At 46.0% G+C, this 285,646-nt stretch overlaps 4 protein-coding genes across 4 annotated transcripts; 2 read left to right on the top strand and 2 right to left on the bottom strand.

The window, feature by feature from the left end:
• The first annotated feature begins 34,626 nt into the window (after positions 1–34,626).
• Positions 34,627–39,258, top strand: LOC119380224 (uncharacterized). The gene has a single exon (XM_037648973.1). The coding sequence runs from the start codon at positions 34,627–34,629 to the stop codon at positions 39,256–39,258; it is 4,632 nt and encodes a 1,543-aa protein (XP_037504901.1).
• A 3,118-nt stretch (positions 39,259–42,376) lies between these two features.
• LOC119402361 (bifunctional heparan sulfate N-deacetylase/N-sulfotransferase) lies at positions 42,377–129,961 on the top strand. Its single transcript, XM_037669501.2, has 16 exons — positions 42,377–42,550; positions 51,359–51,444; positions 59,780–60,405; positions 65,749–65,978; positions 73,609–73,812; positions 75,726–75,852; positions 75,948–76,063; positions 76,235–76,420; positions 82,273–82,401; positions 88,986–89,168; positions 89,719–89,815; positions 96,796–96,919; positions 99,750–99,924; positions 106,005–106,175; positions 116,264–116,373; positions 122,502–129,961. The coding sequence occupies exons 3-16, from the start codon at positions 59,838–59,840 to the stop codon at positions 122,722–122,724; spliced, it is 2,643 nt and encodes an 880-aa protein (XP_037525429.1). The 5' UTR covers positions 42,377–42,550; positions 51,359–51,444; positions 59,780–59,837; the 3' UTR covers positions 122,725–129,961.
• Positions 129,962–130,225: 264 nt separating this feature from the next.
• Positions 130,226–164,614, bottom strand: LOC119402373 (S-adenosylmethionine synthase). Its single transcript, XM_037669508.2, has 9 exons — positions 164,376–164,614; positions 155,586–155,663; positions 155,331–155,453; positions 153,731–153,843; positions 152,401–152,544; positions 139,428–139,646; positions 137,914–138,096; positions 137,200–137,333; positions 130,226–130,500 (listed from the first exon to the last, which is right to left on the bottom strand). The coding sequence occupies exons 1-9, from the start codon at positions 164,503–164,505 to the stop codon at positions 130,398–130,400; spliced, it is 1,227 nt and encodes a 408-aa protein (XP_037525436.1). The 5' UTR covers positions 164,506–164,614; the 3' UTR covers positions 130,226–130,397.
• Positions 164,615–215,522: 50,908 nt separating this feature from the next.
• LOC119402350 (chorion peroxidase) lies at positions 215,523–268,027 on the bottom strand. Its single transcript, XM_037669497.2, has 17 exons — positions 267,739–268,027; positions 261,610–261,693; positions 260,808–261,056; positions 258,372–258,515; positions 257,437–257,563; positions 255,711–255,919; positions 254,545–254,715; positions 252,155–252,334; positions 248,761–248,862; positions 248,560–248,667; positions 247,895–248,092; positions 246,173–246,309; positions 225,009–225,176; positions 221,317–221,519; positions 218,351–218,520; positions 216,437–216,539; positions 215,523–215,779 (listed from the first exon to the last, which is right to left on the bottom strand). Exons 2-17 carry the CDS (start codon positions 261,683–261,685, stop codon positions 215,698–215,700), a joined length of 2,427 nt encoding a protein of 808 aa, XP_037525425.1. The 5' UTR covers positions 261,686–261,693; positions 267,739–268,027; the 3' UTR covers positions 215,523–215,697.
• Between the last annotated feature and the right edge of the window lie 17,619 nt (positions 268,028–285,646).

Here is a 285,646-nt window from a genome sequence, read left to right as displayed (position 1 = left end):
ATGATATACGAAACTATCGCCGCAACTTATTTTCTTTTTGGACACATGATTTACACTTGAGAGAAGCGACAGGTACCACCGTGGTATTCACGACGCACAAATGCCAGGATAAGCAACTGAATTCAGATTTGAGCTTTTCTTTTTTTCTTTTCAAAGTTATATTCAACGCTGCACCCTGTACAGTGCTCATGAGCCATTGTGTAAACATTGAGAATTTTTGGACGAAAGCTATGTTTTGCTGTGTTCGCTGAAATAAAGCTCAAAGGCCAAGTGCTTCACCGTGACATATTTGGAGAGTATCGATTTGTCTTGTGTGTTTCAAACACACCTTTTAAATTGCTCCAGATACGACTACAGAGCGGTTAGCCAGTACAATCGCTGGGCAATGCTGTCGGGCCTGCGTGGTGCATGCTGCACTAGTAGTTGAGCGGTGGGAGGACTACGCGAGCTTCTCCTCGCCTTCTGGCACCGCGTACGATTGGTGCCATGGCATACAGTGCAACGCGAGCGACCCTGCGCATACCAGAACTGGCTGTTCTCACACGTTCAGCGCGGGCTAGTAAACTACTGAAAATCTTCGTACATTAAACTGAGTTTCGAGGCAGAGCCACAGCACCAGCGCTTTTAATGCGACAGCAATATATGCCCCATGAAGCGGAAAAATCCGGCGTCCGACCGGCGAGCACACGGCGTTATAATCCTATATGGTAACGACACCGACGTGACCGAGTGGTGACGTCACGTTTCAATGTCAATTAAAACAGACCTAACATGAACCCAAATAATTGATTTTGTCCACGCCCAAAATATGGGTGGGCCACTTGACCGACGTTCAAACGGACCTGGCTCACCTCTTGGCCACCACGAAAATTGACTTTACCCCATTCGAAAGCTGAGTTGACCCACTCTCAAAATTTACTTGGCACACACCAATAATTTGGGTGGGCCACCCCCGGAACTGACTTTTACCATTTAGAAAATTGAGTTGACCGATGTTCGAAACCGACGTGGCCCGCCCTCAAAATTCACTGCCCATTATGAACACATGACTGATGGCGTCATTCTTCACACTTGAGAAGCGAGAAGTAAGCGAGAACGCCAGAGCGGCCGGAAAACCGTGTTCGCGCGCGTCGAAAACGTTCACATTTGTTCACACTTGGCTCCCTTCGAGGCCAAGTGTGAACGCGCCTTGACCGAGTAGGGATCCTAGGTCATATAAGGTCACATTAGTGATAACGTCATGTGACAATGGACGTCAAATTAGTTGACGCGTCGTGCTTTCGCATTCAATGTATACGTATGGAGACTTAAGTGCCTCGGTAACATTTAGCTTCCACGACATTGTATTACGTCGGATTAGAACGCGATTTTTTCGATAAAAGCAGGCACCCGATGCAAATAAGCATGCGCTTACCGAACTGTATCAGGGTATGTTATGCCAGTGTCACCCTATACACACATTGAATTGAAATAATTGTATTAACAACATTGTTGTGATGGAGGTCAGTCAATTCAGCCGTAGTTACATCTCGGGAAGAACCTGCCCGCCTCATACAGTCTTCAGAATCGTATATATAGTTAAAGCTCAATATAACGAAACCCGATTCCCGGTATAACGAAGAAATTTCCATTTCCCGGCAGGTATCCATAGGGCTCATTGTTGTCACCAACCCGAATTAACGAAACTAACTTGGCTGCAAACTCGATTTACCGAAGCTTTCCCTGAAATAGATCAATAAAATGGCAGTGATTTGATAATTTTGACGCACGTTTTTCTTCGAGCGTGCGCTGTCGAGTTAAAACGTGTAGCCGCCCCTTTTGTTCACGACCCTTTTATTTTGACGAGGCTGCGCGCCACGCTCATGCACGGAACAACGGGCTCAACATTCGGTAGCGTTCTAACGTATACCACACTGTGCTGGGGGCGGCGGCATTTTATTGTCCCTATAAAATGCTCCTACAGGAACACTACGGTTCTTGGCTTCCTTATTTCGCAATTTATGCGAAAGACGGTATAGCTGCTCGCAACTCTTGCTTGTCGGCCTTCTCGCATAAACATCGTTCTCCTTCGTATGTCGGCAATCTGTCACAGCTTGACGTGACCTGGTTTTAATCGCCCTGACATGCGAGGCTCCATGTGCGCGCGGGCCGCCCTCGCGGACGTATCTATCGCGCATTGGGTTAGCGGCAAATACAATACCGAGGTAGCTTTTGAGTGTCGCTATGTTACAGTACTAGATTTCTAAAGACCTAAGATCCCTTTCCCGATTTTGCGAGGTGATGACCACGCCCGAATTATATAGTTCTCAAGAACGAAATAACTCGAGCGTGGTTATCACTTCGTTAAATCGAGCTTCAACTGTACTTCCTAAGCGGGGAGACGCTGCTGGTTTCTACATAATGCAATTGAAAACAAAAAGCGAAAGAAAGAAAGAAAGAAAGAAAGAAAGAAAGAAAGAAAGAAAGAAGAAAGAAAGAAAGAAAGAAAGAAAAAAGAAAAAAAAAAACGTAATTTACTGTATAGCATTGACATACGCATTAGGTATATAATTCCTCGCTTTTCAAGAGAAGCACATAAACCACGGTACAATTTCAGGGGAAAAAATTTCAAACATTTAATAAAGTTTTCTGAAATGAATACTTGGCAAAACAAGGAAAGAAAAGAAATGTAGAATTTTTAGCTGATTTCTTACTGTCTGCCAGGACCCAGGAGCAACCTTTCAAGCCCTTGAAGCTTTGGCTGGCATGGAATTTGTCCTCTTTTTCCACTAACTGCAAGTAAAAATGTATGTATGTGTAAATGTATCTAAGAGCGCGTAACCTCTTTGTGCGCAGTCTCAGTGGTGATGGATATTCTGGATCGATTTTAATTCCGGGGTACCACTGTCGGATGCGTCCAATTTGCTTAGACATTAAGAGAAACGGCCATCACTTCGATGATGCTTCGGGACGGACGCCACATCACTCGAAAGTAGACTCTAGAAGTAGAAAAGAGATCACTTATTGATGATTGATGACTCGATGATTATTACAATCATTACACATGATCACTACAGCCTACGAAGTCAGCTTAAAGGGACACTAAAGAGCAAAACGATCTTTCTCGCATTAGTAAAGTAGTCTTCCACGATACCAAAAACACCACGCTTACTGCGAGAAGACGCGTAATCAGCGAGAAAACGCGCAAAAAGAAAATACAGGTGGCGACGCCACCGTGGAATTCCCGCACCATTTGCCGTGACGTCACATATTTTTGACGGCACCTGCTTGGGCCTACGTAGTTCCTAATCGGTTAAATCGAAGTACACTGTCCTCTGGGGGGGCCAGAGACTTGACATAACGAGTTTGTGGAAATTTCGTCGAGCCAGTGGCGCCAAAATACGTTAAATGCTCTTTGAAATCTCTTACGTCGCGAATTACAAAGTTCGGCGCGAAATTTAAAAATGAAACTTTGAAGTTGGTTTTCTCCTCTAATAATAAACCTATGGTTGTGAAATAAACTACACAAGAGTTCTCCGAGCACACTTTATCAATCTAAACCAATTCATTGTTTCTTTTTAGTGTCCCTTTAACATAATAACCGCAGACATGAACAGGATACTCGAAGAAAGTACTTAAAATAGTAACTAGTTGACAGGTGATGAGCAGTTGTCGAACAAGCATTGTCGCTGGAAACAGCGTTTTGACAAGAAGACAATTCGTTTTGTCCAAACGAGTGCTCTGACGACATATCTGCTCGATAACTCCTCACCACACCAAGCTTCTACCTTTTACAGCGAAAGCTGTTATGAGATCATTTCACCGGCCGTTTTTGGTGCCGTAGTTGTCCGCCGCCGCCGCCGGTGTCCGTAACCAGTATCGCTCGAAATAAAAAAAAAACTGAATAAGAAAAAAATTCCAGGATGGAGCGAGGTTCGAACCTGGGCCCTCTGCGTGGGAGCCCAGTATTCAACCTCTGATCCATGCCGGTGCTTGAAACTGCTTTGCAAAAATGTCCTATACAGGCTTCATATCGGGAAGGAACCACATTAGCATATGCAATATGGCGTGGTAAAAGAGTAGGATAAGCACCAAGCGTCGCACAACGCGAATTCTGTAACCAGGCGTCACACAATGCGAATTGCGCAACGAGTAGGTTGTTGAATGCTTCCAACCCATTACAAAGAGCACTTCCATAATTCTTCATCGTCATCGCGCACAGCATCAACAAAGTGCGCATAATGCCTTACATGCGTTTAGCAGGTACCACGGCTGTCTGTAGAATGACGAAAAATGGCACAGTGCCTACTGCCCTACTTCTCAAAAATTAATGATTTATAGCGTAGTGGGTTCCTCGCAAGTGCACTTCTGTTGGTTGCCAAGGAAGCCCATAAGGCTCCCATGATCCATTTCCTCAGGGTCTCAATAAAGTCAATTCTCTCTCTCTCTCGCTCTACGTTTCTCTGGTTAAAGTGTGTTATAAAGCGTGGTGGGACAGTTAAATAACGACCGGGCGTCACACAATATGCATTACGTAACTAGTGGGTCGTTTAAAGCTTCCAACCCATTACAAAGGGCGCAACCATAATTATTCATCGTCATCAACCGCCGCATCAACAAACTGCACATAATCGCTTACATATGGTACCTCGCTTCTCCGCAGAACAACGAATAATGTCGTGCTGGGTGCTTCCCAACTTCCCAAAAATTACGCTTTGTTGCGTAGTGGGTACGTTGCTAATGTACCTGTATTAGTAGCCACAGGAGAGTTTATGACAGGCTCTAGAAATGCCGCTCTTCCAGCTTTCGCTGTGACTGTGCTGCGCTTTCCGCGCAGGCCTGGCGTTTTTGTGAACTTCTGATATTTCAGATTTAAATAATGGGGGGAAATTTCTTTATACATAGGATACCAAATGCGCAAACTCATTTAGTATCCGAGTAGAGTAAAAAATACCATTAAAGAGAAATTTCGTTAAATTCAGTATTTTCAAGTGGCTGTCACGGGGAAGAACGCGCGACTCAAGCCGGCCGATAAAGATGGTGCTCTTTATTATGCGAACCTGCGCCCAGAAACAGAAGTAATACTCACATTGTCGTCGGTCACAGCATAGTCGTCGGTCGTCGATAATCTGATAGTCGGCTTTTATACATGCGATATCGAACATTCCAGCGTTATGGCTGGTACCCACGTTAGCTCCAGAATAAAATCAACTACTTGCGTTGTGCGAGCAGTCTTATCAAAACAGTCCAAGATAACTGTGTTCACAATCATTACGGCGCGGCCTGCGCCTATAGCGGTGGTTACACGTGTAAAAGTTTTTGTAAGTGAAACCCAGTCACAGGAAATAAAGAAAGAAGCGCTTTCAGAGTACAAAACACTCCACAAAGAAAAGAGAAAAGTTACACATCCTGACAAAGTTTTGTTTTGGCAAACGAATGGGAGCTTCATTGCCAACAACGGTTCTTAATATAATTGTTGGGGTATTACGTCCCAAAACCACGATATGATTATGAGGGACGCCGTAGTGGAGGGCTCCGGTAATTTCGACCATCTGGTGTTCTTAACGTGCACCTAAATCTAAGTACACGGGCCTCAAGCATTTCGCCTCCATCGGAGTGCGGCCTCCACGGCCGGGACTCGATCCCGCGACCTTCGCGTTACCACCGTGGCGGGTCCAACAACCGTTGTTTGCCCCTGTAATGCTGGTTTTCAATATTCGAGTTAGGCTGCCTGTCTCTGTTTCTTCTAACATTACCGCCGACGCTGGAAAGCTGCTCTAAGGGTGTACTCGACGATTGAGCGGCGTTGTACTTGAGACAGAAATCTCGAAAAGGCTGGGATATTTCCAAATTTAGCTATATACAGTTAGCGTAAGTATTCGTTTGCGATAACAGCACTAGCTAAAGTAGAATAATACGCGAAATTGTGCGCCAACATCTCCTTATATATCATATCAATAAAAAAAAATACGCGAACATTTGCGTAATATACCGGTATACGCCTCAAGTCGAGGGCTCTACAAAGAAAACAATACCTTTCGGTTGAGTTTCCTGAAGTAAAGTACAACGGTTTCGGGCAGTAGCTTATTTTTTTCAGGGGGGGGGGGTGCTCAACCAACTTTTATGCGTGTCCGTGCATCCGTTTGTATGTGTTCGTGTATGTACACACACGCAAAATTGAAAATTTTCGGGGGGGGGGGGGGCTTTATGAAGATCGTACACTCAAAGAATTCGTATACCGCTATTCGGCGTTCTTAATTTCCTCCATACAGTCATTTTACGCAATATGCTTGGTATATAGGTTGATTATGGGCAGATGTCTTCAAATCATTCAATGTTGCAACCACTTTTTATGTACGGGCGTGCGTGCACATTTGTATGTGTGCGTGCATATGTCAGTGTTGCGAAGTTGCCACTCCGGAATTGGAATGAACCCGGAATCGTTCCACATTTTGGCGACCCCGGAATGGAATGGGAATAGAATTGGGACAACGCTTGGAGGAGTGCAATGGTAATGGAATTAGGCGCCTTTTGCACGGAATGGAATGAGAATGAAATTTCGTCCTTTTCCGAAAATAGAGCACGTTTTCGTCTACGTGCTGTTTTTCAAACTTCACGCATTAGTAAGTCAGAGCCCCGAATTTAACAATAAAGCAGTATTTTTAAAATGGCTTGGCTTATTACAAGCACGGTACATTTATAAGCAACGCGCCTACTACAAACCGAGGCATAAGTTATTGTACAAACAAATGCATTATGCCAGCAGATACTCAAGGGAGAAAGAAATTATCCCTGCGCGTTGGTTCCCACTGACACCCCCACACGAAAGTGGCGAATACTCTATGCACAGCCTGATCTTTATCTCACGAGCAGTTTAGTACCTGACACACGTAAATAACCTTTTCGACAAGGAAGGCATTGCATACCTGCGCACAGCCGAACGCAGAAAGTTCTCCTCACCCCATCCATGCTTGCGAGGCGCGCTTGACAAGCGTGGGTGTTGACGAGCAGTGCGGCCCAGTGTTCCGTATTCGATGCAAAGGCGCAAGGTGCCCGAGCGGTGCACTGTTCCAACTAATACCAGCAGATCTATAGAGGGTGTTGTTGCTCATTAAGCAAATATTAGTTTTCTTTATGTTCACGACCGCTCCAGACGCGTGGCAAAACTGCTTAGTCTTCTTGAATACTACTTTTTTCAGCATAACGCTATGTCGTCATTTTAGCATTAGCACATTTAAGCTTAAACAATAATAAAACATCATGATTCGTTCAAACATGCTGTCCATGCAAATACTATAGGTAGCGGGAGATATGCCCCTATGGGAATTAGTAGGGTGGTTGTACTGCACGAGTGTGATGTTGTATTTTAGGATCGTCACGCCGCAGAGCGTGTGACGCGTTGCAGATGGAGGAGACGTTGGCTGATTGTACGAACCACACGACAATTATATTTGGACGCACACACACACGAAATACATAAGGTGAAAACGTACATCGTCCCACGTGGCGGTGCTAGTCCGGGAAGTGGTGCGCTGCTAGCGTCCCGGCGGTCACGTAGTCGTGCGTGCTCGGGCGTGGTAGTGAACTCGCAGCAGCAAGGGTCATGGGGCGAGTGGGCGACCCACCACTCGGTCGACGGTAGCCGCCATTGACGGTAGCTCCCCGCGTCTCTTCAGCTCCAGGCGAGATCCCGCGGCGCTCGCTGTCCTGACGACGCCCGACAGGATGAACCACGCGCGTGGATGCGGGTTCCCCGACACAGGAGGCCACGAACAGGTCTGGCGACTTGAAGAACGTGAGGCGCTCGCTGTCCCGAAGACAGGCGCCTCTGTGCACGAACCCCGCTCGTCGATGCAGGTTCGGTCGACCTCCGGCCTGTTCCGACCGTGTTCCATGAGTCACTAGCCTGCGCGAGCCCTTTTTCTTCGCTTCTGAAGCACGAGCTGTTTCTTCTTCTTCTCCTTCCAGCGATTGGCCGCTCCGTCGTCTGCTCTCGCTGGGTCGCCTTTACGTGCTTCTTCACAACGAGATATGTTACCAAGCTACCAGGCCCGTAGCCAGCCCCCCCCCCCCCCCCCCACCCCGAAATTTTTATGATACATGATGTTTTACCGAAAATAAATAATGAAAATAGGCGTTTTTCTCAAATAGGCAAGGCTTTCAGTAAGTGCCCCCCTCCCCCTGAAAAAAATGTCTGGCTACGGGCCTACAAGCTACTATCCCTCGACCTTGGTAACGTGTTTTGCGTACTTTTGCAGTTCTTAATGCATCTGATGATATCAGCTTTATGGGGCATTCATTCTTAACCCGATAAAACTATCAAGATGCCTTTCCAACGTTGAGGAATTACAGGAATGGAATTGAACTGCCCGGCCATTCCCGGAGTCGAAATTGGCTAAGTTTTTTCATTCTGAGGAATTGAAAGGAATGGAACTACGGCAAGTTCTAATTCCGAGTAGTGGAATTGGAATGGAATGGAGGCGCCCATTCCGCAACACTATATACACATGCAAAAACTGAAAAATTTTGGGGTGTTTGTACCAACTCCCCTCCTGGCTACGCCAGGGGCGGGCATCCATCCCAACGGCCCCTTCCCGAGAGAGAAAAAAAAAAGGTATATACCGTAAAATGCCGAGCAAGCGCCCCCCCTCCCCCCCCCCCTACGGTAAAGGATAATCCGACCATATTTGTAGGAGGGGGGGGGGGCTTGCTCGGTCCCGGACCGAAATTCAGGATGGTGGCGGGGGAGTCGCTAAAAATAAAAAATGCCCATCCACGTTTCTAATGAAATGCTTTATTTATCTACTGTTTTTATTCTCCCTCGTCACTGTCAAACCATTGAAGCAGCGACTGGTTTGACCAACATACGACCGGCCACGTGACAACGGAATTTCATAAACAACATTAGATACGCATTCAGTGTACTCATTCTTTTCTTTTTACGCGAGCGATGCTCGTCTTGATAAAAAAGTGGCCGCAGGGAGGAGGGGGGGGGGGAGCTTGCTCGGTCACTGGAGCTTGCTCGGCGGCATGGGCATGCCGACGCATATATATATATATATATATATATATATATATATATAGGCAAATTTTTTTTTTCGTGAAACTGGTTTTTTTCCTGAAAATGGTCAGCGGACCTCACTGTGCTGCCACAAATTGACGAGGACACAATATCGCAGCTCTGCGCGCTTTAAAAGTCATCCGGACGCAGCTGCAAGAGGCGCACCGCTTCGGGAAGCCTGTTTCGATCTGAGGTACGTGTTCAAGAGAAGGGTTCGTTGCCGAGGAGATGTGACTGTCGAACTTTTAAGATAAGCTTGTACTGCAATACATCTCCATTGTATTTCCCACTGCGATTATTACAAACACACGTCAGATATTGAAACCACGTTGTTTCTGCGCGACTTGTGCAACGCTGTGCTGCTTTCTTCGGCTCATTTGTTTAGCTGCAGGCATCTCTACACCCTTCGCAATGTGCTTCATAGATTTTTCGAAAACAAGACATGGACATGTGCGTGAGCGGTACGCCACAAAACAAAGACTGATCGCGCGTCTCAACAGTGTACAAAGAGAGCGGCCTAAGTGCGTAATTCAGTATTGTCGTTCTGGTTTTCTTGAACGCTATCGTGTTCTTTCCTTGGCATATCTCTTTAAAATATCGCGCTCTTTGATTTCGCATCCCACGGCGGCATTGCATTGCCGTGCCTTATTGCGAACTGCATACGAGGGCCCGCGATCAGCGGAAAGATGAGTGCGATGATGATCTACCGAACAAGCAGATACTCTATGGGCTCTGTAACAGCTACCTCCAACATGTTTGCAGTGCATGCTGACTGAAGAAAGCAAAATCAGAATAAAAAGCCGGCAGATCCCACGCATTGTGGGAATCGATGTAATGCGAAGCAGCCAGCAAAGAGCTGCATACATCGTCTTGTATGTCATTGAGGAAAATGCGTGTCATGGTTTTCATGTTGACTCCTATTATTTATGTTCGTCACACAGTAACGTCGCGCAGTACCAACTTCGTGGTAGATCAAGCTAGCGAAACTGCCGCCAGCGCCCCATGAGCGTGCCACCAAAGTCATGTTGTACATGACATGCGTGTCATAATTTTCATGTTATCTCGTGTTATTTATGTTCGTTACACGGTCACGTCGCAAGATACCAATTTTGGTGTATATCAAGCTAGCGAAACGGCCGCCAGCGCCCCATGATCGTGGTACGCAAGTCATGCTGTACATTACATACATGTCATGACTTTCATGTTAACTCGTGTTATTTATGTTCCTCACACGGTCACGTCGCAAGATGCCAATTTTGGTGTATATCAAGCTAGCGAAACGGCCGCCAGCACCCCATGAGCGTGGCACGTATACGTCATGCTGTACATGACATGCGTGTCATGATTTTCATGTTAACTCGTGTTATTATGTTCGTCACACAGTCACGTCGCGCAATACCAATTTCGGGGTAGATCAAGCTAGCGAAACGGCCGCCAGCGCCCCATGAGCGTGGCACGTAAGTCATGCTGTACAATACATGCGTCTCATGATTTTCATGTTAACTCGTGTTATTTATGTTCGTTACACAGTCACGTCACAAGATCCCAATTTTGGTGTATATAAATCTAGCGAAACCGCCGCCAGCGCCCCATGAGCGTGGCACGTAAGTCATGCTGTACATGACATGCGTGTCATGATTTTCATGTTAACTCGTGTTATTATGTTCGTCACACAGTCACGTCGCGCAATACCAATTTCGGGGTAGATCAAGCTAGCGAAACGGCCGCCAGCGCCCCATGAGCGTGGCACGTAAGTCATGCTGTACAATACATGCGTCTCATGATTTTCATGTTAACTCGTGTTATTTATGTTCGTTACACAGTCACGTCACAAGATCCCAATTTTGGTGTATATAAATCTAGCGAAACCGCCGCCAGCGCCCCATGAGCGTGGCACGTAAGTCATGCTGTACATGACATGCGTGTCATGATTTTCATGTTAACTCGTGTTATTTATGTTCGTTACACAGTCACGTCGCGCAATACCAATTTCGGGGTAGATCAAGCTAGCGAAGCCGCCGCCAGCGCCCCATGAGCGTGGCACGTAAGTCATGCTGTACATGACATGCGAGTCATGATTGTCATGTTAACTCGTGTTTTTATGTTCGTCACACAGTCACGTCACAAGATACCAATTTTGGTGTATATAAATCTAGCGCAACCGCCGCCAGCGCCCCATGAGCGTGGCACGTAAGTCATGCTGTACATGACATGCGTGTCATGATTTTCATGTTAGCTCGTGTTATTTGTGTTCGTTACGCAGTCACGTCACGCAATACCAATTTCGGGGTAGATCAAGCTAGCGAAACCGCCGCCAGCGCCCCATGAGCGCGGCACGTAAGTCATGCTGTACATGACATGCGTGTCATGATTTTCATGTTAACTCGTGTTATTTATGTTCCTTACACAGTCACGTCACAAGATACCAATTTTGGTGTATATAAATCTAGCGAAACCGCCGCCAGCGCCCCATGAGCGTGGCACGTAAGTCATGCTGTACATGACATGCGTGTCATGATTGTCATGTTAACTCGTGTTTTTATGTTCGTCACACAGTCACGTCGCGCAATACCAATTTCGGGGTAGATCAAGCTAGCGAAACGGCCGCCAGCGCTCCATGAGCGTGGCACGGAAGTCATGCTGTACATGGCATGCGTGTCATGATTTTCATGTTAACTCGAGTTTTTATGTTCGTCACACAGTCACGTCGCGCAATACCAATTTCGGGGTAGATCAAGCTAGCGAAACTGCCGCCAGCGCTCCATGAGCGTGGCACGTAAGTCATGCTGTACATGACATGCGTGTCATGATTTTCATGTTAACTCGTGTTATTTATGTTCACTACACAGTCACGTCACAAGATACCAATTTTGGTGTATATCAAGCTAGCGAAACTGCCGCCAGCGCTCCGTGAGCGTGGCACGTAAGTCATGCTGTACATGACATGCGTGTCATCATTTTCATGTTAACTCGAGTTTTTATATTCGTCATACAGTCACGTCGCGCAATACCAATTTCGGGGTAGATCAAGCTAGCGAAACTGCCGCCAGCGCCCCATGAGCGTGCCACGTAAGTCATGCTGTACATGACATGCGTGTCATGATTTTCATGTTAACTCGGGTTATTTGTGTTCGTTACACGGTCACGTCACGCAATACGAATTTCGGGGTAGATCAAGCTAGCGAAACCGCCGCCAGCGCTCCATGAGCGTGGCACGTAAGTCATGCTGTACATGACATGCGTGTCATGATTTTCATGTTAACTCGTGTTATTTATGTTCATTACACAGTCACGTCACAAGATACCAATTTTGGTGTATATCAAGCTAGCGAAACTGCCGCCAGCGCTCCGTGAGCGTGGCACGTAAGTCATGCTGTACATGACATGCGTGTCATCATTTTCATGTTAACTCGAGTTTTTATATTCGTCATACAGTCACGTCGCGCAATACCAATTTCGGGGTAGATCAAGCTAGCGAAACTGCCGCCAGCGCCCCATGAGCGTGCCACGTAAGTCATGCTGTACATGACATGCGTGTCATGATTTTCATGTTAACTCGGGTTATTTGTGTTCGTTACACGGTCACGTCACGCAATACGAATTTCGGGGTAGATCAAGCTAGCGAAACTGCCGCCAGCGCCCCATGAGCGTGCCACCAAAGTCATGTTGTACATGACATGCGTGTCATAATTTTCATGTTATCTCGTGTTATTTATGTTCGTTACACGGTCACGTCGCAAGATACCAATTTTGGTGTATATAAAGCTAGTGAAACGGCCGCCAGCGCACCATGAGTGTGGCACGTAAGTCATGCTGTGCATGACATGCGTGTCATGATTTTCATGTTAACTCGTGTTATTTATGTTCGTCACACAGTCACGTCGCAAGATACCAATTTTGGTGTATATCAAACTAGCGAAACGGCCGCCAGCGCACCATAAGCGTAGCATGTAAATCATGCTGTTCATGACATGCATGTCATGATTTTCATGTTATGACTTGTCATTTATGTTCGTCATACAGTCATGTTACGCCATACCAATTTTGGTGCACATTCGATGAACCAAGCGACCAGGAGAGCAAAAAGTCGTAGGCGGCTAGATAGATAGATAGATACGCTCAAAGTCGCAGAGGTTCGCTAAGAAATGCTTCGCATTTAAAAGGTAGGGATAATGGGGTGTAAAGCGAAGGGCAGAAGCGGCATTCTGACTATGTACTTCGGCGCAAACTGCCTTGCGAAGCTTGCATAGAGATGGCATTTGCGCTGATCAAGCCTCATGTGGAGGCACCGATTTTCCGCGGTCGCATGCAGCAGCGCCTGTGGCACTAATTTTTAATATCTGTGCTTCTCAGCTTAAGACATCGACACAACCTTATACACGTTTATATACGTAAATCATCGCTTTCGTCGATCTGTAACACCGACAAGCAAATGCTGATCTATCATGTTTTCTCGCGTGTGTGCGACGTCCGTGTGGTTAAATATGCGTGTATCGAAATTTCGTTCGGCAAGTCTAGCTTATATTACAGGCAAGCAACTAAATTGCACGGGGAAATAAGAACTGAAGTTGAAGAGCGCTTTTGTGAGCGCCGGTCATTTCGGATACCAAAGCGCAGGTGCCGATCTTGTTGACGAAACAAACTTGCGTCGGTACTTTTTCTTTCTTTGTTCAGGTAACCCATATATTCGATTAAAACCAGTGTTACCTTGTTCTCGGCATTGTCACGGCTCCCTCGTTGCCTGAACAGCGCACGAAGCATTAGGAAGTCATCGCAGAACGAAGACCAAAAAAAGAAAAAAAAAAGAACAGCGGCTAGCACCTGAAATGCAATATGCGACTGGTTTCGTTTTCGTGCCCAGCAAAACATGGCGGATCGAGCTTACGGGCTTGTTGACAGATGACGCTTTAATTATCAAATTCTGTAGGCTTGCCCGCATCCTGGTATTAACTGCCAAGCATGGACGAAATGAAACGTGAACTGTGGAACCGCTTCCTCTTGGGGTTGTTATTGAGGATTGGGTCACATATGTCCACCCATTTATCTTCTCATCCCTCTTGTTAGCACTTTCGATCTGTCGCTCGCGTGGATGAAGTTTTTATCGGTAATTCGGGCTTGTGGCAATTTCCTTTTCCACAGTTAGCACTTCGACGACGCAAACACAACACACACACAACACACACACACACACACACACACACACACACACACACACACACACACACACACACATATATATATATATATATATATATATATATATATATATATATATATATATATATATATATATATATATGTGTGTGTGTGTGTGTGTGTGTGTGTGTGTGTGCAAGACAAAGTGACAGTGAAAAACATAACATTTATTCTGAGCTTTCGGCCGGGGACCGGCCTTTATCAAAGATGACATTATGACATTGCGTTCGGGTTTAAGTACAGATTCTCGCAATACAGACACAGATGGACACACCATCGCGATTCGTTGGAACGGGACAAGGGGAGGGGCCAGAACAACAACAACAGCAAAAAAAAGGAAAGAAAGTGAGAGAGGGAGAGACATACATACTGACATTGACAGTGTCGCAATTTGTTAGAACTTGACACGAGGCAGGGTAAGAACACCGTTCTGACACGCCATGATAGGCTCGCCATCAGGAAAGAGAGCTGGTTATTCAAATCATTGACCGCCAACCTGATGCCATCCAACCTGGTGCTGATGCCCTCCGACGCCAGGCACCAGCACGCTCCCCCACTTAGCCGTGTAATATCCTGTGGAAAGTACACGTTGCCCGTGACGTACCTCGAGGAGGTGGGGAGAGCTATGCTCAGAGGCCACGACTCCTAGGTGGATTACACGGGCGGCCAATCACCCGCACCGTTCAGACACCTCTGAGCATGAATGGAGCTGGACATACACTGGACCAGCCTACTAGGACCGATGTCTGAGCTGCGGCTTCCACTAAGCTGGATTACAGAGGTACGCAAGCTCCCCCAGCCGTACAGCCAAGTAGTAAGACTCTCTCACAAGGAGTGCGAACCCATGCTAAGGCCTCCAAGAAGTTTACAAGATGAGATCTCGTGTCCCTGTCCACTAGCACTGTATCCTCGACCCATTTTTTCTAGAACTGCACGTCCCTGGTTTGTTGAGCAGAGCCTCTCTCTTTGCGCTATGAGGACCGCGCTCGCATATTGCTCAAAGGTTTTCGACTTTCTCGTTGCTAGCACTTTCGGAGATGCTAAGCGCTGCCTTGAAGGCTTTCCTTACGATTGGATTAAGTTTTATTATCTCCTGGTTTGTTAGTGCTTGGTACGGGAGCCCGTACGTGACCCTGCTAATAATAAACGCGTAGACCAGCCTGAGCCAGGCCCGTAGCCGGGGGGGGGGGGGGGGGCTAGCCTCCCCCCCCCCTCCCGAAATTTTGGTGAAGTAGGTGTTTTTACCAAAATTAAATAATAAAAATAGGTATTTTTCTCAAATAGTCAAGGTTTTCAGCAAATGTCCCCCCCCCCCCCCCCCCCGAAAAAAATTCCTGGCTACGGGCCTGGCCTGATCGTTTCTAATTTGGTAGGCCATCTTTGCTGTTAACACTATCCTTCTTATCATATACGGGTTACGTTCCCAGTTGTTCCTCTCGACAATTTGATTGTATGCGTTGTGCCTGCATCCCGTTGCACCGACATTCCAAGAATACGCAGTGTTCGCACCTCCCTGACGGGACAGCCATCCAGAAGTATCGTCATCTGCACGATATCGTTCTTTCTAGCGTATTTAGCCCTGACTCTGATAGCAGCTCGGTCTTTTCAGGTGAACATTTCATGATCCGCCCGTGAAAGCCAGTATTTTGTTTACCGCTCTTTAGAGTGTGTCCTGTTTCCTCGCATACGACCCTCTTCGTGTCCAAAGGGTTAAGTCGTGAATAGCGACGCCTAAATCTAGGTCCCCCCGTGGTGTAATCGCGAGCCTGCTCAAATTGGAGCGAAGAGGGGAAAGGATAGCTTCCTAGCGGGGTGCCTCTGCTCGGGAGGTCGAAAATGTCGAACCTGGTCGATCCCAACCTACTGTCGTCGTTCGGTGCGCGAGGAATGAGCTAACGTCTTCCTTCGCCGTGCCCAATGTCAGGCCCGTAGCCAGGAATTTTTTTCGGGGGAGGGCCACTTGCTGAAAACCTTGAGTATTTGAGAAAAACACCTATTTTCATTATTTATTTTGGTAAAAACACCTACTTCACCGAAATTACGGGAGTGGGCCCGGGCCTCTAGGGCCCCCTCCCCCCTGGCTACGGGCCTGCCTAACGTATTGTTGCAACGTTAGGGTTGCGTCGGACCCGGACTCGTTTGGTAGCGTGACTGAGTTTCCGGGTTGAGGAACTGATGCTCGCAAGTTGGGAAAACGAAAACGAACAGGTTTAATTACTGGCACTTTTTGTACACTTATTTACATAGTGAAAAGGTAAGAGTTCAGCGACGAGCGAACTGGATTAGCCATTAACCCAGGGCTCAGAGCGTCTTGTCTCACTCGGCACTGTCGTTGTAACTAGAGACCGGATTTTAGGCAAATGCCTATTTTGTTCGTTGCATTCCTATCGCCCAACTTTGATATATGAGCATGAATTAGGGGTTAAGAAGGGCTTTTATTGCCTATAAATGCCTATTTTTGGCATTTGTGCGTAAATGCCTGTAAGTCCCTATAAATATACCCATTTTAAAAATCGGGGCCTATATGAACACTATTTAGCATCAAGGTTCGCTTTCGAGTGCAGTTTTAGACCGTTATTCGTGTACCGCGGGCAACATGGACTGTTCGGAACTCTGTGGCGTTCAACCTAGTCCTCTAGTTCAGCCAACTTCCGGAAAACAACGGCTAGCAGCAGTGACATGGGACGCGCCGGTCAGAATACGCCGCCGCGCTGACATAGCGCGAGCGGTCGGTGAATGCGAAACCGCAAGGACTGCAAATGAAGAAAGAACAATTCTGGCAGCTTGGCACTTTTTGCGCCAAGCCTGGAGGAAGAGCGAAGCTGGGAGGCCGTCCTTGTTTCTCATTCTGTCTTATGTCTTTATTCCCTCGATTTCTCTCTATTTTTGTCTTTCTCTTTCTTTCTATTGACTTCTTTCTCTCTCTGTCTCTATTTCTTTCTAACTTTCTCTCGCAAGCGTTGCACACGCTCCACTTCAAGGGCGTAGCCAAGGGGGGGGGGGGGTTCAAACCCCCCCTCCCGAAATTTTTCAGTTTTACTTGCGTATATAGGCACGCACACATACAAACACACGCACGAACATACATAAAGTATGGTTGAACCCCCCCCCCCCCCCCGAAAAAAATTTCTGGCTACGCCCCTGCTCCACTTCGCCGAGCAGAGTTTTCGTTTAACGCTCACACCGACTCACTAGTGGGGCTTGACCAATTCTTGTGGCGCATACCCACCTGAGGAGTCTTGCACGACAGAGCACAAGTTACTGAAACATTCTTCAATGTAACGAGAAGGAAGAGCACGCGTGCCGGTTCATGATGATGATGATAGTTTTTTTTTACGATGGCACACAGGTTATACCGACAAGCTTCGCTGTTCAAATGCGGTGTTCACGCGGCTTTTGTTTTGTTTGTAATTCTCTTTTTGAGGTGTTCGCCGACAGGGGAGAAATCTTCCCTACGCGATTCCGCCCGGCCAATACGAGGCATCCCTCCCTTCTGGTCTTTAATTAGTGGTCTAGCTATCTCCTTGTGTTCTGCCCTTCTCAGCCATGCTGAAAAGAAAGAGACCCAGGAGTGTGTTGATGCGACAGTGGACACTTGACTCACCATATGCTACAGAATAAAAGAAGAGGCCATGTTCTGGAACCGTGCGGGGAAAAAGGACGTTTGCACGGCTATGTTCAACTGTTGGTGCCTTTGTGCCATCATAAACAATAACATTTCTTGCTTTCCTGTTATGGATACAGGTCGCGCACGTCTTTGTTTTGAAGTTATTTGCATTTGTGTAAAAACTTAATTATTGTGGCTATATTTACGACGTTGAAGGCCTAAAACGTTGTATTGCCTGCCTATTTTCGGTGCCTAAAACACGCTTTGGTGCCTAAAATCCGGCCTCTAGTCATGACACAGTCACCCAACAATTTGCAGTTTTCAGCTAAAAATAGAACTAGAGGAGGTTCTATTATGCCTATAAAAATGGGCTGTAAACGAATATTTCAGTGCAAAGTAAGCCCTAGAAGTCGTCACCTATAAACCCCGCCCACCGCCAGCGACCGCCATTTCGCTACGGCGTGTGTGACGTCATGTGCTGCGTGCTGCGGAGCCGTCGTCTCTCAAAGTTTCAGCCCCTGCAAACAGTTCAATTTCTCTCGTTCGTCGAAATGCAGACGCTCTTGTTACGTCATTATTATTATTATTATTATTATTATTATTATTATTATTATTATTATTATTATTATTATTATTATTATTATTATTATTATTATTATTATTATTATTATTATTATTATTATTATTATTATTGCCCTGCCTTTTGCAACGGGTGATCAAACGGAAAATCCGGATCTGACAAAAAGCCCCCAATAACTGGCGCGATGTATTTGCTCACGGACTTGTTCGATCCTGCTGATAGTTCGCACACATAGGCGTATCTACCGGGGGAGCAAGGGGGGCGGTAGCCCCCCCCCCAACTGAGAAAAGTTAGGGAGGCGGAGCCCCCCCCCTTTCGACCGTGGTCATTGTTGGCTAGACGCTATATATAGGAAACCAACAAGCGAGGCGAAGTTTTCCTTCAGCACAGCCAGGCCCGTAGGCAGGGGGGCGCGGGGGGCACCCCCCCCCCCCGACATTTTCACGATACATGGTGTTTTACGTTTTACCGCAAATAAATAATGAAAATAGGCATTTTTCTCAAATAGTCAAGGCTTTCTTTCAGCAAGTGGGCATCCCCCCCCCCCCCCCCCCCCCGAAAAAAATTCCTGGCTACGGGCCTGAGCACAGCAATCACATAATTATATAACGAAGTGTGTCCTACGCTTCTGTTGTGAAGATTGTCATCCGTGTATCCCGACCACGCACTGTAGGCTATCTACGGTGCAGGCCGCTTATGCGACGCTTTCTCTCCTTGCGCTCCAGCATTGCAGGACAGGCCACCGCTGAGCAGGGGCTCTATAACATTAGTTCACTCTCTGTCCGAGTCTTTCATGCATTTATTCTGCTCTACCTGGCCCGAAATTCAAATCATAGACGACGCAAATACGGGAGGAACCAGTAAACGTTTTATGGACCGCTGAAACCTCTTCCTATTTAATCCTCTCCGCGGGAAAATAGGCTAATTTTTGGTTCTCTTGTAAAAAAATTTTTCTACTGCCACAGACTATTATTGACAGTACAATATATGGTATGAAAAAGAAAACTCTGAATAGAAACTTTCTTGACAAAAACGAGAACACTGTAAAACATCAATAGCGCTTTGCACCAATTGAACGGAAAAAAATTCGAAATATACATTTTACCTAAAAATTTCATGTCCAATATCCGTGCAAATATAAGCATTCTATCTCTAGTCGTTATTTAGATTGGCATGCATGCAGAGGTTGGCATGCATGGAGAGGAAACTCACGGAAAGCGCCACAGGCTTCAACCTCACCTACTGGGATCAAGGAGCGATTCGCCCACGCCGCCTGCCAACCTTATTCTACGCCGACGACATTGTGCTGCTGGCCGACAACACAAAGGACTTGTTTGTTTTTAAGCGAAATGAGTCTACCTGCGAGGATTTCTTGTCCTACCACTAGATTGACCACATCGCCGTTGGTTGAGGTTAGCGGGTATTCTTTCACGATTTTCAATATCAAATTAAAAATATAATTCCTTTTTTATGGGACAAAAGCATGCTCGTTGCTGCCGATGTGACGAACGATTCTTCTCATTTTAACCACAATCAGAAATTTTTTTCCGAGCGGTAGACAGTCCCTTTAATTATAATAAAAAATGTTACTCAAATACGAAGGGGAGTTGAAAAAGTCAACGTAATTATTTTGTACAACTAAAATATGCGCAACTATGCAGGAAAGCACATTTTACTTTTAACATTGTCTCCAAGGTTGAATGGTCCAGTCTCCATTCGGTTGAATACACATTTGCCAATGCATGATTAACGTCACTTGTTGATTCCCTCAACATATGACTTCAACACTCAACTACACAAAGCCATCGACACATGCACTATTAGTGAACGACAAGCACGCTATTGATGAACGTGATGATCACTATAAAATAACTATATTTGCTGGGAAAATGCAAATAAGTTCAAAAAACGCGACAAGCGACAGGAAAATTCTACAAGCGACTCGGCGAGAAAAAAAGCCCAGGCGGAACTGGAGTCATCACTATGAGAACGAATTCAGACCCAAGGAAATAAGAAAACGTGCTTTCCTATACACCATGGCACTAAATTTGAAGTCGCCAGAGAACTCTAGAAATCATTTGCTGCTCCGGCCCTGACTTTTGCAAACAGTGTGCTATACCTGTCTTCTGGGACACGTTAGTCCCTGGAAATACGTCAGAGGGAAGCAGGTAGAGCGGCACTTGGTGTCCACGGCGGCATACCAAACGAGGCGGTGCAAAGCGAGGTGGGCTGGTCTTCCTTTGAGGCTCGGAAGGCAGTCGCGAAACTCGTCTACGAGCGAAGACTGAGCCAACTATTCCGGATGGGCGTTTGGCGCGTGAGGTTTACAACTGCATCCATCTAAAGTGCATCAATACCAGGCGGATGCTACGCACGAAACGCCTAGCCGAGCGGTACAGGGCGACTTGCGGAGAAACCATTAGCGGCACAGCTAGGAGATCGAAGGTCCGAGAAGCTGTCCGAGAGGCCGAAAGTGCCAGCTGGCGGACGACAGCAGCAAGGAAGCCCGCTTTGAGTCTCCACGGTAAGACAAAAGAAGAGGTCGAGAAAGAGCCACTGTATGTATGAGAACTCGAGGGGAAGCGGCCTTGATGCGGCATATGCTGCGAAGCCGACTGCTGCGGGCGAGGTACACGCCCAATCTCGACACAAAATGCCCGCTTTGCACCCTGAAAGAAGAAAGCATATAACACGTTGTGCTCCACTGCCAAGTGTTGAGACCGCGGGGTTTTGCCGCCGCCCCACCTGCGACTCTACGCCGTTTGTGGTATTGATGTTCTCTGAAGATACTGTAACGCGGAGGAGCGACAGCAGCAATTGTTGGCAATGGCGCTGAGTTTCCGGGAGTCTCAAGAGCAACCACAGTGGGAGGCACTGGAAACAACGAAACGGAGATTGGAACACTGTGGTGTGCGATCAGGGGCGTAGCCAGGGGTGGGGTTGGGGGGGTTCAAACCCCACCAGAAATTTTTCAGTTTTGCTTGCGTATATATACACGCGCACATACAAACGCACGCACGAACATACATAAAGTATGGTTGAACCCCCCCCCCCCCCCCCCGAAAAAAATTTCTGGCTACGCCCCTGTGTGCGATCCAAGAATCTCCAGGTTTTAAATGCGAAGCATTTCTTAGCGAACCTCTGGCACTTTGAGCGTTTCTATCTACGTATCTATCTATCTATCTATCTATCCATCTATCTATCTAGCCGCCTACGTCTGGGTGCTCTCATGATCGCCTCCTTAACTTGGTGAAGACCAAACTTTGCATGGGAGGGTAAGAGGATTTGACGAATATGACTGCCGGGTCACGACATGAATAATGTTAAAATCCTGTCGCGTATGTCGTCAAACCCTTTCCACTAGACACGTGTGGCACATACCCGTTTACCACGGGCCGCGGTGTACGGGTATGCGCCACAGGTGATTGACAGTTTATATTTACCCAGGAACAGCGAGAACGTACATTGGCAACTTAAATGCTAGAGCGTTAAGGAAAACCAACAATGGCAGCGTTGACTCAACGAATGGAATGAATGAAAATTAGGATCCCTGCAGGAATCGAACCCAAGCATTCTGCGTGGGAATCAGGTATTCTACCACTGAGCCATGCCAGGTCTATGAACTGGTTTGGAAAAACAGCCTACGCAGGCGTAATATCGGTGCAACGTCAATTGTGGTTGTGGTGCTTGCTATCTAATTTTACAAGAAAGCAATAAACACTACATGATACCCCTACGATGTGTACTCCTACGATACATGCATCATATCAGATTAACGTCTGTAGTTCCAGCGTTGGCTCCGCTTTTATAGCAGTCTAATAAACATTACGTTTGTATTCATATGATTCAGCAAGCTATATTGAAGCATTGCTCGACCCCGGAGGAATACGTTAACGAAAGTTACACATGATATCCATATCACCGCACCGTAAATTGCACTTAGTCCGCAAGAATGACGCAGTGTCCACTTCATTTCTTACGAGGCTGGGCGATGGCCTCATGCTGACCGAGGATGATGCCAGATTGAGTGACAGCCGCTTTGTAGACTAGGCTACGTAGGCCACATACGCTCAGGTAGTCTACGAATACGACAAACACCATCCACTGACGTTGGTCCACGTAGCACTATCCAGGCCTACCAGCCTCGACGGCCTATACCTCACCAACGCGAAGGGTGGCTTCAGGTTCCTACTTGTCGCCGGCTCTATCGACAGCCGATTTGTCGACGAAATGACCGAGCACGAGGATGTAGATGCGGTCACTGACCAAGTCAAGGTGAAAAACACAGAGACGTTTCGGGACCCATACGGGTTCCTTGTTCACACTGAGCAGGCAAGAGCCGTGTGTCGCTTTTTTATGCTAAAATGTGACGTAATGAGCGGGTGTATGTGTAGGAACCGAGGCATCTTAGAATTCCAACAAATCTACTATACCACATACTTCACTACACATGGACCCCTCGTCACCACGATAACGACCGGATCCTATAACAAGTCATGACCAGCTGCTGGTGCTCACTGACCACGGTGATGGTGACCTTGTTCAAGAACTGTCAAGAACTTCTTCCACACATGCACACGAGTTCGTGAAACGTGCGTGCGTTCTCGGGACACATATGCGGCTCTTCAACATATATATGTGTGCGTATAAAATTTAAACATATCTTTAGCGTCATTTTGTAACGTGCATGTCGCTCAGTAAAAAAAGTTACGCAGTCACCTACCCGCCGCATGCTTCGCATAACATCGACTCCCACGGTACGTGGGATCTGCCGAATTTTTTGAGGTAGGAGTCTGTCCCTGTCCACGCGTGTAGACCAGTCCAAATGCCTGTTTCAGGTTTCCCATTCTGCCTGTCATCCACACATATGCTCTGTGTATCCACTACCCTGGCGGTTTAAACCTTTCCATACAAAGCCAGCATGCCTGGGGCCTTGGGCGGGTGGGGTATTCATCATTCCGTAGGTGTGTTTCATGTGTGTTTCAGTGTTTCTGCCAGCTCGCGAGCGTGCCATTGTTGCCCGACTCTCAGACCGCTCGCGTGTTTATAAAAATATTCGATTATAAGTTAAACGATTGACCAAATGCGCTAAAATTTCGCCACCTTATTCGTGAACGGACAAGGATTAACCCACTTAACACAGATTATCATAGGCGTGTGCACAGGGGGGGGGGGGGCGGCCGCCCCCCCCTAATCATCTAACAGGGGGGGGGGCGCAAAATCCGACCCGTACATTGACCCTTCCAGTCACATAAGAGGGGGGGGGGGCGCAAAATCTTCCCCTGAGACGAGGTTTATTGGCGATGCGTTCCTGTGGTGACGCTTTGAACAAACACAGCGAGTCGGGGCAGAGCACCGTCCAGAAAGATGCCAGCGACCAGCAGCGCGCGGCGAGCGTTCGCGATACTGCTGACCGGCGGCGCGTCTTCTTCTTCACATTTCGCCCCCGCCGAAAAAGAGCCATCCTGGCGACCTAGGAGTCTGGAGGCAGAGGGCTGTGGTATGGCTTGAGACGTGCCACGTGGACGAGGTCACGTCCACGCCGGCGCATGTCGTCAGATGGGGAAACTGGCTCAATGATAAAATTCACCGGGGATGTTTGCTCCAAAACACGGTAAGGCCCTTCGTACTTTGGGACGAGTTTTGAGGAAAGCCCAGGAGTTTGGTAGAGAACAGCCAGCCATACAAGAGATCCAGAGGAATAGCTGGGACTTCGAAGTGAGTCGGCGTTGTTTTCCTTCTGGCGCTGTTGTTCTTGGCATGTAAAGGTGCGCGCGAGTTGGCGGCACTCTTCCGCTTGTCGGGCAGCTTCGGACACAGGTGGGCATTCGGAAGCGTCCGGACGATATGGTAGGAGAGTGTCGATGGTGTGCGAAGGTTCGCGGCCATACAGGAGGAAGAAAGGTGAGAATCCCGTGGTAGACTGTGTCGCGGTGTTGTATGCGAACGTTATGAATGGAAGAACGCGGTCCCAGTTACAATGATCAGATGTCACGTACATCGCGAGCATGTCACCGAGGGTGCGGTTGAATCGTTCGGTGAGCCCGTTAGTCTGCGGATGGTATGCCGTGGTCCGTCGATGAACAACGTGGCATTCGGAAAGCAGAGCTTCGACGACTTCCGAGAGGAAGGCTCGACCTCTGTCACTAAGGAGTTCCCGAGGTGCGCCATGTCGAAGGATGAATCGGCGTAGGACGAAAGACGCTATGTCCCGCGCTGTGGCACTTGGCAGCGCAGCAGTTTCGGCGTAGCGTGTCAAATGGTCCACAGCGACTATGATCCACCGATTGCCATCCGGTGTCATCGGAAGTGGGCCGTAGAGATCTATGCCGACGCGGTCGAAGGGGTTGGCAGGGCACGGAAGTGGCTGCAAGGCTCCAGACGCGCGTGAAGGTGGTGATTTGCGACGCTGACAGTCAGGGCAGCACTGAACAAATTTTCGTACAAAGTTGTACATGCCGCGCCAGTAGTAGCGATGGCGAATACGTTCATAGGTTTTGAAAACTCCGGCATGGCCACATTGTGGATCGTCGTGGAAGGCAGCACATATTTGTGATCTTAAGCTGCGGGGAATGACCAAGAGCCATTTACGGCCTGCAGGAGCGTAGTTCCGTCGGTGTAGCAGCCGATCACGAATGGCGAAATGGGCAGCTTGGCGTCGGAGAGATCGGGATGCAGGAGTGGCCGATGCTCCAGAAATATAGCCGAAAAGAGAAGCGATCCATGGGTCACGGCGTTGTTCAGTAGCAACGGAGTCAATGTCGAGAGATGTGACTGAGTTTGTGCAGTTCGTTGCGCAGGCTGAGTCTGGAGGTAGAGGCGAGCGGGACAAGGCGTCCGCGTCAGAGTGCTTGCGTCCGCTGCGATAGATGACGCGAATATCGTACTCCTGAATTCGGAGTGCCCAACGGGCTAGTCGGCCAGACGGATCTTTCAACGTGGCGAGCCAACAAAGGGCATGGTGATCCGTTACCAGGTCGAACGGGCGACCGTACAGATACGGGCGGAACTTGGTAAGCGCCCATACTAGAGCTAAGCACTCCTTTTCAGTGACGCTGTAATTGGTCTCTGCTTTTGTCAGCGTGCGACTCGCACAGGCGACGACGTATTCGGAGTAGCCGGGCTTACGTTGGGCGAGGACAGCGCCAAGGCCGACCCCACTAGCGTCTGTATGCCCTTCAGTTGCAGCTGTTGGGTCGAAATGGCGAAGGATGAGAGGAGAGGTGAGCAGACGACGGAGCATAGCAAACGCGACGTCGCACTCAGGAGACCAGGAGGAGAGGTCTGCGTCACCGCGTAGGAGCTGGGTCAACGGCGACATGATGGACGCGAAATTTCGGACGAAGCGCCGGAAGTAGGAGCACAGTCCGACAAAACTTCGAAGCTCTTTAATGGTAACAGGCTTCGGGAACTCGGCGACGGCACGAAGTTTCGCAGGGTCGGGTAGAACACCGTGCTTAGATACTATGTGGCCTAAGATGGTCAGCTCTCTCGCGGCGAAGCGACACTTCTTGAGGTTGAGTTGCAGTCCAGCGTTGGTTAAACACGTCAAAACCTGTCTGAGCCGATGTAGATGGGTAGGAAAATCGGGAGAGAAAACGACAATATCGTCGAGGTAGCATAAACACATAGACCACTTGAGGCCACGCAATGTGTTGTCCATGAGTCGTTCAAACGTGGCAGGTGCGTTACAAAGGCCAAAGGGCATCACGTTAAATTCGTACAGCCCGTCAGGTGTAATAAAGGCAGTTTTCTCGCGATCAGCTTCAGCCATCGGAACCTGCCAGTAGCCAGAACGTAAGTCTAAGGACGAGAAGAATTCTGCTCCTTGAAGGCTGTCAAGGGCGTCGTCGATGCGCGGCAAAGGATAGACGTCCTTTCGCGTTACCTTATTTAAGCGACGGTAGTCGACGCAAAAGCGAATAGACCCGTCCTTCTTGCGAACTAGCACGACAGGAGATGCCCAAGGACTGTGGGATGGTTGAATAACGCCACGGCGTAGCATATCTTCGACCTGGTCGTTGATGACGTGACGCTCTGCAGCAGAGACGCGGTACGGTCTTTGACGCAACGGCTGGTGCGAACTGGTGTCAATGTAGTGGTGGACTTCCGACGTGCGGCCCAACTGCGGCTGAGAAATATCGAACGAAGTCGAGAAGTGTTGGAGAAGTCGAAGAAGCGCGGCGCGTTCTTCGGCAGTCAGGGTATCGGCGATTGAACTCGTGAATAATTCACTCGACGAGCCCTCCGGTGTTGAAAGGGCAAGAAGGTCGCTCGAGTCAGTATGACACGATTCGTCTGGCATGTTCAGAAAGAACGAAGAGTCAAGCTCTTCCACGCGACCGAGACATTCGCCGACAAGCAACGTAACCGGTGCGGAGAGGGGATTGTAGACAAAAATATTGCTGTGGCCGGCAGCGATGTCAAGAGCAGCAAAAGGCAGTGGGACGGCTCTGCGGCTCAAGAAGGTGTCGGAAGGTGTGAACAAGACCGTAGCATCGTTGAGGCCACCGCAAAAGACAGGGACAACGGCAAGTGAGGCAGGCGGAATGTCGGTGTCCTCGCGCACGACGAGTTTAGGCAGCTGAACAAGAGCGTCGTGGAATGGCTCTGCACACAGCGGCGAAAATTCAACTTCAGCGCGTGCACAGTCGATGACGGCATTGTGACGTGATAGAAAATCCCACCCGAGGATGACGTCGTGCGAGCAAGCAGAAAGAACTATAAACTCCACGACGTACATAGTGCCTTGTATGAATACGCGGGCAGTACAGGCTGCGAGAGGTGTGATGTGCTGTGCGCTGGCAGTGCGTAGCGACAGTCCAGAGAGCGGTGTGGTCACTTTGCGTAGTGAACGGCAGAGCTTGGCGGCTATAACAGAAACGGCTGCGCCGGTGTCTACAAGGGCAAACGAAGGAACACCATCGACAGATACGGCAACTACGTTAGCAGGAGAAGTGCGAGGACTTGAGCAGTTCGAAGATGGCGCAGTTCTTGCCTCTTGAACTGCGGCGTTTAGTTTTCCTGGTTCGAGGGTCCGGGTCGGCGACGCATTGGGGAGAGCGATCGCCGTCGAGGAGATGGTGAGCGGCGCGACGGAAAGGCAGGGAGGTCAGTGTAAGCATCCGGTGGTGAGGGTCGGGTAGGAGATGGGCGCATGGGATGAGCGCCGTATTGGAACGGCCGGATAGCGTCACTGGATGTTTGAAAGCGACGGCGACAATATCGCGCAACGTGCCCTGGAGTACCGCAGGCGTAACAAATGGGGCGATTGTCAGGAGTCCTCCAAGAAGTGCTCACTCGCGGCTCGGCCCAAGATGTAGGAAGAGGTGCAGATTGGTGGGAATATTGCTGCATAGGTGGGTAAGGCTGCTGGGGAGGCCTACGCACCACCTGGGCATACGTAAGAGGTGAGGCTACGGGTTGCATAGCCGGCGCATATGTAAGAGGCGCGGCCACGGACTGCTGATGGTGAGCGACGGGAACGGCTTGAGCGACCTCTTCGGCAATAACAGTGCGGAGCGTTGGCGGCAGACGAGAGGGCGGCTCCTGTGTGAAGGGGACCAAGGAAAGTTGACGAGCAACTTCTTCGCGCACGAAGTCCTTGATCTCCTGAAGCGTCAGCGAGTGCTCGGGAACAGTACCAAGACTCGAGAGCGAGTCGGCGTGCGATGAAAATGGCCGAGTCAGGGCGCGCTGCTTCCTCAACTCGTCATAACTTTGACATAAGGTGACGACTTCCGAAACGGTGCGAGGATTCCTGGCCAGGAGCATCTGAAATGCGCCATCGTCGATCCCTTTGAGGATGTGCTGAATCTTGTCAGACTCAGGCATGGCGGCGTTGACACGGTTACAGAGATCGATGATGTCTTCAATGTAACTCGTGAACGTTTCGGCCGTCTTCTGTGCTCGAGTGCGCAAGCGTTGTTCGGCGCGAAATTTGCGGACAGCGGGTCGGCCAAACACTTCAGCGAAAGACGTCTTGAATACTGACCATGTCGGGATGTCGCTTTTGTGGTTGTGATACCACATTTCGGCAACGTCAGTGAAATAAAATACGACATGGGTCAACTTGTCGGCGTCATCCCACTTGTTGTGCGCGCTCACCAGTTCGTAGTTAGTGAACCAGTCTTCTACGTCGGTCTCATCGGCACCGCTGAAAACCTTGGGGTCCCTCAGCCGAGGAACTCCGGTGCCGCTGCCGGACTGGGCGGACGGGGCCGTTTGGTCGACGTTGGTTGTCATGACGGGCGGAAGTGTTCTGCTCCGCAGCTCCAGGTTCAGTTGACGGGGACCCTCAGCACCCTCCACCAATTGAGACGAGGTTTATTGGCGATGCGTTCCTGTGGTGACGCTTTGAACAAACACAGCGAGTCGGGGCAGAGCACCGTCCAGAAAGATGCCAGCGACCAGCAGCGCGCGGCGAGCGTTGGTTGGTTGGTTCCTTGGGGGAATAGCCCAACCCACTACGGGGGATCGGCCACGAAGCGTGCGGCAGTAGACTTTGTGAAAAAATAAGTTAAAATGAATATGCGAAAAAGATAATTTATAGTAAAGAAAAAAAATGTTTGGGCAATTTTGGTTCTTTTTTTTTCTTTAATGAAATGTTAATTAAACGATTGTTAAATAATAAAATTAAATAAATAAGCAATTACAAAAATTTAAGTAAGGGAATGAAAAGATATATTTCTACTTATAATATTAACATGGCAGTCTCTTTGTTTCTTTAATATAAATGAATATGGCACCATATATGCCCCTGTTGCATTGCCCTAGTGCCGACGCCCCCAGGGAGAGTAATGCTGATGTGGAAAGCTCAAGGCCAAGTTTTTGAAAAGGAGGTTTTAGAAGTCTTTGCCTTATGTTTTGGTATCTTCGACATTCTGTGAAGTAGTGCTCTATTGTTTCCGCTTGATTACAATAATTACAGTTAGGGGAAGGAACGAAACCAGGCCTGTGTAAATAAAAATTTAGTGACGGTATTCTGCATCGCAGTCTAGTTAACGTTACTTCCAATTGCCTTGTACTACACCATGTGCTATTCCACGAAAACCTTAGGTGCTGAAAATATGTATTGTTTAGGACGGAAGATTTAGTGCGTTCCTCTTGCAGACAAAAATTTCGGAATCGTGCGATCGTGTTATTAGAAGACGGCCTCAGAACATTTATGACCGGTCCTTTAAGGGATGCTGCCGCCAGAGTGTCCGCCGCTTCATTTAATATCAGTCCAGTGTGGCCTGGTACCCAAACCAACCGGACGTGCCGTACGTGATTGGGCATATATGAGTAAAATTCTGTTAGGCAGCTCGATGGCTCTGGCACTGTTAATGCCGTACACACAGACAAGGAATCCGTTAATATAACTGCTGAAGAGATATGTGCTGGCATCTTTCTGGACGGTGCTCTGCCCCGACTCGCTGTGTTTGTTCAAAGCGTCACCACAGGAACGCGGCGAGCGTTCGCGATACTGCTGACCGGCGGCGCGTCTTCTTCTTCACACCCCATACATTGACTAAGTAGGGTGGGGGGGCACTGCGATGAGCCTTTGCCCCCCCTAATGGGGAACCCTGCGCTAGGGATGGTAAAATCGATGGACGATTAATCGATGAATTGATTAAAGGTCCAAATTTAATCGATTAATCGTCAATTTCCGGCTTTCGATTAATCGAATTAATGGATTAAAACAATTCGATTAATCGAGTAGGGCACCCCCCCACTCCCGCTGCCAACCTCGCCCCTTGGCCGGAGCGCATGTCTTCAAGGCGCGCTCTCCTGAGACGCCGATGCCGTGCACATCGCCTCTCTTTCACTGCCTTCACTACAACGCATATTTGTGCGCTACCAGAACGAGCCCGGAGCTGGCGGCCGCCATACCCCATAGAGAAAGATACGAACTCGCCCTGAACTCCAAGCACTCCCCAATGCTTCAAGCCCGGACAGGAGGCGGCTCCACTCCATCGAGGCAGAAATGAACTTGCCCGCTTCTCTCCGACTCACAGTCTACTGCTGCTACTGCCTTCACCTCCTCTCCCTTAAGCTGGCTGAGCGTAGCCTGAGTATACGTGGGGCTTGCGCTGCTTGCGTGTTATATTGTGTAATTATTACACATTGGTGGTTGTGCCGCTACCTTTGGGATGTCATTATGCATGCCAGGCAATCGGAAGAGGAGCGCAGTGTGGTCGTTGTTCGCTGAAGATGAGAAAACTAAGACTGCAAGGTGTAATAAATGTGGCAAGCACTTCTCGAAGCCAGCGACGGAGACTAACCCACGTAACACAAAAGAAGCTATTTGCCGTCTAAAAGACGTCTTGAACGGCTACCAAAAAGGGCTAATAGACGTCTTGGTCAAGACATTCCCGTAGCCGTAGACGTCTTTTCGACGTCTGATAGCTGTGCTAATGTCCCGCTAGTTGACGTATTTAAAAGACGTTTTGAGAAGACCAAGTTAAAGGGATACTGAACAAAAATTTGAAAAAGCTACGAAAACACTTACATTCGACTCGGACGACACGACTGTTCCTGTACGCAGCGTTTATTTCACGTAATTTCGAGCTGTTGGCCGTATTTTTAGCACGACCTCCTATAGAGGAGGTCGTGATTTTTAGTGGATTGTGAGAGCGCGGCGGCTGCATGCCACTGCGCTTGTCGGCGGACGTGACGTCGAGTGCTCCAGCAAGAGGGGGGCAACCGGCACGCTCTCTCCTGCCCTGCCACTTCCCTTTCTCCACCTCTCCTCTCAAGAACCGAGGGTGGCTGGTGTGGCGCTGAGCCTTGTCCTCTTTTCCCCACATAGGAAACAAAATAGCGCTTATTCCTCAAAAACCGCTACAACTACCGAGCCTGTCGCGAGAGCGCAAAGATGCAAGGTGCGAGTGACAGTGGTTCCACGAGCGGTCATTGCGACTCCGAGTTCGACAGGCCTCCAAAACGGATGCGCCAAATACAACCATATGCGTGTGACCGTTCTGCTGTGTCAAGCGACAGCAAGGACGACGAGCCAGACGAGCCGCCGTAGCCCAACGTGGGTCGGCAGCCGGGACCAGCAATTTACACAGTAACTCATAATCACTATCCTCGAAGTGTTCGGAGCACAAAAAGTCACGCTTTGAAGGCACCCACGTTGGCTGCGATGGGCGCGCAGCGTGAATCCATATCCTTCGAAGCTTCGGCTCTGTTGGAAAGGTATGACAGGGCACACCCTAGCGCAGAACAGCGTTGAGGCATTCTGCGCTGTGTCAGGTGCTTCACCGTTCACATTACGTAGCAGCACACAACACAGACGGCAAATTCGTAGACGTGGGCGCAAGCTCCGCTTGAGAAAACAAATATACGGCCGAGAGCGCGGCAATGGCGTCGTTGGCTGCCGGCCGGTTGAGAACACGCACGGAGAACACCTTCCCGACCGTGAAAACACGTTTTGAGAGAGACGCGCGGCAGCGGGTGGCGGCTTGCGATGTCGATTGGTAAGCGATTTTGCTGCGAGCACGGTTGGCGAGTCACTATCCGCGGAGTTTCGCGTCACTTCCTCTCTAGTTCGCGGCGCGGCCGCTAGACGCCCAAATTCGCGAAAAATGCATTAAATTCATTATTTTCTGCTAGTCTCTGGCTGAAATGAAGGTTGTTTCAACAAATTTCAGCACCCAATCTTTCAATTGAGTCATTTATCTCGGCGGCGAAAATTTTGTTCAGTATCCCTTTAAGGCGTTTTCTAGACGTTTTTGTTTTTCCGGCGTTTTCGAAATTTTGGACTTTCGAAATATAAAATAAACTATTATAACTGTCTTTGCAGCATGTTTGGTCGGCAGCCTGACGGCTACCATAGGAAGATAGAGATTGAAGGGACCGAAAGAGCTCCCGCGAGAGCACTTTCCTGTTTTTTCTCCCACTTCCTATGTCAGTCGTCGAGCAAGTGACCAAACAATCAAGCAAGATCACTAACATACGTACATACCTGTTCACCCACGCATGTCCTACTGTTGCATATATAAATTTTCGACGCTGAGTTTACTCGCGTTTATTGCGGACCGAATCAAGTTGTTGCGGTCACTCATATATGCCGCGTGAATTATTGGCTACTTCAGCACACTGTACATATCTAATTTTCATATAAAAGACATCGGTTTATAATAAATTTGAACACGTACGCAGGGGATCAACACGTATACTGTACTACATAAATGACGTTCAGCGGATGGCGCGCAAATAAATAATCGTGCTTCTCAGCAACAATAAATTATCCCATGATGTTGTCAAATCGGCTTTATTAATGAATAAAGCACAACCAAATGTGGCACAAAACACGTCGGAAGGTGACCGCACAAGGTGAAGCTGAGTGGCACGGCAGAAACGTAAATAAAATTCTGCATGAATGCACTCCAAGTCTCGTGAACGAAACTGCACTGGCTTCCGCATTAGCTGGCGTGGTCTCAGGCCCAATATCTTGCACAAACAGGAGTGAAGAAAAGCTGCATACAGAGAAAGCAAGTAAGCTACGCAGGATTTACAACAAATAACAGATCATCAAGTCACTCTAAAGAAACATTTCCAATTACAGGTATGATAAAATGCTGTCATGTATTAAGAAACGACAATCAATCATAACCACACCCACAGGCGAGGCGCCTATACGGTAGAAGCTTTGTACTTTGTCAGCGACAGGCCGGCATAGTTGTAAGCATGCTTGCTTAAACTATGTCGGCCTGTCACTAGCGTGCGTGCGTGGAGCCACGAGCTGTAACGCGCAAAACATAATTACTCAAAATAGGGCGAGTCGCACCGGCGCTCCGGCGCCTATAGGCTTCCCAAGCAACGCTTAGCGGCGCTGCTGCTCTTGACAGGCAGCGCCATCTCTGGCAGAAAAATAGAAACTGGGGCGTGATCAGCGAGCGTTTTCTCTTCTCGCCACCGCGTTGCCGCTCGCTTCCGTGCACGTGCAGAGCTCTCGCGGTGCACTTGCGGCGTCTCACAATGTACCGCGTGCAGTGCGGCTTCAAAAGGATCTTCAAGCTTGACTGGCACTTCCGCAAAGCGAAATTGATAAAATGAGGAAGGCTCGTCAATCACGTTAACGGTGAAGAGCAGACGATCGACGACAACCACGCCCGACTCAAAGCGAAATGCATTTCCCAAGTCGCGATTACACCGTGTAGGACGTATACCTCGAGGTAAGTCTCATTCTGTCACGTTAAAGATGAATAATGGTCCACATGCACTCCGAAATGAAGCCGTACACGCTCGATGTTCTGCGGCGTGGACTACGAATCATATGATTGTTGTTTTGATATGGCATGCTTACAGTATAGCAGCCGTGTACTTTCGTGAACAAACGTTTGCGGCGTGCGAAAAAAAGATTATACGGCCATGGCACTGCTTCCTGAGAAGGTTAGAGTCAAGTCCTCCGTGCCGCTGGAGAATCACCCGCCGATTAAGACGCGAGGCAGCTAGCTGAGCTTCAACCACTGTGAAGCAAGATGAACTGCTCGCCTCGTTTTTTCGGCTCTCGCGTCATGCTTGCAGTCTCTTTTTATGATACCGACTTGACAGGCGTATAAAACCTGTTGCGTGAACGCGGCTAGAAAATCGCACAAAGTCAGAAGGTGGTTAATTCAAGGTTGCAATTGCAAAGCATGTATGAAGTGCCAGTTATATTTAGCGGCCTAAATATATATCATCCCAATAAAGTGACAAATGTGAGCGCCCACATGCGCGGTAGCGTAGCGGCCTATCTAATCAGTAGCGCCACCTGCGGCGTCATTACGGCAGATCAACTCCAGGCCCAAGCGAGGGCCGGGACACGAATCTCGCTCCCGCCACCGGCGCGGTCGGCACGTTTGCATCATGTTCGAATAAAGCGCGTTCTTCTCGTTCACAACGCCTCTCAGCCTTCATGCCTAGCCCGCCTAGCCCTCACAACTGGCGCAGTCGACTCCGAACCATGCCTGGAACGTCGCCTTTTGCCCGCCTCGTGAAGTGATCCGCCGGACTGGCCGCACAACGCTCCGTCCTTTGTGTAGCGTCCGCCGCCCGATACGTACGCCTTTCGGCCGCTTCGTCCGAGTCATTTCGTGCCTTTGCCTTTTGTTTCGCCGACCGTCGTGCTGATGCCCACCCGCCCGATGAAGTAGCTCGCCTGCAGAGCCGAAACAGCTTGACCTGCCCGCCTTTTTCGTCTCTCGTGACTCTTGTGCTTTTGTTGTGAACGCCATGCCGCTTGTGAACTGGAGCGAGGCTACGCCTGAGGACCTCGCCGGCTTTACAGCAGACTTCCTCCGTGAAGAGTTGGTTCGCCGAAACCTGGACGCTACGGGGCCGAAGGAAGAAGTGATCAATCGTCTCCTCGCCGATATAGCCCAAAATCGCTCAACGACGCCTTTGTTGCCTTCCCCAGACTCCTCAGCGCCCAGCCAGCGCCCGAACACTACGCCGCTTCCTTCGAGCTTCGATGCAGCCCAAAGTACCGAGTTGCTGACGGGTTTACTTCAACAGCTCCTTCACGTGTCACAACGCGCTGCAGCGCCAGTTCAGGTCACGACTCTTCCAGACCTGTCCGCATCGCTTCCTACATTCAGTGGAGACGGCAGCATTTCAGCGTCCCACTGGATTGAAGAGTTGGAACGAACTCGAAACCTAGCTTCGTGGGAGCCTTCAACCGTACTCGCCGTCGCTCTGGGAAAGCTCCGTGGAGCAGCCGCGGATTGGAAAGCAGTCATTGGCCGTCAGTGTCCCACCTGGGAAGCATTCAGGCAAGCTTTCTTGGATCAATTCAGCGCCAAGCAAACCTTGCTACAGTGGCAACAAGCTGTTACTTGTCGCGTGCAAGCGCACGGAGAGAACCTGGTCCACTACTCTCTGGCGAAGTTGAAGCTCATTTCGGGATGCCCAGTCACTCTCACCGACACTCAGCGCATAGAGTACGCCCTTCAGGGCATTGCCGATGGGAACCTGGCCACTACTATAGCAGCACAACGCCCCGAAACCGTCGCCGCCTATATGGACATCGTAACGCAGCTTGACCAAACATTGAGCCACTTGTATCGTCGACTCCCACGCCCAGGGTATTCAAGCACAAAACTAGCAACGCCAAGCCCACAGGTGCCCCGCCACAGTGAAGAGGGCACGAATGTGCAGGCGGTACCAGACAAAACAAGACAGCCACAGCGAATCGCAGCCCTACCACCAGACCAACAAGAGGCTCGGTACCTGACCATCTCTACGAGGCATGGCGCTCCTGCCTACCGTTCTGGCCAGAACTTGGCCGAGGCCGTGTGTTTTCAATGCCGCCAAAAAGGACATCTAGCTTCAAAGTGCCCATCCAGAGCTACTGCCACACCGTCTACAACGCATCCTTCGCCAGCTCTTCACAGTACCCTTTCCGAGACCCTTGATGGATCGCTGGTTCAGTGCGCCCTTGTAAACGCCACAATTGCTGGAATTGGCCAAGTGGACGCATTTCCAGACAGTGGTTCCAAGATGACACTTGTTTCTCGTCACCTTGTCAGATCTTTGCCCCTCCTGCCCTGGACCAGACCCCCTCTAGTTGTCGTTGGAGGAACGACAGTGGCTCCTGCTGGTGCTATCTGCTTGAAGATCTCTGTGGGACCCATCACCGGTTTGGTGGAAGCCGCCGCCCTCGATAACAATGCCGTGCCACTTATATTGGGGGAAGACTGGTTTGCTGCCAGTCACGCACAGTTGGTGTTCCAGCCACCCATGCCAACTGAAATTCGTCATTCCACCACAGGAACAAGTGTGCGGTGCCATGAGCGACTGTTGCCCAGGATGTCGAACGCTGTTATGATCCAGGGGTCATCTTTCAATTGCCATGTATCTGGACACCACAGCTCAGCAGGCCTCCAGCGAATGCCACTCCCAGGCCCAGATGAACCCCCGTGGTTAGCTCTATCTTGCCAGGATGATGTTTCAAACACCAACGGCCCGTCTTCTGAATGCAAGCAAGGTGCTTCTTCAACAATAGAGATTTGCATTGACCCATCCTTGCCTCCTGCTCAGGTCGGTAGCCATTTGCCAGCACATCAACAACGGGAAATCACGAGCATTCTTTCGAAGCACGCTGAAGTATTCGCTCGTGAAGAGGGCGACTTGGGTCTGTACGAGGGTGTTGAACACTCAATCGACCTTCTTCCCGATGCTGTGCCATACAGTCGATCCCCTTACCGTTACTCTGCTGCAGACCGTCGTTTTCTTGAGGCCCAAACAAGCACACTCCTTCGGCAGGGCATCATTCTTCCAGCCTTAGGACCTTGGGCATTCCCCGCAGTGGTTGTCAGCCGAGGTAGCAAGAAGCGCCTTTGTGTTAACTATGTGCCCCTAAACAAGATGACTGTGAGCGTCGTGCAGCCACTTCCACATGCGGATGACATCATGGATGACATTGCTGGGTCACAGTACTTCGCCTGCCTTGACCTAAAGTTCGCTTACTGGCAAGTTCGCGTTCGTAAGGAAGACCAAGCAAAAACTGCTTTTGTTACCCACTATGGCACCTTTATGTGGACTCGCATGCCATTTGGGCTGAAGAACGCACCTGCCACTTTCCAGCGGGCCATGCAGTCAATTTTTGCCAACCTGCAGCCCCATTGCCCAAAGTGCGGTGTGCGGGTGTACTTGGATGATGTTCTGGTTTTTGCGCCAACTTTTGACGAGTTTGCAAGGTTACTTGACGAAGTACTTGGTGCACTCCTTGCCAGTGGATTCAAGGTTTCACTTGACAAGTGCAAGTTTGCTTTGAAGTCTATCAGGTTTCTCGGATTCATTTTGAGCAAAGACGGCAAGCAGCCTGACCCTGCCAAAGTCGAAGCCATCATGAAAATCCCACAGCCTGCAAACAGCAAAGCAGTTTTGTCATGGCTCCAGACAGCAAACTTCTATCGCCGATTTGTGAAGAATTTCTCTCAGATAGCAGCACCGTTGCAGAGTCTCATACGGTCTGAGGAGTTTGCCTGGACCACCGACTGCAATGAAGCCTTTCAGCGAATCCGCACAGCATTAACAGAGGCACCTGTACTGGGCCATTTTGATCCAGACGCCCAAACCACAGTCACAACAGATGCCTCAGGAACCGCAATTGGTGCTGTGCTCTCTCAGAAACAGTGTGGAAAAGAAACTGTCATCGAATATGCGAGTCGTGCACTCACTGCCGCAGAGAAGAAGTTGCATAGCAACGTTTGGGAGTGTATTGGTGTCCACTGGGCGGTTACGATCAAGTTCCGACACTACTTGCTCGGCAAGAAATTTTGCCTGTTGACTGACAACTGGACCGTTGCATGCTTAACAGCCAACATCAGGCCTTCACGTCGTTTTACGACCATGTTGATGGATCTTACAGAGTTCGACTTCACTGTGCAGCACCATCCAGGCCGTCAAAACGTAGTTGCTGACATGCTGTCACGATTATCTGCAGCAGTCCTCCATCAGACACAGTCACTCGCAGCTATGCAAGCAGAAGACAAAGAGTGCCAGGACCTTCGTCGCTCTCTGGCATCTTCAGAATCGTGGGACCATGGCCTTGCCATAATTGATGACATCCTGTACCATAGTGACGCGACTTCAGGTTCTCAAGCTATTGTAGTGCCAGCAAAGATGCGCCAGGCTGTCCTGGAAGTTGTTCATGACGGTGGAGGCCACATGGATGTAACCCGGACACTGACCAAAGTGAGAGAACGATACTGGTGGCCAAACCTTGCGTCTTCAGTGACCCAATACGTCACAGCATGCCAGGTCTGCCAAAGCAGCAACCGCCCAATATCTAAAAGTGTTGGCAAAATGGGTCTCATGCCAGTGTCGGATGTTCCTTTTGCCTTAATTGCCCTTGATCACATCACAATGCCGGCTGCTTCCGGAAAGAAGTACATTTTGAATGTCATTGACTTTGCCACGCGTTTCATTGTCCCAGCGGCTGTAACTTCAACATCAGCTAAGGAAGTTATAGCACATTTACAGTCGGTGTTCTTCCGCTTTGGTTGTCCTGATGACTGCATGTCTGACCATGGAGCAGCCTTTGAATCTCACCAGTTTAAGCACTTCATGCACATGCACGGTGCTGAGATTCATTATTCGGTTGCATACCGCGCAGCCAGCAATGGTCTTGTAGAGAGAAGCAATGGGACTTTAGTCTCCGTTCTTCGTAAGCTGTGTCCAACGGACCAGACCTCCTGGGAAAGCAAACTCGAAGAAGCTGCTTTTGCCATCAACACAAGCTACAGCGCCAGCAGCTGTTTCTCTCCATTTGAACTACTTTATGGATACGTCCCCAAGCTCCCATATCAACGCCACCGTCCCGCCACAGCCAGGACCCTACAAGACCGTCTCCTAACGCTGTCTCAGAACCGGGCCGTAGCAGCAAGCAATACCGAGGAAGCACAAGGGAAACGGAAGACAGCATATGATCAGTCCCATCGAGACCACTCCTTCCAAGTCGGCCAGTTCGTCTGGGTGCGCCGCCAAGAGCCTGTAGCAGATGGAACTGGAAAGTTGGCACCCAAATTCAAGGGAATATACCAAATCACCGACCAGAAAACACCCGTTACGTTTGTCGTTAGCCGCGTAACTGGTCAAGGTCCTCGTGATCGACTCCAAGACAGGATAGTGCACGTCTCTCAACTCAAGCACTACGTGCCACCTTATGTCGAGCCTTACATTGTAAAAACCCAAGAGTTGCCTTTGTGTGACTCATCTGGCTCTCCCAGCGTTGGCAATGAGTTGTCTCAACCACCAGTTTCCATTGGCCCTGCACTTTTGCCTCCAGCGGTACCCTCATCGCGACCCCATCGCCAAAGGCGCCCACCCGAGCGCTTGAAGGACTATTCTCTCTCGCAGTGAAGCCACCAAGTAGTGCCCCTTTCCTAGACCAATGGGACTTGGTCAAACAAAGAGGGGCCGGATGTGAGCGCCCACATGCGCGGTAGCGTAGCGGCCTATCTAATCAGTAGCGCCACCTGCGGCGTCATTACGGCAGATCAACTCCAGGCCCAAGCGAGGGCCGGGACACGAATCTCGCTCCCGCCACCGGCGCGGTCGGCACGTTTGCATCATGTTCGAATAAAGCGCGTTCTTCTCGTTCACAACGCCTCTCAGCCTTCATGCCTAGCCCGCCTAGCCCTCACACAAAAACAAAGCAAACCTGCAGAACGATGTCAAAGCTTGCTGAAAATGCACAGACGTCCGCTCCGGCGTGATAAAGCAGCCTTCCCGACGCGTGAAATGCAGGCGCCGAACTTCTGACAATGTGCGGAGTTCAGTTGAATTCAACCAACCGCGCAACGCTAACGGTATAACGCGAATGTGAACGTTCAACAACGACGGGTAGGTCTCACGAGCACGGGGAATCAAAACACAAAGTTGCTTCACCTACAACCGTAACTGGACTTTAACAATGCGAGAAGACAGCGAGTAATCATTACTGTAGTCGCTGCGTGCATGTGCCCCGTTACTTACCGATTCAGGTAGTCGGAACGAACGAAAGCGATGAACTCAGACAGCCAAAATAGAAGGCGAGACAGCGCTGTCAGCTATCCACGCTTGCCGCCTTTATTTCTCGTGCGACACGCCCGGGAACCGATACAGTTTAACACGTGAATCGTGTGCCTTGTCTGCACTGTTGTGGCTGGCCACTAAACCGCAATACTTCGGACCACGCTTGCGCTTCCGCGGGGTCGCTTCTGCCATCGTGGAAATGCGCAGCTTCGCACAGCAAGCCTCTCGGTTCAACGTGCCGAGCTGACGGCCCCACAGTTACCCGCACCGAGAGAAGAACGCGAGCGCACGTGCGCTACCGCTACCGTGAAAGGGGTTGAGTCGGCCGCGCGACGGTTCAGAGTTTTCCGACAGAGCCGCAGCGCGGCTGGCGCGGCGCTGTCGTCGCGCCGCAAACTTGAGCTTGGGTCCTTGGGTTCCCTATAGTTTCGCGTTCGACCACGCGGTTCAACCGGTTCAACCTAGCAAAGAACTGTTCACATTTTAATCACAATTCTAAAACCTTTCAGTAAAAACGACGAAAAGTGAGGTGCACTTACCGAAAAAAGCACTCTATCCGAACGTGCACACGTTCTTAGCTGTTTGTCTGGCTGCAACGAAGGTGGTGAGCAGAACAATCGCTTCTTGAAACGAACGTACCGACGAACGTACCGTCGCCAACACACAAGCTTGTTTCACCAAACACTGATGGAAAATATGCGACAGACATATGGTCACCGTTACCTGATGCCAAACAGCCCGTAATCCGTTCATCCGTTCACAAACAAAAGCTGACAACGCTGCACAAAACCCAAATGACCGCCGGCCGTCGCCTAGCTGCGAACTGGCGCCTGGCGGCTGGCGCGAACGCGAACTAGTGGAGGAAGAGGGGAAAGGGGCAAAAGGGGGAGGAAGGAACAAGTATTCTGAAACAAGCCTCACCCTTCACTTGACCGAGCTGAGCACAGCGTCACCATACAACAGAAAAGACACAACGGTTTTCACAAAGTGATCCCGCCTATTGCTCAATATTTAGTGAACATTCCTGCCAATAGGTGTATCTGCCATCGACCTTGAGTCAAGGTGGAGCGCCGAGTGAAAAGATGTTCTTGAATGCAGGGGTAAACATGCGCGCTTCGACAACACCCGCTTCGAGCCTCCGACTGCGTAGCATCAGTAGCATGCTTGCCTGCGTTTGCTTCTGTTGTCGTTCGCTGTTGCGCGAGCGTTGCGGGGCCTTAGCCGCCTGCTGATAGAAACCCGCGTTGCGGAGCGAAACCAATTATTTTGAGGGCTTTGTTTCCTGCGTCTCTTCTTTCACTAAATTTAGTGAAAGAAGAGACGCAGGAAACAAAGCCCTCAAAAAAGCGGTGACTGTCGCTTAAGCGACAGTCACCGCTCTTTAGACATGCCGTTTTGGCGTCTTTGCGCTCGTGGACAAGAATCATTGAAATAGTCGTTGCGCGCGCACTTTCCCCTACAATGCCTAAAAATGTCTCAAAGTAGATGTTGTGGACTTCTTTGGCAGAATACACTCTGGCTATGTCGTAGCTGTTGAAAACGGTAATAAACAGTACGCAGGCATATTTGAGAGGCGAGTGCTTTATTTTGCAAAAATGTCTATTCTTGATCTTCTCGTAAACCAAGACGTCTATAGCCGTCCGTAGCCGTTTCGAGACGTCTTTTAGAGGTTTTGTGTTACATGGGAAGATATCACCAGCTGCACGCCCACTCTATTCACGTGCCAAAGAGTCATCTCCCAAAGGTGGTAATGACGAAGGTGACAGTGTTGAAGAACCCTATCCAGACGACACCAATCCGCATCTTCAGGTAAGTTATCAGTATCTCGCTATTTAGCCAACAGCCATCTCTCGACGACGGGCCCCTTGTGTCCAGTGTGCGAAAGTGGGAATTTTCGCACACTGGACACAAGAGGCCCGTCGTCGACACATTCGAAAGCGGGAATTTCCGATCGTCAGAGCGTCTAATAAAAAGATTTGGGTCTATATCAAACACAAACGATGCCTCTCAAACAAAGAGATATCGGTTTTAAAGCACCCATAAAAAATGTCGATCAATCGATTAATCGATTAAAACTTTCCACCGAAAGCAATAATCGATTAAAGGCTAAATCGATTAACAATCAACGATTAATCGATTAAGAATTGTAATCCACCATCCCTACCCTGCGCACGCCTATGCAGATTATGATCGAAAATTGGGTGTCATGGTCCCTTTAAAATTCTGAGCGACCTTCTGGTGGTCGCAGAGTTGTGCATGAAGTACCCATAGCGTGATTCGCGGGAAGCCGTATCGCTTCAGCGATACAACTACAAAAATACCTAGCCAAGTGAGCGAATTTATTCCGTCAGCCTAACAGATCGGACTGTTTCGGACCAGCTGAAACAGTTTGAAGTTCCCTCCAAAACTAACCCACCAATCATATTTTGCCTCACTTTTCTCTTCACTATAGCGGTTTTACGTTAAAGTCTTGGCAACACTGTTGATACCGCAGTGACGCTTGTGACGAATGTGTTTGCAGTTGCTCGTTTACTTGTTCTCGTTCACTTTTGCTTTGCGCCTGTCTGGTTTGCCTGCAAGCGCAAAGTTGTGAGTGAAAGCGGGCGTTGAAATGTGAAATCGCCGTTACCGCTATCATGTGAGCCTCTTTTGATATCTGCTACTCCTGTTGGGATGCAGGCATTTAAGCCTATATATTTCTCGGCAGCTCATTCACGTAGTCCACTCGTAGCACTTGTTATTCTATTTGCTTAAGTAATGCCTAATAATAATCGTTTTCAATTTCGGCTAGAAACGACCATTTCGGAACGAAGTGTTGGTATTCTTTTACACCAAGGTTTTGCGGGCGAAATCGTTGGTGCCGCTGGTTTGCAGACTGCTGATGGTAGATATGACGATATATTGGTTCGTGGACATAGGTTCGTGTCCAAGGGCGTGTGCCTTCTGTGGCACTTCACTGCGCTGCTGGTGGTGTTGGTCTTCAGCCAAACGAATGAGTACAAGCGTTTCAATGTTGTTATGGTGTTTTCCCAACGCGGCGCTGAACATTTCTTGAATATACTGGCGCATGTCCGCGAACCTCGCACTGCTAGCATTGGTTGTCGCTTTAACAACCTAAAGCAGCACGGTGCGCGTCATGTTCGCTTGAGCGTAGCCAGATTGTAGGTACTGGGCTCGTGCAAAGCACCCACCTTCCGCAATCTCGGTCATTGCGTGTGTCCTGTGTCTGCAATCCGTTGTGCGATTGTAAACTGTGCTTGCCTACGATATGTGCCGCACAGAATGAGACGGCTAATGGCTTGTCGTGTCATTCCGTGCATTTCTGTGCTTTTCCTGGCGACTTACGTGGTTACCTGTATTTACATACAGCGGCTTATCTCTGTTTGCTTTCGCACCGCATCGTTTCGCTGTATACGCGCTTGTGCATTTGGAGCGAACCCCTGTCGCGCCATTTGGGCATGCTTGTGGTTCAGTGAATCTGTTTTTTTTTTTTAAAGTTAACGCATGATATGCTTAATAGCAATAAAAAAGAACATGTGTGCTTGCGTAGACACACACACACACACACACACACACCTTTAAGTCTATATATACAGCTAGCACACTTTATCATGGCGACTTGTTTAAAATAGCTGCAAATTCACAAATATTGGCAGGTTACGAAATGCAATATTGTAAAAAATGAAGCTGAAGCCAGTCGGAACAATTCATGGCTGTGGCATGGTGCCCCTTTGCAGTGAAAAACTTTAAACAAGTTGAACTTTGGACCTCTTCTACCTGTACTAGTATGAATGTAAAGATCAGACTATTGTCAGTAATGGTAAAATGGCTGTTTAGCGTTGTGATGATTACTTGTCATAATGCTGCTTAATCCAATATTTAAGTCGTGTTGTTTGGGTTGTTGGTTCTGATTATAGTGAATGGGTAACGACACGAAAAGTCAAGGGTGACACTCGCATGTGCTGTTCCCACCCTGGGAAAGCATTTGCCAGTGGAGGCTCTTTTGAAAACGTACTGAGGAACAAAAAAACTCGAGTAGTTGATACAATAAAAGGAATTGGGGAGATCTTGGGCACGACCAACATGCTTATGCTAGAATTGACAGGTTAAGCTCTCCGGATTGAATTGGCAGCTGATGGGCTGTAGATTGTTGAATCAGTGTCACCAGTGAAATCAGCACATGTTTGTGTCACCTTTTCATCCTCGTTTTTTTGCACTTTTTCATTCACTATTAAACAAACAATTTTTCTTCAAATGTGTGTTGATTGTTCCAGCATTGTGTTGCCTCATGCATGCATCAGTGTTCAGGGAAACAGTGCAGATATAGAGGAACAATAATCTTAAAAATTCAAAATTTTTGCTGCCGAGATTTTCAGCCAAACTGAAAGCTTGGGTGCTGAAATCGGTAGACACAACCTTCATTTCAGACAGAAACTAGTGGAAAATAATAAATTTAATGCGTTTTTCACCAACAGCCGTGTCTGGCAGCTGTGCCATGAACTAGAGGAGGTAAAGTTAACGTCATCGGGAACAAACGGGCGTGTTAACAATGCCAGTCATTGCAGCACGTGTCACTAAACCCGCTCAGCTCCCATTAAGATTCCTAGAGCCACTACGAACAGCACTGGGAGTGAACAATGCTCCTGTTGGGATAAAGCCCCTAAAGAGGGGGCTTGTGGAGAGAGAGGGTGGGATGTAAAAAAAAGTTTTTTCTTTTGTTGTTGCCTCCCTTCATCCACCGTGGTGACAAGTGACATCACAGTTCGCGCTGGCATGTAGCCGCTGCACGCTGACAATCCCCAAAAAATACAGCCAACTGTTGAAAAATATGTGAAATAAACTCTGTTTATCGGGACAGTCGCGTGTTCCGAGTATAATTTCGATGTGTCATCATGTTTTTTGATTTTTGTTCAGTATTCCTTTAAGAAACAGGTGCTTAACTCTCAACTCGGGCTGTTACCCTAGATGCTAGCTTGACCAACTCGACCAAATGTCACTTCTGTTAGATATTTAGCGAAGCTGGCTGACGTGTGTTCACACTGATTGCTCATAAATTTCAGGTTGTTTAGTGCAAATTTTAAATATATGCCCTTTAATACATACACAACTACAAACGTCCACCTGTCCACAAGCCCCACTCATAGTATCCGACTTCATTCATGGCTTAGAAGTCGGGATGTGGCTTGTAGTAACCATTAAGCACAGTAAATATAGGTACAAGCCACGTCACACATATCTCTTGTCTTTGGTTCGATTCTGACACCGGTGAATTGTCATATGCTTTGAGAACTGAGTGCCCCAGGGGTTGAGTAGTCGTGCCGATTGCGCTAGCTGATTCTGTGGCTTGTCATGGTCTTATTGTGTGTAAACGCACCCATCAAGGTGTGGTAGTTATGTTTACTGTCAGGTGACACAAGTGGCTCTCACATAAATGGCATCTTGCTTCGCAGACATTTGTGTACTTAGTTTTCTAATACCTGCATATTTTACTGCACCATTTACTAGTTAATAGTGCAATGTGTAGCACTGTGTGCACTTGTGGATGTAAAACGTATTTTTGTATTTATCCCTCCATACAAAATATGTATGGTTGTTTTAGACCAACCGACTTCCTAGATTTTTAAACAGAGCCTTGCAAAGCTTTAAAACAGACCCTTCAAGGTTTGCAAGGTTCAACACCAAGAAGCAGTCATGATGGTGCACACATATGAGGTGCGCACGTCTCTGCCTCATGTGACTGCTTTTTTCTTTTTTGTTTGCCACATAGATGTGAAGCAAAGCACAAAAACAAATATGTGAGATAGGGGGAAGTGTTGCGCTGCGGGTTCTTCCTGTTTAGTCTGCTGCCATTGCTCTAAGCGTCAGTGACCGAGCATGCTGTTTCTTCTTTTGTTGCTTTCACATACTTCAAGATAAGACGGGCAGCGGCAGCCATTTGGCGGGTGGGTGTTTTCCTGCAACACGTGGCAATGAGGAAACTGTTCTGATTAGGGCTCGGGGTACTGCATGTTCTGACACCCCATTGGTACTCTTGGTTCTGCCTTGCAAGGATAATTTATTGTGTTGGGCGTGTTCTGTGTTGTGAATATAATCATTACTATGGTAAATATAGTTTTTAGCGCACACATTTATTTTGGTTTGCCTTTATTTGTTTGGTATTTGAAATGATTGCATGAACACTTTGTAGTCCGTTGTCGGACCCCTTCCAACAACGCAACACTGCCGCAGCGGTCCTTCATCAGGCACTGCTGGACACGCTCTTTCATAGTTAATGGACCATTTGCAAAAATCTGCAAGGCGGCTTTCCTGCAAGGTTGTTTTCCAACCAAAAACTCTCAATCCCCGACTGCTTTTCTCGCTCATTCTGTTTTTGCTTCCCTACCCCCTCCCCCCTCCCTTTTTTTTTCTTACGAACGACGGTGCCTTGTCCACCTAGCGAAGGCTGAGGGTTCGTACGAGGCGGCCCCACAGTAATAGTTGGGGAAAGAGGTCGTTTTGTCGTACTTGCGTGCCTTCACTGGAATTGGGAGCGGTAAAAGTACAATGAGCGAGAAAACCAGTCTGCGACGGAGAGTTTTTGGTTGGAAAACAACCTTGCAGTAAAGCCGCCTTGCAGATTTTTGCAAATGGTCAATTCACATGCGTTTTCTCACTGCAGTGGGTGCCATATCTAAAAGTGTAAGTAAACCTCCTTTTACTTGAGCTTGACTTTTTTTTTGGTTCGGACCAGAACGGACGGAAGGTGGATAAAGGTTTCGGACCGCAAAGGGTTAAGAACCCTAAAGGACCCCTGACAGCTAAATTTTTTTTTTGCAAATTTTATGTTTTAATGGATATGCCTCTTTGATAGCCATGAAATGGAATTGTAAACGTTCCAGTGTAACGTATAATGAATGCTAGCATCATTAATTATTATGAATTCTTGACGTCACTTCAAAACACCTGCCCAAAACCATAATAATGTAGCGCCTCACCGTGGTGGAGCGCTAAAACACAACAGGTGCTCAAATTTTGTTGTCATATAGAGCGCACTTTTCGAACTGGGGTCCATGTGTGCGGGAAGGATTGAAACAATGTGGTTGCAGTGGTATCAGCCAGGGTGTGACATCCCAGGCGTGTTACGCTGCTGAAATTTCTAGCACAGGACACCTGCCATAACACTACATGTGACACAGCCTCCACTTAATAGTGACCAGTGTCTTGTCTGAAGATAACGTTCTCCACTAGGCCACTGGCATCGAGAATCAATGAGAGAACAGCACGGCTCAAAGCAAAGAGCGAGAGAGAGAGACAAAGGCACCTCGTCGTGCGAGGTAGTGTTGTGTAAGCCCTGCAAACATGTCTGTGTGATGTCAACAATACTCGTGGAAGGAGCTATATGTCAGTGGGAGACCAAGCAGTCGCTAAGCGAGTCATATAGATACTGTGTCACGAGGTGCTCCCAGCTCAGATGAGCACTCGCGCTTACTTTAAAACTACACTAAAGCCCGAGGCTGCGCTTGGTACTAATACTCAGTAAGAGGAGCCTGTGTAAGCAGAAGAATGGCATGCAAATATCTTGAGTTTCAAATTTTGGTGTCAGCGGGTCCTTTAAAGTAGTAGTAGTAGTAGTTACATGCCATGCTTTACTTGCTCCATCCATTTTGATGGTAGAGTTATAAATGTTAAATCACAATTTTAAATTTTCCTCTGTGTGTGGATGTATTGCACATGACTCATTTTTACCATTTCCATCAGTGATGCCATCTGTTAATATTATTACTATAATTAAGGGCATCTTTGTAAGCCGCTTTAGGTTGCAAGTAAGGTATTTGCGGGTCTCTATGTACGTATGCGTAATATCCATTATATACATGATGGGCAGTTACCGTCACACTATGTTTACAGTGCTGCCTGAGTTGTCTGTGGTTGTGGCAGCGTACTCAAGACACAAGAAGTGAAGGCAGCACACATTATTCTTCGGTCCCATCTTGGGGTGTGATCTGATGGACTGATTGTTATGGGATGGTAAAGGGCTCCATTGGAGAAGCTGGTGATCTGTGGCTTTTTTACACAATGTTTCATTCAATCCCACACTTGACAAAGTAGGTGTCAGGCTTTTCAGAGTGCCTGGATGAGCTGTCAGTTGTAACGCTGTGTGTGACCGCTGAGGAACAAGTATTGTTTGCAGTTAGTGACCATGTATTTGAAGACAAAGAAGTTGATGTCATGGTTGTGAAAGGGCTAGTCACTGTTGGGCTAGGTCAGGGGTCTGCAACCTATTGCGGTGGATGTCCAACTTGCATGAAGCCGACATGGCGGGGGCCGCACGGCAAAGCATGGGGGGGGGGGGAGGTGAGGTGAAGTGGTGCTTTGCAGGCAAAGAGAAAAAATTACATGAAAGGACAATAATGTACAAAGCTGGAATAGAAATCATAATTTTCAGCACGCATGTCACAAGGTTGCAATTTACAAACGTAGGTTACAAGAAAAACAAAACAAAAAACACTTTCAGTGTGACTTTTGGTGCTGAACATTCTTAGCCAACTCGTAAATACCTGCATCAAGACTGCTCACCGACAGATGCAGAAGTTCGTGGAAGTGTTCATCAGTTAGTCAGGAATACAAGTTTGATTTAATGAACTTCATTCTCGAGAAAGTCTGTTCAGACTTCTGTACTGCCTAACGCTATTATCATGACTGCTGCTAGTTTCTTCAAAATCGAAAACTTTGAGCCTGTGAGGTCAACGTAAAACTCCACAGTGTCTTTTGTATCAAATGCGTCTTTGAGCTCGTCGTCTGTCTGCAGATCAGCCAGTTCCAACAGGTACATATTCCCACCTTAAAAGGATTCTGAAAAAATCAGATGCCACTCGAATGTTTTTGAAAATCAGAGAACCTAACTTCGAACTCCCTCTTTAAAACCCGTAATATTTGACAGGGTTTATTTGTGGGAAGTGGTGTGCTTGTATCTCCCACAAAACTTTTGCAGCAAGGGACGTGACTAAGATTAGACTCACTAGCTTGCTGTTCGAAAAGGTCTAGCTTCAGCTCAAAAGCCTTAACGTCTGCGAGCATGCCGAACAAGAGTTTCCCTTTTTCTTGTATGAAGGTCTTTTCCTGATTTAACATTTTTTAGAACTAACAGACAAGAAAGCCAAGGAAAATATAGGGGATGTTATTTGTAGTAATTATGATGTAAATGTAAAGAACGTAAAGTGGACGAAAAGATAACTTGCCACCGACAGGGACCGAACCTACGACCTTTGAGTAATGCGTCTGATGCTCTACCACTGAGCTACGGCGGCGGTCATCCTCCCGTCCACTTTATGAAGGATATATGTGCATTTAAACCTAGGAGTATTAGTCAGCACCGCTAGTAGCCATGATGGCGAGTGTGGAACACACTTTTTCTGCCTGCTGGCGTCACGAAGCATTTGATCTTTTTATGAGCTGGCAGCTGACCAATAATTCCTCACATACTACCTGAAGGCATCCAGTCTGCCTGAACGAGACCCTCGCCATGAATGAACGAAAGAAGGGGAATTGCAAGGGCTCGTTTTTCTTTGCTAGACACAACATTATTTAGAAGTAACAGGCAGGAAAGCCAAGGAAAGTATAGGGGATGTATTGGGAGATATATAGGGAAGGTATAGGGGATGACCAAAGAGAATATAGGAAAAGTATAGGGGATATAGGGGATGAAATTCCCCTTCTTTTGTTCTTTCCTGACCTAGTATTTCTTCAGAAAACCTTCCTTCCCCATTTTTTAGACCTGTGTAAAAAAAGGAAGCGAAGACATTATATGGCTAAGTGTGAAGATTGGGGACAATGCCAACTGGAAGCGATCTTTCTTTGTTCCTTCTAACACCATTTCAGGTCAAAACTGCCATGTCGGCCTTCATATAGGAAGTGACAAGGGGAGGGGGGTTCTGACGCCGTGCCGGGGGTCGCATAATACTGCCCTGCGGGCCGCAGGTTGCCGACCCCTGGGCTAGGCGATGTACAAGTAAGCATATAAATTGACTGCATAGTGCTTGATGTGGTTAATTAATAACTCTTTGAAGACACAGGTGTGACAGCTGATTAACCGAAAGTATAAGCAGGTGCACTTCAGTTGCCCTTGCAGGCCAGCAGTTCTCATTCGGGAAGTTCTAGTGGGTTTGTGCAGCATAGTGTGTACTTGGATGCATTATGAAAGTTTAGGCTTATGAAAGTTTAGGCTTTACTTTAACCCTTTGTGGTCCGAAACCTTTTCTCACCTTCTATCTGTTCCGGTCCAAAACTAAAAGACTCAAAGCTCAAGTAAGAGAAGTTTACTTACTCATGTACAGATGGTGCGTAATGTAACGTGGATGGGCGCACGTGAATCAACCACGAAAGAACTTGTCCAGCAGTGCGCGACCACGGACCACTGCGGCCGCGTTGCGTTGTCGGGCAGGGGCTGACAATGGACCGCAAAGGGTTAAGGGTTGGTGACTGGTGCAAAACTAACTGAACTGACCAAGTGCACCAGCCTGGCCTGATCTGTCAGTGATTAGATCAAAGGGTGCAAGTGACACTCATAGGCATGCAGAGTGCACCTATTGCAGAAGCAGCTTGAAGTCACAGAATTGGAGAGTGAGTTATGCCTTCTACAAGGCATAACTTCACCGAAAGTAACACACACAATAATAAAATTCGGTGTAAGGGTTTATAGATTTTATTCAGAAAGCACTTCAACATTTTCCCTTCTCATCTCCAAATAAAAGGGCCAGTCAGTGAAAATGTGAAAGCAGGAATTTGTCAATAACCATATTTTTTATCAGAAACAGGAAAGTTCTCCAAGCAGCATGAAAAAGGGGCTCTGGGTGCTCACATTTGCATGCAAGAAATAGAACACGATAACACTGTAGCATTTACTTTTAATGCAATTACAGTTAATGGCTGAGTGGTGTAGACAATGGTGCAGACTTTCTCCAACTGATGGAGGTGTAGTCATTTCCGCAAACAACATATATAAGGGCAGTTTGCTTGTACTATGATGTGGAAAATATAGACTCTGCTGTCAGGATATAGACACACATAAACGACATAGTCCCAACATGTACAGCTAGAACTGACTTCATTGAACCATGACAGCTGCTGCCACCATGAGTTGGGTGAATGAACGGTGCAGAGAAGGGCACTTTTGTACTAAGGAAAGGGTCTATTCAAGAAGGATTAGTTTTAAACCCCTCAAGTACATGACCTTTCTATCTTAACTGTATTGCAGTTGTGTAGCCTAATCAAAACCAGAAATTTTTTTTTCTGAAATAAGTCATCTAATCATCAGTGTTGCTACAATATTACATGCTCTTTCTATTACTGTCACCAAGTTCTCTGTGGAAGCTGAAGAGCTCACAATCTTCAGATATGAAAATTGTGCACGTGCATGTTCTGTGGGAAAGTTAATGTTTGCTCTATGGGTTTTGTTTCTTGTTTACAGTGTGGAGCTACACATTCTGAGCAAAGTTCGTTCACTGTCAACTTCTGCGACCCACCCTTACCTCAGATGATTATCTTTTTAAAAAGGTGAGAAGCTATACAAAAACCACAAAATTGGTAAAGCACAATTGTTGTTGCTTGTGTGTGTGTGTGTGCGTGTGCGCGTGCGTGCGTGCATGTGTATGTGTGTGTGTGCGTGCATGGTTATTAGCAATATTACGCTGCTCTGCCATTGGATCAAGTTCCGGACGAAGTAGGTGCATTTTAATAGGGAACTCCAGCTGGTCAAAATTAATCCGAAACCCTTTGCTATGGTGTGCCTTACCAGAATTTAATTTTTTATAAGTACGTGCGTGTGTTAACAAAAAGGGAAACTGATCGAGGGGTTTGATTTTTGCTATTTGCACTCATTTGAAGCCAAGGAAAGCACAAAGGAAGTTATTTGTAGTGTTTATTGAAGTGTAGAAAATATGGGAAGCAAATTGAGTGGATGAAAAAACAACTTGCCACCTCTGGGAGCCCAACCAATGACCTTGACATTATGTGTATGTTGCACTTCCAGTTGTGCTGCAACAGCAGATGTTCTCTTATCCACATTCTTGGATGACTGTGTAGAACTGAGATTTAAGCCTAGGAGTGCTAGCCAGTGTTTCTTATGGTTATGGGGGCAGATGTGGAATATCCTTTTGCCCAATGGCGTTGCATAGCATGGGAACTTTAGGAGCTGTTAGCAGACCACTCGACCCTGGTATGCTAACTGAAGGCGTCAAACCTGCTGGAAATTGCAACCGTCACTAATCAGCGAACGAGAAGGGGAACTGATTGAGGGCCCTGATCCAGTAGTTGCAACCATGTGCAGCGAAGGAACACATAGGGAAATTCCTTCATAGTTTTGATTGAAGTATAGGTGTTATAAGGTAAAAGGAAATGAAAGGGGACAAAAAACAACTTGTTGCCTATGAGAGCCGAGCCCAAAAACTATGCTTTCCTTGTCTTCCTTAACTGTTGACTTCGTATGGTTATGTGTAACAAAAATGGGCCCCTCGATTCTCATTCTTTTGTTCATTTCATAGTGAGGGTCTAGACTCCAACAGGTTTAATACCTTTAAATACAGTGAGAGGGTTTGTAAGCTGCCTATTTGTAAAGATCTCATACCACGTGAGACCATCTAGCAAAAATGGTTAACACTACAATATTACACATAAATACCCAAGAAAGTGAACTGGGGGAACACCCACCGCCATATCACAACTGGTAATGCATCACATGGCTAATACAAAGCTTGTGGGTTCTGTCTCCAGTGGCAGCAAGTTATCTTTTTGTCCATTTTCGCTACCCTTTATCTTGTAATTTCTACACTTCAATTAAAAATACAAATAATACCACCTATGCAACCATCAACACTCGGAACTCTCATCAATGAAGTTAGAATAGTGGAACTGCTCGAAGAATTAACGGACATCAACTGGGATATTATTGACCTTATTGAAGTTAGAAGTGTGGAAGCATATACATTAGTCCATATCCATCCATTAGCCAATATGACTAATGGATGCGTCCTGTGTCACAGAGGGCTCCTGGAGAAGTGAGAGTATGGCATGGGGTTTCTAACCCACAAAGATATTGCGGGAAACATTGATGAATTCTGCAGCATCAATGAAAGGGTAGCATGCATCGGTACAAAAATAAATCGTAGCTACAAAGTGAAAGTAGTGCAAGGGTACTCTCCAACGTCCAGCCATGACGACGACGAAGTAAAGCAGTTCTATGATGATGTTGATCTGACAATGCAAAAGGCATAAACACAGTACACCATAGTCGGGTGAGACTTCAGGCAAAAGTAGGAAGAAAGCAGGAAGAAGGAACAAGCAGTCAGCAACAATGGCATCAACTCTTAAGAATAACAGAGAAGAAATGCTAATGGAATTTGCAGAAGGAAATCAACAAGAACACCATCTTCCGAAAGCCTAGAAATAGGAAGTAAACATGGGAAAAGCCCCAATGGAGAAACAAGAAACGAAGTAGATTTAATAATGTGGGGGGAGCCAGGCATAGTACAGGACATAGATATAGTGGGTAAGGTAAAATGCAGCGATCATAGGTTAGTGAGGGCAAAGATTGCACACAACACGAACAGGACAAGAACAAAATTAATCACTGATAAGCAGGCCAACCTATATGTAATGAGGGTAAAAACAGAATAATTTAGGATTGCACTTGAGAACAAATACAATGCTTGAAAACAAGGAAGAGAATGATGACAAAGAGGATACAAACAAAGTCGTAACTAGACTGATTTCTGAAGCAGCAATTGCAATTGGAGGCAAAGCACCAAGACAGAAAGTAAAGCACGCTCTCAAACCACTAAAGACCTATAATAAAAGAAATGATAACAGGTGAAAGTAACTACTGCAAAGATAATATATAATTGGCTGAACTGTTTAAGCTGATCAAAAGGAAACTCGGCAACATATGGTACTATAAGGTCAGTGGTAGAGGCCAACGTTACTAAAAAAAGCTCCGCCGGAGAGGCGGTCCGCGTGGCGGTCGTGAGAACTAGTGGCGCTGCAGTCACGTCTAGCTCCCGCGGCTGGCGCTTGTTGTGATCGGCGCCGCCGATGTACGAGCGCACGTGGGTTGCAGCATCGTCTGCGCTTTGTTAGCTCGTCATTTTTGCGACTGTTCTTGACCAGGCTTAGTGTCTTGCACGAATACACGTGCATTATGTACGAAGCGTAACGAGAGCGAACAGATTCACAGCGGTATGCCGACTTGCTTTGCGCCGGGCTGCAAGAGCGGCTACCGCAACGACGACTCCGCTTCACGACACTTCTTCGGACCTGCAAAAGACCCTACGCCATTCAAGCTTTGCATCGCAAAGATAGAAAGCTTACTGCGAAATGCAAGGTCTGTGACGTTCATTTTGAGAGTGACGACATTGTAAAGCACTATCGTCGTGTCGTTGCGGGACGAGAAGTTTTGATCCCTCGTGGAAAGTGGGAACTCGTGCCAGGTGCCGTGCCGCGCTTGTTCCCAGCACTTCCACCCCACATTTCAAAGCCAAAATGTTGGGGGTTTAGGCACAAATCCCCCCAAAACGCACGGCGTCCCGCGAAAGCCCAGTGCCCAATTTGGAGGAGCGGCCAGAAATAGAACAGCAAAACGAAAGGCAGGCTATTGCATATATACGCTACCGAGAATGAGAGTTGCATCACACTGACATTCGATCAGTTGTCAGCTGTCGCTATGCCTTCGAAGCAGTGGATTTTCTAGAGATTTTACGACGAGGTATTGAACAAGATGTGCGGAATATTTTACATTCGCCAGCTCGGGAACGGGCTGCTCAGCGCAAACATTTGACACGGTACACATAGGAAAGACGAGGACCAGCGCTGGTCCTCGTTTTTTCTATGTGTACCGTGTCAAATTTTTTGCGCTGAGCAGTTTAATAATGAAATACCAACTAGCCTAATCCCACACTTTGCTTCGGGAAGGGAGACTTACTTGTGCAAAAGATAATTGTAGTTGACGAGCCAATTTAACTGCGTAGTGAACGGCTACAGCACGAAACGCAAATGGCTGTCGTACAGTGTAAGGAGTGCTGCGGGCATGGGACATCTGCTCGGTGAAGTTGAAAAACTGAAGTTGAATACTGACGACTCTTCTAGCGACAGAGTACGCGCGAATAACTGCTCGGTGCTCACATCACGGCCGATCTGTTCGAATTGTTTAAGGCAGCGTAGAAGGATGCGACGTAGAAAGATGAGACACCGAAAATACAACTATCCGCTGAAATAATTGCTCAGAGCAGACATCTATTCGATGTAATCGCACACTGAGATATCATTTACCAAGTCCTCGTAAAATTTTCCGATTTTGGGTCAGTATCCCTTTAACCGTCACGAAAACGTGTCTTGTAAACATTGCAAAGCATTGGTGATGTTTTTCGAGAAAGTTTTTTTCAATAAATTGTAGAAACATGAGTACTGTTTTTCTAGAACGTTTTTGTATCTCGAGTAAGTACGCTTCTTTGTGCACTATAAAGGCTTTTACAAATGTGTTGGGTTGTTCTTGATCTAGATAAGACGGCAGCGGCTAAAATTATGGTAATAGTTATAAAAAATACTCTGAAAACCCTCATTCGCTTAGAAACACCTATGCTTGGAAGTTAAGCGCAATGTAGACAGCTCAAATATTGTCAAAGGGTCGTGAAGTTGACGAAGGCAGCAGTCAGCAGGTCCGAGATGAAACTCTTTATTTGGCCGAACTTTTGGCCGGGAAACTGAAAGTCAAACTACAGCAATACACTGTTGGCGGCGAACAGAGCGTCGACCGTCGATCAACTGACAAACAGTCAAGCGCGTCGGCTTTATACAGGCGCTATCGAACTTTCCAGCGATATCGCTGGTGGCGGCGTTATCTCTTGACAAAGCTGGAACATTCGCGTGCAGCGCGAAATCTTACCAAAACGATCTATTACAATCGCAAAGCTTCTCGAACACTGCTTCGCGGACAGCGTCGAGCGTTGATAACCGTCCTTGCTGGTCAAACCTGAATACATCAAAATAAAACAAGAAGTGGACGTGGCAATATAGACCGAACATCGATTCTTAGCCAATCAATGAACAACGCACGCGGGCCAATGCATACAGGCGACCTTATGCATATCCACCTAAGCATCCATCTAACTAGTACAATAAGAAAGCTGGCGCGCAGATGCCACGAGCAACTGCGCGGCGCATCGCAGCGTTATGCCGTGGCAGGAGACGACGCGCCGATAGTGGCGCAAGACGGAACTGCAGCGCCGCTAGTTCTCGCGACCGCCGTTCGGACCACCCTCCTCCGCTGGCGGAGATACGGAGCTTTGAAACTGAGTTTGTTCTAGTAACGTTGGTAGAGGCAGCAGTAAAAAGGCAGCAGCATCAAAGTGGTTAGGATTTCTCTATAGAAAGGACCAAAATGCATGCATTAAAACATAAGCAACGCAACATTATTAGCAGCTTGAATGACTTGAAGGTGGCAGAAGACTTTTGCTCGAAACTGTACAGTTCACAAACAAGCCATCTGACCTGTAGTGAAATTGAAGTCAAAGCAGGACACTGAAGTTCACTGTGTAACTATCGATGAGGTTAGAAGGGCTCTACGAGGCATGTCTCATGGGAAACTGGCCGGAGAAGGTGGCATAACAGCCGATGTGATCAAAGGTGGATGAGATTATATATACAAATAAAGAAGCTTGCAGCACTTTGCACAGAATGTGGTAAAGAACCCATGACAGCCAAATTTCTTTTGTGATTTTTATGCATTTATAAGTGGATCAATGTCTGATAATCTCAAAACTGAATTGTAAATGCTATATAAGGTAATGTATATAATTAATGCTAGCATCTTTAATTATGACTCATTTTGGCATCGCTCCAGAACAGCCACCCAGTATCTAAGAAACAAGCACGTCGCTGCATTGGAGTACCATAGGATCATGTGTGCTCAAGCTTCATGTACATTGAGAGGATGCTTTTTGAACCGGAGGGGGGGGGGGGGCGCCGTGGGCGTGTTTGGGAAGGAATAAACTACGTGGGTGCTGCGATATCAGCTAGGGTGTGAAGAACTAGGCTCGTTCTTCTGCCAAGTTTTCTGTCTGTAGCCTACTATAGCATAACTACCATAAAATAATGCAACTTTCCTGCCTGGGCCTTAAAGGGAAAGAATGTGCCCCCTCCGAAAAAATATTCCTCTTTATGCCACCTAAGATGCCACTAAAGAAAAGGAAATGGATTGAGGGGCTCGTTTATTTGTTAGACACAACCTAACGACGCTTCGGAAAGCATAGGGGACATTACTTGTAGTTTTTAACTGCAGTGGGGTAATGATGGCATGAATGGAAAGTGGACGAAAAAGACGACCTGCCAGTGGGGACTGAACCCACATCCTTCCTTTGAATTGCATGTCTTATGCTTTACTAATTGAGCTACGACGGCGGTTGTTGCCCAATCCACTTTATTGGGTATTTTTGTACATGTAATTCTGGGAGTGTTAGCCAGTGCCACTCATAGCCATGGTGGCAAATGTGAATGGCTGCATGCCAGTGTTGTTTTAAAACCTGAACCACACATACACTCCCAAACGCGCACAGGGAGTGCGTCAGCGTGCGCATCCTGGGCGTGTCCGGCAAGCAATGGCGGTTTCCACCCACACACTACGCTCGAAGGCGCACGCGAGCGCGCGTTTCCTCATACGTGGAAGACATTGTTTTGTACAAAATTACTGATAGTACATCAGAATACTTACAAAACCTCCTTCTGTTACCTTTTTTATTGTTAGATGCATGTAAAAGTAAATGATAACAAATTTTTCACATGATGGGCATCATCATTCGTCGATCAAGCCAGTGCTGGTAACAGCCATGCCACAGTTCCGTATTTGCATGGCTCCAAGCGCTTCCGAACGCACGCCGTTTCAAGGTCGATATCAGTCGCTGCGAACACTTGCGTACCGCGCGTGTTTTGCCGCGCTTGCTTCGTCTGCGCATGCGCGGCTTCCGGAGAGCGTACAGCCAACGTACAGTGCGCGCTCGGCCAGCGTACGTGTGGTTCGGGCTTTAGCCAGTGGTGTGCAGCCAGAACCAGTGGTGGGCAGCCAGTGAGAGCAGCATGACAATAGAGCGAGAGAGGAGAAGTGCAAAAAGGCCTCCATCATGTGCCAGTCTGGGTGGTGTTCTGTGCGCTCTGCTAACTTGTCTGTCTGTGACATCGACAATACAGTGGAATTGGTGAAATTCTACAGGGAGTTCGAACAGCCACTGAACATGTCATATTGAATACGATGTTGCAAAGTGCTGCCAACTCTGCGGAGCATTTGCGCTTACTTTGGAGTCATATTATAATATGTTCACGGCTACGTTTGCAACTAATTCTCAGTCAGTGGTACCTATGTATGCTGGAGAATGGAATAACACAAACATCTTGAGGTTGGAATTTTGGTGTCAGCTGTCCCTTAAAACTTCAAATGTGCCAGCGAGTTGGAAGAATGGCAATATATTTTGTTAATGCACTAGAAAGAAGACATAAGACTTGAAGAACTACAGAGCGATCAGCCTACTTCCAGCATAATATAAAATATTAAGGTAATTTAAACGACTAGATTGGTGAGAAATAAGGTCAGAGAGTAATGGAAAATATGTCAGCAACTTGTGGTCTGCAGGTTACATTGTGGTCTTTAGAAATGGTGGCTGCAAATTGCAAAATATAATTGAAGATCTAAACTGAGAAAGCAATAAGAGTAGTGTTGAAGATTTTTATTCAGAAGACAAAGATAAGGAAGGTGGCCTGGTGAAAGAATGAGAGATTGCGATAAGCATCCGGGCCCTAGAACCTGTAGAAGAGTGTGTAGTATTGGCATGAAATGAAATGCGAACAGTGGAGTACATGGCCCAAGCATTAGCAACGATGTAGTGCACACCGTTCAGTCATCACCATTGACAGGCATGCACATCCGGTTTGGCAGCACTGCGCGCTAGTGTGGTATTTTTGCTTCTGTTCTAGTTCTGATATAGTGATAATGGTGGCCAGCGTAGACGTGCTGAGCACTTTTGGTCATTTCACTATTGTTTAATTTCTTTTATTTTAAATTTCTTCCTTTCAAATATCAGAACTAGAACAGAAATGAAAATATCGCACTATAGGGGGATTGCGCAGTGCAGCCAAACTTGATGTGCGCACCTGTTAATGGTGATGACTGGAAGGTGTGCACTATACCATTGCTAATGCTTAGGCCATGCGCTCCACTGTTCGTGTTTCATTTAATGCCGATAGTACATCTAGCTCAAATACTTACAGGGGAGCCTACTCAATTTACCAAAGGATAAGGATGGGCTGGTGCACATACGGGAGGCATTCTTGGCAGGCATTCCCAACTAGCCCACTAAGCCAGCCTCTTGGAGAAGTTAAGAACCACACAGCATGCGATGAAACAAAAAAATATGCTTTTAAGAGATAGGAAGACAGCAGAGGGGATCAGAGAACAAACAAGGGTAGCAGATATATTAGTTGACATTGGGAAAAAAAAAAGGAGGGACCCGTGCAGGTCATGTAATGAGGAGAGATAACCAATGGTCACTTAGAGTGACAGAATGGATACCAAGATATGAAAAGTGCGACTGAGGACGGCACAGGATAAGGTGAGGTGATGAAAGTAAGGAATTTGCCAGAGTAAAATGGAATGTGCTAGTGTAGGACAGGGCCAATTGGAGATTATTGGGAGATGCCTTCGACCTGCAGTGTACTTAAAATAGGGGGATGATGATAATGATAACTAATTACATGGGTGTTTTAGTTTGTCTCTTTTGGCCTGCACATGACAGGCCCTTGTTTTTAGCTAGCACACCTGTGAGAGTTCTAATGAGGTGTGCATATTTCAAAACAGGATGTGAAAGGCACAGCCAGCGGGTGCCACCTGGAGCATGGCTCCTGGCGGCTGAGCCATGCTGCTGAAAAGCCTGAGTGCCGTGTCTCCCTGGTGCCATGCCAGCCAGATTAGCATCCGACGTTGCATGCTCGGGGCACTGGTCCTGGGCTTCAGCTCTCTACTCTTGTCTGTCTACTTCATCAACCATAACTCGCTCCGGGGTTTTCTGCGGTCACCTCCGCCACCACGCCCCACCTTCCAGTGTCGCTCGCAGCTTGATGGCGGTGGGCCTCACGAACAGAGTGCTGCCAATGTACATGCATCCAGTGCACAGCTCCGCCTTGACCCTCGCGTTCTGGTGTTCGTTGAAACTCAGTTCTCGAAGCTGGGCAAACAGATCTGTGAGATTCTCGAGGGAAGCCGCTTCCGCTTCAAGGTGGAGACGACGGGCAAGACGCTGCCGGTGCTCACAAACCTGGACAAGGGCAAGTTTGCTGTGATCGTCTTTGAGAACTTCGAAAAGTACCTTGCCATGCACAAGTGGAATAGGGAGCTCATTGACAAATACTGCCGGGAGTACAGCGTTGGCATCATTGGCTTCATTCGACCACGCGAGGACACCTATACAGGTGCTCAGCTTTCTGGTAAGTGAAAGCACAGTATAGTTTGAATGCAACTTCAATTTTGGTTCCTTTTATGAAAATGGATGTCTCCACTCAGAAATAGGCATGTCCCAGGGTTGGTGTATTTTTCTGACATTCTTGATGCAACTTTCGTCTTTTATCATCCTGGAAGTCTAGTAATTACAACACAAAAGGAAAGCAATTAAAGTTGATGAAAAATCTAATGGTTCAATTGCACAGCTCAAAGCGATAGTTTAGCGCAATCTGAACAAGCACAAGAAAAAGATTAGCTATAGGGTAGAACCGCTTACCGCTTAAGTTTGCGCGCCGACGCCAGCGCTTGCCATTCCCCTGCCGGAAAAAGCGTACAACTGCAGAGTGTTACGACCCCTGTGTTTCCTTTCGTTCCCACGCATTTGCGAAACGCGCTGCACGTGAAACGCCCCTCGTTCCGCGATGTCACCCTGACAGAAAGGGAGGAACTATTGCTGCGTTGTCAACTGTCACAATGGCCATGCAAACATGGAGGGGTTGACTCCACCAGTGAAATTCTACCGATTCCCAAACAGATGGCACGAAAAAAAAACAGACAGGCATGGATGCAAAGCTCACGTTTGAGTGGACACGACCACGACAACTACGACAAAAAAAAAAAAAAGCATCAGCCGTTGTTGCACGTCCATTGGTTTTTTTTTTGGCAGATACAGTGAACTAGTTGTTACTGAGTGTGCAGGTACAGCCCATACAACACGGTGCACTTTCGATAGTGACCAAGATAAAATGCCTTCTAAAAAGACAGGGCGTGCAAACACGGACACAAGAAAGAAGTCAGGACACCACAAACGCCGTTTGTGGTGTCCTGACTTCTTTCTTGTGCCCGTGTTTGCACGCCCTGTCTTTTTAGAATGAATACTTACCGACTAGCTCAGCTCCTGTTATTGTAAAATGCCCTGACAGCAATTGGCTATTTCTCCGCAGATTGCACAAAAAAAAGTTTTTATGAAAGCTGGGCGCTCGTCATTTCCCTATTAATAATGCTATGTCACGTTCATAGTACGCACGCTGTTCGTGAACTCGGAGTACCGGCTATGAGAACTGCGATAATGCAAGGAAGGACACGTGAGATAGATGTCCCTTTTTGCTGCCGGAAAGAAAGAAGCCCAAAATAGACCATTTATTTTTGGAGTGTTGCGTACCGCGCAATAACTCGAATGGTTGCTAGTAAATTAAGGTATCCCAAATAATAGCAGTTACAGCGCTAGGGCCGCTTAACCTAAAGCATGAGAAGCGGCCTTACCCATGCATCGAGTAACAAACATAGAGAGTGCGTAGTACACACAGAAAACCAAATAAAACAGGTATATAATTATGAACGTACAGAACATTGTGCTAACTTCACGTCGTAAACAGCGCCGTCCTTCACTTGCGAAATGCACTTCGCTCTGACGAGGACGGCGTCGTCTGCTATCACTTGCTCCGCATCTGCTACATGGCTAAGCAGACGCTTACCTTTCACCAAATCGCTGCCATGCGGACATCCTAACCGCGTGCGATGCGGAATTCTCAAAACACGTGCAGAACGCGTTCAGCGTGCGAGCAAAGCAACACGTTTTCAAGGCAGCTTGAAGGGGACAGCGGAGGGGTCAACACTTGAGTAACCAGTTTTCTCCCCACATTGACTGACAGCGCCAGGCACCGTAGCACCTCCCACGGCGTGGGTCTCCCCTATAAGTGCAACTTTCGGACTATAAAAGATTTGGATAACGCCTTGTTCCTGGGCTTTATGCCAGAAGAAACTCTCTCCATCTTGGATACTGCTTCAGCCTCTTCAAACAGATCGTCGTAAAATGTACAGATGCATCTGTCTCTCTCAAAAATTTTATTCCTGAGCAAAATGCTGTTGAGGAGCTAAACTTAGTCATTTACTTAACAGAAATTTCTCCTCTCAAGATGGCGGTGAAGGGAAACGCCATTGTCGGACGTCCTACGCCAGGCGCAAGAATGCGGAGATCGTTGGTGCCGTCTCCAAGACACTTTCTGCGTGGACCCAGTCTTCCTTCAATGCCTGTCTCGCGTACTGTGTGCATTAGGGCTGACGAAACTGTTGCATGCGAAAACCCGACTCGAGTGTACATCTAGACAAACTTTTTCCCATAATTGCTTTCGCCAGGAACAATGCTATGATGACTACAAGTGCGCATACATGCAAGTTTGCACTTTAAAGCAACACTTCATCTCTTTTCTGTCAATTTGATGTTTCGTGAACACGAGAGAACATATTTAAGACGTAAAAAATCATCACAGTGGCAACAATAGCTACATGCTCGCTCATTTAAGTGTTTGCGCAGAAAACGTCAATTAGGGCACTTTGGCGGCTTTGTAACTCCGATCTCACAAAAATAATACCACATGTCTTACAGATTCATTTAGAGCACACACTGGGCTTTAATTCTGGGGAGATTAAAGAAAATTGAAGATGGGTTTTTAAGTTGCATTTCAAAGTATTGCATTTTTATAGACATGCCTTCACTTATGCATTTTTGGTTTGCGTTTGACACCATTCTTGGCAATCATATTTAACGCAATTGTTAAACTAATGTGTGGCAACACTCTGGGAAATTTTGGAAATTCTGAGTATTATAGACGCGGAAGAAAAAATCTGAAACTAGAGCTTTATTGAACAATGTGCCGTATTTGCAATTTTTTTTTTCATAAAACACAGGCAACGCAACCGCAAGATAACAATATTTGATAAATATACGTTACTCGTAGTATGCCAAGAAAAATTTTGAGACTCACAGCTACAGTATTTATTTTGTAGGACCTCATCAAAATCCCATTTTCGTGCAATTTGCAAAAAGCAGTTCTGCTGAGGGGAGACTTCAGAATTTTTTTTTACTAAGGCAAAATCTTTTTCACTGCCCCGCCACGGTGGTCTAGTGGTTATGGCACTCGACTGCTGACCCGAAGGTCGCGGGATCGAATCCCGGCCGCGGCGGCTGCATTTTCGATGGAGGCGAAAATGCTAGAGGCCGGTGTACTTAGATTTAGGTGCACGTTAAAGAATCCCAGGTGGTCGAAATTTCCGGAGCCCTCCACTACGGCGTCTCTCATAATCATGTCGTGGTTTTGGGACGTTAAACCCTAGATATTATTAATCTTTTTCGCTAAACTAAGAATGATTTCGTGACCCTGGGGCCTTGAAACGCAAAATATATTTTTTTCAGTGAAATTAATGGGGGTCCGCGGACATGCACAGACGTTTTTATCTGAACACACCCATCTGCAAAATATCAACTGCGAATATGGCTTGGAAGGTATTTTGTATAAATTTTGAAGGTCTCATGCGTGATCGAGCGCTATGCGCCGGCCGCAGCTCGTGGCATTGACAACCTTGTGACTCGACGGTGACCCCCTTACTTTCCTCATGTCACCATGCTGCATCCGATACAAGTTATGATGACGTCATAGTCATCATTACTCTTTTGCCGCGTTTGCACCAGCAGACTACTTCTCAGCGGCTGCTCGCGAGTCCGTGGCCGCAGCACATGCATTGAAAGTATTGTGTTTGGCGACACTGCTTTCCCGTTTCCTGTTCGAAAGGACTTCTTGATGCGAACCGTACGGAATATTGTCACAGTTCTGTGTGCTGACATGGTCAAGCGTTGCACATGCTAGGTGGTGATAGTTGCACCCGGCAGATTGTTGCTTTTGGAGCTCTCTCAAACCAAAACTGAGACTGGTCGGTAATGAGGAGCCTGTAATTAATTATCTCTCGCATGCTGCAGCAAATGATGTGCCGTGTTATGACTCACAGGCCCCTAGAAACACATTGCAGCAAAACCCAGCCAAAATGTTTGTGTCAGTACCACTCTGTACTTTTACAGCAAAGCTGTATATGGCTAGGCGAAACCAAAATTTGTCTTATGCACGCGAAAACTTCTGCGCATATGTGCCACAGAAATTGGGCAAGCCCCACTACTAGCCACTGGCCTACTAAAAATGAAGTCGTCCGCGGGCAAAAACATATGTGCCACAGATATTGGGAAAATCTCCAAATCTCACTACTCACCTCTGGTCCACTAAAAATGAATAAGGGAACACACTAGTGGCAAACACTAATTAAGATTTCTGGACAGACGTAACCAATAATTGGGAAAGACATTAATGAACCATCGGGAGTTACACAGTGATACACACTGGGGTCGCACGTTTCACCTTCGCTGGTTAACCATCTATACGGCGTGCTTGGGTGGTGATTTTCAGAACATTCTGTATATGATGCTAACATTTACTCTTTCTTTGCCATCTATTGATCTGTGCATGTTATTGATAATATTGTGCATTTTTTTTTGTCAATAGGTTGAGTTTTCAGATGCCAAGGCATACCTCAAGTGAATTGGTGTTAGTTTTTCATTCAAAGTGGACATTCATTTTTTCTTGGACTGTAGTGTTAGCATTAGGCTTTTCATTTGCCTCACTTATGCAGACAAAGAAATTATGGGTCTGCACGTTCGAAATTAGCAGTTAATCTCTGTTTTATCAACAAGGTATATTGATGTAATGAATAATGTACAGAGGGTTCTGAAAGGCTATTAGGCTCATGCTTCGTTGGTACGGCCTCTTCTTTTATAAAACATTTTCTTCTAAGCTTGGTGACCTCGTCTAGAGTAGAGTGTGCTAACCTTTGTTTTACAATGCTTGGATGTGCAGAGTATTTGTGGTATGTGTGCCTTGGTGACCTTCAGTGGTTTGTGAATGTTGACACACATGGTTTGACATGCATTGGCTCATGTTAAAAAGACGGCGTGCAAACATGGACACAAGAAAGAAGTCAAGACACCACGAACGGCATTTGTGGTGTCTTGACTTCTCTCCTGCGTTCGTGTTTGCACGCTCAGTCTTTTTAACATGAATACCTACCAACTAGCGCAGCTCTCTGTTATTCTATGCATTGACTGTAGTCTCATTGTATATGTTTAATTAAAAGCAGTCATAGTCATTAAGGCTTTCAGTCTTGCTTTGAAAGCATGCATGGTTTTGTATTCTCTGTTTTTAATTCTCTTTATAATTCAAGACGTTTCAAGGGCTACAATTGCTGGCTGTCAGTAACAGTTTCTCTACAGGGATACCTATCATTCTTAATATTTTAGTTTTCATAGCTGTATCCACCTGTGCACAAGATGGTTCTTATTCAAGTCAGCATATGTGATGCTGGTATCGCAGCCTTTGCTGTACCGCTTTTATACTTTTTAATTACCTCTTTGACTTTGCATGCAAACTTAGCAGTTAGAAAGTATGCTTTGCGTCACATAGTTGTGGCATGTACTAATTGGTGACATCAACCTCTTCCCTTTTGAACAGGTCTTCCTCTGTACATGCACACAAATATGGCCCTGAAAGACTACCAGCTGAACCCTCTGTCATCCATATTGAGAATCGCCCGGGCTGGAGAAACATTTTCAGGCAACTTACCTGGTGAAGATTGGACAGTGTTTCAGCCGAACCATTCTACTTTTGTTCCCTTGGCACAAGCTAGGTCACAGCATGATGATATTGCTGATGGCAATGGGCCACACACTACTGTTGTACAGGTAATTTTTTTTTCTTACAAATACCTGGATGTTGTGATAATTACTACAGTAGCAGCGTAAGGGCAATAAATGTGGTCAAACTTTGAGGACCTAAATGAATCTGCAGGCAAGTACCTCCTCGTCACATGGTACTTTTTTCAAATCTCTCATGTTTTGTTGCAGGCTGACAAAAATTAAAAGCCGTAGCAGGGCTATCATCGTGGAAAGAAATCATTTGTGGGTATTTCTCGATAGGCTTTAAAACTTCTCTATTGAAGCCTGTGCGTTTAACGCTTTAGTGGGCAAATTTTTCCACACACATCGCAGGGGTCTACAGATGTTTTCTTATAAGACATCTAATGTTTTCTGTAAATGCTTTAGGATTTAGAACTTCTCCATTGAAGACTGCATTTAAAGGGGCCACGACACGGTCACACAACAAATTGCGGTTTTCAGTCAAAAATGGTAGAGGGTCTATTGTGCCTGTACATGTATGCAAAATAATCTGTAAAAAAATATTTCAGTGCAAAATGAGCCCTAGAAGTCGCTGGTTATAAATCCCGCCTACCGTTGACGACCACCATTTTGCCATGGCGCGTGTGATGTCATGCAGCACATGGAGCGGAGCCGTTGTCTTCTAACAAAGTTTCAGCCGCTCCAAATCGTTAAATTTCAATGCCAAACTAAAGAAAGCTGAAATAGCTCCATTGCACGTGCAGGTGACCGCGGAACGAAATCGTTCCATGGTTATTTGTTTGTTTTATTTTCCCAGTAAAGATGGCTCATATCCACTTTGTAGGATTGGCCACTTCAAAAATCAGTGTCCTCTACATGTGCAGTGCAAACATGTGGCATAATTTGGCTGCTGAGAATCATGCGTCAGTGTATGTGCAAGTTAGGACACCATGCTGTGCATCTGACAATTTTGTTAGAAGTCACACCATACATAGCTCAGACATTAGTTTCCCCAAAATGTGTCCCCATTATAATAATTGTTGGGGTTTTACGTCCCAAAACCACGGTATGATTATGAGAGACGCCGTATTGGAGGGCTCCGGAAATTTCGACCACCTGTGGTTCTTAACGTGCACTTAAAGCAAAGCACACGGGCCTCTAGCATTTTCCCTCCGTTGAAATGTGTCTGTTGCGACCGGCACTTGATTCTGCGACCTTTGGTTCAGCAGCCAAGCACCATAACCACTTCACCATCGTCGCAGGTAAACGTCACCATTTATGCATCCTTTAGTGTGGACCCGCACCATGTTTACTGCCATCATCATCATTATCATTGTTATGGTGAAATGTTTATTTTACTATGCGGGATGACGGTTGGTCGCAGAAGGCATAACCCAGAATGCAACCTCATTTCCTTCTCTTCTTTCACACTTCGTCGAAAGTCTCGTATCAGTATTGTAATTTATGCCCCTTTTGAGCCACTTGTGCTATTTTCAGTAACAAGAATGGGAAATTAACACCCACCCGATGGCAGCTTGAGGCCCGTGGGCTTAGATTTAGGTGCACGTTAAAGAACCCCAGGTGGTCGAAATTTCCAGAACTGTCCACTACAGCGTCACTTATAATCATATCATGGTCTTGGGATGCTAAACCCCAAGAATTATTAACCACCTGATGGCAGCACGAAGCCACAAGGGAATCCATATGAATTTCTCAGAAAGAAAGCTTCCTAGGACGAAAAATTTGTCTTGGTCCGGGGATTGAATCCGGGACCAACGCGTTTCCGGGGCGGTCGCTCTACCAATTTAGCTAACCAGGAAGCTAGCAACTGGCAGCGCAAGCATGAATTCATAGACAACTCGAAGCGCATGGGCACATCATATTGCAAATCAGCTCTGCGGAATCCAGCAAAGTGGTGGAAGGGGTAAGAAAGGGAAATTGAAAAGGGGAAAGGCATTGTTCTCGGGTTCGATACCCGCACCAGGACGAATTCTTTTTCAACTAGGAAGCTTTCTTTCTCAGAAATCCGTATGGATTTCCTTGTGGCTTCGTGCTACAATCGGGACATTGTCAATTTCCCTTTGTTACCCCTGCCGCCACCTTGCGGGATTCCGCAGAACTGATTTGCAATATTTGCACGAACTTGTCAATGATGAATTGCATGTGAACATGCAGCCATCTTGTGAAGAAGAATTTCCATGTGATGCACATGACATAATCATTGTCCATTGCAGTATTGACCTCTTGTGGCGTCCAAAATATCCGTACAGATGCAGCGCACAGCAGGAGCAAGAGATCTCAGTCTGCGTACTGTACAACACCATACAGTGGAACCTCGTTAATGCGTACCTGCCGGGAATGCCGCATAACTACGCACTAAACGGTAGTACGCATTAACCACCAAGTAAAAATTTGCATCTCCTCGCATACGCCATCGCCGCCAACACAGAAATAAATACAGTGCCACAGCAAATATTGCCTAAAGTACCCACTGCAAAGCCTTTTCTTTCTTTTTCCCAAACTGGAGAAAAGATTCTGGTACTCTCGCACGACCGTCCGATAGTGCCGATAGCGCGCGGTGGCAGGAGCATTTCGGAACTATTACAGGGTCCGGTATACGCAGTGACCAACGTAGCGACAGAACGGACAGTGTCGGCTTTCCGCGATATATGTGTGTGCGTCTGTACCGCGATCTGCTACTAAATGAAAACTGACACAGTTCCAGTGAAACGCGGTACGGCTGCGTGGAGCCGATCGGCTCCTGGCTAGTTGCGTGCAGCGCGTCGCCTTCTCGGCTCACGGCGTCACTGCCGGGCCGCTTGCTGTACCGCACGCGCGCATTTGTCGTGGGAGTGTTCTTCGTACCCACTTCGCACCAGACCGTGCACAGATGCAGCGATGAGCTTGTTTAACGCGGCGATGACGAACTTCCTGCAAGCGATGCGCACTCCGCGACGCTCTAGCGGTCCTGGCAGCGGATGGAAGCGCGTTTGGGTGGTCGCCCAATAAAAGCGTGCAGTATGGTTACAAAAGCGCTACGCTTGCTGTACCGTACGCGTGCGTTTAGCGTGACGGCGTCTATGCATAGAGGTGTCTCGTCGCCCACGACCAGCAACGCTCAACTCCGCAACAGCGAGCTGATTTCGTTTCTACGAAGCAGCGCGCACTTGAACACGGCCCCGCACAACGAGGCGGCAGCGATCGGCGGCCCAGCGCGTTCAGGTTGTCGCCTATTAAAAGCGTGCAGTAGGCTTAAAGTAGTGCTGCGCCGCACGCGTGCCCGAGCAGATATCTGAAGATACTTATTGTGATAAGGTTGTCGGCGATAAGTCATGCTGGCGCGTTCGTCGGTGGCCGCCGCCTCACCTTCGTTCTTTCCCGATGCTTACCCGCGAAGGCATCGCCGCAATCGCGCGGAAGTCGGAATCGGTGATCGACCGATCTACGCACTTCCCGAAAAGACTGAAAACCTTTGGCGGCACATTGTGGCGTCGGGAAGTTAAGCGGCGCAGTAAAATTTTATGGCACAAAACGTTATCGCGGTACGCAGGGTACGCACTAACCGGTAGGCGTAGGGTGAAGCACTACGGCTTAAGCGGTCAGCGAATGCATTAGGCTCTATGAGACTCGGTCGGGGATTCGTTGCAACTACGTTTTAACCGTTAGTACGCTTAAAGCGGGTACGTATTAACGAGGTTCGACTGTACAACAATTGTCTGAAAGCGTTACTGAATGATAGTTCATCAGTGAGCGCACTTGGCTGTCAAAGGCACATGGCCTAACTGGCATGGCTGCAAATCCCAGCAGAGCCGTCGAGAAAATTTTCTTTTATGCTCTGGCAATAGCAAACCTGGGTGTGATCAGGTGACGTGACGATGACAAAATCATTGTTATTGACAACAGGAGTCATCGTCAGCTTAGTGGGAAGGGTGGATGGACGAGACAGACACAAGGCAAACCCAGTTTCAAGCTGTCACAGTGAAGTTTTATTTTGTAATAAAATACTGAAGAAAGTACAGAACAATGTGGGTAGCTTCCTGTGGCTCTGAAGGCGGAAAAAAATATATATTAAGGACATTTATTCACATTTCGTCATTCTGCCAAATGCAGTGTTGTCCACAGCGTGGCACAGCACTCCCACATCAAATGTGTGATGTTTGCTTCTCTGCTACCATCATGCTGCAGAGCCAGCACTTGTTCATAACAACACACAGAAAATTTAAATACCATAAACGATGCTTTGTTATTGCTAAGGGGAAATTTTTCAAAACTTTTGTGCGCATTCTGAAGCTTCGATATATAGATGCAAAATCATAAAGCGGACTGCACCGTTGAGATGGGCTCAGTGTCCACAATGCACTGTGGGGCAGTACTTGTGGCACCAGAGTGGACAATGTACAGTTTTCTAGAGACGTAGTCAAGAGCACTGCACGGGCCCAGACTGGGCTTGGCCGTGCCATCTGAAGCGTTTTTTTGGCAGGCCTGAGCCATAGCTGGGCTTAACCCTTTGAGGGTCGAATTATTTTGCGAAATGCAGTTCAAAAATGTGTAATTTTTTATTGCTGAAATAAATCATTGAGATGATTCCATTTAAGAAAAAAAGTCAAATTTTTTTGCATGACTGTAAAGTGACAAAAAATAATTTTTGTTGTTACATACACATGGTTTATTCGTAGTAACATCAAGCAAAATCCTAAAAAAAAAACTTATATGATTTCTTATGAATGAACATTAAGCATTGTATTAAACATAGTTCACATACATACAAAAATAAGCGCACCAGAGTACTTTTCCAGTAAAAAATGTTCGTGCTCCCCAAAACAGGAAGTGCAACCACGGCGGCGTCGTTTGTATAATTTAGCACCGCACGGAAACATATAATCGCGCCCCGGGGAGCAATAAACGAGAGTCGCAAGCGGTCACCCTTTAACCCTTTGCGGTCCAAAACTTTTACCCACTTTCCGGCTCTACCGGTCCGAAACTATTTTGCCAGTTTCTGGCACCGCGAAGAAAAACCCAAACTGTGGAAGAAAAACTCGCAGGATATTTATTTTTGCTCCTGCATTCTGCAGGCAACTCCTTTAGCGTTATTTGGGCAGCGCATGATACCGCGCAAAGCATTCTCGTGGGTGCAGGCCAGGGTTGTTACTGTTCCCTGTGTGTCAACAGAGGTGTTGTCTCCAACGCCGTTGTCGTCATCTTCGTCACTCACTTATGTCGAATCACTGTCATCACTGTCTGGTGGAAGCATGTAATTCTCTTCCTCACTAAAGTCATCCTCACATTCGCTAAAAGCACCATCGTAAAACGCACGCGGTGAAAACGTGGCCATGCTTCTCAGCGAACCGCTCGCGAGTGGGTATGCTCTGGGCTCCATGCTGAACATAGTGATGCATCCTAGCGTAAAAAAAAAAAAAGTAAACCTCAACTAACAAAGCTCACTTATTCCTCAAGAGATGGCAGTTCATGTATACAAAAAATGCGCGCGACTCGCAGTGAGAAAACGGCGAAATTTAAACCACGAACACCCTTGTCGGGCGGTGCCCAACAGCGGACCGCTACGGCCATGTTGCGTTGTCAGGCCTCAAAGGGTTAAGAGATTAGAAACCAGACAGCCATCAGACTTGTAGGCACGAGAAGCGATAACCACCCGAAGGACGAAACCGAAACCAGCCGCACCGTGTGCGCGCATTCTGTTGCGCAAGTGAAAGCCGCCGCACCGCTTCGGAAAGCAAAAAAAAGAAAAAACCAACGGAGAGATATCAGCACATGAAAAAAATTCCACATATTCCCGAAGTGTGGTAGCACATGCCAAGCAAGAGAAATGATCGAAAAAGGCGCGCATTTTAAACATACAGGCTATGCTGTACATGTTCGACGAAAACCCTTTGGTGCCTGTTAGGTGATGCCGTACATGTATGGCGGACACCCTCAAAAGGTTAAAGACACGTGCGAACACATGCTAACATTATGCATTGCATGGTCTAAGACATTCTGTGCCAAGCTGAAGTGACACGTGTGAAGCGTTGGCTCTTAGCAAAGAAAATAGAATACAGATACTCTAACTTCTTTTTCCTTTTCCACAAAAGCAAACACTGCTTTTGTGGAACTGCTGTTCAAACCATTCGCCTGTTCTTTGCATCCCATCCCTGAGCACTAGTAGCAATAACAATGTTGTTGCACCTGGTTGCATATTCCAAGAGAAGGACCTGCTTGAGCCCTGATAGCTTGATCAGCCTTTTGTTGTTGCGAAAGAACATGTAGATTTCTGCCTTCTGGTTACCTGTGCGCTGTCCTGTTCTTATGGCGTTGTCAATTAACACTTGCCATAGTCATCTGTTCGGAAGTATTTCTCCCAGTGTCAAATAGGTGCACAAAAAGAAAAAGAAAAGTGGTGTGGGTCAATTTTCGCTGCATTATAGGGTACCACTGTGTACAGTTAAACCTGGATATAGCGAAATTGACAAATTATCGAGAAAATTCGTTATAGACAAGTTTTCATTATATCCAGTTTCAGCACGAAAATTCGGAAAAGAAATGCACAAATTAAACAAGGGGAATTGAAGGTGAAGCTCACCCAAAACATTTATTTAGCGGCAGAAAGCTGCGTTATCTTGCTCTATTGCTTGTTTGTGAGGGATGACAAATCTGAACATTCGTTGGACATAAATACAATGCTGCTACGTCATCACCTAGCTGTGGCCTCCGAGATTGGCTTCGGCAACGCGAGAGCGTTGTCCGGAGCCATTCTCAAAGGCCACAGTCTCGCGAACCCGCTCACAGTAAGAAAGACTCAAATTGTTCAAGAGGACAGCGAACAGAGCAAAGCTGGTTGCATTGTTTTAACGTGCACAAGGATTTTCCAAGCCTTGTTATGAGTCAGCTAAAATACACTCTATGTGAATATCATTGCTACTATGCACTGCAATCTCAATTATCCTCCCTGCAAGGATTGCAGGTCGCCTCTGACATGGCTAATTCTGGTATCTAATAAAACAGTTCCCTGTGCTAAGGAAATATATGTTTATAGTCCTTTTAGTACAATCTAGGCATTACGTTCAGTACTCTTTGGTCTTTTGCTTATTGGTTTAGGATTTGATTGGGCCATTGGAATTATTGGCGCTTTTTCATGAGCATGGTCATTCTAATCAACATTTAAAATATGCATACCTTCTTTTATGTCCTAGCTGCCACAGTAGCTGCTTTGTGCATGGGCACACCTAATGTGCCTGTTTCCAAATGTAATTCTCAAATAACATGTATATTCATGATACTCTATGCTGTATCCTTGTCAGTCCAAACAAAAAGCGGAATGCAAGAACTGTGTGGTATTTTTTAACATACTCCATGCCTGATGTTAGGCATTTATATTAACTTGGACTAGTATATACAGAGTTCATACTAACCATGGTCTCTGCGATGTCATTATGCTGTCGGTGTAAAGTGGTTGTGGTATCCATCACGCATTTCTGCCATTAGATGTATACTTGTCTATTAAGCACAGCAGTGTTGTCTTCTAAGAAATGTACTTCTTAGCTTAGATCTGTGTCATTGGGCAAGTTTGTATTTGTAGAATTTGAAGTCATACAAAAAATGAGCACCCAACACGTTAAACTTTTGTTGTAACAATTTGGGAGAGCCGTGACATGTAATATTCCATGAAAGTGCTTAATATATTTTTTTCCTTGCTTTTCAGGATATAGGGAAATTCGATGGCATACAGAGGGTTATTTTTGGAAATGGCTTTGGCTTCTGGTTACACAAATTGCTATTCTTGGATTCAATTTCCTTCCTTTCACATGGCAAGCTGAGTCTGCCTTTACAGCGTTATCTCCTCATAGACATTGATGACATCTTCGTGGCTGAGCGGGGCAGCCGCATGATGACTCACGATGTGCAGGTGAATTGTTCTTTTCTGTTTTTAGCGTTACGTAATTGCGAATTATATTTTGCATCCTCAGGATGCACTAGGTAGCCATCATTGGTTTATGATATGGCATTGCATTTGATTTGGAAGCCTTATTATAAGTTACCAGATGTGCTTGCAGATGTATGAAAGATTGCATGCCTGAACTGCTGTCATTGCCTGGTCATACATTCACAGATGCCATAGTAGTCAGAGGGGTTGGGGATGGAACCTCCCCCCCCCCCCCCCCCCCCCCAATCTCTTCTATCTCTTCTCGAAAATAAAATGCTGGCTATGCCTCTGCAGTCCACTTATAACGATATCCAAGTGCCAAGGAAGTATCATTGTTATAACCGATAATTGTTATAAGCGGGTTGAGAAAAAAAAGACCTAGGTAGGCTGCTTAACAGTGTCATCGGAGTCGTCGCTCCCTCTCACCGCTATCCGCAGCACGTTGTGGGGGTGCTATCAGCCCCTGTAAAGTTGTATGCGCCTCATGGTGCACGCACGCCTCACGAATAGGCCGTCGGAGGCAGTGGCGCTGGGCTCGCGAGCGTTGGGGTTTGCGCGTGAGCGACGGCCGCGCCACCGGAGAGAAGCGAGCGAGGCCGCCGCGGCCGCCGGGCAGGAAAAAAGGAAGTCTCTTGGGATTTGGCGGCTTGCGTGGACGGCGGCTCCCGCGGTGGGTCCCGCAGGGGGACGATACCGCGGCTCGTTTCCCTCGGGGCCCCTCGTAGTGGTGAGTCGTGCGTCCTCGCGACGCCGCATTCGCGGTTATTGCTTGTCTTATGCTGTCTTATGTTACGGTGTATTTTATGTCTTATGTTGTCTTGAGCGTGTCTTATGTTATTCGGATATTCATTGTCATTATATAAGTTTAGCGAGTAACTAGTTTGTAATAGGATTCGGCCGGCGAGCTCGCCGTATGTAAAGAAATGGGTAATAAACGAGAAAGTGTTCGTGGAACCGACCGCGTCTGCTGTCTTCCGTGTGTTCCGAGAGCGGCGACAACACCCCCGCTCATATCCAACAACGTATACGCGCAACTATAGCCTCATCACTGAGCCACTCGAACGTTTCAACATCGTCTGCATGAATAAAGTCGTCCAGACCAGACACATCTTCGTCAAGCGCCGACCACAACTCCGGCACCCCTTGATGGGACACCGGGATGTCGGCCATGACGTTCCGACGTCCTGTCCGTGGCGAAACATAAAACAGAGGCAGTTGTGGAGAAAGACAGTCAAAGCATGGTGCACACGACAGGCGAGTGAGCGAGCAAGCGGTGTGAGCCAACGTTGGTGCTACCGGGCGCGCAGACCAGGCCAATGCGGCAGCTCTGGGAGGGGAGTTTGGAGGGAATGCTCCTCCTCCTCTCGCTTCCTCGTAAGTGGTGCAGTTGACTCGTTTTCTGAGCAGGTGGATGGGGTGCGAGGCACATCGTGGAGCATGCCGTCGGCGCAGTGAGCCATTTACGGCACACGCTGTAGCCGAATTCAATCGTTATATCCGATATCGCGGCACTGTAGTATCGTAATAAGCGGTTTATTTTACCATAGAAAGCATACAAAAGTGGACGGTGCCATCGTTGTTCATCGTTATATCCAATATATTGTTATAAACGGTACCGTTATAAGTAGACTGTAGTGTATATTCTGTGTGTATGAATATTTCAACAATCAATGATTGAGTCACCTCTTTTTTGAAGAACAAGGCTGGTGCATTTCAAATAAAATGCAGCCTGCTCACTGTATCAGTATTTCAGGTTACTTGCTTCGTACTTCAGTCTTAGTATTTTTACAATCTCAAGGTTGTCATCTCTGGGTACTTACCATGCTTTGCTTATGAAATTCTATGCAACTTGCTTTCATCTTGACAGCTTTCTACATGTCTGAAACTCTTTCTAGGCACTACTCGATGCACAGCAACAGTTCCGAAAATTAATTCATGGCTTCCGTTTCAATCTGGGCTTTTCTGGCAAATTTTACCATCGTGGTTCACATGAAGAAAATAAAGGAGATGACATGCTACTCTGTAAGTTGCAGGATCACATTGTTCACATTGAGAGATGTGTGGGCCCTTGATTATAAGCAAGACTGAATTGTAATGTTGATTTTGTTTTTCCCCAGCTCATGCCCATGAATTTTGGTGGTTTTGTCACATGTGGAGCCATAGTCAGCCTCATCTTTATGATAATGTGACACTACTAGAGACGGAAATGAGGCTAAATCGTGAATTTGCTAAGGTAAGATGCATATTCATAACGTTTGTTACATCTAGAAAATGTAATTGCATGTGTATAAATTATAATTGTTGCAGTAAGTGGCACGTTTCTAGGATTATAATTTATAACTGTGCAGTGTGCTGCAATATGAAATAATGGCAAATAAACTGCAGCTCCCCTATTTGTTGACAGAAGCACCGTATCCAGACAGACTCTGGCTATTCAGTAGCACCTCACCATTCTGGTGTGTACCCTGTTCATGAGCCCTTGTATGATGCCTGGAAAAAAGTTTGGAACATACGTGTAACCAGCACTGAAGAGTACCCACACCTTAGGCCAGCTAGACTGCGGCGGGGTTTCGTCCACCGTAACATAATGGTGAGTCAGCTGACACTGGCTTCTGTCTAGCTTACACTCAGATACAACTTAAGAAGGCAGGAGAGGCTCCACCCAGATGACCAAAGTGTGACCGTCAATTTCCTCCACAACTAAAACAGTCCCGCACGTGTGCCGGACAGTGGAGTCTCTCGCCATTCAGCTCATGACGTCAATATAGAGTGTGCACACATTTGTGCAGGCTTAAGTGCATCAGCCTTTGAGGAGGAAATGCTGCTGCCTTCTAAAGTTGTAGCCGACTGTAGTTATGAAGTAGCATGTGCCGGGCTCATTGCAGCTTGGTGCCATGCTGGAATGAGAACAGGGTCCACTTATGTGTCTTGTTTTTCCATTACTTTGCAACTTTTTTGTTGCTTACATCGAAGTTGAAATAGGACTGAATGTAAATTTTTTATATATTGATATAGTTTGATATATACTTAGCAATAAATGTTTGCAAGGCATGAGCTCCAATCAGAATATGAATTTGTGCTCTGCTAATGCGTGAGGCCTCTGAGTAACTTTGTGGGTTCCAAATGCTACTACAGGCTAAAACTTAATAATTAGAGGCTCTGCTCCGAAGCTAAGCGAGAATTGTTTTTTTTTAGAGCTGTGCGAATAGCAAAATTTTGGGTGCAAAGCGAATTCGAACATTGAAGTGTGCGTGCGAATCGAATTGAATATTTTAAAAATATTTCTTGAATATTTTTGGAATACTTCAAAGCGAAATTGGAGAAAAAAAGTTGGAGAGGGTTCCTAAGCATATGCTTATGAGATAGCAAAATGAAAGTGTTTCTTTTCGCAAGGTTGAAGCGCAGTGTAGAGGCCGAATTGTATTAATGTACATGATTTGGTGCAACCAAAGTGTTGCCGGCAACACTTTACATGTGGTAGGCAAAGATGCCATTCCCTCAGCCTCTCCTCTTTCAACTTCTGTGGAAGCCCAACTGATGTGGCGAACAAGGGTGTGCTCCCTTCAAGTCCGGAGTTCCACATCTGCCTCGTAGACATCGATATATAATATCTGAAATTTTGGATGCTGGAAAGCTTCGGCGTCCGATTTTTCGGACTTCCTGCCCAATTTCAGGTCCAGAACAGCATTAATTGAGCCCCCACTTCTGCCACATCTTTCATCTCCGTGTTGGAACCAGCGTTTTCTTGAGTTAATACACTTGCGACCGTAGCGGAGCTTGAAAGGCAGCTTTGCTGCAATACGAGAGTGTAATGAGGTGAAGTATGATGAAAACCTGAAAGGGGCACTTTCAGTTGGACGTTGACTGTATTTGTTTTTGGGAAGTTCGAATAGTTCAAATAGTAAAATTCCAGTGCGAATCGAATCGAATAGCAAACACTATTAGAAAAATATTCGAAATTTCGAATATTCGCACACCCCTAGTTTTTTTCACAAATGTCGTGTTCTGTAAACATTTGTTATTCGGTGTACGATAAATTCTCATGATGATGAAACTCCTTTATGGGCAAAACTTTTCATGGCTCCAATCGGCGATTGCATTTTGGACTGGATTATTCGAAGTGTTACAGTGCCAGACTTGGCATAGTACGATGTTGGAAGTGGAAAACCTGCGTCTACTTCTCTGTACTCTTTTTTGCTATAAAGGAAAGAAATATCGTTTTTCTCTTCTGCTATGGTGCGTGCAGCGCACTTAATTGCTGAAGCTACACACCAAGGCATACCATGCCGTGTCAAGAGTTTTTATGTAATAAATACACATATGATGTAATGTTTGTAGGACTGTGCCCTTGTGTACCTATTAATGACCATGCAATTTTACAATGTCAGAATGTTCCCCTAACTGCTAATCAGTATTTTTTTTCCCCAGTGAAGCAATATCTAATTTGTAAAGAAAGACATTGAACATGTTCTCAGTTCTCAGATTTCATAAGACTGGCATATCAGATGAGTACTAGCAGACTCGCATATCACTCATATTCAATTTGCATGCTCTTTTTTGTGTGTGTGTGAAATTAGGAGGAAGGGATTTGTTTGCACATTCATTGCCCAATCATCTGCAGGGAAAAATTACTGAATAAGTGCAGTCAAACCTTATCATAACAAAGTTACATTGGCCATGAAGGTTTTTTTATGTCCGAGATTTTTTCATAAGCATGCACATAGTAATCACTTACAAAACAAATGTGATCATGTCTATCTAAAAAACAGCTGAGTGCCAAAAAATGCTGGGTGTCTAAAAATAAGCTGGGTGCCTGAACATGCAGATTTTGGTGACCTGTCAGTATTTTGGTTTCTCCGTTTCCTGGAGTGTGTGGCTGTTTCGCAGTTACAGTCTGGCACTGTATCCTGTCTTCTCCTTGTTTTTCCTTGTTATTTCACTTTGCGCCACAAGCCTTTCATTAAGCTGTGGACTAACTTGCCCAACGCAATACTCTGCTATAAGTTAACTGTATCTGGAATATTGAGCATGTATTGGTACCATGTCGGGTATGTCTTTCCAACTGCACATCTAGCTTGTTCTACCTGCTATGGCAGCGTAGCAGCAAATGTGTTGCACTGATAAGCTCAAGGATGCTGGTTCGATTCATGGCCACTGTGGCCACATTTCAATGGAGGCGAAATGCAAAAACACTTGTGTACTTAGATTTAGGTGCACGTTAAACAACCCCATGTAATTGCAATTAATGTGGAGTGCCACACTACAGTGTGCCTCATAGTGGTATCATGGTTTTGGCACATAAAAGCCCAGCAATAAATTTTATCTTGCTTTTCCTGTGTGCTGATGGCTTGGGCTGTGGACAGTGCACATCTAGATCTGTAATGGTGCTTGCTGGTGAAGCGTGCACAAACATAATCTTCTTTCGATAAACTCAGTACAGTAGATGAATGTCCATATGCAATTATCTGCGCTCTCTTCATTAGGTCAGGAAGTTCGTAAAATCGAAAAAGAGGTTTTGTGGTTTTTCAAGATCTAAAGTTGTAACGTAGTGGCACACAAAAGCTACCATGGCATTGTTTTTGCTGCCAGCCTGTGACTTGCATGTGTGAAAAGTCTGCAAGGATGGCTTGAGGCCGGCCCGGACATGGAGCCTCCCACGTCGTCCGGAGATGGGGGGGACCCTCCCATCTCTGGACGACGTGGGAGGCTCCATGGTTGGGAACTACAGGCCACAGGACGGTCATGTAGGTCATATTGGTAGCCTATGACAGGCTACCAATATGCGAAGATGCGGAGAATGAATGCTGTGATTGTGCGAACAGGCAGAGCGAGAAAGTTGCGAGGAGACGATGAGTGCTGTCGCATAAACCATGAAGTAATGAAAGCAATCACCACTGTTCCTAGCATCATCCAGTACATCAGAGCGCCATCAACTGCTGAGTCCATTGTTTTTCCATGCATATGTGTGGCGTGTAGCCTCGCCAAAATAAAGCTGGGGCCGCGACTAGGGCACTTAAATGTTTTAACGCGAGAGCGCTAGATCACATGCTTGAAGAAAAATTTGTATCTGTGAAAATTAGAAGGAAATCGCGACCTTTTTAATCAGTTATTTTAGGAAAATCTTTGTTAAATCGGGCTTGGTGGCCAAGTTAACTTATTTTGGGCTGAGGACGACACTTAGCCTAATGGGTACTGGCCGGCAAATTGAAGTTTCTTCTCTAGATTGTGCACATCATAAAATCTGGTTTTGTTAGACCAAGTTTTAACTGTAGTGGTAAATGCTTAGGAACACTGTAGCTGACTGCTTGAGACTGTAGCTAAGGCAAGTTTCAGGGTTAAGATATTTAAATCGGGACGTATTAAAGTCTTCGCTCGCTATTACTATTATGCAACATAGGCATATCACTGTGCTGTGTGTATATTGATCCATCCACATGATCCATCCAGCACTGCTGTAGACAACTGCAAGACAGCAGGTGCTATTAAACAACCCATTGAATTTAAAATTCATTGTACACTAAGGAAGGAAAATAAACAAAGTGCGCGTCGCAAAAAGATGATGCAGTAGTGATTTAAACTCCATTAAGAAGAGTCAAATTCCTGGGTGTTAAGTCCCAAAACCGACTCATGATTATGAGGCATGCTGTAGTGCAGAACTCCAGATTACTTTGACCACTGGGAGTTCTTTAACATGAATCTAAATTTAAGTGCACAAATGTTCTTGCATGCTGCCGCGGTGGTACAGTGGTTATGGTGCTTGGCTGCTGACCTGAAATATGCATGTTTTGTGGAGGCGAAATGCTAGAGGCTTGTGTACTTATAAATTGATGGTAAAGAACGTCACATGGTCGAACTTTCTGGAGCCCTCCACCACTGTGGGCCTCATAATCAGGCCATGGTTTTGGCACGTAAAACCCTAGAAATTATTATTATTAGATGTTGTTGTATTTTGTCCCTAGCAAAATGATGCCACCATGGCCAAAGAAATGTGCCCCCATGCTGAGCAGTGCAATGCTGTAGCTGCTAAGCCACCTTGGTGGGCGACCTGTGCTCGGCAATGACAGTGTTTAATAAGCTTCACCGCAAGACTGCTGTGTAATACAGTGAGTACAAAGTAGTACAGGAAAGTTATTGCCATACATTGAAGCATACTATTTGTGGATGTTTGCTGCCTGAAAGAGAGCTGTCACGCTGCTCAAGAACAAGTTCATTCTCTGTCTGTGGCCTAGCTTTAAGTAAACAAATTGATGAACTCCTACTTTTCTGAAATTAAGAGACTGTCCAAGATGTGCAGAGTTTTCAAGTGAGCTAGGTATACAGGGTGTTTCAAGAAATGTGTCCAACCTTCCCAAAAAATCAGGAAAATGCAATATTTGCTCAGGGCTTTCAGAATTGCTTTTTCTGTAGTGGCAGGAATCTTAAGGTAGGTAAGGACATTATTTAGGAAAGTAATTAAGAAAGTTACATTAATTAACTTTTTAATTAGTGGAGTTAGGTGATTGTGTCAAATGGGAGAATTGAAGTTCTTCATGTGAGGAACCCATCCGAGTTTTGAGATTTCGAAAAAGCGTCCTCTAGTAATTGTTGTAGCATAATGAAATTCAACGAAATGCAACGGCTTTCAACAGCGAAAGCCGTCGAATTCGGTTGAATTTCATGACTTTGTAATTATTACTAGAGGCTGCTTTTTCGAAATCTCAATGTTGCGATGGGTTTCTGGCATGAAGAACTTCAATTCCCCAATTTGACACAGTCACCTAACTCCACTAATTAAAAAGTTAATTAATTTAACTTTCTTAATTACTGTCTCAAGTCATGTCTCTAACCATCTTAAGATGCCTAGCTCTACAGAAAAAGTCATTCGCTCATTTTGGACGTCTCAGAAGAATATGACAGTTGCGTTCTTCTATGTTTCTGTTTAGGTTTCGCCATTGAATTTGGTTGAATTTCATTACTTCGTAATTATTACTAGATGCCACTTTTTCGAAATCTCAGAGTTGGGTTGGGTTTCTGGCATGAAGAACTTCAATTCTCCCATTTGACACAACCACCTAACTCCACTAATTAAAAAGTTAATTAATTAATTAAAAAGTTAATTAATTTAACTTTTTTAATTACAGTCCCAAATAATTTCTTTAACCATCTTAAAATCCCTGCCACTACAGAAAAATCCATTCTGAAGGCAGCAATCAAATATCGCATTTTCCTGATTTTTTGAGAAGGTTGGACACATTTCTTGAAACACCCTGTATATTGTATTTCAGATTGTTGATTATGCAACTATTTTGGGATCTCCTTCAAATTAAATATATCTGGGTTTTACTGTATGTGGTGTACTCATTCCCTTATTTTATTTTGTTGTGGTCCTTGATTCACTACCTTTTTATTTTCTTGCTCTCTCTTTGCACCATGAGAAGTTTGGTTGTATGCTTGGACTTACAGGTACTGCCAAGACAGACATGTGGCCTTTATACTCATACAATCTTCCTTGAGCGATATCCGGGTGGCAGAGAAAAATTGGACAGAAGCATTCATGGTGGTGATCTTTTCTACTTGTTTGTTTACAATCCGGTAAGAAGCAAGACTGTATAATACATATATATATCTATATATAGAACTAATTGAAAAATGAAACTTTCTGTGAAATATAGACCTTATGCAAAATTGCTGCCATCTGTCGGAGGTTTCACGAAGCTACTGATTCGGCGCCATGTTGGAGGCTTGGTGTTCGAGTCGTATTGCTGTCGCTGCTTTTGTTTCTTGCTTTATAGTGGGCAACCAGGGCATGGAAACGTCAGATGAGCGTTTAACAGCCTGTACACGTTACCGGCATTTTCTAGTTATTACGTTGACAGTTCTTACGTGTAAAGAACTGCCTCACAACGAGAAGGAGGTACATGTTTGTCACCGAGTCACGTGTAGGCCTGCCGTCGTTAAGAATGAAGCTTTGCTCTAGTTTATAAATTTTGTCTGTCTGTGTTCAGTGTAACGAGTAAAGCGTTGTTAGCTATCTGAATATCATGTGTGTAGTATAGGATGGTTGGGAGGAGGCTTTAGCACGCACATGGCTAGGCACAGCGATGATGGTAAGAAAGTGCTGTTGACCCATTTTCAAAGCATATTTCATAAGAGACAACCCACATCGACCACATGTATTGTGCATTTAGTTTTAAATAAAACATTGGCCTCTTGTTTATTTTTGGAGCAAAAAATATTTCCCTGCTGTAGCACCGACGTATGTTATGTATGGCATTACCACACAATTAAAATGTAAAAAATTTCCACTTCTCATGCACGTGAAAAGTGAACATGAAAAGTGTTAGTTGCACCAAGAAATATCTGCCGGTTAGCTGGTATTTTATTGAATATTCTTTCGACATGTGCTCGTAAATACCACGATACGCCAAGAATATTCGCATTCACATCGTCGCTTTCGGGGCACCAATGGTCGAGTGTAACACATTTGCAGGAACAGCGTTTTCTTCAATTTCATACAAAAAGTGCTATACACAAACATCTTTTAACATTTCATAGCACACGGGTGGATACAGGATTTTTCCAAACAGGGATCAGCTTCTGGGAGAGCCTGATATGCGCTCTTCTTTGGGTATAAGTTTAAAAGAAAAGGGGGGTGGGGCGTCGGGGCTTCCCCTCTAAATTTGGCAGTGATAGCACATGAAATGCTTGAAAAATATGCATAGCGAAGCAACATGCGCGCAAAGCATCTCGCCAAATGCTACCTTGCTAACCCTGTGCGGTCCGTTGTCGGCCCCTGCCAGACAACGCAACACGGTCGCAGCGGTCCTTGGTCACGCACTGCTGGACAAGTTTTTTCGCTGTTAATTTACGTGCTCGATTTCTCACTACATTATGTGCCATCTATAAAATAGTAAGTAAACTACTTTTACTTGAGCTTTAAATCTTTTCCTTTCGGACCAGAATGGACCGAAGGTGGTAAAGGGTTTCGGACCGAAAAGGGTTAAACTTCACAATCGAAAACAAACTACAAACAACACACTCCAGCACAAACGGTCCGTTCGCTGAGAATCGATGACGCGCTCGACTTACTTGTCCAACATGTAATTGTTATCGCAATGTAATAAACGAAGTAGTGGTGTCAACAGCAGTGCAGGCATGTGCGAGTAGCCGCGATGCAGCTTTGAAGCTCGTACACGAAGCTGGTTTGTCTGTGCCTGCAAGCACACGGTGCGAAAACTGTCTGCCTCCGGCATGACTCGAAAGAGTGTTCGCTGATGAGTGCCGATGCTGTCATATACAGCATCTATTAAGAACGGCGAACGTAAACACGGCGTTAGTCATAAGCAGTAGCCGGAGCAATGGAACGATCTGCCGCTTCTCATCAGCCACGAGGAAATGTAATAGTAACATGTAGGTTAGTTCCCTGTAAACCTTTCTTCAGCACCCAAATGTCCTCAGTCTAAGCAACACGGCACACGAAAATATGTCAGCATTGCCGTTTCTATCAGCCGCCACACGTCAATACGTACGCTCCGTGTGTGCACATGGGGAGCGCGCTTAGTCTTCAACATGGCGGAAATGCACACAGTGGCTGCTAGATGGCAGCAGGTTTTGCATAAGGTCTATAGCAGCATCTATTGCTTAACAGCTGCTCTCTAAAAATGTACCTGCCTTCAGAAATGGCTTGTGCAGCTTTTTTTTTCTTGATATACTAATTATTGCCAGTCATCATCAGATACATCAGCACATATCTGGTTTGGCTGCTGGGACCGAAGGTGAATGCCTAACAGGCATATTATGGCTTCTGTTTCTTGATTCCGAGCATGCTTGTGTCAACTACGTGAGCAGGCAATGATGTTAGTAATGGTGGGTTAAAGTAACGAGCAATGTGGGGCATTTGGAACCAAGTGACACTGTGAGCATCCAATAAAGCAGAGGTTGAAATATCCCTCTTTTGTTTGCATCCTGGTTTCGATCAGCCAAACCAGATGGTGCTGTATTTGATAGAGCAAACAGTACCTGTGGCCACAGGCTTTGCTCTTAGCATTTCATTTGATGCTGATATAGTACAATAAAGCACTTCAGTTGTACTAATAAACGCAGTAGCATTTGAAAAAGATTGTGCAACCAACTGTGAGCAGCAGTCTTGAGGTGACTCAGAACTGCTGGTGCTCACACCAGATTGTGTGACACGCGAGCCACCCTCCTGTAGTGTTTCAACCTCAGTGAAAACTTTTAAAAATTTTCTCACTGTGCAACAACACACGTGCTCTACCCTAGCGAAAAAAATCTCAATTCCCTATTTGTGCTGCCTGATCTTCTAGGCTAAGGAAGGGGTCGACCTCTAGAGAACATTAACAATCGGAGATTGATTGTGGCTGAGTGAAACTGATGTGCGCGATGTTTCCACACATGCAATTTACAACTCTCAATTTTCAAGCGCACTTTCTTTTCCAAAGTGTATTCGTGTATATCCTCAGTTTCGAAGTTTTATCCTACATATGTAAATATACAAATCTGATGATTAATAATTTACAAATCAAAACAAATTATAATGTTTAATGTCCTGAAACTTCATAGTGGTACACCATAGTGAAGGCCCTGGATTAGTTTTCAGCTGTGTTCTTTGACTCAATCGTTACCACGCCTATTCAAATTGATTGTTGGTGATCGATGTTATGAATCACTGATTTTGACATGTTGGATTTTTTTTTTCATGCACCGAGCACCTCCTAATGGCTAGTCCAGGCACTGTACTTTCAGAGTCAGTTTGAGTTTTCCTGCTTTGGCGACATAGTGATTTTTGACAGAACTTTTTGCAAACCAACATGCATGTGTTGCTGGGAAAGTGCACTTGAGATATATGCGTGCCGCACGTATTTATGCTTCACTAACATCAAAGTGTCTGTAATCGGCTTCACAATATGACAGTGTTGAGCGGTAATAATTGCCCAAAAGTTATGCCAGCTATTCACTTGAGAGCTGTTGTTTAGAGTCTGGGAAGGTTTGTTCTACCAAAGCTCATTTCCGTAGGTCCACCACATGTATGAAGTGTGAAGCTGACCTTTTCAGCTAGTTTCCAGCAGTTTTGGTTTCACTTCTGTTGTTAAATGCCCTTTTTTTTTTTACTGCGGAGGTGACCAATACCATCTGCAAAAATACAAATTACAGTCAAATCTCGTTACAACGAACACCACATTAACGAACATTTCAAATTAACGAACTTTTAAGAAATCCCGTGCCGACTGCTTATAGTTTCAATGTAAAAATATTTCACTACTACGAACTTCAGATTAACGAACACTTCAGAATAACGATCGTCATTTAATTCCCGTGTAATCTTAACAACGCCTCAGTACTACGAACTTATATCCCGAAATGCGAGGATTCTTAGATTTCAGTGTATCGGTCATGGCAGTCGGAGCTGTAAGGTAGCAGACGACGCAGTGCGAAGAGCGGACGCCCTCCCGTTAAAACCTGAGATGGCACGGGAGGAGAAAGACGCGGGCGGAGAACTTTTTTTTTTTTTTTCCCCTTCGTTGCGGAGGCGACAACGCATCAGGTTTTGTAAAGGCCCAACCGCATGCATAGCCAACACCTCCTAGACAGCTTCCTAGACAACCGCATGCATAGCACGCGACTTTCGAGCGAAGGCGACTGCGACAAACGGGCTCCGTCGCGCTGCTCGATTGAAAACTATTGCGCGCACGCAGGCAAATTACGAAAAAGAATTAGAGTAGATGAATGACTACATGCCAAATTTATTATTTTCTTGTTTGAGATAAAGATGCCATAAAAGCGTTTCGGGACTTCCTTTTTTCGCAATCTTATGTTTAACCGCGGCAGTAGTATCTGCTGTGATCCCATGGGGCGCCCGGAAGCGTACGCTGCCTACGCTACGTCGCACTTTGCAAACTGCGTTATGTTGGGGTTAGTCCACGAGGCGCATTTCGACAACGTTTCCTCTTGCTGTCACAGAAAGTTTAAGAAAAGCCGCAGCGCCTCACGGCGTTGCTTCGCAGGGAGAAGGGCTACCTCACACGACGACGATGTTGACATTGCAGCAAGCTACCACCACTGCAGCAAGCTACCACCGAAACATCAAAACGAACCGTCGATCATAAATAACGACAAAATACGGCCGCTGCCCGCTGCCTCGCTCTCCGCGTGAGATGGGGCTGTAAATAAGGTAGTCTATAACTTGCATTCCTTGAAGTACGCGCCGATTGGAAGCATCACGAGCAAATTGCAACCGAAGCAAGGGTCAGAGATGCTGCCATGTTGTTGGATATCGTCATGCTCACTTCCGGGCGACAAGCGATGTTTTCTGGCTTTCCAGAAACCTGGGATGCTATCGCGGAACGATTCTATTTCAGATTCCAATGCCTTTCGTGCTTTTCGCGCTTGGCCAGTGGTCAGAACGACGGTCCGTCCGCGTTATCAGCGCGATCAGCCAGCCGTGTGGAATCGGAAATAGCATCGTTTCGCGATTGCACCCCTGCGACAAGCGACGGCGATGGATGGCCCTCCGCGACAGCAAATCCTGTCGGCAGTCGCTCAAAACTCGCGTGCATGCAGTTGGGCCTTAAAGGATTGCAGCGATGACATGGACGGCGATGTCACGGTAGCACCCGAAGATCGCGACGAGTCCGTGTCGGCCACAGATGCGTTGGCCTACTTGAGGAAACTCCGCATATTCATAGAAAAAAGCGGAACAGCGACCGAAGCGGCGGATAAAAATGCGGACGGTCTAGAATCGTTCGTGACGCAGAGTTTGTGCTGCACCCGTCAAAAAAAAACGATCACGGACTATTTCAAATAAACGTGCCTTGTCTGACGTTCACGTGTGCATTGTTGTGAGAAACGAGTTCAAGGACGTACCGTTGCAAAGGTAGGATGTTTGCGTTACTGAAATTCTATTGTTATGGTAAATTTTTGGGCCTTCACTATAACGACCTTTCAGAATAACGAACATTTTTCCGCGGTCCCCTGAAGTTCGTTATACCGAGATTTCACTGTAATATGCTTGAATGCATAGTATTTTGGAATGCCAACCTATGCTGAGAGAGGTGGCTCATGGAAAGAGTCACACCAGACGAACTGGTGAAATTCATTGGAATTCTGATTTATATGGCCATTGTTCACATCCGGTGCATCCATCTATATTAGAACACCAGCAAGCTTTCCTCATAAAGAAACAAACATTTTGTGCAAAAAGGGCAGAGTGCACCTGTGTCTCAGTAAAAAAATTAACTGCTTTACCGCATGGCATGAGCAATGAAGAAGTCCCTCATTGTAGATTTTTTTTATGTACGTTAATACCAGCATCGTATCAAGTATTTATTTTTCTTCTATTCCTGGGTCATTTACCTCCAAAATGTGTATTCTGAATTTTCTTTGTTTAGAATGTTTTTGTATAGTGTTTTTTTATTGTTGTGTTCATCAACTGGCACCAAAAAATTCTGGAAAGAGCATTTCATTATGCACAATTTGGTATGCTGCAATGCGTGCTGGAGTATTCTTTATACTGGCAAAACAATTCTTCCTGAGACCTATGAAAAACAACCATTTTCTTGTGGTAATCAAAAAGTTAACCGATAGAATGATACATAATAATTTTTGCATTCTGTCCCCATTGGAACGGGGCTGTGGCAGGCACGGGTGGCCCAGAAACAAACCAATAACTGTGCTCCGTAGCATAACACCATGGCCACTGAGCCATTGCATAAATTTTTTTAAGTTAAAAGGTTGCTTTAAAGAGTTGAAATTTTTATTTGATGCCCAGCTTTGGAGTGGAATTTGTTTCTGAGCAATATTCGGAATTTCATTATGTGCATGCTGTTTATTTCTTGTTTAACAAGTTCAACTGCTGCTGAAATCCTTGTTGCTCATTTGCCTTGCCATTGATGACTTGTGCCTGTATTTTGCATGGACAAGGACAAATCTGTTGCCACATATGGCATTACGGCAGTGTGGCCCATGCAAGGATAACTTGACTGTGTTTCTTTTGAGGCCAAATCTCAGGGTGCTGCCCTTATGCAGGAATAACATAATAAAACTCGGGTTGCTGTCCTTATGCAAGAATGTAGTGTAATAATTTAGCACTGTATAATTAGCTCCACTACTGAGTTGGCTAATACGTTTATAACATGAAGGGCTTTTGTTTTTATTTCTAGATCAACATCTTTATGACCCACCTGTCAAACTATGGAAATGACCGTCTCTCTTTGTACACCTTTGAATCTGTCTTAAAGTTCATAAAATGCTGGACTAACTTGAAGTTGAGCACTATTCCACCTCTTCAGTTGGCAGAGAAGTATTTCCAGATGTACCCTGACGAGACAGACCCTATCTGGATGGTGAGTCAATGGAGCACTGTAGCAATGTATGCAATGTAGTTAACTAATGTATGGATAGGTTGGGCATGGTTTGTTGGATTTGAACATTGCTCATGCACAGTACCACTAAACCTCTTCAAAGCTCTTAGGATGCTCCAGTTTTGGGAAGCTCATTGAAGGTTTTAATTCCATTGTTAATGAATACAGCCTAATGAAGCCTAAAGTAACTTGTATGCCACATGATGGCAATGTAACAGGGGAGTTACTTAAGCCCTGTTCTTTTTGTTCAAGCATTAGTTTTATTCCTTCATTTGTTTCATAGCTTGAGAGCTGTGGTATGCTTGTAAGCTGCAGTGCGCTTTGTCACTGCAAGTAGCAACACAGGCAAAAAAGTTATGCATAAACATGCCATTAAATTTGCTGTATTTTTGGCACCTGTGTTTCTGTTAACACTATTTTAAAAACCAACTAGTCCAGCTTGATGGTTTTGGAGTTAGATCCAAGTATGGTGTCCCGATGAAATATTTGTTTTAAATATAGTTTGCATTGACTACAGCAATTTTTTCTTCAGAATCCTTGTGAAGACAAACGCCATCTGTCAATCTGGTCATCGAGCAAGTCATGTGAACAACTGCCAAAATTTCTAGTCATTGGTCCTCAGAAAACTGGTAAGCAATAAATTTCACAACAGTAACAAAAGGAGGAAATTGTGGGGGACTGTCATCTGTGCAATCTTTTAACATAAGGAATTTTCACACAGTCATGTTGCTGTCTGGCCTTTTTTTTTGGTGTTATGCCAGAATGCTAGCAAAGCCAAGAGGTCTCATTTGCGTAGCTTGGTCCAAACAAGGATAGAATGAAAGAAGAATGAGTTTTAAAAACCATTAGCGTAAATGTTTTCCAACCTACTGTTGTTGCACTGTTAACCATTTGTTTTTATTCTTTCAGCAAAAAATTTTGGCCAATCTATACAAAGTCGACCTTTGCTAAGTTGACCTGGAATAGATTATTGAAATTGGTAGATTTATCTGGCAGGTTCTGTTGAGGAGGAGAAAAGCATCCAAACATACTGTTGTTTTATTTGATAGTGAAGCCTTGATATAATTGAGGTTCCATTCCTTTGTTTTATTTATCTTGCATTCATAGGTGCACCTCAAGAACCATAGTTGTATACAGTAGAACCCCGCTGATATTTTTCAGAGGACCATATAAAAAAATGTAGGAGCCAGGAAACGCAAGAGCCGTGAAATGGGAAAAATTGAAAAATGAGTCATCGTGAAATGTGCACTATTTTATTTCAATGCTTATGAACGAAGAAAACAATTTGCAGCATTGGCTGGTGCATTTTTTACGGCCAATCAGCACTAGGTGAGCACATGCAGTGCTAGAGATGAAAGTTGGCCTAGTTGGTAAGAATTACTGTGCTAATTAGCACTGGTGCCGTACCTCCAGCGCCGTGTGTAACTCACCATGATAACCTAAGCATAGTATTCTTAGTACGCTCAATAAATCTGATACCTTTACAGCAATGAGAACATCGGCTCTCGCACCTGGGGTGGTATTCTTAAGCGACCACAGACAGTGCTCTCGCCGTGTGTGGTCCATTTTTATCAGGCGCATGCATGCACTGCTGAGCAGTCAAGTTCAAAATGGCCTATAAAAGCCAATTTCAAGATAAAATAAAAAAAGTCACAGTTTCGCCGCAACGGCGAAGCAATGAATGCGATAGCAATAAATTGGAATGTAACGCGAAGAACGGAAAGCAGCTCAAAATTGCAAGCGCGTCGCTCGAGACCAAAGGACGCACGAAAAGAACGCACACAGGACGAGCGCGAACTATCATGCGTCACAGCACGACACTTGAAGCGCACTGCTCAAACATAAAGCAGGACGCACGAAACGAATGAACAGGTACACACAGGACGAGCACAAACTAACTGTCACAGTTGTTACTTATTTCTAGGGGTGTGCGAATATTCGAAATTTCGAATATTTTTCGAATAGTGCTTCCTATTCGATTCGATTCGCTCTCGAATTTTACTATTCGAACTTCCCAAAGACAAATACAGTCAACGTCCGATTGAAAGTGACCCCTTCAGATTTTTGACATGCTTCACCTCATTACACCCCCGTACTGCGGCAAAGCTGCCTTTCAAGCTCCGCTACGGTCGAACTTGGCCAAGACAAAGTTAACATCCAATTGAAAGTGGTCCCTAAATTTTCAATATGCTTTCACCTCATCACACCCCCATATTGCGGCAAAGCTGCCTTTCAAGATCCGCTACGGTCGCCACATGTATTAACTCAAAAAAACGCTGGTTCCAACATGGAGATGAAAGATGCGGCAGAGGTGGGGGCTCAATTAATGCTGTTTTGGACCTGCAATTTGGGCAGGAAGTCCGAAAAACCGGACGCCAAAGCTTTTTAGCATCCAAAATTTCAGACGTTCCTATATACCGACATCTACGAGGCAGATTTGGAACTCCGGACTTAAAGGGAGCACACCCTTGTCCGCCACATCAGTTGGGCTTCCACAAAAGTTGAAAGAGGAGGAGAAGCTGAGGAAATGGCATCTTTGCCTATCACGTGTAAAGTGTTGTCGGCAACACCTTGGTTGCACCAAATCATGTACATAAATACAATGCGGCCTCTACATTGCCTCATTCTTGATAAGACAACTATGAAACACCACCCCGCCAGTGCTTCATCAACCTAGCGAAAAGAAACACTTTCATGTTGCCATCTCATAAGAATATGCTTAGGAATCCTCTCCGACTTTTTTTTTCTGCAGTTTTGCTTCGAAGTATTCGAGAAACATTCTAGAAATATTCGAGAAATATTCGAAAAATATTCGATTCGATTCGCACTCGCACTTCAATATTCGAATTAGCTTCGCACCCAAAATTTTGCTATTCGCACAGCTCTACTTATTTCTGTTCGAACAGCCGCGCTCCTTTCGCAAACGCGGCAGCTGCAGCAAGCAAAGTGACCTTCGTACGCTCTGTGACTTCAGCGCGGACATCGCAGGGAAAGCACAAGACATACAACCCCCCGCTCCACACCCCCGCCCGCCCGCCCCCTTCTGTCCTCGAGATAAGCGCACGAAGGCTAACGAAGGCGACCACGCCCTGTAGGGCGAAGAGCAACGGCGTTCGCAGGAGCGGGGCGACGATCTTTAAAGTGCGCCACGCGCACACATCGCGCCATCTATGTGGCGACTAAGAAAGCATGCTGAAATAAATGGTGTATATATAAATAGCTCGCTGTTAGCAGGCTGAAAGACGTTGCTGTTCGTGGCCTAACGTCTTAACGTCGCGCGCTGGGAAGCGAGAGGTCGCCCGTTCGATTCCGCGCATCGGAAAATTTTTCTGAGTTATTTTTCTTTGTGTCTTTTATATATATATACTATAGACATATACATATACGGTGCATGACGGTGGCAACGGCAAAAATCCGCCGAGACTGTCCATATAATTGCTATCGCAATAAAAACTTGAAGGACACTTGAGCTTTGCCTTGTAGAGTAGAGTGCGATAGCATAATCGGGTCGCCTAAGCTGACTGCTATTAGCGTAATTGGGCCTCGTGCGCATCGCCTAGGCTGGCTTCTCTTCTCGGTGGACACCTGAACCGTGCCGCAAGGAGACAAACGTCTCTATGTGTAACATTGGCCGTTTAAACTATCCTAGAATGCCTACTGCAAGTGAAGTTGTAAAGTGCCCACTACACCATAACTCTTCTTCTTGCGAATTGGCAGAGTGCCCACTATGTGTTCATAAGGTGCCACGTGCACATGCGCAGCTGCACACTTTGCTGGTGCTGTTGCCGATAATGATGATTAGTTATGCCTGAGCACTTTGTAATGGGTGGGCCTTTAAAACACCAACTCGTTGCGCAATCCACATTGTGATACCCGATTCGATTTTTCGCTTCTGCCACGTACTATTACATGAGTTATACCCTTGTCGCACGGATAGCCTAACCACAGTTAAGTACGACAGCCATTAAGTCTAACGGCTGTTTACCTTGTCACACGACAACCCTAACCGCAGTTAATCCGCTAACGACCATTTTCGTAAACGGAGGTAGGCAACCCCTGTTAGTGCCGTAAACTGACATGGCGGCCCCCATGTCGGACGCGAGCAGCTCGGCTCCCAGTGAAATATCGAGCCAAAAGTGTGTCAACTGGACCGTTGCGACGGAGGCGTTGATACGCATTTGGAAAGATAAATTACCAGCTTTGAGGTACAAGTTTGTCCGTGCTGCAAAAATCTTGTGTGCATCTCTCTGCGTTTGTTCATTGAACAGGGCTTCACGCTATTTGATAGATGCGCATCAATACACGCTGCTGACACGTCCATAATCGTGCGTGAAGCCCTGTACAAGGCGGTGTTATAGCGGTGTTGCACGAACGCAGCCATGTATCAATTAAAGAACGCTTCGCAGCACTGCAAATGTGTGGCATCGCCTCTGCCTGGTTTACAGTAACTGTGGTTACGTCCGCTAATTGCAATTGGGTATAACAGCGGTTAAGCGTGCCTGTGTGACAAGCGTATTAGACCCGCCTCCCACTACATGACTTCATATATAGTGTTTTTTTCCAAAGCAGTTTCAAGCAATGGCATATCGCTTTGGGAGAACACCTGCTTGCCACGCAGAAGGCCTGGGTTCTATTCGCACTCGAACTGAAGATTTTTATTATTTATTTATTTGCATCTTTCTCGATTTTTCGAGAAAGATGCAAATACGTGACAGTTGCACCCGGAGGCTTGTCGTTTTTGAAACCGAAACTGACAATGGTCGGTAATGAGGAGCCTGTAATTAATTATCTGTCGCGTGCTGCAGCAAATGATGTGCCGTGTTATGACTAACAGGCCCCAGCAACACATTGCAACAAAAAAACGCGAGGCCGAAATTTTTGTGTCAGTACCCCTTTAAGAATATTCACCTCCTCCCAAGCTGCTTTTCCTCCTCGACCTCTTTGTGAAGCAGTCAGGGCTAAGTTCCGCTATCCACGATCCTCTGCCAGAGCACCATAGATCACAGAGGCCAAGCTCGCTGTTTTTCTGTTTGATTTCTAGGTGCCACCATAAACGTGTCCACTTTCGTTTTCTCCTGTCATGTACTGCAGATTGGGCAGGTTGGTGCATTATAATTTCGTTTTGCTATACACTCCGTTCACTGCGACTGGCACGCCACCGCGCGGCCGTCAGAGAAGGCAGTTGGCGAGAGCCCAAACAGAAGCGAACACTTTCCCGCACCCGCTGGCACGCAGTTGTAGGTGTTCTGTGACGCATTCATGAACTGCTGCGTCGTCGGTTGTGCCAACAGGTACACGTCATGCCCTGCGGGAACGACGTTTCACCGTTTCTCAACTCGTCCGTGCTTTATTGGGCAGCAGCAGGAATGTATCACGGCTGTTCGACGAAAAAAGTTAGCTTGGTTCCCGCTCCCTCTGCCGTCTCACGTTCTGCGGTTTTGTTTTTCTTGTGCCGCTAGCATCAGTACATTTCAGCCATGACGGAACAAACTGGGAGCCCTCTCGGCACTCGAAGATATGCAGTGCACATTTTGTTGGGGGTGTGCCGTCCAAGGATGTGTCGTCCCCGTCGTACGTGCCAACGATATTTCATGACGAGCATCGTAAGCGGTCCGTGCTTGCAAGAAAATAAGTTGATAGTCAGCGCTCGTGTCGTCGTATGTGTTTCTTCTACGTCCAGTGTTTTATGTTCGCACTGTTCCTGCAGTCATGATTTTAGTGCTGGTGGAAGCGCAGCTGTTCAAGTAGAGATGTGCTAACTGGGAGTCGATCCTCTTCCCCTGAGATATTGAGGGACAAAAATGTCAGGTGGTCACGGCTCTTCGGAAAGATCCTAGGAATGAAGCAGAAAGACTACGGCTGGGGTAGCCCTATGGTGCTCGGAAGCTTCCAGAGGTCGTGGTGCCGAAAATGTTAAAATGGATAAAAAAAAAAAAAGCAGTGGTAAACACAGGACACAGTGAGAGGAAACGACGGGACACTCACTGTGTCTTGTGTTTACCGCTGGTTTTTTTAATCGATTTTGACAATGTACCAACTAGCCCAGTCCCACGCCTTGGTACCAAAAATGTTTGCGCACCTCTGGGCTAGAGCGTAGCATGGGTTACACCAGAGTTTGCCCAAATTATAAAAGCGTGGTGAGCTCGCGCAGACGAGATAGCCAAGTGCGCAAGCACGTTAAGTGGTTGATACTTGTAGTAAACAGCTGACCCTGTAATCATTAGGCGTTGATAAAACGAACAAAGTGTGCAGCATGTAGACAAATGTGCACACAGAACTAAAATCGAGGCTGTTTATTTTCATCTTAGATCTGACTGTCGTTGCAGTTTTCTGAGAACGCTATTGCGACGGAAGTGCAATGTTTGTTTCGGAAAAAAGCATAAACAACGAAAGGGGTTGTAGTGAATGAGGTATACTGATGGTGGCCGAAGTGACCGTGCCGTCGTCGACACCACATCACTTGAAGCGAAAGACGAAGCGGGGCCGATCGTAACACGTTTATTTCTCGCCCGCACCTCAAGCTCTTGGCATGAGTCGCGCGAGCGGCGAGGTAGAAACGATGATGAGCGATGATGATGCTGCAATAAGGTTGTTGCTATGCGCGACAATATCGAGCAAAATACTCGGTGGCTGCGAATCGACATGACACGAAGCTGCCAACAAATAACCATGCCGCCCGGCCACTCGCCGAAGTTTCCACGGCGAGTGGCTGTGGATAATTCTAAATGTTCTGAGCATTTTGCAAGTACACGGGTAGTGGGCATTCACCAATAATTCTAAGCATGAAAGAATGACTGACAGCTTGCCTCGATAGCTATGGAGTAAGCCTCTTGTGTGACGCACGCCTGATGCACGCATTTAGCCGTCAGTACTGACGACGCCGTAGCAAAGTGTTCACTCACGCCAAAAACGTGGCCGCTCGCACGCAGGTTTTCCCCTTTTTTAATGGCGGCATCGCGGAAGAACGATCCCCCTACGATATCTTGAAATCCAGCTCGAAGCACTGACGCGCCAGCCACGGGCGCTTGCGCCGCCATAGCTGTCAAAGCACAGTTGTCTGCTAAGGCTCTCACCGTTGCACGCTCGCCGCACCGCAAGTGACGCTGCGTGCGTCTTTCAAGGCGCCCTCTATAGGTCCCGAATGGAGTGTATAGCACAGCTCAATTTTAGCATGAAGGAAAGAGACAACAGCAAAGAAGTAAATTACGAGCAACAGAATGAGCGCTAAAACTCCTGACATGATAACTCCAAGAAGCCAATCATATCAGCTACCCAACTGATGTTCAAAAACCAACCATGTCATGTCCCAAAACAGAGGCGTGACTGAAAACTTAACGTGGCAGTACGCTGTGATCTGTTGCTATGCACATGTATCATCAAAACCATTTCATGGTCCCTTTAAAATGGTGTGATACTAATTTTGGATGTTCTTGGCTTGCATACAACATTTCTAACTGCAACTTGACTCTGTTTCAGCAAAGAAATTCAGCCTATGAGAGGTTAATATTTTTAGTGTATTGCTGCTTCATGTCCAATCTATCTATAAGCAGTTATGTGTAGTTGAGATATATAATCCATACACTTCATCTCGGTGAAAAATATTTTGCAGGCACAACTGCACTGTATAGTTTCCTGACCTTGCATCCAACAATAGCAAGCAATCACCCCAGCCCAGACACATTTGAGGAAGTACAGTTCTTCAATGGGAAAAACTACTACAGGGGTCTTGACTGGTAAGTGGTTGCAAACTTTGTTAAAGTGTTACTGTCCTATGCGATAGTAAATGTCCGAATAAGGAACTTTCTTTTAAATTTTAGTCCTCTGTCTGTTTGTGTGTATGTGTATAAGCATGCATGTGATTGTGTAGCCTCTGTTACCGGAAGGTGTTTTTTTTTTTCTTCTTTTTTTAGATTATCTAAAAACATTTAACCTTTCAAGATTCAGATTTTTGGTAAGGAAAATGCATCCCCCCCCGTATTACAATTCCTAATGAAGGTTTATATATTATGAAGAGTAACTTATTTTGAAAGAAAAGCAAAAACTTTTTTAGGTGAAATTAGTTACTTTTAATGTGTAACATGCTTCATTGTTGTAGTTGTTTTAATGTATTTAATTTGTCTTAAGTGTTATACATACAAATCTTATGTTGAAAGCTTGGATAAACTAGTATAATTATTTTTTTACAAAAACTTCGAAATCTATGAAACTTAATTTTGCTTCAGATAGGTTTTGCACAACCATGGCTCGAGTTTTGTGATGTTCTGTGTCATTTTTTTATTTTGATATTGTGTCCTATTGAGAATGCAAATTCATCAAAGACTTCCAACCCATCTCCAAATCAATAGCAGATGGCAAACATACGAAAATAGGTTGATTGTTAGAGTGGTCCTGGGACAAGTCAGGAAAAACTTTGCAAGTGAGAAATTTGCTTTGCAGTTATTGTTTGGCTACTGGATGAAATTCTGCTTTTCTGACCTATCTCTCAGAGCACCACTCACATGGCAATATTGGCAGTTTGTGAGTATCTATCTGCAAGCTGAATAAATGGTGCCTCATGACCATATCGCGGTAAAACACTGGGAATTATTATTATTAAACTAAATAAATGCATGAAGAATAGGCAGGTGAGCATCTTATCATTAGGCATTTAGCGATCAGAAATGAGATCTATACAGGTTTTTCTGGTGCCCATCAAGAAACTGCATGTGTGGGAATGCTGAATATAAATTGCCCAAGTGCACATGTGAGCACATAGCAGTAAACTCTATGAAGTGGGAGTACTGAGCAACCACGGTGGTGACTGTTGTAGAGCACAGAAAAAAATAAAAAACGCCAGGCCTGTGTGGAATGCGCAGCACGGTCACAGTGAAAGTTGGAAGAGTGGCCTTTCTAAAGCCCGTTCTAAACTCTCTTGGGGAAACATACAAGTAACATGCAAGGTAACCACTATGCAATAAATCATAATTTTTGTGAAGTGGGGAAGCACCTACTATGCCACTATTCGTCTTCCTGCGCTTAAACAATGTACCGCACATCTGTAAGGCATTATGTGCACTTTGTTGATGCTGCATGTGGCTGATGACGATGAAGAATTATAGCTGAGCACTTTGTAGTGGGTGGGAAGCTTTAGACCACACACTTGTTGCGCAATTAGCATTACGTGACGCCTGGTTGTTATTTTACTCTTCTGCCATGCTATATTACATATGTTAATGCGATTCCTTGCCCGACATGATGCCTGTATAGGGTCTTTTTGCAAAGGAGTTTCAAGCACCAGCGTGGCTCCGTGATAGAATTCTCGGCCGCTGCGCAGAGAGCCCGGGTTCAATTCCCATTGAATCCCGGATATTTTTTTCTCATTTCATCATTTCTTGTTTCATGCAATAGTGGTTACAGACACCAGCAGCGACGGCGGCGGACAACTACAGCACTGTTGTTGTGATCCCATAACAGCTTTTGCTATAAACTAGCTTTGATGGTGGCAGAAGGGAAGTAGCACAATGAAAAAATTTTGTTAGAAGTTGCTGAAGGTTTCTGCACCTCCATCAAGTGTATCAATCTGACTTCCTGCTTGCAGCATGTAGCGGTACTACACGAGATAGAATGCAGTGATTACCGGTTAGTCAGATCTTGGCTTATTATCCTTTGCTTGATCTGTGTTAGACAGTGGAGGACGAAGAAAGATGAAGAAAACCTATGCACACCGGTTAGCAGTAATTTCTAGACTGTTCTACAAAATGCTTAGGGTGCCTATGCCTCATGACAAAGCTTAATAAAGAAAGGCTTAAGCGTTCTGAGCTATTACCTGTGCTTTGAAACCAATTATTGAGTCACTCCAAGTTGCTTCTTATTCTCATAAAATAAGTTGCTGCGTAGGACGAGATTGTGAAAGATTACCAACATTCAAAGGGACAGCTCAGATTCAAACAACTAAAAGGTTGGCTTTTTGGCATGGGTAATTAAAGTGGAATAAAACTAGTATTATGATAGCAGGTGCGTCTCACTTTGCGTGCTCTCTCTTCTATTGCTGCATGCCCACATCCCAATACTGTTGAGAAGCTGGCCTTCATTACGGGCACTGTTCATGCCATGCTGATGCCTCTTGCAAGCTACACAATAAATGCAGCTGCAGGAAGGTCACGCAACACGGCATCCATGTGTTGTGTTTCTTGACGCATTATTTACTTCTTCTTCGAAAGGTTAACATGTGCCAACAACCTATTTTAACTTCACAAGTCTTAAGCAATTTATATGATGAAAGGATTACCATAATGTATAGAAGCAAGCAAGTGCATTGTTTTGAGTACTTCTCTGCCCTTCAGTGCTAGCGGAAAAATGCATCATTGGGACCAGTACACATGGGAAGGTTTAGCAGTGGATAGTACACAAGTGCTACAGTAAAGAGTAAATACATTTATGGGTTCTCAAGCACACGGCTTACCCTGCGAGACACTTATATGTCTAGAACTAGCCTATATATTGTTGATGGGTATAAATATGTTTGTAGGTACGACACTTGGCCACAAATAGTTAGTGTGTCCCCATTTTGCTTTGCCTCCTCAGGTACCAAAGCTTCTTCCCAGCACCTAGAAATGGAAGCGCACCCTTTCTTTTTGAGAAGAGTGCAAACTACTTTGATGGTGAGCTGGTACCACAGCGTGCCCATGCTCTCCTGCCTCGTGCCAAGCTGGTTACCATCCTCATCAGCCCCACAAAACGGGCTTATTCCTGGTATCAGGTGCGAACATTGCTGTTGTATTGTATAAAATTTATATCTTGCCTGTTTAGGGATGGGCGAATAGTGAATTTGAGGTTTGAAGCGAATCCGAAGCGAATAGTGATTTGGTCAAATAATTTCGAATCGAATAGTTTGAATAGCATTTACCACATATTATTAAGAAAAATGAGCATTTTTGTCATGACCCTTGCACAATATTTTTTAGGATTGGAACTAGGTATGAGTGAATGTCACTTTTTTGGTTTGAAATGAAGTGGAAGCAGTCTTGAATAGTATCAAGATTTGAATAGCTATAGGGTGCAAGTTATAAGTGGTGCAATATGTTACAATTTAAAAATTACTATACTTAGCGCATATAAGCCCATATAACACGCTTTTAAACTTAAAAAAAATATGTAGGTACCTTTAACCTTGAAGTGTGGCTTCGAGGCAGTGCAGATTTCCCCTGGATGGGTTGTTTCATGGCACAGCAACTGGATGCTGCAGTGAAACCACCTTTACAGGGGGGTTATGTGCGGTCAAATGTATACATATACAGTAGAACCCTGCTGTTACGTTCCTCACTGCTGCGTTTTCCCGGCTGTTACGTTGTTTTCCGCCGGTCTCGGCATAGCTCCCATAGGATACAATGTATTGGGAACCCCGCTGTTACGTCGTAACTGTCGGACCGTTCCCGTATGATACGTCGCGAAGTGCGCCCGGAGCCGACCGAGTGACTACCAAAGAGAGCGGCCATGGTGCATTTTCACGCAGCTTGGCCTCGTTTGACCGTAATATTAGCCGCATGAGAGGCGCAAGCAACAGAATCTTTCAATTGATGCAAACAAAAGCATGGCCTTCGAGATTCAAATTGCAAAGATGGCGTCTATGACGTAACTGCTCGCGAAAGCAAGGCCTTCGAGATTGGCATTTACTATTGACAAAAGCATAGCCTCTGAGATTTGCATTGCACAAACATGGCGTGTATGACGTAATTGCTTGCGAAAGCAAGGCCTTCGAGATTGGCATTCACTTCTGCCATCGCGTTGGCGTAGACTCATCATCATCGTTATTTGTCGGAGAACGGGAGGAGTTCGAGCTGGTTGGAGCTCGCATGGTCATGCGTGCGGTTCGCGGTCGGACTCGCCGCGCCGGTCGTGATTGCGTGTGCTTAGTTCTTTCATGCCTACAGCTGTTGGTGTTAAAAAAATCACATACATTGATTACCATTTCTGTGGATAAGGCCGTCCTAAGCTCCGCGTTTCTATCCATCGACTAGATCGCGGCTGAGCGCGCCAATTTTCGTGCTGCTCGTAAGAATTGAAATAAAATTCTGTACCACTAAATATTTTGCCGTTTTTCCTGTTTTTCGGCTCTTACGTTTCCCGTCTCTTACGCTTATTTCCTACGGTCCCTTCAAAAACGTATCAGCGGGGTTCTACTGTATTCGTTCATTTCGAAATTTAGAATAATTTAAATTCGTATCAAGTGAATTCGAATACCGTAATATTCGTTCAAATATTCGTTCAAACATTCGAAACACCCGAATATTCGCCCATCTCTAGCCTGTATGTCTCTTCACATTTTCAGATACATTAGGAGTGCTTAGATGGTGAAATTTCTGAATTGAGTAATTAATAGTTGAGAAAATGTGCCTCAAATATAAATTTGATTCCAAGTATATTTCTTTCTCTAATAATAAGTTCAGGTTAAAGGTTGTTTGATGTGCATTTTATAAAAGAGGCCTAGTGATGTTATTTGACATAAAATTGGTCATTCCATGCCAGGTGCTCCACGTGTTTCTCTTGACTGTCTCAGATTTCTTTTTAAAAAGAATGGCTTTTTATTCTTTCGTAAACAGTCTTTTTCCAAAATATTCTTGCAGAAAAAAAAAAGTATATCCTGGTGTACTTCTAAAGTACACTGTGCCCCAAGAATGTACTAAAGTAGAGCTGTGGCAATAGCAAAATTTTCGGTGTGAAGTGAATTCGAATATTAAAGTCTGAGTGTGAATTGAATCAAATATTTTTCAAATATTTCTCTAATACTTCAAAGCAAAAGTACAGAAAAGAAGTTAGAGGATCCCTATGCATATTTTAAGTGCGAATGCACTTTATAAGCGACCCTGAATCCGCCGTCTCATAGCAACGGCGCGAGGAAAGGAGAGGAGCGTCTGTAGCAACGGCGCAGCGACGTCACACCCCACGTGACTGCGCGCGCTCCGCCTCCTCACCGCGGTTTGCGCGGGAGCGCGCCGGCTCCGCACCGCTCTTTAGGTGGCATTGGGTGCAGTGCTTCGCCGCTCCTTCTCTCGCCGTTCGCTCTCTCTCCTCCCTGCGCCCCACTCTCCCGTCCGCTGGCTGGGCGCCTCTCGAAATGTGTGCTCGAGACGCCGCTGTGAAACGCCAACGGCGACCACAAGGCTGAGATTATGGCCGTCAGGTACAATGACAACACAAACAGGTGCTGATGAATGTGTAAATAAATGGTTATGGTACAAATCCTCGTCTCGTCATTAATTTACGGCATTAAAATTACTGCGCCGTGTACTCTCGGCGCAAGAAATGCATTCGCATTTCCTCACGATTCCCTTCGGGGAGGTGGGGGCATTTTTATGAGATAGAATGTGAAAACGTTTCTTTTGGCTAGGTTGGTGAAGCACTCGAGGGATGCTGCTAACTTGTGTTCCCTAGTTGTCTTATAAAGAATGAGGCAATGCAGAGGCCAAATTGTGTTTATTTTTATGATATGGTACAACCGAAGTGGTCTCGACAACACTTTACACGTGATTACACTTAAAAGGAAAGACACTATTTCCTCGACGTCTCCTCCTCCAACTTCTGTAGAGGCCCAACTGATGGGGCGGACAAAGGCACGCGCTCTCTTCAAGTCGAGAGTTCCTCATCTCCTGCGCAGGATTCCCTCTCCTACTCAGTGGCTGCAAGTGCTTTCTGCGGCAGTTGTTGGCACTGGCGTCAGTTCCAGCGCGAGAGGTCCCGTGTTTTCCGCACACGGCCTTTGCGGACACCTCACGAATGTGCGCTTTCGCAAACCTGGCCAAATAACACTTTCACGTTCAAATGTGTCTCAAAACATAGCCAAAAAGAAAACAATTCCTTTTGAATGTTAACCCGTAGACCTGACTGCAGTGCACTGTCCACCGCGTGAAAACGAAACTATGCTGCTACCTGTTGCGTATTGACACAAGTGACGTAACGGTGCAGTATTGCCACGAGCCTGGATGACTTCATCTTTCACTGTTTTTCAGGTGATACTAACGAATATTATATCGCAGGCTGATTTCGTGGTGCCAAGACATTCGGAAAACACATTTCTCAAAACGAGTCGATCGAGTGCGAAACCGAAACCACGTTCACGGCATTAGCAACAGCCGACCGCCAGTGGCAGATGTAGTGGCATCGCTATCACAAAATGGCGACGGAACACATCTTAGAGCTAGTCTAGGGTGACTAGAATCAGCTAGTCCACACAGGCTCATTTCGTGCTCAACCATGGTCTGTCAGTGTCAGATTTGTTCCCAGCAAAGTGGAAATGGTGACCAGCCCTTTCGTTATGAAAGCTCATATCAAAGAAAAGTTATTTCACATGCTGAGGACAGCTACCTCGTGTCTATTCTGCATGCCCGAAACCTGTGTCCGTGATTGGTGCAAACAAAGGAAGGAAGCCTTCAGCTGCATGTCGACCAGGAAAAGTGTCTGTGGGCCGAAAAGGAGAAAATATCCTGATCTCGATGACAAGCGTGCAGGCATTCTCAAGCAGCTTCGTGTAGACAAAGCTTGTCAGGGTAACGGCACTTGAAACGAAACGTGATCGAGGTGTATCCAGAAGTCACCTTAAAGCCAGCGAAATGGGATCACTGAAGGAAAGGAACTGCCAGCAGAATAAATTTCACCACTCTCTATGAGGGTGCATTATGCTTATGTTTTTTTTTTCTTATCGTCAACATAGCGGCATGTCATAGTTGTAAAAGATCTTGTAACATTATGCACAGAGGCAATTGTGTTTATGCGCATCATCTAGAAGCGTTGTGATTTGATTTTAAGCGAATAAAACCGTTATATTTATTTTCCAAAAGTTTGAATACTTCGAATAGTAAAATTCCAGTGCAAATCAAATTGAATACCAGACACTATTAGAAAAATATTTGAAAGTTCTAATATTCGCACACCCCTATCTAAAAGTTATTGTGCTATGTGGCTTTGGACAGACTTGTTTGTAGAGCCTATGAACATTTGTCTTCATTATAATGTTTATGAATAACTTTAATAGGAAAAGAATTCTTAACGAGCTGAATATTTTGATGAAATTCTGTCAGTTTAACTACTTTTTACTGGCTATGCTACTGCAGGTATTTTTATTTACATAGTTTTCCAACAGTGTCCTTGAGCTGAACCTTAAAGATTTTTCTTGCCCAAATACTATATACTGTAGTCCTTTTTGAAGAAGCTTGTAAACTTACCAAAATGTCAGTATTGGTTTACAGCATAGACCGCTTATAACGTAAGTCGCCGGAGTCGCAAATATCCGCACTATAAGCGGTACCGCACTATAACCAAAACAACATTTTTGAAAGGTTGCACGTGTACAAAACATGACCAACAGGCAGGCGCGCGATTCCGACTATCGCGGCATGCGACTGGGGCGTAAGTTTGCATCTGCTTACATTTGAATTGTTGAACTGTTAGCGTCCGCGGACCTGCGGTGCCGACATAACGAACGCGGAAAAAATGCGCCGTCACGGGAAGTCGCCGCGGTAACACACTGCGCGTCCGCGATGTCGAAAACGGTGGCGACCACAAACCACCACTCGAGTGTTTCACACGCACGCCCGCGTTTTCGTAAAAGATGTAAGTCACCCCTTCTAAATGCAACAATTGCAAAATGTTTCATTGACTCGGCACCAAACCGCAACTTCTGTAGTCCGCGGCCGCCGACATGGCAGCTAGCGCTCGTTAGGCCTAGCGTGCGCGTTGCAACTTGGCATGCCACCGCGAGAAGCTTGCCCTAGGCAACATGGAGATCGGGAGTAGAAGAGATCGCACTCGCGAGCTAAACCGAGGGCATCACGCGTGAAACGAAGTTTCGGTTCGCGATCGGGAGAACAGCCGCGGCAACTATCCTGAAAATGTCTTTCAAGCTTGTAAGTCCGCCTGTTGGTGGCAAAGGCGAAAGCTCAATCGCGTCTCAAAGCATTGTTACTTGCGGGGGAATCGAGGTTGCATGCGCAATATCTGCGCTCTACGACGAAGCAACGACGAAGCGCGCATGTCAAGCGGCCGAAGGGGGCAAAGGCTTCTCCGTCGGCCGCGCAACCGCTCCCCCTCCTCACACCACGGACCTGCGCCGGGCTGCTGTCCCCCACAGCCATCCCTTTTTTTTCTCCCCCCGCTCCTTGTTCGTTCGTTCCGCGTCCCCTCCTCCTTTGTAATGCCATCGCCGCTCTCTCCCCCGCCGGCGCATCTCCGCTGAGAAGCACGCTCGCACCCTCGCATCTCTGAGAATGTTCCGGCAGCCGCATTATAACCGGTCTTTCATCTCGGGGGTCTGCACAATAAGCGGTATGTGTATACATGGAGTTCTATGGGAGAGTAAACGGGAGTCAGAAAAAACCGCATTATAGCCGGTAATGCACTGTAAGCGGTTACGTTATAAGTGGTCTGAGCTGTACTTTCACCCATTGTTTGGGTACTCAAGTGACCCATGTAAAAATTTGACTCAAAATTGCATTTAGACCTGTTGGTTGATATTATCTTATTTTTTTTTTTTTTTGAGCAAGATGCGAGTTCCCAAGATTAAGAGTTAAGCCCATATTCCTGTATTCTGGTTCACCTTTAGCGAAAGTACAGTAAGTGTTCTGGGCTTGTTTCTTACGTTGTAGTGAAATGTGAAAGCATTTTCTTCACAAGACATCCTCTTGGATGCTGCTGTGATAGCTTTCATCTTTCATCTTTTATTTTGTTTGTTTGTTTGTGTCTATGCTGTAACACTCTTTTGTAAAATAAGTATTGATATATGTGTATTGTGCAACTATTCCAGTCACCCTGAAGCATAACTTTTTCTTCGTAATCTCTCTTGAACAGCATCAGCGGTCCCACGGTGACGCAGTCGCCCTCAACTTTACCTTCTATGATGTTATCACAGCCAATGACCACTCACCCAAGCCTCTACGGGAGTTACGTAATCGGTGTCTCAACCCTGGTCTTTATGCACAGCACCTAGAACGTTGGCTCAGTTTCTACCCACCACAACAGGTACACTGAATGTTACGGTTATGTTCGTATGCCTGTTTGCTTTTGTTCTTTCCCCTTTGTGTTTAATATGTGGATGTAAGCAGTTAAGCGAACTTACCATATTTATTCGATTCTACCGTGCCCTCGATTGTAATGCGCACCCGTTTTCCGCGACCAAAAAAAAATCAGTTTCGCCGCAACGGCGAAGCAATGAATGTGATAGCAACAAATTGGAATGTAACGCGAAGAACGGAAACCAGCTCGAAATTTCCAGTGCGTCGCTCAAGCGCAAAGGACGCACGAAAAGAACACGCACAGGCCGAGCGCGAAATATGATGTGTCACAGCTCGACACTTGAAGCGCACTGCTCAAACATGAAGCAGGACGCACGAAATGAACGAACAGGTACACACAGGACGAGCGCGAACTAACTGTCACAGTTGTTACTTATTTCTGTTTGAACAGCGCGCTCCTTTCGCAAACGCGGCTGCTGCAGCGAGCGAAGTAACCTTCGTACGCTCTGTGACCTCACCGCGGACATCGCGGGGAAAGCACATGACAGACACACACGCGCACACACACACACACACACACACACACACACACACACACACACACACACACACACACACACACACACACACACACACACACACACACCCCCGCCTGCCCCTTTCCTCGGATAAGCGCACGAATGCGACCACGCCATGTAGGGCGAAGAGAAACGGCGTTCGCAGGAGCGGGGCGAGCTGGCCGACGCCTTTAAGTGCGCCCTTTGCGTTCCTAGCGCCATCTCGCTGGTAATGAAGAAATGCTTATAAGCGCCTGCCATCTCTGAGTACTGCGGTAAAGGGTGTGTATATAACACTCGCCGTTAGCCACCTGGACGATCTGCGCTATGTGGCATAGTGGTTAGAGCCACGTGCTGCGGATCGAGAAGAAGCCACGCGGTTAAAATAAGATTGCGAAAAAAGAAAGTCATGAAACGCTTCTATGGCATCCTTATCTCAAACAAGACAATAATAAATTTGGCATGTTGTCATTCATCTACTCTGTAATTCTTTTTCGTAATTTGCCTGCGTGCACGCAATAGTTTTCAATCGAGCAACCGTGACACTTTGTCGCAAACATGTGGGTGCTCCCGTCGCGGCAGCGCGACGGAGCCCGTTTGTCGCAGTCGCCTTCGCTCGAAAGTCGCGTGCAATGCATGCAGTTGGGCCTTTACAAAACCTGATGCGTTGTCGCCTCCGCAACAGAGGGGAAAAAAAAAAAAGTTCTCCGCCCGCGTCTTTCTCCTCCCGCACCATCTCGGGTTTTTGCGGGAGGGCATCCGCTCTTCGCGCTGCGTCGTCTGCTACCTTACAGCTCCGACTGCCATGACCTATAGACCAGAACACAGTGAATTCCATGCGCATCGCCATATTTGCATCGCGCGTCGCGCCACCTATCGCACACGCGACGAAACAACATGTGCGGGCTGCCACGCCAGCAGACGCTACACAGAGCAAACGTGAAACTCCCGAAACTCAGCCCGTCGGAGCGCGTGTTTCGCGTCCTTTCTAACCTGGACATTTTCGCTGATTTTATTGGAACATCAAGAACATCTTGCTCGTGCAAGTCCACAATGTATACAGTACGTGCTGAGTGGGCTGCGGAAGCAACCTCGTCAGATACGTACGCTGTTACATTTGTAAAAAAACGTTCTCGCTGTAGTACGCGTGAATCGCAATTGCAGTGCAGCTCGGGAAAGAGTGAAACAATGTTTTGTTGCCCCATATTACAAGTTGCGCACAAAGTTTTGTGAAAGCTCATCATTTCAGCATGCACCGCTTAATAATTAGAGTACGCTTTACGGGTAGTTGCGCGGCACATAATTTTTGTTTCACGAGCGCTCTTACAATAATGCGTCTTGCTCACAAAAGCGTGCTATCAGAGAGTATAACCTGCAGTATCGTTCAGCGATCCCTTTTGGAAGCTAGCTGCGCGATTTTATTCTTGTAACGATGGAGCTTTACAATCGAAACTGTGCTACTCTTAGTTAAGCCGGTTAGCTGCGCCTGCGACGTAAAGGACACTGGCGCGAGTACTGTTTACTTACGTGCCAATATATGTATTATGTGCAGCTGGATGCTTCGTGTCCAAATAAATTTGGGGACATCAAACACTGAAATGAAAGCACGAGATTCTGACCAGCTGTTGAGGAGCACCGTGCCATTTATCACCTTTTGAAGACGAAACCTCGAAGGCGTGGATGCCATCAAAAGCACTAAAGCTTAATACTACGTTGAAAGTGGCAAAGCATGCTGATTGCTTGTGCTTGAAAGCCCTACCTTGCACTAGATTTTCGTCAAAGGAAACGCTCAAAGGTATGAAGTGCACCCCCACACAAAGCTCGTGCCTGCCTTCAACCCAGCTGCGTGTCACGCAAATTAGGTTCGCAAAATGAAATAGGTGGGCATCACACTGCAGAATACACGCAGTTAGTGTACTTGCTCGTGCATTTTCACTCGGCTCCTAGTTTTTTTGCTTGAATCACAGTTATCCACTCGCGGCGAAGCTGAAAACACCGCACCGGCACTATTTCCGTGGCGCGTCGTAATCGTCGCCGAAAATGCTCATATCCTCTTGTTGCGCTGCTTGTTTTGGCATCCAAAGACGACGCAGTAGTGCCCAGACGAGCTCTTATACGCTGAAGCGGCGTGAACAGGTACTTTTTCGCACTTTAAAGTCTCAGAACTGCAGCTTGCCCTGTTTACTTGGTGCAGCCCGCGCGCGCCTCGGCAGCCCGGTCAGCCCGGCGTCTGGGTGCGAGAGTATCCGCTCGGCTCGCCAGCAGCCTGGGTGCGAGACAGGCGTGCTCTGGTGTATACACTGAAATCTAAGAATCCTCGCATTTCGGGATACATATAAGTTTATAGTGATGAGGTGTTGTTAAGATTACACGGGAATTAAATAACAATCGTTATTCTGAAATGTTCGTTATTCTGAAGTTCGTAGTAGTGAAATATTTTTACATTGAAACTATAAGCAGTCGGCACGGGATTTCTTAAAAGTTCGTTAATTTGAAATGTTCATTAATGTGATGTTCGTTGTAACGAGGTTTGACTGTAGTTCTCATTAATATTGTGTCTAACAAAGAAAAACGAGCCCTTAAAAAGTCATATTTCCTTCATTCATAGCAAGGGTCTCGTTCTGGCAGACTTGGTGCCTTCAGGTAGTATGCGAGGGATTATTGGTCAGCTGCCAGTCCGTAAAAAGGTCACATGCTACGTGACGCCAAAAAGGCAGAAAAAGAGTGTTCCACACTCGCCGCCATGGCTGCGATCAGCGCTGACTAACACTCCTACGTTTAAATGCACATATAAACCCTATAAAGTGGACGGGGGGATGACCGCCGCCGTAGCTCAGTGGAAGAGCATTGGACGCGTTATTCGAAGGTCGCAGGTTTGGTCCCTGCCGGCGGCAAGTTATCTTTTCGTCCACTTTACTTTCTTCACATTTATATCCCAATTATTACAAATAACACCCCCTATACTTTCCTTGGCATTATTGTCTGTTAGTTCTCATTAATATTGTGTCTAACAAAGAAAAACAAGCCCTTAAAAAGTCATATTTCCTTCATTCATAGCAAGGGTCTCGTTCTGGCAGACTTGGTGCCTTCAGGTAGTATGCGAGGGATTATTGGTCAGCTGCCAGTCCGTAAAAAAGATCACGTGCTACGTGACGCCAAAAAGGCAGAAAAAGAGTGTTCCACACTCACCGCCATGGCTGCGATCGGCGCTAACACTCCTACGTTTAAATGCACATATAAACCCTATAAAGTGGACGGGGGGGATGACCGCCGCCGTAGCTCAGTGGAAGAGCATCGGACGCATTATTCGAAGGTCGCAGGTTTGGTCCCTGCCGGTGGCAAGTTATCTTTTCGTCCACTTTACTTTCTTCACATTTATATCCCAATTGTTACAAATAACACCCCCTATTCTTTCCTTGGCATTATTATTGTCTGTTAGTTCTCATTAATATTGTGTCTAACAAAGAAAAACGAGCCCTTAAAAAGTCATATTTCCTTCACTAATAGTAGTGAATTGGTTGTGATCAAACCAAATGCAGTAGACCCACGCTGTTGCGTTCCCGGGTGCTGCGTTTTCCTAGCTGTTACGTCGTTTACGGCCGGCCCCAGCATAGCTCCCATAGGATCAAATGCATTGGGATCACCGCTGTTATGTCACAACTGTGGGACCATTCCCACATTGTACATTGCGAACCAGCCTTCCGAGACGGCCCAGGTGGCCATTTGGACTTTTTGTGTGGCTTGGCTTTGTCTGCTTGGTGGCTTGACGATCGAATTAGCTGCCAGAAGTGGTGAGGGCGACATCTGTGATGCATTTTCAGTCCCGCCACTAAAAACTCAACCTCCAAGTCTGTATTTTTCATCTAAACATGACGTATATGACGTGTTTGGTTGCTAAAAATTGGTTTTGATGCATTCAACAAAAGATTTGGTTCATCGACGATATCGTTGGCGAGTGTGCTGATGCGTGCATCAGTGATGACGAAGTTGAGGAGGTGGAGCAGTTGACAGAGGCAACGGCTTTATTGGCCGTAACAGCACTGTATTTGTTGCGGAGATTTGTGTGCACTGGCCATGCCGAAATTCTTGTGGCACTGCAGGTGCTTGAGAGACGCCTTGTACTGATCGGGCGAGATAAAATTTGCCGGGTGATGCTGCACGATTTCTTCAAGCGTAAGGTTTGAAATAAAATTGTGTGCTTCTTGCCACTACTCAAATTTCTCATTTTTCCTTGTTTTTCGGCTGTTATGTTTCCCGGTTCTTACATTCTTATTTTACACTCCCGTGAAAAACGCATACTTGCCAGGTCTCCCAGATTACCCGGGAGACTCCCGGATTTTGAACGTTTCTCCCGGTTGTACGGGTCATAGGAAAATCTCCCGGAAATCCAGTTTTGCCCCGCGCGTCCACTGCATTGCGCGCCTCGTGCGTCGCGGTGACGCGAGGTAGGACGTTTCGCGTACAGATATGCTGCACGCAATTTAAAAATTGATCCTAAATGTGTTATAGATTATGACAGCCATTAATATTTCGTAGATGATGCGTTTGTGTACACACAAATCTATCCCACAAGTTATTTCTCCTTCAAAATTTTGTGTCACTACTGCTTTAAGTGGAGAGTCTAGCACTTAAAAGGGTAGCCGTTACCGATGTCTGTCGAGATAGCGTGTTCGCCAGCGCTTGCAACCATCCCCGTCTCAACGGCGCCCCTTATGGTCCTTTGCTCGACGAAATAACTGGTAAGCAAACGACAACAGGCCTCGCACGCGGAGCGATGTTATCGCATGTGCCCTTCACGCGACGGTGACTGCTGGGTCGTTTCATCTCTGCTTCAACCGCGTTCGTCCCTAGCGCTAGCGCGCATTTACTCGCACGTGAAACAGATGATGCATAAGCGATGTTATCGGTTTGGACTCTGTACAGATCAGCGGCTACCGCAAAATTCCGCTGACAGTGTCCACATAATTGCTGTCGCAATACCCCCCCCCCCCCCCATGTTGAGTATATCTCCCGGATTCCGTTTCTCCAAACTTGGCAGATATGAAAACGTATCAGTGGGGTTCTACTGTATGGTTGGTTTGATTGCTTGTGGCAGCAAGGTTTCAAAAATATTTAAGAGGCTTCAGAACTTCAAGCCACATAAGCCAGAAGTCTTTATCACAGCAAGCACAATGGTTGTTGTTGCTGCTTTGAACTTTCAGTTCTTCGACAATATTAGCACATAGCGCTCTGCTTCCCAGTCTGTGGCCTGCAAATAAGCTGCAAGTTTGCTCGTGTGCTGTATAGGTGCAATAGAGGAAGTATTGTTACAAGCTGTTGGTGGAATTTGTGCACTACTCTGGCAGTATGCTTGAGGGGCGCTTGACGATGAATGGGGGACACTGTGCCAAAGCAGTCAAGCAAATAACATTGCACTTGCATGCTGTACCGATAAAGATGTGTGTTTGCCAGTTTGCTTTTTCTGTGCACCGTGTGGCCTTCCATTCTAGTCGTTTTTAACCTGTGCACACATTATGGAATAATCAGATGTTATTAAAGAAGTGTAAACGAATAAATTTTGTTCAAGGTATAAATCAGTGTGTTTAAGTTTGGAGTGCTGATTGCCTGTAAATTCATTTTTTGGTGGGAGAACTCGAAACACTTAAGGCATGTAAAGAGCATCAGTGCATTGTTTACGCTCACTTACCGTCACTTTCTTTTTGAACGTCACACCTCAAGCGGCCTTGATAAATTTTGCTTGCCACGCTTTTGTTCAATATGAGGTGGGAATTGAGGGCCCACTGGACTACTTAAAGGTGTCTAGGTGTTAACGTGCTTGCGCTGATGAGGGTGTTCTGGTGGAGCAAAGTCTTCAAATAGCAGAGCACTGTGGCATGAATGGACAGTGTTATATATTGAAATTTCTAAACATGTCCCGCCAATATGGGCCGTCTTTCATGTCATATACAAATTGATTTTTTTTGGTGAAAAATACCTTATTGGTAGCTTTGGCAATATGGTTCTATTCTTATGCCCAGCAGTTCACAGGCTTTGATATCAGGGTGATTCCACGAGAGATCGAACATGCCTGTCCGGTCGCAATTTTTGTTTTGCGTGGGTTTTTTATATGTTATGTGGGCACATTCAAAGTGTACGAAACTGAAAATTTTATTTCCAGGAAATGCTCCCAGCGCGCCAAAAAAATATTTGAAGGTGGCGGCGTGGGCCTCCTGTTCTTGCTCACTGCAATGTTTTCGGATTTCACGGCCGAATTTAGCGCGAACTATAAATGATATGTCGAAAATTCTTTTTGCTGATTTTAATACGCATTACTGTGAATTACATCCATGCTTTTTTTATGCCGTCCTCAAAAAGAAGAAAATGGGAAAAAATGGCAAACACAGCCGAAATCAAAAAAGGGTCCTAAGTTTGAGGCGCCTTGGCGCCTTTGCTATTTCAAACAGAAACTTGAAAACAATGTCAATGATAGAAAAGAGCCTTTGCAACATTTATACAGAAGATCATTTTCCTTCGGGCAGCGCAAAATAAGAAAAAAAAATAGTTAAAGAAGCGAGTTTTATCAAAAAAGTATATTTTCAAAAATAAAATAAAAAAAAACTCCGGTCTCAATTTTGACGACAATTTTTTATCAAAGAGCGCTTATGTTAGTGAACACACGGTTTTAATATCATATGTCCTTATTTGCTTTGTTTACGAGATATAACTGATCAAAATGACCCTTGCTGTGTACGCTCACTTCAGTGCGACTGATGGTTTTTATTAGCTTGCATTGTGCGTAAATCGCAGTTTTAATTATTCTGCTGCAGCAGAACCTTGCTGTGGCGGCTTTTCGTCAAGAAAAATGTGTTTTCAGATTTTATTTGTGTCTAGCGTGTGCAAAAGTGGGCTGCTGCCGCCCTCTAAATGGCTAACGTGCAAACAGTTTGCAGCCTGCAACCGCGCCAACAATCATCAGAGGAAAGATGGGCGCGCCTGTTCAAGATATCAATCGCTTCTTCTTCCTGAAGAAATGTCTGGTCTATCTCATCGCGGTTAGATGCAGACAGGTTTTCCTTGAGGAGCGTAAAGCAATGCAAGCAGACTTCGCGGGTGTCGCGAAGATCCTCAGCGTATGACAGTAGCTTCTGGAGGTAGTCAACAACAAAAAGAGCAAAGAAAAAAAATTGCGCAACGAAAACGTTTTCCTCAGCAATCTTCTTTTTGTGAACGCGGAAATAATCGGCACAGAACAATCGGACGTAGCCATGGGCCGCACGCATCGCGTGTAGTGAACAGCTAGACCTAGAGCAAGTCGAAACGTTTATACTGAACGGCGCCGGACAAATTATCTCACATCTGCGCAGCTGTCATGAATGCCTTTCCAGAACTGCTCACGGTTTAACATCTTATGACTAAGGGTGTCTAAGCGCTTTGGGCTGTAATAATAATTTGTAGGCCGCACTCATTGTCAAAACTAAGGGTAATGTCCATCTGGCGCCACCAATGACCTCTGCTGTACTCGACGTGGGAAAGCACTTTAGTAAAGTGGCAACAAAACATCATAAATTGGACAGCTTCGGCCACTCATGGCTTAGTCACGCCGCACCGCACGTTTTCTGGCTGTTCAAACACTGAGGTAAAGGTGGAGATGATACAGAAAGACGTTATCTGTGACGCCAAAAACATGTGATAGCGGGAAGTGAAATAAACGGCTCGGAAATCATTGAGCTAACGTTTTACAAATGTTGTTTAGGCACAGTGTGCGTCGAATGGGGAAGATGGTTAGAGTGTACAATGCACGTAATGGAAGGGAAGCAAGCAGGCAGTGAGAAAACAACTGCATAACAGCGCGCCTGCTGATTGTGGCATTTAGTTACTCATTAAGTTGGCCTTCGCTGCATACAGATGCTTTATTCTGTATGCAAGGAGAGTTTTGACAAAGTGACCTAAATCATGTGTTCGCGGTGTCTCGCGTGCTTCTGATTAGCGAATACTGGCGGGGTAAGTTGAGATTGTAAGCTGCAAACTGCGTACGCATTAGGCCTTTAGAGAGCGGCAGCAGCCCACCCCACACACGCTAGACACAATTAAAGTTTGAGAATACATTTTTCTTGACGACAGGACACCAGAGCAAAGCTTTACTGCAGGAAAATAATTAAAACTAGATTTACGTGCAATGCAAGCTGATGATAACAATCAATCGCACTGAAGTGAGCACACACAGCAAGGGTAATTTTGGCACGTTAAATCTCGTGAACAAAGCAAATGAGGACATACATATTAACACGGTGTTTTCACTGTCATAAGCGCTCTTCGACAAAAAAAAATGTCGTCAAAATTGAGGCCTGAGTTTTTTTTTTTTTTTTTCATTTTTTGAAAATGTACTTTTTTGAAAAAAACTAGCTTCTTTAACTATTTTCTTCTTATTTTGCGCTGCCTTTAGGAAAACGATCTTCCGCATAAATGTTGCAAAGGCTGCTTGAAATACTTGACACTGTTTTGAAGTTTCTGTGTGAAATAGGAAAGGCGCCAAGGCGCATCAAACTTAGCAAACTTTGTTGATTTGGACCGGGTTTGCCATTTTTTTCACAATCTTTTTTCCTTTTGAGGATGGCATAAAAAAGCATGGATATAATTCACAGTAATGCGTATTAAAACCAACAAAAAAAATTTTCGACACATCATTTATAGTTCGCGTTAAATTCGGCCGTGAAATCCCAAAACATTGCAGTGAACAAAAACAGGAGGTCCGCGCCGCCACCTTCAAACATTTTTTTGGCATGCTGGGAGCGTTTCTTGGAAATAAAATTTTCGGTTCCGTGCACTTTGAATGTGCCCACATAACATATAAAAAACCCAGGCAAAACGAAAATTGCGACCGGACAGGCATGTTCGATCTCTCGTGGAATCACCTATCAGTGAGTTTATAGTAAGCTTGATAGTGAAGCAAGATTGCATTTAGTAAGTTCTATCTATTCTTTGTCTTTGCAAACTGTTACGCAGGTCTCATGAAACCATTTGGTTACTGTATTTAGTTATCTCTATTGTTCATTTTTAATTGGAGAGGGAAAGCTTTATTTCATTATTAAAGGCAGCCTGCACACCCTATCTTGCCTGTATTTGCGGCAGTTCCAAAGGCTGATTGAACCGAGATGGTTGGTTGCTTCGTGTGCACTCTCTCTGCCAACACCTTCGGATCACCTTCAAACACCTAATGTTGCAGCCCACATTGTCTCCAAAAAGAGAGAGGTAACGCAATGTGTATTGCACATTTTGTGATATTCATTCAGTGGGCATTGTGAAAGCACACTCATCGAGTAAATTGTGTTTATGTTTGCCTCTGCACACATGATGCCATGCTTGTTAATTTAATTAGTACGGGAACTTTTACTGCAACTTGTACCACACCACACTTGCTTACTTAGCTTATGTTAACTGCACTTCATACTGCCCGTCAACATATGACCGTTATTTCATGTGACGTAATGTGTTGCTATCGCATTTTTTCTTCACCCTTGCGGTGCAAGTATGTCTAAAGAAGTTTATGTTTCTTTGCCAGCTTATGATTATTGATGGAGAAGAACTAAAGTCTGATCCAGTGCGTGTTATGAACAAGCTCCAAACATTCCTTGCCATCGCCCCATTCTTCGATTACAGCGGATCACTGAGGTAAGTCTCCATGTTGTTGTTTATTTACCCCAGTCTTTCTATGACTAAAATTAATCTAAGTTTTCACTGTTTATACATTATTGCTGCTGCAGACACACTTGATGACTGCAACCTGATGTTTATGACATTCTGAAGTTATCCCTCATTTTTATTATTCTTTTAACATTTGTTTAGTAATTATTTCCATTTCTTTTGTGTGTAAAAATTAGATGCTCAAAATTGTATATTTTTGTTATGGTATGTCTCACTAGAATTTTATTTATTAAATAAACACTGAACACTGCTGCTGTCTGGGTCTAAATAATTAGATCCTGTAATGATAAGTGGTACCCCTACATGGTAATTTTAATTAAAGTAAGCTTACTTGTCCACACTGCTAAGGCCTGCAAATAGTACTGTTATTACTGCGGACAACTACTGAAGCATTTGTAATAGAGCTGTGCAAATAGCAAAATTTTGAGTGCGAAGCGAATCCGAATAATAAAATGTGAGTGCGAATTGAATCGAATATTTTTCGAATAGTTGTCGAATATTTTTTAATACTTTGAAGCAAAATTATAGAAAAGTTGCAGAGGATCCCTAAGTATATTCTTATGAGACAGCAACATGAAAGAGTTTCTTTTGGCTAGGTTAGTGAAGCACTGGAGGGGCAATGTTCCCTAGTTGTCTTATCAAGAATGAGGCAATGCAGAGGCCGAATTGTTTTTATATACATGATTTGGAGCAACCACTGTGGTGTCGACAACACTTTACATGCAAAAGGAAAAGATGCTATTTCCTCAACCTCTTCTCCTTCAATTTCTGTGGAGGCCCAACTGATGTGGCAGACAAGGGCACGCTTCGTTCGAGTCCTGAGTTCCTAATCTGCCCCATAGGCGTCAATGTATCAGAACGTCTGATATTTCGGATACTGAAACTCTTCGGCATCCGATTTTTCGGACTTTCTGCCCAAATTCAGGTCCGAAACGGCATTAATTAAAGCCCCCACCTCTGCCGCGTTTATCGATAATCTTGTAGGTTTGAACCAGCGCTTTCGTCAGTCCAGCTGTTTGAAACCGTAGCAGAGTCCAAAAGGCAGCTTTGCTGCAATGCCAGAGTGTGATGGGGTGAAGCATATAGAAAATCTGAAGGGGCCACTGTCACAGCGCAGCGCGGCGATGTTTTTATGGATAAGCACCAGAAATGCATGGAGGCATGATGGCGGTAGGTGGCAAACACGCCCAACCCCTGAATAAGCATCTTCAGCTAATACCCTGGTCGCACTGGCAAATTTAGTGTCACTTTGAGTGAGTGCACTTACGCCCCCAGAATGTCATTTTGGCTGCATGCTGCTACACGAGAAAGGGAAGGGTACTTTGGAATGATGGCAATGGCAATGGGTACCTAAGCAGCACAACATATATTTGTTATTTCAAGCAACTGTTCTTAAGTACTAATGTATTACAGCTAAAAGCAGCCCTTAAAAATAGTTTAAAAAAAGCTACGAACTCGGCTTCGTATAGTAACCTATTTATACTGTAGCCACTGCTACAGAGTCGAGACACTCCATCGCAGCGAAGAGTTTGGCGAATGCACTCGCTGTCAAGTGCGCTTTGCAGCGAGTGTCACTAAGCGTTCCTATGTGACAGCGTAAGAATGACACTAGCGGCGAAGTGCACTCCCTCAAAGTGCACTTAAGTTGCCTCGTGTGATAGGAGTAGTAACTGCTCAGTAGTGCATGTGGCCTAGCGCAGTAGTATGCGTATAACCCGAACGTGCCGCACCACCGTTCATGCTGCCTCTTTGTGCGAGACCGCTAAGTGTGCCATACAGACGCGTTGCTTTCACGAACGAAAGCAGCTCGCCATCACCGCGCCCTTGTGCGATCGGCAACAGAGTGGCCATGTCGTAACTAGGCACATCAGAACAAACGCTATCACGGCAAACGCGTGTGTACGGTACACAAAGCGCCCCGGCAGTGATGGCGTCAGCTTGATTGGCGATGTGCTGCACACAACTAGGAACGATCAGCTTCACGCAGCAGCAAATGCTGCAAATCGGCGGAGATTCGGCGATGCGTGTCGCATCATCGTGCGCACATGCATCGGGGAAATCCAGACGAGTCGTCCGCTCTTCCGCCCCAGTCTTTGTGTTCCACGTCATCATTTCCAAACACTCCATACGTGAGAGCCGTAATCTATTCAGCGCTTTGCTGATATCAGCGGCGCTCATCACGAGGTGCTAATTTAGTACAATTGGCTGTTGGCACGTAGTTAAGCGGGGTTCGCGGCAGGTACCGAATGTATTCACGAGAACCTGGGCATGCATCAAAGTGCCTGATAAGTGTACTGGGAGGCATTAGAGCTATTTCGAACTTGGCTGTGGCGATTTGACCGCATGAGAGGAATAAAAAAGCATGAATTTGTTTTTTCGGACGATTTTGCGGTTCCTATAGAGTCCGAAAAATTGGACATTGACTGTATTTATCTTCCGGAAGTTCGAATAGTTCAATTAGTCAAATTCCGGTGCGAATCGAATGAAATAGCAAACACTATTCGAAAAATATTCGAAAGTTCAAATATTCGCACACCCCTAATTTGTAATGTTAAAAAGGAGTTTTATGACTTGCTGTTTTCATAACAATATATTCTCACTTGCATATCTGTGCTGGAATCTTAAAACTAATTTACATATATTTATTGCTACTTATGTGAACTGTAAATCACATTTCCAGTGTCCCTCTCAAGGCACTGGCTACAGTGTGCAGTTGTGTCTGTCTATGCTCGGACACTGTTTTAATGAATGTTAAAGGGAAGCTGAGATTACTTTGCAATACTCAACACACTTCGTTATATTTTGTATCATTAGTAAACTTCGTGCCAAAAACACAACCACACAACCACAACCTCAGTCAAGGAGCACATGACATGTTCCTTGGTGTTCTTGCGTGGTTGTGTTTTTGGTGCCAAGTATAGTATTAGAGTGAAATAACTAGAAGAATAAGGATGGGTTGGGGCTCATTCGGCAAGCATTATCAAATCATGAATGGTAATCTACCACTATCCCTCAAGAGGTATATAACAGCTGCATCTTACCGGTACTTACCTACGGAACAGAAACCTGGAGACTTACAAAGAGGGTTCTACTTAAACTGAGGACGACGCAGCGAGCGATGGAAAGGAAAATGATAGGTGTAACCTTAAGAGACAGGAAGAGAGCAGAGTGGGTCAGGGAACAAACGGGGGTTAAGGACATCATAGTTGAAATCGAGAAGAAGAAATGGATATGGGCTGGGCACGTAGCACGTCGGCAGGATAACCGGTGGTCATTAAGGGTAACTGACTGGATTCCAAGAGATGGCAAACGCGTGAGGGGGAGACAGAAAATTAGGTGGGTAGATGAGATTAAGAAGTTGGCAGGTATAACGTGGCAGCAGAAAGCACAGGACCGGGTTGATTGGCGGAACATGGGAGAGGCCTTTGCCCTGCAGTGGGCGTAGACAGGCTGATGATAGTATTTATACTAATTGAAGTAGGATGGCATACTGGGCGAGTTGGTTGAAATGCATGGTACTGAAAATGCATGGACTGGTTGAAATGCATGGTGAAATGCATGGTAAATACATGGAAAAACAGAGCAAAAGACAGGACCAAGGAAGAGAAGACAAGACAGTGTTGTATGTGTCTTCTCTTCCGTGATTCTGTCTTTTGTGCTGTTGTTCAAGTACAATGTATTGATACCAAACATGCAGCAACTAGCCCAAAAGCAAATACCGCTAGAGTGCTTCGTTATAATGGTGCCACCTGTAGTATTGGGCCATTGTGCAAGAGATGCAGACGAAGACTAGAAATAAATAAAAAGGGCATGTGCTACACCACCCTAGACCCACATTCTAGCAACACGTTTTCAATTTAATAAATAATGCATTTTGCATTCATTTGCTTGCTACTAATTTCTTGAATCCAGGGGTGACTTGCTAGCATGGACATTTCATATCCTGGCTTTCAGTAGGAACATGGTGTCATGTGTATGAGTTCTGGTGTTATGTTATGTTAGTCTAGTTACTGCCATAGCATGAGTTGCTAGCCATCTTTGCAAAACTTTATGTTGTGGCACGAAGAGTTTTATAAGTAGTGCAATGCTTCACATGAACACTGCACACTGTTTGATGAGCGTTCATGCCAGTTGTACTTTTTGTTACTGCTAGCTTAGAATTAACTATATATTGACAAAGTGTTGAGCAGAAGTGGATAATCTCGAAATATTACCAATAACAGCCTTGAAAGTAGCTGAGGCCTTGCATGGTTCTTTTTTTTTTTTTTCGTTCTTTAAAAATAATGAAGCCTGTGAAAGTTCTTTAAAATAATGCGTGAATATGCATGTGCATGCCAGAGATTTCAGTACACTCATATTTAAACTTCATCAAATGTAGGCTTAATTTATCACACTGGGAAATGAGTGACTTCATTTGCCACACTCATTCTGGTATGTGTCAGCAACTTTCTATGCACAATCTTTAGCCCTTATCACATCAGACATGAAGATTTGTCATTCAGCACTTATTGTGATAAGTTAACTGTAGCAGATGGGGTTTACATTTGAGAGACCACTGCTAGTGAAGTTGCAGCACGTTGATTTCATGGGCACTGTGCAATCATGTAAAGCTAATTCTTTTGCATTATTTAAATAAAAAAAAACATTGGTTGCTGTTCAGGTGTAGCTTGGCAGACGTGCATTTTTATGTGGTTCCTGTACATGCCAATAATGTTTGTAAGCCTGTGACTCGTTTTAATGTCACTCTGAAGCATTTCCTGGGTGGCACAAGTGTTTTTTTTTTTTCTCCTTTAACTTTACCACTATGTGGCAAGCGGTACCAGAATACAGTAGAATCCCGCTGATAAATTCTTGAAGGGGTCGTAAGAAATAACTGTAAGAGCCAGGAAACGCAAGCGCCTACAAACAGGAAAAACGAAAAAATATGTAATGGTACGGAATTTTATTTCAATGCTTATGCTTGAAAAAACCACGTAACATTGCCTGGTGTGTTTACTCATGGCCGAGCAGCAGGAAAAGTTTTTTGAGCACCTGCAGTGTCATATCTTTTTAATAAATGTAGTGCTAGCGCGGCCGACACCTGACAAGCGATCACTTTTGGTGACACTTCACGAGACTGTCACCGGATGCATCGGTGTCTCCGAGCGATAATGTAGCACTGTTGGCTTAGTGTCGGACCACCGTGGTTCATCGTAGGCGGTCGAACACCTCGCAAAAGTGAAAGTACCATTGAAAGTGATCATAAAAGAAAGTGACCCCTGCTTCACCAACTCATCACTGGTGCACGCATTGGCACACTCAGTCACAATCTAGCTGACGGTTAGAACCGCGGAGCTGAGGATGGGTGTCATCTACAGAAATGTAATCAACGTAAGCAATTCTTTTGGCACCAACGTTTGTAGGCGTGAAAGAATTAAGCACGCGTGATACGACCAGCACGAGTCTGACCATGAACCACACGAACTCCTCAGACAAATAACGATGGTGAGTCCATGCCAATGCGATGGCGGAAACAAATGCCACTCTCTAAGGCCTTACTTTCACGAGCATTACAAGTTTAAAGCCAATTGCGTCATAGACACCATCTTTGCAATATCAATCTCGAAGGCTATGCTTTTGTTTGCGGCAACCGAAAGTATGTTACGCGTCTTGCTTGCACCACTCATGTGGCTAGTCTTACGGTCAAGCCAGGCCAAGCTGCGTGAAAAGTCAACATGGCCATTTTCTTCCGCGGTCACTCAGCCGGCTCGGACTGCACTTTGCGACGTATCGTACGGGAATGGTCCCCGCAGTTGCGACATAACGGCGGGGTTCCCATTACACTGGATCCTACGGAAGCTATGCCAGGACCGGCGGAAAACGACGTAACAGCCGGGAAAACGCAGCAGTGAGAAACGTAACAGCGGGGTTCTACTGTATGTGGCTGCTTAAGTTATAGGATTGCTTTGTGGGTATTGCCCCATAAATCCACATCAAGATGTGTTAGCATTGTCATTTATGATGTTTGGATTGACTAGTATGCTGCCCTGTATCAATTGCACTGGTTCGGGTGGCTGAAGAGGGAGACATTGTGCAGAGCTGATGACACCTTGCAGGTTCGACCCCCATAAAGGCTTCTTCTGCAAGGTGCTTTCCCAGAACAACCGCACCAAGTGCTTGGGGCAAGGCAAAGGGCGCCTCTATCCACCCATGGATATAAGGGCTGAGAAGTTCCTCAAGGCTTATTACCTGTCACACAATGTGGCCCTCTCCAAGCTATTCAACAACCTCAGGCAACCTCAGCCCCATTGGCTCAAGGAAGACCTTTCACGGGGATGAGTCTGCTTGTTTCTTTTGTTTATCTTTTGTGCCCCTGTTAAAGGGCATCAGAACGTCAGGCTCTTCCTGTGGTGTAGCGATATGTCATGGAACACTGTGCCACGGTACTTGTGCTCGCAAGCTTGACTGCCTTGTGGAAATCCATAGAAATGAGGCACATAGTCTATTGTGCTCTATGTCATCTTGACACTTGCAAGGAACATTCATGACACTGTGTAAACTACAATTCTCTATGGAAATTTCTTCATGAAATAGACCAGGTTCGTACTCTTTGGCCATTTGCCACTTGGTCTTTCTTTTTGAAATGAAAAGAAAGAGCACATAATTTTTCAGTATTTTTGGAAGGGATCAAGAAAAATGTGAAGGAATGACTTCCTTAATGATACAGCATTGGTGTGAGGCTGAGGAGCAGGTGCTAAAATCGGTTGGCACTTAGGCCTGCATCTCCTTGTTTTGTTCTTTTAGTGTTAGTTTTAGGTTTGAGTTGAGCTTTACAGATGTTGATCTTTATGCCAAGCTAGATTCACATATAAGTTAAAAAAAAGCTTGGTGCTTAGAGTTCTTTTTAACAACTATTAATTTTATTTGAATCAATTGTTCAAATCCTCATGTCCCTGCATTTTACAAGGTTTCGTATAGGTCTCATGTTCAAGAAATGTATTTGTGGGCTTGCCATAGGAGCAGGGGTGTCCACTTTAGCCTAACTGTATGTGGTGCACTCGCGCCTCTCATGAAAGGAACTGCTGATGCTCCTTGCCAAAGGCCTTGTGACCAGCAGCGCCTGGTGAAACATTGATGTTGTTTGTACCTCTGTGCTGTGTGCTCCATTTGTAAAAGCTGTGCCGGCTAGGGTAACTGATTGCTGCTGATAATTTTTGGGCTCGTGCCATGTGTCCTGAAGTGTGTTATTCTCCTTGCAGACATTTTACATACATAGTGGGGAAACACCTTTGCTCACTGTGTGTTCATCTTCTGGCATTGTTAATCTGTTTAGTAGGCTTGGCAATGCAGATCACTTTTAGTAGTTCAATGGTGTTGTCTCCCTGTTGCTTTTTTCTATCTTTTACTGCCGTTGTACATTTATGCTAAGTTTATAAAGCTGTGTTGGTCTTTTAGCATCAGACTGAGTTAAATAATGTGGAAATGTGGAACTGACGCAGAAGCTGTGACTTCTGTCTTCATTAGTAAGTAACTTCATTGACGTTGTAATAACCTGAAAGCAGTGCTAAGCAGCCCATTTACTTTCGTAACACACTATGGGCATATTCCAATTGCCATTTCTTTTATCTGTGCGTATGTAGAAAAAATATGTACATAAAAAAGATGCCCAATTTGTAGTTTATATATGTAAATATTTTCCTGTGTCACTTTAGTTTTTTTGTAGAAACATTTGTAAGCATTTTTCGGAACACGCTGTCTTTTCTCTAGTTGTGTTTTACATTTTACCCAACTAACACACTCCAAAGACGTATGCATTGCACTGCTCTCTGCAGCAATATTGCAGTTAATGAAGAGCTTTGAAGTTAATGAAGAGCATTATTGAGCACAATAGTCAAAACTTGTCTACATTGGAATGCAAATGAAAATATTCGATGTATACTAGTAGAACCTTGCTGCTATATTTGAGGGCGAGGAGATGTAAGAGAATTTATTCAGCTAACCATGTCTTTTTTTTTAAACCGCTTAGGCAAGTAAAAGAGCCAGGAGCTCACCACAAGGGCATTTATTTTTTTCTCTCGTTGAAAATGTCTGTTCTACAGGCATATGTTTTGGCTTTTTGAAAGGAGAGCTTTTTTTTTCACATGCGTCATGAATCTGTCCTGCATTGCTGGCATGTAAGAAATGACACAGCTTGTCAAATCCTGCAACTGCCTGACCAGTCGCTTCTTTCTGGCCACTGTCATTGCTGTTGGAGTCTTCATTCTCTTGCATTTTTAACATTTCTGCCTCATGTTTAGGTCATGCATAGGGATGTTGCCAATTTTCATGTAATTGAGCACACTTATTCTGCTTTGCGACAGAGTAAATGTATAAGAGAAGTTTTTTCGCACTGGCCTTTAAAAAAAAGCTACCTATGAGAGAATTGTTAGGTTTGGGGGATTGTTTCATGGGCAAAAATAATGTATGCAGGCATCTTATGCCAAAAGAAATACAATATTCAGCTTTGCTTAGCTGCTTTGTTGCCACAGGAAAATTACTTTTTTTTTTTCTGAGGTTCCAGATACATAACCAACGCTTTTGCATATAATGCAGTATGTATTATCATTTGTAAAAAAATTAAATTACCATAACTTGCAATCAATCATTAATAAATAATTTTTAAAAGGGGTTACAAAAGCAACACATTTGTACCTCCTTCTGGAAATAACTAAAAATTTATATGTCAACATTTGGTCAAATTTTCGAAATAGACCTGTTTCATAATCTGCAAGTGCGCTTCTGCGCTGCACATTTGCCCGACTAATGGCGGCACCTGTTGTGCTTCAAGTGGAGAGCAGCTCCTAGTTGCACGTGCTGGAGCGTGTCTATTATGAGTGTTCATATCAAGAGAGCCAAGTCTACATTTTCTGCGTCATAGCAGAAGCAAACTGTGCTTGAACACTCTGTTTACAGAAGTGACTAGCAGCCATTAGATGGGCTAACTGCATTGCAGGAAAGCTAGCTTTACAATTACGATATGGGCCTATTGTGTTGCCAGGGTCATAGCGACTGGTCAAAAAATAAGAAAAAAAGCAGGTTTTCAGATATCTGGGTGACCTATTATGCACCTAGGAATTTGTAAATTTGCATGTTAGTGAGGTTCTACTTTTGGTGTACAGAAGTTTGAAAACTTATGGACAAACATGTGCATTAGAGTTAGTGACATGCTTTTGAGCTACTTAAATGGAGTTGTGGAGAGCAATAGTCATGTACACGTATTCTTTATTTACCTTTTTGTCAGTAACATTGTTTGTCTGTTGTTTAAGCTATCACTTCAAGTTTATCTTGTAGTACAGTTTTAGGAGTCCCATAGCATTTTGGAGCACTGGGGTGATGTTGGGGTTATCGCTTATTTTGCTCATATTAGTACCTAGTACATGGGCATTGACACACAGATAGTGCCACTAACTTAATTACTGGTAGTACCATGGCACAGTTGAATTTATTATAACAAGCCAGAGTAGTGTGTAAGCTAAACTTTTGGTTACAGCAGAATGGTAAAACTATTGCTTTTTACTGAATTATGGGGGCAGAACACAATGCATTTGTGAAAGCAATAAAGAGAAAGAATTACTGATAGGCTAGAAGACATGGATGATGAGATTACTTGTGCTGTTTAGAATACACAGTTTATTGCTGCGATGGCTTCTCCAGACTGATATGTCATAACTATCTTCATTTGATGCATAGCTATTTTTCTTATGCATTTGCTGTTTCATGTAGCTATAGATACATTCTGTGCAATTCATTTGGAATTTAATTGTAGAAAAGGTTCTTGGGACAATATAACTATTCTTCTGAACTTCATTGTGTGAAAACTGAGAGGGCTCTGTTTAAATAACACATATCGACATTACAGTTGTTTTCATTTCTCTAGCCATGTTTACCGAAATGAGAAGTTTAGAGGTGGAAAACTGTCTCAAATTTTGGTACAAGTAATGTGTGGCATAAAAAAAATTTTGCTGCAGTGAAGTTCAGTTTCTTTCTTTCTTTTTTTTATTGTGTTTACAATTAAAACTCGTAGTTCCTATTGTGCACTATCAGTACTAATGAAGTTGTGCCATTTGTATTAAGAGGCAGAATGTGCTGCTTTCACTGGGCACATTGATCAAAACTCTTTGTAGGACTGCAGTTTTTAAAATTTCACTGTAAAATACCATTTTCTGGCAAGATTTTCTGGCAATTGCCTCGGGTTCACTACATAGTGCTTCCTGCCTCATCATAAGAAAAAGAAAGCAAACACATGCACCACTGTCGAGCGACCTTAGCTGTAGTCTGACAGCTCAAGAATCTAAGGGGAGCAGTAAGCTTCTCCTTGTGCAGGGCATATCAGACTCTCCACGTGCTCAATGTGTACGTAGTTTTGAGAAAATGGTCCTGCTGTGTTCATGCACAGTAAGAGTTACAATACTAGACTAACATGTTCCAGTCAGGGTTCCATGTGTAAATGTGCCATGAGCCACTTGGCTAGTGAACAGGTGGCTTTGCCGTTATAGGCTGAGCGGGCTTAACTGCTACTAGAGGAATTGGGAACGTGGCATGTGCTGAACACTATGATACCAGTTTTCAAACCACTCATTAGCCACGCAAGATATTGCCATTGCTTCAGGCTGTCTCATATATGTTGGATGTAGGAGGACACTTGAATCACCGTCACAAGTGCTGACATTCTACAACATTTTAGTAAAGTGAGACTGCTTTGGACAGGAAAGGATGTGTGCATGTATTTGTTCACAATTTAGTGGTCGCATTGAGCAGCGGTTTTGTGAAAGCTTTTAAGCCTAAAAATTTCAATGTGGTTAAAAAATTTATTGTGGCGCGTGTGCGGACATGAAGAGTGAAGAAGCCTTTTTTGAGTGGCGTAGTTGTCCAAGAATGGCTGACTTATGATTTAATGCCAATTTCCTTTGAGGTGTACTTGCCGCTGTATTCTTAGCACACCTGTTATAATAGGTTTGCTCTCATTTGCCATTCTACCTCTTTTAGAAAGCCTAATGGGCACTCTGTGTGCTTTGAATAATGCCATTCAAGAAACCCTGCTTAGCAGGACTTGAAAGGAAGTAATTTCATCCTTTGTACAATGCAGCAGAAACTTTATAAATACGTATAATGAGAGGTCACCTTAAATTGAGGCAGTTTTCTTTCTCGGTGTTTCTTTGTGTGACTAATGTTTAGCAGTTAATATTTGACAAATTATTAACCTTTCAGTTCATTTTCACATTTCAAGTACATCTTAGGCCCGTGACAATTTATCATTTTCCAAGCAATCTGCCGCTTTTTTTTTTTGCACCTTTACAAAATGAAACACTCTGCAGCCCTGTTTGGCTGATAAATTGTTCCAAGAATGCTTTTGTAGTTGAACCAGGAAACCAGAGTACACAGCTCTACAAATCAACTCTTAAGTGTGTGGATTTTGCTCACATACCAGATAAGATGCATGGATAGGCTGGGGTATTGTACACAATAACTGTACCTTCACACTTTCAGAAATGTGCCATACTGAGTGATGTATGTTATGCAAGGTATCCTTTCTTTCCTTCTTTTTCCTGAGAGCTGTGCATAGTGTGGCAGGGGATTTTGTGTATTATTTAACTGTATAGTTTTAATGTGAGTGGCAGCAAATTAAGCGGTGTGCTGGGATTAATCCATTTTCCAGCAGCTAGTGCCTGAAGGCAAGAATCCAGTCTTCTGCCTCTTTGGAGCGAGCATGTTGGCAGCATGGCATGCACAGTGCTATCAGTGATGGTGCGTATAATTTGCTAATGAGCAGATGCAAGGAATCGCAGCTGATTGCCTGCAATGGCAAGGCACAAGCGATGTGCTGCATCTCCCTGCTGGGTGCACTGATGACCCCGCATTCACTAACAAACCACTAGTCTTTCAGGGTGACATTTGCGACAGAAGTGCCATACATTGAACTGCCAGTGAAGCTGTTTTATGTGCCTCATCTTTTGCCCTTCCTCTATGGTGCCCTCCTCCTGTGTACCAAGTCCTGTCTTTCCTTGACGCGTGACACTGTCAGTCAATTAGAATGCCCACTGGACCGTTACTTTACTTTGTCTAGCTTCACATTGTTTTAATATTTTATTGCATGGTGCTAGCACAAGCTCTTTCAATTGAGAACATAAGGCAATAGGAATTTCTTGTATTGAATGTAATGCGTGTTATTTGCTGCTTATTGCAGAAATGTTTGCAATGGAAAATATTGTCTCCTTTCTCTTTCTTTTTAGGTAGAGTTATAAACATTTGGTAATAATTATACTCGGTGGTTTGGGTTTGTCTGTGTCAGGGTAGATTGTGCGGCTTATTACATTTTATGTTAGGTTATCATGATGATTGACGTGTCGTGTTTTATAGTTTGGTCTTGTTGACTTTTGTCTAAATATGTGCTGTAGAGAGTTAAGAGAAAAGCATTCATTAAAGTGCCGCAAATTGTCCTTAGACGTGAGGCCACAGAATGAACAAAAACTATTTAAAAAAAAGTGATATTGGTTTAAAACCTTCTGCTTGGCTGTTTTTTGTTTGTTTTATGAAGCAAACTGATGTTTCTGCACGAAAGTAAAAAGAAAAAAGAGAGAGAGAAAATTCTCAACTGTTCTTTCTGCTGGCTCGGAAGTGCTAGCCACAGCAGTTGTATGAAATCCTGCCTGCACAAATGCCACCCATCTGAGTTTCTACTTGCAGTATTTTTTGGGAATGCTATTGTTCTTATATTTATACACTTGTCGTAATTACTACTTACTAAGTGTCTGCAGATGTAATATGTGTCATTAGGCAACTTGTGGTACGAGAACAGCACTCCTGGCACCAGCTGGCCAAGGCCCTGTGCCAGACATGTATTCTTTCTCACATTGCCGTCCCAATGAAGAAGCGAGGCAAAGCACTTTCTCGACTATTTATTCAGAAGCTTGTGCACATGCAAAAAGCTATACTTCTGATTTTAATTAAGCTGGCATCAATCACTAATGAATTTTGGCCCCTTATATATTGCTTTGTGTTCTGCACTTTTTGTGTAGTAGTAGCTGTTCTCGTCTATGGATATGTGAGTTTGCATTAGTACTGAGCTTATTGGGTGAAACAGTGTATGAAAAAGCTTGGATGGCACAACAGTCTTACATGAAACCATTCTTTGTCTGGGACTTGTCAGTTTCTAGGGGTCTGTTCAGTGGCTAGTGTTCGGACTGCAATTCTCATACAGCAGCATGTTTCAAGCGTGTACAGAAGATTTACTGTTATAGCATCGTAAATGTACAATGTTTCCCATTGTTATTGTACTTTGTTTATGCTGTCTTTTTTATTTGCTTTCTGTGAAAGCTTCATATGCTAGAAACCTGTAAGAAATGAAATGTGTGCATATTGTACATTACCGTTTACAGATGTGTGCTATAATATGACGCATTTAGTCTTGCCTTCTGTACAATGTATATGTGCTAAATTGCTACAAAATTTATTGTTATTTTAAAGCCATGAACACCTATGTTCCCTGTGTTCACTAGTTACATTGCCCACAATAAAAATGAAAGCAGTTGATATCCAGTGTCGTGACTATATTTTTACAAAGATTGAACTATGTTTCTTGCTACTCTTAGAGCTTACCACTGACAGTTGGCTGTGATCCATTGAGAACCATTGCAGAGCCATTCAAAAGTGATCCGAACTCTTTTTTAAAGAGCCCAATCACTTTAAAGAGCCCAATAGTGGTGATGTCAAAAATGATGCGTAAGCATGGAAATTGCTTCCTACTGTATGACACAGTGTTCTTGGCTTGGTGTGTGAAGGGCAGCTTCATGGCATGTCTTCATTACTGTAATGTACCAACAATAATCACTTAATACATGAAGTGAGCTCCATGGGAGCCATGTATTAAAAGTTAAGAACTGTGGCCTTGTGCACAACCAGAGCCACATCACATCAAACTGCAAGCTGTCTTCTGCAGCGAAAGCCATGGACAAGTAGCTTGTGTTGTCACCATCTCAGACAATCAGCTTTTTTGGTTGTTCCCATGTGAACTCGGACCGACCAAAATGTCCGTATGCACTGGTTCTCCTGTAGATGGGCTCCTTTAGCTTGAGGTCCCTGTAACATAGCAGTTTGTGTGAGTACATGACTTTTTTCCCCCTTTTTGACAGTATTTGCCACTTTTGAAACTACGAGCTATGCACTACAAATGCTCTGCAGAAGTTAAGCTACTCCAAAGTCGTTCATAACAATATGTTGTAAAGGTAAGGTCAAATCGTATATTACTCTAATGAAGATTATTTACATATTGCTAATTATGTTTGTATATGAGCTTTTTTTTAGTTGTATACTGTAGGTTAAACATTTAAAATGTTTTTTTTTTTTTTTGTAAGGCACCGGTAGTTCATAAAAAATGACCTCACAAATGTAATTTATTGTCTAGCCAATTAATTCAGAATGCCAGGACAGATCGGCACAGAGAAAGATGCTCTTGAGAAAGTTCTTTACAGTGGGACCTTGTGTACTGCATGTTGAAACACTGCTTGGCGTCTAGAACTATGACGACAGTTTCAGCTTCCTTGCGCTGTGACGACGCGAAAGCATATCTTGACAAACTACCGCTATTTTTGAATGTTTCGCGAATATAACGCAACAATTTCTTTTCATAGTTTGCTGTTACAAGGGCAGAAAGTATATCACGATAACAGGAGGCACGAGCAAGCGAATAGCGCGTGATCAGTTCTTTACGGCTTTGAAGAATCTAGGCAAATGCAAAAAGAAGGCTAACGTAGGCATGCACAATGTCGTGCGATGCTGGGCAGAAGAGGCGCCTTCCTAACGGGCATTGACAAGTTCCAGGGGCGTAGCCAGAAAGTTTTTCGGGGGGGGGGGGGGGGGGTTCAACCATACTTTATGTATGTTCGTGCGTGCGTTTGTATGTGTGCGTGTATATACACGCATGCAAAACTGAAAAATTTCGGGGGAGGGGGGGTTGAGCCACCCCCCCCTGGCTACGCCCCTGACAAGTTCATACCCGAAGAGCACAAGCCCAGCATTCGGCATATGCTCGGTAATTTGGGAAGAGAGACGTGTCCAATAGGCTTTTTTGAATATAGTTCCCAAGGCGCCTGGCGCCACCTGTCTGAGAAGTATTGGGTAGTACGAAGACAGACTCCCTCGCAGTTTGCTGTGGGACCAGGTTAGGGTGCCAGGTGCAACTAGCGAGTACGAAACAACGATTGCGCTTAATATCGCGTGTGTTTTGCGCATTTAACACTCGGAACGAGATATGTGAATTTCTCTTCGCTAGTCGGATGTGCCACCGAACCGTCATGAAGTGCCTGCTGGATCACTCGTCAGAACGACGGTGAAAACAACAGCAGACGGGACCGCCCCGCACGCAGCGAAGAAACGCCGCGATCGACGCTACTGTTGCGTTGTGAATTGTCACGGACGTAAAGGACTGCATAACAACGTTCAGTTTTACCGATTTCCACAGCTGTCGTACGAAGAAGAAAGGCGAGAGCGCCGGACAGGCCGTTGCGAGCGTGTTGGGTAAGCGAAGTATCCGCGTTCTCCACAGCCGGTCGCATGAGAAAGTGTGATAATCTGGCTCTGCTGTTATTTGGCGTAGCCCTGATGGAGAATCGTGGTAACCTTGACTATGAAGCTCAGCAGAGGCTCTGACCGCGGTGCGTACCGTGTAAACACAGAGTGAGCAGCTAGATGCAGACTGAACGCGTGATACGCACACCGCGACAACCTTTAATCGGAGTTGGTCGTCACCACACAGCATCGCGGACGTACGTTTTGAAGGCTCAGAGTTCTGGTTCTAACTAGCTAACACGTGCGTCATACAGGTAAATCGCAAAATGTTGGTCGTGACCACCTTTAGGTTTGTTTTGCCCGTGGCCTCCGCGGTTGCCGTAGCTATCTCGGAGGCCACGGTTTTGCCTTTGGTTGTACGCCTCGAAAGTGGACACGCGTGTATCCCCATTTGCAGTATATACGAAGAGAAGACGACCATCAAGAGACCATTTGAAGGTGCGTAATAAAACAGCTCCAATGCACAGGAAACCAGAGATGAATTAAGAGAGAATGCAACTGGTAAGGCGAAAATCGCCGGGGCCATTCGTCACTGATCGTAAGATACATAGCTAAGTAAATTGATCGTGTATGTACTTCGTCACTTTGGCATTACGTATGTACCCGATTTTAACTCATTTAGGCGCTAGAGAACGGATGTCGAAGGGCTTGCCTCGAACTCGATGTCGTGCGATGCTCGCTTGTACTTGCGAGTTGCAGCGCGCCGGAATAACTAAAACTTCTTTTGCATTGTACTCGCAGTTCGCTTTGATCAGCTTCCTTTGTTTCTGAAGCGTAGATTGGCGGAAGAAGGTTTCCAGAACCTTGATCTTTAAGAAGCCGCGCCTCGACACCAACGAAAGAGTGGTGGTTATATTGTGGCCTATGCACATTCGCTTGCGAACGGCTCTCTTTGTACTACCCAGTTAGCGCCAGGGCTGCGATGAGGGCGCTGGTGGCGGTGTTCGCAGCGCCGCCTGGCCAGAGTCTGACGTCTGTATATCTAGATATGTGTGTATGTGCTGTAGCGGTACAGCATTCGTCTTCAATGCGCAAAGTACTGGGTTCGATTCCCAGTGCTGCGGGGCATATACCGGTTTTTCTCATGGGGAGAGAGGTACCCCGACTTGGTGATCGGTAGTAGCGGTTTGAGGATAGGAAAGACGTTTATTTCTGGCCTGCAAGAGAGCACGGCCCATTGATGGGAGGGGGAAAGGGAATGGTAAAGACGAGAGGCCATCTCGAGAGTTGAGTACCACACAACAGTGGGCCGCGGTACCTGCATGTTTCTCCGGTAGAAAACCCGGTAGGTGCCTGGCGGCACCGGGAATCGAACCCAGTGCCCCCATTGGAGATGGACGCTCCAACAACTTGACCACGGCTGCGGTCGTGCGTTTTGCTTATCTGGAGAAGGTTTGCGCTTCTTTCCGCCCTCTTAATTGTATCTCATTCCCGCTCCCACCACGTCGCTGCGCCGTGCTCCCATAGGGCTAACAACAATGACCGTCTTTGCTAGCCTCAAATCATTGTCAGATGTGTTACTCACAAGCAGGATTGTGTGCGTTACCGAAAAAAAGTAACTAAATACGTTAATCGTTACGATAAAGGAAAAGGAACGCGTTACCGCCCTACGTTACCCATAAAAAAAGTTAACGCGTTACCGTACCGAAAAAAAGTAACCGACGTTACTTCTGCCGTATGGTCGCAGCAGGAACCTACAATAGCAACTTTATAAAGCTCATATTTATATTTCACATAAAAGTTCTAGCCCAAACAACAATTTTACCCGAAGTGCTGATTTAACGAGAATAACTTGCACAAATGCGCTGTACCTTGGCAGGACTATAACCGCAGCCTAAGGTTGCTTGTATAGTTACATGTGATGACTTCTGACTCTGTGGCACATGGAGAAGTTATTTTTCGCAATGGGACATTAAACAAAAAGTGATCGATTTCATCAACGCTCTCTGCAAAGAAAACATCACTGAACAAATTTGCAGAAATTACGGTGGCGTGTTTCTACTTGTATAACAAACGAGCAAATTTTGGAGCAATAAAGAAATGCCTAAATGTCATAAATCTGGGAAAAAAGTATTTGCGCACATGAGCAATTTTTTTTTTCAAATAACCTGTATAATTACCGCAGATATTGCGACTGTGTATGTGAAGGTGTTCATGGTTAGCCTCGCTCGCTCAGGAATTCAATAACCAAAAACGTAGTCACAGTTGCAGATAACGAGAAGCAAAACTAATTTGGATACCAAGTTTATAAACAGTGCTAGAGTATTGCAGGGACAACTTCCTAACGTAACTACAAATTGCTGATTGTAAGCAACAGCTGCATCTCAAAGCTATAGCGAATACGTCCGCACCTACGCTAAATAGGAGCTCGAGAGATGCGCTATGTGGTATTCGTGTATTCACTTTCAGAAAAAGCTAGTGAACGCGCGGAAAGTTTTCCTTGAGCCCGCTCATCGCGATGCCATGCGGCACCAAATGTACCGAGACAGTCGCTCATGTTCAGGTGGCAATGATGTCAAGAAAGCATTTCCGAAGAAGTCATCCTCCGTTGTGTTGGAGCTCGCTCCGAGTCTTGATGTCCACAAGCCAAGCAAATCTCGGCAGCTCACTTCTGACGGTTATGAGGACTGCATTTCGCTTCACATCATCGACAATCAACGACAACTTGAACCTCGATAGCAAGGCGGCCGAAACTGTAGCAGATCCATTCAAGAAATTTCGGCGATTTGCTCCCATTGCAATTTCCCCCCGCACAACAAAGGACCCCGCGCGGGGTCGCTCTGTCAGCGTTTGGGGGGCCGACAGCAGATCCGCCGCTGTGACACAATAACGTCGGGGCGAGCTCTGGGAAAGTGGCTCCTACAAGACGAATGAATTTTGTGTAAAACTCCCGGGATTATTTGAATAAAAATAATCGAGTAACCAAAAATTTGCAGTGGCTTAGCTCGGCTATGCCAGAATAACGTAGCGTTAGCAAAGGTTCAGCTGATTGTTCTAGCTTTCCTGATTGTTGAGGATTAGCTTGATTATCATGCTTACTGCTGCTCCAATGACACACACATGGTATACATATTATGTGGCACATGTATATTTATTTTACCAGGCAACTACTTCGGGATCCGATGAGTTAAGCTTCTCCGCTCTTCTGCGCCGTTGAGCAGCATTTGCGCTCTCCTTCTCCATGGCTAAACCACACTGGCAAACGCCAGTCAGAGGCGCTATCAAGCGGCTCCAGCGCAGTGTCAGACGGCGACTGCACAGCGAAGGCGAATAGCTGCGTGCGCGCCGGTGCCAGTACGTCTACCTCGGCTACGACGTCACTCCTCTGGAAAGCGCAGACTGGCGGCAGCGAGTCGCGCGCGGCAGCGGCGGAGTGCGCGGGAGGTGCCGGCCCCGATGCGCCAGCTGTGTGACATCACTGATCCTCGCGCATGCGCAGCATGGCTCTTGAGGAGCCACGCGAAACTGGCTCGGCTAGGCCAGGGTAGCTAACGCTACAAAAAACGGAAACGAAAGTATACGTTACCCGTCACAGTTCCGAAATGTTAACGAGTACGTTACTAAGTTACTGAATAAAGTAACGCGGTAGTGGTAACCCCGTTACTTGTAACGCGTTACCGCCAACACTGCTCACAAGGCCATACCCCCCCCCCCCCCCCCCAAGCACGAGCGGAGTGGCCACGCGAGCGGGACATCGGACACCTTATGTGGACGGACTTAGCGCAGCATAATGAGGTGATTTGAAAACACTGCTTGTCGTCATCTGCTTAGGTGGTTTTCCTGATTCCTCACTTTTTAACGTTTGGGCTACCCTCCCTAAATGGGCTCAAAATTGTCATGCGATGCACCCTCTTTGTCTTATCTTTATAGGTTTTTTTATTGGCAGATTTTTTTGACACTTCGTAGCCGCTTTAAATTCTTGAAAATGCGGTATTTGTAAGTATAATGACGTCACCAGCGGCACTGTCTTCATAACTTATGCCTTTTTGCTTACTCTTTCCCTTCACCGTTTCTGCCAACCCACCCCGTCTACGTTTTTGTGGAGATATTTCGGATAGCGCCAAATACAAGTAAATGTCTAAACAAAAGTTCATATATAAAATACTGAATCGATAAAATGCCCGTTACCCTTCACTTATGTGACGGGTAACGGGATTTATACGTATCAAGAACCAAACTAAAAATAGAATAACTCAGACTAATGTGACCAACATATTGTTTGCAGTCGTGTGCAATTAGTTAATTATTAGCCAACGTTTTGTGATCCTGGTCAACCACCACTCAGTCCCGCTACCCGAAAAAAATGTTTCTGGCTGCGCCACTGATCACCATCTTGGGTAATCGCGCTTTCAACGTACTGGACTAGAGGCACCACAGACACAGAACGCATGTAGTACAACCAACTAGTCCCGATTGCTGCTCTTACCGATCACCAATTGCACACCCACCAAAAAAGAGAGAGAGAGAGGAAGACTGGTGATCGCGCTAACGTCGCCACCGATCTAGAAAGAATGGAGGTGCAATCAATTTTTCCTTCTGCTCCTTTTTATTGCGATAGCAATTATTTGGACAGTCTCGACAGGTTTTTGCCGTCGCCGTCGCCGTCATGTCCCTCCCGTATGAAGTCCAACTCGATAAAATCCTCCCGCGCATCGTATGTCCTACCGCGACTAAAAGCACGCGAGCGGGGGGCGACGAACGCTGCCGAAGCAGAGATGAAACGAGCCGTCCCTTTTCCGTCGCTCGAAGGATGTATGCGATAACATCACACCGCTCGGGAGGCCTGCCGTCGAAGCAGACAGGAAACGCCCCACCCATCTTAACCAGCATGAAAAAAGACGCGAAGGGGGGGGGGGGGGGGGAGGGGGAGAGACTGAACTTTGAATCCAAGAGCGCGGTCGCGATCGCTGGCGCGCGCGCTATCTTGACAGCCATCGCAGCGGGCGGCTCGTATACCCTTCTTCGTGCTGCGCTCTCAACGCGACGTGACTATGCGGAGAGCATCTCTCCCTGGAGCGGCCGTATTCTCTTACACTAGCGTTTTGTAGTTACGCGAGATCGGATACAAAACAGTTAGCTGCCAGCCTCACTTCGTATAACACTACAATTTGTTGCTATCGCATTCATTGCTTCGCCCTTGCGGTGAAGCTGTGACCTTTTTTTTCTTTTGCAAGCTTCGTAATTTTTCTGGTTAACCTCCATGCTACTTACTTGATGATTTTTCCGGGTCTGAGGTCGAAATTCTCCTTCACAATGTGGAGTAACTCCCTAGGCGTCTTGATCGCAGTGCCGTAGGTGAAGATTGAAATGGAAACTGGCTGGGCGATGCCAATGGCATACGACAGCTGCGAGCGGATGCGACATGTTATTGCAAATTCCAACCATTCTTGTATTCGCTATTGTGTAGCGTTATTGCAAGTGAAAGGACAGTAGCATCATTGAAATCAAAAGGACTGTTCAACACTTTCTTAGACTGAAAAGTAAGCCCGCCAAGTCGGGGCCACGTCATGAACACAAAGTAGGAAATAGAATACTATTTCGTGCGATACGTAACTTGTCATCTGCGATTATTTAATCCCCCTTTTTGATTATTTACTCCGAACAGCAGTAATACGACAGCAAATGGATTGAACGCCTACGTCCGTTCCATTATTGTACATTGTCACCTGTGTGGCCGCACCAGGCGCTGCGCGGTAAAGGGTTCGACCCTGGGCAGAAGTGGCAGGTTACCAAAGTTCGAAAAGAAGCCGATGCTGTGAGCTCTAAATGGCCTGGCCGTATTTCCATTTCTTGCACTTGTTTTCCTTTCAATTAAGTGAAGATTACCGCAAGATTAACCATCACCCATAATGAATTACCCTGTTTAATAGTAATAATAACACGCACACTTTGAGTATTAAGCTAAGTGTAGCAGATGATGCTGACCTGAACGAGGCAGCGCTTGCAGAGGCCGGCCACGACGAGCGATTTGGCCACCCAGCGAGCAGCGTACGCGGCCGAGCGGTCCACTTTAGTTGGATCCTTGCCCGAGAAGGCACCGCCCCCGTGCGCTCCCCATCCGCCGTACGTGTCCACGATGATCTTGCGGCCCGTCAGACCTGCGTCACCCTGTGCCGATAGTCGGGTTTGTAACTTCATCACATCAGCACTCTTTCATTAGCATGAACTGTAATCAGTGGCTAAATTGATATTAGGCGTTCCTCGCCATTTCCTCTGGTCATCTTCGTTTTTTTTTTTCTTATCCGATGATTCGTTGTTCCTTTGTTAATGACGCAACCCTCTCCGTAGAACCAGGGTAGAAATGACCCGCAGGTCGCGGGATCGAATCCCGGCCGCGGTGGCTGAATTTTCGATGAAGGCAAAAATGCTTGAGGCCCGTGCACTTAGATTTAGGTGCACGTTATACCCCAGGTGCTCGAAATGTCCGGAGCCCTCCACTACGGCGTCTCTCGTAATCATATCGTGGTTTTGATTCTTAGGTTGTAATCGACTGCATATGAAATACTGAAGAGAAGCGCACCGGGAGCGCATAGAAAGGATGCTATATGTCACACAGAAACGCCCCGTAACGAAGCGCGTGACAGTTTCAAAAATGACATACGACTCATCGCGACAGATGCTTTTCACGCAAAACGTGCCGAATCAGCCGCGATTGGTGGCGACGTTCAGCTTCAAATTTCGTCACGGGGTGTTTCCGTCTGACATGATAGCGAGGCGGCCTTTTCTGCGCAATGCCACCACCCTCGGTTCTGGTGAAAAATTCGCGTGTACTAACAGAATGAGCTACTTAATCTAAACGGGACTCATTTCTACTGGAGTTATCTTTATCTGGAGTCGCTGGCGACCTTGGTCACTGGCGCTAGGCAGTGCGACGGTGAAGGCTGCTGGCGGGTGCATGCAGGGTACCTCATGCGCACTTGCTTGTGCATGTTGCACTTTACGGGTGTTGCAAGTTGCAGAGCGGTAATCCCCCTTGTTTAGATGTCTCTGTTAGTATCGATGTGGGTGGTTCCCGGAGCCAGTGGCCTGGTCCGTCATATCGGAGACAAATCTTGAATGCTTGGACTGCTTCGACCACCGCAGGCAAATGCATTACTGCTTACTTCATGGCGCGGACAAATTCAATCAACCAATGTGACCGGCTGGATTTCTCGTGGTATTCCGTCCACGATGCTTTTTTAAGATTTGCCTCTTGGACAATTCAACGTCAAATTTTGTGTAGAAGCTAAATTATTGCTGGCTGATGTAGCTGGCCCAGGAGTTCGCGAAAGCATTGGTAATTAGGATGGCTCAGTTACTACGTTTACTAGACGCGTTTGGCGTCGATATTAGCTTGTGCGTAACCTAAATTATTCCTATCACGCTTGATATTCACAAAGTAATGATCTATAGATTTCAAGATGGGCGGTTAGAGCCAAAGTGACCGTCATTGCACTTACCATGGGTCCGCCTTCTGTAAAGCTGCCGCAAGGGTTGATGTGGAAGACGGTCTCGTCGTCCAGATACTTCTCGGGCACAACGACCCGGATCACTTGCTCCATGACCTGCTGCCGGATCTCCTCCAGCGAAACCCCGTCCGAGTGTTGCGTCGAGACAACGATCGTGTGCACACGCCTGGGAACCGTGGCGCCGTGCCGAAACGCATATTCGCATGTCACCTGCGAGTGCGATGGTCGGTGTTGCATGCCGGTGACGGAAGAACAATCGGTAAATCGACTATGGATAGTGTTTTTAAAAGTTATTCATGGTGTCCAGCATTGACTTGATCTCTACTTATACAATGGATAATACTACCATATCATAAGTCGGCAAAAAAGTTGGAGCTCACTCAGACTCACTCAAGAAATATATTTTGCTCTGAGGGCTCACTCGGACTCAAACAAACAAAAATTTTCCTCAACCGGACTCACTCTGACTCAGACTCACTAAACTTTTTCTCCACCACACTCACTCGGACTCAAACTCACCAACATATTACTCAGCCGGACTCACTCAGACTCACGGCTTGACCTGAGCCTGAGTGAGTCGACTCGTGAGTTCGTTAGCATAAAATTAAATTTTTTGATCGTGGTGTCAATGATTATTAACGCCAATATCTCATATAATCGGTGCTCTACGATACGTATTTTGGTCTTGTACCTTCAAATACGAGTTATCAATGGTTTCAATCCAGGAAGAACATTTGTATTAAATACGCGACTCAAACGAGATGTCTTTATCAAGAACTTCTCATGAAAGAGTTTAAGGGTCATGGAAACCCCCATCCCCTAACTCACGCCTCCGATCAATAAATATTGAGGTTGCGTATGATCGCAAGTGTGTTGAGATATGGGTGAACAGACTTGAGTGTAAAGGTAAGCCGATATAAGGCTGATAGTAATGCTGAAGATGAGTAGACAGAACCATAGGTCGGTAACAAAAGGTGAAGCTCACTCAGACTCACTCATGAACTTAAAGGGACACTTAAAGGGACACTAAACGCAAATATTAAGTCGACGTTGATTGTTGAAGTAGCGGTCCAGAAACCTCGTAGTGCTACTTTTATGCTAAGGAAGTGCTTATTTTCAAATAAAATCACGTTTTAGTGGTCCGCATCGCGTTAGCGCACTTCAAATCACCCGCCTGAAAGCGGAATTTCGCACGTCACTGTTACCGTGCCCAACGTTGCCCGCCTTTACTGCGCTGCGGCGTGCACTGGCGGCGTGCACCATTCGGGCACCGGCAACGTCACATGCATGCGGTATTCGCAATGCCCACGAACTATAGGTGGCGCGCCGTGCTTTTCAAGATGGCGCCAGGAGGAGGGTCAACCCGTTTGTTAGCATAGGAACAGATAGGACGTGCGAACGTCCTATCTTCACCGGATGAAGTCATGAGCTGCGCTGAAATGGATATGAGACTAGAATACTTTCCCAAACCATGAAAAGTGCAAGGACTCGCCACCTAATTATTTGCTGCGGTGTGAAAGGTTATATTTCAGCTCCGTTACCGTGCATAACGATGCTTCGCGAAATCCTGTGCGTGCTACATAAAACTGCATGATCTAGAATTGACGTATGAGCTGAACGGCACTCCGAGGTATAGTACGTACCGAGCCTACCTGACGGATTTGCGGCAGTAGTAGGCCGCCAGCGAGTAGCGCCATCGCTGCTGCACGGGACCACACGTTTAACGTGGTTATGGTTTGCAAACATAATACGCCGTCGTCATTACTTGCGCAGTCGGGAACGCGTAGTTACGTCTTCAACGGAACACAAGCATTTACCATACCATTCAGTAGCGCTTGTGTTACAGCCATGCTGAAACTCTAGCCGTGTGCGATTCAATTCACTCGCATGTTGCAGGTTCGATCAGCACGATCGAAACATGAATATCGAAAAGAATGCACACATATGCTTTTCGCAACGTCGAAGAAGTTAGCCGAGAGGCGTGGATTGTGGCCGTGAATGCACGTTCCATCGCTCAAACCATTTCGCTTCGCTGGTCGAGCTCGAGCGTGTTGGTGGCATGCGGCGCTCCATAATATCCACAATAATTGTGATACATGCAATGCACAAGAGGAACTATGGTTTTATTTTGATCTCGCTCAAGGATATTATACATTAAATACAATCAAAGTGACTTACGAGCGTGAAAGAACATTAACGCACGAGGTGACGTGAAGTGCAACTCGCTCCTCGTGAGTTAGCAGTTGTTGTTCATCGTCGCTGTCACTCTCGGTGCTTTCACAGTCTTCTACGTCCAGTGAAAAATCCTCGTCGTCAAGATGGTTTCCTTCAATATCACTGCTGAAAGCAATCTGAAGAATTTCCTCCGACGAACGACTTCGACCACTCCGCGTCACCACGTTTACAATTAGAGAGACATCTGGGCGCGAACATTTTGCTCTCAAACCGGTCAACAAGCAAATCGCTTGCAGTGTGCTGCCACCTATCAACAAACGTACAAAAACAAGCGGCGCAGCGGTGGCTATGAAACCCAACACTACCAACACACTGGCGAAGGGCGAAGGACGGCGTGGATGGAAAGCGTTCGCTCCACGAAAGGCGTCGAGCAGATGCGTCCTCGAATGATTGAAACGTCGCTCGCACGATTCGTAACAGCGCTTTGCTGACAAAGGATAGAGGTTCTATTTTAATGTGTCGCCAACTTGAGATCGCTCAGTTATACAAGAGCACATCGCGAGCCCGCGCGACCGCCCGCGTACAGTGTTATGGGACTCATGCACTACAAGAAACACTGACCAATCCTATATGCAAGTAAAACAGGGTGAGCTTCAACTGAATATGTCAGACGATAACATTTAACTAACCTACGTGGCTACAGAAAGCCTCGCGAAGCTGATAGTATGTGTACGCTCTGGGCTAGCATTGAAAGCGCGAGTTGCCACGTATTTTCACGAAAACTTCGCGTCTCGCAAGAACGAATCAGATTTCTCGTGTCACGGAGGGCCCGGTTTGTTCACTGATGCAGGGAACATGCAAAGTCGTAGTGTTCCTTTCTTTCCAACGCGTTAACACTGAGGCTAGCACAGCCGAACAAGGGAGCGACTGCGTAGTGGTGCCATTTTGTCGTCTACTAACCCTCCTCGAGAGGACGCTCCTGAATTCCGCTTGGCGGCGCGACAGTCTATGGGCATTGCGAATTTTGTCAAACTTTCTGCCACAGCGACTTTCACGAGCGTGAAAAACACACGCGGCAGTACGCGATACCGAAACTACCACTGAGACGCGACCGCGTGAGTGAAGCAGGGCGCCGGGCGAAGCGCACTTCGGCGAAAACGGAACTTTAGAACAACGCGCGCCGTTCCCCATGGCAATGCCAAAGAGGTTCTTTTTTCCATGAATCAAACAGAAACGAACAAGCAGCATTTTATTACGTCTCTTGATGCACGGAAGGTTCTTTTTTTTTATTGCAGCTAGTTTGATTACTAGTGATTATTTGTATTCAGACTCTCCCACATCATCGGGATCACTTCCAAAATGTCCCACTCGTGGCGCTCACCGTGTGATACATTTAGCTTAATTTCTCGGTAGGTAGGGCACTGCTGTTGATAATATTGCCATTTATACTTTGTCATACATTGAGCTTTCACTCTGAGATAAATTGTTATTTGCCTTTAGAGTCCCTTAAGGCTCACTCGGACTCAGACTCGCCATATTTTCCTCAACCGGACTCACTTGGACTGACTCACTAAAATTTTCATCAACCAGACTCCCTCGGACTCAAACTCACCAAAATATTATTTATCCGGCCTCACTCAGACTCGCGGCCCGATCGGAGTCCGAGTGAGTCGACTCATGAGTGAGTTTGTTGACCTATGCTACCAATAGAGTTTCTTAACTATTGATATTGAATCCGCCTTTTTCGCGACGCCCCCGCGCATGCGCTCTCCCCTAGCGGAAAAGTCGTTAAACGTTTTATCATCTCGGAGGCTTTGCTTCTGGCAATACCAGTTGTTCCGGCTTCTACCAAACCCCTACCAAAATGGCAGAAGGCAGCACAGGAAAATGAAAAAGGTGGTTTGTGTCTAAACTGTCGATTGGTCGATGGCATAGAGTTTCCTAAAATGACCTAGAGGGAACTCTGGCGCTGCGATCGTTCAGCCACCATGGGAATGATGGGTAGTACACGGATTTGCCTAGTCTTCGTACTTGCGGGCTTCGAACGCACTTGTGGCTTTGTTTATTGCTATGTTTTGGTTTTCTTTCGGATAAAAGAATGGATCGTTGTGAACTTCGTGACCAGATTTGAATCGGTGAGCCTAAAGAAGTTAAAGTGGTGAAGTGAAACTGCTGACTTTTGCTGAACTTCGTTTTGCGACAAAGCGGATGCAGGCGACGCGGAGCCAAACGGAGCCGAAAGAACGAAGTTTAGACAAATCCGTGTACTACCCATGATTCCCATGCTGGCTGAAGCGCGATGCATTGCAGCTCCCATAGACACTAGCGCCAGAGTTCCCTCTAGTAAGTATTGTAGGAAACTCTATGGTCGATGGTACTCGAGGTAATTTTTCATGTATATACAGGGTCGACCACATCTAAGGTGAATGGCTCATTATTATTCAAGAATGTCAAACTACAACGTTTCTTCTACTCCACGAGGGAAATGTCCGTTATATAACGCCTAATTATGGTGTCGATAAACACAATAATGTTTTTCCGACTTATGTATTAAACATCATCTTATATGGTTGAATACTGATGACGTGTTCACCTTAGGTAAGGACGACCCTGTGCATGTGGCGTAATCAACGATAGGAACCCCCTGCGCTCTCTCTTTCAAATGGGTTGTTCTCTCGTTTTTAGAAGCGTAGACAAGATTGTAGTGTATACAACGCACATTTTGAGTGGCAAAAGAGCGCGTTGCTTTTAACGGTTACGATATCTTCGCGGTTGCTCCACTTACTTCACTGCATATAATGTTATCGGAAATGTTGGTGGTGGTGGTAACAACTTCATTCAGAACTCCGGACTTTATTCAGAACTCCGGTCGGAAATATTGGCAACATTTTTTTTCTTGTCGACAGCGTTCCCACAAACGTTGAATTGTTTCACGATTATTAAATGTTTGTAACATGAGCATAGGCGTAGCCAGAAGGGGGAGTTGGTGGGTGGTTCAACAACCCTCCTCCCCCCCCTCCCCCCATCCTCCCTGAACTTCTGCAGTTTGTAAATATATATTAACGGGCACATACTAACAAACACACGCAAAAATATATAGGGAGGGGGGAAGATCGGACCTTTTCTGAAATGAAATCCTTGAGGCGCCCGCCAGTATGAGCTAAGATAAAGGCTTCTCGCTGCAGCGGAAACAGTCGCGCAGTGTCCTGCATGCTGATTGTGGTTTGCACGCGCGCAAGTTTTCAAAAAAGAAAGGGAGCCGATAAAAAATATAACACTAAACTGCAGGTGGCATGTTTATTGGAAGGCTTAGAAACCATGGCAATAAACATGGTTATGGCGAGTGAAAGTCGTACGGAGTTATTTGATGGCCTCTTATGTCGCATAAGAAGTAGGGATGGTAAAATCGATGGACGATTAATCGATTAAAGGTCTACAATTAATCGATTAATCGTCATCGATTTCCGCCTTTCGATTAATCGAATTAATCGATTAAACTTTTTCATTAATCGATTACGGAACCCCCCCACTCCCGCCCCCAAGCTCGCCCCTTGGCCGAAGCGCATGACTGCGAGGCGAGCTATCATGAGACGCGGATGCCGTGCACATCGCCTCTCTTTCACTGCTTTCACTACAGCGCATATTTCTGCGCTATCAGAACGAGCTCGGAGCTGGTGGCGGCCATACCCCATAGAGAAAGATATGAACTCGCCCTGATCTCCGTCGCGTACGGCGTCCAACTCCAAGCACTCCCCAATGCTTCAAGCCCCGGCAGGTGGCGGCTCCACCCCATCGAGGCAGAAATGAACTTGCCTCTCCGGCTCACAGTCTAATGCTGCTACTGCCTTTACCTCCTCTCCCTTAAGCTAATTGAGCGTCGCCTGAGTATACTCGGGGCTTGCGTTGCTTGCGTGTTATAATGTGTAATTATTACACATTGGTGGTTACACTGCTACTTTTGCTGCCTTTGCTATGTCATAATGCCGGGCGATCGGAAGAAGAGCGCAGTGTGATCGTTGTTCGCTGAAGATGACAAAATGAAGACTGCAAGGTGTAATAAATGTGGCAAGCACTTCTCGAAGCCAACACTTGAAGCACGAAAGTTGCTGCCATTAGTTGAGAGAAAATGTCGCGCCGGAATGCGCACTCGCGAATTGTGAAAAGGGTCTTATAGACCCTTTATGTAATCCGCAACTTTACGCGCCGGTTTACCGAACATCTAGCATCCAGTGCATTACTATTGAAGAAGTGACCTTGTAGCACTTAGTAATACTGTATGGTCGCATATTTAGGGAGAAATACAGCTTTCAGCTAGAGGCCCCCGGCTTCTGCTGTGACAAGAAAGAAGGACAGCTCGGGAAATTTATGTTGTAACGTATGATACACTAGATAGCGCTCACAGTTCAGGCTGTACGTACGATTGAAAAGGTGCGAGTGGCGCAGATGAAACGTGCGGAGTATACTGGCGCAGCTGCTGTTTATTCTAGCCGGGAGGCAGAAACTCATGTCACTCTATTTCCCGCAGTTGCCTGTACGGATGGTCTGTTTGAGGCCAATATTAATGAGAACTAACAGACAATAACGCCAAGGAAAGTACAGGGGGTGTTATCTGTAGTATTTAGAATATAAATGTGAAGAAAGTAAAGTGGACGAAAAGATGACAAAGATAAAACGAGCCCTTGAAAAATCATCTGCTTTCCTTCATTCATAGCGAGGGTCTCGTCCTGGCAGACTTAATGCCTTCAGGTAGTATGCGAGGGATTATTGGTCAGCTGCCAGCTCGTAAAAATATCACGTGCTACGTGACGCCAACAGGCAAAAAAGAGTGTTCCACACTCGCCGCCATGGCTGCGATTGGCGCTGACTAACACTCCTAGGTTTAAATCAACATATATACCCCAGAAAGTGGACGGGAGGGTGACCGCCGCCGTAGCTCAGTGGTAGAGCATCGGACGCGTTATTCGAAGGTCGCAGGTTCGGTCCCTGCCGGCGGCAAGTCATCTTTTCGTCCACTTTACTTTCTTCACATTTATATTCTAAATACTACAGATAACACCCCCTGTACTTTCCTTGGCGTTATTGTCTGTTAGTTCTCATTAATATTGTGTCTAACAAAGATAAAACGAGCCCTTGAAAAATCATCTGCTTTCCTTCATTCATAGCGAGGGTCTCGTCCTGGCAGACTTAATGCCTTCAGGTAGTATGCGAGGGATTATTGGTCAGCTGCCAGCTCGTAAAAATATCACGTGCTACGTGACGCCAACAGGCAAAAAAGAGTGTTCCACACTCGCCGCCATGGCTGCGATTGGCGCTGACTAACACTCCTAGGTTTAAATCAACATATATACCCCAGAAAGTGGACGGGAGGGTGACCGCCGCCGTAGCTCAGTGGTAGAGCATCGGACGCGTTATTCGAAGGTCGCAGGTTCGGTCCCTGCCGGCGGCAAGTCATCTTTTCGTCCACTTTACTTTCTTCACATTTATATTCTAAATACTACAGATAACACCCCCTGTACTTTCCTTGGCGTTATTGTCTGTTAGTTCTCATTAATATTGTGTCTAACAAAGATAAAACGAGCCCTTGAAAAATCATCTGCTTTCCTTCATTCATAGCGAGGGTCTCGTCCTGGCAGACTTAATGCCTTCAGGTAGTATGCGAGGGATTATTGGTCAGCTGCCAGCTCGTAAAAATATCACGTGCTACGTGACGCCAACAGGCAAAAAGAGTGTTCCACACTCGCCGCCATGGCTGCGATTGGCGCTGACTAACACTCCTAGGTTTAAATCAACATATATACCCCAGAAAGTGGACGGGAGGGTGACCGCCGCCGTAGCTCAGTGGTAGAGCATCGGACGCGTTATTCGAAGGTCGCAGGTTCGGTCCCTGCCGGCGGCAAGTCATCTTTTCGTCCACTTTACTTTCTTCACATTTATATTCTAAATACTACAGATAACACCCCCTGTACTTTCCTTGGCGTTATTGTCTGTTAGTTCTCATTAATATTGTGTCTAACAAAGATAAAACGAGCCCTTGAAAAATCATCTGCTTTCCTTCATTCATAGCGAGGGTCTCGTCCTGGCAGACTTAATGCCTTCAGGTAGTATGCGAGGGATTATTGGTCAGCTGCCAGCTCGTAAAAATATCACGTGCTACGTGACGCCAACAGGCAAAAAAGAGTGTTCCACACTCGCCGCCATGGCTGCGATTGGCGCTGACTAACACTCCTAGGTTTAAATCAACATATATACCCCAGAAAGTGGACGGGAGGGTGACCGCCGCCGTAGCTCAGTGGTAGAGCATCGGACGCGTTATTCGAAGGTCGCAGGTTCGGTCCCTGCCGGCGGCAAGTCATCTTTTCGTCCACTTTACTTTCTTCACATTTATATTCTAAATACTACAGATAACACCCCCTGTACTTTCCTTGGCGTTATTGTCTGTTAGTTCTCATTAATATTGTGTCTAACAAAGATAAAACGAGCCCTTGAAAAATCATCTGCTTTCCTTCATTCATAGCGAGGGTCTCGTCCTGGCAGACTTAATGCCTTCAGGTAGTATGCGAGGGATTATTGGTCAGCTGCCAGCTCGTAAAAATATCACGTGCTACGTGACGCCAACAGGCAAAAAAGAGTGTTCCACACTCGCCGCCATGGCTGCGATTGGCGCTGACTAACACTCCTAGGTTTAAATCAACATATATACCCCGGAAAGTGGACGGGAGGGTGACCGCCGCCGTAGCTCAGTGGTAGAGCATCGGACGCGTTATTCGAAGGTCGCAGGTTCGGTCCCTGCCGGCGGCAAGTCATCTTTTCGTCCACTTTACTTTCTTCACATTTATATTCTAAATACTACAGATAACACCCCCTGTACTTTCCTTGGCGTTATTGTCTGTTAGTTCTCATTAATATTGTGTCTAACAAAGATAAAACGAGCCCTTGAAAAATCATCTGCTTTCCTTCTGTTTGAGGCCAGTATGTTTCTGTGTAATCTCTGCATGGGTGACGAAGCTGCCTCTGTTTGGCGGAGTGGAAAATGCCAAGTATAAGACGTACAAGACTCCACCAATTAAATAAACCCTACGCTGGAATTCCGACCTCCATCCGGACTTCTTCGACGTGAAGCTTCGTTTCTTTATTGGCTTTTCGGCTTTAGTTAGGAGTTGCCTTCATGAAGGCATACACAACATTAATTGAAGTGACCGACAGTGCGGCATGCGAGGTCTGCAGTACTGAGGAAGACATCGATCATCTGCTATGCCGCTGCCCTCGATTTGCCTCTGAAAGACGAACTCTTTCTGATGCGATGCGACAATTGGATGATCGGCCGCTCTCCGTGCAGATGCTGCTGGAGCACAGTCCCCATCGCTCGGCGGCTCACAAGGCAGTTAAAGCACTTTTGTGCTTCTTAAGGACTACGGCCTTTGTGAACGCCTATGACTGCTGTACAGTGCCACCGCCACATATGTGTCAGCGCATTTATCGATCATTTCCTTTCATTTTTCTTCTTGCTCCTCCCTCTCTCTCTTTGTCTCTCCCATCTTTCCGCTCCCCTTCCCTTTCCCCCGGCGTAGGGTAGCCAGCCGGACAGCTGTCTGGTTAACCTCCCTGCCTTCTCCCTTTTGTGTTCCTTCCTTCCTTCTGCATGGGTGACCTCAAGGAAGAGATCACGTCAGTCCGCAGTTATAGTATTATGTAGGGCTTCAACAATATCTAACCGAGAAACCGAGAAAAGATGCCGTGCTTACGAGAGCGAGCGTCTTATTTAATTCCTCTTCATCCTCGTCTCTCTGTTACCTTTTCTCGGGATTTCCTCACCCTCCGCCACACTGCATGTTTCAGCTGCGACTTTCCAACCAGTGTGGTCCCCGAACGCGCCTCCGGTTTCGATGAGCTCGAGTAGGCAGGCTTCGAGAAAATATGACCTGCTGCCGAATAGTCCAGGGATGATGGCCAAAGATGCTTCAATCCACGACGTCAACCAACGACGTCGGGACCCTTGTGTCCAGTGTGCGAAAGTGGGAATTTTCGCACACTGGACACAAGGGGCCTGTCGTCGACACTTTCGAAAGTGGGAATTTTCGATCGTCAGCGAAGCGATCGAACGCGATCTCAAACGGTCAGCGATCTCAAACGAAGAGATATCGGTTTTAAAGCACCTATGAGGGAGGACGATTAATCGATTAATCGATTAAAACATTCCACCGAAAGCAATTAATCGATTAAAGGCTAAATCGATTAACGATTAATCGATGAAAAAATTTAATCGACCATCCCTAATAAGAAGCCCAGCTTCTGAGAAACTGCATGCTAGTTTCAAGCTTGCACCCTGTCCTGTCCTTTCGCGGCTCCCCTTTATTTTGAGCTTGTGCACTGCATGTGTAGTATGTAAACTGTATACACCAACAAGCCCGTCATTACACGTTCTTCCATTAACCCGTATATGCTCAGTGTCCTACATATAGGACGCTTCTTTGATGCACTCTAAAATCGCTATTTCTTAAGCTGTTGACTAGCGCCATCTACAACACATCAAGCAGGCCTCATTCTCAACATGTGCAAGCCTAGGCATTAAAGCTGTGCACGGGCCGTATTTCCGAGCCCGAGCCCGGCCCGGGCCCGCTGACTTTGTCGAAGGCCCACCCGAGCCCGACGGCAAAGGGCTGCGAGCCCGCCCGGCCCGGTCCAACGTACGAAAACACAATCCCGGGCCCGGCCCGGCCCTGCCCGGCATTTTGAAGGTTCGCTGCAGTCACAAAACACCCGAACCGGATGTACAGTGGCGGTCAAAATTTCGCGGACCACGGGAGCGCATGGCAGACAGCACCGAGGCGCCTTCTCACGGCTGCTTGCGAAGCTCTAGAGCGCGCACTGCGCACGGGCATCCTTGTTTACCTGCCGGCCTGCTCGTTCGCTCGCTTCAAGTGCGCGCGCGCCGGAAAGCCAGAGAAATCGGAAGGTGCCGCTTCTGCAGTCGCCGCGGAAGCACCGAGCGGTGATATCGTGACGAAAATATGTAACTTGTACTGGCAGTGCTCGGTGCGCGCTGCACTCTGCGCTTTGTTCCCAGACGCTTCGCAGCGTGGAAAATACGCTTTGCGTCAGTTTGTCTCAAATCGACATGTGTGATAAGACATATAAGCAGCTTCGATTCGCGGAACTCATGCATGCTGCAATTTTTTCTTTTTTTTTTTTTTTGTGGTGCTCGGTGCAACTATCATGCGCCCGTTGATATGCGCTATAGAAGAAAAAAAAAAAACTTGGCATCGACCGCTTTGTAGCACAAACCTACAAGAAAAACCCACATGGGTTAAAAAATGAAGAAGAAAAATCTTAAAAGCTGACGAAAAATTTCTCCAGACCAGGACGAAGTTTTCGCCAAGTAGAAAAGTTTTCTTTTAGGCAAATCGCTCGGGGCTTCCGCGGTGACTGCAGCAGCGACACCTTGCACTTTCTCTGGCGTTCTGGTGCGCGCGCACTTGAAGCGAGCGAACGATCAGGCCGGCAGGTAAACAAGGATGCGCGTGCGCAGTGCGCGCTCTAGAGCTTCTCAAGCAGCCGTGAGAAGGCGCCTCAGTGCTGTCTGCCACGCGCTCCCGTGGTCCGCAAAATTTTGACCGCCACTGTACATCAGCGACGTACTAAGCACATCAGCTGTACGCCAACAAATTACTCAATAATTGTGCACGTGCATATAAAAAATACTGTGAGACAACGGTAAACGTTTTACGTACCAACATGCAACAAATATTAAATGCGAAGCATTTCTTAGCGAACTTCTGCGACTTTTTTATTTGCATTGTATACCTGCGACAGCGCGGTACTTTTGCTATACAAGTGGACGGCCTCATGCCAGCAACAATGGAGTTCGCTCGCCAAAGCCGTCACGTGTATGGGGTATGTCCATCCAAACGTCAGCTTGCACGAAGGCGATCTACGTCGGGTCGCTCGTCGCTGTCGCGTGCATTTTCACTCATATGAAATTTGGCCTTAAATCTAACGCGAACAGTCACGTGGCGCCGTCACTAGCTGAGGTGGTGTTACTTCTCTGTTTGTCGGAATGCAACAGAAGCAGTGCTTTACCTGCTCCCCTTTTGTTTAAAGTAGCGAATGGAAAGGAAAAGCGGTAAAGGGCGGTCGCGGAAAAGGCGCTGTATGCGTGCTGGAAAACAATTCCCGCTCATTCTCTATATTTCGGGTTTGAGTCGAGCTTTGCGCCGGGCCCGAGCCCGGCCCGATAAAACTCCAAGTAGCCCGAGCCCGGCCCGGGCCCGAGGTGAAAATACGTCGGCCTGCCCGAGCCCGGCCCGCGGGCCGGGTCAAGCTCGGGCTTTCGGGCTACCCGGAGCCCGTGCACACCTCTACTAGGCATTGCTTGCTTTTCATGCTGTCATGTGCCTACCGCTTTCTCCGGGCAAACGCGCGCTTTGTGTGAAAGACCTCATGGAGAGGAAGAAGTGCAATGTCGGTGTGCACGTGAAATGTTTCAAGGCTTACCACACCCGCACAAAGCACCCCTAATGCCCAGTGCCCTATATGTATAGGACGGCTTGAAAATCAGTGTTGCGCTTACCTGGCATTAAATAAAGAACTCGTGCTTTTTTTTTTTAGGGTAGAAGTAAACTTTTTGTAAATAAAATATTTGTTTTGTCATTTTTTTTTTAGTTTGGGCATATATGGGTTAACTCGGCCCGTTTGGACCGTGGGTCCGGTTTTCTGCGTTTGCGTTGGGCGTTAGCTTTTATTGTACTACGTATTGTCAGAAACTCTTTTAGCTCCTGCTTCCTGGACTCACCTGAGACTTGGAATCGGGTCTTGCCCACCAGAAGGTGCCGTTCCTTCGAAGCTCGGCGAGCCGTTCGTTCAGCTTGTGGGCCAACACGACGGTGAGCGGCATACATTCGGGGGTCTCGTCAGTAGCGTAGCCGAACATCAAGCCCTGCATGAAATTAAAGGCGTCGTTCGTACACCTGACATCTATCACACCGTAGGTAGCGTTTTTGTCAAAGGTTTAGTCAGAGGGCGGCCTAGGTTGGAGGGAGTCAAGTCCCCCGCCCCGAAAATTTGCCATTTGTGTGAGCATACTAACACACGCACGCACAACGGACAGAGGGGTCGGGCAGCAATATATGGAATACGACAGTGCACTATTTTGGGACCATCTCTGCTCGTAATATATGATAGTGACATTGGTAGCATTATAAGTCCCTTTGATGTAATTATGCATACAGACGTCACCAACATACTATTTACAGCTATCTTCCTTAGTGAGGTGTAAATTACAGTAAATGCGTACTTTGGCTACCTGCGGTCGTGGCTGCAATAAGTTGTGTTTGAAATTTTGTAAATAAGAGGTATACATAATATTTCGGTCAATTAACAACACTTATTCGCGCTCTATTAGTATTCGGTTCAGCAATACAAATAGCAACACAAATACAAAAATTCTTGGTGTCTGCTTCCGACGGTTTCAGTCCCATGTCCAACTTCATACCACATTTTTGAGCGTTGATCTTATGCTGATGCTTACCAGGCTACCAGCCTGTTACATCAGTTGGCAGGAACATCAATAAATTCTACCATTTTTATTCCGAATTGTATTACATTCTTGTGTGGGAGACAACGACATCTTCGAACGATCAAAAACTTCAAATCCTGAATAAAAGAAGGGGGGGGGGGATTATCAGCTAATTTTACACGAAGAAACTACGGTAAAAAATCAAACCTTAACTGTTCAGTAACCACCCATCAAAGCAGATTTGCAGGGGGCACTGAAAATGCTTTCTCCGTGATTACATTAAGAAAGTTTCGGAAGAAAGGTAATTCGTTGTTACGTGTGTTGATTACGCTTAGTTTTATAGTTTATTTCTACAGACGTACATTTCATGTGTTTGTCCGCTAAGCTTTCATATAAATTACGTCCTCTAAAAGAGGTAACGAAAGTAGGTGGAACTTTCGAGCATTAGAAACCGAATATGTTTATGTATAGCCTCCATTCGCGATGCACTAATACGGCATACGCAGAACACGCGCCGTGCCATCTGGTAAACATGTGCTGGCATCGTCGCCTCCGGTGTTTACAAAGAGCAGACTTTGTGGTGGTGTTCTCAACTGTCCGCGCTTACCTGGTCGCCTGCACCAAGGTCGTCTTCTTCGCGGTTGTGATGAACGCCCTTGGCGATTTCTTGCGTCTGCTGTTCGATCGTGACGACTACGTTGCATGTCTTGTAATCAAAACCTGCGCGAGAAGACCACTATCTCACACGGCTTCTATTTTTATTTTGCGATTTGTTTCTGCGCTACGCATTTCTAGAAAGCCTCGTATTGTTCGTTGAAACCTCACTGTGCTACAGGAAGGATTTACGTAGTATTTCGCAAAGAACAGGCATGGCCTACGACACGTTGTACTGCTTAGAAGACACGGTCCAATGACACAGTCACTTCATCAATGGAACATTTTACATAGTCGTGTCGGCTGCCGCGCAATTAAAGGTTATTTATCTCTGTAATGATGTACTGCGATCAAACGTATTTTTTTGTCGTACCCCTTTGATTGCCGTAGTGATGGCAAACAGAAAAACTGGCATGAATATTAAATGTGTAAATGATGCTTGATCACTGTTTGTACAAGCACTTCGCGCCAAAATGGCAGACAGTTGAGCTAGTTTGTCATAATTCATCATGCAATAGTCGGTGCTTTTCTGTCGTCTGCAGACAACAAGAGGACAGAACCATATGGTTCTTTCCTCCTGTGCCCATGTTTGCACGCCTTGTAGTACACCTTCTTTCATGATGCTTCGTGCCACACGATTCATCGGTGATTTTCAGAAGAAGCGTGCACACGCCAGCACTAATGAGGCTAATGGCACAATTACGTCACTTCACTAACGTACGACGCGCACTTGAGCGCTGATGCTCATGTGGCTGCATTTTCTGAGAGTAAATCAACCTGCAACTGTCCGACAAAAAGATTCACAAATAAACGATGGTGTTAGGAGACAGCAGTTTTCGTATCTTTTATGCTCGTAGCCACTTAGGCATAGTCTTTAAGGGTTAACAGTTTTACGAAGTAATGCTGTAGTAATTTTTCTTCAACCAGATATTTCTGTCCGAAGGTAAACGAAGAAGTAGATATTACTGAAGTGCTGCGCCATATCAGACTGGGAAACAAGTATTTTACGCTTCTTGTACAGTGATCTGGTGTTCATGTGAAGTACAGCGCTTTTTGATCAAGCTGCATGCCCTTGAGCCATAAAATCTGAGCAAATTAAATAATTTACGCGAACACTTGAAAGGAAGAGGACGACGCTGTTGGCTGCAGCGAATGTTGCTTTACAAGATATACAGTATATGCAAACAGTTGTCCTGCCTGGGCGTCTCACTTTAAGAAATTTCACGATGCTTTGTCACCATTCGAAGCGCAGCCTTAGATAGGCGAACCAAAATATGCGTTCGGCGGCGCGGAACAGGACGCAAGCCCGCACCCTGTGTGCCATCCCACGCCGCCCACCCTCCTATACAGAACAGCCTGATATCAGTCTACCGATCATTACCAACCCTACGCTAAGCCTGCATCACTTAAAAACCCCGGGAGGAATTGTGACACCTCCCTCTTGAATGTCCACGCGGAAGCATCATGTCGTTCACTCGGTCGTGTCCCCATGTAGTTTTCTATAGCTTTAATGTTTCATGCTAGGTTCAGCCAGGGCACAATAGAAAACGCACCTTTGGAGGAATCGTCGTATCCGATGTGCTTGATGGTATCCCGGACGACCCTCTGGTAGTCGATCGTGTGAATAGAGCTGATCTCACCGGCAAGGAGGATCATGCCTGTTTTAGCAACCGACTCTGTAGAGGCGAAGAGAGACCACTGTTACGTTATTCTGCTCCGTAATATTCGCTTTGTTATTATTCAGATTTATCTCTACTTTGATAGCCAGCCAGATAGAAAGTCACTTGCAATATAAAATGCGCACGTACCGCATGCCACCTTTGCGTCTGGGTCCTTGGCCAGGTATGCATCCAGTACTGCGTCACTGATGAGGTCGCACATTTTGTCTGCGCGTAAAGTCACAAGAAAGAAGACCGAAAACTGAGTAATTGTTTTCATTTTAGTTTACAGCTGAAACCGGAAACTCGCTCAAAAAGAAAAAAAAATGAACTTGACTGATGCAGTTGACGTTTCTGCAAGAATCTCAATTATTCTTTAAATATTAGAGACTCAATAGTTGCTTACTCTGCCTATAGACTAACAAGAGAAGTTGGCGTTCGCGTCTTGCGCGATGGGGTAAACGCTACAGTGGATGAATAACACTTTTGAGCGTGTATTGAGCTAGTAACACATTTCTGAGATATATCACTATTGATCTGCCAAAAATGCGACACCATGCGGTAATGCCCATTTAAACTAAATAACTCGCATCATTTTATAAAAATATGCGAAGATAATAATGATGAATGCGGTAGATCCAACGCACTTTCTGTACTCAACGTCACTTAAGGCTACCTGGGATTATTTTAATTAAAGCTTTTATCGTATGCAAATAGGCAAATGATGCGCGAAAACTATAATGATGCAGAGTATATATTGGAATCTGTGTGAATTAAAGCGGTTGAATAAATACCGTGGCCTGGTTAGGTGAGTATACTATTGTCTTCTTATTCATCCATTGCAGCGGGTTATCCGATGCAATGTGCATCGCACAGGCATAATTTTTTTTCTTGTTATACAATATTTGTATTTATGAATTACACCATGCGTAGTAATTAAACTATGCCGAAATGCAAACACTCGGCATAGATTAATGATTGTATAAGTTCATGCGATTACACTGTGCGAGACGTCGACGCGGAACTACTATTTGCAGATACAAGGTGACGTGTATGTCAAGGAAAGAAAGGAGATGCCAGCTGTAAGTATAGAGCAGTGTGAAATAAATGTCGAAATGATGGTCGAAATCATACGGAGCCCTCTGCTACGGCGTCTCTCATAACCTTAGTCGCTTTGGGACGTTAAACCCCATAGAGACCAACCAGGAAGACGTGCACCGGATAGCCCAACCAGGCCCGTAGCCCCCCCCCCCCGAAATTTTGGTGAAGTACGTGTTTTTACCAAAAATAAAAAATAACTGTTTTTCTCCAATAGTCAAGGTTTTCAGGAAGTGCCTCCCCCCCCCCCCCCTCCTCCCCCGAAAAAAATTCCTGGCTACGGGCCTGAGCCCAACCTACTTTTGTGGTCGATGGAAAACGGTGGACAAGGCAGGAAAGTGCACGCATGTTTTACCTTTTCGTTAGTTTGTACTTGTGAAGTTTTACAGCGAATCTGTGACATAACTAGGCGATACTCAACAGGCAGGTACGTGCCACAGAAATTGGGCTAAATACACCACTCACCATTGGTCCACTAGAAATAAACAGAAGAGAGGTAAGTAAATGAACGAATGAATTAAATTACCTAATTGACAAATAATTAAATGGTGTCAGCATCATGGCGTCGTAAGTTTTGGTGATCTGTGACGTCACATGATGACGTCATTACGTGACGTTATCGCTTCCTCGGAGGAGGTCACGTATTTTTCTGTTCGTGGACGGACGCTGACGGGGACCGCAAATAACCGGCGCGCTACACTTCTGGCCCAGGCAAACCGAAGTGGACGAGCCTCAAGCTAAATAGACTTTTTCGAAGCAGACGAGCGCCACCAACGGGCGAGCAAGCGCCCATGGGAAAAGTGTGTACGCCGCGGCAGCCGCCGCGACGAGCGCGCGAGCCTCACGCTTTAAACTTTCCGATTCCCGCCGAGCGAGCACTTCAGAGATCAAGCGAATTGGGCCAGGGTACAACATATTACAGCGCAATTCAATCATGGACTTCTGTAGCAAAACGGAAAGGCAAGCTAGTTGGTACTGGTCCATACTTACATATTAAAAGCGCCGGGACGACAGGGACATCTGCCAAAGAACTTGAAGTGACACTGCTCGAGGAGAGGAGATAGTCGGAGGGGAGCGCATGTTTGTTCGGTGTTTTGCTTTGACTTACGGTGCGCATGAGCGTATAATACGCGAGGTTCGGGTTTGGGTATATATTTTCTTTTGAAGCAATAAAGCATTCAGTTGTGAGTAAGCGCTCATGTTGTGCCCTTCCTTGTCCCTGTAGTCCTAGCGCTCTTAATATATAAGTATGAACTTCTGTGTTTAACTGCGTCGGCCTCTCTACGATTTCCATCTGTCTAGCGTTTCCGTATGCCACGTTTGGACCAGCTGAGTGGCTCCGAAACGTCAATGTTTTTATTTTTTGGCGCCAGTGTAATCTACGGCATTAAAAAAAAAGAAACAAAAAAGATACATCTTGGTTCCCTAGATGAAGTCCAGGAATGGTTTATGCAATTCGCGGATGCATTTGGAATCAACAGGCTATTTGCTTGTCATACCGTGCCGTTTTCACTACTGTATAGGGTAGCTAGAGCATAAGCTACGGCAGTACTGTTCCATGTTAAATGTACCACGATCCGAAAACGTTTTAGCTGCTTGATGCGTACATTAACGTGATGAGATTATTATAGTGGTTAACGCAGGTTCCGACCACGACGGTGCGGTATTTCTGTATACTTACCGTACGGTAAACCGGCATGGCTAAAAGACTCTAACGTCCATCGACACTGTCGACGAGCACACGGTGAGGTTCTGATATTTGAAGAGTACGTGACAGAGTATATAGTTGGTGTAGTCGGCATTCAGTAAAATAAGTTACATTCGCGCGCGTCGCTCGCACCGTATAGGGAACAAACGATACGCGTTTACCACCCTTCGTTGACATTTATTGCAGGTGTTGGATTTTACAAACGCCGGTTGTGTTTTCGCGTGACTCACGGGTGACTCTACCGTATAGGTATGTACGTCGTGAACAATATGAACTGGAACACTGAAATTACCTTTTAAAAGATATAGCGGAAACGCAGTGGGCAAGCGCAAAAGCGTTTATGGCACCAAATGCTCACGCGGAAAGGTATTTCTACCAATTCCATACGTCACATTCATATCAGTACATATCAAGTAACCGTTGAATAAACATGAATTCGGTGTTCCAGTTTATGCTGCTCACGATAGTGCGTCTTGACGGTATCGGCACGCGACAACTGCATATCGCTTAACTGCATTCGATTTACATCCGCTCGGTAATACCTACACTGACTGCGTTATTCATTTCACATTTCATTCGTAGGGATATACATGCAGGTACATTCGGATATGCGTAATATTTGTGATTTAAAAATAGTAAACAAGCGGCGACGTGTTCTTTTCGTTTCGTGCTCCCACGGCGTCAACAATCAGCGGGTGACCGAACAGCCGGCTCACTCGACGTACACACTTTTCCCATAGCTCTCCGCACGCCCGCGGGGCGTTCTGAAGAAGGTCAATTAAAAAATTCTGTGCCTTTCTGAACCTTTTATAAAAATTATGTGTCGCCTCTGTGCCGCTGGCCATCCACCTTCACGTAGTGGAATATGGCTGATTTTTGTTAAAACAGCGAGGCTGTTCAAGGTATAGGTAAGTTGTGCTCCGGCTCACTCGACGTACACACTTTTCCCATAGCTCTCCGCACGCCCGCGGGGCGTTCTGAAGAAGGTCAATTAAAAAATTCTGTGCCTTTCTGAACCTTTTGTAAAAATTATGTGTCGCCTCTGTGCCGCTGGCCATCCACCTTCACGTAGTGGAATATGGCTGATTTTTGTTAAAACAGCGAGGCTGTTCAAGGTATAGGTAAGTTGTGCTCCGCCGTGCAAAACTCCACAGGTGGGTGTGCGCCTAAGGAATTGGGCAAGCCCCACTACCGAGTACAGCAGGTGCGAGCGTTAAACGAAAACTCTGCTCGGAGAAGTGGAGCACGTGAAACACGTGAAAGAAAGAGAGAGAGAAAGAGCGAGAAAGAGGAAATAGAGAGACATAGAGAACAAAAGCAATAGAGAGAAAGAGAAAAACAGACAAAAATAAAGAGAATGAAGGCATACAAAATAGAAAGACATAGAAAGAGAGAGAGAAAGAGATAGACAGAAACGCACGAAAAAGAGAGAAATAAACAGAGAGGAAAACAGAAAAAGAAAGAGAGAAATAAAGAGAAACAAAGAAAGCGAGAGAAAGAGATAGAAAGAAACAGAGAGAGAGAGAAGGAAGAAAGAGAAATAAAGATAGAGCGAGAAATAGAAAGAAAGAAATAGCAAGAAAGAGATACAAAAAGGTGATACAAGAAACAGAGAGAAAGAGAACAAAGTAAGAAAAACTAAAGCGAAACAAGGGAGGCCACCCAGCTTCGCTCATCTTTCAGGCTTGGCGGCACCGCTAGTGCGGAGCTGCCACAATTTTTTGAATATCAGTTATACCGGCGAAGTAGCAGGTCGCTCTTTGTTTTTTTTTGTTTTTTTTTTTTTTGCCGTTGCTGGCGAGAGCACGAGACAGCATCCAGCCCTTTTTAAGTACCCCACTTAGTCATTCAGCGTATCAGCATCACGAGATGTGCCTTGCACACTTGAGCGAAAGCGTCTTATCGCAGTCATCTCGCAAACTGCACAGATGCAAAGAAGGCGCTACCTGGAAATATCGATTAGATAACTCACTGCAGAGCTTTGCAAGTTCGTCTCTTTTTGGTCCCAATTGTTCCTCGTTGACAACGTCACAAGTTCACTTTCAGGGAACGGTTCCTCCGGAATGAGCATGTTCCTTCGCAAAATCGTGTCGAGCAAAAAGTTAGACTTGCTCCTTTCGCAACCTTTCGACGTCACTCTATAGAGCCTCTACTTGAACTACGTCCTGTCTAGCGATTCAATAGCTCGTCCCTGACGTCACGCTACTCGTTGCTGCGGTACGCATTCAGCTCAGTCTCCTACATTATATGGCCTATTCTCTGCTAAAGAATGCCGAAGCAGGAAGAACTCTTTTGTGTGCACAAGCTATGTGCGGCACGCCGTACTATCCAGGCCTATCTCGCAGGTTCGCCGACCAGACGAGGGTTCTGGGATTCCTGTAGCTCGCAGTTACGCAGACGCCCATTGGGAACACTGCTGTAGGACCTCCTTCCTATGAAAGACTGATTATCTAATCCGTCAAGTACAGGAACGACAGCAATCGTCTTTCTACTCGATCGAGGGGACAGACTCAAAGAAGGGGTGAGATTGCCCGCCACAACGACAAGTGTCACATGCTGAGCTGAAGGTCATTTAGTAAGGAGCGAATATTACTTTGTTAGCTCGACACTGAGGTGCAGGCGATACACAATGTTGTCCATTCACGCCACTGTCATAGTCAAGGCGAAAGGCTGTGTGGCGAATTTCGCGAGAGTTGCGAAAAGGTTTGAGTTCAGCATAATCCGTGCATATCGTCGTGCATCAAGCGTTGTCTATAGCTGTTACATATATTCCCGAGAAATGGGCGTTTTTTTCTAAAATTTATGTTATCCTTTTTGTAAAATAAAAAAGTGCGATGGTTTATTGTGAAATTATGTTCCAGAACTAATCTACTTCATTAAAGAAAAAACCGCTTCCAGTTCGTTTGTCCCATATAACTCGACATCAATGCATTTCTAAGATTAATGGGTACACTGCGCTACCCGATTTCACCTACTAGAGAACCTTTCCGTCAAATCAACATTAGGTATTATGAGAAAATATGCAACACGTTCATTGGTGCATAAGATCCTAACGTGTATTGATTGCACTGGTGCTGGGGCTTTTCAACGCACAAGAGTTCTTAGCATAACACCATCCTATGGCATAAGGCACAAGTAGACAGTCTTCTCAAATTGTAGTCATTCGACTCGCGATAATACAAAGCTGCGAAATAATTAGCTCTCCTTTGGCAGATGCTGACCGCGGCAAGGTAGGACTTTATAGCTACAACATCGGGACGATGCACATGAGGCCCGTTGAGCAAAATTTTGCCAGTCTCCACTGCAGCCGGAAGGAAATTATATTGCCAAGAAACGCGCTACATTCGGGAGCTGGTTGCTGCTGCCCCTGATGTACTACATCAAGGTGACGAAGGCCTTTTGCTGCGATGAACATTGCTTGCGTTCATCTGGCAGACGTAGCAGCGATAGTTACGTACGCAGTAACTGTGAATTAAGCTTTGCCATGTTGACTTATAGCAATCACGAGGTGTAAAGAGAGGAAGGTTATATGCAGAAAGGTAATGTGATTAAAGAGAGGCAGCTCTGGTTGGCTACCCTGCCTGGGTGGAAGGAGGAAGGTGATGCGCAGCGGGGCGAATACAAACGAAGCAAACTCATTCTGTTACGTAGGCCTATAAACCTTACTAACATATCAAGAATAAGATAACACATTCACGATTCTCAGCTTACTCCTCGGAACTGCGGAGATTTTTTTGCTCAGTGAAATCGCGCCAATATGCACTTGACTATCTGAAACTCTGGAGGCCAGCCAGTGATCGAAATAGCATTTCCTTACCTCGCTGACGCTTCTCATTGCTTGTATTTCTTTATTTATTGTTTTCTTCTACTTTCCCAACCCATTCCTCATGTGAAACCTCGCTGATAGGGACACTGTGTACTGGAAGGAATAGACTGAAAGAATGTACACGTATGCATAATGGCGTAGAAAGCCCTGACTGCTACTTCTTGGACACTTCGAAGACCGTATCTAGCGTTCAGTGCTTGTGTGCTCGATATGTTGTTGAACGGAAGGCCCTCCAGACGGTCGTTTGTTGTTCGAAGTCTCGACCGTTCTCGGAGTGGATTGCGGGTACATCGCCAGACGTTGATAACTACCGGCTCGCAACAAAGGCGATGTTAGAGATCGTCGGGTGAAATAGATGTGTGTTGTAAAGCGTGTCCGGCGCCTGCGGCATAATACGGTGACATATAACGTCCGCAACGTCTTCAAGTGTCCGTTTCATGCGAGCTCGTAATAACTGCATGCATGCATATTGTGCATGGGACACACTGCACATTATGTGGTGACATAGCCTCATCCCATCTCCTTTCTCTGTTACTGTCTCTCCCCACATCTTAGTTCTCGATGCAGTAGGCTATGTACGCAGTAGGCTGTCAGTAGGCTATGATGCAGTAGGCTATCATGATGGCTATGCATGCGTGAAAGCAATGAAGGGATTAATATTGCGTTCGAGTTTTCTCCTTAAAGTAGCGGAATTATTGAAGTAAGTAAGGAGAATGACATCAGGTAGCTTTTTTTTTTCTTTTTTTTTTAAGTGCTGGGCATAGTGCATCGACACGAGAGCGTTTGTCCACGTTAACAACCGAACGTATTTGTGCTGTTCGTCAATAATTGTGCACATATACTCAGCTGAAGTATTCATCGTCGCTTCGTCCGTGTGATTTGTCCTGCCCGGCCTATTGTCTTATAATTACTATTTACTTAAATCATCAGGTGCATGACTGCTGTTTCGTGACGGTATACTGAGAACATGGTTGAAGCATGGCCGATGCACGAGCATGGCCAGGGTGAGAGTATCCGCCTTAGCTAAAGAAAAATACACGTAGAGCAAGGCTGCAGTTAAACGCTAACCGTTCTTTGGGACTTCTCTGTATCTTGAGGGACAAGTTAAAAGCACCGAATATCCCTACTTGTCTTGTCTTATAATGCCTCTTAACAAGCAGTGATGCCGAACCTAGTTTTCCTAAAATGATGCCATATTTCAACTGCATATGAAATGTTCGACAATCTGTTACACGGCGATTGTATCAACTGTATATAGTGTAGTCTCTTTCTCAGCCACGTAGTTCCGTGTTTTTTTTTTTTTTTTACCAGTAGATCGTCTGCAAGTGACGCGTAGTTTCGCGGTATTAACACGCGGAGTTTTTCAGATTGTTTATATACAATGTATCGCTTAATTAAAGTATTCTGCGCTCTTCGACGTTTATTACAGCATGTGCGAGGGCCCGTGATGCCCCCCAGGTCGGTTGCTCATTTTGGTTTTTTCTTTACTAAACTTTATATACACAGTACATTATAAATGTAGTACGCCTATACATGAGGTGTTATATAGCAGGCACCGTTGCACAACGCTGTAGTTCCGTTTATTTTGTCAATTAGTGCAGCGAAAGCGAAGGTATTTGCCCAAGACAGTGGTTTTCTTGGGGACAACGGACGATTATTCTTTAGAATACAAATATTTAGGCCTCACCGCGAGATAAATGCCTGCTTTACGAAACGCTTTGGAAGTCTCAACGACCTTATTAGTGGCAGCTAATGAAAGTGCTCTGCTAATGAAGGTAGTTTCGACTTGCCAGCAATTTACTTGCCTTCAATCTTGCATCTATTTGCTGGCAATTTTCTATCATTCGAAAGACTGTTCAGCTAAAGCATCCGAAATTGTTAACTTAAGATGAACAGCAAAACTTGGATCGATTAGGCGCTTCACTTTATTAAACCAAACTAGTGCAGCCGTTGAAGCCCTTGATATGTAGATGCAGATAGCTCCTCAGATCTATTGATACACGAGTAGTAAAGAAAACAAAGCTGTACTCGGTTCTGCGAGGTTTAGCACCATGGTTTCCAATTTCTCGAACCCGGGCTGGAGAGCAGTAGGGGGCGTGACAGTAAGGGTGGGCCGCGACCAGTGCGCAGTACGACGTGCTTCGAAGACATCGTCCAACGCTTCAGTCACTGCAACTTCCACGGCACATATCCTGGGCCAGGTCAGGGCCCCACGGAGACGTGCGGTGACAGTGCGGTACTACTACAGGTACTCCTACTTTTTCTTTGCTTTCCGTGCGTTTTTTTCCCCCTGTAAGGTCATACTCACCGGGGTGCCCCTCACCGACCGACTCGGAGGTGAAGAGGAAAGTCTCCTCTTCGCCGGGCATCTCCTGTTGTCCGTCCACGCGGCGGACGCCGTTGACGCCGACTCCGTTGGATCCTTGTAGGGTGCCCATGCTGCACGTCTTCTTGATCGAGGGGGGTCGTCCACACGAGCTTGCTCCGAGCGCTTTGTCGCACACTATCGGCGACGACACTGATTTGGAGCTCAGCGTCCCGCCTTGCTTGCTTTATACTAATCTCAGCGGAGAGTAATCACGTGGCCGCAGGTCCTCCGCTTGCAATGCCGTCCGCTGACCGGGCGCCTTATCGTGTGTTTTCCCTTCTCTATACAAGCGAGTGGCTACCCTTCGCGAAGCTGTCGGGGGTGAGGGCTCTGTGGTCGCCTGAGCGATTTCACTGGCCTCCGACGCCGACCCTCCCACTCCCCGGTTTCGGTTCCCACACCGTGAACGAAGCCGCGCGAAGGTACCGGAGGCTGCCGCACCGAAGCTACATGAACCCCTTCGATTGGCGTCGCCGTGTGTTCGCTGTTTTAGTGGCTGCTTTCTTCGTTGTTTTAGGGGCCTCCTTACCTGGTGATCGCTTGCGTTGGAAAAAGTTCCTAAAGCTTCCATTACGAGTGGGAACAAATATATATACAGTGAAACCTCGGTGATACGAATCTCACGGGACCACCAAAAATATTCGTATCAACCGAAATTCGTATCACCAGAAAGCATGGAAAATTAGCATGCGACAAAAGAAAGCTGGCGTACATTTTCATTTATTGTTTTTCAGGGCCGCAGCAACGTCAGGAAGAACCCTGAATGATTGTCCAGTTAAGTTTTTAGATGTCGACAATCATACTAGCAGTATTTAATTATCATACCGGTATTTAATTAATGAACCAGGTGCGTTGTGACCCGCGACAGCAGTAGCCCCTTCCAAATTTTAGTATGTTTTTTTTGGCATGACACCGGAGTACTGCAGCGAAAGTAACGAAAGAAGCGCTTTGACACGATGGATCAAGGCCACAAAGTTACAGAACGATGGTCCTGTGTTACGATTTTGTTATCGCGGAGGTGTTGGGGATGTTTTTTGGGAGATTTATGGCCGTGCCCGCACAAGCGTGACCTCAACGGTCGCGCATGTTGACGTTGTGAGGCCTGACTCCTTCGTCAAGATCGTCATCGCTTTCTTTCGCTTTCATAGGATGTATGATGCACGAGGCAGGCACGTGTAAACAGTACAACGACAGGAGCCCGCGTCGACGCGTTACGGAAAAAAAAAGCATTGCGCTAATGTCGTCTGTAATCTAAACACGAAGGCACACGGAGGCACATAAAAGCCTCAAAGATTCGCGCTCTGAAGGTTTATTCTGACCGTAAAAAAAGTGTTTTTCTAACACCGTGATTCTGACGATTTGGCGGTGCGGCGCGCTTGCCCACGCTTGCGTTCCCGCGCTCGCACGTGCTTGGCGCGTCTTCCGCGACAGCGCGGACAGCACCTCTTCGTATCTGGACGGTTGCGTACGTTCGTATCAAACGTCGCTGGGTGAAAATCGGTTCGCAACAACCGTACTCCATTACATTGCAGGCCAATGGGGCTGGCCGGGACCAACTAAAAATTCTTATCACCCCGAAATTCGTATGAACTGTGATCGTATCACCGAGGTTTCACTAAATATATATATATATATATATATATATATATATATATATATATATATATATATATATATATATATATATATATACACACACACATATATATATATATATATATATATATATATATATATATATATATATATATATATATACACATATATATATATATATATATATATATATATATATATATATATATATATATATATATATATATGCTTGTGTGTGTGTGTGTGTGGTGACGTCATCATGACGGCACTAAGACGTCACACAACGTGACTTCACATGATGACATCGTCGCTCGGTCAAAGGTGCGCCGATCCTAGATGCACTACAGAACTACGTGAGGTGCAGAAAGCTTCCAGTGTCTCCAATCTCGGAGGCAGTTCAAAACCACGTTGGTTACAGAAAACTTTCGGGGGAGAGGGGGGGGGTCAATAAAATTGACAGAGGAGAAAAAGAAGATGGCTTTCGCATTCGAGTCGTCTTAGGCAAAGGGACCGTGTGATTTTTTTTTAATGCCCAGGCATTCAACCGTGCCGGAGTCTGCGCTGACCGTGTGTCCAATGAAGCTATCTTTATGTTGAATCCAGAGCGCTTATGTGACTTATTTGTAGTACCCATTAAGCGGCACGCCGTGTCGTACAATGTGTCTACAGTTTAAACGGAAACAGTGCTCATTAAGAGCAAAAGACAAGCATAACGACAGGGGAACAGGTACACAATAGCGCCGTATGTGCGCATACATACTTCTCTGTCTGCACTTGGTTCGCACGAAGGCGCAGATTACCGACTCGCAGAAAATGCGACCCTTTGAATGAGTGCATTCATTCTGTTAGTACGATAAGTGACGTGGATACTGCCTAGTATTGTGGTTGTTATCGTGCAGCACCCGTCTCGGCTTAGATGTCATGTCATCAAGCAGCCAAGTGAAAAGTGTAAAGACAGGCACAGGGCTCAGGAGCTGAGTGATCATTTCTGAATGTGCGTGTCGGTTGTTATATTATTAAAGGACCGCTGACAGTGAAATCTTTGTTTGTGACTTTTTTACGATAACTTGTAGCGTTATGTCTGGTAATCCCGAAATTGAATAGTAAATGCTCTAATGTGTCGTATAACTAATGCTAGCGTTCTTAATTCTGACTAATTTTAGCGTCACTTCGAAACGCCCGCCTCAAACCATAAGGAACTTGCGCCCCACCGCGGGGGAGTGCCTTAGGTCACGTGCACTGAAGCTTTGGCGACGTTGAAAACTCATTTTTCAAATCGGGGCCCCGCGTGCGGTGAAGCATTCCTGGCCTAAGCAGCCAGACCTACCAAGGTCGATCCAAGTAGGTCGCGAAGCTTCGGGCGAAAAGCGGTTCAGAACCTATTGCCAGCAACATCAGCAAGGGGAGTTATGAGTACTACGATTTAAGCGCGGCTAGGTGTGAAGGGAGCAAACACTAATAGCGAAAAACTAAATTTTATTCAAGGGCGAGGTTTTACAAATTACATATTTATTTCCTGAACAATATTATGTAGAATCAGTGTGAAAAGATTTTGTCACAGTGTCTAATTATTACGACAAACCTTTTTCTCAGTGCCCCCTGAAGAGAGGTGCATGCCATTATTGTTCAGTGAAGCCCATGCGGTGTATGGAAATGCGTGCTCGATCGTAAAGTTCCTCTGCGACGACACTCCTCCTCGTGTGTTTTAGTGTTGCGCACTTGCATGCGTTCTCTGAATCATTGTGGTGAGAATTTAATTTTTGCTGTGCGCGGAGTCGTGAGGTGCGTTTTATCGTTATTGAACTTGTTCAGCTGGACGGTGTCCAACGGGCAACGGGGACGATGCGGATAATATTTAACGCCGAGCGCTTGCCTCGGTACCCGCGGAAAGAATGTACTGTGCAAGGATGATGTAGCAACACACGTACGCCTGGCGACCAATGTCTTCTGCGTAAGGAACCGGAGCAACAGTTCGGAATACTGTGCTCGCTCGATTTTCGTGAATCAGTATTCCTGCGGCCCGGTTTCCTTCGTGAACACGCAGTGCCTGCTATCGGTGAGCAGATCGCCGAGTTATCTATCGCGCTACATTTCGCACGCCTGTATGCGTTACACCTAAGAGTAATATATCGGAGCATAAGGCAAAACATAGTGCACGAGTGCACGTAGTGTCCCCGCACTTTTTGTACTTATTACCACACTTGATGCTCATTGCCTGCAGTGTAATAAGATTGCGTTATTGTGACCACTGAATAAAACAGAAATGTCATAATTCTGGCGTGACTGAGCGTCATTTCTTGTTAGAACTGAATCACGCGAGCAATGTGAACAAAGGGGCCATGACACGGTCACCCAACAATTTGCAGTTTTCAGCGAAAAATAGAAGTAGAGGGTCTATTATACCTATACATATTGAAAAATTGGCCAGTAAAAGAATGTTTCAGTGGAAAATGAGCCGAGAAGTCGCCGGCTATAAACCCCACCCACAACAGGCGACCGCCATTTTGCCATGACGTGTGTGACGTCATCTGCTGCACGGAGCGGCGCCTTCGTTTTCTGCCAAAGTTTCAGCCGCTGAAAATCGATCAAATTCAATGCCAAGCTGAAGGAATAGCTCAATTGAACGCGCGGATGACCACAGAACAAGATCGTTCGCCGGAATGCAGACGCTCGCAAAGCAAGCAGCTCGTCACGTCACGGCTCGCGAGTGCATCAGTGTTGCCCGACTCTCAGGCCGCTCGCGTGATTAAAAAATATTCAATTATAAATTAACTGCTCGACCAAATGCGCTGAAATTTTGCCAGCTTGTTTGTGAACGCACAAAGATTAGGTACCCTACATAACACGGAATATGGTCGAAAATTGGGTGTCGTGGCCCCTTTAGGGACCTGCGTTTGTGCGGTGCAAATAAGCAACGGTGAAAATATAGATGTATACACTGCTGCTTGTTTTAATCCATCTGCAGAAGATGCCACGAACGCATATGTTCCAATAAAAGTTCCAACAATAAGTTTCTTAGTAAAGGCAAGTCGAATAAAACGGCAGGACACTTAAACGCCATTGTCTAGTCATGAGTTGATATTAGTTTAGCTGGCTTTGACTTGAAGCGCACTCGGCATGGACTCGCCGGCTCGCATTAGCGCGAGTCCTTAGCGATCAGGCGCCTACGAAAACAATTTTTAGATCAAATTTCGCGCTAGTGCCAACAAAATGACGTCACTTAAATACCGAATGTTGCGTCACATCCGCTTTCTCTTTTCTTCCGCCGGAAGAGTTCCCTCCTCGCACAGGTAGCGGAGCAGCTGATAAGCCGCCATTTTCTGAACGTATGGGCTTCTATGGAAGCTTCGCTACCAGTTACATTTACCTTGGACCTACCTTGAGAACAGCCCGACAACAGAGCGAAAAGGGTGAGGAACAATAGCCCTCGCTGGGTGCCAGTCGGGTCATTGTGTGTGACCCGCAAATCTTCTGTGACGTCGACAATACTCGCTTTACTCCTGGAACGTTACACAGGGCCCCGATCTACGTCATACTAGCGGCGATGTCGCGAGGTTTTCTACCACAGAGCCATGCAAGGCCTAGACACTGATTTGGAAAAAGACCCTATGCAGACATAATGTCGGTGCAACGTCAATTGTGGCTGCAGTTCTGGCTATCTAATTTTATGCCAAGGCAATAAACATTACATATACACTCCTATGACACAGCCGTCATGTCGGGTTAATGTCAATTGCGGTGCCGGTGTTGGCTCCACTTAGAGCAGTCTAATAAACATTACATTTGTATTCCTATCATAATAATAATTGTCGGGGTTTAACGTCCCAAAACCACGATAGGATTATGAGAGACGCCGTAGTGGAGCTAGGGCTCCGGAAATTTCCACCACCTGGGGTTCTTTAACGTGCACCTAAATCTAAGCACATGGGCTTCAAGCATTTTCGTCTCCATCGAAAATGCGGCCGCCGCGGCCGGGATTCGATCCCGCGACCTGCCGGTCAGCAGTCGAACACCATAACTACTAGACCACCGTGGCGGGGCTTCTATTCCTATCATTCAGCATGCTATATTCAAGCGTTGCTTGACCCCGGAGCAATACGCTAACGGAAGTTACCTATGATATTCACATTATGGCCCCGTAAAGTGCACTTCGTTTTGATAATACTGACGTCTGTGATCTAACGTGAGTGCTGACGTTACGTCAGACCATAAGTTACCCTTTAAACGCCAGTGTAGTCGACATGCCTGGTAAGCCCATGATGTGCACACAACTACTCCATTTACAAAAAAACCTCGATCCACCTCGTAACGCTTGCCTCAAAGCCAAACATTCCAGCATGGACAGCTACTCGCTGACTTCTTCGCATGAAATAGATTCCCACAAGGCATGGGATCTGCCGAAGTTTTTATTATTTATTTTATTTGCATCTTTCTCGATTTTTCGGTCATGGACAACGCTGACTTTTCGCTGACAACCAACGACACCGACACTGACGCCGACACCGGAATATCTGCGAAACGAGCTCTTTAACGCTATCGCGTTAAAATCAAGCAGCACAAACATATCTAGGTTTCAATTTTGGTGTCAGGGGTCCTTTAAGGCGAAAGCCTTAGATCCATAGTGAAAAAGAGCGCGATGCGACGTAGACACAGACTAGGAAATACACAGGACCAGTGCTGCATTCTGCAAAGAGCAGTGCTGCAAAGAGCTCCGAGATTGGCCAGCGGCGCGCCAATCTCGGAGGCCATGCTTGAACCGCCATTCATTTTCGCGAATGCGCTGCACTAGTGTTTCACTGAAGCTCTTTCGCCGACGTTGACCTTGTCTGAGCTTGAAGGTCAGATTCACACAACGAGGCGTTTTTTGGGTTTGTACCGGGAGGAGTAGAGCTATCGCTCTAAAAAAAAGCATTCTCGTTTTTGCGAACCTTCTAGTGCTAATTACAACGAGCGGCTTTCTGTCGCTGTCACCTCATCGTCGCCCCTATAATCATTAAGTCGTATCATGCAGATAGAGGTGTTCGTACTAATCTTTGTTGTAGCTTAGGCACTCAATGTCTCTTTTTTTTAGATCTTCGAGACATTCAACAAAAATGTGTAACACCGCTAGCGGAGAAGCAAAAGTAACTTTAAGTTAGCCACCTGTCAGCACGTGTAAGCCGAACTTCCACCTCACTGATTCGACCGTGGAGGCGATTCGGCAGATTCTGTACCGGGCGTTCACACGAAGGGGCCCATAGCCAAGAGCGCCTGTGAATGACTATCTAATGTTTATTCAGATATGCAGGAACAGCCAGTAAAGCCATTGTGGAAAATATGTGGAAAAAGCGGGAAATATGCACAGTTCACAACACTGGAACAGCAACCGAAAACAAACACATGAGGCGTACAGCGGTCATCAGAAATGCGGATAACAGAGAACAAGTGTTGTTCTGCGTTATCTTCAGCGACAGCAACAACAAGAACGGATATCAACAGCGAGCGTCACAAATAAACATTATGAGTGAAAGTAGCACGGAAAGCCAGGATTCTCCGCTAGAGAACTGCTGCAAGCGACGCAAGAGATAAAGCCTAAGGTAGTACACTTGGCGAAATTCTTCACGGCGAACTTGGTGCGTAACAAAAAAGAGGCGACGTCTGGACGTAAGAATGTTTTGTGATTGTCTCTTGGCAAATGTTCGAGCCGTTCGAGCTGCTTACGTAGCATGGCTGCGTTTATTTTATGCGCGCAAGAGAAAACAGTATGTTTGATACTACGGAATTCACTTGAAGCTGTATAAAAGAGCTGACTTTTGGGCGAGTTGGTGTTTTGACATAGAAACCATCGTAAGTAGCGCAACTAGACAGGACACACAGTGCTCGTCTGTTCCTTGCTGTGTGTTCTGTCTAGTTGCGCTACTTACGATGGTTTCTATGACGCTGTATAGCTGCTGCAGCACGGTACAAATCATCGCTTTTTTTTTCTTTTTTGTTTGTGACATGACGCATGCAGATATCGTTGCATTGATAAAGACTTAAATTTTATTCGTCCGCATTTCGATGGATGCGTAATGCTAGAGGCCTGTGCACTTAAATTTAGGCGCACGTTAAAGAAACCAGGTTGGTCGAAATTTCCGGAGCCTTCCACTATGGCGTCCCTCGTATCGTGGTTTTTGGACGTAAAACCCCAACAGTTATTATTACTTTTCATTCGTGTGGTTGTGTTCGTTGTCATATAACTGCAATCGTAAGCTGACATGACATGCCATGCGAGACCGTTGCATGCGGGTCGCTGTTTGAATCATGGTCATCGTCGCGCGTTGGTCGCCTCCAGCGGCGATGTTCCCCCGTCGAAAATATCTGGACAGAGTATAGATCGTTGGTCGGCATAAATTATTATTATGCCAGGTGCGTCAGGTGATTGCCGCCGGACGAACTTCGTTGCTGGGATGCCGATAGTTCGTTCCACGTACTCTACGCTTTAAGGAGTGAGACGCACAACTTCCTGTGCGTGTGTGTGAGAGAGAGAGAGAGGCCACTTTATATCCGGCATCTACCCTCTTGCTTCACTACCAACAAATAAGTATCTTTATGGACTGAAGTAACGCAGAGTACTGAGCGAGTTGGTATAGATTCATGTCGAAGCGAAACGCGAGGAAAACAGGACACAGTAAAGAACACACAGGACAGGCGCTAACTGGGAAAAGGACAGGTGCTAACTGGGAACCAGTTAGCGCCTGTGTTGTGTGTTCTTTACTGTGTCCTGTTTTCCTCGCGCTTCGCATCGACACGAGTCCTTATATTTAACACTTTGCCATGATTGTACGCAGAATGTGACCATAAATTGGCGAACATTGCTATTGTGAGCACAAAGGCAAATCAATTGTTCTTTAATGTGTCTTTTTTATAGCATCTTTAAAGTGTCTTCAGTATTGTTGAACATACCAGCCCCGGAAAAAAAAGCAAAAGGCAGCATCATATGAGCAGAAAATTTGCATGTGTTGCAGCGTGCCGTTTCAAAGCAACACCTTATCTATGCAATAGACACTGTGATGAAGGGCTTCCGATTAATTTTGTCCGACTGAGTTCTCTAGAAGGCCCCAACCAGGCCTCCTTTCAAATCTTAGTTATACGCTGTATGTTATAAGGCGCCGTCTGTGTATACTGCTTTACCGAAATAATTTTTCACATCTGTCTTTTATTGGAGGGGATACAAGAAATTTAACTGTCTTATAGCCTAGGCTTCTATGAGGCGAGCTCTACTGTCTGTTAACAGATGCACTGCGCCTTCTGCCTCGGTAAGCATCGGCAACCAGGGTCCCCCCCCCCCCTTGCTTTTACCTATGCACCATAGATAACGGACCGTGTAACGTCCACGGGACGAGCCCCACCATTTTTTTTGTATTTTTATTGACATAGAGCGTTTCACATTGGACGATCAACCGTTAGTCACGTGCCATGCACGTTGACGTTGCACGCAGTGCGTGTTGTGCAAAGCACTCGTGCGTATGTCCCGTCATTTACGTCCTTGTCTCACCTGCTTAGTTATGCACAAGACGGAGTATTTCCTGCTTTTAAATGGCTATATTTGTTCCTTTTGCTCGGTGGTAGTACGTCGACCATCTGCAGTGCTCAGCGATTGAAAAGCGGTACTCGGACCGTGTGGGGTGACGGTGAGTGCGAGAGCGTTCGTGACGCATGCTGACTGCATCAGGTAAACAGTCGTTCAGCCTGTGGTTCTCAGTGGCGCCGGCGAAGAGCTGTAATCCTTCGCAACGCACGACCGCCAGCTCCAGCTGCTTCGCGAGGCACGTGAGCGCACTGTTTTGAAGCCATGCCAAGCAGAGCTCCGCTGGCGCCACCACGGCTGTCTACCAAATGCAGTCGGCATATGTCACGAACGCTCTCATCCTCACTGCCAGCAACCATGCGCTCCGAGTATGGCGTTTCGATCGGCGAGCACCGTACGTAAGTATTTATACTAATGATCGACTCCACAACTTTACGCAGTGTTCGTTCGCAGCAGTGGTTGTCTCAGCGGAGACTAGCCGGTGGTAGCTATAGGGGGAATCGTATAGGGATTCACCCCCTCCTACCTCTCGCCTTATCGAAGCTTTCAGGATTTCACGTGTTGTTATGCACGGCCCATAAAAGAGAGAGAGAGAGAAACAAAAACAACCACATGCGCTATCAAACATGGTATGATTTTTCCAGAATGCCATTTCACGCTTGCAAACACACTTTAGCGTAGCGTTGCGATCTCGGGCTGGCGTTTCTCCTAGCGCCCGCGCGAGCCAGGCAAACCATATTAGGCGCGAGGCCCACCACTACAAAAACTGGCGCCATCGTGGGCGTGATGTGCTAGGGGAGATCACTCGGTCACAGCGGCTGCGCAGTCTGCTTCGAGAGCGCTGAAGCGAGCTGAAAACGAAATTTTAGAATGCTACCGCATCCGGTGTGCGCCTTACAACACTTGAAAGCACTGCAGTATGTAGTCGCTGTCTTGTAAGGCGTCTTATTCTTGCAACGAAAAAACAGCGCAAGAAGACAGGGACGGAAGGTGCACACACGAGTGCTGACTCACAATTGATTTTTATCTGCCGCAGTGCATGAAATATATAGCATACACACGAAAATCAAGGACTGTTCAACAATCTCGTGCGCTTGTCGTCCACTCGTAACAATGGCGTACCCATCTAACTATACAATTCTAGAAGCGGCTTTTATTTCTCGGTCAGTGCTAGTGACGCCATGCTTACACATGCGCCATCCTGTTTTTCTATGCGTGCAGCTACGATTGTTAATCTATAGTCATATTGTCTGATGAGCGGCTAAGCTGTCAAAGCGTGGAACGCATCCACGGTCTCGTCAATGCAACCTCGAATGACCGGAAACAGCTGTGTTGACGTTATAATAGTGCTCTTTGAGTCTTTCGTTCAAGCACCGGCCAGTCTGCCCGATATACGCTTGACCGCATGACAAGGGTACATAACAGACTGCATTGCGCGTGCATTCTACAAAACCTCTGCGGTGCTGCGTGGAGCAAGTGATCACTGGCCCATTTTTTTTATTATTTATGCGTCCACGTAGACCCTGAAGACGCTCAGGGGCAGAAAACACAACCTGCACTCCTGCTCTACTACCTATCTTTTCGAGGTTATGAGAGATGTGGGGCAAGTAGGGTACGACTGCTACATTTTTTGGTTTTTCTGGAGACGTCATCCCACTGCGTCTTCCAGCCTTGTATCGCCTCTGTAAACCCTCAGCCACAGAAGTCAGTACTGGTGCAGGATAGCCAGCTTCCCCCAGTCGTTTAGCTTGTCTAAATAAGCTATGTTCAACCTCGTGCTCGCATGATTTTTTTAGGGCATTGTCCAAACAAGATGACATAATTGCATGTTTCACCAACTTAGAGTGAGCAGATTTAAATGGAGGCACAGGTTTCTTGCCCCTCGGCTCGTATAACCCCAGCAGGTACTATGGTCAGAGAAAAGTAGCCCTAAATCTAAAAAATCCAATGAAGCCCTCAACAGGAACTTCATGGGTCAATTCTAAAGGGTGGAGGCGCTCGGAAAACACTTCCTTTGTCTTTGAAACAATGGGATTAAAGCCTGATGCGTTAGTGCTTAAAGCAACTAAATAGTCGTCAACAAACCCAAACACACCGACGACAATTTCCTTGTTCAGGCGGCTGCTGAGAAGCCTGTCACGATTTTCCAAATATAAATCGCTTAAACGAGGGACAATGCAAGATCCGATACACACACCGTTCCTTTGTGTTACAATGTTATCATCCCATGTCGCAAAGGTGGAGTTCAGATAAACGTGTAGTAGTTCTAAAAATCTACTACAGGATAGACCCGACTCATTCTGCATTTGGTAGATGAGTAGATGAGTAAGCCATTGTTACGAGTGGACGACAAGCGCACGAGATTGTGGAACAGTTTTGATTTTCGTGTGTATGCTATATATTTCATGCACTGCGCCAAATTAAAATCAATTGTGAGTCAGCGCTCGTGTGTATGCCCCTTCCGCCCTTGTCTTCTTGCGCTGTTTTTTCGTTACAATGCTACCAAACCAAATAGCCCACCGACAAGCATTAACAAAGTCTTATTCTTATATGGTAGGTCAGTGCTCGGTGCTTCAGTGCAGGACGTGCGCAACGGAGACCGGTGTCAGCCTTCATAGTTGTCCGCGGGGTGAGAAGCTGCGTTAAAATTGGATTGCGAAACTTATAATATATATAGAACTGTGTTGTAGCCATTGGCAACAACACGCGTGTGCAGCTTGCACTACAACGAGGAAGATTTCTCCTTCGGCATGGGTCTGCGATGCTCGGTGAGTAGCAAAAAGCGCTCACTGAGACGCTAGCCTGTGCTTTTCTCCCGCAAGCTGGCCCGTATGTTTCCCACCTGCACATCGCCCCCAAAATTAGGTTGATTCACTCCCAAATTCAAGTTGGCCCATCCCGAACCCATTTGTCTTCTACAAAGCCGTTCGTATTTTTGTCGGAAAGGCGACACGCCTTTTGCGCTGTAGACACGATATTGCCACCGAACAATGTTGTGCGCTAAATATTTCTATTGCAGTCTCTACACCTTCTTTTTACGTAGCCCGCTCTTCAGTTAGTTGCTGTAATAACTTCTCTTTCACTGCGATTCCTAGCTCATGCGCGTCCTTGTATACGACGTTTGGAGAATTAGTCCAGCGAACGTAACTATGTGACATTTGTTCACCTTCGCGTTGCACGATGCCACATGCTTCGCCTCGTATAGACAGCTTCACCTTCAACGACAGTCGCGAAATCTGCGGTCTTAAGCTGGTCTATGAACGTTTTGACGCTATAGATACAGGCAAGTTCACTGGAATGGAAAGGGAAATGCATGTACCATGTTAAAGAAGAGGATTAATGTTTGTCTTAGCCCTAACCAATGAATGTACTGGATTATGGAAAAGAAGTAGCGGGAAATTGACCACTGAGGCGACCGAAAAACATACAGTGCGACGCCGCGTGAGAACGGTAATAACGAAACGTCCAAGAATTCAGAAGAAAAATTTGTCTTCCTGATGACATACACAAGTCGCCATAGGTGCCGAAGTCCCTGAAGACATAACGAATTTATTTTGGAACAGCTTTGATAGCGTTCACGCCACAACGGTTGCTTGTGCTCATATGTTGCGGCCGCGTGACCTCTGAATTGAGGCTTCATTCTAATATGTTCCATTTATTAGTACAGGCAGCCAGATGTAAGAGCGTATGTCACAGAGTTCGCCCTCAGCGACTGCCTGCCTTTTATGGCATAAGCCGGTTTGGGGATGCCCCATCGCGGCGACCGCGCACAATGTGACCGCGCTCACTGTACGTATTCTCGGAACAGTGTAACAATTCTCAGCTGTCTTTTGGTCCAAGATTATTATTTTGACTCAAAACGTCCCTCGTTTCGAATGTACTTACAGAAATGCCTAGGAGGGCTTCTGCGTGGCGTTTTCATAGAGCGCTGACAGCGAAACCTATCAGAAGCGCGCCGGCTTTATCCCAGTTATCCTACCCTACAGAGGACGACTCCGTAACTTCTCGTCCCTAGTGGTCCAATCAGAGCACGACGTTTTCAGAGCGTTTAGATGGCGGCGAGCGGGCTTATCGCGGCACAGCGCATGACCTTGAAAAGTACCCCTCAAAGTTCCCATAGCTGCCTTTAGCGCCACTAATGTTGTGACTTTTCTAAAGTCATTTATTGTAACGCGCCCTAATTTTTGCCTTTCCGAGAGGCGAAACCAGATCGACGAGCCAAATTGACGAGGCTGCTATCAATAAAAAAAACTATACGATTAACAGCCCTACGCCTTTGCCACGGTTGGGGCACCGTGCATACGTGAGCCGCCACAGTCGCGCGCTGCCTCCAGCGCCAAAGCGGCCACGGCAGCAGATTTGGCGGGATAAGGGAGCAGACGACGCAGGCGGCGGCAAGCCACTGCGCAGTGTTTCGGTGCTTCGCTTAAGGCGCTTTCTTTCCCGTTTGCTTCCAAAAGACGTCAAATTGTTAGCAGCTGTCAGAGAACGTAGCGTTAGCGCGCGTGCATCTTTTCGCCAGACCTCGTGTATCCTCAGGCGAACGCGGCAACATAAAATGCATGAGCTGCGGGAAGACAACGGAGGTGACGAGACCGTTGAGCGAAACTGCGCACGTGTAACGCGGGCCGTCTCGCTCACTAAACAATCACAGCTTATCGCCCTCGGGCTAACGCGGCAGCGAACTCAGCGGCAGCTGGAAACTGGCGATACCTGCAATTGCACTGTCACGGCCGCTGAATGAAAAAAAAGCTTTCCATCGAACGGCCATGGCACTGCATTAACCCGCCGCCGACTTAACCAGTGCAGCCGAGTTCGTCGTCGCGGCTTGTGTTTGGCTGCCATGGCACTGCAAAGCGTGCCAATTATTATTACATTTGGACTCAGAGAGCTACGTGATATAGATAGTTTCTTCCGAGGAGCTAATCTGAAGAAGGGCAGGGACCTCCTCGAAGCGGGGCACGTTCACGGCGTCGTGGAAGAGGTGTTGCTCGGCAGATCAACAATCACGAGCAAATGCATCCCCCCCCCCCCCCCCCAGAAAAAAAAAATAGCCCACCTATTCACAAAACCCATTTTTGTCGTCGAACGAGTGCGATCCACCGTTCACGCCGATTCCGTTCATATTATCTAAATGGAAACCGGTATTTATTTGATTTGCATACATACAAACACAAGGACACAGAGAAAAGAGGGAAAGAGCAAGCTGGCAACGGCCACCAGAAGGGGCACAACGCCTGCCTGCTCTTTCGGGAGGAGTGAAGAGACAGAGGAAAGGAAGTTAGGAGGAGAAAAAGAGGAAAGGAGATAGGAAAGTGAAGAAAAAAATTGACGAAGACTTGGACAAAAATAGGTAAACACACACACACACACACACACACACACACACACACACACACACACACACACACACACACACACACACACACACACACACACACACACACACACACACACACCGGTAAGAGCGCGTGCCCGGATAATTCCTGTAGGCTTTATTGCACCCAACAACGCAGCAATTATTCCTGGAGTTCGGCATTCCTACGAACAGCGCAACCGACACAAAACGAACTGCCCACGAAAATACCTCGCGCCGTCACAGCGGGAGCGCGGAGCGAGCAGGGGTGCAATCGCGGAGTGATGTTTTATGCTATATTATTCTATTCATCCACCTCCTGCGGCTGTCTGATCGCGTTGATAACGCAGACGGACCGTCGCTCTGGTCACTGGCCAAACGCGAAAAACACGAGAAGTATAGTCATCGTAAAAGGCATCGTTCATCGATTTCACCCCATTGCGAGCGCGTGAGAGCATCCCGCCAAATCTGCGCTTCTTGCCGCTAGGGACGCCTTCGCTGGGGCAGCGGAGTTACGTCTGCACGGAGCCTTATTGGCCTCGTGCGCCACCGATGGCGGAGCTGCGAATGGCATTATGGTAAAGGAATTTACACTGCGGTGACGTAAGCAGGTGTACTATCCTTTGTTTTGTGCTACGCTCCGGCTGGAATAGATCCATTTTCGTTGCTTTGCTCGTGCTTTGATGGTGCGATCGCGTAGCACGGCGCTCTTTAATTACAACCTGTATTTTACGGTGTTGGTTTTATAACTGCCAGCATTAGGAAGTCAACAAACGCATATATTGATCGCGTATTTCGTATAACCACAGCCGCCATGGTCAGAGACATGCTCTCGTGACTCAGCGGCGTAACAGATTAGACTAAGTGTTGTTGAAACATCATGTGTGGAAGAGCAAATCTCGCACCAACCGGATGAACGACAGTCTACGCAGCTTTGAAACCGAAGCACCACCTAAACGGAAGCTCATGCGCAAAACTAAGCGTCAACTAAGCAACACTGCAGTTCAACGTAAATTTCACATTTCGCTCATACTTCAACTCACAAGGTGTTGCTACGTGAAACTTTCTCTGAGAAGAAAGTCGCACCATGCTGTACCATGTTCCGAAATCGGCATGCACGCTTTACGCCATTTCTGCGCAAATAAATTTCATGACCACTTTCCAACACGAAGGCTTTACGTTTGCTCATGTTCCCACTATTAGATCATTTGTGGCGTTTTTTTTTTTCTAAAAGAGCCAAGTCCGCTGTGACTGGAACCGAGAAAAACACAGTTTTTTTGCTACTGACAATATGGTTGGTTCTGCTCCAACAATTTTTTGCCAATGTGCTCATGTCATCAAAATACCTCAAAACTATATTGCGGCTAAAGTCTATATAGCCATCGTCGTTATTCAGGAGTAAAATTTGGATTTGGCTCTTACATATTGGAACATTTTATTTGGGCCTAAATTAGCTCATAAAAGAAGTCTAAATCGCAGCGAAGTGACGATATAACAATATATTGCGACAAAATTAACACCATCCTTGTGCTTTCGTCGGTGCCGTCCTTTGTTGCATGGGCGTAATGGTGATTACTAGAGTTTTAGAGCGAGTGGTCCTTCCAGGCAAAATGTGCACCGTTCTGGACTGTCGGCAGCGTTTTATTCTTTGAAGACCTTTATAAAATGCTTCATCTCTTCTTTTCTTTTTAGCTCGTTTTATGCCACGCCATTTCGGGTAACTTCTTTTTATGCAAGGAATAGATCGGTGTCCAATATCTTCATTTCAATTGTCTTCTATTTCAAACATACCGTCTTGGAGCGAAAGAAGGACAATGATACCACAACGCAAAACTCTGAAAGAAACACTAAGAGACAGAAAGAAGTAGGAAACTGGGCCTCTTACTTTTTATATTCGAACTTTGCCCTACAACACCATGTCCTTCAGTAAGTACCAACTCGCCCAAGAAAAACTACTTGTGGAAGAAAGCACGATAGCAAAGAAACTGGTATAAAAATGAAACATATTTGAAGTAGTCGTGTTGGTTGTTTTGGTCACGATTGTTGACGCGCAGCGATGGCTTGATGGATCTGGCTCAGTTTGATTCAAACAGGTGCAGGATGTGGCTAATTTTTTTTATTCAAAACTGCCTTTTCAGTTCACGTTACAGTCAGGAATTGTCCCATTTTGACTACAATTGTTTTAAAAGTGAAAGACACTTAGGCGCGCTTTACGCTCACGTGAAATTAACCCCGTTGCGGTTTTTGGATTTGGCTCTTTTAGGAAGAACGAAATGCCACATTTCTATTCAACGCAATTTTAGACGACTGAAAATATTCCTGGCTACATCACTGATGCCGCCCAACGGCATCGGTGCTTGCGGAACTTGCAGCTCGTCACGCTGCACTTCGTATCGTCAGGCAGAAAAACCTTTGAAAATGGTCGATATTCAACGACTCTCAGGCACAATTGCAATCTTTGCTATCAGCTTTGCAGCGCAGGCCACACGAACAACGGGCATTCAAGATTGCAAAACTGACCCATACCTTTGCCGCCAAAGGACATCACGTGATATTTCAGTGGCTTCCATATCACCGCGGCCTCATAGCTGACGACGATAATGCTGCTCGTTCAACTCTCTAAGGCAAGAAAGAAGAGTCGATAACGCTATCAAGGTCAGATGCTGCTTGAAAACTTCGAGTGCTCGCAGACTATAACACGTTCGTCATGTGAAACATTCCATGTTATCAAAACAATCGGCTCCGACACCTGCACTCTTCACTATGTCTTTACATCCCGTGCGAATTTCGAAGACCGAGGCCACCCTGTTTTGTCAGTTATGGCTATAGGCTTCCAAAGCAATGCTGAGCGGCGCCATTGCTATTATCGTCACTGGGAATATCCACGGCGCGTCTTTCGCCACAACACTGCCGCCCCCGCTTCCGCGCACGCGCAGAACTCTCAGATTGCATCTGTGGTTCGTCACAATGTAACTATTGCTGACTAGCCGAATGAGGAGCGCATGCACGTACGTGTCCTTGCCGCCGCCGCTGCCAAATCCTGCGACAAACCGCCTTCGCCGACAGCGTAAAGGCCTGAACGCACGTACGCATTGCAGCGTGACCTTATGACGCGTCTCCGCGCCCTCTCCCTATGGAGAGAGAGGGCGCGCAGCTTCGCGTAGCTGCGCACCCTCTCTCCCGATAGGGAGAGGCCGCGGCACCGCGTCAAAAGGTCACGCGCTGACACGCTGCAACGCGTACGTGCGTTCAGGCCTTTAACGCATAGCTCGGCTGCGCGAGCGTCGCGCCCAAACTTGAGATTGGTTTCCCTGTAGGCGTGGCTCTTACGGAGTATTTTTATTTTCGCAGTGGAATGGCTGACATCGTCTCGTGTAATGACTGTGATGGTGAGGAGGACTTTAAACACGTTCTGTGTGACAGCCCTCCCTGCAGTGCACAAAAGCAATATTTTGCAATTGCGCCAGCTCGCTTAATTTGACCAAAAACTTGGTGGACGCTTGAGCTTCGCCTTTAAGAGTAGAACGCGATAGCGTATAGTTTAGCCCGGTTCGCATCCCCTTTTCAATCGCTGGCCTGGCTTCGCTACCCCCGCAGAAGCGTCTGCGCAAGCAGGCGTTTGGTGTGTAGCGACACCACGGACCCGAGCTAACGGGGGGTTCCGACCCCTCCCACGCCTCGCCGTGCGTGGCTTTGCCGTGTCCGGGGAAAAGGGGATCCTAGGGGTTGAGCCGACGCCGGGTGATTGGACCTTTAAGGCCCTCCGGCAGACCCCTCTAGCCCCGGCTTCACGTAGACGGCCCCCATGGCCTGACCCACCCAGGAGAAATCGGCAGTCGCCTTTTCCTGTCTCTCTCTCCCCTCACATCTTCGTCTTTTCTCCCACTTTTCATCCTTCCTGTTTTCTCCTCTCTTCTATTTACTTCCGTTTCTCCTGGCGGCAAGGGTTAACCTTGTGTGTGTGCCCTCTGTTGGGCACATTATATTTGGTTGTAGTAGCTGTGTACAGCTAGCGTTGGCATGCCTTAAATATACTCAAGTGCTGTCGCGTCCCCATGTTGGGCTCCATGGTGGGCGGTTGGCATAGCTGCCGAATTTACGCATAACCTATGGCCTCAACCTCCTTTCCCAAACTTAATGATCGTCCTCTCACAAGGAGGGGGCGCACCCAAGACACTGTAAATAATTTCATGAAACCTCAAAAAATCTTTCCACGATTCCATGTGATCCACTGCGAAACAGTCGACAAAAATGCCAGAACAATCTCCCCCTTTGTTGTGTCCAAATGCCTCACCGAAACACGTGGCCGTGGTTATAACGCAACAAGAATGACTAGCGGAGATCTCCTTGAAGTTAATAACAAAGCACAATGTCAAAAACTTTCCAAGCTTACTTCGTTCGGAAACACACCTGTCTCAGTCACCCCGCATCGCTTTCTCAGCAGCTCGCGAGGTGTGGTATCAGACCAAGACTTGCCTTGCTTGACTTGACAGAAAGTGAGATCCTCGAGGGCTGGAGCGATCAGCATGTGATCAATGTGCAGCGAATTAAAAGCAGGCGTGACGATAAAGAAATCCAGACAAAACACCTCATTCGCACATTTGGCACAAGCACACTGCCAGAATATGTCGAAACAGGATACTTGAAACTAAACGTCAGACCCTACATCCCCAACCCGCTGCGTTGCTTCAAGTGCCAGCGTTTCGGTCACGGCTATCAGAGCTGCCGTGGCCGTCAAACCTGTGCCAAGTGCAGTTCACACGAACACCCTGCTGACAACTGTGTCGAAACTCCACACTGCGCAAATTGCGACGGTGGGCACCCAGCCTACTCTCGCACATGTCCTTCATGGAAAAAAGCAACAGAAATAATCACACTCAAGGTAACAGAAAACATCTCCTTTAGGGAGGCGCGCAAACGCCTTTCTTTTGCCCAGGGTCCTTCATTCGCGGACGTGGCACGCAAGGGAGCCGTGCCACAAAGGTTCGCGACGGCCGCACGCACCACGCAGAGTGGACGGGCGGCAGCGTCATCCGCCTCCTCAGCGGAAGCAGCCCATGCTGCTCCGCAACCAAAGGGCTCAGGCTTCCGAATCTGCAGGCCCAGGCCCTTCTGTGCCGGCAGAAAGCCCCAAAAGTCTGACACCTGTGCGCGTTACCCGCGAGCGGGCATCCAGCGTCTCTGCCGAGGCGATGGACACAACGGCAAGCCTAACGGCGTCTCAGGCGGCGAAGGAACGGCGCAGCTCGTTGGAGCGCGCCAAAAACGAAAAAACCCGCATCGCAGGGCGTGGGAAAGGCTCTATGACTTAAGGCAACAGTTCTTTAAGTACACATAGCACTAATTTACACTCAAAATGGACACACAAATTATACAATGGAACGTGAGAGGTCTTCTAAGAAGCCTGGACGATATTGAGTTTGAGTTTGAGTTTATTGGTGGCATAAGGGTTAGTTACATAATACGTGTATACAGATGAGGTTCCCAGAGTGTAAATACTGAAAACGGGACCCTCACTTCGATTCAAGAACCCTGACACGAACATTCACCAAAAGTGCTGTGTGTATAAGAAACACACTTAAAAACTAAGAACACCAATTTTATACGCCACTATGTTATATTCCGAAAGGACAGGGATGATGCTGTGGCGTCATCTGGTGGTGTAGCCGTTATAGTTAATCAAGGAGTAGCATGCACACGTTTACCACTGCAAACGTCCCTCGAGGCAGTGGCTGTTCGAGCGGTTCTTTTGAACAAACCCGTCGCCATTTGCTCTCTCTACATACCTCCACACTACCACCTTCAAAAACATGAATTACAGTCCTTAATAGATGAACTTCCAGAACCTTATCTGGTACTTAGGTACCTTAATGCACATATCTGTCTACGGGGTGACTTTCGCTGCGATGGGCGAGGTCGTCTAATTGAACAGTTCCTTTTCTCTTCCGGCGCATGTCTCTTGAATCAAAAAGAGCCAACATATAGCGTCGCCAATAATACCTACTCGTTTACATATAGACCTCAGCATAACATCTCCATCACTTCTACCCCTGCTCAAATGGAAAGTGATTAATAATCCTTACGGAAGTGACCACTTTCCTATAGTTCTGAGCACACCAATAGCAAATGAATGTCCTCCACAGGTTCCCAAATGGCAAACTGACAAAGCCGATTGGGAACAGTTTCGCAAAGTGGCTCTCGTAAGTTGGACAGACATGTGTGCTTTAAGCATGGATGCAGCTGTAGACTACTTTAACAGCTTTTTTTATTGATGCTGCAATGAAGTGTATCCCACAAATAACTGGACTGCCCGGCAAATGACGTGTGGCATGGTGGAACACTTAGTGTCGAAATGCGCGAAAAAAACAAAATAAAGCATGGAGGCTGCTTCGGGACTCTGTGACAGCCGAGAATCTTAACAGTTTTAGGAACATAAAGACTCAAGGCAGGAGAACGCGCCGACAGGTAAGAAGGGAAAGTTCGCACAAGTTTTTATCGGGCATCAACACAAGAGGCTAAAGTCTGGAACATGATTAGTAGAGTAGCAGGACGACAAGCATATTCACTCCCTCTAGTAAACACACAAGGCGACAGCTTGGAAGACCAGGCAAACTTCCTCGGCGCTCACTTCGAACAGATGTCGAGCTCGTCGCACTATATACTGAAGCTTTCCAACGATACAGAACAAGAATCCAAAAACAGAAACTAGAGCGCAAATCCACAAAACACGAGGCATACAATGAACCTTTCTGCATAACTGAGCTACAAGCATCGCTAAACTGCTGAAATAAATCCGCCCCAGGCTCCGACCGTGTAGTATATGAAATGTTGAAATACCTGCCCTCTGAAACTAAAAAAAGCCCTCCTTTCGCTGTATAATGCTGTTTGGTTTTCTGGCGAGATCCCCTCTGCCTGGAAAGAAGCCATTGTTATTCGATTTCAAAGCAGGGCAAGGACCCATCCTTAGTTACCAACTCCAGGCCTATAGCCCTAACAAGCTGTCTATGCAAGGTTTTCGAAAAAATGATAAACAGGTGACTCCTACAATTCCTTGAGACAAATTGTCTACTTGGCCCGTACCGATGCGGCTTTCGAGAAGGCCGATCCACGACTGACAACCTGCTACGTATCGAGGCAGAAATCCGTGACGCTTTCGTCCATAACCAATTCTTCCTCTCTGTGTTCCTCGAAAAAACTGTTCATGCGATCACTCCATCATGAGCCGTGATAGACACGCAGTATGTTCAAATGCAAAATATGGTGTTCTTTGTGGCACACAAGTGATTTTATGCTGCGACAGTCGGCGGTGATAGAGACCGACTGTGACGGTGTGTCTGTGCTCCCCTTTTCTTTTTCTATCTGAACTCTTATTTTTCAGCATTCAGTGTATAGGGCAGCAAACCGAATTTTTTGTGCTGGGTAACCTTCCTGCCTCTCCTCTCTTCTTTGTCTCTCTCACGACATAAGTAATCTAACTCAATTTCTATCATGAGCCACTTGGTAAATTGCGACTGCTTCTCTGAGAAGTATACTGCCACTTAACTAACTTGTAATGGTAGTGCAAGCAGCGCGCAATGGAACGGGAAATGATAGCACTAACATCAAGAGATTGGAAGACAGCGCAATGGGTCGGAGAACAAACAGGGGTAGCCGATATTCTAGCAGACATTAAGCGAAAGAAACGGACCTGGGCCGGCCACGTAACGCTCAACCGGTAGACAGTAAGAGCAACAGAACGGGTACCAAGGGAAGAGAAAAGAAACCGAGGGTGCCAAAGAGAGCGACGAAATTAAGATTTAATTTAATCAGCGTGTGCAAGATAGGGTAAATTGGATATCACTGGGACATCAGGCCTTCGTCCTGCAGTGGACATAGAATTAGTCTGAGAATGCTGATGCTGATTATCATAATGGTAGATACAAGTTGGGTATAACTGGCTTGTGCTATTGCGGCGAGGGATCTGTGTCTGGCGCTTGACCAGCGCCTCGAGTTGGGCAGCTTGCCTTCTCTCCAAAACCAGTGAACCGTGCGTATACATATAGAACAAACATTGTTCGAAGCGCGGCACGGCTGCAGAAGCACCGCGCAATTTCCTCCGCAATGTGGCCTGTTTCTCCCTGTTGGAAGTGGTTCTCAAGGCTCATAGAAAAAATGTTGCAGTGGCTTAGCTCGGCTATGCTAGAATACGTAGCGTTAGCAAAGGTTCAGCTAATTATCCTTAGCTTTCCGATTGTCTATGATTAGCTTGATTATCATGCTTACTGCTGCTCCAATGACACACACATTGTATACATATTATGTGGCATATGTATATTTATTTTGCCAGGAAACAACTTCAGGATCCGATGAGTTAAGCTTCTCCGCTCTTTTGCGCCGTTGAGCAGCATTTGCGCTCGCCTTCTCCATGGCTAAACCACACTGGCAAACACCAGTCAGAGGCGCTATCAAGCGGCTCCAGCGCAGTGTCAGACGGCGACTGCACAGCGAAGGCGAATAGCTGCGCGCGCGTAGGCGCCAGTAGGTCTACCTCGGCTACGACATCACTCCTCTGGAAAGCGCAGAGCGGCGGCAGCGAGTCGCGCGCCAGCGGCGGAGTGCGCGGGAGGTGCCGGCTCCGATGCGCCAGCTGTGTGACATCACTGATCCTCGCGCATGCGCAGCACGGCTCTTGAGGAGCCACGCGAAACTGGCTTGGCTAGGCCAGTGTAGCTAACGCTATATATAAAAACCGTCGCAGTGGCAGCTCTAATATACAACTTCCTCAATGACTATAATGTCCTGCGGTCGGGAAATTATCGATTTCTTGCCACTAAGATGTCGTCGATAGAACTGAAACGTTTTCGCACCCAGTAGTGCCTTTTGTGACGGCGCGGCATTGATCAAATACATTTGGCAGAAGTCCTGCATGCATTACGCCCTTCGAAGGTCATGCGCCGAATTTAGTCTTTAGCGTAGCGCCGCGTGTATGCTCACCGTGCCTGAGAGACCTTCTCTTTGATTTGGTAGACTTATGGATGAACACGTGCCATGTCTTGACTGTTTTTGCAGGTCTTTCTGTAAACGCTACGGCACGCCAGGAGATGGAGCACAGGGTCGGTGGCCGTAATTCCGCCAACAAGGCTGCACTGCATTAGGGGCTTGCGTCAGCCATTGGTGTAGCCAGGGAGAGAAAGGGGATCACCTCCCCGCTTCCCGAAAAAATGTATGGCTATAGGCCCCTGGCGTCAGCCCCACGTACCAAACCAATACTTCCAAGCCGGGACGCTCGACGAAAACGCTGGACCATGTATATATAAAAAGTCACAGTTTCGCCGAAGGGCGAAACAATGAATGCGATAGCAAGAAACTAATGCTATACGAAGTGGGGCTCGCCGATGGATACTCTCAGTTTGAACAGCGCTACTGTTGCAAAGGCGGCCAAAGCAGCGAAGGAAACTACCGTGCTTCAAGTGTCGAGCTGTGACACTTGATAGTTCGCGCTCATCTTCTGTTTGTTCGTTTAGCGGCGTCCCTTGAGCTCGAGTGACTTTCGTACGCTCCGTAACATGAGCGCGGACATCACGGTGAAAGCGTGAAACATCCCTCTTCCCCTCACCACGAGAAAACCGCGCGTGCAGACAGCGGAAGGGCAAGGTTCTCCCTGCGCAAATATAAGAAGAAGCGAGCGAGCTCGCCGACCACTTTTAAATGCACCCAGCAGTTGGGCGAGTTGAGAAAGAGGCTTGTAGTCTCAAAAGCGTGCACAGTTAAAGCCTTGTGGTGTTCACTTTCTTGTCTTCGTCTTTTTTTGCGCTACTATTACACCATTATAAAAGCTTCTAAAACAAATTTTTACTCATTGTGCTTTATAAAACCTAATCCCACAAAATGTTTCCGCTTGTACAAATGACCAAATTGGATAACATTCATTTCATAGGAAACGTATCAGCGGGAAGACTGAAGGTAAACAGCGCGGGAAAGCACGGCCAACGAGAAGCAGACACACAGGACAAGCGCTGCTTCTCGTTGGCCGTGCTTTTCTTCATACCTTCAGTATGAATGACCAACTAGCCCAGTCAGCTACAGTATTAGCTGGCGCAATAACAACCAGAAGTAAATCACCTCAATATCCGCTAAATCGAGGTTTTTGGCATCAACGAAAATTGGATCCCATCGTTACCCGTTTTGCTGTATGACAGTTTGCCCCTAGCCAATAGTGAGCTGCGTGACGCCTGTTTCGAAAACTAACTCTTTTTGAGAACTATTCAATTATTTTGGTAATGTTAGACTAGTGCATGATGTCTGTACGAATATTCCAATTGCTAGAATGAGACTTTAAACCAAAAGGTTGTTTTTTCTCAGTAATTATACTGCTCTACCGAGATACTTTCTTTAAAATCAAGTAATCAGTACTATACTCAATTGCTTTTCCCCTGATAATAAGGAAAAAATAATAAAAGAGTGCTACCATCTGCAAATCCTTACACAGCCACACATGGATGATGACGATGATAAGAACTTTAAATTCTCCCAAAAGAGCTCCTCGTGCGAGCACTTTTGTCGCCTTTGAGCTCTCGTCACTTGGTTGTTTGACCATATGCTCCCGGTACTTGTTACAACTTTGTTTGCTACCTTGTCGCGGTTAGCTCGCGCCGCCCTATCGCCTTGTTGCGATGAGCGGAGTGAGCGCAAACGCCGCCTTCGCCCCGGCACTGTTATCGCGGAGGCCTTCTTCTCGACGTCGCATTGACTTGGCGCTGATGGAAATGTAATCGCAGCACGGGTTGCTTACGCAAGGCAGTTTTACCGGCATTTTGCACCTATAGCTATTATACAGACATCTGAGCGGCATACTAGGCGTCGGTGCCATGATGTCCAGCGGATTCCATGAAATAGAGTCGAGAAAAGCACGGGCTATAGTTTCCGATTATGCTTTGCACAGGAATATATGAGTAAAAGGCATCTGCCACAAAGGATATTCTGAGTCAGTTGTGCAAATAATCCGTGTCACTCTTACCAGAAAAATATATTGAATCTTCTAGGAATCTTCTACGAACACAGAAAAAAAAAAGAACAGGAGAGAGAGGAAAGAGGGAATGAGTTATATATTGCTAGCTGATACCGCTTCCATCAGCGAAACTGTGGAAGAAGGCATTCATTGTGCATATATTTCGTCCATACGGTCAGCCGAATAAGCTTTACAGCACCTAATAAATATGTGTAAACGTCTTCTTGCCGATTCTTGTGCATTTCAAAAACCACAGACGTTTTGGGCGAACCAGTTTTTTTCTTTTTTTCAGAATTCCATGCAATGAAGAACGCGAAACGGGCAAGTGGTCGTGGTTATCCAGGTCGTACCGAATAGGCGCTGAGTCGGACGAAAGCCCGGCAAAAGACGATGCCACTCTACAGCTTCCGATAACGTACGCCCCCAACGACGGGAAAATTTCGCACAGTTGCGGCACTTGAGAGCAGTCATTCTTTGCTCTGCATGTAACGGCGATAAACGTCTCGTGACGCTGCAATAAAAAGCAAACAAATTATTCCTTCATTCCTGATTAGCTGTACTTGATTTCAATGCTCGCAAGACACACTCGGCGCTTATCTTTTTTACTGTACAAACCAGAGGAGCTGAGTCTGGGGACTTCTCTGTCGACCCCCTTTCCTGGACAACGTCACTCCAACGAGGAAGGCTGCAGTCTCACCAGACACGCAGCTAATCTCCGGTGTCGCGACGCATCAGCGCCGATCAGTGGAGGACCTTTGTTATTCGAAGACGCGGCTCATGTCAACAACGAGTGCTCGTTTGCACAGAGATAAACTCATCTCTTGCAAGCCTTTGAATGCGGCTTGTCACAGCAGGTGCACCATATCGTGCTCGTTATTCGTGAAGCAAGCCGGCCGCTGGGAGATCCAGCCTACAGCGGATGCGAGTCGGGTTCAACGAACGTCTGGCCGCCTCGGGGCTCGTTCGCACTTGGTGGACGAAATCGCTGCAAGAAGATGGGCATAGTTGTTGCCGCCACCACACGCTGCAAAAGCCCAGCACTCGCTTTAATGAACGTGTCAATAGTTGATAAAGACTTCCCTGGTGTGTGTGGTACCTGACCGTCGCTGAAAGACAACAGACAATATGCAGTGATTTCTTTCGCTCGATTCCGTCTTGTCAACAGCTCGCGAATCGTTGCAATTTGCCGGGTCCAGGGATCGAATTCACAAAGTTTTTCTGTTTTCTCTTCGCCACACCACGAGCCGACAGCCACCTTCGTTAATAATGTGTCCAACATCAAGGCTGCCTGAAAATTTTCCTTACGAACAATTCTTGCATAAAAGGGAATAACGGGACCCCTCGGCCATCACTGAGAAAACGTTCTTACGCAGTGTTCGTAAGAACAAAAACTGCCCACTGAGCCACGCCAATGCTTGTAACCGCTTTAAAACCGCCCGATATGAACAATGAACATATAGCGAAGGTCGCCGAAGAATCAGAAATAAGTTTTTGCGCAACAAACACTTTGCGAATTGGGCCCCAAAAGAAGAAATAGCAGAGAAGGAAGGGCAGGGAGGTTAACCAGTTTATGGCAACCGGTTTGCTACCCTACACGTTAATTAGGCGCATACACATGAGCTCGCACCTTCGGGGCCTCTTTGCCAAGGTGGCATGTCGCGTATATACCATAATTTAACGTATCGGAAATATTTAAAGGTCCCCTAAACCACTCCGAGTTCAAATACGAGAGAGTGGTTTCTTTTTCGCCTTAACTACCATTCACGCAGGCGCTGTCTCCTCCTCGCCATTTATTTCTTCATAAAACGCGTGGACAATGTCAGGCCTAAGCATTGAGCCTATCAGGATATCGCGCTTTTCCGCTACCTGCTGTTATCTCCGCGTGCACAGTCGAAAACGCACAAAAAGAACAGAAATCAGTTGATCGCGCACGATAGTCATGCGAGACAAGGCAGAACTGGCGTGCTAAAGCATGGCAAAGCAGGGTAGGACACAACTGAGAACCGATATCACTCGTGTATGAACCAATCGAGAGCTTATTTCGTCGTGACGTCATGCGGATAGACTGTTAGCGTCATGAATTTTGTCGAAAAGACGGTAAATGCCAGGAGAGAATAACGCGTTCGTTCTTTGCATTTTCTGATGTTGTATAGGGGCCCTTTAAATTATGAGAAAAAAAATTGACCGCGTATCTGCGTGCTTCGCTGCAAATGTCGTCGAAAGACGATATCTTCTGCCGGCCGTACTACATGAGTCCTGGTGTCATCCACGGCCACCCGTGATGTTGTTCTCCCTGCGTTGTCTGGGCATGTCTTGTAGAGTGGGTTGTATTTCATGAAGCGGCCATTTATGTTTTGCCTTGCCTCAGACAGCACCTCCTCTATGTTGAATCGGCCGCATCTGGCTGGCATTGATAAAATAGAGGAGGCGCTGCGTGAGATATGGACACCATCTGGCAGTGGCGTCGGGAAATATGAGCTTGTGCAGAGCTCAGGGCCACTGCCAGGTGGCAGCACCATATCATCGGCAGAGGGCTTTTTTCGTGCATAGCGTCGCTTTTTCAGCGCAGCCTAAGAAACACTAGGGTCTTTAGAATTACGTATCTATGCGTTTTCTAGTAATGGAACACACCACCTAATACTTACGTACTGATGTTGCGCCTCAGATATGCGTAATATTTGCTTTTCGATCGACAATGTTCACAAGTATGAACGCAGCTTCCAGTTCAAGAGGGCTAGCTGGGCGTTCAGCAGGTGCTTAAGCTTTGGCAGGCTAGATTTAGGTGCACGTTAAAGAACCCCAGGTGGTCGAAACTTCCGGAGCCCTCCACTACAGCGTCTCTCATAATCATATTGTGGTTTTGGGACGTTAAACCCCAGATATTATTATTAGTCCGGGTGGCTGAATCGTGCGACAGACAGACAGAAAGACAGACAGGACCAAAATTTCTGCGTTCAAGTATCCCAAGAATGTCTATCGTCTTTAAAAATGCATATCACGTTACTTTCTACCATAACTCTGAGTGGCATGTTAAACATCTAATTTTTCTGGCGTAACTAAAATTAAATAAAAAGAGAAAATATTTTCGAGGCACGAAACATGATATTTCGCAGGAAGCTGAGGTATGCAAATGAGTCTGAGGCTTCTCAAAGCTTCGCAACTGTCATTTTCTATATACACGCAGTAGGCGCAGCGATTTGAAATTCCGGGGCTTTTCGTGCCAAAGCCGAGATATGATTATGAGGCAAGGAATGGAGGGGAAGTCTGCTTTAATCATGAACACCCGGGGTTTTTTTTTTTTAACGTGCACCCAAACCAAGTACACGGTCGTTTTTTGCATTTCTGTGTCATCTAAATCCGGCTGCCATGGCCGGGAATCGAGACCACATCCTCGTGCTTTGCAGGGCACGTCATAGCCGCTGAGCCACTGCGGCAGGGATGCGCAGTGTAAGCAGAAACGGGCGGATATACGCAATAGCATCACGCTGTTTTCTGAGGCAGAAATTGTACTCTTGAATAAACTGAGAATGGCCGTGAGCTGCACACTCACAGACACGCTGTTTTTAACTGCAATGTAGTATAATTAGTAGAGCCAATTGCCTAGTTAGAGTGTAGCCGGGTAAATTAATGCCCTCCGTTTTACTCGTTCAGCGGGGCCGTTTACAGAAGCTAAGTTTTTTTCGTTGCCAAAACCTTGCAAACTTTTGAACTACCCGTGTAAGCATAGAGATGAAAAATTATTGAACACGGGGTGTAGCTGGAGACAACGCTTCGACGATCGGTCTGGTCTTCTTCAAGGCGGCAACTCAGACAACACCGCTTGACGAAGCACCCGGTGTTCAAAAATTTTTCATCTCTTAAAGCTTTCATCTTCTTCTCCTCAACTTCTGCCGTGTAAACGTAGAAACATATACTATATACACGCTTATGCAGGGTGTTTTTTTTAAAAGACAATACATATTTATTGATAAAAAAAATATATGACAGTGAGGCAGGCTCCTGTCGTTTTCGCACACGACGTCGAAGCGGAAGTACCTTGCTGCGGATAAAATCACATTGAAGTGACTAATTAACAAAAACTGGTACACGTAGCCGATTACAATTATAATTACTTCCTTCGAAAGTGCGATCGCTTTTAGTTACCAAATTCTGCCCCGAGAAAATAAAATGAATTAGTGAGAAGTAGATATAGTCAATTACTTGTACATTACATTGCTGGCAACCTTATTGACGTTTCACACATGCAGTAAACAGATAAAGCTGAGCCGTCTATTTCACCGCCTTTTCTGCACTGCTTCACGCCTTTGTTTATCTCCATTACTAATTGGTTTTCAGAATATTTGTCCGTCACTCTCTTTCACTGATTTGGGAAGACATCAGTAGTGACACTGAAAGCGCGCCTGATGTGTGTGCTGGAGGGAAATGCAGTGTTGTTGGTGTCGTAACGTATACCAACACCTTGAGCACAACATTGTGGTTACATTGCCGTGACGCTGAGTCCTCTGTATATCGTACCATTACTGCCGCACGAGAAAGGCTTTCCTGGTAGGGTCAGTGTGTACACTGACCCTACCTGGAAAAACCTTCCTGGAAAAATTTTCTCGTGCCTGGAAGGTCTTTATCCTACCTGGAAAGCCTTTCCCGACAGCCATGGCGACGTCCCGCTTATAAGCTGGAAATCGTCATCGCTGTCGTGCCAAAGCAGCGTCGGTTAAACTATAACCGATCAATATCATGTGGAGCGTAATGGTCGGAATACGAATACATCGCTCGGGTTTGCCTGTGCAAACTCGCGTTACCGTGAGGCTGTTCGTGGCACGAAAGCCCCGGCCATTATACTGTAGTTCCTACTGTAGGTGTTGTATTGCGAAGCTTGAGAACGCGGTTTCCATTGCCGACCACGGTAGCCACATTTCGCTGGGGACGAAATGCAAGAGCACCCGTGTTCTTACATTTAGACGCACGTTAAAGAACCTCGGATGGTCAAAGTTAATCCGGAGTCTACCACTATACGGCGTGCTTCATACTCATGTCGTAGTTTTGGTAACACCCCAAAAATATTTTTTTTTTTTATAGTTCGTACAAGTCTGGCATGTGGGAGCGAAGGAGGTGAATTCTGTTGCGATAGAGGCTTGAACGGAGAGGTGAGCGATTGCCTCTGAAAACAGTATACTGCAGTCCGCATAGTCGGCACACATTTTCTGCACACACAGCATTATGCTGCATAAAGCATAGTAATCGGCTTTACTCTTGTGAAACAGCACAATTTTTGGCGGCACGGACTCAGGACAAAGATGTGCTCAACAGAGCGCTCCTGTACACCTTTCGTTCGTTCGTCCTCTGCTCATGCTGCTCAAAGTCCTCATGTTTCAATAGCTGGACAGTACACGCCGCGGGGGTCTATTGGTTAGGGTGCTGGACTGCTGACCCGAAGGTCACGGGACCGAATCCGGCGGCGGCATTTTGATGATGGCGTAATGCTAGAGGCCTGTGTACTTAGATTTAGGTGCACGTTAAGGAACCCCGGGTGGTCGAAATTGCCGGAGCCCTCCGCTACAGCGTCCCTAATAAACGCATCTTGGTTTGGGGACGGAAAACCCCAGCAATTATATTACCAGGTGGACAGTCACGAGCAAACATTTTGGGAATAAGTGCTGCCGCATATATATATATATATATATATATATATATATATATATATATATATATATATATATATATATATATATATATATATATATATATATATATATATATATATAGATTTTTTTTTTTTGAAGCCTGAGTATGTTGGTTGAAATTAGCGGTTCTACCTAAGCGCGTATGTTCGACCAATGCAATGTTCTGAAGCAATTCTACGCTGTGGAGCTGTTAGAAGAAGTTTTTATTTTTTCTGGTGTCATGGTGCCTAAGGTTTCGCTCTCGACTGTATCAACCAGCTCTTATAAACACATGACTTTACTCCGACTACAGCAGTAGCGGGCAGTGGTGTCGGCCTTCTTTTTGCAGGGAAGATGTTCAAGCAGTAATTTCATTTGGAAATTAATTAGTGCTAAACATGCCGTCCTGTTCTGCTTTCTTTTGTAGTCGCCTGCTGTCATCCTAGTGGTTGAAAACGCAAGACATGACTGAATTTGCACAGCCTGCATGACGCGTCAGTGCTAACTAAATATCGGGTGAGCGCCCGTTGAGCCGTGGCATCATGTAAGTACGAAGGCTAACACCCCATATAGTATTTCGGTGCAAAGCGTGAGGAGAGCATATATAACGTCGGCAAACTTCCGTTGTTGTTTTTTTTACTTTTATTTCGTTTGATTTTTTCCCCGGCAAGGTCCAGCTCTCGGTGGGCACGTGGGCCTTCCGAGGCAACGTTACAGTCAAAGCACACAGACTAGCATGTTATCTCGGAAGAACAGAAAGTGCGTCCCTCAGTGACCTCTGACTACACTCACCATGATGCTGTGGTTATCGTTTCGCGTTAAAAGGATACGAGATAACCTTGTATTTGTCTCCGCTTTAGACACCTACATATCCTTTCAACGCATCGTTTGAACACGTGCCTCAGTGCGGTAACGATTCGAAATAGCCTTTAAGTACCCCAAGATAAACATTGATCCGGTAAGCACTTTTTAAAGCGTCAATAACGGCGTTCATCTGCTTGTTAAAAAAAAAAATCTTTAAAGTGCGCGATTTGTTAACCAGTGAATTAAACCGTAACTATTCACCGCGAAAAAGGAAACTCTTGCGCTTATTAGATTAAAAAAAAAAAAAACCTGCGCAGCTGCACACTTTGTTGATGCTGTGGCTGATAATGATGATTAATTGTGCCTGTGCGCTTTGTAATTGGTGGGCCTTCAAACCAACCACTCGTCGTGCAATGCACACGTTTTGACGCCTGGCGCGATTCTATACGCTTCTGCCACGCAATATTACACGCGTTAAGGACACATCCTCGCACAACGTGACATTCGTATAGGGTTTTTTTTTTTTTTTTCGCAACAGTTTCAAGCACAGGAGTGGCTCTGTGGTGGAACACCTGCTTACCGCGCAGAAGTCCTGGGTTCCATTCTTACTCAAACCGAATATTTTTATTATTTATTTATTAACATCTATCTCGAATTTTCACTCACGGACAACGCACATTTTTCGCTCACAACCGACGACGCCGACACCGGAATTTCCGTGAAACGAGCTATCGCGTTACAATTTCTGGGGTTTCACGTGCCAAAACCCCGATATGGTTATGAGGCGCGCCGTTGTGGAGGGTTCCGGAAATTTCGACCGCCTGGGGTTCTTTAACGCGCGCCTAAATCTGATTATACGGGCCTCTAGCATTTGGCCTCCATCAAAATGCGACCGCCGCGGCCGCGATCGAACCCGCGACTTCCGGGTCAGTAAGCGAGCTTCCAGTCACTGTGGTAAACCTTACAGCAAATGAACATTTTTAGCTGTGCTTACTGCTGTCACCTCTATTTTTCTGTATACACTTGACATTCTGAAACACGTGACGGTGTTTCTTCACCGATGTCACGCGGACGATAACGGTGCTAAGGTTGGCTAATAATTGCCCCTTTTCTTCCTTTTGAGTGAACGAGAATGGCACCCACACGCCTCTGCCCATCTGTTCTACTTGTGAAACACGAGGCGCGGTTATCTCAAAGAGCTAGTGGGTATTGGCGACCATTAAAAGATACTTGCAGTACAAATGAGGCCTGGTCTCTTTGTTCTTAGACTATTGACGGCTATCGTATTTACTCACTGTTGCTTAAGTGTATCTGTTTGTCGACCTTTTAGATAACTGTTTAATTAATTATGTGTCTTGCGTACTTTCCTTTTTTGTGCTTGTAGATCCGGCTATGAATGATGGTGTCCATGCACACTGAATGTTTACACGAATACGTTAAATAATATTTTAATTCAGCCATCTTGAAATTAATGAGTGGTTCCACTGAAGGCATGCCGCGAGTAGACAGCTGCGACGGTGGACAGACGTCAGCGAGTCGTCTGTACGATTACGCTTCTATCGGACACTTTTCAAGCACAAGAGCGCGGTCAGCATTTATCACCTAGTAGTCGGCAGAACGACGTGCTGCCCAGGATGCGCATCAAACGATTATTCGTGATCCGCTAAATTAACAATCGGCGCACATGCACTCAACATAGGCGCAGAGGATAAAACCCCCAGCACTTTTGCAAAACGTTTCAAGCAATGTGTAACAGAGGGCGGCGCAGGAAAATGAAAATGAGGACAGGTCTGGAAACATGCGTTTTCCTCTTTTCAGAAGTGCGCACTCGCACACTCCAGAAAGGAGTGTGCAAAACCAAACTATTATGCTCGTCTAGTTTTTCCTGAACTCCTAATTCGCTGCTCGGCTTTGTGAACTACAGGGAAATTTCGCAACAAGACTACATTAGGCAGATAGAGTTATAACCCCCCCACACAAACACACACACACACGCACACGCACACACGCGCACCCCCTCCCACATACACACACGCACACACACATACGCGCACCCCCCCCCCCCCCCCACACACACACACTCACTCACACCCTCACACGAACACACCCACACACACACACACGCGCGCACGCACACACGCACAAACGGTCGCGCGCTCGCGCGCACGTTTGCGACGCCGTATATTAGCATCATTGACCCTCAACGAACTAAGCCTTTTCAGGACGTCTCAGAGACTCATTTCGTACATCGACTGCATCAATTCATACGAAATTCAGCGCGCCAGATCAAACTTAACCTGGCGTCCCCCCAATGGCACGTCCTATAATCATATCGTGGTTTTTGGAATGTAAAACCAAATTATTATTATTATTATTATTATTATTATTATTATTATTATTATTATTATTATTACTATTCTTCTTCTTCTTCTTCTTCTTCTTCTTCTTATTATTATTATTATTATTATTATTATTATTATTATTATTATTATTATTATTATTATTATTATTATTATCTAAGACATATTTCTTTATTAAGCAGATTACACGAAAACCTCACAGGGTTCCCTAGATGTAAAGTCCCTAGATTTTTCCCTGTTCTTTCTTAAGTACCGACAACCATTGAAGCGCTGGCGATGAATCTCATTGGCTAACGCTCGTTTTCGGTAGCCATGTTCTTCCTAACTCTTTTCCAGCACCTGGTGAAACGCGTCCCCCATTCACTAATGACAGGGGGTTGACGGGAGGAGAAAGGCGCGTCGCAGTAGCATATTGTCCGCTGAAAGATGCGTGGCTAATGTACTTAGACGCACATGGCTTTGTAAATCTTCCAAGTTAGGAAGAAAATGGCGTCGGACGGCAGCTGCGCGTGAGAGAGGGCCGTGAAAGGAGGCAGTTGTCGGTACTTAAGTAAAAAGGAAAAATCTAGGGACTTTAAAAAGGAAAAATCTAGGGACTTTACCTAGATGGATTCGCCTAAGACGACTCGAAGGCGAAAGCCATCCGGTGTGGCTATGTTACCGCGCACTTCATATCACACGAACGCAGCTTTTTTTTTTTTATTTCTCTAGTCAAGCGAACGTCGTACCGACGAAGTGTAGGAGCAGCTCGCGATTACTTCGACATTTTGCTGCATTTCGCTCACGCCGGCTTTTCGTTCAAGGTCACATTCGAACGTGTGAGGCTTTCTCGTAAGGCTTTCTTTCGTCACGTATGAGGCAGCAGAAACATATTTGTTCTCAACTAAAGCATCTGAGTGGTATTAACGCGACAGCGTTAAAGAGCTCGTTTCAGAGAAATTCCGGTGTCGGCGTCGGTGTCGTTGGTTGTGAGCGAAAAATTAGCGTTGTCTGTGAGTGAAAATTCGAGATAGACGCTAAGAAACAAACAAACAAATAAATAAATAAATAAATAAATAAATAAATAAATAAATAAATAAATAAATAAATAAATAAAAAGCTTTCGTTCAAGTGGCAATCAAACACAGGACTTCTGCGCCGTAAGCAGGTGTTCAACCTCAGAGCCACGCCAATCCTTGTAACAGTTTCGGAAAAAAAAAAAAAACAATACGAATGCCATGTAGTGCCGGGAGTCCCCTTAACGCATGTAATAGTGCATGGTAGAAGCGTAGCACCGTGTCAGGCGTCAAAAATTTTGAATTGCGCAACGCGTGGTTGTTTTAAAGGCCCACCCATTACAAATCACACAGGCATAATTAATCATTACTATCGGCAACAGCATCAACAATGCGTGCAGCTGAGCAGGTGCGTGTGTTGCCTTGCGGACGCGTAGTGCATGGTTCCTTCGCTAATTCGCAAAAGGAAGAATTATGTCGTAGTGGGCACTTCGCAACTGTACTTGCAGTAGGCATTCTCGGATTGTTTGAAACGGCCAATGTTACTCGCGCAGACGCTCCTTCCCTTGTGCCACGGTTGTTATGTCCACCGAAAAGCGAAGCTAGGCTGGCGATTGAGAAGGCGACGCGAACGGGGCCCGATTTCGCTATCGCGTTCTACTCTTGAAGGCGAAGCTGAAGGGTCCTCAAAGTATTTGCTTCAGTTATGCTCGCGATAACGGGCGGCAGCATGTGATATGCCTGTTGAGGTATCAATGGGGGAAAAAAATTGAGAACGTCATCTGCGTTCTCTTTTTCGCGAAAGCAGTGTTTTGGTCCTGGCGAACACCCGGCAGCGAGGAAATTGCGACCAAGTGCCGAAAACCCGTACGTGTTAATGAAATGAAGTCTCCCTCCCGATGTCGCCTGCTGGAACTTGTTGAAACAGCCGATTTTCTGAAACAATGTTTTTAATGCTGCCCATTGAGTCACGCTGGTGTATATACCGGTGAAGTTCAACAGACGATTGAGGGGGCCGCCTCCAAAAATTTCTGGGCGTGGGGGATGCCGCTGACTGTTTACAAGAAGAACCGCACGAAGTAAAAAATAATACAGAGCGCATAAATTGCCTTACAAATTTTCCATAACGCTGCGCATGTTGCGAAATGTCGGACAAGTTATTCTTCTTGCCCGTGGTCGATACCATGGCGTTTCATAACGGTCACGTCAGCTTGGCCACGTGCCACTGTTTTCGTCCGCGTGGTGTGATGCTCCTGCGACGCACGTCTGTCCAAACACTCGTCTCGCAAATGTTTACATGGCCACCCTTTGTCTCCAGTTCAGCCGCCCTTTCAGGAGGAGAGAAATAATGCTACGCACACATCCCGTTGTTGTTGTCTTCCTTAAACGATAATAAAGGATCAATGCGCGCCATGTAAGAACCGACTGACACTGCGCACGTGAGAAAAGATTTTTCTTTTTTATATTTCACCGGATTGCACGCTTATGCTGGAATCTGTGTTAAGCAAAGCTTTCTCTGATGTTTGCGCAACTTTTAAAGCGAACCTTACGTAGACGCAACTCTATATGACGGAAATGCTTGAGCAAGACGACGCAATAGAAATTTTATTTCATGCGCTTGTCAGCTCACTTCTTCAATTTTCTCTGGACAACTTCATCGGGTCTTGGTTTTTGGTTCTATTTGGGCACCGTACGCAGGAGCACATGCACAGGGGCCAAGGCTGTGTCCCCTCAGCACAGACAGTGTACCGACCAGCTCCATCAAAGTGGAAGGAGGAGGTGGAGGGGTTGAGAGGCAAGGAAAACTGCACTTTCGAATAAACAAAATGAGGCGCTTCTCTAACCCGGCACGATAACTTGATGCCTATGAGGAAAAGAAGCGTTATGACCAACACTTTTAGAAAAGCTTTGTTTAAAAAAAAGCTAAGCTGCATGAAAAATAAAAGTAAAAAAACTGTACACTGCGCGGTTTACGTAACTCACGGTGGCATTCTCGCGCTGGTTTTCGGTGCGCTATTATAACGCTAATACAACAGCTTCTCGTTTGCAATAAACCAGTGCTGTCGCGCTTACGAAAGCACTTTCGCCGTGGTGGCTCAGTGTGTAATGGAATACTACTGCTGAGAACGACGCCTTGGGGTCAATTCCGGTTGAAGATACAACACACTGGAAAATTTAACGTTGCGCAAAACACACGAGGACAATAAAGGAAAAGGAAGTGTTCCTTTCTAGTCCTCGTGTGTTTTGCGCAACGTTAAATTTTCCAGTATGCTACACAAACTCGCCCACATCAAGCTCCTTCTGCTTCAGAGGATACAACAGTACTTCCGGCAAGAAACAATAATTAAACGTGTTCTCTTGCGCCGTAGAAGCGAAAAAACACTCACAGGGTCCCCTATGCATTCGCCTAGGGCGACTGGAGGGCGAAGCCATCTTTATCTTTTTATTCGCGATCGATGCATTGATCCCCCCCCCCCCTTTCAGAAAGGTTTCTGCACCTCACCCGGTTTTGCACTGCCTCCGTGATCGGCCCACCTTTGACATGTGACGTCATAGAAGGTCATGATGACGCCACAGATTTTGGTGAGCTATGACGTAATGATGGCGTCACATGGTGACGTCATCTCGTGGTGACTTTTTTCATCATCCGTGTTGTCGGGTGATGAAGTGTTGACGCCGACGCTGTGGGACGCTGACGCCGCCGAAGGTCAACTTTGCCGTTTGGTGAGGCACCTAAGGCTCTCGCCTCAATAAGAATACTGCTTCTTAGCGAAGGTGGGATCGCATCGTGCGCAAAATAGGACAAATGCAGGCATTTAGTTTAAAGTAGGGGGGAGGGGGGCAAGACGTCGTCTTCTTCCGCAAACGAAATATAGTGCTGAAAAACTAACATACTAAATGAGTTGACCGGTTTTGCGTTTACATTTGTCACTTTATTCAGTCACTGTATACACTGACATGACAGATAATAATTCTAACAATATCAATTCTAACAATATCCAGAACTTGGAACCTTCTCAGGTACCTTTTGAGTCCCGAGGACACTAAAGCCACGTATAGACAAAACATAAACAAAATATTACACGCATATGAAAACACCGAAGAAGATTTTATTGATGAGGTAGCCGCACGGTATTTATCTCGGGATAAGCCAGCAATACACCCACATTACACAGGCACCAAAAACGCACAACTAGACGCAGAGATCAGTGAAGCGGAGCTGAGAGCAGCTTTACAAAAGGTTAATACCAATTCGGCTCCAGGTCTTGACGGTATAACAAACAAGATGATCCGAAATCTCGATGATGCTTCTCTAGAACAACTTACCAAGTACATTAACGACTGCTGGGAATTAGGCACAATACCACAACAATGGAAAACGGCTCAGATTATTCTAATACCTAAACCAGGCAAGCGGCTACAGTTGGAGAACTTGAGGCCCATCTCGCTCACTTCCTGCCTGGGAAAACTTATGGAACACGTTGTCCTAACAAGACTAACAAACTATCTCGAGGACAACGACGTTCTTCCGCCAACCATGTTGGGCTTCCGGAGAAAGTTGTCGACACAGGATGCAATGCTCCAACTTAAACATGAAATCATAGATAACACAAGTCGAAACACCAAAGCTGTTCTAGGATTAGACCTCAAGAAAGCTTTTGACAGTGTTACGCACGAAACAATATTAAACAGAATAACAGAGCTAGGCCTAGGCCAGCGAGTATACACCTATATTCGAGACTTCCTAACTAACCGAAAAGCACGTATTAAGATAGGAGACATAGTATCCGAGGAACTACAGCTCGGAAGCGCAGGTACGCCCCAAGGGTCAGTAATCTCTCCGATGCTGTTTAATCTTGCTCTGATTGGCTTACCAGCAAAGCTACAGGAAATCGACGGCCTCCATCATACCATCTATGCTGACGATATTACCTTATGGGTGAGCGATGGCAGTGATGGACAAGTTGAAAATACATTACAACGTGCAATAGAAACAGTCGAACAATACTTATCAGGAACCGGGCTGGCGTGTTCGGCAGAGAAATCTGAGCTCCTCATTTATAAACCATCACGACGCGGCCGAAAACCACGCTATTACGAGGAAAAGAACAACCTGGAAATTCACCTCACTACGGCGGATGGTAAACCTATACCCAAGGTGGACAGGATCAGAGTGTTGGGACTCATTATTGAAAGTAACGGCCATAATGGAGAGACCATACGCAAATTAGACGCTGTAACGTCTCAAATCATGCGGCTACTTAAACGCATCGCCAACAAATATAGCGGAATGAAAGAAGGCAATCTGCTTAGACTAGTTCAAGCGTTTGTAATAAGCAGAATAGTTTACGTAGCATCATACTTACGATGGCACTCATCAGAAAGATACAAATTAGATTGTTTAATCAGGAAAATATACAAGCAAGCAAGTGGACTCTCCATCACCACTAGCAACGATAGTCTACTGCAGCTAGGTCTTCACAATACCCTGGATGAGCTAATCGAGGCACAACGCATCGCTCAATACGAACGCCTATCCAAAACTAAAACAGGCAGGCAAATATTGGATCGGCTTGGTATTACTTATCACACCCAACATGGCGTCAAAGTAGATATGCCCAGACATATTAGAGGCGTGATAACCGTGCTTCCTATACCCAAGAATATGCATCCCGCCCACCATCAGGGCAGACGGGAAAGCAGAGCACGCGATATACAAAAGAAATTTGGTCACAGCATAGACACCGTATTCGTAGATGCAGCTAGATACAGACACAAGCGCGCCTACACAGCCGTGGTGATAAATTATGAGGGAAAATGTTTGACGAGTGCTACCGTCAGTACGCCACACGTAGAAACCGCAGAGGAAATAGCTATCGCATTAGCCATAGCACAAACACAAGCGGACGTGATCGTCAGTGATTCGCAGACGGCGATACGAAACTTTGCAAACGGCCGAAGCTCCCCAGAGGCACTTCAAATTCTACAACTCGGTAATAATCAAGAAAAAAGTGTCCATCTGATATGGACACCCGCTCACACACTATCAGAAGGTAGTAATGAGGCGGCGCACCGCATGGCTCGAGGGCTTACAGACCGAGCATCGATTAGTGCCGTCTCAGGGAATACCGATGAGTGGGAGTGGGAAGATAGAATGACCACATTTCACGAAATTACAGTACACCATAGATTGCAGAGGCGTACATTCCCACCGCCTCACCCGAAATTAAGCAAGAAACAGTCTGTCCAATGGCGGCAGTTACAAACCCGATCCTACCCGAGTCCAGCTATCATGCATGTAATACACCCAGACTTATACACGACAGACAAGTGTAGGCATTGCGACTCTAGAGCCACCTTAGAGCACATACTATGGGGATGTCCAGACATAATAAACAATAGCTGTGATGCAGCCTTAAACAGCGACAGCCTCCGCGCGCGCTGGGAGTCTGCGTTGCTCAGCTCGGACCTGGAGCAACAACTCTGGGCCGTCCAGCGAGCCGAGGAAGCCGCCAAGGGCCAGCAACCCTTGGCCGAAGCCTAGGCGGGATCCAGGCCCATCCCACCAATTCGCAGGGCAATCAATAAAGTTAATTCATCATCATCAATATCTCCGAGCCAGAGCTTGCTACTCTATCGAAATGCATTTGCAGGAAAACGCACAGAAATGCTCGGAAGAAAAAGCACCGCGGAGATGGACGAAAACTTGTTAGTTATTCAGCTTCTTTTGTGTTCGTGCATGCGTCATATTTCTTGCGTTGTTCGCAGTTCAAACACTCTTAAGCTAGGCAATCCTCGGTCCACAGCGATTGCACGCCCGCTGTTTACCCGAGCTGAGACAGCGTCTGAGGGCAGGAGAGACGAAGGGGGTGCGCCAACTGTGCGCTCGTTTAGCTTACTTATACTGGCCGCACTTTGACACGAGCCGGCGTTCCTGTTCTTCAGCGACGTGTGCGGATAACGGCCTATCTTGATCGGCGAGGTGCATGTCTCGATACTCGCAGCACGATTCCGGCCTGAACCGGATGGATTCTCTCCACAAGGACGCGCAAACGCGGCTCCAACCGGATCGATATCAATGCTCAGCTTGTTGCGGAACAATTTGCAATAAAAAAAAAATCGAGTACGACGTTCCTGAGCGATACAAGGCGATCGCCAGAGATAAGCACGCCAGCATGCGTTGCCCTCTGTTGGTCAACGTTTGTGCTCCGTCGGGGATATAGAGGAGTCGGCGACACATGTATGGGCAACCGCCTTCTGCCGCAGTGGAAAGAGGGGTGTTATTTATTTTAAGCTATAGATTCCACCATAAGTGCATTCACTTGAGTAGGCCTTACCAAACTTTCTTAGGGTGATTAACAGCCTCATAACCGTATCGTGGTTTTAGCAAGTTTTTAACCCAGCGCAAGTGCCGAACTGCATAGCACTGCGCACTCACCCTCCAAGCCCTATATACATCAATTTGCAATATTTTTGAAGAGGGCGCTCCGCTTTAATCTACGTCATTATACGCAGTAGTCTAATCAACTTGAAGTTTTTTTATCGCATTTCCTTTACGTTGGCGCCCAATCTGTCGAAGGGTGCCGTCCATCGCTGTTCAGCACACTCCTAGCCATGCCGTTTTCAGCACTGCGCAATACTTGACCTTTCAAACTCCACTTCTGGCGTTTAATCTCAATTACTATCTTACTACATGCAAGGTGTTTCTCGTAACTAGAACCAAATATTTTAAAAGAAGTGGTTTACTGCAGCTGAATGAAACCAACGACATATGGTTTGCCATCGTGTGTTGCTCGTCAGGGTGTTTTTGATACTGCACTTCATTAGTTAAGTAAGGTCAATTATGCAGAAATTTTAATTTTCACTTAAGACCCAAGTACGCTTACTTACGTTGTAGAGGGCATTTCAAAACGACTCATCAAATTTTTTGTGGCAACGTACATGCCGCTTAGTGATTTTTTGCCGACGTTTAAAGAAAGGCCGTGAAATATGAAATAAAACCGCGTGACTGCGCTCATGCGATACCGTACTGCAGCGCTCTCAACCGTGCTTCGAGCGAAATAACCCAAACCCGCCACGGTAGTCTTGTGGTTATGGTGCTCGACTGCTGACCCGAAGGTCGCGGGACCGAATTCCGGCTGCGGCGGCCGCATTTTCTATGGAGGCGAAAATGCTTGAAACCCGCGTATTCAGATTTAGGTGCACGTTAAAGAACCCCAGGTGATCGACATTATTAGCGAAACAACCGGCGCGCGCACCGTCAACCTATCGCTTATCAGGGACGACGGCGTTATACCTTGCCGTGTGCGGCCGTCAAAAATGCTGACACACCGCTAATTTTGCCACGGTCCGCGCTCTGGTTTTTCTCTCGAGGCACGTTTGAGAGCGCTGCAGTACGGCAACGCAGGAGTGCAGTCACGTGGTCTTATTTCATATTTCGCGGGCTTTCTTCAAACGCCAGCAAAAAATCACCAAGCATCATGTACGTTGCCACAAAAAATTTGATCAGTCGTTTTGAAATGCCCTCTGCCACTAACGAAGCGCACTTGACCCTTAAGCGAATATTAAAAATTTCGTATAATTGATCTTAGTTAATTAACTAATTAAGCGCAATATAAAAAAGCCTAACGAGCGCCACATAACGGCAAACCATGGCTTTGGTGAACCGACACAAACACCCCATTTACCTGCAAAAGCAGGGTGTTTGCATCGGTTCGTGCTTTGCACCTATTTTAAGTGAATTGTTCCATGCTCGATGTGACCAGTAGAGGCCGGATTTTTAGGCACTAAAAAAGTGCGTTTTAGGCACCAAAAATAGGCAGGCAAAACACCGTTTTAGGCCTCCAAAATCGTAAATATAGGCATAATAAATTTTTACATAAATTCATATAATTTCAAACAAAGATATGCCCGACCTGTATGTAGGACAGGAAAGCCAGAAATGTTGTTGTTTATGATGGCACAAAGGCGCCAACGGTTCAGCATGGCCATGCAATTGTCCCTTTACCCGCACGGCTCGCAGAACACGATGTCTCCTTTTATTGCCTAGCATGGTGAGTCAAGTGCCCACCACCGAATCAACGCATTCCTGGGTCTCTTTCCTTTCGGCGTGGCTGAGAAGGGCAGTACAGGAGCAGATACCCAGACCGATAAAAGACCAGAAGGGCGGGATGCCTCGTAATGGCCGGGGCAAGTCGCGTAGGGTCAATTTGTCCCCTACTGGTGAACACCCCAAAGAGCCCCTCACCATGTTTGAGCATTTCGAGCTGACAAGTGTAATTCATGCACTGGGCGCTCACGATCACGTCTGCCAAGGTTTACAACACTACGCGCCGCGGAAAGATGTGAAATTTCAAACTGAACGCCGTTGCCCTTCTCGTAAGCACGTGCCCCAAGATCGAAGGGCTGACGTACAACAATTAGTGGTCCTGCGTCGTGCAGGAAGGGCTGTCGTTCAACAATGAGTGGTTCTGTGCTTTTATGTCGCTCACCTACGTAGACATTGATGCCCTGAGTCTCTGACGTCGCCAACAATAGCACACGACGCTGCGAGAAGTATTCGAGACGACATGTGTAATTTGTTTAATCTGTTGCTTGAATGAATAACCGAAAGCTGAGAGAAATAATAAAACATGGAAACGGAATTTGCACGCGTTTTAACAGCGAAGCTGTTAAGGCTAGCCGTAATGTGCGCGGCCTACCAGAAAACGGATATGTGCCACGGCCTATCAGAAAACTATCATCATCGTAAACGAGTATGTGCCGCAGAAATTGGGTAAGTCCCACTACTCACCACTGGTCAACTAAAAATGAAGAAGGCAACATTTAGCCCGACAAATGGCTAGAAATTCATGGATCCCGCCTGAGTGGAGAATGGCGAAAATAATTCCTTTATTAAAAAAGCATGGAGCTGGATTCACTTTAGATAACATCAGGCCTATTTCGCTCACATCTAATCTGGTAAAACTAATCGAAAGAATCTTACACATTCGAATAGAAAATTGGTTGAACGAAAACATGATTTTGAGCCCATGCCAAATTGGATTCAGGCGTGGCTACTCCATTTGGTGTGCCCATGTTGACTTAGAAAGCAGGATACAATTAGCTCGTTCTAAGAAACACTTTTCCGCTTTAGTCACTCTCGATATTACAAAAGCTTATGACAGCGTAGAACACGTTAAATTAATAAATTCGCTAACGCAAGTAGATTTACCACACTATTTCGTTGCATGGGTATATTCCTTTTTAAAAAACAGAGAATTTTATTGCTCTCAATATGGTGTGTCTTCTTCAAGCTATAAACAAACTAGAGGTCTTCCGCAAGGCTCGGTATTGTCACCATTATTATTTAATATATTACTGTGTACTATCCCTGTACAACATGACGTGCAGGTGTATGTATATGCCGACGACATTGCATTTTTTGCTTCAGCTGCAGATATACATACACTGTATCAAATTCTACAAATATATATGAACACTCTGGAAACGTGGCTTGAGGGCATTAATTTATCTTTGAACATAAGGAAAAGCGCAATGGTAGTTTTCCCACTAAGTGTCCCAGTGCAAATTTCGTTACTTTACCGACAAGATGTCATTCCGCAGGTGGAATCAGTCAAGTATTTAGGGGTGATCTATACCGAAAAACTCAATTGGGATGCGCATATAGAAAATATGGCAGCTAAAGGAGCACGGGCGGTAGGGATGCTTCGTAGAGTCAGCAGTAAACGATCTGGATTACGTCGTGATGTGCTCATTATGATTTATTGTATGTATATACGCCCGATATTGGAGTTTGGCTGCGTCTTGTTTTCTGGAGCACCTGCGTACAAACTTCGACGACTGGTTCTGATAGAACGCGAATCATTAAGATTATGTCTTGGGCTTACTAAATTTGTCGCAAATAATATTTTGTATAAAGAAGCGCGCCTGCCTTCTCTTCTTACACGGTTCCAAATTCTAACCGTACGTACCTTCCTAAAGATATATGCGACACCTCAGAGAAGGTCACTTTATGTTTTTATCAATGAGCCGACGTCCTTTTTTAACCAGCAGTGGTCTAGATTAAGGTGCCCACAAGTGATTGTCGCACAAAAGCTCTTGGAAAAAATACAAGTAAACCTTCGTGAGGTACTTGTACTTAACAGATCTCCTCAAACAATTAGAATAGAGTTCGACAATATATTTCCTAAAGAATGCAAACATTTACCCAATAGGTACCTGAATGCCGTTTTGGAAGACCACCTGTCACATTTAGAAACAAACATCGTTATAGCGACTGACGCTTCAGTAAAAGCCAGGAGTGGGAATTGCATCCTCAGCTTTGGATTGGTCTTTTTCAATTCGATTACCCGACTTTACGCCTATTTATCAAGCGGAATTGCTTGCCATTGTCCTAGCCTTACGTAAATTGCCCCTATCAATAACAGAAGCTGTCATTCTGACAGATTGTTTATCTATCTGCTCTGCATTAACTGCACCTAATTTCTCGAATGCCTTAGAAGTATTTTATTCCCTTGTCCCAAGACATTATCGCCTTATTCGCTTAGTGTGGGTACCAGGGCACAAGGGTCTAACCCTCAATGAATATGCAGATGCACTTGCGGTGGCATCACATAATGGTCCCATAATCTCGATATTGCCGACGGTGGCGTTCGTGTCAGCAGCACGATTTGAAAAGTTTGCAACGTCGGATACCTTTGCCAAATCGGCTTTGGCAACATCTGAGTTTCCACACCTTAAGTATCCATGGAGAAATCGTTGGTGCTGCACTAGAAGGGAAGAAGTATCAATTACCAGGATAAGATGCCGCGTTCCCCCACTGAACTTCTACCTACACAGGTCGGGTCTGGTACAGTCACCCTTATGCCTCCACTGCAACGAGAGTGAATCTCTGCATCATTTCTTTTTAACATGCAGATTGTTCACAAATCAAAGAAAACGATTGCTAGATCAACCTCTCCGAAGGATGGGCTTAAATTTATCCCTTCCGGTGATTCTTTCCTTTGGTGCAACTGAAATGGGCTTTAGCCACAGGAACGTTTGCGCAGCCGTGTGCGAGTTTTTACGGGAAACAAAAAGAATAGAATGTTAAGTTTATGCACCATTTCACTGTTTCAACCTATTCAAATGTTTTTTTTTTCTTCTTTTTCTTTTTAACATCTGGATTGTAGCAGCGAATCTAATTTTTTTTTTAAACATTCATTCCTAAACTTATTCGTATTGTAAAACAATTTAATTTCTAAAATAAGGTACCGCCTGTTTCATGGCCGATCCCCCGTGGTGGGTTGCGCCAAGTAACTGAGGACCAACCAACCGACCAACCAACCAACCAACCAAATGGCTAGTGAGAAGCGATGGCGGCGAGCCGAAGAGCCCGAATACGTACAACCAGAGAATACTAGGGAACGGGAAAGGCAACGGCGGCTGTGAGAAGACCCCGAAGCAATGGAAGGCCTACGTCAACGACGACGTGCCCGTAGACCTATGAGAGGTGCGAACGCTTCGTTTCAGCGCAAGGTTCTGTCTCGGGAGTTTGGAGATCCGTGTCGTGTCTGTGACTGTTTGGTTTAACTCGAACCTCTACGCTGAGTATCAACGTATAAATAACCTGCATCACCTAGCTAAGGCCTAGAAACAACCGAAGCGACCAGATGAGTCTTCGGAATCGTCCAGTTTCGCTGTTTCGAGCTTTGCGCGGCTTAGTGCAACCTTCGCCAATTTTTTTCTTTCTCTTTTTTACTTCTAATCGCAGCGAGATGCCATACTAATCTGCCTGCGTTCGTGTTCTCGCCATTCCCGCGTCGTGCCGATGCCAGCCCCGACAACGCTTGGCGCCTTTTTGGTGCATCGTCCCTTACAACAGTTCTAGCTGTGCGACGCGGTGTATCGCGGTAACGATACATGATCCGAGCCAGCCTCTCCAAACGTGCGCGCACCGAGGGGTCCATCCCACAGAAAGAAACGCCGAAACGAGACAACAGCGATCGCGTTCACGAGCTGGCCCTGGCACGTCATGCGCACGTCACCTTGCGTGCGCATGACATGTTGATGCGTCTGCGTCATGTGATCCTACGGCTCCGATACTGAAGAGGGCAGGGAAGTGCTTGCTTGCAAAGGCTACACGGGGCTAGTGGCAACGGTTTAAAGATCGCCTTCTCGCATCACGGTTTCTGGGCTCATATTGAACCAATTTGAAACATTCTTGTGGTATAACGCTCTTCATTGGGCACGCAACAACTCCCAGTGTCTAACTACAATTTATGTGACCTCGTGAGCGGATTTTTCAGAAGTAAATTACAAAGAAAACAAAAGCCGCGAGCGCATCACATCTTTATTTTGATCTAAACCCTCCTTTCCCCTGACGGCCATCCACGGTTTCGCATTCGTTCTCCACCTTCCCGCGGCTGCACAGAGGGACCTCCTGTTCCCTGCCCACCGCCACACCGAGGTCTTCAAGGCTGTTCTTGACTTCCTTGGGGACACTGGACTGGACAACCGGCTGTACAAGCCACCCGCCGCGTCCTGGGCAATGGACGTCACTCTCTTCTTCTTTCTGATTCCCATCTTTATTTCCCTCTCCCCATTCCCCTGCAGACGCTGAGACGGGCTACCATTCCGGTTCACTGCTGCTAGCGGTTGTTTTTCCGGTAGTTGGTTGAACTAGAGGGCTAGGTTGAACCTCATAGTTTTGAAAGGTCAATATTGCCCGGTAACATGAAAAGCGGTTTCAAACTGCACTCGAAAGCGAAATTTGAGCTTAAATAGTGCTCGTATAGGCGCCGTTTTTGAAAATAGGCATTTATAGGCACTTATAGTCATTTAGGCACGAACTCCAAAAATAGGCATTTATAGGCACTATAAAAACACTATAAAACCCCTTCTTAACCTCTAATTCATGCTCATATATCAAAGTGGCAGGATAGGAATGCAAGGAACAAAATAGGCATTTGCCTAAAATCCCGTCTCTAGTGATCAGGCTAGATGTGATCAGCGGAACCCTCCAAGCGGCTGGGTGATTTGGGGATTTTAAAGATTTTTCGGTACGTAGATTACTTTTTAGTTATTTCAGATAGATCTGTTTTTGAACCTGTGGTAAGCTCTCGTATAGAATGTCAAGATGTTACCAACCCTGTCGTCGTCGCGCGCATTCTTGCTTCTTTTAGTCACTGTTTTAAGCCGCTCAGTTTTACCACGGAATTTCCCGTACAGCACAACACTAGGTTTTTAGATTTGAGGCTGCATTTTAAAGATGAGCACGTGTGTCGGGTCTATGATCCCAGAGCAAACAAGCCGCCTCTAAAGTACAGTTCTGCGAAACCAAAGCTTATAAAAAGAAACATTATGCTTTCTTTTTTTGTCAAACGCTCTCTGCAAGTCATGCGTTCACTTGGTGGATGAAAGCCTTCAAAAGCAAGTGGCACGTTTCGAGGCAGCGGGCATGTCATTGTCTCAGTCGCTGAAGGCCTGCATCGAAAAAGGAAGTCTGCTTCACGCTTCAGTGAAGAACAGAGAGCGGAAGTTGAGAATCACAAAGGAAAATAGAACCAGAGAAAAGGTGGCTGTAATCTTCTACCTTCACAAATTTTCTCACAATTGAAAGAAGGTTGGGCAGTGGTACGGTGTCGAGGTGGTGTTCTGTGCGCCAAACAAGCTTTTGAGGTTGTGTATATTGAGCTATCCGACGAGGATGCGGAACCCTGCTTGCCCTATCAGACGCAAAAATGCTTACGTCCCCTGCACAAGAGGCGTGGTTTACGAAATTCCTCTCTCATGTGGAAGACATTACGTAGGCCAGGCCGGCAGATGCATCAACGTGCATCTGCTTGAGCACAACAATGAAATCAGGAATACCGCCATAGATGGACAACTTGCTGCCCATTTTAAGAAATGTGACGCGAAGCCACAGTGCCTTCCTCTTTTTAATCAGGCAGTTGTTCTGTATAGCCATTGTAAGAAGACAAATCGTAGAGGCGTCGGAGATAGCTATAGGGCAGGAAACGAATGTCTCAGTATGCCGTCTGTTCTTTTATCTAAGAAAGAGCTCCATTGTTTGGCACATGACCGTTTACCTTGTTTCGTTTCTTCTTGCAGCTTCAGGTGAGTGTTTATATATGCTCAGGATCTGCAATAAAACCCGAGTTGAAAGTAAGCGCTTGTCCTGTCTGCTTCTTGCCCCGTGTTCGTTAGTGCGATGGTTTCGGAAGCACGTGAGACGCCCTGCATATATGGGTCATTCTATGCCATGTGTCCCAGCCATGGCGCTCGGACATTGCAGATTCTGCTGATGAATTTGTGCCTTTTTGTTGAGCCACATGGATAATTGTGGCAAAGTTTTTCATAATGAAAAAAGAATTACACGCACGTGTATCAGCGGCTACGTGATCTCAAATAAACGTTATGCGACTTAACGAAATGTGTCTTCATTCAACTTCAAGGTTAAGAAAATAGAATCCTAAACAAGCAATTAAATCACATATGAATCGCATCGGTTCGCTCCACATTTCTTGCGTTCGTTGCGTGATCGTTGGCTTTGTACTTAGTCTGGCACATTGTTTCTCATGATCCAGGTCTCCAGTGACTATCTATAGACGAAATAAGTGTACTGCTTCGCATATTCGACAGACTAAATACACGTAAGCAAATTTGTTTCCCCTGCTGCGTCACTGAGTATTACTTATGTTTTTTTAGATGACAACCGCGAAGGTTTTGTTGTTTTCACATACTACTGCATAAATATGTTGATATTGCAGATGTATTTCGGTTTGAAACTGCAAGCTTTTGAGTAGGTAGACACAGGACCAGTATCTTCTGAGTAAATGAGGCCCAACGGGACGGTAAGCGCACACTTTAGCTCCAAGAGTGTCTTCACGGAACTCACGGCCTTTTGCGTGCGCGATAAGGACGTACATACACTGAAGGAAGCGACGCGATAACTGACGCTGAACGATCGACCGTGAGGCACTTGTGCAACGAGCACGATTCTTGGAAGTGCCGCTAAGACATACGGACGAGTACCACAACATTTCCTGACACGTTTCCGCGCGAACCCGACCCAGACCGTTTTGCGATGTGTCCCCTCTTGATCGACGTCCTCGTCGAATGTTCTTGTCGTGAGAAAGATACGGCGGGGCTTGCATCACGCGGTATTGGCGCGTCTTGAGCGTATTACGACGCTTCATGCTTGGCTCCTATAATAACCCTATTGGAAAGTTAGACTTGTTGACAGATGCACGAATAGTGAAGTCAACTTCATTATCTCAAAGAGAGAGAGAGAGAGCGAAAGCGAGGCCTCTCAACGCATTCAGAGGAGTCGCTATAGTCTCGGTGACCTTCCAGCATTTTGTTACTTCTCAATGTGACTGTTATTCCCGCATCCGTACTTAAGGTGTCCGTCTCACAATCGCATTCACTGAAACAACTATAAATCTTAGCGTTGATGTTATGATTGCTCCCATTATTAAAGCTGAGCGAAGGTAACGTAAAGTACGTCTCAATTAAAAGAAAGTTGCTGTGCAAATGTCTTTTTCTATCCACCACCATTCTTTGTTTCCAGAATGAATCGTAATCTTGATTAAGCAACGGAGTTTCATTCGCCTGCGTCAGTGGAATAGGTGTTGAATTCGATTGGGCGCAGGTAATGGCGAAGAAATGTTTGCATGCTGGCAATGTACGACGGGAAGAAAGGATGAAGCCTTTATTTTTTTGCGCCGTCTCCAATATTGCACGTGAAGCGCCAAATAAAACGAAATCCGCATTTATGTATAGAAGAGGACGTCATTTTTTTTTTCGTTTTGGCATTTAGTTTAATGAACACTTTACGACACAGGTCACATTTGAACAGCACGAGAAACACGGTTAAGAGACGCTGTATGAAACATGAGGGCACCGCGGTAGCGCAGAAAGGAAGGGTGCATGCCGCACTGACTCTTGGCACATGGCGGTGGCGGAATGTCTACGTCCAGACGGGCTCGTTCTGCCAGTTGTCAAGGTCGACCCGTGGGATGTCCTGGCCGTTGCAGTCGACCTTAGGATTCCTGTATGACAGGGAGAGAATGTTCCAAGGTTTGAGCTATAGTTGGTATTGGTTCATAATTCAAGAAACTTTTCAGCGCAAACTGAACGAGAACGAAGAACACGCAAAATGTGGCCCCCGTCCTGCTGTTTTGTCTGTTCTTCGTCCTCGTTCAATTTGCGTTGGGAGTTTTTTTTCAGTTCGGAAGTGTCAAGTTTTTTCAACGTTTGTAGAAAAAAAATATTAATTTTTAGTCAACATCGTGCACATTTTTTTGACGAAAGAGTAAGAAAATGTATCTAGACTCGGCCGTGGTGTGTCACGGACTATTTAACTTATCAAAACACGTTGTTGGACGAGTCGGTTCGTTCTAGAGCAAGTATGGTTACGACGCAGCCCAATGAGAAGAATTCATGACAGGAGAAAGGACTACGGCGGCGCGCTGCCAGTATGGAGGTGTGGTATCAATTCCCGGCCGTGGCGGTCTCATTTAAAAAGGAGGAGGGGCAAAAAAAAAAAAAAAAAACGCAGGTGTACTCTAGATGCACGTTAAACAGCCGCAAGAGCTTAATATTAATCCAAAGTCGCTCAATATGGCGTGCCTCATAATAATATCGTGGTTTTAGCACGTATAACCTCAACATTTATTTAAAGTTTTGAAATGCTTCCAAGTACTCACCAGTTTGCTTCCCTGATCATGGCGAGGGGTTGTACGTATTGCAGGTTTGTGTTATCACAAATGATGCGGGCCAAGCTTGCTTTGCGGATTTGCTCAACTTGAACTGAAAAAAAAAATAAGAAAAGAAAGCAAGTTGTGCATGGCGCGGTAAAGAAACAAGCTGTGAGAAGGAGCGGAGGTCGAGACATGATACAAGCGAAACACAATGACATCTAATGTAACGCTTATGCACGAACTGCGAAAGCACATTATTTTGTTTTGTTCGTATTCTGTTCGCTGCTAAGTGTGTGTGGCAAAGCAGCGTAAACAATGTTCATGGAATTAACTAGCACCCAACTCAAGCTGCAGCGTTTATGTTTGAAAGTTTAGAAAGTGTAGACAGCCCATGTTGTCTGCGTTATTGAAGCGGCTTTAATTTGAACGCGCGAAACTTTTTGCTATAAGTTAGTTGTAGACGACGTTATATATATAATGACCCGAGCAATCAAAAAGAATTTAACGGGTCACACGGGGCTCCCACTCAGAAACAGCATACGCTGGAAGTTGGTCAGTTATCTGTAGGTTTTCTAGACGACCCGAACAATGAGGAGAGTTAGAACATGCGACTCTCTGACGAGGTCTCTATCTGTGCTTGAGCAGCGCCGATAAAGGTGCATTTTTCAAAGTAAGCGCATCAGCGGGCACTCCCACCTTGAGCCGCATTGTGCGACACGCATGACGCGCATGACACGTATGCGCGACACGTAGCGTCCCTGTCGTGACGACCCTGAGAGGGCGCTGCTCGCGAGACAGCAGTCGTGCGGCATGTCGTACGATCTTCGCGCGGCACGAGGCGTGTTCGTGCGCCTCCAATTTAGCGTGTGCGTGTGTGAAGGAAACTTCCTTCCCGACAGGCCGGGGGGTAAGAGCTGCCTAATGAGCTTCTTTTTTTCTCCCTCGTCTCTTTTTTTCCGTAATTTCAGAGCACGAAATAAACGATTTTGCCTATTTGTATTCAAGCCGAAGCTCGAGGTGCTCGACGTTCAGCTGCTTGCAGCTGTTGCTCAAACGCTCTAGGCGTAAATATAGACATTTGCATAAGAGCTGCGGTTGGGTCATACCTGGAAAGCGTGACCAACAGTCGCAAAAGCGGACAAATTAGCTTTCCACCGTCAAAAGGCCGCAAGTTTCAAACGCAGCAGAGGAGGAACGCATACAGCGTTAGGAACTGGTCGTTCTATGACGGAAAACTGGCCCGAAAGAACAGAACACGTCCTCCGTGCATTAGCGTGAATAGACCGCAGCCGTGAAGTCAACCTCATTGATTCCAGGAAATGGCAGCCGAGATTTTGCGGGGACCACGTAATTTATTGTACAATGCAAAACAGTAACAAACCTGAACGCATAATGGTTCCGATGCCTCGTGACTGTATACGTGGTAGTAACAAAACCATCACATTTGGAAGTGGTTCGAAAAACTTTCATGGGGGCATCTGATAAGTCCAGTCGTGTTTATTTTTTTATTTTGTTTGTTTGGTTATTGTAATGAACAAGTATTATAACGTACCAGATGCCTTAACACAGACGGGTGCACATGCTAAGAACCACGTGTAGTGCTGGTCATGCTGCCCCTTTGAACACAGCCGTTCGATTCCTTAGTGAAGAAATCGGCAACCAAAAAGGCAGCCACTCAACAGGGGAACAGGAGTTGTCGCTGTACTGTCTTCTCTTTGTCGCTGATTTTTTTTTTTTACTTGCGAGCCAGGAATTACCGCAAGACTATATGAGGGTGGTTACTGGATCGACATAATAAAGTTGCACCCGCGGATCTATTGCCCTCGTAAAGCTATAATCATAAATAACCGATATGGCGATCCGAAGCAAAAGTAATAAAAGCAAAGAAATTCAAAAGCAAAGTGCCTCATTTGCCCATACCTTCGTTGAAAGACGACTCCAGTCCTCCATTCTCGTACCAGAAACGGTCTCCGTTCTTCATTCTTCGGAACTGCTCACCAACAATACAGGCGAAAGTAGGACCCAGAGTGCCACCGGGCACCGATCGCTCGTTCACACCCGCAGGGAACAGGTCGATGTCATCGGGGTATCTGCGGCGCGGTACATGTGGGTTCAGACCTCGAAAGTACACTTGAGAAAAAAAAAACGGCAGTCTTCGAAAGGTAGTGTTCACTTAACCTATTGTCAATAACAACCGAAAATTTAGGAAAGTTCTGCACTGGGCTAGTTCGTTATACATACTAAAGCTAATCTGCAAAAAAAAAAAGTCATATCCACGAAGTGAATGATGATTTAAGAATGATCTACGGCAATCAGTGAATTTGTTGGTGTGTTTAACGAAACAAAGCGGACCGATATTTGTTTTGTCAAACACACCAACAAATTCACTGATTGCCGTACAAGTGCGGTTTATAAGGTCCCTTTCAGCTGCCGCCGCTTCTACGTAGGACAGACGGGCCGCTGCATTAACCAGAGATTATTGGAACATAAGAGATCGCTAACCAGAGGCTCACCTTTTAATCTATCTTTACATTGTTGAGATCGTAAGTGCACGCCAAAATTCGATGAATGTGCAGTGTTCTACCGGCATAGAAATGAAGAAACGCGCCTGATGAGTGAGGCATGGCATATCAAGAATAGTGGTAGCGCATGCGTGAGCGAACCGTCGATTAACTTGCATAAAGATGAAATCAAATGCCTGAACAGTTACATTTCACGTAGACCCCCACGCGTGCCGGATTGATAGGTTCGTCTATTGCATGGGCATGCGCAGATAAGTTTTCGTGCCTTCTTTCCTTTCGCCGTAGTGCATCTCTTCAGTTGTTTGTCGGCGTTTGTGGTGTCCTGACTTCTTTCTTGTGGCCGTGCTTGCACGCCCTGTGTTTTTATAATGGATTCATTGTGGTCCTGTCCTGTTTGGTTCTCTGCTCTTTTGTCTACGTTTTTCGCGCTACGACCGCAATGAGCATGTTAACTGCTGTCCGATTCGAGGAGAAAGAATGTTTAGAGGTGCGCCAGCTAACTTAGTTCGGTCCTTTCCGCGCTGTCGTGGTGTAAGTTAACTTTTAGTTTTTCAGGGCGAAATGTTTCGGGGTTTGAAGGCACAATAGAATGCAGTTTGGTTCTGCGGGCAGAGCCTATCCTGAATTCTTAGGTTGTCACAGGTAACGAGGTTGACTTCCAGTGGGTGCCTGATCATTAGGGATCAGTGGCAATGATTCCGCAGATAACACTGCTCGCGCATCACATCAAGAATCAGCCAGCGTTCCAGTTCCACTTTCTAGGCCAGACACTGCAAGACAGCTTGGAAACCTGGCACGTATCTCTCACTGACTGTGTCAATTAAACTCCTCACTGCAACTCCGACCTCCATCTGGAATTCATCGTCGCCAAGCTTCGCTTCTCTGTTAGCTTTGGTTGCGTGTTGCCTTCACGAAGGCATATACAACGTTAATTGGAATGACCAACGATGTGGCATGCGATGTGTGTGGCCCCGAGGAAAACATTGGCCACCTGTTATTCCACGTTTGTCGATTTGCCTTGGATAGACAAGCAGTGTCTAACGCGCTGCGACTACTGTACGATCGGCCACTTTCCGTGCCAATGGCAAATGCTGCTAGAGCACCGCCTCCATTGCTCGTTGGCCCACAAAACAGTGAAGGCACGTTTGTGCTTCTAGAAGAGGACGAGCATGCGCGAACGCCTTTGACTTGTGCAGTCCCGCACGCGTCAGTGAATTCACCGCCTATTTTATTCCTCCCCTCCCTACTCTCTCTCTCTCATCTTTCTATTCCCCTTTGCCGATCCCCATATGTAGGGTAGCCAACTGGACGCTTTTCTGGTTAACCTCCTTGTCATCTGCCTTTCTATTTCCTTCCTTTCTTCCTTCCTTTAGGTTGTGACCGAACACGGGAAAAACAGCGCTAATGCATGTCAAACTCACGAGGTAATAAAGTACGAAATACAGAACATTTCCTATCAAGTTTATATAATTCATGCCTCGAGCAGTTTACACCACCTTTCCCCTTCCCAAGTACAGGGTAACCAACCGGAGGGTTATCTTTGGTTAACCTGCCTGCCTTTCCTTTATCTCTCTCTCTGTCGTGATGCCCCGAACATCGGGAGATGCCACTATATTGAGAACACAGCTACAGGGATAGTGAGGTCCCAGTAGAATTAGGGGGCTTTATATAACGAAAACAAAAAATTCACGTTCTGCTTGTGCCAGCTAACGGCTTGGATACTAGCAAAACCTAAGCAGGATTAGGCTCACCGAGTACAAAAGACGTTTGCACTCCCTAATTTAAATCTATCTAAAGTATGCTATCGGGCACAAGTGCGGTACTTTGTCGCAATGTTTAATTCGCCAAAAGGTGCAAAGTACCGCAGCTGCGCGAACATTAAACTACGAAAGCCCCGCAAAGGCTTCGGTGAGAGGATGGTTACGCACTAAAGCTACGTAGCCTCGATGAAACCTTTGGCGACGGACCATTACAGAGAGTCTATTTCGGCGCAATTGTCAGCTGTACTGGATGGACCTGATGGTTTGTGATAGACGTCGTGTCTTTGTACATAGCACTTTCCTATCAATCTGTTCAGTCAAGGCTGAGGAGTAGGGCTTCTCTTTACATGCTACTGCGGTTACATTTGCCTATACCATTGCTAAATAAGTTTACAACATGCGGAGTTGTAATATGTGGTGATCAAATTCACTTCTATATATAGTTCTGTTTTACATTCGTATTTTGGCTCGACAGCTGTCTTGCCCCATTGAAAACGTCTGCCCTTCTTCAAGACCAAACTTAAAATTCATGCTTGCTCTAATCAAATGACGATGTGTTTGGTACGACACTAGGTTTTCGTGAAAGACGAAAGGGTATGCCTACCTGTAGACTCGTGCGAATGCTTGCGCCGACTCAGGTGTCATGATCTCGGCGAGTTGCGAGAAATCGGTGATTTTCGCCATGCCGCAGTACTCTCGCCAGTCGTTGTAGCTGGGTATACCGTGGTCGCGGCCTCGCTGGATGTTCAGAGCCACAAGGTCCATGCCGAAACCTTGGCCCAGAGGCTCGTACAGGTGGTTCGTCAACTGCACACGCCGCCAGTGCGCCATGAATTTCTTTCTTTTTGTCCTTTTTTTTAGGCCAAGGGGGTGGCATCGACAAGATTTCGTGTCCATTACAGCATAATGTACTTATCTCTTGATTGTGACCTTTGACATCTATTTTAGAGGCGATTGAAAATTATAGATTCGGCGTTTTTACTTCTAGATATCTTATTCTATCGTTAACAGCACAAACTGAACTTGACTTACGTTGGAAATTGAGATGCATAATGAAGCATTAGCAAAATTTTGCTAATGCTTCAATTATTATTTTGACGGATTATCTCTATAGCGCACACATCACAATATACGAAATGAAAAAAAAAATGAAGCCACTGATTTCACTAAGCACATCCAGTTATGACAAACTTTGACGTTGTAACACCAATATTGAAATAACGGCTCTCAGACTTGCGGCAAGTGTGCACAGTTGTTCCATTTACATTTTTTTAAACAAAACAACATTCTTGTTTAATTTTTTTTACATCAGTGCTCAAAATGACTGGAATGCCATTGCAAGTATTCGAAATCCTTTTGGACGTATATCTCGGAAGTGGTGTCATCTTCGGAATGTATTCTAAGTGAATGGTACTTTCGTAGTCACCGGCTACAGTTTGGAAATTGCAGTAAGTGTCACGAGGTACTTTTTAACGAGTGTAACTTGACAAAACTATGTTAATCCCTCAATTATTCACGACCTCTCGTGACAATAACGTACGCTTCGGATCGCAGTCTGGTTCAGGAATGTAGAATTACGGCAGATAATACGGGTGATTTTCTTTTAAAAAACACCCTGTAGATAATAAAAAGACACCCTTTAGATAAAAGAACACTATGTGGCTCAATCGCTCAGAAGCTTGAGACAACCGCGACAGCGTGGCTTCCAGGAATCGCCTCCTGAGATTACACATCGCGTGGCGGAAAACCTCTTAGTGTGGTGCGTTAGAGACAGCGGCTGAAGTGGAGGTGCAGCCCCGGGACCGACGAAAAAAATAAAAAATAAAACTGGCTGCTTATGCAAGGGACCGCACTCGACCACTGGGTTCCCCTCGCCGCATTTCAATAAAATGCGTAAGCGCAATTTTTAATATCAGTGAAAAATACAGTGAAGGCAGGGAAATGCGTAAGCGCTCTTAGGAATGGAACTGCCACCGTATAACAAGCGATGGAGTGAAAACTTTGTCACGCGTGTTTAACAGTGATCGCTTTAACACTGCAAGAGCCGTCGGGCCAGATAAGATAGCTCTTTTTCCCATAATGATGACGTCGAGGCATGGGAAAAGAAACTATTGACCGTCATCGGGCCTCTCGAATGTGATACGAAGGTGGTTTCACAACCTATTCCGACGATCGTACGACCATAAATTGAGTCCGCCGTGTAGATCACTCCAAACGTTCCGCTGACATTCCGTTTTTTTTTCCCCCTCTCGTTTTATGATCAGGCAACAGCTAGACACGCTATACTCCCGGTTGAGACGCCTCGGCAAAATCATTTCGCAGCACTTGGCAAATTTTATACCCCAGCACAATATCACACTTTAGTAGCTGTTGCTGCAGTAAGCGGAAAAGTAACTCGGCGTTTCAGAGCCGCACTCGATGCGTTTTGCGTTTGACTCGTACTTCTCCTTTCTACCTAAATACGAATAAAAAAAACGCTGCTTGTGAATAAGCTTGTAGGCCGTTTATAAGGTGAGCACTATTGAAAAAAGAAATTCAGGAGCCCTTCCCCTGTCTGAAAAAGGGGGGAAGCGTTGTTTGACGCGTGTGCCTGCCTGACCTACCACTTTCTTTTCTTTCTTTGTTTACTTCTTTGATTTTTTATTTACTTATTTATTTCTGCATTTGGTGCGTAGCGCTTACCTGTTTATTTCGCGCTGTACCCAAGAAAATAGCAATTTCCACCTTTTCTTTCACTTTGCAGCCTAAAACTAGGCGGCAGCCACAGCGGCGCTACTTCGACAAGATAAGCGAACGAGTTTTTTACACTTCTTTCGAGTTTAAGAAAGAAACGCAGGGCTTAAAGTCAGGGGGGGGGGGCTTTCCATTTCTTAAGGAGGGTATGTATGTATGTATGTATGTATGTATGTATGTATGTATGTATGTATGTATGTATGTATGTATGTATGTATGTATGTATGTATGTATGTATGTATGTATGTATGTACGTATGTATGTATGTATGTATGTATGTATGTATGTATGTATGTATGTATGTATGTATGTATGTATGTATGTATGTATGTATGTATACAGGTCGCCGCCCTCTGAGCCCCCCCCCCCCCTCCAATGAAGGGAGACTTTAAGCCCTGATGATACGGATACGCACTAAACACCAAACGCGAAGGATAAGCGGTCCAATTGAGTATATGAGACGGCTTGCCATTTTTCCTAATCGTATTCGACAGAGACGCACCTTTTTTGAAATTCCGTCACGAGAGCTTCCGGTCTGACGTAACACAGCTGCCGGATCTCCTGCGCGCCCGGCGAGCTCAGTTTTGATATCGCCTGGATCGGGGCCTTGAATTTCGATGATTAAATATCAAATTACGTATGTTTTCTGGGATTCTTTAAAAATGAGCATGCCATAAATTGTCAAGTCCTACAACTTTTCCATGAAAACAACTGCCCTCAAGTTAATAATTAAAAGGGTAATTGACGAGTTTATGTTAATTACTCGTGTCAGTGTAACTTTAGGTGCCGCACCGTTTTTCCGCCCGCCTCGTCGTAGAGTTCGTTTCAGAGGACGACGGGGGCCTGATGGTCATAGCATTTTTATAAAAAACCTATATTTCTGAAGAAAAAAAACCACACACACACACACACACACACACACACACACACACACACACACACACACACACACACACACACACACACACACACACACACACACACACACACAACACACACACACACATATATATATATATATATATATATATATATATATATATATATATATATATATATATGACGAGCGAGGGCTTTTCGGAAAGAGACTGTCAGAAGGGCAGCGTGCACAACAATGGCAACAAGAAAATAATGTTATTTTATTTGTGGTCACATAGAGCGCAAAGCAAACAAGAAACAAGTAAGTTGCATGTGAATGCATTTTATCGCCTCTAGAAACCACGGTTTCTCATGGTCGACACAGATAACGATTTCGTTAAACATCGCATCCGAGAGCGAGCTCCAAGTTTGCGCAACATATCGAACATTGGGATTATTATGGTGATATTCACTCGTGTAGGAGCCTATGAAGCTTCTTAATCGCGTACGAAACTCCAGCTTGTCTACTTGTAACCAGTGCAAGTGCAGAAGACTCGCTTTATAGACCAGCGTTTCCATACGTACGTACATGCGTATCCTTACTTAGATCTATGTGCAGTACCGCTGATACAAACCATAAAAAAGGCTACTCAAATATGTTTTTCTTTTTCTCTATATCGCAAGAAAGAACGCACTGTTCCATACCTGCTCGGTGACAAAGCGATCGTAGGTCTGAGCCGGCTGGCTGATGAGACCACGATAGAACCGATCGAGGTTTCCGGGCGCGTAAATTTCTGCGGGGTTGAAGAATTGCGTCGCCAATGGGATCCGCTTGTGTACGGAGCCATCCTCGTTGATCAGCTCGATGTTTCCCTGGAACAGAAAGTGTGCCATTCAAGAACTGCTAAGAGAACACTCGCTGAAGGATAAACCAGGCCATGAGGGCAAAGCAACTGGAACAGTCCAGCAGCAATATTTTCTGCATATTTTCTGCTTAGTCAGACACGTACGGAGGCGCGATAGACTTCCACCTTGGCCCAAATGCGGCAACAGCTTCAATGTACATGTATGTTTCTGGACGTTTGTTTAAGATTACACACGATGCAGGTATTTAACGATAACACTCAAATGGCAAGTGGCCTGGTGCAGCCATACTTGAGTTTTATATGAAGCTCGAAAAACATTTTTTTCGATATTTCTTCATTGAGCAATATAAAAGGGGTATATGAAATAGAACAGCCTGAACATTCCCCCCCCCCCCCCCCCCCCCCCCCCCCCAAATGCGGTGTATTGAGGTAAAGTAAATGGAACTCGTGCAGTTATAACTGAAGTGAGTGGTACGATAGTTCATGCAATACAACGTATGCAATATTTTTTTAGTGGCATGAAGCGCTCATTTATCGCACAGAATGAGGAGGATGAAAGGAAGGAGAGGCAGGGTAGACCCTACACTGGGGAGAAGGGATGAAAAGGAAGAAGAGGGAAGAAGGTGCTATGAGGATGGAACATGTGCGCCTGCCCCTTGCTCACCTACCAGCGATCGCTGAGCCCGTTCAAATGAAAAAAACAGTATCAATGCCCGCGTCGTCTTGCTGGCTTGCGACGCGTAGGGCCGCAGCCCGATGATACTTTCTTCTGAAAACGAACTGTCGTCTAGTTGGTTCAACGCAGTGCGAAGAACGTTGCGTTCGATCACAAGGCGATCACAAAAACACAGTATGCATTCCCTCGTTTCGTCACGGTTGCAGGAGTCGCACGTGGAAGCGCCTCACATTTCTATGCGAAATTAGTGTGCTTTGGCGGAATCCACTCTTAACCACAGGCGGCCCACTGAAATTGCGTCACGGCAGGACAGGCGCGATGGAATTTGCAGCTTTCTCGATGGGTGTAGTTTACGTAGGCGACAGTTCCAGACACTGAGGTCGCTCAACCAAGTTTGCGGCATTGTGTCAGCGAGCGAGTGAAGGCCCCTTGCAGCGTCTGTTCTCGACAAGGGTATTGGGACTGTCTGTTCGTCCTCGAGGATGGACCGGGCAGCGTCATCAGCGAGGTCGTCACCAACAATGTCACAATATCTCCGGTAGCCATTGGAATACGACGTCATGTCCCTTTGACAATGCTTGATGAAGGACTTCTCTCGTTTTGTTCACTTACTGTTCGTGCGCCCTGCGTTGTAACGCAGGTCGCTTTTTGCGGCGCTAAGGCATCCCTCCAGTCTGCACTCACACTGTATGTACATCGACACAACACGAGCGCTGATAAGCTGCGGACTTCCGACAAGAACACAAGATCTCTGCTACTGTGCCAGGATGCACAGCATTAGCATCTAAAACGTGTACGACAGATAAATTATTCTTACCAACAAACTCATTATCTCTAGCGTTCTCGGCGAAATTTTATTAATTATGAATGTGAATTGTCAATTTCGTGATTACTTTTCTTTGTAACTAGATATGCCACCATAATGAGTTGTTGGTGGTAACTAATTAAACGTATGACTTGCAAGTTCCTCGTGGAATCACGCCAAATGAGTAGCGGTTGCAGCCTGATCAGCACTTTCACCTGAGGTCGCTTTCACGAAATGCTTGTCAAAACACTGAAGAGATCACATACGTGGGAAGTTCGTTATAGTTTGTGGGAAGTTAAGGGGAACTTCAGCACTACATGGACAATTTCTAATGATCTTAAGAACGTGTGGTGCGTTGTTGTGGCCAGCAAAACGCCATTAAAAAATAATGAAACTTTTAGAAACGTATAAAATGTGCGCATTTCACCAGCACATCTACCATCGTAGGAGCTTAAAAATTAGAAGGAAACATATAAAAACCACATTTTCTTGTGCTTTAGAACCACCACCATGACAGGTACACTCTAAGAAAAAAGAGAGTCAAAAGAGGGTCATGGAACCGTGACTCTCCTCGGGTGTCCATCTGACCCCTTTTGGAAGGTACAGGCAGAAAAAAAGAGTTCGCATTTGGGAAGGAGTCACTGGACCCTCCTGAAGCGCGTTTCGATTGGCTTCGGTATACGGAAGAGCCGCCGTATACGCCATACATATCGCACGCTCGCCCTTTGGCGCCGTTGTGGCGCATTGCTCGGCGACGCAGACGGGGTTGGCGCCGGGGTGGCGCGCCGCTCTCCTCTCTCAGTCGTCTCAGTCTCCTGGTCTATTGGAATGCGTTGCGTGGATGAGTTGGTTGCGCGTCTTCGGTGGTATTGACGCCGGCTCCGTGCACGAAGTGACGCTTGGAGGGCGGAATATTCATGGAGCTGTGGATACGGACAACGGGCGCCAGTTAACGGTGAGTGTACTGCTTTCGTAGGCACTAATTATACAGCTTTAGCTGGGCGTCTGCAGCAGCTCTGCGGAAGTTATCTGCCAGCCATTTCCAACAGCAGCCTGTGCCCGCGGGGCTGTTGCGGATGGCCAACTATAGCTGTCAGTTAACGAGTTCCCACCGTTATGCGCGTTGCTGTACAAGCTCCCATAAAGTGAGCGATGCAAACAATAATCGAGAGTCATTTCTTGCTGATCGCACGTCGTGTCTGCACTACTGAAGGTGCAAGATGTCGTTTTGAGAAGCACTTAAGTCTACTTCATCATAACATTTCTATCTACCTTGAGTGTGCAGCGTGCTTCCACGCGTGGGAACGTGAAAAAAAAGAGCCTGTGTACAGAACCCTTAGACGCACTATATGTAATGGTTTTTGTTGGCTTAAAGACGGTAGTTTGAGGTGCAGATATAGTACGGTGGCTTCCAGAAAGTATGCGGTAGTCATTAAAGTTGGACACGCCTCGCCGGTGAAAGTGAAAAAGCTCTAGACTTTCGACGGCGCGCGTTGTTGCGGCCGCCGGCGTGCACTCTTTTCCCTCGTTTCTGTTTGCTGTTTTCGTGGTTTGCATACAGTGCGATGACGTTGGGCGCTATAACAGAATCGAGTGAGTGTACGTGATTGTGGGAGTTATGTGCGCTAATTCTAGCATATGACATGTCTGATCTCGACGTAGACGGCGTACGCACGCGCTGGGTGTCGTTCGGGCCCTAGTACTCGCATCTGTTTATCTGAGTATTTAAGGATGGGTTACGTTTGTAAAACGTGCGGTCAATAACCGCTCACGGCATGCCTCTGGCTGCCGGAGGATGTGCTTTGTTGTTTTGTTGTTAGCCTTTATTATGTCTGTGTGAACCACTTATATTGTGTAGGTTGTGCAAACGTTTACTGCAATTTCATTTTCTCATCATAATATCACGTTCTGCTTTTCAGATACCGTTTTTCATGGTGCTCACGCTGGACAGGAGCGACAACCTAGCAAGCCACAAGTCTGATGCTTCCAGCCGTCACCACTTTTTGATTTATTCTTAATCACAAGGAATAAATATGGAAACATGATGGCGATTTCTGCTGTTCATTTAGCACCATATGACACTGTGCACATCACAGTCACACATTTATTTGGCTATACTCATAGAAGCATGTAAATGAGGAATACCCAAACTTCTTAATTGGAAATCACAGACCATCTTTTCGCGCTTTCTATATAACTTTGTTGGAAAATATGTGTTGTTTTGACGAGTTTTTTAAAAATAATTATAAAACTGAACTATTCTTTTTTTACAGTCGCTGGGCAGAACGGCAAGTATTATTGGACTTGCTTAAAATGAATACTCCACTATTTTCAACAGTAGTCGCGCAAAAATAGAGCAAGGATCAAATGAGTAGCTTAAAATACTTGTGGAGTCGCTTGATGCTTTGGTGTGGGTCCCTTGACCCCCCTAGGAGCGTTACCGGCAAGAGTCGTCTGACTCCCTATGAGTGATAACGTGATCCTCCCGATGAGAGTCTTTGCACTCTTCCTAGAGGGTCAGGGGACTCTCCTAGAGCGAGCCGACCCTGACCCACCAAGAGAGTCACCGTGACTATTTAAAGAGAGTCGTATACGTGGCAAGTCAGAACTCTCCGAAAAGAGTCACGCATACTCTTTTTTTTCTTAGAGTGTAGTTGGGGATATTTCCCGTTCTGCCTATCTGCGTGCTTTGCACTAATGTGTATTCCATATTTCATCTGTTATTAAATGACATGCGATATATATTGTCGGCTATTTGGCGCTATTCGTAAAACTGTAGTAGTTAACTGTTATTATCAGAAACGTAAAATATATCGACGTAATTAGTAAAACTGCACGTGACAACGCCTGATGTCACCAGTAGTTTTACTAATAGCAAATATTATCGCCCGTTCTAAGTGCTCAAGTTTATAAAAGCAGCACCTTTAAAGCGGGCGCTGCCTTTACGCTGTTCTTACCTGTGCGTTAACTGTATGCTAACGGTGTTCTAACCCGTTACGGTGTCACGCTACTAAGCTCGACTGCGTGGGTTCAATTCCCGGCCATGGCGGTCGCATGTCGATGGGGGCAAAATGCAAGAACACTGCGGTGTACTTTGAGTTAGGTTACGTTAGTGTGCCCCAGGTGGTCTAAATTAAACCGTACAACAAATAGCGCGCTGTGTTGAACACCGGCATGAATTACGACTAACTCGGCCAATCTTCTACACTTGTGCACGATAATGTGGAGTACCCACTACGGCGTGCCTCATAATTGTGTCGTAATTTTGGCGCATAAAATCGCAGAATTGAACTTATTGTCCTAACTGTGTTGTAAATTCGTGCTTCAACATTAGGACAGTAATTCTTTACTTTAAATTTTGTCGAAGTTCAATCGTTCAATGTCATCGACCAAAAATTGCTGGTGCCTACTCTACTATGGGCAACATTTATTTGGTTTTTATGGAGCAAAATTGCCCCTTTTAATGACGGTGATGATAGTTGACATACCCAGTACATTAGAAAAGGAAGCAGTCACTGACGGCTAAAACCAGATTCCAACATCCCTGACGTTATAGTGCTGGTGCCTACTCTACTATGGGCAACATATGTATTTGGTTTTTATGGAGCGAAATTGCCCCTTTTAATGACGGTGATGATAGTTGACATACCCAGTACATTAGAAAAGGAAGCAGTCACTGACGGCTAAACCCAGGTTCCAACATCCCTGACGTTACCGTGCTGGTGCCTACTCTACTATGGGCAACATATGTATTTGGTTTTTATGGAGCGAAATTGCCCCTTTTAATGACGGTGATGATAGTTGACATACCCAGTACATTAGAAAAGGAAGCAGTCACTGACGGCTAAACCCAGATTCCAACATCCCTGACGTTACCGTGCTGGTGCCTACTCTACTATGGGCAACATATGTATTTGGTTTTTATGGAGCGAAACTGCCCCTTTTAATGACGGTGATGATAGTTGACATACCCAGTACATTAGAAAAGGAAGCAGTCACTGACGGCTAAAACCAGATTCCAACATCCCTGACGTTACCGTGCTGGTGCCTACTCTACTATGGGCAACATATGTATTTGGTTTTTATGGAGCGAAATTGCCCCTTTTAATGACGGTGATGATAGTTGACAAACCCAGTACATTAGAAAAGGAAGCAGTCACTGACGGCTAAACCCAGATTCCAACATCCCTGACGTTACCGTGCTGGTGCCTACTCTACTATGGGCAACATATGTATTTGGTTTTTATGGAGCGAAATTGCCCCTTTTAATGACGGTGATGATAGTTGACATACCCAGTACATTAGAAAAGGAAGCAGTCACTGACGGCTAAACCCAGATTCCAACATCCCTGACGTTACCGTGCTGGTGCCTACTCTACTATGGGCAACATATGTATTTGGTTTTTATGGAGCGAGATTGCCCCTTTTAATGACGGTGATGATAGTTGACATACCCAGTACATTAGAAAAGGAAGCAGTCACTGACGGCTAAACCCAGATTCCAACATCCCTGACGTTACCGTGCTGGTGCCTACTCTACTATGGGCAACATATGTATTTGGTTTTTATGGAGCGAAATTGCCCCTTTTAAGGACGGTGATGATAGTTGACATACCCAGTACATTAGAAAAGGAAGCAGTCACTGACGGCTAAAACCAGATTCCAACATCCCTGACGTTACCGTGCTGGTGCCTACTCTACTATGGGCAACATGTATTTGGTTTTTATGGAGCGAAATTGCCCCTTTTAATGACGGTGATGATAGTTGACATACCCAGTACATTAGAAAAGGAAGCAGTCACTGACGGCTAAACCCAGATTCCAACATCCCTGACGTTACCGTGCTGGTGCCTACTCTACTATGGGCAACATATGTATTTGGTTTTTATGGAGCGAAATTGCCCCTTTTAATGACGGTGATGATAGTTGACATACCCAGTACATTAGAAAAGGAAGCAGTCACTGACGGCTAAACCCAGATTCCAACATCCCTGACGTTACCGTGCTGGTGCCTACTCTACTATGGGCAACATATGTATTTGGTTTTTATGGAGCGAAATTGCCCCTTTTAATGACGGTGATGATAGTTGACATACCCAGTACATTAGAAAAGCAAGCAGTCACTGACGTCTAAACCCAGATTCCAACATCCCTGACGTTACCGTGCTGGTGCCTACTCTACTATGGGCAACATATGTATTTGGTTTTTATGGAGCGAAATTGCCCCTTTTAATGACGGTGATGATAGTTGACATACCCAGTACATTAGAAAAGGAAGCAGTCACTGACGGCTAAAACCAGATTCCAACATCCCTGACGTTACCGTGCTGGTGCCTACTCTACTATGGGCAACATATGTATTTGGTTTTTATGGAGCGAAATTGCCCCTTTTAATGACGGTGATGATAGTTGACATACCCAGTACATTAGAAAAGGAAGCAGTCACTGACGGCTAAACCCAGATTCCAACATCCCTGACGTTACCGTGCTGGTGCCTACTCTACTATGAGCAACATATGTATTTGGTTTTTATGGAGCGAAATTGCCCCTTTTAATGACGGTGATGATAGTTGACATACCCAGTACATTAGAAAAGGAAGCAGTCACTGACGGCTAAAACCAGATTCCAACATCCCTGACGTTACCGTGCTGGTGCCTACTCTACTATTGGCAACATGTATTTGGTTTTTATGGAGCGAAATTGCCCCTTTTAATGACGGTGATGATAGTTGACATACCCAGTACATTAGAAAAGGAAGCAGTCACTGACGGCTAAACCCAGATTCCAACATCCCTGACGTTACCGTGCTGGTGCCTACTCTACTACGGGCAACATGTATTTGGTTTTAAAGACGATAGTCTTTCTTGGGGAACTTAAACGCCGAAATTTTGGTCTGTCTTTCTGTCTGTCCTTCTGTCTGTCTTTCTGTTTGTCGGCACGTCCCTCGATTCAGCCACTCGGCCAAAGTTGAACCACTTGCCCAAGGGCCAGCCATCGTGAACGGCTGACTAGGTTCATACTTGTGTACATTGTTGACCAAAAAGCAAACATTACGCATATCTGAGGCGCAACATCACTAGGTAAGTATTAGACGGTGTGTTCCTTTAACAGAAAATACATAGATACGCAATTTTAAAGACCTTGATGGTATGCGTTTAACGGTGAGACTTAAAAGATTGCCACAGCTGAAGCGATCAGCGGTCCAAGCCGAGCAAGCGCGAGCGCCAACAACAACCGTCTTCGTCTTCTTCTTTCGCAGGCGTTCTTGTCTGCGCCCTACCATGTTACAAATCACTCCCCCGCGGAAAAGGAGCCATCCTGGCAACCTAAGGAACAGGTACAACTGGTGGGTCATAATGCGGCTTCAGTCGATCGACGTGAACAGTCTCGCGGCCGCGACGGCGGCGGTTCGTAGATGATTGAACAGGCTCAATCATATAGTTAACTGGGGATGCTTGACGTAGGACACGGTAGGGGCCTTCGTACTTAGGCAGTAGCTTTGTGGAAAGGCCAGGAGCGGAGGAGGGAACGCGAAGCCACACCAACGTTCCAGGCGAATACGACTGAGGAGGCAGGTTTTCGTCGTGACGGTCTTCCTGGCCCTACTCGCCCTACAATGTTACAACCCTAGTTTCTTAAGGTGAGCTGAAAATGCGACTGCGCTGAAACTTGTCTTCCTCCGTGCCCTCTGCACAAGCTCATGTTGTGTTTCGGTTTCGATTCAGTATTGCATTGTACGAATGACAGGGGGCGCCGCTCTGGCATTCCTGTTTTACCCAGGCGACGTGTAAAGTTTGTGGAGAGTACTCGTTGAGTGCGGACGTTTCTTCTCCTTCGGCGCATCGCGCCAAACAGCGTGTTCGGGCTGGCCGGCGTCCCCACCGGTCGCGTTGGTCACCGCCGGTCTTCGCCTGCCGCTGCGCCGGGACTACCAGCCCGCAACACAGCCATCATGATTCTCGACGTATTGCCAGATGGCCCATATCTCACGCAGCGCCTCTTCTATCGTCTTTAGACGACATTTGCAGCGAAGCACGCAGATACGCGGCCAATTTTTTATGGAGCGAAATTGCCCCTTTTAATGACGGTGATGATAGTTGACATACCCAGTACATTAGAAAAGGAAGCAGTCACTGACGGCTAAAACCAGATTCCAACATCCCTGACGTTACCGTGCTGGTGCCTACTCTACTATGGGCAACATGTATTTGGTTTTTATGGTGCGAAATTGCCCCTTTTAATGACGGTGATCATGGAGGAAGGAATACTAAGGAGAGGCCCTGACGTCACATTCGTGAAGCCTCCGCATCGCAAACACCCGCATCGCCTCCTAGCGAAGGCGCAGCGAAACATTTCGCGATTTCCGCCGCGACGTTTGCAAGCGCATGCGCGCATCGCGAAACTTTGCAGCCTTTTTTTTGTTTGTTTGCTTTTCGCCGTGCAAGCGGTGTAGGCGATTCACGCTTGCTGCTCTTTGTGTGTGCTTTAGGAAAGCTACGCAATGCCCAGCTGTTGCGTATACCCTGTGCAAATCGCGTGCACTGTGGACAGTACCGGGTATCACTTTTCATGTGTACGTATACGTTTGCTTCATTACTGATCACTAAGGCATGGTATTTGCGTGCGAAGCTCTCGGATGTGCGCTCTGTTGCTTGTTACTCATTCTGTCACAGGGAGCAGTCACTGACGGCTAAAACCAGATTCCAACATCCCTGACGTTACCGTGCTGGTGCCTACTCTACTATGGGCAACATATGTATTTGGTTTTTATGGAGCGAAATTGCCCCTTTTAATGACGGTGATGATAGTTGACATACCCAGTACATTAGAAAAGGAAGCAGTCACTGACGGCTAAACCCAGATTCCAACATCCCTGACGTTACCGTGCTGGTGCCTACTCTACTATGGGCAACATATGTATTTGGTTTTTATGGAGCGAAATTGCCCCTTTTAATGACGGTGATGATAGTTGACATACCCAGTACATTAGAAAAGGAAGCAGTCACTGACGGCTAAAACCAGATTCCAACATCCCTGACGTTACCGTGCTGGTGCCTACTCTACTATGGGCAACATATGTATTTGGTTTTTATGGAGCGAAATTGCCCCTTTTAATGACGGTGATGATAGTTGACATACCCAGTACATTAGAAAAGGAAGCAGTCACTGACGGCTAAAACCAGATTCCAACATCCCTGACGTTGCCGTGCTGGTGCCTACTCTACTATGGGGTGTGTCCAGATAAGATCGAACACGAGGTCCCGGTCAGCATTCCCGATTGCGATGAAATTTACTGTAGGTCTAGGCATTACACCCAGAACAATGGTTTCGCAGTTAGTTTTGCGAAAAAAATTTTGTTCGCCTGAAAAAAAAAATATATAAATTTTGGCCACAAAAAACGCTTTTCCTCCAATTTCGCGATTTCTGAATTTTGAGCGCACCTAGGAAAAAATCGGTGCACTTCTTCGTCACAATATTTATTCCCCTTAATGAACAAGTGAAATACAATCTTATGAGTCTATTATTTCCCTTGCTTGTCGAAGCACTTTTGAAGAAAAAAATCACAAACTTGGCAAATCGCACAAAATACATCTATTTCAGGAATTTATTGCTGCAAGCAAGTTAAAGTGAGGATAATGAAAATCGGTACATATTAACTTTGATACTTTCGCTCTTTTTTAAAATAATTTGCGTGGTTTTATCGCGCTCCGTTTTACTCGATAATTGGGCTGAAACGTAAGTGATTTACCAAAAACGCCGAACTTTGAAAATAATTTTCTCAAAAAGGCCATCTTTATTTTTTTTTTAAATCCCTCTGATTGAAGTCTAGGACGTCATCTACCATTGTGCAGAAAAAAACGTTGCATTATTTTGGTTGCTAACAAGTTATAGTGCGTCAAATGTGACCATGCCAGCCTAGCGGCCGCGTCGTTCGTTATGGGCTGAAACTCGGATATAAGTTGCTAAAAATGCTTGTACGTGACATAATCACAAATCAGCAGCTCTACACCAACAAATGCACAGCCCGGTGTCATGGTTAAGCAAGCTTTGTCTTGGGATCAGCCGCTTGACAAACCCGCAGCAACGGCCGCTCGATGCTGCGGGCACTCACATTACATGAGTACCGCTTCGACTGCGGATGAGCTCCGCTTGCGCGCCAAACTACGCTCAGAGGACAAACGAGAGAAGGAATGCATCACTGTGAAAGTTAAAGGCCGTTAAGTGCCAACAAATGTCATAGTATGCAACGAAAACTCTGCCGGCGATTTCCCAGTGAGCGCCTCCAGTAGCGCGCTCATGTGTTGCTTTCTCTCTTCGGATGGCCTAAATATAATTAGGTTCATTCTATGAGCAACATATGACGCAAAAGAAAGCCATTGACATCTAAAGAAAGCTGTCATACGTGCTTCCGATGGTCGAACAACTCAAACTGCAGTTGTTCATCTCGTGCCAGAACACTTGTGTCAGCCGGCTGTGAAAAGAAGTGTGTCCAAGTCCTTTACTTCATTAAAGAACCGCTTTTACAATACTGTATTGTTGGGCGTCCGCAGATAGAATATTCAACGCAAGTCGAGCGTTTATCACGATATTATGCGGCTTCGGGCATAACAGCAGGGGAAAAAAATACATCCGTGCTGTATTGAAGGAGCTCACTGGGAAATTGCCGGGAGAGTTTTCTTTGCATACTATGACATTTGTTGGCACTTAACGGCCTTTACCTTTCACAGTGATGCATTCCTTCTCTCGTTTGTCCTCTGAGCGTAGTTTGGCGCGCAAGCGGAGCTCATCCGCAGTCGAAGCGGTACTCATGTAATATGAGTGCCCGCAGCATCGAGCGGCCGTTGCTGCGGGTTTGTCAAGCGGCTGATCCCAAGACAAAGCTTGCTTAACCATGACATCGGGCTGCGCATTTGTTGATGTGGTGCTGCTGATTTGTGATTATGTCACGTACAAGTATTTTTAGCAACTTATGTCCGAGTTTCAGCCCATAACGAACAACGCGGCCGCTAGGCTGGCATGGTCACATTTGACGCACTATAACTTGTTAGCTACCAAAATAATGCAACGTTTTTTTCTGCACAATGGTAGATGACGTCCTTGACTTCAATCAGAGGGATTTTAAAAAAAAATTAAAAATGGCCTTTTTGAGAAAATCATTTTCAAAGTTCGGCGTTTTTGGTAAATCACTTACGTTTCAGCCAAATTATCGAGTAAAACAAAGCGCGATAAAACCACGCGAATTATTTTAAAAGAGAGCGAAAGTATCAAAGTTAATATGTACCGATTTTCATTATCCTCACTTTAACTTGCTTGCAGCAATAAATTCCTGAAATAGAGGTATTTCGTGCGATTTGCCAAGTTTGTGATTTTTTTCTTCAAAAGTTCTTCGACAAGCAAGGGAAATAATAGACTCATAAGATTGTATTTCACTTGTTCTTTAAGGGGAATAAATATTGTGACGAAGAAGTGCACCGTTTTTTTCCTAGGTGCGCTCAAATTACAGAAATCGCGAAATTGGCGGAAAAGCGTTTTTTGTGGCCAAAATTTATATATTTTTTTTTTCAGGCGAACAAATTTTTTTTTCGCAAAACTAACTGCGAAACCATTGTTCTGGGTGTAATGCCTAGACCTACAGTAAATTTCATCGCAATCGGGAATGGTGACCAGGACCTTGTGTTCGATCTTATCTGGACACACCCTATGGGCAACATGTATTTGCTTTTTATGGAGCGAAATTGCCCCTTTTAATGACGGTGATGATAGTTGACATACCCAGTACATTAGAAAAGGAAGCAGTCACTGACGGCTAAACCCAGATTCCAACATCCCTGACGTTACCGTGCTGGTGCCTACTCTACTATGGGCAACATATGTATTTGGTTTTTATGGAGCGAGATTGCCCCTTTTAATGACGGTGATGATAGTTGACATACCCAGTACATTAGAAAAGGAAGCAGTCACTGACGGCTAAACCCAGATTCCAACATCCCTGACGTTACCGTGCTGGTGCCTACTCTACTATGGGCAACATATGTATTTGGTTTTTATGGAGCGAAATTGCCCCTTTTAATGACGGTGATGATAGTTGACATACCCAGTACATTAGAAAAGGAAGCAGTCACTGACGGCTAAACCCAGATTCCAACATCCCTGACGTTACCGTGCTGGTGCCTACTCTACTATGGGCAACATATGTATTTGGTTTTTATGGAGCGAAATTGCCCCTTTTAATGACGGTGATGATAGTTGACATACCCAGTACATTAGAAAAGGAAGCAGTCACTGACGGCTAAACCCAGATTCCAACATCCCTGACGTTACCGTGCTGGTGCCTACTCTACTATGGGCAACATATGTATTTGGTTTTTATGGAGCGAAATTGCCCCTTTTAATGACGGTGATGATAGTTGACATACCCAGTACATTAGAAAAGGAAGCAGTCACTGACGGCCAAACCCAGATTCCAACATCCCTGACGTTACCGTGCTGGTGCCTACTCTACTATGGGCAACATATGTATTTGGTTTTTATGGAGCGAAATTGCCCCTTTTAATGACGGTGATGATAGTTGACATACCCAGTACATTAGAAAAGGAAGCAGTCACTGACGGCTAAACCCAGATTCCAACATCCCTGACGTTACCGTGCTGGTGCCTACTCTACTATGGGCAACATATGTATTTGGTTTTTATGGAGCGAGATTGCCCCTTTTAATGACGGTGATGATAGTTGACATACCCAGTACATTAGAAAAGGAAGCAGTCACTGACGGCTAAACCCAGATTCCAACATCCCTGACGTTACCGTGCTGGTGCCTACTCTACTATGGGCAACATATGTATTTGGTTTTTATGGAGCGAAATTGCCCCTTTTAATGACGGTGATGATAGTTGACATACCCAGTACATTAGAAAAGGAAGCAGTCACTGACGGCTAAACCCAGATTCCAACATCCCTGACGTTACCGTGCTGGTGCCTACTCTACTATGGGCAACATATGTATTTGGTTTTTATGGAGCGAAATTGCCCCTTTTAATGACGGTGATGATAGTTGACATACCCAGTACATTAGAAAGGAAGCAGTCACTGACGGCTAAACCCAGATTCCAACATCCCTGACGTTACCGTGCTGGTGCCTACTCTACTATGGGCAACATATGTATTTGGTTTTTATGGAGCGAAATTGCCCCTTTTAATGACGGTGATGATAGTTGACATACCCAGTACATTAGAAAAGGAAGCAGTCACTGACGGCCAAACCCAGATTCCAACATCCCTGACGTTACCGTGCTGGTGCCTACTCTACTATGGGCAACATATGTATTTGGTTTTTATGGAGCGAAATTGCCCCTTTTAATGACGGTGATGATAGTTGACATACCCAGTACATTAGAAAAGGAAGCAGTCACTGACGGCTAAAACCAGATTCCAACATCCCTGACGTTATCGTGCTGGTGCCTACTCTACTATGGGCAACATATGTATTTGGTTTTTATGGAGCGAAATTGCCCCTTTTAATGACGGTGATGATAGTTGACATACCCAGTACATTAGAAAAGGAAGCAGTCACTGACGGCTAAACCCAGATTCCAACATCCCTGACGTTACCGTGCTGGTGCCTACTCTACTATGGGCAACATATGTATTTGGTTTTTATGGAGCGAAATTGCCCCTTTTAATGACAGTGATCATGGAGGAAGGAATACTAAGGAGAGGCCCTGACGTCACATTCGTGAAGCCTCCACATCGCAAACACCCGCATCGCCTCCTAGCGAAGGCGCAGCGAAACATTTCGCGATTTCCGCCGTGACGTTTGCAAGCGCATGCGCGCATCGCGAAACTTTGCAGCCTTTTTTTTTGTTTGTTTGCTTTTCGCCGTGCAAGCGGTGTAGGCGATTCACGCTTGCTGCTCTTTGTGTGTGCTTTAGGTAAGCTACGCAATGCCCAGCTGTTGCGTATACCCTGTGCAAATCGCGTGCACTGTGGACAGTACCGGGTATCACTTTTCATGTGTACGTATACGTTTGCTTCATTACTGATCACTAAGGCATGGTATTTGCGTGCGAAGCTCTCGGATGTGCGCTCTGTTGCTTGTTACTCATTCTGTCATTCTGTCACAGGGAGCAGTCACTGACGGCTAAAACCAGATTCCAACATCCCTGACGTTACCGTGCTGGTGCCTACTCTACTATGGGCAACATATGTTTTTGGTTTTTATGGAGCGAAAATGCCCCTTTTAATGACGGTGATGATAGTTGACATACCCAGTACATTAGAAAAGGAAGCAGTCACTGACGGCTAAACCCAGATTCCAACATCCCTGACGTCACCGTGCTTGCGCCAAATATCAAATAAAGTCACATCTACCATGAAACCTTCTTGTAAACGTTGCGTACTGACTCTTCAACGGTCGGAGATTGTGGGAATTCATTGCGCCAGTACAGTTGGGTGCAAGTGACGAGATGCTCTCAGTACAGACGCATAATGCAGGCGTTGCGATAACATATGCCTGGATACGAAATTATCAATATTAGGCTATGCCGCGATATACTGTCTGTTTGCCTGCGTTTGGCGCGTGTTGCAAGATCCGCTGTGATAATTTTCCACTGATGCCTCAGCAATGTCAGACATCCCCCATTTTTATTTCTTTGACTCTTGCAACCGGGAAGATAAGCTTTTGTGATCGCTTTAACGTCGAGAAAATGTTTGTTCTTTGAACTGTTTAACCCAACTAGACCACACATCATCTTCAGGAAAAAAATAAACAGAAAAACATCCCTAGTGACCGTTGCCTTGCGCGTAACAGACTTTCAAAGAGATGCGGGAATTGTCACAGTTATCGATATCTACTGGCCTCAGTGATCAACTAGACAGCCGCGCCTGTTTTGCACTCGCAATACCTCCCTCCCTCTGCTTTTGTTACGATAGCAATCATATGGGCATTCCAGATCCATTTCTGCCGTCGCCGTGAGGTTCGGTATAGAGTGTAAGGGCGATAACATCGCTCCGCGCGTCGTACGTTCATTGCGCGAGTGAAAGCGTGCGAAGACAGCCGACAATCTCGACTCAAGCGGAAAGGAAACGCGCCAGCCGTCTTTCGTCGCGTGTAGGGTACATCGGGTGCCCTGGAGGGGTAGGTGCGTGGCTCCGGGAGGAACTGCGTACTTCGAGTTGCCGGGCGTGGTCGTGCGTGCACTATCTTGACAGGGATCAGTAGACAGCTCACACCTTTGTAGTAATGTTTTAACGCGATAGCGTTAAAGAGCTCGTATCGCAGAAATTCCGCCGTCGGCGTCGGCACCGTTGGTTGTGAGCGAAAAATCATCATCTTGTCCGTGACTGAAAAATCGAAAAAGCTGCAAATAAAATAAATAATAAAAATGTTGGGTCCGAGTGAGAATCGAACCCAGGCCGTCTGCGTGGCAAGCAGGTGTTCTACCAAACAGTCACGCCTCTGCTTGGAGCTGCACTGAAAGTAACTTTCATGCTTCACAAAAATACGCGTCCTGTATACAGGTGTCACAGTACGAGATGTAATGCTGCAGTAATATTGCGTGGTACAAGCGTACATTGCCATCGGGCGTCACACCATGTCAGTATCATAACGTCTTGATGGTTTAAAGACAGCCACCCATTACAAAAGGCACACACACTACTGCGCGTATTCCCTTAAGACCACGTAGTGGGTGCATCGCAACTTCGAAAAAGCTTCTCGCGTATAATTGCTCCTGGTTTAAAGCATGCTACCCATTACTAAGGCACACACCTTAGTGCACGCATTCTGTTAAACACTCTTAGTGTTCGAAGTGCGCTCTAGGGGCAGGATATCGCTATCGCGTTCAACTCTTAAAGGTGAAGCTTAAGCGTCCCCCAATTTTTTGTTTGTGTTGAAGCGATAGACAGCGGGCAGGTCGCTTCGCTCGCTGCAGCGGCTGCGTTTCCTTACGCCAGCGTTTTGTTGAGTTGCGTCAGGTCGGATGCTAAAGGAGTTAGTAGCAAGGCTTCGTGTAACATTCCAATTCGTTCCATTCCATTCATGTGTTCGCCCTTTAGGCGAAACTATGACATTTTCTTCGTTGTATTCCTTTCTCCCTGCGTAGGGTAGCAAAGCGGAGGCGTGTGTGGCATACAGCCCTGCCTTTCCGACCTGTTATTCTCCTCGCCATCACGCGTCCCTGTTTCGGCATCGGCGAGCCCCTTTCGACGTGGCCACACACGAAATTGGCATTTCATCGCACTCCCACAATAAATGGCCTCCACACTGCGACGGGATTGAATTAGGCTACCTGGAATTCATCAAAAACGTTGCATCTAAACCTAAGAACGCAGAAGTCTCCATCTCAATCCAATCGAAATGCGGTTATCGTGGCCGGGATTCAATTCGTGACCTCGAGTTCAGCGGCACGACGCCTTATAGGCTATTTTACGGATGGGTTTGTGCGTCGCCTTATTGGGCTGTTAACCTTGCCGTTTCGCATCTTGAACAACTGGACGAACAGTTCACTTTTTAGCGCACTAAACGAACAAGGACGAAAAAAAAAAAAACGACGCGGACACGTCGTTTTTCGTCCTTGTTCTTTAAGTGCGCTAAAAAAGTGAGCATGAATTGCCAACGTGCCCAAGCACACGCGCTTTACGGACAGTCCTACGGCGGACGTACACACAATCGTCTATAGCTACAGCACTCCCAAATTTTTACGTTCATTGGGTGTACGGATGTCCCTTGTGCAACACGCTTGCCTTTGCGGCTATAAACTATTTAATCACACGAAATCGAGCTCTAGCTACGTCTACAAAAAGTCACAGTTTCGCCGCAAGGGCGAAGCAATGAATGCGATAGCAAGAAATTAATGCTATACGAAGTGAGGCTCGCCAATGGATACTCTCAGTTTGAACAGCGTTCCTGTTGCAAAGGCGGCCGAAGCAGCGAAGGAAACTAGCGTGCTTCAACTGTCGAGCTGTGACACTTGATAGTTCGCGCTCATCTTCTGTTTGTTCGTTTAGCGGCGTCCCTTCAGCTCGAGTGACTTTCGTACGCTCGGTAACATGAGCGCGGACATCACGGTGAAAGCGTGAAACATTCCTCTTCCCCTCACCGCGAGAAAACCGCGCGAGCAGACAACGGAAGGGCAATGTTCTCGCTGCGCAAATATAAGAAGCGAGCGAGCTCGACGACGACTTTTAAAGGGGCCCTGCAACACTTTTCGAGCATGCTCAAAAAGCGCTGCCGATCGGTAGTCGAGGCTCCCGAGAACACGCGAGCCAAATATTATAGCGATGCGCACGGCCTGGAATTTACAATAAATTCTCAAAGTCAGCTGAAAATCGCTCCCTCTTCTCTCGACAAATGATGTATTAGTCCGCAAAATATGACGCGATTGTCGGCAGTTCCACCATTGGCTGATGTTATAATCACGATAACACCCTCATTATTACTTTCGTTGTTAATTTTGCGTTCAATAAGTAGATAATATGTATGTTTATATTATGTTATCGCGTTAAAAACACCGAACAAACATTAATATTAGCACTTCCGGTCTCACCGACAGCTCGTCTGCTCGTAGTTGTGTGGTTCCGTTTTCTTCGCCATGCGCAGTGCCGAAAACGTGAATATTTCTGTGCTTTTGACCATCGCCGGTTGCCGTTGAGAGTGGCAGCCATTCGAGTGTTGCCTCGTCAGCTGAGAACTGCATCGTCGGCACGTTCTCACGACCGACCGAGGCACGGGCGCAGCGTGTCTCCGATAACAATGCTGGCGTCCGGTAATGGCGGCGCTTCGGGGTCGTCTGCCAGTGCCGTCTTACGAGGCGGTGTATCGGAGTATGGGCCGAAACCGATCTCAGCTGTCATTCATTCCAAACGAGCGCGCACGTTTGCTTCCATGGTTGGCAGAGCGATGAAAACACTACGGCGTTCGAGGTGCACACCCAACATTACCAAACCGACGCGCAGTTTTCAAGCACGCGCGATACACAGCGCGATCGACTCCGCTCGACGAGAACGACGCAAGCCGACCGGAAGTGGCGGCACAGACCACGTGGTTGCGCCGAGACGCCAGAGAGAAAAAAATGAAAAAAATGCCGCTGGCGCTGACGTCGCCTCCTCGCACCTCCGCCCTCCTTCCCTCCCCTCACGCCGCGCGCAGCTTTCCGCGCGCTCGCTGCGTTGAGTTGAGAGAGAAAGCTGCGGAACGTGATCTCTATAATTTGGTAACACCACTTAGACTTGACGGATTCGAAAAATTTTTGCGGCATATGGCTCGTGAAGAGTCATACGTCAATAATGGGACTATTCCAATATAACTAAGAGAGGTGTTGCAGGGCCCCTTTAAATGCGCCCGTCGCGCTGCTAGCGCCATCTCGCTGGTAATGAAGAAAGCTTATTATCGCCTGCCGTCTGTGAGTCTGTCCAGCGGTAAAGGGTATGTATATAACGCTCGCCGTTAGCTACGTGGAGGATCTGCGTTTCGTGGCGTAGTGGATAGCGCTACTCGCTGCGGAACAAGAGGTCCCTGGTTCGATTCCGTGCTTCGGAAGCATTTTTCTGAATTATTTTTCTTTGGGGCTTTTATATATATATACATACACATACATATACGGTGCATGACGGCGACGGCGACGGCAAAATCCAGCCGAGACTGTCCATATAATTGCTATCGCAATAATAACAGAGTGCGTCGTTAAAAACTTTGCAGTAATTCTGACGTCCTGGTGTTCAAAGAAGTTACTGACAAAATAATTGGGCACATACAGCGCTGAAAATTTATTGCACTTTTCCTGTCTCTTGTTGCAGCTACCGTCATTTTTACCTTCAAAGAAACGTTGGCAAGCAATAAAACCGTAGCCGTTCCCACGTGCTATTTCTTCTTACCCTTTAAACCCAAATGTGTTAGCCATGGGTCTCCCAAACATCTCTTATGCACATTGAAAGGTGTTCATGTTATTAGAGTCAAACATTTCGATTCTAATACGCACCAACGATTTGCGCGCTGCGTTATCCAACTGCACGCTGAAGAGCACGCGTTTTGAATACGTGGACGACATCGCGCTGTGTCTAACAGTAGGATAAATGTTTGCAAAATAAGTTTCGACCGCCATATACCGACAAGTATATGTTGGTCAAACCGGGCGATGCCTTAACGATCGATTGAGGCTCGTTAAAACTGACACGGGGAGCAATCTGTGACTATATTGCAACATGCAAAGCAAAGCACAACCGCTGGCAGCGCAGCTTAGGTGGAGAGGACACGCCGTGCTAAAGAGATACCGCAAAAAACAAGAACCGGAGATTTTCGAAGCCTACCTCATCAGTAAGATGGACAGCAAATACATAAGCAAACCTTCTGTTGACTTATTCTCAAGTGAGATAGACTATCTCGACGATTAGTGGGGTGCGCGGTTGTGTCGGTACCACGTGGTACTTTTCAAAGCTTCATCTTTGCAATCGACGTGAAATAAAGCTTAGTTGCTAGTGCGCCTCTTTCTTGTAGTCTAGGTTTCCTAACTTTGTTAGTCGGCGCTACAACCAAACCTAGTGAAGATAACCTCGCTAAGCTGATACCATCAATATTTTCCAAATAAAAGCCTCTAGGTAGCATTGTCTCTGTAATGTTTTACATTTCACATGCTGCATCCTTTAAAAAAATAACAATAAGCGGGATGTCGTCAGTTTGTAGCTGTGTAGATTCACAAACAAAAATTTTCAGTGTGTATTGTACCAAAAGGTGCGCAAACAATGGTTACAATGGTTATTGTAATTGCATCCATCAAAATGAAGTTTTACGACGGGACGTATACGTCAGCGACTTGTCACTATTATATACACGCTATGAGCGGGTCATCTGCAAATCACGGCATTCCTGACTGCTTTTTGTCTTCCTTGAAGCCATAGTTTATGTCATTTAGTGTCCAAGTGCTCCAAGGTCAGCGAATCAACTAAAATTGGACTTTATTTTCGTGACCCTAGGCTCGGATAGTGTATTTATTCCCGCTTTCATATGCTCCATCTCGCTCCCATCATCCAACCTGAATGTCGTTACCCCGACCATTTTTTATTCGATTTCCATGCGAATATTAAGGATAGTGAACACGTTTGAGAGGCGCTTCTTTCAGACTCCGCACACTACTGGACACACGTCGGTTTATGAGCTGTAAAAACAGGCCCTGTGCCACGATCGTCCGGATGTGCGCCTCTATAGTTCGAAGGGGTTGCGCACAGACCTCTATGCTTGCTTTGCAAGAGCGAAAACAAAGAAAATACGAGAAATAACGCGAACACCACCATTGTTTATCACACTTGCTGGTTATTTCATCAACGCGCCAAATCAGCGGCTGCAACCTCGCTATGCTCCACGTGATGGCAACGGTTCCCTTAGTTTGCAGACAGTTCGCACCTCGGTCGCTCGTCATGCGGTGCGCGCATGTCATGCGCAAAGTTTGCTGCCTGTGTTGACTCTTCGAGGCTCAGCAAGTGATAGATGTGAGGGCCCGATATGCCTTATCGATGCGTTTGACCACTGACCTGCACGAGTGTGTGTCCATACCGGTAGGCGGCGGCAGCAAACACGTTGCCGATACCGGCATTCAGTTCTGGGTCGTAGCTGTGGCTGTATCCGTAAGGTGTCAACAGCAGGTCGAACTGTTCCATGACGTTTCGGCCTGCAAAGCGAACGATTTCAGCGCATGCATCGCTATCAACCAAAAAACAGCTTTACACACGTTTTGTATTCTCAACGCGTCAATGGTCGCTGGTTAACTTTGCTTTGGTTTTTTTTTTTTTTGTTGGTTCGTTCATAAGCAAAATGTTTATCAGGATATGAAAATCTTTCGGTATTCGTGTGAGCGGGGCATAAACGGCTGAACCGGCACAATTTGGAAGAGGGATAAACGAATGAATGTGATACACGGTAGATTAATGCGGACATATAGCACATTCTTTTAGTCCCTTGCCGTTGTCGATAGCGTGCGACCTGTATAGGGGAGCACAAGGAGATTTAAGCAAGTTTGGGCACCCCAATCGCAAACAAATATCGTCGATTGCTTTCTTCTGACCATCGAAGATATTGATCCCGATCTTTGAAATTTCGCCTGCACGACGGAAACACCGTTTTCCATGACCCTGCGAAGATTATTTCCGCAAATACGTTTAGTTCTTCTTCGCGGACGCTGGTTGGGCACCCACATTTCTTAACAATTTTCTGTTCTCACGAAGGGATGCTTTAGGCCCGGTTTTCTTAGCACACCTGCGACTGGCTTTAATGCAGTTTAGATCGCCGGTGTAAAAACAAAAATACCAGGCTTGCGCGGAAAACGCAGCACAGTCACAGCGTAAAACTGGAGAATCGGCCTCCTGATTGCGTCTGAATGAGAACATCAAAGTAATTTAATGAGCGTCTCTTGATGTCACAGACTTTCGCCTGTTCGCTCCTTGGCGTTAGCTAAAGGGACTGCCATTTTTTTTTACTTTTGAGGACCACAGTGAACCGCGACTTTCAACATTACTTTAGAAAGTACAACGTTCTAAAGTTGAACGTACCCGTCTCTCTGGGTGTTTAGTGTTCATTGTTTTTTCTCCTATTATTATCACTACGTCAGCATTTTATTCCACCTAAAAATATTTGTTCATTTTCACGACGCACGTTTGTATAAACTCGCAAAGAGCGTCCTGTGAATAGAATCTTGTACATTTTCTATATTATATTTTACTGACATATTTTTCTGCATCTTCCTTTTCCATAAGTTTTCTTGCCGCTTTCTTCGTTCAGCAGTATGCCACAAATGGCGCCACTCTTCACGTTGTCGCAGTAATCCACAAACAGAGCTTGACGCTGCACCTTAAAGTCTTTGGAGCTTTAAGAACGAAACGCTCATTGAATAGCCCCAGTGGTCACAACTAATCTTGAATCTAACACTATATGGAGTTCCTCATAATGACATTGCGTGGTTATGGATAGCGCGCGCACGCACGCACGCACGCACGCACGCACGCACACGCACACGCACACACACACACACACACACACACACACACACACACACACACACACACACACACACACACACACACACACACACACACACACACACACACACACACACACACACACACACACACACACACACACACACACACACACACACACACACCGGTTGATCATTGTAGCGGAAACAGAGTTAAACAGACACTCGGCCCACTGCGAACGAAGTTGCGTGTTATCTTTAGCTTATCACAAAGGGGACGTACCTAGCAGGATGGGCAGGAACTCGTTGAAGGCAATGTGCTGGAACTCGGCGGCCACAATGCGCCGAGCCTCCTGGTAGAGGATCTCGTCCTTCCAGCCCGGGTTCAGCCGGTGAAGCTCGGCAGCCACGCGGTTGTGCTCGCGAAGCCACAACGTGTGCATCGCCGTCAAGCTCAACTGCTCATTCACGCGCTCGTCGCCTGCATTTCGAAATGAGCGGTGGCTGTTCATTCGGGGAGCAGAGAGATGTCCAGCTCAGATTACATGATCCGCAATGACTACACGTCTAGTTCTAGTTCTACATAAGCAATACGGCTGTCCTCGTTGTGGGGGTATAGGGAAAGCACAGTATAGTATAGTATAGTATAGTATAGTATAGTATAGTATAGTATAGTATAGTATAGTATAGTATAGTATAGTATAGTATAGTATAGTATAGTATAGTATAGTATAGTATAGTATAGACGGTATACTACGTGAGCACTAAGGAATTCGATAACAATGATACTATCACAGCACTCCTTGCTTGGAAAGCATGATTTATTTATTTATTTATTTATTTATTTATTTATTTATTTATTTATTTATTTATTTATTTATTAAAACCTCTGTAGGTCCTTAGACTGAAATTTGGCTAGTGCGTAATATGCGCATACAGGGCACTGACCTGCTCGGAAGCAGATGAAGTCCGTGCCTTGCTCGTTGCACTCCTGCGTGCTGTCTGTCTGTCGTGGCAGAAGCTCGTCCCTGCTAAAGAAGGTGGAAGCCAGGCGTCCTGCAAGTTTCCACGCGCCCTTAGAACCTGCCGTTCTGCACGCGGCAATCTTCGCCGCCCTGATATACGACTGAGGAAATTGTGTTCACTCACCATCTCTGAAGCTTCGCAGAGATTTCGCCTCTTCTTCCGTGGAACCGTAAATGTTTGACGCGTCCATGTAAGCTGTCAGTTGGTTCAGCTGCTCACGAGGTCCTGTAAAAATTAGAGTGAAAAGCCAGGCAGCTTTAATGCTGTTACATGCGAGTATGTAGTTATGAATATAGGAGGCAACGCATTAGTACAAAAGTTTTGCACCTTAACTGTTTTGAATCGCTTTGTGATTGATTATTTCGTCGTAAAACGCCCATGTCGGCAGGTCGAACGTTATAATTTTGTGGTTGCTGCGTTTTTCTCGCAGTGAATCGCATTTCCTTCATTCAAGAGCAGACGAGTCGAGGTATGCGCTCGAACATCTATTCTTCATTGGTATAAATCAGGGGCGTAGCCAGAAACTTTTTTCGGGGGGGGGGGGGGGGGGTGTTCAACCATACTTTATGTATGTTCGTGCGTGAGTTTGTATGTGCGCGTGTATATATACGCAAGCAAAACTGAAAAATTTCGGGGGAGGTTTGAAACCCCCCAACCCCCCCCCCCCCCCCCCCCTGGCTACGCCCCTGGTATAAATTACGGCAATCAAGTTGTGGAGCTTATGAAGCCTGACCTCACAGCTCATCAGCCCAGAAAGCCGTACTGAGCCCTCCTTTAATTCATGAAGGCAACCGAATCATGTGATCGCCTGTAGACACGCTGAACTGCACATATGTTCTGTGCATTGCGTACGCTCGTGTTCTCGCTCTTTCTCTCTTGGTTGCAAACAACATAGTCTAGTTAACCTCCCTGCCTATCCTCTATTCTTTCTCTCTCCTGATGCGTGAGATTAGCGTGGTATTTCTTTTTTTTTCTGAATTCGTAATCTAGTTGTACATCGTCTACAGGTCGTTACCGCGCGCACAAAACACTTTCTACGCAGATTTTCATGAGCTGATAGTCCACTATGCATCTACGCCACTTGGATGGAGGTGGCTGACTGTCCCTGTATCCAGTCTCAGTGCTTCTGTGGTGCTGTTTACGTTCAATGAGGCTATACAACCTCTGAAACTAGAATGTCTGTGGCATTACACAGTATTTGTCATCTATTATAAGGTCATCACGAAGAAGAAAGGGACATGGACAGAGCATGTAGCGCGTATGCAAGATAACCGCTGGTCATTAAGAGTAACAGACTGCATTCCGAGAGACTGGCAAACGCGCGAGGGTGGGTCAGAAAGTTAGGTGGGCAGATGAGATTAAGAGGTTTGCGGGTGGCCGCAGCAAGCACAGGACCAGGTTGATCGGCGAAACATGGGAGAGGCTTTTGCCCTGCAGTGGGCGTAGTCAGGCTGATGATGATGATGATAAGGTCATCGCTAATAAGCGACATCCTCTACAGCTTTAGCTCATTGTATACGTGCTTAATTTGATGAGACCATTACCTTTTATCTTCCTAGCTTCATGTGTCTTCTCGCATACTTTTCTTGGATGCCACACAGCGTAACGTCTCAATAAAATTAAATATAATCATGGAGTCCGGTTTCATACAGATATTGAAGCATTCTTGTATAACAGAAGCGCAAGAAAGACAAGGACAAGAAATGCACAACACGAGCGCTTACTTACTACAGTACCAGCTAGCTCGCCATTCTGTTTTGCTTCAGATAATGAAGACGCATCTTATAAAATATGTTGTCCATTAGCCATCGTGTTTACCCTTTAGGTTGGCCACATCTGATATTCAAACTCCTGAGTATATTTTCGCGGACTGTCTTTGCCCAATGTCACGTCTAAAGTAGATAACAGGCATTCGCTGTAGACGCAGGAGTGGTCGGGAAACAATGTGATCATATGGCTGACCCCAAGTAAGGATGGCTGGAGTAGGGGCCATAGTGGCCCGAATTCTCAACTTGGAGAAAGGTTTCCTCCACTCGAGAAAGATTGTGTGGAAGGTAGGGGGTGAGGGCAAGCGTGTCTCGCCAGATTTTTGGCCAATGAGAGCAGAGCGAGATTCAGAGAGAAGGAAAAGCGGAGTGGTTAAAGATGGCGAGAAAGAGTAAGCATTGTAGTCCGCAAGGAATGACGATGTGATATGCCTTCACCCAGTGGGCAGTGACGTTCACACGTAAAGACCTTTGAAGTCTGTAAATGGGCTCACAAATATGCGACGTTATCGCGACATGTTTTAGCAGCCGAACTGCGCTGAGACTGTAAGTGTAAATGTGGACTTCGTTGACGTTATGAAAGGTGACAAAGGCGTCCATCGCGTCATGTGTAGCTTGCAGTTCAAATTATGGAGGATCGTAAAGGGAGTTGGGTAGCTGCGGGTAGCTGTATTTCAGGGTGTGTCGTACTTAAGAAATATATGTGCCCTTTTCTTGGCCCGAATATTTCCTAACCAACATGTGCTAAAAAAATCGCGAAACAGAATTCTTCTCATTCTCTAAGCGCCTACCTAAATTCCCTGGCGCCCCGTTTCGGTCAAGAGGACACCAACGCTTACTGTTCGTAGACCTGCCTTCAGTACGCGGACTTGTGCAGAACTCATTTGGCCATGCATGGGCAGTGGGTGGTTCAACATGCCACCCGCCATGCTACCTTAGCGGCTAAGGACGATTCTCGGTTCAATTCCCTGCCACGGCAGCCGCAGTTTCGATGGGGGCGAAATGCAAAAACACCTGTGTACTTAGATATACGTGCACGCTAAGGAACCTTTGAGGTGGTCAAAATTAATCTGGAGCCCAACAACTACGGCGTGCCTCATAATAATAGTTTGGTTTTAGCACGCAAAACCCCAGTAATTATTATTAAGGCGAAAGCCTTAGACGCCTCATCAAATGCGAAAATTTACCGTCGGCGACGTCGTCGTCCCGCGGCGTCGGCGTCAATAGAGTTATGCAAAAAATCATCATCACGTGAAGATGCCATTATGATGTCACATAACGTGATGTGACATCGTCGCTTGGTCAAAGGTGGGCCGATCACGGAGGCAGTGCAAAACCACGTGAGGTGCAGAAAGCTTTCGGAGGGGGCGTGGATCGACAGAGAATAAAAAGAAGAAGACGGCTTTCGCTTTCGAGTCGTCTTAGCGAAAGGGACCGTGTGAATTTTTATTGTCGAAATGCCGGCTCTACATTAAGTACACTCTTGTTTAATACTTGGGGGCCGAAACCACGCATTTGAAGCGTCTGCCTTTAGTGCGGCCGATGCGTCGTTAGCGGCAAGAGGTGCTGCCCGTTCCCGACTGCTCACAAACGCTATTAATGCCAATAGCAGCCAAATTCTTTTCGACTCGTTTTCAAAGTGCTAATATGTCATCCTCGCTTCCAGAAGCGGTGCAGCTGAGCACACAGCCTTGTGGCCACGCATCGTCACAACGATCCACGGGCATCGAGGAGAGGAAGCGGGAACTCACCCAAGGTACACTTGGGCCTTGGTGCGGGCACGGAACGCACGAACTCGAGGCATCGCAGCTGAAACTGAGCGTAGAAGTGGTCATCGGCAGGCAGATCGATCGGCATGCAAGCGTAGTGACGCTTGGTCGGGTTCGCGATCAGCTCCTCGTCGCAGCAGGTGATGGCCGAACCGTTGCGGACTGCGAACAGTTATTTATTATGCGTTGTTAGCGTACAATCACATCATATTTATACAAGCTATTCTTAACAAGTGTGGCGCTAAACTACTGACCCGAAAGACACGGGCTCGAACCCCGGCCGCGGAGGCCACATGTCGATGGAAGCGAAATGTGGCCTCCACATTAAAGAACCACAGGTGGTCGAAATTTCCGGAGCCCTCCACTACGGAGTCCCTCACAATGATATCGTGGTTTTGGAACGTAAAACCCCAACAATTATTACTATTATTTCTAACAAGTGTCAAAATGCGCACGATCTAGGGAAAATCGGCTAAAATGTCAACACTGTTTTCACCGTAAAGGCTTTGATTTTTGTTAAGTGTACATCAAACAACTGGTCTTTTTATCGTAGGCTGCTCAAAAACCAATTTCTCGAACAAGCCACTGCACTTGCACTAGAAGCACGTCTCACACATGTGCAGTAAGTTATTCCTGACGCATGCGATACGCTGTTCAGGACGGTACTATTTAACGGAGAAACCTCGCTTCCCGTCCATTATAGCCTTTTTTTTTAGTCTTCTCCAGTGCTCCTTTTTCTTTTTCTCGCTGACACTGAAAATTCCTCTGATGCGCTTCAAAGCTTACTGCTGACGCGGCACGTGTGGTCTCAGGGCGTAGGATGTGACTGAAGCAATATTTTTTGATCGTGACACTCTCCATCCGGCTTACCTGCGTAAATTATTTATTTCGTGGGCGAACTTCCTACACCGTGCGGCCGAAGTGCGCCGTTAGTGGGGCATCATCTTTAATGTGTTCCGAATAAATATTTTTTTAAACCTTCTTCAAACAAATTTGCAAATACTTATGTTGGATTGTACAAATGCTGCTTTAGAAAACTGTTGGGAACAAGAAAAATGCCAGTAGAAACTTTCATTCCTTATCTGGGCGTTACAAGGATATGACCGCTTGTACTACTCTTCCAGTAAATATTCGTACTTAAATATAACTCAATAAACACTTTACTACGTGTGTAAGCAAAGTTCACGACAAGTAAGGCTGCACGAATCAGAGATGCCTTTCGAAGAATTTGCAGCACTTTAGTAACAAATATACTATCGCATCTTTCAGGTGCCCTGTTTACTGCCTTCCACTTATCTATATTTCCTGATTCTCAGCGGATATGTGTAATTATCTGGCAGATTGTATTGGAGCTTTAATATAGTTTTCATGAAATGTTCGTAGTAGAAAATGGCAGTACTGAGCAATGTTTGTACCCTGATACGTCTGTTTGACAACAAGAATAACATTTTAATTGATGTGAATGTATTTCTTCGAGGCCTCTTATGTTCCTCACACACGTGACGCCCAAGATTTGGGGTGGATAATAATAATAATAATAATAATAATAATAATAATAATAATATAATAATAATAATAATAATAATAATAATATAATAATAATAATATAAAATAATAATATAATAATATAATAATAGAATAATAATAATAATAATAATTGTTGGGGTTTAACGTCCCAAAACCACGATATGATTATGAGGGACGCCGCAGTGGAGGGCTCCGAAAATTTCTATAATATAATATCTGGGGTTTAACGTCCCAAAACCACGATATGATTGTGAGAGACGCCGTACTGGAGGACTCCGGAAATTTCAACCATCTGGGGTTCTTTAACGTGCACCTAAATCTAAGTACACAGGCCTCAAGCCTTTTCGCCTCCATCGAAAATGCGGCCACCGCGGCCGGGATTCGAATCCGCGACCATCGGATCAGCAGTCGAGCACCATAATCATTAGACCACCGTGGCGGGTATATTTGAGGTGGACATGAACCGACAAGAAAAAAATGAAGTTGCAACATAACAGAGTTGAACACTCTTTGAAAATTCAGCTGCTCGGTAGTGCACCTTAAACGGACGCTTAGGGTATCTGTCGTTTTGAAGCCAGACGTTAAAGCGCTCCGTGTGCTGAGCGTGCACAGGGAACTTGGAAGTCCTCGAAATGTAATTGATTTGCACTCTGCGATTTTCCCATGATGATCTTCAAACGCGCCTTTCCCCTTCTTTGCTAAACAATTTCATTTCTCCAACGAAGTGCTCTGGCCAGTTCCGAGAGGTTCCTGTTTTGAGCGCAGTCAAAAATATCGAAGGCAAGAAAATGTCGCTGAATGCGGCCGGTATTTCATAAAAACCGGAACGCTTGTTCTATACTCACATCGCGACACTCCCGTCAAGGTGAGGTCGTGGTCGACGAACTGGGCGAACTGCATGAGCATGAGTGTGTTTCTTTGGTTTGGGAAATCGGCGTCGGGATCCGCCGCGACGGAGACCGTTCTCGGGTTGGGAAGCGGGTTCCCATCGATGCTGACTCGTGGGAGCGTCAGCCCTGCAACGATATCGTATGGAAGACAAGCACTTACATTTGTTCTGTTCGTTGCATTTTGTGGAATAGAAAAGGGCTGTTTTGCCGCATAAAAGGAAACGAAAACTAACTAATAAGGCAAATGTCAGACTGCGTGCGGACAATTTTTACGTTAAAAATAATTATACAGTTTCTGACGCTTTTTGAAGTGAGCGACCGTTAATTCCTGTAATACAGCTATTTCATGCTTCTGATACATTCATCATTTTTGTATTTAAAGTTCACTGCGGGCCAAAGGCCTCTCTTCCAGTGAATGATCTTCGATTGCACCTATCCTGCGGCGGGAGCCGATTCCATATTACACCTGAGTCTTACAATTTCTTTTACCTGCAATTTTCGGATGAGACCACATGGATCACGCAGTGTTACTGTAGCATATTTACCTTGAAAAATATTGATAATAATAATATTTCCTATAAAACATTTGTTGAATTAAATTTTCTTGCGGTTTTTGGCACGAGGCCTCTGATGCTGATTTTACATGACAATTAGCTTCTGCTAACTATTTTAAAACCGAGGCTATGGTTCACGGCGTTTCTGTACATAGTACATACTTTAGCAACTAATCTCTACGGTGGCGACCAGGCAGTTTCACCGTCACTATGGGCGGTTGAGCATTGATGTTTTGAAACAAAAGTTGTCCGCTGTATCGAAGCTAGAAAGCGTTAGCATATCTTGACAAATAAATACGTACTGCAAATTGGAGGAAAATAATTTGGTAAGGTAACACTACGTGCTCAGTGTCGATTTTGAAAATCATTGCAGTCTGTGTAGGATAGATAATCGGGAATGGCGTCCCGTACAAATTTTGGCTTTGTCGCGCCCACGCGGACACGTTGTAGCAAGTTGTTCACACTGGCCGCGAAGCGGCACCCCTCCCTTATCGCTTAATTCATCTAGACCAGATTCCTTCTCTGCTGCAGCACGACAGCAAGCAATTGCAGTGCGTGCGGGCTTACCATCGGCATAGTTAGGGGGCATGAACCTCTCAAAGGCCGTCAGCGACTTGCCCCACTCGCGATTTCGCAGGTTGTTGCAGAGACCATCAGGAGAACGGTACTTTGTAGACGGGCAACGAGGAATCTTTGGGCAAGCGTCGGCGATTACCGTGTTCTGGATATTGAACCTCTGAAGACCGTCTCGGCCCTGTGTAGAGTCCAGGTTGAATCTGCATGTACGAAATATGTTAGAGTGCGGCGACCTAGAGCATATATCTGGATAGTTGATATGATTTATTTAAGCAAGGATGAGCAAGGTGTATATGCCACACCTGTATTTCTGCAAAGAACGTAGTGAAGTTTGTTCATTTGATGTTTGTTTTTTTGATGACGTGATCAGTACCGTAAAATCCAAGCAAGTAATGTAATTCAAGTTGGTTATAAGCATTTTCGTTGGGCGCTGAGAAATTAGACGCTTATACGTGACAACCATCCCGACTAATCAATGGGCTCGAACTTATCAAATCGAAGTAGCAGCAGCAGCAGCCACCAAGGCCGCTGCACCTTCCCCGGTCTCTCGTCACGCAGGACTTCAATGGCATGCAGCGTTGGCACCACAGGCTGCTGCTACTGCTGCTTACTGGCTCGGGAATTCAATTGGATATTAAAGCTTTTGCATTCACAACGCACGAGAAGTGGTTAGGCGTCCTCCGACTTTTTAACAAAAGGACGGCATCGCACTTCAAAGAGGAAAACGTAATTCAGTCTGACAACTTTATCAGGCATTTCAAGCCTAGAAAGGCATGTTACGATATTCTCCGCTTTCAGATATCTTATCCCGCCTTCACAAGTGCGCTGAGAGTGTTTCAATGATTTAAAGTGCCGGCATAAGTTTATCAATAAGTTTTTTTTGATGTTGTTGTTGTTGTGGAATAGAAACGATAACAATAATTAATGTTTTACTATTGTCCGGCTCAGAAGGGCGGAAAGGCATTGACAGAAAGATCTCAACAGAGATCAATTTTGAATTCTGCCTTTCTCGGCGCTAAAATGCGGCAACACAGCAGTGGTACACAAGAAATACACTAGCCAATAAATAAATCAAAACAAAGAGCTATACAAAATTAAAAAAAGAAGAACACGCATACACCGAAGCGAAATAAAATGTGTGCCATTATAGCAGAAAGGATTATTGAGAAAGTTGACGAATTGTGATCTGGTGCAGGATATTTAGGATAAAACACTGCTCCAGCGAGGCAATTGTGCAGCGTCTAAAAGCCGCAATTAGCGTGCGGTGCAGCAACGAAAAGGTGCAATGGAGCACGAAATCTGTGTAGCTCTTGTTTATGAGGTCAGTGTCACAATGTCACGAATTGGTGTTAAATTGTACGTTATCTCTGCCTGTTCTCGCTGTAGAGTTGACATATAGCTCATATTCCTCGCGCAGGCTTGGCATTGAAAGACTTGGTTTGGTGATGGAACGCATTTTTTATACAATGCACCTTTCCCCATATGTGTGCCTTTGAAACAGTGACATGCACGTATCATGTTTTCCTACCCAATAAATTCGTGCTGAAATTTCGTTCGCTTTTCTACCCTTTTCCTGCACTGACAACATTGTTTCACGATCAAATTTTTTTTTCAATATTCTCGCCCAGGCAAACAAGAGCCAGAGCGTCGTTGACTGTTTCGCCCGAAGTCTTGCTGCGGGGAACTACGTCAACGGCAGTCACGTGGGGGCACGTACCTGCGAGCGAGCTCTCGCGTGGCTTCCAGGCCGATGAGGCCGTCCCTGCCGAGAGACTGTACAATTGGCTTGGAACCGAAGAAGGCAGCGTGCAGCGACGCAGTCGTATGCCGCTTGGCGAAAAGTCCTGAAGTTAGACAGAGTTCGTGGCTAAAAAACATGGCTATATTTCTCAATCGAGTGCGCCGAATGAAGCGTATTAAAAACGGAAGGATATGCTAAGTTTAACCGATTATTTCCCGGACTCTTTGCGTACTATATCCGCGTAAATATGCGTCTAGAGAGCACTCAGTTCGCAGAACTCTTCAATTTTTGAGAACCATTGCGCACTTCACTAAACAAAAGTATTCACCAAAGCCATTCGTATAAAATATCTCCGAGACTTGCCGATGCCCGGTCAAGTCGTGTAGTCAGCTGCCGTGAATAAACAGCACACTTCAACGTTGGCATGTAGTATCTCGGACCAATGACAAATTGATTATAAGCGCAACAAGCACTTGTGAATAAGGCTTTAAGCGCACGGGTTCTCTTGTGGTACGTTGCATAATATGTCACAAAACAACACACCATGTCGCCACACTTATTTAAGCATCGTGGCGTCAAGCAAAGGCTTTGCAGGAGGCACCTGAAAATATTTGTTTTCCTTTTCTTCCCAATAAGCCTCCCCAAAAAGAGTCTTTGTGTGCGTTTTCATTAAGACATTTATACGAGTACACCTAACTCAGTATACCAAAGTGTACGCAGTTAGGCACGACAAAGTATACCAGCTTGTCACGATCATGATTGACAAATAAATTCAGCTTTCGAGTCTATTTCCAAGATTGCGAACGACTACAGTGACTACTGAACGTGGGCTAACTTGTGACAGCGGTGAAAATAAAGGTGTTGGTTGACCTTCCACCAGCTGCCAATGAAACGTGGCGCTCTGTACTTACCGTCATTCAGCAAAGCTCTCTCGGCGTCTTCGATTCCACGGACGACACTCAGACTTGCTCTTCCAGCGATGTCTAAATCGTCCTGGGAGATTTTTGGCACAGCTACTCTTCGTCCAATCACAGTCACGGGTCGACTTACAGGACCTACGTGGAAATCAATGTACGCTCTTAGCTGAGAATATTCAACTATACACTGAGAGATAACGTTTTTTTTTCTCTTTATTTGATTTTGTTTGTAGGGGGCTCGGTGTGTGTCATATTTTAGTGGTTTATTCCTAAAAGGAAGCTGAAGGTTCCATCAGAAAATGGCTAAACGGCAGCCATATCAGCGGGTTGCAAAAAGAGCTCGCAGTTCGATGATCAAGTGGCGTAATTCTGCAGCACATAAATAAATCGAAAGAAATGAAAGCTATTTCTTAGCTCGACCTTCAATTAAACTGCAGCCTCTGAGAGAACGAGAAGGTTATTTGCTGAAAGTCAATGGGGCAAGTGAAATGAAGCACCTGCCGCAAACGCATATGCTACGCACCGCCGCGCAGTGGCTATGCTACGGCACTGCCTAGATAATGGATTCCAGTCTACTTTATCCGAGACAATCGCAGACAAACCGGACTCTGAAATAGTTCTCAGTTTGTGACCTTCTGTGTATGCGCAGCGAACGCCGCTATGCGGGGGCGCGTATCAGTTGTTCTCTGTTTCCTATATATTCTTTTCCTCCCCTTTCCCCCCTGCCCCCGTTAGGGCAGCGAAGCCGATGTAACCTTGTTCTTCCTTTGCCTTTTAGGTCGGGGTAAAATATGTTATTGACAGTAAAAAATAACCATTCGTTTCAATGTCAGCTCCTCTAAGATGGAATGAAACTGTTGGCAACTAGACTCCCTAGCAAGTGAAGTTTAAAGCGAGAGTTTCGCTCATGAGATTTATACTGCTGGTGATGCAGTTTCGTGGTATACTATCAATCATGTTCATTTACACAGTAGGCTACAAACTTCCTTATAGAGTTTACCGCACGAGAGGTATATATGACTACAACCTGGTGGAACTTATCGGCATAAAACTGTGCGACAGTCTGTCATTTGAAGTAAAACGAGGCAAAAATATAACACACGCGCTAAAAATAATATTACTAATTTCAAGTATTATCACTGCAGCAGCTCTGAAATGTTCATTTTATGAGCACGCTCATGACCAGCACTTAGACGGGTTTTTTTTCCCTTTTCGTTGAGCAACACGACTATGAATTGATGTTTTTTTTTTTGCTTTTTTACAATAAGGTTAGAATTGAGATAAAGCTTTCGTTTGTTAACTGACTACTCTCCATCACTGTTATAATAAAAGTTTTCGTGCATTTTAATCCTCAATGTATGTTTGTTGCTATTTGAGCATGCACGCAATCATATGTTATTAATTTAGATAACTGCTAATTGTGGTTTTTGAAGCCACACCACTACTAGCCGTCGGTTATAAATAGGAACGCGTACAGAGTGTGAATACATTTGTATTAAATTTCTCAAATACTTCGAAGTGAAGAAAGCAAGCGAACTTGCCTCTTGAGTAGGTTTCTTCGTAGCGCGAATAAAAGACATGACAAATGAAGACACACGGACACACAGGGCGCTATCGCGTCCCTCGTTCTCTCTTGATATGGCAAAGCATTCTTGAGCGGCAAGCACGTGCAGTTATAAAAAAGCAAAGAACGAATCATTCCAACTTATCCACTGTGTGTTTGCCGCAGTGTAACGCGACCTTGCTCTCAAAATGTGATGTCAAACTTCACTCGTAATGTTTAATTTAAACATATCGAATGATGTTAACAGATGCAAGTGAGAGGTCTTAATTACCACTGCAATTTCTCCACATGTGCGCTTAGACGACTGCCGAGCAGACGGGAATTGGCCATTTTTTGAAGTTACAGCGTCGTTGACTGAATACGAGAAATGGAAAGGTACGTGATAATTTATATTGACCAAGTCCAGGTAAGTATTGTAAAACTGTACAAATAATCAATGGACTGCTGTTTAAGAAAACGAAATTAAGTAGTATACAAATAACGAGCATCAGAAGAAAATACTTTTATTTTGAGATTTTCTACAGACAGAAACGCGTGGATCGGCCTTTTATACATTCTCTTCAAGTGCTCTCCCTCTTACTGGGCGTATGTACACCGTAGTCAGGGCGATGTGGAAACTGTGGCGCTGCTAAGCCAGTGAGGTTGAAAGCACGAGCTCTGCTTATGAGCTTTATGGTGTCGGGCGCGCAGTGTGGGAGCAGTTTCACATTTTACTGTCAATTCTGGTCACTTGCGTGGTATTCTACAAACCGGCTTATAAAATAGAGTGTACTTACAAGCTAGTTTCTATAAGAGACACACGTGCGAAAGGAAGATTCCCCCCCCCCCCCCCCCCCACTAAAACCTATGCAATTTGTCTCACTCACTCTGTCCCGATGCTGCTGGTGTGTCGAGAGGACAGCAAACGTGAGGCCCCACGCCGCAAGGAGAGCTTGCGATGTCCTCGATCGCGTTGAACTGGAACACGCAGTGGCTCAGGGCTTGACAGACGCCCGGCTGACCAGATGATGTTTGACAGTCCGAGTTTGGGCGTCCGGCCGCGGCTACCTGTCTCTGACTCTGTTGGGCTTGGCCACGAGACTGGTTGCGGGACTGGTTGCGGCCTCCACCTTGTCCTGCACCCCATCAATCGAGAAAGCCACGCTCGGTGCGCGAAAAGCTTTTGAGCTTATAGGTACCCACCATGCATGGCGGTATGACCGACAAAAAAAAAAAGAAGATAGCTAGGCCACGAAATACAGGCACTATTTTTTATAAAGTGGCTACGGATTAAATCATGTATGCCGCTTCTCTGAATAAAGCCATAAATAGGGGATCATTTATATTGCCTGTATGCAGATGGCTTTGAACGCTAGCAGAATTTTCAAAAACAAGCAGTATATAGAAAGCTCTAGCTCGAAATGGGCAGCGCACTCTGTCCTGCAGATGTAGATACCAAGCCAGGACGCTGGACCAGAGTCATGCCTTGGTGAGTGCAATTCGCGATTGTGGTCCACGACTATCCTTATTATGCGAACGAGTGGACTTGGACAACCTATCTGCTTCTTTTACACGCCGTGTATATTCGCGAAGGTGGCAGATGGAGGCAAATAAAAGCTATTGCCTAAAGTGGCCCAAGATCATTCGACCCAATGCCTGAAGACGTAACGGGACCACAAAGTGGCATACCTCTCCTCCGTTGCGCCCAGCTCGGGTCAGCCAGGACAAGCAGCGCCAGGACAGCGGCCAAGAGCAGGGCCCGCATCTTGGTGCCTGCAGAAAGCGGGGCAGCACGTGCGCTCAGAAGCCCCACTGGCACTGCACCCCGACCTTTGGTAGCCAGCAGCCCTGGCAAGAGACGCCGTACACTTCCGATGGAAGTCGGCTGAATCCTCGGGTTTCACCCGATAAGCATGCAGCGTGCACGTCTTCCGCAGCGCAGAGCGGGTGCGGCACGCTCCACCGGCGCAGATACCGACGCGCTCTTCCGCAATGCACCACAGCTTCAGGGTCAACAGCGTAACGCCGAAAGGGACACGTGCGTGGCGGCAGAGGCCAGCCGTTCACGCGGATGCCTTTTACAGGAAAGTGACACGGATACGAACGAACCGCTTGTGCGGGCGAGCTCCCTCAAGGTCTTATCGCACTAACACGCGAAGCCAAAGCTGCTTCGAGACTTTTTCTCCTCGTCTCGCCTTCCCCTAGTTTGTCTTCCATCGCGCTAAACAGCGCTTGCTGCTGATACCAAGCAAACAGAAACGAAACACAACATGTCGGCCCGCCCACCGACGACTAATTGGGGAAGATTAATTTTTCAGTGCTCACGCGCACATTCCGTCATTCGTAGCAACGTTTAATGAACGGGGACAAAATGAGACGTTTGCTTCTCACTTGCTTCTCCATCATGCGAAATATGTCATCGGAAGCTTCTCATGAATTCTGCTGTCGAGAAAGACGGGCGAGAGGCCACTGCGGCGGTCACTAGGGGAGGAGCGCGGTGTATCCCACGAAAACGGACTCGGTGCATGCTTGGGAGAGTTGCTTTCCCGTATGCTTTGAACGGTAACCTCGCGTAAAAGGTCGGGGACCGGAAAGAAAAAAAGACCCTTTCTCGTTCCCGCCTATTACGTGTTCTTAACAGCGACGCTTTTTAAGCCGGCCCGTAAAAACTTTGGTGTGTACAATGTGTACAAAAAACTGCTATCATCATGAACTGGCGCGCGCTCCCTTTATTCTCTTTACAGTGAAGCCGTTTAAGCTATCGGTAAGTTGTGCTCCATCGGGCAAAACTCAGCTGGCTATGCACCACAGCAATTGGGCAATCCCCACTACCGAGTACAGCAGGTGCGAGCGTTAAACGAAAGCTCTGCTCGGTTATGCCAAACTGGTTAACATCCCTGTCTTTCCTCTCTCCCGTTTTCCTTCCTTCCTTCCTTCTGCTCGGTGAAGTGGAGCACGTGAAAGAGAGAGAGAGAGAGAAAGAAGGAGATAAAAAAGAAAGAGAAAAAAGTCAGTTTCGCCGCAACGGCAAAGCAATGATTGCGATAGCAATAAATTGTAATGTAACGCGAAGAACGGAAAGCAGCTCGAAATTGCCAGCGCATCGCTCGAGCCCAAAGGACGCACGGAAAGAACGTACACAGGACGAGCGCGAACTTATGCATCACAGCTCGACACTTGAAGCGCACTGCTCAAACATAAAGCAGGACGCACGAAACAAACGAACAGGTACACACAAGACGAGTGCGAACTAATTGTCACAGTTGTTACTTATTTCTGTTTGAACAGCGCGCTCCTTTCGCAAACGCGGCCGCTGCAGCGAGCGAAGCGAAGCACCCCACCGGCCGCCCCTTCTTTCCTTGAGATAAGCGCACGAAAGCGACGACGCCCTGTAGAGCGAACAGCAACGGAGTTCGCAGGGGCGGGGCGACGATCGTTAAAGCGCGCAACACGCGCGCACGTCGCGCCATCTATGTGGCCACTAAGAAAGCATGCCGAATTACATGGTGTATATAAATAGCTCGCCGTTAGTCGGCTGAGAGACGGTGCTGTCGTGGCCTAACGTCTAACGCGGCGGGCTGCAAAGCGAGAGGTCGCCCGTTCGATTCCGCGCGTCGGAAAGAATTTCTTAACTATTTTTCTTTGTGGCCTTTCTATATATATACATACTTATACATATACGGTGAATGACGGCGACGGGGACGGACATTTTCCAGCCGAGACTGTCCATATAATTGCTATCGCAATAAAAAAAGATGGCGAAGCTTGCACTAAGTCGCGCAAGGCTTGAAACAGCGAAGCTGGACGATTCTGAAGTATAACAAAACAGTCAATAACCTAGAAACAACCTAACTAGCTAAAGGCCAGCAACGACCTAGAAGCAACCTAGAAAACAACATAGCTAAGAGCCTAGCAGCTACCTAGAAACAACCTAGCATCAACTAGCTAAAGCCTAGCAACAACCTACAAGCAACCAGATTAGGCTTCAAAATTGTCAAGCTTCGCTCTTTCAAGCCTTGCGCGACTTAGTGCAAGCTTCGATATTTTTTTTCGCTATGAAGTTATTAAATCATTTTGGAAGCTTTGGAAGTAACACTGACAAGAGATGACCTCACTTAATCGCGTGAAATTCAAAAAATGTATTATAGTAATGAGCAATCTGATACCCCGCCTAATCAATAAACAAACCCCCGATGAGATGACACTATTTCGAGCTTCCACAAGATTGCGAGATTTTCTATTGGTGTGTATATTTTAATTTAGCAAATATTCACGTGTCTTCATCGCGAACCGTTTTTGCTTTGACACGAACTTTAACGAACACATATCATTTGTGGTGCAGTGATTTCGCTCGCTTACCGAGCTGCATGGAACCATTGTTTCGGTGCGACACGAGACTTGCAAGGGTAATTGACCATCGAGATCTTATGTTATAGCGTTGTTGCTCCATAAAAACTGCTAGTTCAAATACTTGTTTAAATATGTGAGCTATTCAAGCTACAACAACGCATCATCTTTCGTTGTGTCTAACTGAAAGATCGGGTATGCGTTTGAGCTCTGATTGCATCTTTTACATGTCTACGCAGAGTACTGCGAGCGTGTGGGGAACATGGATTTCGGAATGATGATACTGCGATATTATATATCGCGTTATTTGTTTCTTCCCTGCTGTAGCACTAAGGCCATCAGAAACTTGCTAACGGGTCGCTTCATCTACATATCTAGCAACAGTAAAAACAAAAAAAAAAAGCTTCGCCCCTGATCAAGATGCTCCGGAAACACAACTGAAGACTAAAAAATTTCAATAAGTAGGGCGACCTGTCTGCCTTCTAATAAATTCGCTCTGTCTATCTATCAATAATGAGGAGTATATCCGCATTTGCTCGCGCACATCTAGACAAATGAAGTGCAGAGTAGTACTTCGACGGTCGTCGCGACCGACAAGTTAGGTGATACGCCGCGTGCGGCACAAAATACCCTATTCTTTCATTCATTGCGCCGTTCTCAGGATATTGTTTACAATAGGCAGTGGGTAGGCAGTGGAAAATCCTGTGGAGGTTCTTTGGGTGCCATCATTTCTGTCACTCGGTCGTTTTGTCCGGTTGTATCGCGGCCCCCTTTAAACGGAATAGCCGCGACGGCGCACATTATGTCTATCCTTTTCTTTCGGTCTACCTCGTAGAAAATACGTAATAGAGCCCATCAAGCAAATAGCGTGTTCAGTGTATTGCGTCCAGGAAACTCCCCAGACTGCCGCGAAATAGCGGTGGCCGCCTATGTCCATACATTTTTTTTTCTTGCCTCCTCTTTTTTCTTTCTTAGTTTATACCTATGGACCGGTCTGGCTGAAAACAAGATAGTTTTCTTGCTTCAGTTTGTATATTTTATACAGTCTTGCCTCTCACCTGCGTCTCCTATTTCATCGACCGTACAACTACGACGTTGTAGGCTGGATAGATCAGCGAATTCTTGACTGAGGCAAATAATATCAGAAAAAAAGAAAAGGATGACGAAGCTCCTAGGCGCAGTGATTTAGTCGAAAAATGGTCTGCTCAATTATGTATACCGACCGAGTGAAGCGTGAACACCAGCATACTTATAAGGCTCACGAAATCTTCATTCTTTGACTACGCACGTTAAATTATTCAATTTGGTTGCGCTCGGAAAACGATGCATTAACATAGCGTAAAAAAAAAAAAATAAACGTTTCCTGCAAATCCTGTGGGCCCTTTGACCATATGGTTGACTGTAGCTCGTAAGCTTTGGCGATGCTTGTTAACATATGGCACTTTGCCATAGAGATTGTGGGGCCAATGCTGGCTTCCCCAACTGTAGTATCGTGGTTGTCGGGCGCCGGCTGTGTCTTGACGTCCGATGATTATCGTAACGACCTGGTCTGATATCTTCTGTACATAATTACTCGTTCAAGTATTTTTTTGTCGTATGAATTTTTTTTTTCATTGGCGCCTTCATTTCATTGGCGCTTTCTTGTTATTCAAGAGACACTTACATTAACTTCGTTAACCAAATGAACAAAGAAAATAACCTTTCTTTCCACATTAGAATGAATGGACAACTTTATCAGTCCCTGTTTAAAGGGAATGGGGCAATATTACAGAGGGCGGGGGGGGGGGGGGGGGGGGGGAGGAAATACTTGAAGTGGTCCTCCTCTATACCCTCTCAGCCCACTCCAGGAGGATGGCCTCGTGAACGTCGGGCCTCGAGCTGCGCAATGCAGCCTGCCACTGCTACTCACTAGAAATTAAGTGTTTCAGGGAAGGGGGAAGAGGGTGCTCAGGGCAGCGACACACGATGTGAAATGTCTTCACGACGCGCTCAGTGACAAACCGCGCCTGCAGTTCAGCCATTAATGTCCCTAATTTCCTCAAGCTTATTCGTCAAAATAATGCGAATTTTGAGAGGGAAAGTTGTACACCCTCGACGTGGTGCTGCTAGTTGCGTTTTAGGAGCGGTACCAAACGAGTGTTTATAATGTTTGTTTTCTACGTTAACGTGTGTATTGTGCCCTTGGAAAAGAAAAATCACTGACTAGACACACGTGCCAAGAAGACCTCGCGGGAAATGTGTTTCCCGCTAGTCCTTGTCGCAATGATTTCTCAATGTCTTGAAAAAACGTGCAGTTGGTTCTACCGAAGGGGGCAGCCTCCTTCGCTCAGGAATACCTCCATCGGGCTCATCTACTTCGATGTAAAATACATCTCTTTAGTGTAAGTTAACGGAATGAATTTTATGACACTGCGTAGTACTATGCCTAAGGGTAGGCTTTAGAACATAGAATATATATCCTTCAGAAACAGTATTTCTTATGTAGCGATTCCGCTCAAAGTGAGGCCTTTAACTTGGGCTTAAATTTATTCCATGGAATGTACCCATCATTATGCGTAGCGAGTTATTTCGTTGCTTGAGTTACCGGTCAGGACTGTTAAACCGACGGAATGTACGCCGAAACGAGACCTGAATTCAGCCCACACGGTATGCGTGTAATGCATGCATGCGGACTAAATTCAGCTCACCTGGTATACGAGTGCGCTGTAGAGGAACCACAGTACTTGTGCGCAGCATACAGTGCATTATTTGTCTTATTACTTACAAGGTAAATATAAGTGGTGTCATTGCTCCCCCGGAAGAGATAAGAGGCTTGGTTTTAAAACGTAGTGAAAACTTACTATGCAGAACAAAGTCCAGGTGCTCAAACACTTATCGTCACTGACATGGCGTTTCACGAAAAGTTTTGCTTTTGCACCTTCTGTAGCTAAAAAAAGAGGCGCTTTAAGACCTGAATTTATGCCAGAAAATGCGCTATTCTACGAAGCAAACGCGTGTGAAATTACAAACGGCCCCCAATTATTTCCGGCAACGTACCTGCCTGATGCGATGATTTCATGACGCATCTCTCGTAGAACCTATTTGCTTTTGCATTACAGTTATTCCTTTATTACGACAGAATGAAAAATGATACATTTCCGCAAGTCAGATTTTGATTACTGGTCTGTCGTTTAAATGCGATCTTTTACGTTCTTTGATCGGCCACGGAAAATCCTTGGCTGGCATGTGCCAAATATGGTCTATCGAGCGAAGAATAAAAATTGTTTCCACAAAAACGAAATTGCGAAAATGACCCTGGTTTGTGTCGCAGAGAGGCCGCAGCTACCGGATATCCACCCGAACACAGGAACACAGTTTTCGCATAACAGATAGAATAGTTCGCGCTTCGAATTGGCGCGGTTCGTGGCACAATTCCGACACATGGCCTCCTCGGGGCAATTCTTGGGCTCGAGCTAAGCGAGTGGTGCTCACCTGTGTGTGCGTAGACTGGAAGACGAAGAGAGTTTCGGAGTTGCCGCCGACTGAGTCAGGCGGACGACAGAGTCGGCCACTTAGTGTAACCGGCCGATCGTAGAGGAGGAGACTGAAATGAAGACAAAAAGCGGAACCCCAACGAGTTTCACTCCCGACAGCGCCCAGTCGACGAGGCACCCGTCGGAGCCAGGCAAAGGCTCCGTCTGTGTGCCGAGTGTTTCTTGATTTCTGCCCGAGGGGGGATTTACCGCTCTCGCATGGAGCCTTTCCCCTCGAGGCGTCGCACCAATGTGGTCGTCTTCCTTTTTCGTCTCCGCTTATGTTAATGCTTCCAGAGAGAAGAGCAGCATGAGTGGCCGTTTAAGAAAGTGCTTTCTTCCACCTTCACTCCGACACCTCTCGCATGTACCGTACGTCGCTGACGCGCTCGCAAATGATTCCAGGAAAGAAAGCCCACGTTGCGAAATGAACACAGAGATTGCACTTCGTCGAAGGCAACACAGTCTATCCCGTGGTTTCACCTTGCACGCGTTCTCTGTCGTCTACCTCGCCTTTTTTTTTTTTCGTTTTTTGTATATACCTCTCCATACTCATTCGCCTTCTCGTGTGCCGCGTGCTAAGCCCTTGTGCAGCGGAAACACAAATAAAGGAGCTGTCCGTCGAACGGTCAAGGACTCGTGGCCGCAGCAGCGTTTAGCTGGTGCCGCAAGCGCTTCTCTAATGTGGACACAAGCACGCGCGGGCTTATTTGGACGCCCGCCGGGATGCCACGCGCGCTCGCGCCGGCGGCTCCACGGGGCAGGTTCAGGCCAGCGGGGTGCGCCCCCGGTACGATTAATAACAGCTACAGGCCGCTGCAGCCAACACCGGCGCTGCGCATCGGCCTCTTGCGAGCGAGCAGCCCACCGATGGCAGCGGAGACGCGTCTGGCCTCTCAAGGACGATGACGGTTGCCTCCCAAATACAAGTCCGGGAGCAAAAACAGCCACGCGACTTCGAGACACAACGAAACACGCCTCGGCAAACCGGGTGCCGACGCGTACGGCACAGTTGTCTGGGCACAGAGTTCGTTGGACTGAGGAGAGTGAGAAAACGGCAAGCGTTGGATAAACTCAAGGAGACTGACCGAACGACCTACCAGAAATGCTGTCAACTCTTGGGGAGCTGATACGAAAGCCCACATACCTGTATTATGACGAGCACGTGGCTTAATGGACATTGTGCGATAGCTCAGGGGAAATGGTGCCCTCTTGTGAGCATGAGGCTTCAGGTTCGATTCCGAGTTGTGGTGGTCACATTATGGTAAGGGCGGTATAACAAGCGCCTTTACAGCGATTAATGGTAACAATTGTTGTGTTTAAACCTCCCGAAACCATGATATGATTTTGAGAGGCGTGCAGGGCTCCGGAAATTTCGACCACCTGGGGTTCTTTAAGGTGCACCTAAATCTAAGTACACGGGCATCTACCATTTTCTCCTCCATCGACTATATGGAGATAAAGTTGCTCATTATATGATATCGTGTGGCCGAATTTAAACTCTCATCTCCCATAGCCGTACATACGATTTAATATTTAATATCTCAATAATTATTATGAAAGGCATTTGATAAGAGTCGTTCACCGTGTGCCAATTGTCAGGGCGCACATGGGCTTCTTTACACACTAATATTTATTTCAACGTCGATATATACATATATATTACGGCGAGATGCGAGAGGCCGGGGCACATAGATATAGGGGCGCGTAAAAGAACCCCAAGTGGTCGAAATTTCCGAGGCCATCCACTACGGAGTGTCTCATTATCATATCGTGCTTTTGACCCGTGAAACCCGAGAAATTAGCAGCTAAGCTGTTTAAGCTGTCGGTAACTTGTGCTCCGTCGTAAAACAAAAAAGCTATCATCATCATGAACCGGTACGCGTTCTCTTCATTCTCTTTACATTGAAGCTGTTTAGCTATCGGTAACTTGTGCTTCGTCGCGCAAAGCTCCTCAGGTGGGTATGCGCCACAGGAATTAGGCAAGCCTCACTACCGTGTACAGCAGGTGCGAGTGTCAAGCGAAAACGAACACGTGAAAAAAAGAGAGAGAGAAAGAGATAGAAAATAGAGAGTAAGAGAGAGAGAAAGAAAGAGGAAGAGAAAAGGGAGAGAAATACAGGGAATAAAGACATAAAAAGATCAAAAGACAGAGAAACATAGACAGAAAGAGAGAGATATACAGAGGCAGGAATAGAAAGAAAGAGAAATCGATAAATAGAGACAGTCAGAGAGAGAGAAAGGAATATAGAAAGAGCGGGAACGAGATCGAAATAGATAGAGTGCGAAAGAAAGAAATAGAAAGAAACTGATAAGAAAAGAGATACAAGAAACAGAGAGAAGGAGAAAGAATAGCAATAATATCTGGTGCTTTACGTCCCAAAACCACGATATGATTATGAGAGACGCCGTAGTGGAGGCCTCCGGAAATGTCACCATCTGGTGCTCTTTAACGTGCACTGACATCGCACAGTACACGGGCCTCTAGCATTTCGCCTCCATCGAAATGTCCACGCCGCGGCCGGGATCGAAACCGCGACCTTCGGGTCAGCAGCCGAGCGCCATAACCCCTGCTCCACCGCGGCGGACAGAGAAAGATAAAGGAAGGAAGGCCTCTGCTCCTCCTTCAAGCTTGGCAGCACTCGTGCGAAGCTGCCATAATTTTTATTATATTTATCACATCTCATTTATCAGTGTCAAGGGTATTTAAAGCTCTTTTGAAGCGTTGCTCCGACGTTTTCCGTAACGAATTCGGTATTAAGTGCATTAAGCATGCAGTTGTGTAATACCTGTCACTCTGTTCGGTCGTATTATTCTCCACATAGCATAAAGCCGACGAATGATGCACAAAATTATGTCCGCATACTGTCGTGTGTATATAAGATACTGAATGGACTGCTCCACTATTGCTGGGCATTCAAATGTCGTCCGTTCATGAATGAAAAAAAAAAAAAAAGTGCGCCAATAATTGTTTTCACACGTGAATGCTGCTGCTCTCAACAGGCACGCGACCCCTGGGCTCACCGTGTGCTTACTGAGAGCGCGTTGCATGCAGGTAATGCTAGTTGTGCGTTATCATGGAACAGTTACATGTGCTCTCTATTACACCTGTGCGATAAAAACTCAGTGCGGCGTTCGTCCAGAAATTTCGTGCAAATTCGATGATGTTCGTCTGCAGATCCGCTCTTACGTGCTTAGATGGCACCTTAATAGGCGAGTTTCAGTTACATGATCATTTCCTCCACGTGTTCGTGGGCGTGGTTTACTTCACGGCCTTATACACAGCCATGTTACTGAAGCTTTGTGGAGGATGTGCCGCGGTGGCTGAACGGTTGCGCCATCAAGGGGGCGGACATTTCGTGAGTCCGTGCTTGCTGCGGTGCGGTAGAAACTCTGGTTTATTAATGGACTGTCCCCAATACAGTAAGCAGCAGAAAGCACTTTACACAGAAACCATACACTTGAACTGTACACGTGCCACAACGAATGGAATTATCTTTCCCGCGGTCATGTAACCAAATGTGATCGAGTATAGGGGGCTCTTCCATCATTTACGAAGGCGAGAAAAATCTACACTCCTGATAACAGTTTAATATTTTGTTCTAATATTTATGCTAACATGCGTACCTTATGCCGGACATTCAGGGCTTCCCGTTTAATGTTGTTTAATTGTTGTTTTGTTTTACGCTTTCTTGCTGTGTTCTACAGTTTCTTGTTGTTGTTTTTTTTCTTTTAGAACCTGAAGGACGTTAGCGGTAAGCTCTCTTCGTCATATCTCTTCGTCATATTCGTTTTTGTTATATGTCTGCACACCGCATGATTTGCGACAAGACAAGAGTACAAGACGTATACGGCATCTGCCTATACATACATGCCGCTTCTAGGTGTGGACCAACTACATAGAGAACAACTCATTAAAGTGCATGAAAGCGTGGACTCGCAGAATTGTTTTATCTTTGCCTTTGCGTTCGTCTTCCTAAATTGTACGAAATGAACACGGAGAGGTGTATGCGCGTCGCAAGCCGGTTTGTCTGCGTGAATAGCAGGATACCCAGTGGTCCGTTGTATAACCTTCTTTGGGCCATGGAGCAACGCATCGCAAAGTGAACTGCTCTGAAGGCTTCAATTTATGATTCCTCGTAGATATAGTGGCAGCGTCGGAGATAGTGGCGGCGTTATGTTTTTGATACGTCATCCGACGCCGTCAAGGAACTCATAGGGCTCGTTCACACAGCCGTCAAACGCTCCGTCACGTCACCGTCACGGCACCGATTTCCGTCAGGGGAGAGGATTTCCGAGAACGTTTTCTCCGGAAAAACCGGTTGACGGCGACGTAGAGCAGTGCTCTACGTTTCCGTCGCCGGCACGGGGACGGAGCCCCGCCCCTAGAAAACGGACCAATCAGAAGTTTACGTTTGGAGTTCCGAGTTCTGAGAAGAGCCACGCGTCTAGCATACGGCCCCCAGGTCCGTGGCCTTGCAACACTGAACGCGCGCCTGACTGAATGGGCCATAAAACGGGGGGGACAAGTGGTTGTTTTTTTTTGTGTGTGTTTGTGGTGCGAGGAGGAGAGCCCAGCGGAGTCGGGAGAGCGCCAGCGAACCGTGCATCAGTCGGTCAACACTGCACAAAAACGTGCTGCTGTCGACGCTGCAACCGCCGTCGTCTGTTCGTACACTACTACGTCGCGTCTGCTGTACGTTTTTTTGACGTGACGGTGACGCGACGGGTGGTTTGACGGCTGTGTGAACGAGCACATACAGCAATCGTTCCGTCACTCTACAACAACGAAACGTCGACGCGCGTACTTTCCATTCTCTTCTCGTTTTCTGTTATATTTATACTAACATCTGCGGCTTCCTTCCATAGCGTGAACTCAAAGCTAACGTAATTTAATCATCCATCAGCAACATACTGATAGTATATGAAGCTTCGCTGAACGATAACGTTTCGGACGCCTAAATCTTAACTGATCTACTCGAATTCCATCTAACTATCGAAAAGGGTCTCCGAGCTGTGGGTCTGTTGTACACCATGCTCTGTTGTACACGTCACATCCGACATTGGATCATTATGGCTCATTTGTCACACTCCACCCGTAGACAAACGCCAAGGTGCACAACCTTGGCGTTTGTCATAGGCCACCGCAGACTAACCCAGAATTCTGTGGGCATCTAAACAATAGCCTAAAAGTTGCTGCCACTAACCCAAATGCGCGCATCCTTCTTTTCGGTGGCTTCATTTACCTGGACGTTGAATGGCAGAATCTGGGTACTTACTCATTGACTTGTCATGCAGTGGCTAAGAACTTCATTGATGTATGTTGAAATTTTAACCTCAGTCAGCTAGTCTTGAAACCAACGTGCATTACGCAACAAACCGCAAGAATCCTAGATCTAATGCTAACTAATATCCCTATGAATCTGACATCTATCAGTTACTCTCAGAAATGAGCCTCCATAAAATCCCACATTCTCTATTCTCATTGAATTGCGCTTCAAAGCACACATCCGCGAAAACAATATGGCTTCACGATATGGGGAACTGCGATGCGATAACGGAAGATCTTGACACCTGCTTTTCTGTGTACGAATCCATGTTTTACGCTCACAGCATTCGTGAACACTGCTCGATTTTTAAAAACACATCAAATCTGATCACTAACATGTTTATCCCGAAGGTCACCTTTCATGCTAATTACAATAAGCCATGGTTTACTACACATCTAGAATGACTAGAAAACAAAAAGAGAAACGGTTGTTCCGTTCGCCCAAATGTAGCGAGACTCAGATCAGTTGTGAACAAAAAAATGCAATTAAAAAAATCATACTTACTTGCAATCCAGAACGCCAGGCACACATTTTGCCACAATGACTTACCAAAGTAATCAGTAATCCCAGGCAAGTTAGGCCCCTTTTTTAACCCTTGGCACACTCATGATATTGCGCTGATTAACGGCTCGCATTAACCTGTCACTGACCGCGATTGTGGGGAAATATTTAACAATGCATTCACATCTGTCTTAAGTAGTTCAACTTGAGACGCCTTCCTAGTTACTACTGAACAACATACAAGCATTTATGCCGCCAGCGATCACATTTTTCAAAGAAGGCATTACATCCGTAATTGATAACACAAAACTCTCATCATCAGCCGGTCTGGGCTCGATTAAATATAAAGCTACTGAATAATGTTGAAGCAATTTGTGCCGTATATTTGTCTTAGATTTTTTTCCATTGACTTTCCTCGCGAATATGATTGCAGATGACTGAAAAACGGGGAAGGTCGTTCCAGTGTACAAATCAGGCAATAGAGACTCACCCTCGAATTATCGCCCGGTTTCATTAACTAGAGTACCATGTAAAACCATAACAGACGTCATCAACTCTCAAATTATGAACTTCTTGGACTCGTGCCACTTTTCCCATCCTTCACAACAAGGGTTTCGTAAAGATCTCTCCTGCGCAAACCAATTAACACTTTTCCTCTAAGGCTTGCACACTAACCTTGACTGTAACATGTAACAAATCTTTTGATAAAGTTCCTCACCGCCGTCTTTTACAAAGACTTTCGCAACAGAACCTACATCCTAAAATCCTTCGGTGGATTGAACAGTTTCTCGTTAATCGCTCTCAGTCAGATTTTGTTAATGGTCCAACGCTCTCCCAATCACATCTGGCATCTTGCAAGCTTCTGTCCTCGGTCATCTTCTATTCCTAATATATTTTAATAATTTACCCGAGCATGTTTCCTGAAGCATTCGTGCTCGAGTGCTGACCCGCAGGTCGCGGGATCGAATCCCGGCCGAGGCGGCCACATTTTCGATGCAGGCGAAAATGCTTGAGACTTGTGTACTTATATATAGATTTAGGTGCACGTTAAAAAACCCCAGGTAGTCGAAATTTCCGGAGTTCTCCACTACGGCGTCTCTCATAATGATATATCTTGGCTTTGAGACGTTAAACCCTAACAACTATTATTATTCCAGCAGCATTCGCATGTTCGCCGACGACTGTGCCATTGACCACACCATCAGTTGCTTTCAGGATCAACTTAGTCTCCAAGCAAATCTTAACACCGCGCTTAATTGGCGTGACAATTGGCTAGTGTCCCTCAGTCATACTAAATGCAAGCTCGCGTCATTCTGTCGTCGCCACAGCCCACATCGTTTCCAATATTTTATCGTTAACATCCCAATTGAATTAGTGCCATCTCACAAATTACTGCCGTTCCTTCATTTTTTTGTCTCTCTCTCATAAATATCTAGTAATGACCTTTTCTTACGATTTATCATGGCGTGCCTATGTTACTTACATACATTCAGCATCGAATAAAACACGCAGTTTCCTCAAACGCTATCTCCGCCTTGCCTCCCACCGCCTCCACATGTAAGATTACTCGCCTATAGATCTCTCATTAGACCAAAATTAGAATATACATCTGCCCTATGACGTCCGCATCAATCGTATTTAATCAATGCATCAAGCGTATTTAATTAATCCAATAGTATCTTACCGCTAGATTCATTCAGTCTTCATACTCATACGACGCCAGCAGTTCATCCTTGAAATCGAAATCCGGACCCGTTCCTTTTCATTGCCACATTGCAAGTCTCGCCTTTATCCTAAATTCTTTCCTTCTTCACTCAATCAGCCACTGTATATACCTACCGCAGCACGCAGAACGACAGATTCTGAAGGCAGCACTTCATTTGCAACGCGGCCCCGCCCCTGTGATCTAGTGGTTATGGTGCTCGACTGCTGACCCGAAGTCACGGGATCGAATCCAGGCCGCATTTCGATGGCGGTGAAGTGCTAGAGGCCCGTGTACTTAGCGTTAGGTGCACGTTAAAGAACCCCGGGTGGTCGAAATTTCCGGAGCCCTCCACTACGGCGTCCCTTATAATCATATCGTGGTTTTGGGAAGTAAAACGCCAATAATTATTATATCATTATTTGCAACGTGGCCTGAGCTTGGAGCTGCGGCACCTTCTCGGCCCGTGGGAAAACAGCGGTTGTGCAATGCGCGACACGAAAGCGCAATTGGTGAGAGCCACTCGACTTAAGGAAACTTTATAAATTACTCTTTTATGTATGTATGCGTGTTTCTGACTGTAGGTATTACTTGTGTGCATATGTGATAATTGTATATATCGCGACGCAACGATTCGCATGCCGGCGGCCCGAGAGCTCTCCCACCACACAACGTCCCGACATGAATCACCAATCACATGCGAGGACTTTATATAGGGTTTAAAAACTTCAAGAGCAGTCACGGCCCGTCCTTTCTGAATGTCCTGTGCTCAATGCTAGAATAATCATCACTGCTTATTTTGTTGTTATAAATAACTTATGTTGATGTAGGCCTAAGTATCTTAATAAAAATAACATATAATAACATCGCAATTCGTTGCACTAGTAGTAATGTTATCACTAAGGAGACGGCGTCGTTAACAATCGTCTGTTGCACAGGATATCCCTATAGTGTTGGCAGTGCGAAACGTGATATATAATACTTTTTCTGCCTTTTATTTTCTTTAAATAGGAGTGACTGCTCCACGCTTTGAAATGCAAGATATCTGAACGCTTCGCTTCACGTACCATCACCCTTCGTTCTTACAATTTAACGCTGCGGAGAAGCCAGCGGCATACCGTATTTGTTGGTCATAGTTCTAACCGCCAGAAACGAATAAATATAAATAAAAGTTAGCCTGCGTTGTTCATTCCAAACTCGTAAAGCACGTCATCGTAAATAAGTATCTAGACAACAATCTTAAGAAACCCTTCCGTCATGGAAAACTCGCCGAAAATATGTCACAAATACACGTGGAGATGCAGTAGTTCAGGAAACCGTTCTTTCACGCTGAAAAGTTTAATAGCGCCACAGATACGCGAGCATCTAAAAAGGGGAAAAATCGGCAGCGTCGTAAGTTGCCACGCTATGTATGTTCGTTTATGCAGTGCTATTAAATTTACCATTTGGCGGTGCATATGATACCGGCGGCCCTTTACAGGCATGCCTGTTGTGCCAAGGGATTTCTTCAGTTCCGATATATAGAACAACAATGTTTAAACTTAATGGCTTAATCCAACAAGACAGCACCTACATATACTTCGACTGTCCTTGTGGATATGGATATTTGTCTTGAATGAATAAACTTTGTTAAAATTCCGGGCGGGGCGGGGGATTAACCCCTGTCCCGTACCACTCTCCGTCGATGAGGATGGCGTCAGGTGACGGCATGAAGCCCTTGGACCCGGGCGACATCCTCGGCTTTCCTCAAAATTACTACGACGGCAAAACTTATTTATTCTGTGAGCAAAAGGCATGTTTACAAACTCCTCTTTCTCATTGAGCAGGACTGTCAAGTGCTGCCTTGCTAGCAACACATCTGGCTGTGACGAAGCGACCAGTCACTTGGATTACGCTTGTACCGCTCTATACAGCGGAAAACAAACGTGCACCCTGTTTGACAAATTGGCGGTGGTACTGTATGGTGTAGGTCACAATCTGCTTCCTCTGCGAAAGCTGCGAAAATTTTCCAGAGCTTTCACGATAGACTGCGACATTGCTGTGCTTGTTCATTTTCGCCTTTGGCAAGTGAACGCAACGTGCTAAGTGAGGTCAGCAGTCTCTCGATCGTCCGTTACACCGGTAACTTGTGGCTCACCGTGGCTGACCACTGCATGATGGTGGTTCGGTAGAAATCCCAAAAAGCACCAGCAAACTGCGGCTTTCGACAATGAGGCTTTCTTTTTCAGCCGTCCCGTTTTGCGTTTTCAGTGAACCTCGATAGAGTACCCAGGCTTGAGCCAGCAGAAAACTTGGATTAGTTCCCACTGGGTGCCTCAGCCCGACAACTTGATTTTTTTTTTTCAGGAACTGGATGATGACAGTGAAGGCCCCATGTGAGAGGCACTTTTCTAGTGGCGCGGCACTAGAAGGGAGAGAGAGAAAAAAGAAAAGCAGAAAGCGGGGATTTTAAATGAGAAAGATAAATTGGCTATTGTCTTTACTGCGCTGTTACAGCTGAATAACTTAACGCAATTGAAGTTTACCTCCCTCTAGCATTGCGTTTCCCCAAAATGCTCAAAAGCTTTCATGTAATTTATTAGGTTAATTATTCTTAGTTATAGCGACATTTCATATATGCTCCGTTATTTCGGTTTCATTAGCACTTATTTGCGAAGTCCTCGTGTCCTTGCTTCTATTCTTCAAGTGTTCGAGCATCCCTTGGTGGCGTCGCAGAATAGCACTGAAATGACAAAGAAAATGTGATAATCAGCGCCCGAAATAACACATCTATGCTTATATCCATAAGATCTTCAGACATGTAAAACCACAGCGGAGCTGGGCTTCGCCACGGCTCGCGCACAATTTAGGTGTACACGCAGATATGTAGAACATGCGCATCAAATCCTGGCCGCATGAACGTTCCCAAAATACTGGCGGGCACTCTACCTGATATTACAAAAAAGAGCCTCAGTGACAGAGCTCAAGAACGCTGAAAATTGAGTGAAAAGAGTATAACCCAATTAAAGAAAGTTTACTTTTCTTTTTTCCGTGGTGGCTTAGCGGCTAATGTGTTACGCTGCTTAATTCGAAGACACGGCTTCGACTCCGACCTCCGGCGGCAACATTGCGATGGGCGCGAAATGCAAAAAAAGCAACCGCTTGCGTGCACGTTGAATAACCCTTGGTGATCAAAATTTATCCGGAGTCCCTCACTAGCGCGCGCGTGCCTCACAATCATTTCGCAGTTTTGGCACGTAAAACACAAGATTTTTTTAAAGTACCATCTAAGCTGGCTATTGCGCAAACGCAAGAAAAAAAAAGGCATTGAATATGAAACCACGAGTCAAAAGTAAGTTGGCTGTGTCGCATTCAGGTCCGATTCCACGAAAAACCAGGGGCCAACGGTATACACCGCAGTTTATGACAAGGGCACTCACTGAGCTTGCGTTACTAGACTTGACTCTGAAGTCACTGCCTTCTTTCTGAGCTTTCTGTGTGTGTTATATCCGAACATCGCGTATCGTCCAACACTAAATCATTTACACGACCGTCAACTCCTGCAGAATTTCTTCCCTTTGGTCACATTTGTCACACGGGCAAATTTAGTGTCATCTTCAGCTGTTGCTCTTTGCCTTTAGTGATATTCGCAGTAATAATAATAATAATAATAATAATAATAATAATAATAATAGTGGCCGGTGTTTAACGCGCCGAAACCACAATTCACCACCTGGAGTTTTTTAAAGTGCTATACTTACTCTAAGCACACGGGTGTTCGTTGCATTTCGCCCCCATCGAAATGCGGCCGCCGTGGCCGGGAATTGAACCCGCACCCTCGAGCTTGGCAGCGCGGAGTAACATTCCCAAGCTGTCACTTTCACAAGCTCCCGAGTTATTTTGGCGTCTAATTATGTCAGACCCGCCACGGTGGTCTAGTGGTTATAATATGGTGCTCGACTGCTGACCCGCAGGTCGCGGGCTCGAATCCCGGCCGCGGCGGCCGTATTTTCGATGGAGGCGAAAATGTTCGAGGCCCGTGTACTTAGATTTAGGTGCCCGTTATTAAAGAACACCAGATGGTCGAAATTTCCGGAGTCCTCCACTACGGCGTCTCTCATCATCACATCGTGGTTTTGGGACGTTAAACCCCATCAATCTGTATAATTATGTCAGTGCATATAAGCCCGATTTCTCATATCAAGTGCACACTTCACAAGCTTCGTATTTGATTGAAGCTTTGTATTAAAGCTCTCATTTAAAATAAAAAAAGGTTCGTATCGCCTTCTCATTCACTTGCCATGCTTCGCTTCTCAGTGGACACATAACCGTTCCGCCAGGAAAGGAACGTCTGTGCGCGTGACATCAGCCGTTGTAGACTCTCCTTGTATGCCTGCAAAAAAGAAAAATACGATAAGATATATGCGTATAATGTGCGAAGAATAGCTAGCTTCATAAAGACAATATATATGTGCAATGAACAGGCGCAGTAGTCGACGAAATAGGAGAGGAGAGGGAGGAGGACATTGCCGGCTGCAGGCCTCGCTATATCAGCGGTGATTTTCTCCTACGCGCGCCTACTTTTAGAAAATTTTGGCGAAGCGCGGCGCACGAATTCGGAGTGAACAACGTGACGCGCACAGCGAGGTGGGACAGTATGAAATCAGGAAACCTGTCAGTCACCTTTTGCGCGGTGGCGCGCCGGCCCACAGAGCCCCCGCCAGAACGCCCGACACTAGGCCAATTGTTGCTAATCATATATGTTCGGGAGTACTCCTCGGGAGTAGTCGAGACACCTCCCTTCTGAATGTCCCGGTGTTCACGCGGAAACACCGTGCCGTTCAATCTCGCGTGTTAAAAGCGTAGACGCGGTTGCGCATCAAACATTAACGTTCTGCGACAAGTTCGGTGCACTCTAACAAATTATGTTCAACGTAACCGCGACTCGTGCAAGTTAGACATAACAGCGTCCCAGCGAATACAGACTTGCGTAGCCATGTGGGTGTAGGCGTACGCAGTGACTCCGTGAGGACGAGATGCGGAAAGGGGGTTTCTAGACTGCTCGGCACCTGCCTTACACAAGGCAGGTGAGGTGGCCTCCATAAATGATATAAAGGAATGGTCGCGGCTCGTTTCAGAAGTTGAAACGAGTAAATTTGAGGGCTTCGTACGTTAGCTCGATAGAAAGTATTCCTTAAATATTTTTAAACATTGCTATTACTATTCAGCTAATAGAATGGTACATTTGGTTTGCGGAAGATCGTTTAAAGCTGAAACATAAAAAAAAAAAGTTTTTGCATTAGGTGGTAACGTGGTAACGTATATAAGAGCACGCGCGTGCAAGATATTGTGCGGTAGGCATGACCGTCTTTGAGAGAATTTCGCCCTATGCTGCGAAGCGCCGGTGTTCCTTGCAACAGCAAAATTAAGCCATCGATTCGCTATGTAGCACTTGGGGAAACAACTGTAATGATTGGCTGGCTCATTCATTTCTGGCACAAGTTCACTTCCGCAACTGCGTCATGACACACATCGCCGCAAGTATGCTCGACCTCCTTAGAAGGGTGCCCTTCTGCTGGCATTAATCTGAGCCGGCAAACCAAGCGTTCATCCATGGGAATGTAGGTTATGCCACTATTCAATAACTTATAGCACTCTTGCGAAACTCGCTTAGCTGAAGCACTCCAGCCTGAACTGAAACTTCATTTCAGACAACCAGTGCATGTTTAACGGCAGGAATAAGGCGCAAACGAGACGTACACAAGAGGTGACATGGACGAAGGCCTACTGACAACCAGTGCATATTTACATGTTTACTGACAACCAGTGCATATTTACATATTTACATAGTTACCTAGAGACTGGTAGAAAGGTCCAAGTAGAAAAGGGGGCGTGCAGACACGGATATAAAGTAAGAGAGACAACACGAATGTCCCCGTTTCCCTTCTCTTGCGTCCGTGTCAACACACTTAATTTTTTACAGCGAAAGTTGTTATGATATCACAACAACGGCGATTTTTAGCGCTGTAGTTGTCCGCCGCCGCCGCCGGTGTCCGTAACTGCTATCGCGAAAACCACATTAACATATGTAATATAGCGTGGTAGAAGAGTAAAATAACAACCGTCACACGACGCGAATTCTGTAACCAGGCGTCACACAATGCGAATTGCGCAACGAGTGGGTTGTTGAATACTTCCAACCCATTAAAAAGGGCTCTGCCATAATTCTTCATCATCATCAGGCACATCACCAACAAAGTGTACATAATGCCTTACAGGTGTTTAGCGGGTACCACGGTTCCCCACAGAATGACGAAAAATGGCATAGTGGTTGCTTCTTTGCTTCATAAAAATTATCATGATTTATAGCGTAGTGGGTTCCTCGCAAGTGCACCTGTATTGGTTGCCAAGGAATCCAATAAGGCCCCCATGATCTATTTCCTCAGGGTCTCAATAAAGTTCTTTCCCTCTCTCTTTCTCTTTCTCACGTTAACATATGTCATATAGCGTGCTGGGAGAGTGAAATAGCGACCGGGTGTCACATAATGCGAATTACGTAACTAGTTGGGCGTTTAAAGCTTCCAACCCATTACAAAAAGTTCAGCCATAATTCTTCATCGTCATCAGCCGTCGCATCAGCAAAGTGCACCTAATGCCTTACAGATGTGTAGCTGCTACCTCGCTTCTCCGCAGAATGACGAATAATGGAGTAGTGGGGGCTTCCCAAATTCACAAAAATTATGATTTATGGCGTAGTGGGTACCTTGCATGTGTACTTGTATTAGTTTCCCCAAGAGAGTCTACGACGGGATCTACAAATGCCGCTCTTCCAGCTTTCGCTGTGACTGTGCTGCGCTTTCCGCGCAGGCCTGGCGTTTTTTTTTTTTTTTTTTTTTTTTTTTTAGCAATGAATCCCAATTTATCCCATATGTATGTCGTTATATTCTCCCTTTTTCTGTTTACACATAATTTGACATTGCCTGAAGTGAAACAAAACTTGTTCATAGACCAGACAAATACACATGTCGTCACTAATGCTAGAAATTAGCATCTTCAATTTATTCTTTTGACGTATGTTCCAAAATTACAACGTCTGTCTTTATTTACGGAGTTACAGAGCTGCAATAAATTGGTACGTTATTTTCGCAAAAGTTACGTAATTTTCATAATTTATCTCAAAACATTTTACCACCAAGATGAAAGGTCTGCTTAAAGCGATCGTTATTCCTTCCGAACACAACACACTTCAAATCGGTGAAGTGGTTTCCACATGAGGGAATATCTGCGTTTTGCACGCGCTTGACTAATTCACGAGGTTTTACCTTCCGATGCAACAACACACGGGCTACAGAAAAAGCCGTAGTGCAGGGCTGCGGGATAATTCTATCCGCCAGGGGTCACTTGCACGAGCGCGTAGAGGGGAAGTACACGGAAGGGTCTACATCCTGCCCCCTTTGGAATTTGGCAGCCCCGGTTATTCGTGTACCAGTAGCTGCTTATAAACGTTCAAAGATGGCTTCCAGATAGATTGAATAGATAAGAGTACATACACCCGCGTCCGAACCATCGATATCCATGAATAGGGGAAAATCGCCCAACCAATGGTATACCCCAACAATTCGCCTGTTCCGGCGGCTCAGTTACACCTGGCGAACGAGGTCACTCGTTTTCCTCCGGAGCAGCAAACACCACACAGCAGTTTAATTCATATGCAAGGGTCCCTATTGAAAGCCGGGTGCAATGGCGCTCTGTCCCTGGCGGGCACATATTCGACGCGGCCGGTTTTCCCCGAGCAGACGCAACCGCCGCTTGGTTCCGTGTCGCGGGGGTCTACGGCAGGACGGCAACACTCAGCGAGGTCGACAGGCTGGAGACGCGCGTACTCCTCCGGGCACTGAGACGTCGTGGTTCAAAGCGTCGTATAAGGAATCAAGCAGGTTAGATATTTCGCCAGAACAAAATAATATATAATAACTGTTGGGGTGGTAAGTCCCAAAACCGCCATATGATGATGAGGCACGCCGCAATGGAAGGCTCCGGAAACTTAGAATGCCTGGAGTTCTTTAACGCGCACCTAAATCTAAGCGCACTGGCATCTAGCATTTTGCCTCCATCCAAATTCGGCCACCGCGACCTTCAGGTCAGCAGTCGAGCACCATAACCACTAGACCACCGCGGCGGGTCGCCAGAACAAAAGAACACTCGTATAGCGCGCACGAACATGTCTGTTTTGTGTACACATAACTGTAAGCTATATATGTTTGCTGGAAATTCAGTTGCACACTCAGTGGTCTTGACGTCCTGTAGGTAATGCAAGCTGGCTCCTCGACAACCGATCGACGTTCTGGGCATGATACTGCTAGCAACATTGCTTTCATTGCTGACTTTAAGCTAAATCTATTACAAGCCGTACGCTTGTTCCATATTTATTTATTTATTTATTTATTTATTTATTTATTTATTTATTTATTTCCATACTTACGTATGAAAGCCACTGACCAATGTTGAAGCAAAATGACATGCCGATATCAGCTCGGATCTCGTGCTCACTGATTGTGAATAAATTGGTACAGGTCTCACGCCTTCGCTTTGTTATGGCTACGGTGACACCACTTGCTTCATACTTTACAACAGTTTTACCTGACGAACGGTATTCCGTCCAACTCTGGATTGCTTGACCAGTTTTGTACCCAAATGGCGTTGCACTGCTGAACTCGAGTTGGAATGTTTAATCCCGGCTTCGAACGTACGTCGCATTTCGGTAAGGGTGAAATGCCGCAACAAACGCTCGAGCACTTAATTTAGGCTCATGCTAAAAAACTCCAGGCGCTCGAAATTAGCCAAGAGTCCCCTATTACGGCGCACCTCGTAATCGGGTCGTGATTTTCGCGTGTGTGGCTATTTAGTTTTGTGGCCAAAGCCTTCCGTGCGCACGAACCTCACAAAGTGACCTAAGTGGGGTTGTCGAAGGAAAAAAGATTGGGGCAGCTACGCTCTAGCGGTGCAAAGACTGGGGAAGCAGCGGAGCTGATGACGTTGCCCTCCTCCTCACCGTCACTTCCCTTTCCCACCCCTTGCTATACTACACTATAGAAGACTATGCTATGCTTTACCCTCTCACCTCCTCATTTCCCTCACCCTCACTTTCTTTTCCCACCCCTTGCTATACTACACATGGCTATGCTTACTCTCTCTCTTTTTTTCTATATCATTTTTTGGTGTCTGTTCGTTTCTATCTATTTCTCTCCCTGCCTATTTCTTTTTCTGTCTTTCTTCCTTCTCTTTCTCTTTCTTTCTATCTCTCTCTATCTCTACTCACTCTCTCGCCCATCAGAGTTATTGCATCCCACGACGGACAAATCGGCGCACGTGTTCCAAGAGCGAAGCAGATGAACGCGAGGACAAAGAGAGCGCGTGCCGGTTAATGATGATGATTAGTTTCCTGGTGTCGCCATACGGCATAACAAAAAGCTTAACTGCTCCGCTGTAAAAACAAAAGCCGTGGGCGGATATACTTTCCGTCAAGGTCATTTTGGCGTCACGTAATTGCCCGCTCCGTTTGCAGGGTTACGTCTAGGTTTAAACGAGTGCTGCTTCTTATTCATCACGCTTTCGCACCGCCTTCGTGGATGAAGTGTTAAGTCTGCTCGACGTGACTATGCAGCATCACCTCCTCGCTCCAGAGTAGCGAAACACTTAAGGATTAAAATAGGAACGACACCAGTGGGGCAGGCTTAGTTTACGTCGTCTATTGAATGACTCGCAGCGGATGTCGATGAAACGTCAGTGTCGATTTGGCGATGGGTTCGAGAGAAGCGCACTAGCGTTACGTCGGGAGTTTGGGCCCCGTCGAGGTAAAGCCACTCCAGGAGTAAAGTTCCTGAATAAACTATACTTAATTCAGGGGCTTTAGACGGAACAGCCCGAGTTCTTCTGAATTTTATCTCTTGTAACGTGCTTTTTCGCACGGGTTGACGAAGGACGCGGCCATATCGATGTCATGATCCTTAATGTGCAGCCGTGCTCAAGGCCCCCTCAGAAGCGTCGGGTCACCGCTGAAGACAATGCTCAACTAAACGTTTACGAGATCCGAGCTGCCTCCTCAGGAAAAAAAAAAGAAGCAAAAATCGTGCGCCTTAGCTGTTTTGACGCCCCGAACACAAACGTTTGCTGCCGTACCTGCATAAAATAGGGCTGTGTACGCATTTATTTGGCGTCATCCTCCGCTTTTTGATACACATGCCTTGCGTAAAATCTCTCGATTATGAATTTTAAAAAAATGACACAAACGCATTTTTTTCTCGGCTTATCATGAAGAGACGTTGCTAGTAGGGGTATGCGAATATTCGAGTTTC

This window comes from Rhipicephalus sanguineus, chromosome 1 (assembly GCF_013339695.2).
Source record: "Rhipicephalus sanguineus isolate Rsan-2018 chromosome 1, BIME_Rsan_1.4, whole genome shotgun sequence".
Taxonomy (NCBI): Eukaryota; Metazoa; Arthropoda; class Arachnida; order Ixodida; family Ixodidae; genus Rhipicephalus; species Rhipicephalus sanguineus.
The sequence above is the reverse complement of the archived record's forward strand: the minus strand, read 5'-3'. Positions and strand labels throughout refer to the sequence as shown.

Bases quoted from the DNA above. Each gene is read 5' to 3' on its own strand.
- LOC119402350 (XM_037669497.2), bottom strand. From the start codon at position 261,685: ATGCGGGCCCTGCTCTTGGCCGCTGTCCTGGCGCTGCTTGTCCTGGCT. The intron at 257,564-258,371 runs GTAAGTACAGAG...GTCTAACTTCAG, and splicing joins GAGAGCTTTGCTGAATGACG to GACTTTTCGCCAAGCGGCAT. The intron at 225,177-246,172 runs GTCAGTGGTCAA...TTTCTGTTCCAG, and splicing joins ATGGACACACACTCGTGCAG to GGAAACATCGAGCTGATCAA.
- LOC119402373 (XM_037669508.2), bottom strand. From the start codon at position 164,505: ATGGGCACCCTACAAGGATCCAACGGAGTCGGCGTCAACGGCGTCCGC. The intron at 155,454-155,585 runs GTACGTGCGCAT...TCGCCTCTACAG, and splicing joins AGACGCAAAGGTGGCATGCG to AGTCGGTTGCTAAAACAGGC. The intron at 153,844-155,330 runs GTGCGTTTTCTA...CTTCTCGCGCAG, and splicing joins ATACGACGATTCCTCCAAAG to GTTTTGATTACAAGACATGC.
- LOC119380224 (XM_037648973.1), top strand. From the start codon at position 34,627: ATGCCGCTTGTGAACTGGAGCGAGGCTACGCCTGAGGACCTCGCCGGC.
- LOC119402361 (XM_037669501.2), top strand. From the start codon at position 59,838: ATGCTGCTGAAAAGCCTGAGTGCCGTGTCTCCCTGGTGCCATGCCAGC. The intron at 89,169-89,718 runs GTGAGTCAATGG...TTTTTTCTTCAG, and splicing joins AGACAGACCCTATCTGGATG to AATCCTTGTGAAGACAAACG. The intron at 96,920-99,749 runs GTAAGTGGTTGC...TTGCCTCCTCAG, and splicing joins TACTACAGGGGTCTTGACTG to GTACCAAAGCTTCTTCCCAG.